A 266,809-nucleotide genomic window follows, 5' to 3' on the forward strand; every position below is an offset into this window, starting at 1 on the left:
AAACGTGGAGTTGTCCCCTGGCCTTTGATAAGGAGCTGTTACGCTGAACTGCTGGTTATCAAGCTCTTGTCAAAGGAGCGTTGGACTACAGTCTATGTCTGCTGTGTAGACATTTTATGAATAATGTTGTGCTTCCTGTGTGCTGGTTTTCTCTTTCGGATAAAATACTTGATCGTTAAACACTGATGTTTTAGTCATGAAAAAATCAGTTGTAGCTTTTTCAGGACCATCAATTATACCACAAACATGACACATTAAAGTACTAAGGGTATTGGCATTGAAAAAGCTAGACAAATGTTTGTACTTTTCTGGCATACAAGTTATTAAATCCAATCTGAAATAATATTGGAAAAGAAAAATTCAAGGCCCTGTAACCCCACTTTCTAGTCAACTTCTTACTTTGGTGAAAAAGATGCTGTCATTTACTTCGATACACCAATTAAAAGTGAGCACCAATTAAACATTATGGGCCAGCAGTTGTTGGTTGTTTGCTTATGTTGCCAGGCCACTCATCGGCTACTTTACTCTTAAATAGGAAATTTCCCCCAACTGTTACTTTGATTGTTTAAGTATTATTAGTTTTATACTCTAACCTTAGGGTTTATTTGAATATTAGGTTTGTATTTATTTCAAATGTGTTTTTTCCCTATACATTAAGGGGGAATTTTTTTTTCAACAGGAGTTTTGTTATGTTGCACGGAGCCACCAAGGGCTCAGGCACAGTTTTTAAATACCACCACTAGATGGCATTGAAAACGTTGCTCAGCAATCTTCCTGTGCTTGCTTTGTCTTTATAGCAACAATCTACTTTGAAGACATGCAGACTGAGAGGGTAAAACAAAAGTTATGCTATCATTAGGTTCCCCTCACCAAAATGCACCCAATGTTTACCTATGAAAGCTCAGTGCATAAAAAGAGGGTCAGGGTCGGCCCTGTATCCAGCTGCTACTTTCATGAGGAAATTTGCTTTTAATTCACAAGAGGCATGATCTGCTGGATTCAACTCTGAGTTCGTTTATCTCCCCTGAGTTACATAAGCTGCTTCTCTGATAGCAGTTACACTGTTGGCAACAAGCATTTGAAAACCTTCAGGTTTCATTCTTGATGTGCTGAATTATGGACATGCTATCTGTCCAAAAAAACGGCTTGTCAAGTGAAATCTGTAACTCTGTTGACAGCATTCTGTCCATGCGAACTGCCAGCACTGCAGCAGTGAGTTCGATCCTTTGTATTGTCGTTTGTTTGAGAGGTGCAACTCTTGCCTTCCCCTTTATGAATGCTTCATGCACACAATTTGTTAGATTAATCTGTTTGAGGTAAGTGACAACTCCATATCCACTTTCACTTGTGTCACAAAAATGTTGCAGTTTTGCAGAATTGATGTGACTAAAGTTTCAGCTATTCCGGCCAACATTTTTTATAGGCACTGTCCCATTCACAGTTGAGTTTGCATAGTCATGGGCGAATCTAGGCAGGGGCCAACAGGGGTCAGTGCTCCTGTAACACTGAGCTTGTTCCCCCCTGGAAGAGTGGAATAACACTATACACAGTATTTCACTTGACAACTGTACTCACAATCTAGTATTAAATACTGTTACTGAAACAAATATAAATCATGGTATTTTACGTTGTGGTATTTAATAATGTGCAATATTATTTGGCATAAATATAAATTTGTCTATTTTTCACCTGGGTTTAACGTTCCCGTCTGACAAAACAACTGGCCCCAGTTTGGCCCCCCTCAGTAAAAGTGGTCTAGAACCGCCACTGTGCATAGTTCTTGAAGAATGTTCCTTGCATTGATAAAAAAGACCGGCTAAAAATCTAAGTGGGTCATAAATGGGACTAAAGGTAGACAGAATACCCTGGCTAGTAAGAGGCTGGGGTTTCAGGTTGATTTCAGACTTGAAGTTGTCCTCCTCTTTACACTACTGGATGCCCGGTGGCCTTTCAACTGGCAGGCTGTCCAGGTCTAAGCGTTTCACTTCTTTGGCTCTTTCAGTCTTTGGTATTGACATACACACAGCTCTGCTGTTGCTTATCCTCTAAGTCAATCCAAATCCTCCTTGGGCTCCTCAATATAATGCAGTATGTAGGACAATTACTCCCGACTTTTATATTTGATTTGTTTTCTGATTCACCATCAAACAAAAAGTCTGTTAAATTTAAGTGTTGAAATCAAAAGATCATGAGCAACTCCTAAACTGTCATAACAAAAATATTCTCTTTTCATGATCAGTCAGACTATTTGCCCTTTTTAGTTTCATCATGATGAGAATGACAGTCTGATGCAGTGGGAGTCAGAAATGCATTTTACATTCATCATAATGTTAATAAAGTTTCATATATGACTGATCGTTAATGATCATACTGTATGTTTTAGCAGAATGCAGGTTGCTCTTCATGTGCAGGTGTTTGTTATCAGGTAACATACAGAGACTAAACACTGTTAGGGTCTACTGTGTGTATTTTATTAGAAATAATACAATACATATTTGTGCCCACATAAATAGCTTTTAAAGTCGACTGACAGCTGAGCAATGACCAGTTGATGTCGTCACGAGACGGAGGAAAGGAGGTCTTATGTGTCTCAAAACATATTTCCACGTTCCCTCTCTTCTGCTTTGTTTGCTCTCGTCTCTCCATGCATCTTAGGTCGGAGGGACTAAGACGCAAGTGGAAGAAATGTGGATGCATTTTAAGATACATTAGAATAATCCACGTCTTCACTCCACTACTTTGCCAGATAATTCGGTCTTGTTCAATTTCCTGCGTGCTTCGCTGCTGTGCTGCTCGTAGTGTCTCTTGTACCTGAGTTTTTTCTCTGCTCAAAGCCCTTGTCATCTCTGAAGCATCTCTCTCTTCACTGGTGCGCTACAAACCAGCCAGCTCCCTGCCTCCACTGCCTGCTTTTATTTTTTCAATAAACACTTTTTATTACTTACCTGTGCCAGTCTTTGTTTAGGGGTTCCCTCTAAACCAGAACCAGAACACATAGTGATAATAGCAGACAATAATGTTCCCTGTGAATCTTGGTTGACTGAAGAGTCCTTGATAGCCCACTGGGGCTAAGTGGACTACTAGTCTAACAAGTCTACTCTTGCTTTGCTCTCACTCTTCCTCTCTGAATCACTGTCACTCTTTTGGTTGCAATCACCCCAACTCCCTAACATAATGGACATAACAGGAAATATTGTGTATTTTTGTGACAAACCTTGCAATATAACTAATAAAATTATTTAAAACATTTTGAGTTAACTAACAAACGTAACACATACATTTGAATTTGCACACAAAGCCACATACCACTTGTCATACTAATCCAAATTCAACCCACAAAAAATGATGAATGATCGAACAACGCTAACCTGAATACAGATTTTAAAGTTTCAACATTGAGTATAATTTGAAACCCATGTTTTTGTTTTTTAAATATTTGCAGTCTTTCCGTCGTACTGAAAATGTAACAGTTTCCCCTGTTACAGAAATGTACTTGTTTTTTGTTGTCATTCTTTAATTGTTGAAATCAGCACAATAAAGGCAACACAACAAGCTGTCCATTCTGATTTGAACAATTACACATTTTTAGCCCCCACCCACCCACACACACACACACACACACACACACACACACACACACACACACACACACACACACACACACACACACACACACACACACACACACACACACACACACACACACACACACACACACACACACACACACACTTACAGCCCTACCAACCAACAGGGTTAGAAAGTACACAGAGTTTTTTTATTAAGATAGAAGACCCTTTAAGTCAAGTTTAATGCAAGTTTGTCCATCTTATAATTGTTTGCAGCATTGATTGTTGCTGATGAGGGTTTAATAAATACCCAAAGAGCTCCAAAGCCAGTGAGTGCTTGAGAATAATGAGGAGGTAAGCTGGACTATAACCATCTTCACTGCCTTCAGTCAGACTTTGCGTATCTTGTCCGTAAGGGAAAGTTAAAAATCATTTAAAAGATGCACAACAGGGTCCATTGGAAAAACTACTGTGTGCACATCCAGGCAACATGCATACAGGTGCAGGACAATAAATGCAGTATTTGCAAAAAAAAGAGAAAGCTCTAAACATTGTTCAGCTCCAAATGACAATTTTATATTAATAAGGCAGGTTGGATCTACAAGATCTTCCTCAGGCCTCTTTACACTGTAAATAGACAGTTGGCTGCCCAATCATGCCCCCATTGATATCTTGACGAGTTATAACACTCTTATCATCACATTTTTGTTATTGAATGGTTTCCCTCCAGATAAACCTCTAGATTTTTTGCTGCTCTAAAAACTTAGAGAACAAGAATATAAGCCACATTTTTTAGATGATGTACCTATAAGGAGAAAGTCCTTTTACCTTACTGTTACTATTAGTCATGATCTGTACATTGCCACAATGAAACGTTATCTTCCTCCATCTAATGGCTGAGATGACAAATGCCCTGTAATGAAGACATGCCTAACCCCTATCTGCCTTTTTAAAGTTAAGTGCTGATCAATTTATATTTGGTGTTGTACCTTTCCAAACATTGGGACTCTCTACATGTGTATAATGTCAAATTAAACACATTTAACAAACATATCCTTCCATTGTGTAGTTGAAGTCTTTTTGAAGTTGCTCTGGTGTGTATGTTAAGTTTGCATTATACTGATGCTTCAAAACATCATACAGCAGGAAAAACAGACAAGTAAATTATATATTATATTAAGTATTTTATTGATGCTTTCCACCATTTACATGAAGTTGCCTTTCAATAGAACATTACATTTAAATGTTTGCACACAATAAACCATCTGGATTAAAATGTGGGGGTTGCTATTATAAATATGGTTAAAGAGCTAATTGTCCATACTGCTTTCAAGCATGTGTTTTGAACAGATGGTAGTGTTTCATATGGACTTAGGCCTCAGTCTGTGAGGGTTGCTCACTGTTGGAAGGGAAATGGAAGTACAATCTCAATCCTACCATCACTGACTTTCATGTAGGTTTGAGTCTCCTCTGAAGCTTGCTGCATTAAACCGTAGACAGTGCTGTTAAACTGGTCCACAACATAAATGAACATGTCCATTATGTATTCAAATGAATTGTTGAGCTGTTCAAAATTTAGGGCAGAGATCTGGTCAACAACAGTCTTAAAGACTGTGACAATGTTACGATAGACGATATTGATGTTAATGAACACTGCATCTAAATAGTCAGACTTGACAGAGTCAACAAACTCCTGCGATTTTTCAACAACAGCCTTAAGGGTCTCACCTATCTTTACAAGCATTGTGTCAAGACTTTCCATATTTTTCACAAAATCCACCAGTTCATCAAAGATTTGCTTGTAAGCTGATTTGACCTGATCCAAGACCTGGCCTCCAGTAACCGCATCACCAACTGGCATGCGTACTTTGACATTACTGATCATCTCAACAAAGGATTTAAGGTATATCTCTACATTCTCATAGATACTCTGGATGGTCACTTCTAGCATAGCGGCAATGCTGCTAGTAAGCTTCTTAAGGGCTTCAGGGAGAGTGGTCATCTCATCACTCCCAGGCAGTTTGAACTGGGTCTCTCTAAGGAACTTGATGACAGCATCCAGGAAGGTCTGGACAGTAAGTTGGTACTGGACAATAATGTTCCTAAAGAAGATTGATAGTTGGCTCATTTGAACATCATAGTTGACTGCAGCATCGTAGGCCTCGCTAATTCGGTTAACAACTGTATTCTTTAATGTCTCAATGCTGCTTGTGATTTGGTATTTGTCTGCAAACATTGTGAATGTAGCGATGATGGAAGGGAGTCTCGTCTTCATTTCAGAGAGCATTACTTTGGGTGCCTCCATGTTGTAGGCAATCTGCAGGTTCATCTTATCAGCATCTTGAGGAGTTGATGTGATGACCAAGATGTCAACATCAACCTCTGGAGCAGACTGTTGAACAGAAAAAAATGAAATATTATAGCTTTACTTTTATGATAATGATTGGCTTTCCATTATATCAACACAGTAAATATAAATGATACTCACAGGATAACGACCAAAGACTTTAGCACTCATCTGAGATGGGACTCTGCCATTGAACTTAAGGCCAAGGAAGCCAGTTGATGGGATAGAAACTGAAGCACTGATACCATCTCTGAGAGCAGCATAACGAATGTTCATATCAGTGAAGGTAGGACTGGTGATGTCCACATTCAGGGTATGGCTGGAAAAGGAAGCATTTCAAATGATGATCAAATGATGATCACTATCAATTAACAACCTGATATCTATTAGGAAGGAATTTGGTAAATGAACATTGAAATACATGTTGAAGTTGAACGTGTCAGAAAAAAAATTCTAGATTAGCATTTACTTGTCATAATTTAACATATTTTTGAACAAACAGTTTTACCTCAAGGCTTGGCTTATAACATGGTTTACATTCATGGTCAAGTCAGCGTGTGTCAGGACAAGCTTGCTGATCCAGCTCAGAGCTTCATCCTCGTAGCTCGTAGTGGTTGAAGCTATTGAATGAAATAATTTCTCTTAGATTAAGTGCTCAACAATGCTTGCATTGAAAAAAGTAATTTGTTAAGGGAATTTGATCAACTCACCATCCATGTCATATTCCAAGAACAAAACCACTGAGGTGGCAGATGACTTCATGGTGACTTTGAAGACAGGAGCATCACCTTCTACATCAGCTGCCAGGTTGGTAGTGTACAGTGGGCTGACAAACTTGGCATTTGTTGAAATCTTCTGCTTGGCAGCTGTTACTTCGGCAACAGTTTTCCCAAAGATGGTGAATTCACCAAGGTTGGTTGGCTGAGACAAATCAATCTCAATATCAGCAGTCAATGAAGAGATCGGTGCAAGATCAACTGTAGCCTGGACAGTGTGCTTCCCATTGGTGTTAAAGTCGAACACATTTGCCTCGTTGTTGCCAGTATACTTCAGTACCGCATACACACGGCCAAGGGAGGCTTCAACTTCAAGACTCTCATTTACATCCATGCCAATGACTTTGGTGGTGCCATGGTTAAACTTGGAATCAGCGATAACCTTGAAAGTGGATCGTAGGCCATCGGTATTAAGATACATAGTAGCCTCATTATCAAGGACTCCCAAAACTAGATAGTCTTCAAGTACTGTACCATCCATATTTGCCTTTGTGGATGACTCCACAGAAACATACTCAAAGGTTCCCTCCAACTTCAGATTGTGGTCCGCCTCTGCTTTTCCAACAGCCTTTATCACTGGAATATTGCAACTGCCCTTCATTGTCAAGGTGGACACAGCATTTAATTTGGTTTTGGTGTCTGCAACCAGATTTTGGTTTGCTTCCAGGTTGAGAATGGGCAGAGCAATCTTTGCGACTGTAGCCACAGACACAGCAGTTTCAAGGGTCTCAGTGTTAACACTGACTGTGCTGTCATGAGTTCCTTCAATGTGCTGATTTTCAAGGGACAGGGAATTGGCCAGCTTGATTCCTCTCTTTGTGGTGAGACTGGTGGTGCCATCAAGTTTGGCTTTCAGACTCTCAAACACAGAAGCTGTGGTAGCTCCCAGACGGAACACAATATCATCCTCAGCAAACAGTCCAGCATTGGCATTCAAATTAATGATGGCAGACTTGAAAGACAGATCTGCGATCAGGTTACCCACAGAGGGGATCTGGATAAGACCCATATCAACAAGTGGGGCAGCATGACTCTTCTTGTATACAACTTTGGCATCTACATCTACAGTCTGCTCAGTGGTAGTCAAAATGTCCTTCAATCCAGTTTCCTCATATAAGTTCAGATCACTGATAGCTGGGGTATGGATATCGACAAAAGGCAGGTCAAGCTCAGGAATGCTGATGGTGAATGTCAGGAAATCAAGATTTGCCTCACTTTCACAGGCAACAAAGATGCCAGCCTCATTTTCATTATTGTCAACTGTGAAATTGTAGGACATTTTGTACTGATTTAGACGAGCCAGAGCTACTGTGTTAATCTGTTGGCTTTCAGGTTTTAAGATGGCAGTGTAATCATTCTGCAGATCTATCTTAGCAGTAAGAGTTTCAAAAATGTTGACCCTGGCATTTCCTTTGTTTTGGAATTCAAAGACAATCTCCACAGGACGGGCTACAATGTTGATTCCATTGGATAGGACTCCATTGACTGGCCCATACAGTTCTGTATCATGATTTGCTTTCAGCTCAACTTTAAGGTCATAAAGGTTGGCATGTCCAGATGCAACAAAAAGACTGTTTTTAATAACTGGTGCCTCTGCCTCATTGCGGACATCAAACTTGAAGTAGGTGAAGGTGCCTAACTCTGCTGTAATTTGCTGTTTCATCTTTAAGATAATACAGTCTGTGTCTCCAGAGAAGGTAAGAGTGACAATGCTGGGAGTGAGTGACAAATGCAAGTTGCTCTTGTGGGTGCCATCTTCAGCATTTAACTTGCCAGTGCCGGAATTGTCTGCTGTAAGAGTCAGGGTGTAGCCATCTAGACGAGCAACTGCCTTCTGGTTTACATTGGCCTCATTTCTGACATTAAAAACTGGGAGGTTCACTAAATGAGTGTAGGTTGTATCAATAGAGGCAGACATTCCTCCTTCCATAGCAATAAAGGCTGTGTTCATAAATTCAGCTGAGTAAGGTGAAGTAGTAACCTTTACAGTGGTTTTTGCTTGGGCCTGGGCTGACAGGCCATAGAGAGTTACAGATGCTTGATGATCAACTCCAAGAAGAAGATGGCTCAGCTTAAGAGTCTCTGCCAAAACAATACGACTCATTTTTGGGATTGCAAGACGAGCAGTGGAGTCAACATTGTAATTAAGAATTTCAATATTTGGAGATGTGCCCTGGGATGAAAAGAATCCAGTGAAGGTAGGTGTCAGTTCGCTATCAGTTGAGTTCTGGAACTCACCAGATGTCCTCATTGTGTAGACGGGAGTGCTGAATTTGATTTCACCATAGAGTTTACCAAAGCATGGTACCATGATCTCACTTGGAATGGTTGGCAGTTTGATCTCAGGAACCTGAAGAGACTTGACAAGTTTTTCTAGAGGAACTTGTGGGATAGTAGGGAATGAGATCTGAGGAAGAATTATTTCTGGGAAGGTTATCTCTGGCATGGACGGAAGGTAGTTCATAGTCAGGTCTCCAAAGAAAGCATCCATGTCCAGCATTTTGATGTCAAAGTTTACAATGAAATCAAGAAGGGCAATTATTCTCTGCTTGATGTCATCAATGGAAATTGTGTCAGCTTGTACTGTGTAGGAGCCCAGGATGGTGAACTCAGGAATGTCAACCTGTGTTGGGATTTCAAACTCTTGAAGTTTATCCATGCTGAACTTCACTGAAGGCACATTGAGATCAGTGAATGGAATGCTGAAAGATGGCGTGTTCAACTCAAGCTTCTTTAGTTCAGTAAAGAGCCCATCAATGATTTGCTGAATCTCGCTGATGATTTTTTGATCAGGTGTCACTGTCTTTATCATCTCAACTATATTAGTGAACATGTTAGAGACGATGGTAAAGACCTTTGTATAGTATTTGCTCACAAGGTCCAGATAAGATGTGATCTCAGCTTTGACGTCGAAATTTGTTATTGCCTGCTTTACAAATTCAGCAAATCCCTGAAGGTTAACAAGCACATCCTGGTCAATGAAATCCTTAAAAGATTTAAGTACCTCTGCAACTCGGATTTCTCTTAAACTTTCCATAAAGCCTTGAACAGAGGACAGGAAAAGATTGACTAGATCCTTTGTTGCCTCAAGTTTCTGCGGGATTTCAAAAATCCTGATCATCTCATTCACACAATCTGTGAAGAATCTGATCAAACCATTGACAGATATCACAAAATCATTATAATCCAGTGAATTCAGATCTTGCACTACTTTATCAATAACTGTGTTTAGTTGTTGAATCATATTCTGAACATCAGCTGTTTTCAAGGAGTTGATGGTGGTCTGAAGGACTTTCATAAATAGTTTAGGAATGTTTATATCCTTTACCATTTTTGTAACAGTCTTGATGGTTTCCTCAATTTTGAATTGCTTGATGAGCTCCACAACCTTTTCCAAGATAGCCTGAACCTTTTTGTCAGCCTCAAACCTGACCATCAGCTCCCTCATCTTGGCATAGAATGTGTTGATCTTACCTAGGATGTCAAGGTCCTGAATGATTTCTGTGATAATCTGTGTAACACCACTGAAAATCTCTGTGGGAATCTGACTCACCAGTTTATCAATGCAAGCTTTAAGATCAAGAGATGAAATGTAACTCGTCAGCTCAGCAACAAATACTTGCACGTCAATGGCTTCCAGACTTTCTTTCATAGAACCCATTGCTGACTGCAGTTTAGCCTTGATTTCATACTGGGCTTCAATATCATTCAGGAATGCAATGCTGCTGTCCTTCAGTTTTTCCAGGTCAATCTGCTGGATCATCGCAGAGACAGTATCAATCATGTACACTACCATGGCCTTGATGTCATATTCCTCATTAAAGGCAATCACCTGCTGCTGGATTGTCTGAATAAGGGTTTCAGGTAGGGAGCCACTGACAATAATCTCCTTAATCATAGAAGTAAAGTGTTGGATGAAAACACTGAGATCTGACAGCAATTTCTCAAAAGATGCCTTGAGATTTATCAACAAGGCTTCCACATCCTCCATGGAGATAACATATTCTTGTGAAAAATCACTTAAATACTGCTTCATCTGAATAACCCTGTCCTCTATATTCAGTTGAGAAACAAATTCATCTAAATATTGTGGAAGAGCCTCAAGTCTTTCCTTTATCTCCTCATTGTTAATGAAACCTTGCAGTGCCTCTCCAGCATACACAACAAAGCCCTTGATGCTTTCCAACAGGGCAGGCAGATTTTCAACAAGAGGGAACTGAATTATATGACTGTCTGTGTTCTTGTCATACTTGAGGAAGCCTGAGATGGCAAATTCCTGGTTCTCTGTGGAGTCAGTGTTGAGGATGTTTGTGAGGAAGGCACTGGAAACCTCAATTCCCATTCTTTCAGCAGTGTTGTAAATACTCATGTCCTGGTTAAAAGCATGCTCATTGACCTTTGATTTCATTCTGAAACTGGTCTTCTGCTCTTGGAGTGATAGAACATTATCCAACTTGTTGTCAAAGGTTGTCTCAAGGGAAAAGCCATTATCAAGCTGCTGGGCCAATGATGCTCTGCTTTCATGTGAGCTAGCGATTACCAGGGGCTGTGCTTTAAGGAGGAACTTGCCATAGAGCTGGGCACTGTGCTTTCCATACATGGTCATGTCTCCATCAGCGTTAAAGATGGCATCAAGGTTGAAATCAAAAGGAATAATACTGCAACGGATGGTGTGGTCAAAGCGCATTGGCTGTGAGTTGAAGCGAGCATCATTGGTAATCCTGGCAGCAAGACCTATAACTTCAAGCTCAGTGTTTTGGTTCATGTGTGTTCCAATGAACTTTCCAGTAGTGCTGCATTTTGCAATTGCAGCCATATCAGCATAATTTACCTGATATGTGTGCTTGAGCTCTTCCTCACCATAGATAGCTTTCAGGCTACCAGTAAGATCAATTTTGTAAAGTTCTGCCTGTAGCTGGGCCTCATTGATGAAGTTGGCTGTCAGAAGTCTCAGGTTGTTGTTGACATTTGCAGAAGCTGTGTAGGGTTTCAGGTCGATGGTGATATCATGAGTGTAAGCAGCATATTCACTTGCAGTGGCTTCAGCCTTTGAGTTGAAGTCAAGGCTAGAGAGTGTAATTGTCAGAGTGTTGGCATTATCAACCTTAATGTCACGCATAACAGCCTTGTTGATTATAGACAGAGAAGCCTTTGAAGCATCAAGCCCAGCATTGAAGGTGTTTTCCAGTGTAAGGGGGCTCTGAAGGGTTGTGGTTCCACTTGTTGTCAAACCATCCTTGTTCATTGTCAGAGTAGCCTTGTGAGTAGCCTCATTCTCAAGGAGCTTCATGGTGGCATCACTGTTCACGGTCAGACCATTGTTATTCAGGGAAGCAGTCATTAGAGAGTAAACACGGTTTTCAGTGTAGTCTGCATTTGTCTCAATTCTCAGAACGATTTCGCCTGCACCAGCAGAGGCCTCAGCCTGATTGCGAATTTTCATGCCAAGAGGCATGGCATTTGTATCACATTTAAGTGACAGCTTGCTATCTTTGAAGGAAAGCTCAGCAACATGGGTCAGAATGTCTTCAAAGGCATTGGTGTTGGAAACCACTGACAGTTCACCATTGGCAAGGGTTGCTGCAATGGTGTTCTGGGCCTTGACAATCGTGGAGTCAATCTGAACAGTGGAATCAATCTTGGCCTCTGGCTTGAATGGGGAGATTGTGAATGACTGGGTTGAAATGGTCTTGCCATACATGGGTCCAACCTTCAACATTCCTTCAAGGTTGCTATCAGTAGAGATTTCTTCAGTGTTGATTCCTGCCATACCAGTGTGCCCTAGCACAATATTGAGACCGAGGGGGCTTGTGACTTCAATCTTGTTGCTGGTTTTCAAATTAATTTTGTCTGTGATGGTGGCTTCTTCGACAATATTAATACTAGCCTCAATGAATTTATGGGCGAAAGTGCTTTTCAATTCAGCCTTGATGGGATCAGAAGTGGCCAACATTCCAGAGCCTAAATAACAAGACAAGAAATAGGAGGTTGTAAACTAATAATTGCATTGTGTGAGTATTTTCTGCTAATTATTTTTGTGATTGATTTACTGATATACAATAACTCTCAGGAAAATATAAATAATAAAGTAGTTTAGTGTTATCAGAGAAATCATTAACATTGAAACTGAAATAAAGTCCTCTATTCAAGTCCAACTGTATTTGTAGAACATAACAACCTGACAAATTACTAAGAAATGAATAGCATCCACTACATACCGTCAATCTTTACTGAGAGAATGTCGAGTGGGGAGGTTCCTTTCAGGCCAAACTTAGCTGAGTAGCTTGGTGTTTCCACAACATCTTTTCCGGCAGCGATTGAGGCCTCGATGTTGTAAAGGTTGCTCTTCATCAGAGCTGAAACTTCAGCTTTTCCAAAAAGAGGAATAGCCAGAGTAAGGCTCTCAGGGACAACAAGCTCTGGGATAGGAATTTCCATAGAGACAATCTCCAGTCCAAACTGGGGCAGAGAGACAGTTGGTGTGGTCAAGGCTGGTGGGAAGTTAAGCTCTTCTGTTGACTTTCCACCAAGAGGAAGAGGGACAGAAATGATGAAGCGCTCATTGTTGAAGTAGTAGACGGCCTTCGCCTCACTGTTAAAAAAATATAAAATGCATAAATGTTTTGGAAAACTATTCCATGTGTTTCAAACATAGTCATTGAGTTCTTTACACTTACGTATTCAGGTACAGTTTTTCTGGCAGGGAAATCTCAGGCATATCAGGCACTCTGAAGTTCTGGATGTAAGGGAAATCGGCACCATACTGTTCCATGTAGTTGTTTGCCGCCTAAGAAAAAAATATCATAGTTTTATGCATATTTCAAAATGTTACCAAAATTACATGAATGACTGTTAAATCCATGATTCATACCTCCACAAACTTCACGAAGATGTGACGGACCTTCATGTCAGTCTGCCCGACCTGCATGTCAAGGAGCTGGTTTCCATACTTGTCAATGATGTCTGCTTTTGGCAGGCTGGTTGTCTCAGTGTTCACATCAGACTTGACTTCAACCTCAATCTTGGTGCCATCTGCAAAAACAGCACAATTTCACTAACTGGAAGGCATGATGATTTGTTTTAAAGTTAAGACCATGAGTTAGAGTCTTTTTTTTTTAACAAAATAAAAGTTGATATTGTCAAAAAGCCAGGTTTTTCAACAGGAATGTGTCTAAATCTAATACCAGTAGCATTTTGAGATGGTTAGATGGCATAAGTTTTGAAATATCTATATTCATTTCAGTCAAACTGTACCTTATTTTTGTGCCCATAAATTGCCAACATTCTTGTCACTTTTATATGACCCCATTTTGTATATATTCCATTTTTCACCAATGTCTGTCCATGGTTATATTTGAGTTATGATCCAAAGGTGTATAAACCTTTCCAAGAGCTTTAAATTAAATTGCAATAATATATTATGAAAAACAGCATGACATTTAAATTACCATATTTCATTGCTATTTCCTGCTCAGATGTAGCATCCATGACCTTGATTTCACTCTTGAGCCCCAATTCCATTTCTTCATCACGTTTCAGGTTTGCTGTGACAGTGGCGTCAGCATTGATTGAGGGAACAAGAAGTTGGACTTGAAGCATACCTTCTTTCATGGCCATAAGTCTGAAAAACATACCAGGGAATTAGTGTGCTCTCAGTTATCATTGATACATTCATTTTATATTTAGAGAGTTTGTAGCTGATTTCTTACTTGGCACGGCCAACCAGGGACAACTGAGGGATGTTCTTGTTTATTAAGTCAAGAGAGATGGAGTGGGTTCCTTTGCCCTTGGTGTTTCCATCAACAACACCCAGCCTAAGTCCAGCCTCAACATCGTAGTCAGGGATCTGGATGTCAGCTGTGATGACATTCTTCCTTCTGTTATATTTCATCATTGCTGTGGCTTCAGTTGGCTCTGCACCTGTGGTTGACCAGCCAATAGATTAAAATAAAACAATTCCATTCAAAATAACTTGATCAAAATTAAGTTTATAATGAATAAGAATAATTTTCAATGCATTACCTTCAGCTCTCAGAACACATTTTAGTGAGTCAACCTTCTGCCGGCCCTCTTCTCCCTCCCTGAGGAGCTCGTAGGCAATGGTAGCTGTATACTCAGTGACTTCACCAGTTGGGTGTAGTTCGATGACAAATCTATGAAAATTATGAAATGAATTGTTCAATATTCACTTGTATTTCATTTTGATAAATGAAATGCTTTGTCTGTGGTTTAGAAAGTTTTGCTCACTTGCTGTCTCCAGTAAAGGGGAAGTAGGGGGTTGTCTCTTGAGAGAAAGCATCAGTGTACTGTAGAGCAGTGCAGTATTTCATTCCAGCGAAGAAGGGAGTGCACTCACTGACATCAACCTTGTCCGTCACTGTAGGAGGGATGGTCAACTCTGCTGATCCAGTCACTGCCACCAAGTTGTTACTATAGGTCAATTGTAGAAAAGTATTAGTTTAAGATTGGCTAATTCTAAGTGAAGACATTTATTGTGGCAGTTAGGTAAACAGGATCCCCTGAATTACTTTATTCATGCTGTGATTACACTGATAAAATTATTTGCACTTTGGTTACAAACAGAGCCCTAACCTTTTCCACTCGTTCAAACCTCCAATCATAAAGCAAACCCCAGCTGTAGGTTTCTTTTGTCATTTACAGTGTTTGTGTTCCCCATCATAGCGATTTGGGGGCAAAAATTAGCAGAATAACTTAAAGTTTTACCCAAACTTACGTTATTTTGACGAGCTTCATTGGATGCATTGGAGCAGGGATGGTCAGCTTGACATTGTCACGGTCCAGGGAGATCTTGGCACTGAGACCACTCTCGTGGAATATGCTGGTGTGCATCTCTAACCCAGACTTGACATATTCAGGGATGTATGAACCAACCCTAGTGTCAAACTCAATGCCAGCAGAGGGCATGAAGGTAATTTCATTCTGTGGAAATAACAGCAGACATAGGGGATATGTTTTAATTTGTTTTGCTGAAGTCTTTATCATTAGATGTCTGTTTAACCTAGACATAGTTTGATTCAATACCCACCATGTCAGGAGCAATCTTGAGTCCACCCTTGATGCCAGGGGTGAAAGTACCAGACAGTGCAATCCTCAGAGGCACGCCAGTGGTAGTAGGCAAGAAGAACTCATTGTCCATGAAGATGTAGTGGGCAAAGATTGTGTTGTCAGACTTGGTCATCAATGCCTTCACAAGCTGATGCAAATGAAAACATATATATCAATTTCAAATCCTTAATATTGTTGACATTTTAAAATTAATTTGGTTTCATTGTTAGTGAAACAAACAAAAACCTTCCTTACATCAGTTGGGAACATCTTGAACATGCTGTCAATCATCATGACGGCAGAGTAAGCCATCTCCTCCATTTCATTTGTCTTCAGGTATCCCAGCTCATTACCCAAAAGTCTCAGATAAACCATTGCCTCAGGAGACTCTGCTGTCTGGAGTTCCCTCACAAGTTTGTTGAGATTGCGTCCAATGTCTCTCATCAGGTTCTGGGTGGCCTAAACATAGAGGTTCACTGTCTATTATAAGATATCCCTTATGGAAACAGTCATCATAATTACATCTTTTTTTACATAATGTGAGCCAAACAGATTGATCTGCATACCTGTCTCTTCATCCTGTCCTTCTTCAATGCAGGCATCATGTTCTTAAGGATCTCATTGACTCTGAATGGCATGTTGTCAGAGACAAAGTACATTGTCTTCAGGGCAATGTCAGGGAAGAATCCATTCTCACCAAACAGGGCTTCAACAGTTGGCTCAAAGCCTTTGCCCTCCATACCAATCTACAAAGGGTACAACTTTTTCAGTCACAACTTAGCTCATGACAATGTCATCTTAAAGCAAAATTTTGCATTTACATTGCTCAAGTTGCCTACCTCCATCATGTCAATGTCATATCCAAAGGCCTTCAGAGTCATTTCAAGCATGACCTCCTTCGGTAGGTAGCTGGTACCCTCAAAGATCATGTTCCCCTCCACAGATCCGATCTTGTAGTTGCGAGAAAACTTGGTGGGATCCATTGTGGTTCCAATTTTGTTGCCTTGCAGGGCATCAAGAATTCTACGTCTCAGTCTGGGGGAAATAAATAAATAAATATTACTGTACATCTGTTGATGCTGATCAAATCAAGACATCACTGTGCAATATAACTCAATCTTATTGTATAGCGCCTATTCGTAGCAAATTTTATCTGAAGACACTTTACAAAAGAGCAGGTAAAAGACCTTACTCGTTATGTTATTCACAAAGAAATTTACAAATAACTTGTGACGCAACAAATTTGAAAACTACAAATATAAACCTGAAAATGCTTATTTCTTACTCAAGGGTCTCTGGCTCAGTTGAGGACAAAATGTTGGTCACATGAGAGATCACAAAGCTCTTGACTTGTTGGTCCTGCTCATTGGGCAAAGCAGCCGCCAGCTGTTCCAGCTCAGTGGGCATTGGGTCCTTCATCAAAACCAGATATGCAGCGATACGCTTTTGCATGGGACTAGCACCGTCCAAAAGCACCTGAATGAGAACCTCTCTGCCCTGTGAATAAACAAGATTTGTAAAATTAATATATAGTCAGATTTTATGGTCCACACAACCTTTGAAAGCCTTTGCACAATTTGACATGCCTCCGCAGGTACGGGGGTGAGTCTGTATGCTTGGATGGCGGCCTCCTGCACAGCCAGGGAAGCTTCAGGTTGGTTCACACACTGGATCACAGCAGCTCTGAGTGCAGGACTGGCAGGTCCAACAGCTGCGGCCATGTTTCCAATAACCTAGTATCAAAACAAACATTATAATTCCATCAATGGGGGAACATTATTATGGCTGTTCCAATATATTCCTTTGTTGCTCTGCCTTCTTATATAATAAATAATAATATCTTTTCACAAAATATATACAACTATCCTTACGTATAAGAGCATGGGAAATCAACACTTAACCTGGAAGTGAATAGTACAATTGAACAGGCTCAAGAATAACTGAAATTCTGTTGTATATTTTATAAAAATTGAATGCAGGTGCTTGTGCTCCTTCTTTTTGATCCTTTAAATAATTTCCTCTTTCATCAATTGGATTAGACACCTACCCTCAGTGTCATGAAAGTGGTGTCTTTGTCACCAGTGCAGTCTCCTAATTGGGCAGCCATGAACTCAGCAACAGAGTGTATCTCAGGGATAATTCTTTCCTCAGCTTTGTAGAATCTGTTCCACAAATAAAACATATTTAACACATATAACCTTTGTAGCTCACTGTACAAAAAGGCATAGACATTAACTGAAATATTAATCATTTAATCCGGAATATAGTTTGGTTGGATTCACTCACCTCTTGACAACATTGCTCAGGGCATACATGATGGGCTTGCTGGGCTTGTATTTGGCCATCTCGAGCATGTCATTGATCAGCAGGGGAGAAGGATTGGAGACGAGTCCCATCGCAAAAACACCAGCATCAACCTCAAGTGAAGAGGTGTCAAGAGTCCTGAAGATCTGCATGATGGCACTGCTGCACTCAGGGGTTCCACACTGGGCGAGGACCTGGTAAGTCAGGACACGGGACACGGCAAGGGCTTCAGGGATGGCGGGACTCAGGGTCTCGGTCTTCATTCCACGGACGATGGTGACCAGCTTTTGGAAGAGGTCTGCCCTCCTGTCACTCTCATTCTCAGGCAGATTGGCCAGTTCTCCGAGGAGTTTCAGACCTGCATCTTTATCCTGGATAACACTCTTGTCCTCAACAGTCTCCATGGGAAGACCCTTGACAATGTTACCTATGATAGAGCAAAAATCTATATTAGTTCATGTTGCTTTCAGAGACCAATTACCCATAAATGAAACCAATAAAGTTTAAACAAAGGACGTACTTGTTTCAAAGACTCTTTCATTGTAAGGAGTAACCTCAACCAGAGTCAGTTCTTGCTTTCCAACATTGGTAACTCCATATTCTCCCCTGTAAGAAGACAACATGGTTAGAAAAGCATAGATATCTTATACAAGACATTAGACTGAAGAATGGAACGAATCACATTTTCTTATACAAGGTAAGACTCACTTGTGTGAGAAGGGAATGAGGATGTGTTTCTCAGTGCAGGAGCCAGAGGTCATGTGTTTCTTCTCATTGTCAAACTTGTAGTTGCAGTCCTGTGTGCTTGTGATCAGCTTGGACAGAGGGTAGTTCTGAAATTGACCAAAAAATATTTGATGAGTGTGCTGTAGGGGATTTATTAATACAAAAGATTTAAAGAGTTTGCATTAGGCTTCCAAGTTATTACTTGTCAATCACAAATAGTATAGAGTTCAGAAAAGTCATTTTACTTGGATTTTTATGCAATAAAGTTAGAGTTTCCAGAGCAATGCCACCTTTATTCTTTTCAACAGCCAAATCACTTTCTATGCATAAATTAACTTGAAATTATTTACTTTCCAAACTTTATTTATAAGATTTAATGTTTACTTAAAAGGTTCATGTGGCTACTATGGACAATAAGGTTTGGATGTCTTACCATGCCACGGATAAGTGCCAGAGGGCTGGTGTAAGCTCTAAGTGGAGCAAATTTGTCGCATCTGGACAGATCCCTGGTGAGGCTGATGTCAGTTGCAATGTCCTCTCTTGCATTGACAGTGTAGAAGGTCTTGCACTTGCCGTGGATTGTGGGCTGAGATAAATGATTAGAGAAAAATATATACATTTAGAATATAATACAGTTATTTGTAAAACTAGAAATAACAGCATGGTTCTCTTTGTGAATTCTCATTTAATAAATGTACCATGTTCTTGTTCTTCTCTTCTTCCAGCAGAGGCACAGCCAGGGCAGAGATGATACCCCTCTTGATGTTCAGGATGGTTGTTGTCTCACCGTCTTCAGGGTACAGTTTCACATCGTGCACACCCTCAACCACAACCTTCAGAGGATATCTGAAAGGAAATGCATGAAATTTGAATTCAAATTTTCATGGGCCAAATCAACAAAAGTATCAGGTTTGAGATTGAAGATTTAAAGAAGATATCAATGGAATTACAAACTTGTACTGGTTGTCTACAGAAAAAAGAAAAAAAAAAAACAGAAAAAAACAGAAACTTTCACAATAACCTCCAAAAGCAAATGTATGTCATAGCTCGATGTGTGCCCATGAAACTAGAAGTGTCATAAAATAGGAAAACTGTCAGTGTAACTTACCTCTCCATTTCAGCAGCAAAGGCGTCAGAGCCGGCAGCAGGACCGAACACAGCGTTGCCCTCTGCGTCCATGTCAACCACCTCACTCAGGCTACAGCCAGTGGTGCGGACGATGAAACTACAGGTCTGAGGTACTTCAATTTCAACCTGTGAGATAAAGAATCGTTTTCATTAATTCATCCTCCATGAAGATGAAATGAGAAAAATTCTATTTGCTCAAGAGCTTTCTCATACCATGCAAGCGCCTTTGGGTCCGTTCTTAAGCTGTGAGGCTCCGGTGATGGCATTCAAAGACTCAGCTTCATACTGGTATACATACTTGTGCAGGGTCTTGTACCGTTTGGCCACTAGATAGGAAAAATCAGTGGTGAAGGCATTCTATTAACTCCTGTTTTAATAATGTTAGTGCTCAGACTTGATGTCAACACAAAGATTCATTCAATAAACATGAGCATGATCGTAGAAGGTAAACTTTTGTAACTTACGCAGGCAGGTTGGCTGATCTTCATCTTGGGCAACTGTGGAAAAAATATGACATTTCAGATTTTTAATGATTCTTATGAAATAGCTAACAAAAAGGCATTAAACATATATCCTTTGTTATAAAGATCATTGGATCATGTTTCCACTTATAAGTAAGGACATTTAAATTTTATTTCAGATCTTTGTATTTTAAATTAAATTAATCAAACTGTTAAAGGTTTAAATAAATGCAATGCAGTTTAGAACATGTTCATTTCATCTTTGCTGCAAAACAGGAGTGATCACATTAAACCAAATAAGAATTTAAAAAAAACTAAAAATGTCCAAAAAACCCTTTCAGCCAGGTACGATTACGGAGAAACATTTCCTTAGAATTACTCACAGGCCAAGGCAGATGTGCTGAGGAGCAACAACAGGCAGAGCTTAGAATCCCCCATGATGGGTTCGTTGAAGCTCTCTCCCTTAAAGTCGGCGAGTACTCAGACGAGACTGATTTCTTAGCTCCAGCTCGGGGCTTTTATATCCTCAGCTGGGCTCTTTCAGACGACTAGGAGGCACAGACAGTGCTTTGAACGCTCAAAGTCCACTCCACCCTCCTGTGTGGAGGGACAAAGGCAAAAGGTTTAAAGGGATAGTCATGTCACAAAGCACAGGCTTACAAAACTGATCAATTCTGGTAAATCTTGAAGAACTACTTTTTTTTTAAAAATATGTCAAACATGCATTTTTTTAATATTTTGATATACAACATACTTTACAATATATATTATGTTGGACTTAAGCAAATTAAAAGTAACTTTTATCATATACAGATTGTTTTTATAATGCTGCACTGCCTCTGTTAGCATTGATGATGTGCAGTCATGTGTAGGCCTATTTCTTCTTCTTGTCCATTTAGCAGAAAGAACAACATTTGCATCTGTTAAATAAAGAGTTTCTTTATTTTATTGTATTTTCTACCATTGACATGTTTTCATTGCAAAGACTCATGCACAAGCTTAAGTGCAAAGGGACCCGAAATCTTGGTAAAATATTTAAAATGCCGCTGGATACATAGTCGCAAGTAATTAAATCTTTAAAACTAAAAATGAGGTGTCAATGTTTTAAACGGCCGTGGTCCAGTAGAAATTCTGCTGTAAAAATGCAAAGTCAATCGTTGAATTTTACAGGCTTTCGGCACCATTGTGAATTAGGCCATTGATAGACGCTCATTAGCAAACACTGAGTGATCATGGTGTGCTCCAAACACAAAGTCCCAGCTGCAGATGAAAAGGTGATAAACTTATCAGCTGCTTTATCCCTTAATGATATAGACTAGAAAGAAACCATTATAAAGCAGCATTTTCTCTATTATGTAAATGTCAGCCTAGTCTCTTAGGTTGTAACATTTTATTTAGTTATTTATCAGGTACAGTTAACATTAATGTCTAAGAGATACCCAGTGGTCACTTTTCGCAATCATTTTGTATTTTTCTTGTTAAAACAAATTACAGGACACATTATAAATTTACTCTGTTTCTCCAATCAGAATGTGGCTAGTCCTTACGGTAAAAAATGATTGATGTTACTTACAGCAGAGTACCTTGTAAAAGAGTTGGATGATTGTTATTGCTTCCACTTCCATAAGTCAAAATGAAAAAAGTGAAAACAAACTCGGATTAGGGTTAGATGATGAACTTTGATCTACAAATATTCAAAGGTTCATGCGGAGTTTGATTTTCTGTTGGAAGCACTGTCCACTTTTTGGCAGTGCATACCTAAACGCTATAACTCTGGATTCACTGACGCTTTTTTAATTTTGTCAAAACCACAGTCATATGTCATATTACTTTTTAACGACCTGTCTGTTACATTCATTGCTATGCAAAGTTTGTGAGACTTTTGGTTAAGTTTTTTTTTTTTTTTTTTTTGCACATCGATCACATAACTACATTTGAACATTGTGTAATGGCCTTTAGCAATATATGGCCATCAGCACCATTTAGAAGTTTGTCAGATACTGAGAGTGTTTGCACTGATAGACAAGTACACAGGTTGAGTCCAAAGGGGGCCTGAGCCTCTGAACACTGAACGTTCCATTTTTATTAGGATATTTTACTTAAGCTTGAACCCATCATGACAGATTCTCACATATTTAAAAACAGATGTATTTTAATACGACGGATTAATGAAATAGTATAGATAACCAGTCTGAGGTTTTACCATGCCAAGACTTAATATAGTTGAGCGATGCGTCCTTATGCTCTCATAGGGGAGGACACTTTCAGGGATCAAGCCTACAGATAATTTTAGCTCACAGCCACACACTAGATGAGTCATACAGTACATGTTGTAGAAAAAGGTATAGTGTGTATGTTTTGAGTGTATATCATCCGGGCGTTTCTGCCAAGCACCAAAAATCATCAAAGATAACACATGTGTATGTGCTCTGTAAACCTTTAAGTTAGTGTTAGTTTAAAGTGCACAAGTCATTCGAGTGTTTTAAGTGAGTCATAGGTTTTAATTAGCTATACCCCGGTCTTGGTCCTAGTTTTAATTGTGAAGAATAATTTGATTGTGATTTCCATGTTAATGGGGTTACTAGCAGAATGCAATATAAGCATTTATGGAAGCTCATTGCACAAAGTCAGCACCTTGCACCTCTATATCCAGTGCATCACTTTTTAAAATTGATATTCAGACCATAGTCTAACGTTACTATGCAAGAGTGCAGAGTGCGTTATCCTCTCTGATTTTTTTTACATTCTATATTTGTCTTGGCTGCACCTGACCAGCTTCGATCTCCAGCTGATTCGACCCAAGAGAGCGATTTAAACCCTCTGACCCACATCACATGAGACCGACATGTGCATTCCCCCAGCAGGGCAGCTGTAGGTACTCTTACCCAATCAATCAATCTGCATAAAGGTCAACTGTTTAATCCACTGATATAACTCATTCTACTTTGGAAGTACCTACAAGTATTTATTTATTTACTTACTTATTTATTTATTTATTTCCTGCTGTTCAAAAGTAGTCTGAAAGGGACATATATCTTCCTCACGGTGCATGATGAAGCAGCATGATAACATACCCACATGGCACATGGCATGAGATACAGCAGTGCAGATATTATCAATATGCTCTGCTCTGTGTAATCAGTGGTTATCTGTATATTTAATCACAGGCATGGATTTCTGTGCTGAGTAGCTCACTAAATCTGCAAACATCAGCTTTTAGTGGGAAACTTACAACAAGCTTGTCAAAAAAAGAAATTAATCGGATGAGGATTGTATGTTTACAGCTTTTAACTGCCCACTTCAAAATAATAAAGATTCAAAATTGAAATCAATTTTATTCCAGCAAGTCCATACAATCACATAAAATTTGTCATAATGACTTTACACAAATTCAAATTCATTCTGTGGATTGTTTTAAAGCAAAACTTCAGAATTAAACATTTAAAAGAAACAGTATTTATAGAAAAGCAAAGTCACTAAAACCCACTGAAGCTTCTGCTCTTGTTTTTGTTCTGTACATTTTACTGCCAAGACCACGTGGTCAGCTTGTCATGCTGGGCATTGATTTTACAACAGGACGAGTAGAACTGATGTGATTGGTGGCCAGGGTTGCTATCAATAGATAGTCTAAGATTATGGATTTATTTAAGCTCCGCCTTCTTTACAGGTTCTTCCATGTGCATCCAGCCACATGCCACTGGCACATTTCCAACCCTTGAAATTGAGTCATGCTATAACTCTTTACCAGCATGCAGGGTCTGTAAGAAACCCTTCCTAGTACCAGAGCCCCCTACATTACTCAGTTTAAGAATAGTGGACTCTATTTCTTTCTCGATTATATCTGAGGTATGCAGCTGATCTTTGCCTTGCATTATGAATACTGTATAGCAGTCAAAGTGATTGTGGCAGAAATAGTGAGGAAAAAAGACTTCAGGACTTTTTATTTTACTTTCTTTTATTTACTTTGCTCCATCAGACTGTCTTAAGTCTAATTAATGTCTTCTTGTTTCCATCCCAAGATACATGTTTTCACGCTACTTGAAACTTGAATTATCCGAAATATTCCTTTTTAAAAAAAAACAAAAAAAAACGTTTTTTGGTTGTATTTTTCAATTGCAATTAAGGTTTGTGATTTCAGGACAAATCACATCAGAACAAGAATCAGAGACACTTTATTTAGACTTTTTTTTATTTGGAATTTCAGTCATTGCTCTTATAAAAAAATAAAGAATAAAAATTTAAATATGGAATAAATTAAGAACTGTAAATAAGAAATTTGTATTTGGAGAAATAAAGCTCTGTACATAAGTGCAACATGTTTAAGAAATAAGCTTTGTACAAAGCACACACAAAGCACAGGGAATTTAAGAAATTAACAATTTTATACAAAGCCCAGTGTTGAACAGCAGATACATTTGTTCAGAGTAAACCAATTATATAACCTCTGAGGGATCCTTCAAAATGTGACAGAATTGCAATCACAGGAGGAACTGCAACACTGCATGAAATATCTGAAGCTCAACGTGTTAATGTGTTATAACTGAAATCAAAATAAAGTGAATCTATGAATACAACATTTTTTAGACATTTTGGTTAATATTTATTCTGCAGAATGAATCATTACTGTGTGTTGAATTTGTTGCACTTAGTGTAAAATAAAATACCTCACTTGTAATGTTCATATGCAGCCTTGTGTTTATGATATTATTAAACTTTGACATACTCTTAATTTGAAAATATAAATATTGTATTTTATAATGTATAAAGACGCATTCATTTGCACTAAAGCTTGCAGCAGTAGTGTTAGTAGTGTTTGCAATCCCTTCCCTGACGGTGTACTGACCTGCCAGTCAATGCAGTTGAGCAAACATTGGCTGAAAGTCCAGACACAATGAAGTCATGAACAGGGTATCTGTCGCTGTGTCATAAACCGCTGTGATTGTTCTTCAGCTTTATCTGGAGCTCACAGCTAGCACTTTAGACCAAACCTGAAAAACTTCACTGATTGGACCATTCTATGAAAAAAGATAAAAGTTTATCGTGTGTTGCACAGCATTTAGAGAAGTCATGTATGGATTCACATGCACTGAACATAATAGTTCACACATGCATGATCCCTTAAAGATTTGTGTGCTGAAATATCAAAGGCCACAGGTTCAGCCAGTCGTGGAAATTATGTAACATTGTTGGATTTATATATGCAGCAGAATACTTTTGTTATTGTGGACCTTTTTAATACAAAATATGTTAAGAAAGACTCAAATTCACAAGCAAGAGCTGGCATGAAGGTGCACAGCTAAGTTCAGTTACGTTTAGGTGAGGTGATATATTTTTTAATAGAGAAAGTATTGAGTCTGCAAACCAGAAGCGTCTCCAATTAAATTCATTTTAATGGAAAAATCACATGGGCAAGTGCCCGAAATGTGATTTTTCCATTAAATTCAATTTGATTGGAGCAGCTTCTGGTGTGTGGACTATACTTTTTCTATCTTTGGATGTTTTTCGTCCAGCACCCGGTATTTAAACTTTCTCGGATGTGTGTGCCTTTTTGACATTTTTGTGATATATTTTTTAAACTGCAGAGTTTAATTAAAGAGCCTTAAATGATTGGTTCGGCAAATTAGAAGCTTTCTGGACGTGGACTAGTGCACATCTTGTTCTTAAAGTTGTTTGCGTTCACCTCCTACACTTTGAAGCAAAGCGTTAATGCAGATATACAAACTGACAAAGAGTATGAAAAAAGTTGATGTACTGTAGATGTGTTGATATATTCTCAGGGATTTGTTACATCAGTACCATGGCACATTTTACATCTCAGTTGGAAGTTCCTCTCTTATCCCCACCATCAGGTCCCTACAAGTTGACACAGGAGACCTACACCATGTACAGAACATACAGTTTACTGTACCTGTACATAACATCATATAGATTGCTCATTTGGCTTCGTTCCAAATGATATACAGCCATACACACACACACACACACACACACACACACACACACACACACACACACACACACACACACACACACACACACACACACACACACACTTACACACTCTGATTGGGTTTTTGTTGATTCAACCTTTGATCTATTTCTGAAGAACTCACTGTGAATGCTTGCTGCCACATTGAAACCAACATGTCTACACACAAACCTTCTGTTTGATTACGTTGGTCATAAATCACTTGAACTAAGAAAGTGACACCCCAGAGAGATGCACGTTCATGCCATCTTTCACAGCAATGATGGGTCCTTGGAAATTTCAGCTCACAGTGGTAATCAACAAAAAAATATGTATTCATATATATATATATATAGCTTTCATCAAGTAAAAACAAATGTAATCATGCATTCCCTTTAATTGCACACAGTTTCAAGCAAAAATATTTAAAGAAGGATTTGTATCTTAACTTTTTAACTCATCTACAGACTGAGACTGTGGGGGAATTCCCTAATAATGGAATGCGGCCGCTAATACCACCACAAAATGCATATCGCTTGCTCCTCTGCTCACGGTCTAATTCACAAATAAGTTCAAACAGTCCCAGAAAGTTGTCCGGAGCCATGCAGCTTGCCCTAGTTTTATGACCGAATGTGGAGAAGCTATCTGCATCTGTTTTCTGCACGATCCTGCACTGATGAAGTTACTCTGTCCACATCGTCAGCTCGGAGGGTAGGGGACACTTTTTTTCCGTTTATTGTGAGGCCAGACTCAAATGTAATATGAGTTTCACTGTTATAAACAAAGCATCCCTGTCGTGCGTAACGGCTCCATACCATCCCCACCCTATGTGGATGAAATTTGCCTGTATCTGCTTTGTGGAGCCACTGCCAGCCACGGACTGAACTAACACCAGATTATATCAATAATAGTATTGTCAAAGTAAGGTGATTTACTGATCCCTGGATTTGCTTTTAAAAGGGGGCAGTCTTCCTCAAATGAAAACGTAATTACTCATTTATATTACAAACAAACAGCATCGACATACAGACATGCCTTCTGCTCTGCAGCACAGATAGATGAGCATTAAACCCTGCATGTTTTAAAGCAGGTATGGGGAACAGCCAATAGATTTTGGTCAGAAGACCTGAGAGGCTGATTGGGAGTGTAATGGAGGAGGAGCTCAGCAATGTGCTGTGGAGTTGGACCACGAAGGGCTCTAAAAGTTAGCACAAGGATTTTAGAATGGAGGTGAAACTTGATGGGGAGCAAATGCAGAGAAGATAAAATTGATGTGATGTGTGATGTCTTGTTATTTCCTGTTTAAAATCTAAGCTTCTGCGTTTTGGACAGTTTGGGGACGCTTTAAGGAAGTTTGGTTTAAACAGGTAAAAAATAGCATTGCAATAATCTAAGTGAGAGGGATTGAAAGCATAAATGCTCATCTCCATTTCGACCTTGTGACAGTAGCTCTTAGTTTTGTGATGACTCTCAGTTGGAAAAAGCAAAAGTGCACAAGCTGGCTTGTCAAGGGACAAGAACTGGCAAAAATGACACCCAAATTATTGGAGATTATGCTTCGCACAAGCACTTCATATAGGTAATCTGCAGACTTTAATTGTCATTGTCAATTTGTAAGCATGCTAACAAATGCTAATTTGAACTAAACAAAAGTAAGTTTTCAGTGTTAATAAAAACTGTAGTTTTACTGAAATATTAATATATTTATCACAATTTGCCCCTAAAGTATTTCTACATGATATATATATAATATTTACACCATATGATTTATATGATCCTCTGAGGATCTTTTAGCGTTCGTATTGCAGAAAAACAAGTGCATTTTGAATTTTTAATGAAGTCCAAAAACCAACCAAATGATCAAACCGTTGAGAACTTTGGCTCGCTGTCGCACACAATCATTTTCATATCGGGGTTATTCTCACAGCATCTTTTTTAAAAAATCTGTCAAAAAAGTGAAATCCGTTCACTGACGAGCCCCTAAAACAGACATGAAACATGAAATAACATGAAATAACATGGCTATAAGGTCCACTAAGTATCTGGAATATTCTTGGAAAGTGTACTCAGCAGTGCCACTATCAGCACATACAATAAAAAGTGAAGTAGTGCAAAATGATAAGCTAGGTTTACAGCACTGTATCTTATCTGTGTATCAGCAGTCCATATTCTGTTTGCACCCTTATCATGTCCTTTCGATTGTAGAACATCCAAAGAACATGCATAACTGTGTAAGTCTAAAACCAATTATTTTGCTGTTTATCTCATAGGCATTAGGCACATAAGATTATCACCATGATGACTGATCGTATTTATCCGTTTCCACTGAAACTTGGATGTTCCCTGAGACCACAAAGGGAAATGGTTTATTTCTGGACAGAGCTGACATTGTCAAAGTTTAAAGAAATTTGATGTAATAAATAATTTGGGGTGAGACATCAACCATATAGCCTTGGTCCATGGCCACTTCAAGTTACTCTATGGCTTCCAAATGTTACATAATGGTAGCCAACAATTATTCATGTGTTACTGAGACATTTTTTAAAAACAGCTGGCAGGTTTAAACCACACTTTTTGACCACCAATTAGCGCTTATTGTATTCTATTAAAACATTTAATCTGAGTGGAATTTAAATTCTTTAAAATCATGAGCAATAACAACAGACAAGCACAGATAAACCCAGCTTTTTGTTTGGGGCTTTTAGGATATAAACATTTATTTTGGTACCATGGATTAGCTATACAGCTTTATAAGCACTACAGCTAACACCAATCATTTCACTCTGACCTTACATTCTGTTTCTTTTTTTTTTTTTTTAAGTAGACATTGACATGTAAGTGATGATAATATTGCCATGTATTTGAAAACAGCTCAAGTTTTTATTTTTATTTTTTACATTATTTTACATTTGGGCCACCAAAAATGTACTTTGGCCACCAAATAAAAGTATCAATATAATAGTATCAGAATAATCCAAATTTGAGCAAAGTTTGAACTATTTATGCCAGAATGTTGCTCACAGTTATAGTTATATACACTCTAATGCATATATACCATCGCAGCTGAACCCTTGTGTTCCTACATGCTAAACAGTGTTAAAAAATGTAAGTTGATTGAAGTTACACCACAGTGATCGATTTAAACAACGAAGCTGAATAGGCAAATTAATTTACTTTCTGGGCTGTACTTGATCTCCTGTGTATTTTTTTTTTAATTCAAATTGAAACAACAGATTTTCTTTTGTGGGGCAGCATACAAGAGCACTAAACCAGAGACTTTATAAAAACATGGACGTATTCTCAGTGATGTCACCCATTAATATCTGAAGTGGCTTTACAAAGCTCAACAATGGTCACCATATTGGAAATGATGACTCCAAACAGGACAAACAGCTGGAGTTGGGTTGCGCTAATGAATTTCATGGTTGCTATTTAACTGAAGTGATACTTATAGCCTCCTGCCAAACAGGTAAGACAGGCCCACCTGTCAGTCAAATCAGCCATGTCACTTATTAGGCCTAATTATGCCTAGTTCTTAGCCTAATATAATCAAAATGGATGAGTTAACAAAAATTCCTCATCTGTATGGTTTTCATTGATAAAGAAATTAGCTATATAGATCAAATCTCTAATTTCAACCAGGCTGTAAAATATATACTTCTGCTGTTAAAATGTAATATAGGCTAGAAAGGGGCATCCTTGGCTTTTGCATGCCAGACTCAAGTGAAAACTCGAGGAACTGCAGTATTTTGCTCCTCTGCATTGGCTTCATTTGTCAACACCAGAGGTTGTTGCTTGCTGTTAACATAACATTGACCTGCTATCACCACAGTTGTGTTTTTTTTAAATAGACCAAGTAGAAAAGAAGCAACACTAGAATTGATTTGGGGAAGTTGTTTTGTTCACCTAACAAATGTAAGTCAACAGGGAAATGTCCACCTCTGTAGCTGCTTAATGTTCCACTATGCTCACCTGATAGTCATTCGATTTGTTTGTCTGTCATGTGGTGCTTGTGAGAATTGTAGGTTTATTTGAGTTTTTTGACTGAAAGTACCTGTCCTGTGCTGCTGAAAACAAGGCTGATGAGAATGGTGAGTGTGAATCAATATAGTGACGTTCAAGGAAACAACAAATAATTTAAGTACATTATCTGTGGGTTACTTTGAACTATACCTTTTAATGTTTGCCACAGGATTTTTAGTCAATTATTAAAAAGACTCACTAACAAAATGAGTCTTGGCCAGTATTTATTTTATTCTTTGATACCCCTCTGAACTACATAAATACAAAAACAGAGCGGCATAATAAGGGGTGTTGACACTTTCACACTGCTGAAAAACATGGGTTTATACCAGGTCATTGTTTCGACATAACAAATTATTCTGGTCAACAGCTATAGGACAGAAAGCAGGAGTGTTCATGGGAAATGGAGTCTAAATGATAAAGAAGGTATCACATGATAAAGGCAATAGAATACGGTCCTGATTTTGTCCATAGCATTACTTTAATTATGATAACATAAAAATGTAACTATTCTTGAAACATAATTTGATTAAAAATACAAACGTGTTTATGACATTCAGTGGCTCCGTGACTGAAATACTGCTCAAAAGCTGCATCATCAGGGTGCCACCTGAAATCAGCAGAACTCATGCAGGTCAACTGTTGCTCAAATAAAAACGTTGGTATCTGTGTAAAATATGACATGTAACTTAAAATGACCACACTTTACATTGGTTTAGTATTATTTTTGCACATCTTGACTCTGCAGAAAGTTGTATGGATACGGTATGGAGAAACCTGTATAAATACATTGCATTGAATATTTTAAACATGCCCATGCCCAACATTGAAAATCATTAAAACTGTCTGTTCCTCTCTCTCCCTGAATCAAGTTAAACTTTGATTTCAGTGTCATGTGTTCCCTAAATATTGACTATAGAGGGGAACATTGGCCCTCACTCTGTGTAATGTAAAGACAGACAGATCAATAATCGAGCCTTGTGCAGCGCATTTACAACTGCAGTCACTGCTCATCACTAAACATGCGGAAGATTATATGCACGTTTGGCATGAAGGAAGGACAGAGGGTCAACAAGGTTTTATGAAGTAATTTTACTCAGTTTTGCAACATGTAGACTTGAACTTAGAAAGTAATGTATTCTTTATATTCACTACAGTATGCAAACCAACTGACTCAAACTTTACAACGCAGTGTGGTGTTATAAGGTCAAATACTACTCAACATTACAAGTGAGATCAACTTGATGGATCAATTATTTTGTATTGACATTGTTTTATTTTGCCTTTTTTCATGTTTAATTCATCACTACATCTAAGGCCAGTTCAAGTCCTTTACTACACCATCCTACCTCTTATATATAGCTACCCTAATCAATAACAATATTTCTCGGCAAAAATAATAACTAAAGTAAAACAGTCAATCCAAATACAGAGTACTCTTCAATGTGTGGCTTCAAGGCAGCTTTGTCTGCTAACACCAAGAGAAGAAACAACTAGACCTGACATCAGCTGACTTTAAGCTTTTTCAGCAAACGCAATGTGGAGGACTGTCAGCGGCCTCTAGTGGATCATCGTGTTTCTGCAGAACATCATAGATGGTCCCTCTGTTTTTTTTAAATTTTACCTAACCGCAGGGTCCTATGTTCAATCCCATCAGAAGCTGTAATGTCCTTAGTGGCCTTTAACATGACTCTTAAAATGTCTATTTCCTGCTCACCATATTTAAGCTTCTGTCCCTGATAAGAGCAACAACATCGCACACTAATTTCAAATAAATGAGATGTGAAATGTAACAGCAGATTTGGCAAATGTAAATTTTACACACATGTCAATGAGTTGTAGATTAATTAAATCTGTCCTCTATACATGTAGACTATTACTGTTTATTATTTAATTCAGGAACAATATATTGATTTTACTAAAGTTCCTTGGCTGTAGTAAAAAAAAAAAACTGCAAAGAAAACCTTCAAGTTTTGTATTGTATTGACCAACAAAGAAGACAGTAACTTCATGTCCATTTAAAAGAAAACATCATAATCTGCATCAGGAGAACCGGTTCCCTCACTTTGCGATGCAAATGGGTTGAGTCAATATTTAATGTCCTAATAATACCATTTCCTTTTTTCCTCTTTAATTCTTTAGGTTTTCAAAAATAATTGCATTTAAACGGTATAAATAAACAAGTTTAAGTTTACCTAGTTGTTTTATCATTTCATTTTTTTAGAACATTCAAAATGGTTGACTTTTTTAAAAACATATATATTTTACTTTATAAATTGTGCCTAAAAAGTTGACTTAAAACAGCCCAGTTTTCAAGAGAGTTTTAAAAATGGTTTAATCCCCTTTACTCAAGCAGCAACAGGCTTGATGTGGTAGCATTGGGTTACAAATTGGCAACAGCAACAAAAGCAAACCTCAGACTACTTTATCACTGCCTCAACCCCCCATAGTCTGTATTGTACTCACTCTTAGGTAGAGATAAAAACTCAACGTGCTTATAGAAACAGGTGTCGGGCTTCAGGAAGAACCACACGCGCGCACACACACACACACACACACACACAAGCATACACACAGTTAATTATTTATCCACTCTCTGAAATGCTGACATACACACCACCCTGCCTGCAGTGACACTTTAGCCTACACAAGAGAGGTTTACTGTCATAGGCACTTGTGGAGGGGAGGGGTGTGCATCTTCAGAGAGGCTGAAGAGGGAGAAGTCACGCAGTGGATGGAGATGAAATTTGGTTTTAACTTGATTATGTAATACTACCAGTGCTTTTCTTTCAGTTTGCATCAAAACACAAGAGGAACTTGTTATGTATTAAAGAGGTCACTCTACGTTTCTTCCTTTTTTTCTATCAAAGCAAATGATAATGCCGATGATTGTGGGCTATCATTTAAAGTTCTGTCGACCGAGGAGGTTTAATGTCAAACATTTTTATACTATAACACACCCCTTTATTTATAGTTAGGCCTATGTATGACCGTCAATGCAATATTTAGGCTATACAAAACTTAATTTATACATTTTTTAAGAAGTAGACATTGACTTATTTTTGTAATAACAACAGGCATGTTACGTGCAGTTGCGGAATGCTTAACATAGTATCAGGATTTTCCCTCAAATGTGAAACGTTTATTTTAGATATTGTGCTAATAATAGTCTCCAGTGATTATTTTCCATACGGACGCTGCTGCAACAGTTTCTACGATGGAAGCAACGGGTGTGGACGAGTCCATTCAGCGCGTAGGGGAGTTCAATGTACAAAACATAAACTTCAAATCGGTAAATAGATACAAAACATATTTAGAACAACACAGCTAAATTACTTTCCCCGTGAGTTCTCGTGTATTTTCATTACAAGATGTACTTAGTTATCCGGAAGCTTGACGAAGTTTGTTTGCTCGCCTTTAGAGAGAAAAGAAACCCCCTCTGTTAGTAACTTTGTAAAGCCGGATGAAAACCGAGCTCTGTGCCACATCTTCCACTGAATGATAAAGCCGCTTCACCGGGAACTGGAGGCAGGACCGAATAAATAAGAACGTAGCTTGGAAAAACAAATCCAGCCTGTTGCTGTTTAACATAACATATTTTGTAGTTAGTTCCGGAATTGACAGGCAGGCGGTAAAAGTAACACGAGCATCTTGTACTGTTGCCCGGTCTGCTTTTCCCAGAGTTTTATCAACAGCTGGAGGGGTGATAGGTTAGGCGACTCCGTTAAGTTGAGGGTTTAGTGACGTCATAAAGTGGAAAAGTGGGCTTAACCAAAAGTGTGGACTTTTTAACCGGGAGACTCATAAACAACTCATGTAAAAGAGGTAAGTTTTCATCACTTTATGAAACCAGTTGAGAGCGTGTTGTCAACTTAGTGTAGCAGCTCCAGAGGTTAGGCTGCCTTGCCTTGTCAGTTTCCCCGAGACACAGGAGGGTGTTACAAGGGACTACACCCATACTGGACCGGCCTACATCTCACCTAGTCTTTCAAATGTGTCGAACTGTTCCGACTATACTCAGCCTCTGGCACACCCTAAAATACACTTTAATGCATTTAACGTGTAACAAACTGTAAACAAAAAGAAAGAAAAATTAATCTGTTAATATGATATTCAAGTATTTGGATAATTGAGATGTTTTTTTTTTTTTTGTAGTGAGGAAAAGTAGGCCAACCTCTATCATAAGTGTAAGAATTATAAAAATCGGCATTTCTTTAAATTTATTCACATACTTTATTAATCCAGAGGGGAAAATCTGGTTTTACACTCTGTTATTGAGAGACATGCTTGTCACACACATAGGCCCGAATTACACACATTACACACATGCACAAACAGGACCTAAGGACATGATGTAGGTAATGTAGGCCTATACTTGACAACTTTAAAATGTATATTCAGCAGTACTTTGAGTCTTCAACTTTAGTCTAAACAGGAAGGGATTTGTGTCATGCCAATACTTGAATAACTTGTGACCGCAATGATTCAGATAGCCTACAGTTCAGTGATTTGTTAACTGGGAATTCATTTGTCTTGTGTTGGTCACGTTTGCAGTTTATGTACTTTTTTTTTCTTGTGTCTTTCTTGCCAAGGAGAGAAGATCTTAATCTAAGTGAGGTTTCTTGGAAAAACATTGCTTTACCATCATGGACACATTTTTAAAATCAAACTCATATTTCGAAGGTTTGATGGAGTCATTACCCGGCTCTGAGAGAAAAGGACAACTATGTTTACACTGTTGTTTCCTACTCCTTTTATAAATTACTAATACACAAGTCAACATGTGAACAAGCGTGTCCGATATTGAATAAGCCCACTCACTGGATGAAAACATTCTCATAAACTCACTTCTATCACCAAATCATTGATTTGCAGATGGTAACTTTTGCTTGCGATACAGTTGCACAATGTGTGATTGGAGTATGGGTTTGGAGATTAATCAATGAGAATAATGCAGAAATTTTTTTTAAGGAAATTGCTGTATTACATACAAATATTTGAAACCTCTCAAGTCTCAATATATCTTCCGCCCTGCATGTGCCCTGGATTGATAGCTACACCGCCTTCCTCTCATAAGCTTCAGCACTACTATCCTGTTGCCTTGACTACTGGTGTGTCAGGGGACTTCATCCTGATCCTCCGCATGGTTCTCTCTGACACTCAGTTCAGGGAGAGAGAAAAAACAGAGCGCTCGTTTAGTCTTGTTCTTCCTCCTCTGACACCGGGCTGACTCCTCACCCACCTGATGCCGTCTTAGTTACCTGTAGTACACACAGTACTTCAGGCTGCAGTCCTGCTCTGCTCATACACACAGGCCACAAGAACTACTGAAACGGGAAGTCTGCTTTCTTTCCGTGCGCTGAACCATGTTAGTTTGTTTGATTTACATTCCATTCAAAAGCGGACAGCATGAAAAATGTTTTTCTGTCCTGCTTGTGCAGTGTTTACTATGGGAAAGGTCGGTTCTATTTTTGGGAGAAAAGAAATATCCAATTGGTCATCACATTTTACTCAAGGGCTGCATTTACTCATCTTTTAACCTACTGATGTTTTATTTATTTTGTAATCTATTTGTCTATAAAATGTCATTGTCCAATCTTCAGTGCAGATGTGAACTTAACTATCATAGATGGCAAATAAAACCGATAAATATTAACAACTTCAAAGCTAAAGCAAGTGATTTATTCACTAAAAAAGTGCATTCACCATTTATAATGACATAATAGTTTCATTCCATTTACTGTCTACTTTCATTTTTTTATAAAATCTTTACGCGTACATATTTGCATGTAAACTTTGACACCATATATTTTTGTTTTCCACAGCATCATGATTTTGATTCCGTAAATTTGCTGCCCTAATCTGCCCCTGCACAATGTTCTGTACCGTAACACACTTTCAGCTTTTCACCTCTCCTATCCCGTCTTTCGAATTTTCTTCTTTGCTTTAGAAAAGTATTGAGCATTTTGAAAAAAGAAGAAAGAAGGTTTTCTTCGTTATGACAAAAATGAGGTGGACCTGCAAACAGCAGTGAAACTGGTCTGGTTAGAGGTTTATAGCTGTTATTGCTGTTTGGGGGTGGGGGCGTTATGCTTGTTGCATCGAGCCTGTGTAAAACTGTCTCATTAGGCAGTCAGTGAACCCCTCTGGAACAAAAAGTGGACCAGAGAGCTCTGGGATTGCTGTGGGGGTCTGGGACAGGAGAGAGACTGTTGCTGTGTAATTGAGGGGAATTGCAAACGCTGGATAGGGAATGGGAATCTGGAGGGGCTGTGGTGTGTCAAACAACGCTCGCTGACTTTGTTACAGTTCTCGTCTTCTATGCAGGGAGATCATGTCACTTTCTGTAGTGGAGCTCAAGAAGTTATTTTTGACCACATTTTGAAACATTTTCCACCGCATCAAGTCGGGACGATGAAAAAAAAAGCCGGCAGAATTGCAGAGTTCCCAGCTGTGAAAACGTATTAACTTCCTGTGGTGTTTTTAAACGCAGACCTGTTTACTCACGAAGGAATGACTTGTGTTACATATTTAGTTGACATTAGGCTAGTTTCCCTGTGTCACGGAATGAAAAAAACCCACATTGCCTTGAGATTTGCTTGATCAATACCAGAAAATTCAAAAAATATTTTGGAAAACTAAGTTAGCATGATGATGTGAAATTGGCCTTTCAATTCCCTACTTTACGCTTTTGATTCCACCTTAGGTTGAGGCTTTAATGAGCGTTTGAGGTTATGCACATCAGTAAACCAGTTTTACTCCTAAAAATGTGTAAAAAAAATACTTTTGTGTTATTTTAGCTTACCATTTTCTCTCAATGGTACAAACTGTTTATTTCTCCAGAACACACAAACTCTTCATTTAGCCTCAGAGCTTCCTTAAAACATCATCCTAGGAGTTTTCAGTCTTCCAGCAGTGAATATTGTAGGCTTTTTTAATGTGGCTTTGTGTGCTTAAGAGGAATAAATAGCAACGCCCATATTTATGTCTGCTCCAGCTCAGCCTGCACACGGAGCTGTCCTGGAAAAGTCCATGTGACCCAGAGCTGAGGAGGTGCTGCTGCTTCCTCATCCTGTTGTATGTTAGAGCGGAAGGACAACGGTCAGGCCTGCAGGGCACTCTGTCATTTATACCACTGCCTTGTTAAACCAGAGTAAGCAGACAAGGACTTTCTATTCTCCAAGTGACCATCAATTTGATTGAGCTCTGTAAAGTGTTTTTAAAGTATCTCAAGATCCTTTCATACAATAGCATAGTGCAGTCTTAAAATGTGATAGAAGACTTTGGCTCTGTTTGAAACCATTTTCATTCGCAGCAGCTTATTTTTGGCCAGGCCAGAAGCATGGCTCCAGAGAAAGCAGTTCTAGTCTGTCATTGCTCAGTCCACCGCTTTGGTCTGGACTACACAGATCTCAACAATTTCTTTGATGGATTGTCTTGAAAATTTGCAAAGACTTCTATATTTTTTTATGTGTAATAATATCAACACAGGCTTCATAGTTGGACATGTAATTTGATTTTTTTAGATTATTTTTGGGCATTTTTTGCCTTTAATGGAGAGACAGGACAGTGGATAGAGTTTGAAATCAGGGAGAGAGAGTAGGGAATGATATACGGGAAAGGAGCCACAGGCTGGATTTGGACCTGGGCCGCCCGCTTGGAGGACCATAGCCTGCATAGGTGGGGCGCGCGCACTAACCACTGCCCCACCAGCGCCCCATGGGCACATTATATTGTCAGACTTTTGCAAACATGTTTGCATGCTGATGCAGACAATAAGCTTGAACCGTAACTCTCCCTAGGTAATGCGTCACAGATTCTGTAGGCTTTCCATCCTTTTTTTTTATGTTTAAAAAGACGAAATGACATAGAATCAAATGTTTTCCTCAAAATCTCATCTACCACATTTGTTGGAAACATTTTGGACTTAATTATGAAGAACAAAACAAATCATCAATGAGGTGCCTGTAAAAGAAACGGTCCGCGTTAATGTGATTTCTCTACTATCCAAAAGTCGCATTGTTAAGAGTATGTGCCAATGGCTGCTCCTAAAACCTGCCTGCTTCTCATTTCACTCTGTGACTTGGATTAATAACACTGCAGGAAATTACGCCAATGTGGCAATCATCAGAAACGAGGGCACACGTGTGTCAAAAAGACCTCGTCCAAATTGACATTGCTCTCACTTGTTCCTCCCCAGATAGAATCATCCTGGTGCCAGGGGAGATACGCAGGAGAGATGTGATTTCAATTATTGAAAAAGAGAGGGAACACGGGGATAATGCATCTCTCTGTCAGATTAAGTCATTATAGAAAACACGGATGAGTGGAGGTGTCATTCAGAGAGATTATTATGTAATTGAAGCGCACGTATTATCAAAGGGGCTCATGTACTATAGCTGGAAATAATGTTTCTCTCTGTGTGTCATTCTTTTTCCATTCTTTCTTCCTTCGTGCCCCCGCACATCTCTCTCGTTCTTTCCCTCCTACACACACACTTTACCAGATACATGTTGTTAAAGAGACTGGCTCAGGATTTGCTAAATTTCTCACTAAGATTTGTTTTTAAAGGCGCAGCAGTCACAGTTTGTAGCTGTTTTTTTTTTTGTTTTTTTTTTACTCTCACCACGCGGATTTTGGCTCTTTCTCTTTCTTTTTGTTTCTTTCATTTCACATAAAAAGGCCACAACAAAATATGACTGCACTCTTGTGTGTAATGAAGGATAAACATTATGATTAGTTTTGTAATTTGTTGAGATTTTTTCTGTCTTTTTGTGGCATATGAGCAAGTGTGTGCGGGCCTCTCCTCCTCCTCTTGATGTGCATTGCACAATAATTTGTGTCTTTAAACCACTGTATTTTCTATAAAATAGGTTTATTTTTTTCTTTTGATATATTAGAAAATATTTAGCCCCTAACTTTATTTTTGTATTTTCATTTAAAAGCAGCACACAAACTTTCAGGTGTCATATTTTAATGCTTTTTGTCTCACCGGTGTTTGCCTGTGCTTTATCAGTGTGTTTCATGCACAAACTGCCCTGATTTAATATCTATAATGCTGTTGTGGTTTTATTCTGGTTGTTTTTATGCATCCTCATATCCCCAATCCTGAATGCCCCTGCTTACATGAATAAACAGAATGTATCCATGGAAACAGATTGTAGACAAACCACAGAAACTAAAGGTGAATAGGCCCAGGTGGCAAAAAGCTTCAGTGTCCTTGTTCGCAATGGTATTATTATTATTATTATTGTTTTTTTTAGCAATCATCACTGTTTCTTTTTAATACAACTGCTTCAAATGTGCATTTGAACATAAAGGTGGGGTTATTATCCGGCCCTCTCTTACAGCCAGAATGAGCCTGACCGCTTAGAAAGTGGCTTTATGATTAAAATCAAAGCCTCAGGACACTTTTCCCTCCACCATGCAGTGCGGGGTCGATAAATGAACACCGTGCCTGAGGACACATACTGTATCCACAGAGACCAACCCCACCTCTGTACCCCCAAACGCACACAGAGACACACATATTGTAATCTCTTAACAACTTTAGTCGTTTTCTGAGGAGCATCTTTAGCACACATGTTATGTTAACAGACTGCAGCAGGCTGTGAGGAATTATTTTTATATTGACCCGATAAATCCTTCATGGTATTCATATGAAGTTATTAATGATGGTTGTTGGTCTCCTGCAGGAACAGAGAAAAGAGGACAGATAGCGACGTTGACCGGAAAAGGTGCAGGGAGAGTGGAAAATTGAAAGCACAAGGAAAAAAACACTAAACCAGCTATCTGCCTGCCTGAGAGAGCGGCATCATGGGTAAACAAAACAGCAAGCTGCGGCCTGAGGTCCTCAACGACCTGAGAGAAAACACAGAGTTCACTGACCACGAGCTGCAGGAGTGGTACCGCGGCTTCCTCAAGGACTGTCCTACAGGCCATCTCACTGTGGAGGAATTCAAGAAAATTTACGCCAACTTCTTCCCATACGGAGACGCCTCAAAGTTTGCAGAGCATGTGTTCCGCACGTTTGACACCAATGGAGACGCCACCATCGACTTCAGAGAGTTCATCATCGCCCTGAGCGTGACGTCCCGGGGCGGCCTGGAGCAGAAGCTGCGCTGGGCCTTCAGCATGTATGATCTGGACGGGAATGGGTACATCAGCCGGGCAGAGATGCTGGAGATAGTTCAGGTGAGGACACAGTGTATGACTCATGCTACTGAGTGGGCTTTCCCTAATTGATTTCTACTCTGGTTCTCTTACCTGATGCTGGTGGGCAGTGGCCAAACTCCTCATCATCTGACATCCTTCCTTTTTCTTACCGACCATAACTGACTCACTGTACCAAATGAAATGTCTTTATTTATCCTAACTAGTACTACTACTGAACAATATATTATTCTACAGTTTGCATTTGGGACATATATACAGTAACAGTTAATAACTTTGGCCATCATTTCCATAATTCATGGATTAGTTTGGTTGTCAATTTGAAATCCCCTCCCCCACAGAAAATGCTATACCATGAGTTGAAAATCTATTTCATATCCAGTTCACTATCACATACAAAAGCAGCATATTCTCACGTTATTGCAGCCACAACTCAGGAACTGATTGATATATTTTGCTCAATAAAATGCCGAACATTAAAAACATGATCTGGTTAATTCATAAAGTGTGTTTTTCGTTTATCAGTCCATCTTTCTGATGACTAAGTTTTGATTTAGTATTCAACTGCGGGTCTGAATTCATAAGATGACCCTTCTTGGTGGATGCAGGCTGCCCTTTCTGTGTTTTCTTATCACTGAGGCTATATTTACTTTTCCAATATGGTGAGCTGAGCAGCCTGCAGGGCCATATCAATATTAGCTCAGTCCGTTGTGTTTGTGGATACAAATGAATGTAAGCGGGGGAAAAAAAGAATGCAATCGTTGAATGCTTTCTGTTTTTCCGCAGAAGCCTTTTCTTACCCCTGACCTTTAGATGATCTGATATGTGTTGTTTAAGCAGGTACAAATGAACACATTAGACTTTGTTCAGAGGGCCTGTCTGTGAGTGTAACAGCAGGATGAGCTTTGCTTGCCAGACCACCATCATTACCAGCTAGCAACAGAAAACATGATAGAACATTAAGATGAAAGATATATGCAGTTAGATGAAACGAATATGTCAGGCGGCAACAGTTACTGTATATTTCCACTGCATGAATGATGAACAAGCACAGCCTACCAAATGAAACAGCACATAAAAGCATGTTTTCTTACCTTTATAGGCAATTTACAAAATGGTATCATCAGTGATGAAGATGCCTGAAGATGAGTCCACACCAGAGAAAAGGACGGACAAGATATTCAGACAGATGGACATCGACAATGATGGTAAGATTAATATTTTAGTCATTTCTATATGCATGAGAGTTTATCACAGGAAGTAAGTATAAAGTATTTGGAAACAATTTTCCCAACATTTACATATTTATCACTAATGATTATATCAATATTCAGTCCATTTTTTTAAATTGAAGGTTTTCAGAAGTAGTGTACTTGGCAGTTGTAATGGATAATGAACAGCACAGCGGACATTATAAGAGAAATAAATCACAATATTCTCGTCTCAGTCCGAAGGGGTTCATACAATGAACGCAATAATGACCTGTTAGCTTAGCTGTACATTATCCCACTTATTCAGAGGCTACTTAATGCAGAAAATAATAACCTGACAAGAATAGGTTTTCAGAAGAACTTGTAACATTTTCCACCTCGCCTCACTGATCAGTATGGGGAAACAGGAACTACAGAAGATGGTTGGAAAGGAGAGAAAGAAATTGAGTCACATAACAACATGACGTAACACGAACACGACTCACAACATCATTAACAGGCTTCTGCACCTGAGCCTGCTGTGCCAGCGGTCTGACATTTAGTGTGAAAAGGTGACACAACACATGTAACATGTGCCTACGCATTTCCTGACTTGCTATTCTGAAGGTTTCTGACACGTCACGACTCAGTCAGACATTAGAGCTATTAATACAGCAGGGGCCAGCTGACTTTGTTTTAAAGCAGGATTTTGGTTGTAGAAAGACTTCAGGTCAAACTGTGCGTCTAAGAATGAAGTTTTATTACACTGCACGGTTTGTCACACCCACGGGCACAGCTGCACTGTGGAGTAAATCCACTAAAAGTAAGTTAACCCTCCCAAGACCTTTATACAGATGCTGTCTGAAAGAATGATGTCCTTATTTTAAAGACATTATGGAAGACTTAGAGTCTTCTTTTTTTGTTGAGGATGAGAATAAACTTCAATAAAATATTAGGAGTGGTTGTAACTTCTGCAGCAAATGTTGTCAACTTTATTTAAGGGCCTTACTTTTAGTTACTTGAAAATGCACCTGCCCTTAAATACAAACTGGGAAAAAGTCTCAGGTAAGACTTAAAATGTTAAGACAAAACAAGGTTGTATTTATGACACAGTGGTATGTCATTTCTCATGTAAAGTGCTTCTTAACAAGGTCTCTTCAAACTTAGAAGTCACTTTCATTCAGATTATGTGGTAATAGAATTGTTGTAAATACATTCTCATGTTTATGTTTTATCAGGATAATCAGTTTTGGTTTATTGTTTAGTTTAGTTATGGCTCATTTTATAGTGGCCAGCATCTAATACTTCACATTTAAAAGTAATATCTAAGTTAAATGTTAAAAGAGGGTATTGGTATTCACACATTATCATGGGAAAGATAGGAAAGTCCGGGTTCCCAGGCAAGTTGAAGTTGTGGTGTCTGCAGTTTGGACTATTTCCTAGGTCTCTGAAATACCAATCTGAAAGGGGGAAAGGCCGGGAAGGTTAGTTCATTTGTATATTAGGAATTGGTTAGGAGCTCATCTGTGTCTGAGTAGCGTGGCATTGTCTGGGAAAGGCATTCTCCAACTACCAATGACTAGTTTAACAGAGGAGTTCAAGTGGGAGAAGGTCAGGACAGAGACTATCAGGGATCAAGGGCAGGGTTGTTAGTGATGTGGTCCCAAATCCAACTAGATGGAGGGAATAGAAACGGGACGGTTCAGGAAGCAGAGGCAGGTAGGAGTGGGATGTAGAGGATTCATAGCACGAGCTCATTACTGGAATAACTGCAAAGTTTGCATAAAGAAAGACGGTAAGGGAGATGTCAGATGAAGCAGCAGAAACCAATCGGTTGATTTGGGGGCTGAAAAAAAGGTGGGAGAAAATCATCTATCTTCTTTGTTTTTCTTTCTTCTCTCTTACATTGTCTCCTTTCTAAGAACTCTCTACAGACTTTTGTGTGTTTTTCTATTTTCTCTTGTGTTCTCTTTGCTGTTCTTTTTCATGTGTAACGTTGCACCAGGCATTGTCTCATTTTGGCCGTGGGGGGCTATTAGGGGCCATGTGTTAGGGGTCAGTAGAATCAGCTTTGTCACTAACCGGAGCTTGCATGTACGGAGCCTGGGTTGTTGAAGGTGGCAATGCTGTTTGGGCTGTGATGGCCAAGTGGTGGGGTAGGTAAGATAAAGAAGTTGTGTGTGTGTGTGTGTGTGTGTGTGTGTGTGTGTGTGTGTGTGTGTCTGTGTGTGAGTATGGTGGGCGGTGAGAGCTAGCATGGAGGGGGCGTCCTCTCTAGGACGCCAGAGCTCACTGCCCAGCCTTCTCGAGGTGTTGTGGGACTAGTTGGATGAAACACCAGTGAAGGGAGGTTCCTATTAGACAACCCAGATAATGTTCTGGCACTTGCTGCCCATCAGTCTACTACACGGTTGAGTTGTTGGGCCCAGAAGGGGCAGTGTGGAAGGGTAGGTAGTCTCGGCATTGTCACTACCTAGCTCGCATAAACGAAGCATGGGTCTGTTGAAGGTGGCAACTAAGGGCCATAAAGTGGGTTATGTACCTGGTCAGTAGGGCATATATGAGCGCTTATCCTTTCATTAGGACACAAGTATCCTCTTTTTATTATAAACAAGCATTATTCAGTCTAAACAGCAGTAATATATATATGGATGAATCAAAGCAAAAAATGTAGTGCTGCACATTCTTTCTTTTGTCAAAGTGCTAATCAATTCACCTTTAGAAGTCCTGAATTATCAGAGAACAGTACAACAGCACCACCTGCTGGTTATTGTGACTTGACATCCATTAATTCATCACTCATTTGTAATAAAACAAAAATCTATAAATTGAGGTAATTAAGTTGTAAGATGTTTTATACTCTCCCTGTGCCGTGTTATGTGCTGAATATTTTTTCAGCACAAATGAATAAAATGATATTCCAAATGAATATCTGCAGCTCTTGTGTGGATATCATTGAGTCGCTGGCTGCTGTGTGATTCACCCCTCCTTCACACCTTCCCACTTCTGCTGACTTGCATTTTATTTTGGGTCTCTGCTTCACAGGTAGATTGTCTTTGGAGGAGTTCATCAAAGGTGCCAAGAGCGACCCGTCCATAGTCAGACTGCTGCAGTCGGATCAGGGAGCCTCTCGTCAGTTCTGAGGACAGAGACTTTGACAGACACACACTCTCTTTTACACAACCACAAACCCACATTCATTCAGCTTTTGAGGCTTGGCTGTCATCACACCCACCTCGACAGACATCTTTTCCTTGTAACACTCCGTGTCTGAATGTTTACATGGTTATTTTCTTCAATGTGGCTCCTTTTCTGTGGACTCTGGTGTGCTCTAGGTTGATGTATTCTTATGTTAAACTCTTGCCTTTAAATGGCTTCAACCTGTCCTCCATAAATGAAGTGCCATATCATATATTTATACTGACCGGATCATGAGCTAGTATTATTACTCCTACTATGTTACACTTAAGAGGAAACTCATTACATTGCTTGTACAATTTGATTCGACTCACCTGTGTTGTTGTCAGGACCGCAGCTTAACAAGTGGATGTTCTGAACAAGCTCTGTATGCCTTCGATATTGCATGCGCTCTGTGATATACGGTTTCTAATATTGTAACAGTTTACGTGAATAAGGAGGCCGTGGTCGTTTTTATTCCTTTTTATTTTTGTAACAAAAATGTCAATTTGTTTTCACACAATTGAAATAAAGTCGTGTAAGAAAAATCTACACAAGAAGTCCCACAGTATCCCCCAGGTCCTTGACAGATATGATGTAAACCCACAGAGATTCACACTTGTTTTTAAAAAGACAAAAAAATAGAGTCACATCAGGTTGGACATTGAAGTGTTACTTTATCATTTCAAATAGGTGCTGAAGACGGGAGGAGGGAGCAGTATAAAACAAAACAAAAAAGAAGACTTGAATGGAAAACTGAAAAGCCACATTCAGAACCTCTTCCCTCCTCTCTTCAGCCTCTGATGTTCACCATGTACGAGAGGCAGAGTTCACTCCAGCGACACACACTGCCTGCTCCCTCCTGTTCCTCCTCATGTGACAGACAAAGATGATGTGAGAAACTGCAGATGTCTCTCATGTGTCTTTTCTGCAGTATTTCAGTAACCTGGCGACCGGGCCTCCTATTCGTCCACAGGAGAGAGAAGGCGGGTCACACAGGATCGGACCAGACCGGATCCAACCGAGCCAGTCTGGATCAAATCCTGCCCTGTTCAGGTTCATAACTCATCCTTGTCAAAGTCATCATCCAGGTCTACGTCACTGAGGTCGTACTCCTCCTCAACAGGAAGCTGTGGATGGCACAGAATGTGAATTTTATTTTTTAGCAAAAATGGAAAAGAGCAGAAAAGCTTTTACTCCAGCTCATTTATAGATTGCTAATGCTGGATTTTCAGATAATCAGTACACCTTGAAGATTATCGTTTCTGCCAGGCTGTTTACATAATACTCAGGTCTCTTCTTAAATTGAAACAAACATTTGCGGATGTAAGAAAGGAAACACTGGGATGTCTTTCACACTCAAGAGGCTGTTACAGATGTTTCATTTATGCATTAAGTACAGACACAGTGAGAGCACGTTGAGGATAACTATGTTTAGTGTTGCAGACATTGAAGCATTAAGCCAAATATAATCCCAGGTTGGTCAAAAAAAGACACATTTTTGTTGCACCAAACAGACAAAACAATCATCAAATCTGTCAGTCGGGACTTTGTTGGATCAAGTCATTTTGGTTGGCTGTTTTGCAGTTCGGGCTGTTCCAGGGATTTTTTTTATGGAACCAATTGAACTATTGTAAACATTGTGTGTGGAAATATATTTTAGAAAAAAAGGGGGCTAAAAATCTGGACTGAGATTGTAACATGACGGATATAAAACTGAACTTTGCTGCAGAAAAAAAAACACAGGACTACATTGTCTGCATCTTTTGGACAATCAGCAGAGTTCTATTCACCTTTTTTTTTTTTTGCTTTTTCTTCAATTCTGTCTTTTACTTTTTAATGAACAAGAAGCCATAACAACTGTTATCACCCAGTCTCACTCATCAGACCTTGTCTAAATCTCCCACTCACCTGTCCGTCTTTGCCATCCCAGGGCTCAGCAGCTGCAATCTTGGGCATCACCCCGCCTCCCAGAGTGGAAGTGGAGCCACGGCCCACAGAGAGCTCCCTGAGGAAAAGATGAACCACCATGAGTACCATCTGAATTACAATTTGATTTTTTTGATTTTTTTAATATGTTAAAGAAGACTCAGGAAACAAGGCGCCCACTACCTGAGGAACTCGTGTATGCCAGCGTCACTGAAGGAGCCCTTGAGCAAAGCAAACTTCATCTTCCGTGTGTTGATGGCGGCCATGGCGGGGTAACCAAATCCGCCGATACCAAGAGCGGCCTCCAGCTCCATCTGAACTCCAGCCTCGGCCCACATCCATCTGATGAAGACAGAAGAGGCTGTTAGACATAGTCATAGTTAGTAATTCAACCAATACTCCATGTATGATCTCTTCCTTACCCCCACATCTTCTTCTTGTACTTCTCAGCCATATTTATCATCACCTCCAGATAACCGTTTCTGCCTGATGCACCTGATAGAAAGGACAGTGAAGGGTGAGATTTTCAATAATCAAGTTCTGTGTTATTATTAGAAACATTTAAGATGTGTGTGCTCTCACCTGTGTCCAGGATGTGTGGCAGGAAACCGATGACACACAGCTGGCTGTCCTCACACGTCTTCTTCAAGATGTCTTCACTGAGGATCTGAGGCAAAACCATTTACAATATAAGACGTGTTTTATAAACTTGAAATGATCGCTTTGCTCATGTCAGTGTTAATAACCAATACGCAGGTGTACTCACCTCCAGCAGTTCAGGTGGAGCAGAGTTGTCAGAAAACAGATCCAAAGCCCTCTCGATGATGTCACCTCGAGAGCGGCCTCCTTGGTAATCTTCGGGCTCCTCACCTTTGCGGAAAATCTTGATGGTGGGAAATCCACGGATCTATACACACAAAATACATTTATAGCTCGACTTAGAATCAGTTGCATATTGATCTTTAATACAGGATGCAGTCCAGGAAGACGTACTTTTTGGTAACATTTTCCCCAACTTGTATCCTACTAAGCAGCATTGTTTAACAGAATAGTGTTTTTTTTGACTGGTGTGTCATGCCTGCTAATGTACTATAATACAGAAGTTGGTTTCAGAATTGAGCACCAATGTGGCACTTAACCTTATGGATTCACACTCACCCCGTAGCGGCTGGACACCGCCTGGTGCACAGTTGCATCTACAGCTCCGAGGCGAACTTTGCCCTTGGTCTGCTCCTTGACAGCAGTGGCTGCAGCTGCCCACTCAGGCTCCAGGCTGTTAGCAACCGAAGTGAGCAAAGGTTAGAATAATACCAACACGATCACAACACGTGAAAAACAATCGAGTCAACATGAGAGAATTCACAACTCAAAATAAAGAGTGCATCGACTTCTTCCAGAGTATGTTTCTGCTATCATTCATATTTTCCCCACATAAAAACATGATCGCATCTACTCTTCATCTCTCATTCACAAATTCTAGATCCAAGTAACAACAAAAGGAAACAGAGATGCATCTGAACATTTTTTAACCTCAGTCAGACCAAGACTGTGATTAGTCTTTTCTGCACCAAAAACTGAAACTGGAAGATGTATCCAAATGGTAAGTTTCATTTGCATCTCTTCTCATGTTGAATGTGAGCTTGTGACTAACTGGCAGTTGCCACATATCCACAGATCTCATTTCTTTTTTCCTAGTGGGGTTGGGGTTTGATGTGTGCTTTGTGTGCCCACAGCTAAAGATAAACAGTGGGAAGTATCATACTGACTTTTTGCAGTGTCCACACCAGGGGGCAAAGAACTCCACCAACCACACGTCGTTACCCTCCAGTACCATCTTGTCAAAGTTGTCATCAGTGAGCTCCACCACATCCTCCTTACTGCCACCGCCGCTGCTCTGCTGGAGGGAAGGGGAGTGTTACTTCAACACAATTTGTAAAGTGTTGACAATGGCAAAAATAAATGATGCTCTGTTTACTCCTGGACCTACCTGCTTGCTGTAGCCAGAGCTGCCAGATTTGCCGCTCAGCCGATCTTTCACCAGAGAGCGTAAAGCATTCATGGCTCCGTCCACGATTGCCTGACTACTGCGGCCACCTTAAAGTTGAAGGACATGCAGAGGTCAGTCAATGTAGCCACAAACAACACCTGCCTATAGATGTTAAGTGTTTGACCAATAAACGATAAATTACTGTACTTCCACCTCATTTCCTTTCAGTTAAAAATAAATAAATCATAAAAGCATATACATATTCTTTGAAAGAAGCTATTTGTTTGGTGTCCTGGTTTTGTGCGCACCTTGGTAGTCCTCCGGCTTGTTCTTGTTGCCTCCAAAGACCTTGATGGTGGGGAATCCTCTGACTCCATACTGACCTCCCATTGACTTGTGCTGGTCTGCATCCACAGCGCCGATCTTCACGATGCCCTGAGGGATTTCAGATCAAACAGGAGTGTGTACAGACTCAACTCTTATATACAGCTTATTATGGAGGCCTGTCAATCATTTTCTTCACATACAATCTCTATGCTGTTCCTAAAAGTCAGCATGTTGATGAACATGTGCAGAAACAGACTTCACACCATGTTGTTCAGATACATTATAGTAGCAGCGATCACTTTGTGCAGAAAAGCACGCTGCATTAAATAAACAGTGAGCCTGGCTCCTCTCTGGAACAAAAGTAATTTTATTCCTTCATATTTGATCTGCCCACATCTCATGTTAGGCTGATTTCTCACTGCTGAGTTACAAACTTCAGAGCAGTTCTAGCTGTGAATCAGAGCCGTTGTCTCTTGAGATCACGTCTTCGTTGATGCTGAGCAGAAAAATGAACAATCTTTTGAGTTTGGAATAGCTGGATCGAATGAACAATGAAGGTTTGTGTTACAGCTCGTTGATTATACAGGTTCAGTGTTTCCTCTAGGTTTACAGCGTTCGGGGGGGTGGGGACACGGCGACACAAACACTTGAAGGAATCTTGGTGTTCATGTGTTACTTTTAATGACATCTGTCCTTTTCTATCGGTAAGGTATCCTTAAATGACTTCTTTCCCTGATTTCCGACTCTATCCACTATCATATCTCTACAATAAAGACACAAAAAGCCCAAAAATAAATCTAATTTTTTTTATTTTTTTACTTGACCTTCGGGGGGGGGGGGGGGGGGGGGGGGGGGCACCCCCCTAGTATAATGGTAGGGGAAACACTGAGGTTATTAAGTATTCCTTTCTTATATATTCTCATCATAACAATACTGTCAATGGTAGTGTTGGAAAAAAAGAGTCTGATATTTGTTTTGTCACCCATGCCCCGCCCTGATTGAACAAGTAAAGGTTTCGTTTTGGAAGAAAAAGGATTTTCTTTTTTTATTTTCTTTTTTTATAAATGCCTTCAGCAGAAACAGAAAACTGTCAGTCGGCCTCGAGCCAAAATTGTATTGATTGCATAAATGCCAAGCTGTTAACAGACATTGTGTTTACCTTTAGAGCCGTCGCCGCCTTCTTCCACTCCGGAGTCAGACTCTGACAGTGACCACACCTGTGATGATGAACAGCGGAGAAGAAGGGAGGACTTTATTTCATTACTTATCACCACAGACACACTACATGAAATGAGTTAACCCTATGGTGCCTCAGTGCCGCTCGACTTCATGTGTTCAAAATACATCACAAGAACTGTCACTCTTATGAGTCACAGGACCGACACAAACATTTCAGACTGTCTTAAGACCACTCATTTAACCGCTTATAACAATTATTTAATGACCTATTTATCATGCTTTTAATAGAGCCACTTGTATGTCTGTGTTTCTGCTGTTGTTTTTGTGTCTAGCTGTATGCGCACTGATGCTCTTTTACACAAATGAAGTTCCTAACGGATAAATAAAGTTATTTGAATTGAATTGGACTGTCATTTTGCACATCTCCACTGGCTTCTTTACTGAGCTTGCTTGAAAACAGCTAGTCCATCGACTGATAACGATTAAATCAAATACCACAAGTTATAAAAAAAATGGCTAAACTTTCTGATTCAAGCATCTGAAAGAGAAACATTTTTGGTCTCTGTTCTCCTCTATCAAAACAGAAAAATTAATATTTTGTTTTTAGCATTTTTGCTTTTTTATGAACCCAACAACTAACCATATCTTAAAATGGGCAAGCTTTATTAATCTGGCAGATTCCTGAAGGCAAATCTGGCAACTTCATAAAAGAGACCTAAAATAGTTTAGATTGGCTTATAGTTAGTTGTGATAAGTGTGTACATTGTTTCTGAATGTTGTATCCATCCCATAAAGCACTTTTAATTGCCTCTATATTAGAGTGTGCACCACACAAACTTTTCAATGTGTAACTACAATGAAAGCCAAGGACGAACTGGCAGATTTGCATACAGTTGTCTAGAGCCTCTTCAGATCACAAGGTTAAAGTTTCAGTGAGGAGGAGCCAATGCAAACCAAGTGCTCATACAATGTGTTTGCACTGAAGCTATACTGCCACCTTGGTCTAACTGGGTTGATCTGAGTTCACATGTTATCAGGACATAATAGAAGAAACGAAGGTTACATGGACTCACCAGGGAGCATAAAACTCCACCAGCCACAGACTGTCACTCTGGATCACCTCTCGGTTGAAGTTGGAGGGATTGAGCTCCACAACATCATCATTAGCAGAGTAAAAGGCTTGTACAGACAGGACCAGGGAGCACCCCAACACTCCTGAAGAAGAAGAAGAAGAAGAAGAAGGAGAGGGTTTATTCTCAACAATGACTGCTCCAATATGTTCAACATAGACAGACCTAAAGAGTAGTATTAATGCCTGAGAGGAAAACGAGACTCTCCTTTAATAAATATTATATGCAGAGTTAATGCAAAAGTGAAACTGACTTTAATTCATTAATTGATTTAACGACAACAGAGGCCTGGCACTGCTTCTTTGCACCTCAACTTAGCAATGTGAGCTAGCCACAGTAGCAGAAACGCTCTCAAAACAATACAAATGAAAATATAAACTAAATATGTTACTTCTATGTCCAGAAAAGCTGCTTCTTTTATCACTCACCTAGTAGAATCGGTGTCATGGTTTTTGCTGCTCGTCCCCTCTGTTAGAAACACACACAAGCTGCTGCTGCTGCTGCTGCTGTCGCTGAGGCTCCCACAAAAGTAGATCGAAAAGTCTCACCGTGGCCCACGCTGATTGGTCCGCTGACGGCGATGCTGCGTCTCGACCAATCAGCGTGCGCCGGGTAGTTTACAGGTCCGGTACGCTGTAAAAGGAGGAGGAGGAAGAGGAGGAGGAGGAGGACGAGGAGGGAGGCAACTTGTAACTGCACTGAATAGAGATGCAACCAATGTGATAAGAATGACTCAGTTTAACACGTCTAGTGATGGAATGTGCAGCCAGGACAAACATGTACCATTTTAATATTAATGTACAACACATACGCATGTGGTTAAGTAACGACAGATAGCACATATAACTAAAGTAGACAAAGAAACATCCTTGGAAAACACAATATAATTGCCTACTTAATGCTGCTACTGTAACTTTTATTTCTGTTGAAATGTTGGGAGCCTTTGATACATCAGGGCAGCAATAATAAAGCCTAATTTAAAAAAAAATGAAAAAATAAAGAATACTTCAGCAAAAGTAAAGCACTAACATTTTTGTAAGATTCAAAATTAGATAGACATTTATGTAAAAAAAGAAAAAAAAATCATGACAGCAGCAGGAAATACATATTAAAACCAGAAAGTATTTTCAGTGAAATGAATGTAAATTATTAGAAGTAAAGAGTGCATTATGCTGTTTAGTTGACGTTGTAGATTCATTATAACGATAACACTTTCAGTCATTGCTGATGCAACCAAGTGTAAACATTACTTTAGTGGGGGTTTTTTTGCCAGTTGAAGAGCAGCCAATTTTCAATCTTCTGAAAATTGAAGATTGTTCAATCTTAAACAATCACATCATTTTCCCCTTAGTTTATCATCTCAAGCAGTAAAGTAATAATGTGTATGCTTCTATGAATAAGCCGTCAAATAAGGGTGAAAATCGTAAAAACATTATAACTTCTAACATGTGGTTAGCTTGTATCATGTACTTCATGCCTACAATGTACAATACAGTGAAAATACTTGTGTAAAGAACTTTTATGCCTCCATTAAAATTGTTTGTGAATGTAAATACATCACAGGGACACGGATACATTTAGCAAACTTGCATATACAGTGACGCAAAGACGAAGCCAATATGTGTTTTGAAGAATAGCCTACCTCTAAAACCTCAAAAAGTTCTTGTTGGGATCCTAAAATGATTTTTTTTTTTTTTAAATAAACCTGGTGGTGTTTGCTTTTACTTTCACTGCATTGCAAGTTTTTACACAATATATGATTCATTGTATTATATTTAAAGTCGTGTAATGTGGAAAAACCCTGGAGTTTATAACTTTGTGCATGATTACTCTCCTCGAAGGTAGTAGGCACATTTCCCCCAGAAGAAAATACTTTAACACCTGAGGACTCTATACTTTAACGGTGTTGCCACTAGGTGGCGACAAACACCAGGGTAATGTAACTGTTCACACACTGGATGGTCAGTCTGTGTGCTATTTAATAATTCAACATGAGATACTGCAGAACTGGGCAATGGAACTAAAAGCACAAGTTGTTAAAATCTTATCCTGAATTCATATATAAAAGCAGGTTTAGAAAAACAACTTTCTTTAGATTTGCCACTGATGGCACTGAACCTTGAACTTCACACAGCAAACCAACCTTGTGAATTAAAATCTTAATGCCAAAAACGTGTAGAGCTCTTTTTTTTTGTATGGAGTGATTTCGCCCGATTGTCCTTTGTCATGTTAGTTTGGCGATAGTCCTTAATTCATTCAAAATGGATGATGAATGATATGTCTAAGTCTGGGAAATATCTGGGGACAGACCTTGTATGCTAGTGTTGTATAAAAAAAAAAAGGTGATTTACATCGCCAGGGTGTAGCTGCATGTTAATCGATTACCTTTGACTAATCGTTACTCTTCGAGCTGCCAGGAAATAAACGGTGGAGTGCTCGTCTCTGATTTCCCTGTTTGCTACTTTTCAATTCATTACATGCCTCTGAGATTTATGATCCGCTGTGCCTGGCTGCACTGCGCTGTGTCAAATCAGCTGCAGAAAACACAGAGCAAGACCGGAAGTCACACAGATGGCTTCAGAAATAAAAGAACAGGCTGTCTGGATTGGTACACTTGATGATGAATTTTTTTTTGGACTTGATATTATTTTTAAAGGGAAGTGTGACGATACAACACAAGTGATGACATTATTTACCATAACAAAAAACATATGATTTACTTTGTCTGTGCGTTAAGGCCCTGTGTGGAGTTTTGAACTTGATATGAAACATTAATACTAGTGTCTCTTTATGAAAACAAGACTGATTGTTTCTCTATCTTGACTTTTAGACAAAATCAACCCAAACAGGCAGTTCTTTATAGGACTTTTAAGCGAAGTTTAATGACTAAGAGAAGAGATCCAATTAAGCTTTGGCTTTGGGTTATGAAGACGTTTATGAAATGCACTTGGTAAATGTAGCCTACGTCAGTTGGCCTACAATTTAGGGTTTTTAACTTGAGTATTTCCGAGTCGTCTTGTGATACTTAGTAGCTTAGTAAGCAAAAAATGGGCTCGGTTTTGCTGAACACATGAAGAGTGGGGGGATTCCCTCTGTATAGGGTGGGAAAAGTTATGTAAAAGTACCTGCTTAAACTACATATTTCAAAGGCAAATACCATAACGTTTTCCAATTTATCTCAATACTTTGGTAATTACATTATACAGTCAGAGATGTTTTCATTTTAAATACCTTCATTCACACGGAGTAGGAGTAAAAACCAAAAAACGTTGTCGAGTGTTTTGTTTTGAAAGGTACAACAGGAAATTGCGTGTTGTGATTTGGGCAAACTCGACATTACGCGCACTTCAATTCCAACTTTCTGAACGCACAGGCGCACTGTTCACTGTCAAACACGGCTGTAAACAGAGAAGACTTCATGCTGGAGTCATCTCCGAGACAACATCTATTTATCTCCACGAAAACATCAGAGTATCGAGGCTTTAGGAGGTTTTACGCACAGCGCCAGCGCGTCTGGTGACTTGCGATTACTTTGACGGAACAGTTGTGTGAAAATCTCGGCTTATTTTTCTGAAGGACTTGTTGACTTCATAATGTGGGGGATCCCGAGGACGCGCTATGCGGACTGTAACGGCTCCGAGGAGAGTGAGGAAACGGAGATTGTTGTGAACATCGGTGGGGTGAAACAGGTGCTGTACGGGGACGTGTTGAATCGCTACCCGGACACCCGGCTGGCTGAGCTGGTGGATTGTTCAAACAAGTCTAATGAAGAAATATCGTCTTTTTGTGATGACTACGACCCTGACACAGGAGAGTTTTATTTTGACAGAGACCCTGAAGCCTTTAAGTGTATTATTGAACTGTATTATTATGGAGAGATTCACATGAAGAGAGGCATCTGTCCTATTTGTTTCATGAAGGAGATGGAGTTCTGGAAAATCGGTTCTGATTTTTTGGATGAATGCTGCAAATGCCAGCTGCAAGAGGTAGAAGATGAACTTGCGGAGATTGCGGAGAAAGTGAGAACTATCCTGGTGGACAGAGAGGGAGATCCGTCAGCAGGAGGCTGGCAGCGCTTCCAGATGTGCCTGTGGAGGATGATGGAGAAGCCGGACTCCTCTCTTCCTGCACACATCATCGCTATAGTCTCCTTTATATTCATCCTCGTCTCCTCCGTGGTGATGTGCGTGGGGACCATCCCCGACCTGCAGGTGGAGGACTCAGAGGGTCACCTCACTGAGCACCCAACTCTGGAGGTCATCGAGACGGTGTGCATCGGCTGGTTCACCATCGAATACCTCCTGCGACTTATCTCCTCTCCGAATAAAATAAAATTCGTCTTTGCTTTCATGAACATCATCGACTTCATGGCCATAATGCCCTTCTTCGTGGTGCTAATTTTGATCTCCTTCGGCGCCGGAGTGATGGAGCTGGCTAACGTTCAGCAGGCAGTGCAGGCTTTACGCATAATGCGCATTGCGCGCATTTTCAAGCTGGCACGACATTCCTCCGGACTCCAGACCCTCACATCTGCGCTGAAGAGTAGCTTCAAAGAACTCGGGCTGCTCCTCATGTACATGGGCGTTGGGGTGTTTCTTTTCTCCGCCCTGGGCTATACAATGGAGCAGAACCATCCGGAAACTTTGTTTACCAGTATCCCTCAGTCGTTCTGGTGGGCTGTGATCACCATGACCACCGTGGGCTATGGAGACGTGTACCCCAAGACCACTTTAGGGCGCTGCAACGCGGCCATCAGCTTTCTGTGCGGGGTGATCGCTATTGCTCTACCTATTCACCCCATCATCAACAATTTCGTGCTGTTTTACAACAAGCAACAGGTGCTGGAGACTGCAGCCAAACATGAGATCGAGCTGATGGCTCTGCGCTCCGGCGCAGCCGAGCTGGAAGATGCATCCAGAGTGCATAAACATGTTTGCGGCGCAGGGGTTTGGGACAACACCATGCGCTCCTGTCACAGCGACACATACATCCCCTTACTGAAGGATCCCAGGGGAGGGGCGGGAGTCCAGACCCCCAGCCTGGACACGAGCTTTGAGAGCACAGCCTAGGCCACAGAATAATGAATCTGAGGGACAAACAAGACCCGAAAAAAGAGAAATAATAAAACATCCAAATTCGGGTTAACGACACCATGATGGAGATATGCCTGTAAATAGCCGAAATAGAGGAACAACAGGACAGCAGTGATGCTTACTGGGACCTTAAAAGCGTGTGAAGTATGGCGCCCATTAACGGGACATATGTGTGAGATATTGACTTGATGAGCTGTGCTTTTGCGCAGGGACTCCCCACAGACAGAGGGGCTCTGTTTGAAAAGCCAATACACTGATTGTCCCCCCCCCCCATATAGGCTTCTTATGTAACACCCCAATCCCCAATCCTCACACTCACTGTAGACTGCACTGTAGCTTATTCCTCCGTACAGACCTATGTATCACAATGAATGTTTGTTTTTCTAAATAAAGAATGGCAGCTGCTCCATGAGAAAATGAAGCTAATCATTTCTTAAGAGTTCACAAACATGAAAACAAAATTGAAAGAAACTGCTGATATTTCATAGGACTAAAACCTTGGAAAGACATGCATTCAAAAATAAAGGCCTGTAGACCCCTCTGAAGTTTAAAGAAAGGTAATTATAGTAAATAGCAGAGTAAAATAATCATGTCACCAGGGCTTTTTATTTCTGTTTCTGTCCCTAATAGTCTTTAGCGCTAGTGTATTTTTTTAACAGACACTGTGAGATTGTGAGGTCTCAGATATAAAAAACCTGTCTACTAGTAGTGACGGTTTTTGGTGGGCTGCAGGATCATGTAACCAACACCAGAAGCCTGCCAAGCTTCCTTGGCTGCAGGACACGTTTAACAGGTTTAAATTTTGCAGCAGCTTTCAACACTCTCAGCAGAGGTTCCCTGGAATGATCTGACCATCGCAGTGTGTAGTTGAGGATGAGGGAGCTAAGACAATAAGTCAGGGAAAACCATCCTTGTGGTTGACTTAATTAACCTCAACATTCATCATCAAAGTGCAGCCTGGATCAGCTAAAGAATAAAGTACAAAGAACTGATCAAAATAACATCAACAATGGCACCTTCTTTTCTCATTAATCCACTGAAATGGTATGCATCATCAGTCTGGGAAGCAATGAACCACAATGAAAAGTGCATAAGTATCAATAGTGGAAAGTCTGCCTGTTGGAAATGTGTCTTAATGCGTTACAGCTCCTATTTGATGAAAGGAAAGGATGGATGACTCAGACTCACACTGCCACATGTCTTCAAAAACAGACTCTTAATTGACTTAATGGGTTCTTAAAGTTACTTTTGCTTAGTTTGAAAGGCATCAACTCCTTTCTGCATTAGTCTGAGTGACATGAACCTGCTGCACACAAAGAACAATTTCAAGAAAAAGCACGAGCTGGCATGGTAGAGGAGCTTGCTCTATATTCAAATTAGACATCATCATTTCAAACGCAATGTCTCAGATGTCAGCGGTTTGATTCTGTTGAGCCTGGATGGATGACTGTATTTCTGTATGGAGTCGTATTTGGAGAAAGTCTGAGTCCACCTCTCTGCCTTGAAAAGCTTCAGCTGCACAGAGACAAAAAGTGTGCAGTCTCAATTTTCAAGATACATTTGTTCTCTGCTTTTAACTCTTTAATTACACCCTATAAACACTTTTCTGTCCTCTCATTTTCCTTTAAAAATACAACAAAAAAAAAAGAAAGATGTATTTATCCTTGAATATCATGTTTCTGCTCCTCATCACTTCCTTTTTATTATGCAGAAAAAACTGTAAAGTGTGGGGGCTGAAACATTCAATAACAGCTTTTTAAAAGAAACAATCCAACACTTCCCCACACTTTGTATCCCCTTTGCAAGAAAACAGCGCACGATAACTTACATTTGGAACCTGAACCTTGTCGCTATTAATGAGTCATTTTTGTTTAGAAGAAAATTAGAACATAAATGCAAAAATAATAACATGAAAACATTTCTTTAGGTACGTTATTTCTTTATCTCTTACAGTTTTGATGAAGAAACCACTGGTGACAAAAAAGGTGTCAGTTTCTTCCTTTTCCTCCAGAAATCTTTGTTAAATTCCAGATGTGAATTTATATTAAAAATAAATTCTTAGTCCTTTGCATGATTAACTGTTGTGAACAATTAAGCAGATACCCCATCCTAAATTTTTGGAGTATTACACCATCACATGCAGGAGTCTAATGAGGATAGTGTAAAAACGAGTAGAAGATTCCTGACTCATTTCAAAGCAGGAATGGATTTTCCAAGGATAAAACTCAAGTTACACAATTGCAGTATGTAATCTGGATGACAGATGAATCAATAAGTATACATATAATGAAGCAGTAGGGCAACAGGAGATCTCCATTATTCAGTACATCATATGGCATCTGTTGTATCGTCATTACTTATTACTGCAGGATGTTATTGTTTTAAAGAGTTCTTAGCTGGTTATGAAACATACCTTAACTAATATTGATGCCTCTTTTTGAATTACCAAAGCAAACAAGACCATCAGTATAAAGATGACTAATTGCTATGTAGCTATTTTAATGCCTGAGACTGGCTGCAGCAGGCTGAGTGTCAACAGCACTCTACAGAAATAGACTTTGTTTACATTCTCCACAGCAAATGTTCATAATGAATGAAAAATGTGACGGTTAAAATTCAGCTAGAGGAGATTCTTCTTCAGAAAACATGACATGTATAGGACAATATCAGCGTCAAGAAGATTAGACGTGCTGTGCAGTTTGGTCCACAGGGGGCGCCAAAGTAAACGCAAATCGAAAGTTCCTCAAAGGACTTTCAAGCGAAGTTTGTGACGACAAAGAGAAGAGATCGAATTAAGCTTTGCCATAAGCAATAAAGTTAAGTGAATATATAAGAGGAGGAAAAAAATGCTTCTTAAATATTTTAGATTCAGGAGGGGCATGTTGCTACCACTGAGTATTAGCTGATACTCTTTGATATTTGTTTTGTTATCCCTTCCATACTGTTGTTCCAATGACTAACAATGTAACCCCACATTACAGATTTTCCTCACATCATGCAGGCCTCATCACATCATCACCTGTCACATTTTCAATGAATGAAGAAGGCTGAATCATCTTCCTAACAGCAACTGTCCGCAACGGTCTGCACCAATCACTGAGACAAGATGTCAGCTTGTTTGATCAATAGCAAGCCACTGATTCAGTCTCTGCATCCTCCTCAGTTCTGTTCCCGCCTGAGCTGCAGTCTAAGGTCTGCAGCCTAATATAAAGATCACACAGGAGGTTGAGCAGGACCTGTGTGTGTCCACCCACACACACACACACACACACACACACACACACACACACACCTCAGACACACGACTCTGCTATCTCCTCTGACCAGTGGCACACTCACACATGTCAGCGCCGGTGGAGAAAGGCCTTTGTACGCGCTGACAGGTGGAGCTGGAATGTCAAAGCTGAGCATTGTGTAACAGAACAATGCTACACCGACAAACATACGTGCACCTTCACGTTCAAATTTAGATCTACAAGCGCACACACACACACACACACACACACTGGTGTAAACAAACATCTCCCCTCCTTTCAAACGCCTACATAAAATTACACGCATGCTTTCTCATGTATATACCCAAAGCCGTGTGTGAACCACTCCACCATGACCCGCTCTGATCTGCTCGCTAATCACCCGTTTTTTTACACCCACATGTTGGTCAACTGTGGCGTTCAGTGCGTGTTTGAGATAAGAGGTGTTCCTGGGTGTTTATTCCAAACTGACACAAAAATAGCCACAATTATAATGAGAATGTCTATAGCTATATCGGCTAACGGTTGTGGCTACTAAATCCATACATTTACAGGGTTCTGGGTGAAACTGGGTGTTTTTTTGTTGGTGTTTTTAAAGCAAAGTGCCAGATATTTTTGATTCCATAGACTTTGAACAGAAAAGTGTCTGATGCATATGGGTTGTTTATTTAAAAAAGGGTCTCAGTGTGTGTAGCTGTGTGCTTAAGGAAAGATCTCAGAATGATGATTTTGTTTTATTTTTCTAAAGTGTTTATATCATCCTACAGACGTTTCATCTCACAACCGTGCCGATGTGCAGCGAGGGTGCAGAGGAATAATTAACGGGAGAAAGTCTATAGCATGCCGTGCCATGCTTCAGTATCACGCTGCTGCGTTTGCACTTCAGCATTTCATTAAATCTGGTGTTAAATTATGGATCATGCTTGTAGGATGCTGTAAATAAACGCTGCATGATATTCTGCCTGAACCCTCAGATACATTACTTTAAGACTAGATTTGTTTTTTTTATCGGTAAACTCTCTTATCCAGCTGACTCCCAGCTCTAACTGTTCTCTGGTGACATATTGGGATGTTGGTGTTGAGTTTCAGCCAAACATTGTGATGACACCATGAACACACAGAGGCCTGGCTCGGCTCTCTGCTGACCTTTAGGACTGGGATCATCTTCTATCCATGTATCCTTCCTAAAAATAGTAAAACTCCTGTAGGTAGCCCGTTAACAAAATAATACAGACAAATTCAAGTTCAATACAACAGCATTGTTGTCGTTTCTTTTATAGCGAGCGTTTTGAAACTGCAGAAGTGGTTATAGGCCTAATAGAGACTTCTCTCACCGCTTTCATTCAATTATTATAACATCTTGAAGTTTCAGTCTAAAAAAAAGTGGCATTCTAATGACAGTTGACTTTATTTCCAATTGCGAGCTCCCATTTTTCTGGCCTAGTTTACTTTTTCAAAAGTTGATATTGATCTGATGTTTGGGGGCTCTCTTCCAGTCACAGAGTTGCTTAAAGCCTATTCTTGGTCAGTGTTTCTTTTCCTTCCACATCACTTCCTGCTCTTCATCCATTTCGATATTGTGTTAAGTCCATGAAAGATTCAGTTCAACAAAAACAGATCATTTCTCAGTATACTGGAACAGAGGACTAAGGTGTGATGTGGATAAAAATAAGCATTCTCAAGGGGCAAATATTGACATTTAGTCATGGCCCTTTGTGTCACAGAGAAGAAACCGACTTTTAAAAAGAAATGTCATGTAAACTCTTTCACAGCAATTAAGAACAGTCGGAGAAACAGCTGTCACAGACGTAGTGTTCAGACCAGGAGAGTCTGCTCAGGACGGAGGTTAGGATCAATAAAACACAGAACCTTTTCCTTATGTGGGATTATATAATTCAGAATGTGGAATTATGTTATTGTTTAAACTTAGCCATCTAGTTGTTTTGTCAAAACGTAACCAGACAGACTTTTTGCTGTTAATAGCCTCATAGACAGGAGGAAAAGAGACGCTTTGTGTGTTTTTCACGACACACAATTGGCACAATGTTGGGCATTAGAAAATCCAAAAGTGTACTTTGTGCATCTGAATATGAATCCCAGAAAGTGACCAGGCTATTTGACGACCTGGGATGAGAAAGTATTGAATGGCCAGGTGCATAAAACAGAGTGCTGTTGTATTTATTTCTTGGAATATGAATATTAATAGTTTCATATTTAGCTTCACATTGTGTATAAAAAAAAGCACATTTCAATATTTCTGAGGATTTCTCTGATGTTGGGTAGCCCAGCTACACAGTGAAGCCTTATTTTAATAATACTGGAATCTTGGTTTATTCAGGATTTAGGACATTCAATAAATGTTGAAATGAGTGAAAAAGTATTACTGTTGGCAGTCGACAAATGCTGGGTTTCAAGAGTTAATACTAAGATGTGTCTGAAGTGTTTGAATACATTGGTGCATGTAGGACGTAGCAATTAAAGTCACACTGAGGTGCATACATAGGGTGCGTTCGAATTGTCCCTCCTATCTCCTTTCACTATCCACTTTACCTTAACCCCGGAAGCATTTAAGTGGCGGCCATGATAAGAGCCGATCGAATTCTCTAAAAGTTAAGGAAAGGTGGGTCAATGCTTCCTTTATAACCTCCTTTAGCATAGGATACATTGGACCATCCTTTACAAAAGGAGATGAGATTTGACGCCCCACAATTCCTTGCGGCCGCAACATTTAAAGCGGAAATTCACGGAAATGAACGATGATCATAAAGTGACACAGATCATGTAAGGGATAAAAGATAAGAGACATTTTTAGCAGATGATGTTTTATTCAACATATTTCATTCTCTTAAGAATGCTGTGCAGTTGTACATTTGTATGCTTCAAACATTATGTGTAGGCTATATCTTATATAAATGTAACAATTAATTTCATACAATCATATTTATGTTGATGTTGATTTCTGAGTGGACAGGAAGCTGATGGTTTCACTTTTCTTACTTGTAGCCTGGTAGTCTATATTTCTTTAATTTCAATCCCAACCTCGTGGTAATTAGGATTATTTCACCGGTAAGAAGGCACAGGGGAAAGTTTTTTAGATGCGTTTTTTGTAGTCCATTTTCTGAACATTGTAGTTTCAACACGGCAGACTCACGTCATTAACCTCCGCCGGCCCGTCGCATTTAATGACTTCGCCTAGTGGAAAATGTGGTCGGATTGTCAGAGCAACAAGATCGCCTTTCCCTAAATCCTTTATGAATTCTCCTAACATCTTCCCTTGACCTCATGACGTTTTCGAGGGGTTAAGGTAAAGTGGATAGTGAAAGGAGATAGGAGGGACAATTCGAACGCACCCATTGACTTTGTTAAACATGGGCAAAGCCTCTGTGACGTCATCCATTGGTTATTGAGGGGGAGTCTTTAAGCCACCATATTGATAATGGTCTCTCAACCTAACTTTGCATCAACCTGGTAAAAGTCATAAAGGTGGAGCTAATGCAGACCTATTTGCAAACAGCTAGAGCGTTCCCACTTGCAGTCAGATCAGTCACGCCCCTAAATATGAATAACTCGTTTTTCATAAAATCCAAACGGATGTGTTGATAACAATAGTTACTATTTAGACAAAAATAGTTTTTTGCACAAGGCTGTAAACATCTGTATTTCTGCTGCCAAAATGGACACTTCAACACAGGTGTGTAAGTGACTCCGAGGGCTTTTGGAGGCTGCCTCAAGTGGACACTCGAGGAACTGCAGGATTTTGCACTTCTGCATTGGCTTGATTTTTGAATCTCAGAGGTTGCTACTTGGCTTCAGGTCAAAAGAAAACTGTACTAGTTAAAAAAGTAAAATCAAATGGAAAGAGTAGAGGTTCTAATTAAAAACAACTTTAAATAAAGCCTCATGAATCAGATTTAGAGGTCAAAGAAATAATGAAACACTTACAAATAGACATACATTTTGTAAAAACAGCATGGCCTGAAATTACATCATGTCAGCTTTTTGAGCAAAAACAGAAGATGAAATAATAACTTTTTTGTTAACGTTTGTTTCCAAGTTTATTAAAAACACTGGTTACTATAGTTTGAGAGTCAGGTCTAGACCAAAAATCTATGCAGTCCTCCTTTGGCCTATGCTTCCACCTACCTCAAGGTTTCTTGAAAATTCAATCAGAAGGTTTTCTGTAATCCTGCAGACAAATAGGCAAACACTGAAAACAAAACCTTCTTAGAGGCATTAAAACCATAATGGATGACATATTGCATCTTGGGCCATACTGCAAGTGGACAATGTCTCACAGACGGTGCAAATGGGATGTATAAATGGATTGACATCCTGCAGAAGATGGTCAAACACATTCATTTTAATGAGAATGTGTGTGCATAATGCTATGGGACAGTCTATATCCCTCCCTGCACTATCTCTGCTTGAGATATTTTCAGCAGCAGGAGAGAGAAAAGGTAATCTCCCTGATGTCAGATTCAGAAGAGGGAAAAACATGCTGCAGGAGCGTTAATGTGTGCCCAATGACTGTCCTTTTTTCTTCTTCTTACTGAATTGTTTAAAACGCTGCGTAGGTGCAACCTGGGGCACTTTGATTCAAGCCTAGAGCTGTATAAAATTGTATGACAATAATTACAGAGATTAAATATGACCTTCTACAAAATAGCAGAGTATGATTGTGCACTCAACCAGCCTGCAGAAAGATAACAGTGTCTTCTTTTCCTTCTAACCTTGTCGTTTCTTGCACGGCTTTTGAAAATAAAAAAATAAAAATCGCAGAATCCTCTCTTGCAAAATCCTCACATCTGCTCCTGTGGGGGTTTTTCTGAAACACAGATCAGAAATTTATGAAGGATACCATAATCTTTCAATTCTTAGCTTGTGCTCAGGGAATGCATTGCCTGAAGTGCATTACTTAATGACTTTGCTGTTGACTAAGCCGAAACCTTTCAAGATGTCAATGTAAAGTGTGAAACACTGAAATCAATACAGCAATGTCTCTGCTAAACTAAACACTGACCAGTGAAGATGGAGGGCAGCCTGCTGCTTGCTAGCACAGTCACAGTGGACTCTTTATAAATGGCAATGCAAATATAACTGCAGATGCAATATGAGAAAAGTGATTTGCCTGGAAAGCAGTTCTCACTGGTGAGCGAGTTTCCACTCCCTCTAAGTGACTAACAGAGACACTTTTTCTCCTGCAGTCATTTGAATGAGGGTTAGCAAACAGTGTAGACAGCAGCAGGAGAACACAGAGTTATAGTTATGGGCATACTGATAGAGTGTGTGAGTGTGTGTGTGAATTCAACCATTTTATATACACATCAGCAAACACTATGAGTAGAGGATAACGGTAGGTTATTACCGTTTAGCTTTCCTTTTAATGAAAACAAAAGGTATATGCTCAGTGAGTCCTGAGTGCAACATTAAACTGTAATAGATGTTCACACATTGTGGCACGAGTAGACGCAGAGAAAACGGTCATGCTCAGGAAAAAAAAAAGGAACTCAACCCAATTGCAGGTGAACCAAAACAATTATTTAATAAAACATAAGTTCTAAAAGAAGACAAAAAACAAAAGCTTACTCAGAAAAGAGTCCAAAAACCATCTTAAACAAAAGTCCAAACAAAATCCTCAACCAGTCAAACAAATCACAGGAAGCCCACAGGATTGATCCACACATGGAGAAAACACAAACACACAGGTAGGAAGATGTATGTACTGCCAACAAGCGGGAAGGTACACTGAAACTAGATAGACACTTTGGTAATCAGCCACAGGTGAAGCTAATGACACAGGTGAGGAGAATCAGGGCAATCAAAATGGAGATGAGGAACACCGGGGACAAGAACTACAAAATGAAACAGGAAACACTAAAGACACACATAAAACTCGAGAATGAAAGAGTAACAATACAGACAGGACATAGAGAAACACCAGGATAAGAAATTACAAAATAAAACAGGAAACACTAAAGACTAAACTTGGAAATAAAGACAGGAATTGACAACAAAGAAACAAAACAAGGGCCGTATCCGAACTGCCAAGTACATACTCTATCCGTGCTGCATACTGTTAGTACCTACTATTCAGTATGCACACACAGTAGGCAGATATTTGTTCCTACTTCTTCTGATTCATTCAGTATGGAAGTGACGTCATTTACGTTTCCTGAACCGGCCGCATTCACCCGTTTTTTTTTGTTTTTTTGTTTAGCTTTATCTAAGAAGAGTAATGCGCATATACAGTCAGGTAAACAAAAAACAATATCACAATGTAAATCAAGTAAAAGACAGATTAAATAACTAAATAACATACAGTACATAAAGGAAAGAACAAATGAAAGACAGTAATATACAGAATATAAAATAAACCAATAAAGACGCTTTTAAATAGTTAAATCATAATTTAAATAGAGGGGGGAAAGGTTTTATAATAATGCAGATATTTTTTATATTTTCTGTTGTTAATTTAAAGTAGTGATTTCAGTCGGGACTTTAACTCTAGATTAAAAATTGATTCAATTAATCCACGCTCGTTTGTTTTGATTTGGAGGCGGACGTGACGTGACAATTTACGTTTAATTTCGCACAGCATTGTGGGTGGTAAAACACAATTCATTGCCTGAAAGCACGCATCAGATCCATACTGCATGAAACCCGGAAGTTAGTATCCACACTGAAATATTCAGTATACTGCGCAGACCCAAAAAATGCATACTGAATGACCACTAAAGTTCAATATACTGAAACTCCATACTGAATAGTACGTACTGCATACTGAACTGTGACAATTCGGAAAGGGCCAAGGAATAAACTGACTAAACAAAGTAACCCATGACAAAAAACAGTTTCCAAAGAGACATTGATCTGAGGAAAAGGAAACAAGTGTGTTGAGTCTCGACTTAAAGTCTGTATCCTCAGATTTGGCGGACAAGTTATGACCTCATTTTCTCAGGTTGTTAACAGAGTTGTTTTTTTTATAGTGCTTTTTATGTGAAGTGTAGAGACTGGGTGTTTCAAGCTGGTCACAGTGTAATTCTGGGTCTCAAGAAGGTGATGTGGCTGGAGCTCAGTAAAAATAAATCTGTAGTGGCTCCTATTCAACACACACACCAACACACCTGCCCTCTTACAGTTCTCTGTACGTTCTGCTGCTGTGTGAGAAAAAGCCTGTGTGGAAAAGCTGAGGGCCGGTAGTCCTTAAAAGACGCTCTCTTCTTAAAAAAAAAAGAAGAAACATTCCTAATAACATTTTTCTCTAATACAGTTACCAAGGGGAGTGACAAAATGTTTATGAGCTCATTACATGTGTTGAATCTATTATATTCCCTTATTACAGTATATTGTTTCTCTTTATTATCATCTCTGGAGCCTAATATGAAAGCATTAGTTATTGATGTGCTGCATACTGGGAGTAAACAAGCAGCTGAAACGATCTCTACATCATGGCTCATTGCTCCTAATTGTGTTTGTTTGGTTCTTTTTTTTAATTAAACCACTGTTATTTTGAAAAGTAGTTCTGCAAACCTCTTTATGCAACAGGTGAGCTGCAGGAAAGCACAAATTGAAAACCCTTCTTCAGAGCGTTGAAGCTACATGAATGTTACATGAATGTTGATTAGCTCGCAGAGTGGAACAAGGAGCAACTAAAAGCTTCATCAATTGTAGGTCTCTGCTTGTGAATAAGTTCGGTCTGCTCTTTTTGATTTTATTCATTTATAAAATTGGATTGTAATTCTACTTCAGTTTTATTGGTCTGTACTGTCCACTCATTGGCGGTAGCTCCCATGTGTACAGATAACATAGTGCTCTGATGCCTCTCATGTACCTGCTGAAGATTGGTCACTTTTAGATGGATATTTCAGCAGTAAGGGAGACAGTATTCAGAAGTTTATTTTTGTTCATTTCAACCTTGAACTGATAAAATAAAGTTTGCTCCCTGAGCCAGAATGCACTTTTGACTTTTTCTTCTCGGTTTTGCTTTAGAACTACTTGATATATACTCACCAAATGTTGGATCTTTCAGAAAGAGGAATATTTATATTTAGTTGCCGATGTCTGAGCTAAACCCTAAATTGAGGGAGGTCTAACAAAACAGTGCTGCTTCAAATTAGTAAAATGACTGAAACAGCTTTTGTGAACACAGTTACAACATCTGAGCTAGGGACCTTAAGACTGAAAATGTCAAGTTCTGATGAGGATTTCGACCATAAAAAAAGGCAGCCATGTAGTTATTTTGATGAATGGTTGTAAGGATATGCAAAGAATATGTTAGGAAGACTTAGCTTGGGCTAATGCTGCTCTGCCAAAACAAGAAATACAAAACACTAGAACAATATGTGAACAGCTATCTTTCTACAAAGTCTAACTATAAAGCTATAGCTTTATAGCTTAGGCCCCCGCTAGTCTTTATGCTAAACTAGGCTTTATGCTAAGCTAGGCTTTATGCTAAGCTAGGCAAATGACTCATTATTCATGCTCTGTACTCTATAGAGAGATTTGAGAGTTTCATGGAGCAATGGAGCATACCATTTAACTCTCAGCAAACCCTTAAAGTATTCGAGTGAATGGAAGCTTAATTTGAAATAAAAATTCGAAGGGAAAAACTCACAGTTTCAGCAAGTTTGAAGGTCGGAGAGAGGCAGCAGTATTTCCCTCAGGCTTTGTTTGAACCAACATCACTCAGGGCAGAAAAATAATGTGAAATCCCTTTTTTATATTCCACTAGACTTTCATGCTAACGTCCTCCAGTCTAAGGGGAACAGTGCTTCTGCAGATATGAATATGTAAATGAAAAGTCAGAATCCATTGCGTGTTTATCCATGTTGTTTCACTGTAATCTATCATACCCTGTTGTGGTGTTTGTACTGTCATTTGGTTGAACTGCTTCACACATTTCTGTTGTGTTGGCTGCTTTGATCAGCGCTCTGCAGTCTGGATTAACAACCTTCACATTTATGCCAAGCACAGTCTCCAGATGAACTTGTGCTTTGAAAGCAGTGTCCACTGACAGCTTCAAATAACTTGTTCAAAGCCAAAGCTTGTTAAAGCTGCCTCCGTTTATTTAAAAGTCAGTCCATGGGTCATGTAGCTTTTTTAGCAAATAGATTGAATTAGAAAGTTATAAACAGCAACACATGAAAGGACTGAACGGCTCTCCTGTGTACTGCATAACAAAGAGCTATGATGAGGTCTGCTTAGTGTCTGTGGAAGTTGTTCTTTCTTTCTTCTCAGTAACATAGTTCACGGCCTTTGCTGACAGTACACACTTGAAAATGGCTTACAAAGGGAAAAATTTCCCGCATCAGCCATGTTCTAGTGGCTCTGTGTCACTTCTGCTAATAAATGTATGGACAGCTAATTAAGGGAATTGGCCTTGAGAGACCACAGTGATAGATCTGACCTGCTTGCTGATGCACTTGCCACTGCTGATTATCTCATCCAGACACAATGAGGCTTTATGGAGCCGAACATCCTCGCGGCTTCCTACAATGATTACAATTAATTTAGCACCGCAGGTTAATAAAAGCCCAGTTTATAGAGGGTTACTTCAGATTTATATCACCTCTGGGACTTAAGATTTTCAATTGTCAAAGACTAACTCCAACATGCTGTTTCCATAGACTCTGTCAAATTGTAAAAGTATTGAATTATTATAATGCGCTGCCTTCTCTTCTCCTGGCTAATGCGACTCGCTAAATAAAGTTTAATTCAAACATGTGACACACAACTTGTAAAAAAATGCAAAAACCACATCTAGGAGATTGATTTCTGCTACAGACGTGAACTCCCTTTTGAGATATGAACTTGGCTTCTTTTGATGGGCCCTCAAAATGTAAGGTAAAGAAAAAACCACAACTTAAAATGATAAGAAAGTTAAATATTTACATATAATTTAAAGATTAAACGAATGATCACAACCTATTACTTCGTAAGCTGTACATAATTTAAACAATACAGACAGCCTAGCGTTTGTTCCCTGCAAAAGTCTTCATTCTGCTTGTTTGTTAGGCCTATGACTACTGGAAAAAAAATCTAAATTTCCAAAATAATTGATTACCTACTCAGATATCTTTTATAGAAGTTTGTCAAGTGTGTGAATCAACAAGTTGTTCAATTAATTCCGTATTAATACATCTTAACTGGCTTTCAAGAAGCAGGCCTGACCTCTCCCAATGCTCATCAGTGACACATGATCTCCCTCAGTAACCTTGACATAGTCTCTACATAGTGTCGGCCTGGCTCCATATCACCCCCCCCCCAGCAACAGGTGAAAGGTCCATTATAGACACTGCATAAACCCCCTCTGGACAAATGGAGCCATGTGATAATCCATGTGAGCTCAGTGGGAAAGGATGTCAGAGGGCTGCCATCGAAACTTGTGGTAAAGGATTTGTCATGGAAGAAATTTAGAAGTCAAACAGTGATGAAATGCGGTGTCCATGTCTTTTGTGCTCGGAGTGTAATTAAACTGCCTTCGGTCCCGTTTATCCCCCCACGGGGGTCGCTGCAGGTGATTACAGATGCGGAGATCAATCTGTGATCCATGTCTGTGAAGAAAAATGACAGAGTCACAAGACACAAAAGGGACACAAAAGGGAATCAGGGTAAGTAAAGATATTTTACTCTCGCAGCAGCCTTGGAACAGAGCTGTAGGGATCACACACAGTGCATTGCTGCAGTGGAATATTAACACAGTAATTAAAGAGAGTGGATGTTTACAGTCAGATGAGAATGGCAGAGGGTGTGGGAGGAGTACAAAAAAATCATTCGGTAATTTTTCTAAGGATGCTATCAGCAGGTCGATTGGAGATCAGAGCTGTTGTTGTTTATGAGGGCGGGCTAGTGAAAAACACAGATGGGAGTCCTGAGTATCTGGATCCTCACAAGTGAATGTTGGTGTTCAAATAAAACTATGTGGCTTTTGAAAGAAGACATAACACAGTCTTGCTCTCACAGTTGAAAAGTTCAGCTCATAAGCAATAAAACACTGTATTGGTGGAGATGATTTGTACAGAGGTTTCTCTCAGTCAGCCTAATTTGGTCTGGTATTAACAGCAGTGTGAGATGTTCTCCAGCTCAATGTCATCTTAATATGACACATTAAAGGAACCTTTTAAAATGTTTTTTTTTTTTAGTGCTCAGTGTATTTAAACCTGGATCATGATGTTAAAATAACCCACCAATGGCAGGATATATTGACTGTATACGGCACATCTCCACCGACTTCAGTTTTACAAAATTGAAGCACAAACATCCCTGCGACAGGGACAGACATACTGCGCTGGTGATGGCGTCTGGAGACAGACAGTCTGCCCCCGTTTGGCTGACCCCAAAGAGACAATTAGTCAACTGACGGATAAAACAGCAAAGGTAACAGATTCTTGTGTTAGTTTGAAGCAGACACTCTTAAAGAAATGTGCTATGACTCTCGTGTTGGTGTTTGTTGTGTTTCCTGTCACTCTTCCTCCTTGACTCTGGTGATCAGGAACACAAAACGCAGGAGGAGCCGGGCGTCTCAACAGAGCTGTCAATCATGGCGTTAAGCCTCTTTTTATAACTTCAAATTACTCATTCAAACTAAACATCTCAGAAATATTGGACATCACACTTGGACATAAATCAGCATGATAAGAACCAAGTTTAAAGACAGAAACCAGCATGTTTGAGGAAAACTTACTCGACATGTATTTTGGTTTTAAGGTTTGACTCATGTCTCATCTGCTTTCAAAGAAGAAGAGGAGCTTATGATTGATACTGCTCCCCCTACACCCAGTCAGTAGGGGGAGCTCCAAGTGTTATCTTTTACACTTCTTACAAAGAAGTAATGGAAAAAACCTTGGTATTGGAAAATGCTTTTGACTTAATTTTAATTTTAAACATAAATCCCAGAGTCAGCCCTGATTTTAATTATTGTTGCATCTCCAGTAAGTGTGTAATTTGGGGTTAGGGGGGTCTGGGGGGTTAGGGTGTCATCAGGATAAATGTTAGCAATGGTTTAAGGGAAATGATTAGGATTAGGGTTGGAGGGTTGGGTTCTTATTTTCACCTTGAAGAATACATCATAATTTGTTGTTTTCAATATTCAGTGTTATAAATCTACATGGAAAGTAAGAGGAGTAAATGTATAAAGTATAAGGTTTGGAAATATCTGAAGCATCTGAAAATTGTATTGTACTGTAATGAACCATAGTTACAAGTTATTGTTCAACTATAAGAGCCTTTATTTTGGAAAGAAAGAAAATCTTTGTTCACTTTAACAGATGTTTCCATCCAGAGGGAATGCTCATAAGAGGGAATTAGGATTCTACATTTTTACATTTGATTAAAGGAGAACCACTAACTATTCCACTCCCCTTGATTACATTACATTATAGTGAACACATCAGCATATCACAATGCCAAAAGATACAGTATAACAAAGAATGTTTATCTGGTAACCTGGAACAGACTGCTGATGATTACTCATGCTGAATTTCTATTCATATTTTTTCTATTCTTAAGCCAAAGAAATAAAAAACAACAAGGCTGAGAAATTGAATCGCATCCCTAACCTGATTCTTCATCTCCTCTCTTAACGTGCGTCATCACTGCCTCTTGCTGCCCTACATCCATTTAGTCGCAATTAAGTTCATGTTGATGTCGTTTGATATTTTCAGCAGATACAATTTTTTTTTGGTGTCTTGGTGGCAGATTCTCCCACTTCTGTCCCCCATACTGTTAATGTTTTGTTACATTTTGATTGATAAATAAATGTGTTGTATTTCTCCAAAGGTTAATGTTTTCTCCTGATGGTTGTGTCTGGGGATATTGAGAGAGCCTCCATCAAAAATCTTTATTTCAGCAATAAAGGAGCCTCAATTTGTGGCAGGGTGTTAAACACGGCGTCCATCTAGGAAGAGCTTCCTAATAGCCCATTTCCCTGGAGAGCACAAGGGGCCATTTACAACAACCAATCATACAGTGAGGGAATGGTCTCCGCTCGCCTTGCCAGTAATGAGATAATGCACAAATGCAACAGCGATATTTTTCTTTACCCCCATGTTTATGTTGTCAAGTAGAGAGATGATTTATGAACAGCTGAATGAGATGAATAAAATGCGGGTAAGATTATGATAAATGCAGATGCAGATTAATACATTGGATCATGCTTTTTTTCCAAACTTTTCACCTTCAACCGCTTGATTAAACGTGCTAAATGATGGCCATAAGCTGCAGGGCTGCTGGTCCCGAACACGTTTGAGGCATAAACAAACTACTGTCAATCTTTTTGAAAAAAAAAAAAAAGCGTGGGAAGGTTGATAAAAGGCTCAGTGGGAGGGTTTCACTGTTAAGTGCTTGCATGGTAATGGCTTCAGGCTTCTTAAGGCAGCCACCGTGTGACTCGTCTCACCCACCTCCAGGTTAGCTTTTAATGAGGCAGACAACCTTTTTTTTTTTTTTTTCTGATTTCAGCCTCCGCTTTAGAACACATAAAGTAAGAAGGTGAGTGTGACTTGCAAAATGTAAAGGTTGAAGAACAAAAGTGCACCACAGCAGTGAACAAGACGTGCCCCTTGATGGATGTGTGTCCTTTTTAGAGGGCAAACTTTGTCTTGGGATTGTCTTTCTGTGTGATTCATTTCTACTTCATCCCACAAGCTTTGGTTTGACCGTCCAGGGACACGTTTTAAACTAAGGCAGATCTGGTTAGAGATGAATACATGGTGAAATATAAAAAGACTGAACAGTAAAAAGTCATTTTACGTGTTGGAAGAAATTTTCAAATCCTTCAGCCAGAGCAACAATGCGACAAAAAAAAAGAGGAGAAATCTCTGATCAATGGATGAAGAAGAAGCCATTGCAGCTGGTTTTGTATTCATGAAAATAATTCATTGAAGTTTGATTTTTTTATTAGTAGATTAGTAAGTTGACAGATGACGCCTAGCTAGTCTGCTAATGCTTGTTCATTTGGATCATATTGACCCTATTTTGATGAGAGAGTTGGGCAGACGATGAGAGGGACGGACACTTAATGATCAATGTTAGATTGTTATTCAATGCCAACAGATTAGCTAGATTATTAGAAATACAAAGCGTATTGATAAACAGGCTAATTAGAAAGCTGGCAAGCCTGTGGAGAAATGCTTATTGATATATCGGAAAACTGGAGAGTTAGTGAAGCGAACAAGAATTAATTAGGGCAGGCTAATTAGCTATTCAACATCAATAACAATACTGGCAAAAAAGTCAAGCGCTGCTCATTGATTGGCTTTGTTATTAGTCACTGAATGCTAATAGAATACATGGCTAGTAAGCAAAGCAACATTAATTGATTAGCTGGCTAATTATCTCACTTAACAATGCTAAAAACCGAATTCACTGTAAAAACAACACCTTCAACAAAGCATCAACAAAGCTATGAACAGCAAGCAGAGAATTCACTGAGTTTCTAACCTGGATATATACTCAGAGGAATAATGTGTTAATAAAGAGCTTTCAGAAACACTCACGTCTTCATTATTACAACATCAAGTGAAAGAGGCTGCAGTCATTTTAAAGTGCATGAAAACCCTTGCTTGTGACCTTTTCGAGTTCAGTGTAAGTCAGTGATCATTAGCCGACGCAGCAGCAGCGAGCCAGAGAGCGGGCTCCTTCCTCCATCCTGATTTAGGGCGCCTCTTCTTCATTTGTACAAGAAACGACCATTAAACACTAATAAACACGAGGACCTGTGGGGCTAGCAGGAGCAGATGGAGATTAAATGTCTTGCCCCAAGAGAAGACGTTTCAAGGTAGAGGAGAGTATCTTTGTTCACTTTAACAGACGTTACCATCCTGAGGGGATCCATGAGAGGGAATTAGGATTCAGACCAGTAAACTCCTCAACCTTTAGACTCAGAGTTAGAAAACCTTTAACCACCAGGAAATAGTTAAAAGATGGAATGAAAGGCATATATCAAACCCCTGAAGTTTCCCCTTCCACTCTTTAGGGAGCTTTACAAACAAGGTTTAATTTTCATAAGTAACAGCGCCCAGAGGAGGCTATGTTTTATATTTTATACTAGTGATAAATTAAAATTGGGTCGCACTTAGTGTGATCAAGGCTTGAGGACATGGGGGACGGTCTGGGTAAACAGAATTTATACAAACATACATATTAGCAGAGAAAGACTTAAAGAAGGAGAAAGATATTAAAACAGATCCAGAGAGGTCAGCTGGAAGACACAGCCGTTGCGCTGCCCACACACGCCCACACGCTCAACATCATTAGGAACAAAAAGGCAAGACTGAAACAATGCCACAATCTGTGATGCAACCAACAAGTCAGGCGGATCTGTTGGATTAAGCCTCCACCATAAGAATCTTAAAAATACAGTACATCAAGGAATGATGACAAAAGCTTTATTTTCTTCCTCTCTTACACCTCTGATGCATATTTATTTTCTTGAACACAGCTTTCTGGAGTAAGCTTTTTATGTATGTAAACATCTATCTGGAGATTACATGAGATGATTAAAATCTCTTTTAGATTACTTGTCTAACAGATGAGAAATGTAATGCAATCAGAACACGCTGGCATTAGGAGTCAATTTATTACACGTTTGGCTGGCATCCACTGAGTAAATTGGTTCTTAAATGAGCTGTTCCTTGCTTTGGAAGTCTGTTGGGTATCTTACGCCACCCAGTGGGCTGGACAATATCCAAACAATAGAGAAATCATCAGAAAGCAGTGCTGGGTAATGGAATGATTAATATTATTTTATTTCAACCTTCTGGTACAGTGAAATATAGTGAATAGTTTAACATTTTACAAGTATTTAGTAGATCAATCTTCAATCATGTCTAGTCCAAGCTCAGTCTCAGTTAAAGAGATACATTGTCGTTGTGTTAGAGATTCTGGCCCTGCACACGTCACATCCTCCAAAAAGAGGACATTGTCAACATGGACCATTAGCCACTTCCACAGATACTCCATCCTCTTATCGCACACCCAGGGGTTCCCTGATAAGGTCACCCTAAAAGAGGATTTTCTGCCATCGAGCAGTCCAAAGGGGAGACTCTGCAGCTGGTTCTGATTGAGCATCAGAAGTTCAAGATGTTCAAGACCTTTCAGGAGGCAGCCTGGGACTTCTCTGAGCTGATTCTGATTAAGAAACAGATGTGATAGTTTCAGGTTGTGGGTGAAGGTTGTGGGTTTTAGGGATCTTAATTTGTTACCTAAGAGATTCAGTCTCTCCAGGCGGTGCAGGTTCTTCAAGTCGTCAGATTGAATGTCACGCAGATTGTTGTCACTCAAGTCTAGATCTTCCAGATTGGGCATCTTCTGAAGCAGAGCGGCTGGTATAGCTGTCAAATGGTTTGTAGACAAGTCCAGTTCGGTTAAGCTACTGTTGTGAGAAAACCACTCAGCATCTACTTCTTCAATCAGATTGTTCCTCAGCCAAAGACTTCGAAGTGAAGCATGGTTGAAGACATTTGGAAGAAGATCAACCAGCCGATTTCCCGTCAAATCCAACTTGTTCAAGTGAGGAACGTCCTTCAGTAGATCTGCAGGAAGGCTCGTCAGGTTGGTGTAATATAGCTGGAGGTGCTTTAAAAGGGGCACAGCTCTCAAATGACGGGCTGTAATACTGCTGAGGTTGGTGGATTGGATGGACAGTTTGGTGGTGTTGGAGGGTAAACCATCTTCAGGAAAATAGTGAAGAGAGCCTTGGCTGCACTCCACCTCTGCACCCAAAAGTGAAAAGGAACAGGAGCACAGATCTGGACATGAGTGGGCGCCTTTAGTTTGATAAGTGAACTCAGCAAGTGCAGCAAAAATCAGGAGTATCCACAACATCATATTAAAAGCACTGCAATACACAAAACAAATACAATATAAGAGAGTGACCAATACAGGGTGCAAAGAAACATTTAAAATCTACAATGTGAATGTCTGATCATAAATGCATGATCCTACCTGGGCATGAGGGCTGAATTCCTACTGTTTTTGACAATGGACTTGGTTTTATATAATGTTAAAGATTTTCCCATGGCAGTAAATCAGGACAAAATGTTGCAAGAGGCAAACAAATCTGATCAAACAAACCAGCTCATCCACCAATGAGTGATCAATGTTTCTGGACTTTCTAAAACTAAGAAAATCAATAAGTTCCAGCAAAAGGTTAATGCAACAATATAACAAGTTATTTTATACACTAAATTGTCCCATATTGTAAGTCAGTAATTTGTGTAAATGTTGCTTTCAGAAAAATCTGTTTTATTGTAATATGATTGAATCCTTTAAAGAATTTTCATTATCACATTTCTAGGTATTTGGAATCTTTCTTTAAATACTTTTTAATTAATAGTTTGAGATGGGGGTTCATTGTCTTAATAACTTTCTTGCTGAGAGTTAGATGAGAAGATTGATACCACACTCAAGCGTGTTGATTTTATATTTTATATGAAGCTGATAAGCTTAGCTTAGCTTAGCTTAGCAAAACGACTAAAAGTTGACTGTCGAAAAATTCACCTACCAGCATCTCTGAAGCTCATATACAACAAAGCCTGTTTGTTTAATTTGTAATAAAAACTGAAGTGTAATTATCCAATTTTTAGGTTTTATAGTTGTTTTTTACTTTGGAATTGGTCATGCTAGCAGTTTTCTCAAGTTTTGAGTCTTTATGCTAAGCTAAGCAAAGCACCTTTCCGCTATAGCTTCATAGCAGTTCTAAAGACTTGAGCAGGGTATTAGTCTTTAGTGAATAATTGCAAAAAGTGGCTTGGTTTAACTTCTTGAAGTCAATTTATTTCACACTATATTGACCTTTATTTAAAGTGCAAAAAAAGACAGAAACTCCTTTTGTGTCCTTACTCAAATCATGTTTTAATACACATTCACAATTGACAAAGACAATGTTTCACTGATAAAAAGACAGTTTTGACATTATTAGGATGAAAACTGTTATGATTTAATGTTAAGGTCACTCTGTGTCAGTGACATCACCGGGCGCCCCACCAGAGACTCCGGCTTGGCACATATGACTGTCTCAGGCAGGAAAACCTTCTCCTTGTTCTTCTGAAGCCACCTCAACAGGTACTCCACTTTCCCATCGCACAGCCAGGGGTTGTTGGTCAGGTCCAGTCCCTCTTCGTCAAGGGATTTCAGAGGGTCCAGTAGACCTACGGGGATGTGGCTCAGCTGGTTGTCATCCAGACTCAGGAGTTTGAGCTGACTAAGCTCCTGAAAAAGGTTCTGGGGGAGTTTGTTGAGCTTATTGCGACTCAGAAACAGATATGTGAGGTTATGGGTGCCCTGTAGTGTGAATTCATCCAGGGTTTCTAACTTGTTGTTTTGCAGGTTTAGCCTCTCAAGTTTGGCCAGGGGGTCCAGAAATGCTGCAGAAATCTTCCCCAGACGATTGTTGGAAATGTCCAGATTGTATAGGTGGGGAAGTTTCTCAAGAAGAGCAGTTGGGATTTCTGTTAAACGGTTCCCAGATAAGTCCAACCAGGTGACGCTACTGTTATCAGGAAGCCAATTAGAATCGACTGCTTCAATCAGGTTATTCTTCAACACCAAGTTGCGGAGTGGGGCATGGCTAAAGACGTCCACAGGCAGTTCAGACAGTTTGTTTCCTGTAAGATCCAAAGTGTGTAGAAGAGGAACACCTCTGAGGAGGTGTGAGGAAAGGTTCTGCAGGTGGTTGCTGTACAAGTGGAGCCCTTGCAGCAGAGGTGTTGGGTTCAGATACTGCTCCGAGATCGAGGAGATGTTCGTGAACTGGATTGTCAGCATGGTAGTGTTCTTTGGAAGATCCTCAGAGGGGTATTCTGTCAGGGGAACGCTATTACAGACAACCTCGCTTCTCCTGAGGTAGCATTTGCAGAGTGCGGGGCAGGACAGAGTGCCATAGCAGAAATACGCCAACCAGAAGAAAGCAAAGAAACACCAGGACCTCATTACTAGACCATGAGAAGGAGAGGACACAGAGAATAAAACAGTTAGAATGAAAATGCATTAGAAAAGTTGCCAGGCCTAAAATACCCTGCAGAAGTATTCATCAATCCAAACACAAATAAAAACACAAATCTTTTCCTGATTATGCACATAATGTTAAAAAACACGATTTACAGAAAAAACGTACTGTTTTTGAAGATGCACGTCAATCAGCCAGAAAGAGATTCAGATGTGCTCTCTTGCAAATTCCTGAGTCATTTGGGGAGCAGATTCCCCCAAACTAATCATTACTTAATGTGTAAACAAGGACCCGTCACTATACAGTCATTTGTCAAGGACAGGTGGTTGCAACAGACTGTGTGACTCAAATGTGCAGGGGAAGTACAAAACTGGAAAACTTTACGTGGGTTTATTAAATGAAAAGCTTTGTTTTTGCTTAAAGTTGCTGATTCTAAAATATAGAAGATGCAGGTGCAGACTAACACAAGCAATTTATTAAACAGGAGGCAAATCAAAAGCTTACTTTATTAAAGTTCTGCAAATATTGTCCAATTGAAGTCCAACAAAACCAGGAAAGACCACAGGAGGAAACTCAAGGATAGGCACCAGGAAATCCAAAAATGGAACAAAGGTTGAAATGATGAGACAAACAAGGCTAGTAGTGAAGGTACACTAAATAAATTCAATACAAAACTAAAAGAGAATAACTCATTACAACTGGTTTATTTTAATATGATAAAGGAGGGGGGGGAGAAAAGAAGAGAGCATGTGAAAGAGAGAAACATATGAAAGGCTTTCAACCTTAAGGAGTTAGCTCAAAATGTAACTGACATAAACAGCAAATGAGGTCATACAGGAGGGTGTTAATCAAGAAACTGATTACAAATCAGCAAAAAAATATACATATTGTGTGGAGTTATTTTAAGGCATTTAGAAAAAGAGTTTAATAACTGTGTTGTGTTAAAACCTTCAAAGCCCCCCCCATTTGTTGGCTGTTTTCCCTTTGATCGTATGCACCCACGTGTTAGGTATTAAGCTGTGTTGGAAGAAATGTAAATATTCTTGCCTTTGGTAGAATGAAGAAAAGACTGTGCACTCAAAATAAGTATTGGCAGATGCTTAAAGTGTAAACACAAAAAGTGAGGTAACACTTTATATTATGGTCAAAATATTCACCATTTACTAGCTGCTTATTAGCATGCTGAATAGTAGCATGGTTGCTTATTAGTCATTTTTAACTGCTTATTGGTACCTTATTCTATGTTACTATATTCTATAGCTACTAGATTATTAACTCAAATCCAAATTACTCCCAATTAAATCTTTGTATGTTCCCCATTCTTAAGTTCATAACTTATTCAAGTAATCCGTCCATCCATCCATTATCTATACTGCTTTTCCCAATCGGGGTCGCCAGGGGCTGGAGATGATCCCAGCTGTAATTGGGCGGGAGGCAGGGAACACTCTGGACTGGACGCCAGTCAAATCCAGGGCTGACATTCAAGATTCAAAATTCAAGATTTTTATTTGTCACATGCTCATACAGATGTGCAGTGAAATGTAAAGACTGTTCTGCAAGGCCATGCAATAAACACTCAAAAATTACTAATACACATGTATGCAGTACATACAGAAACAGACAACCAGCCACACCCACATTCACACCTAAGGGCAATTTAGAGTCACCACTTAATCTACCAAGCATATCTTCAGACTGTGGAAAGAAGTCGTAGAGATCTCAAGCAGGTACTGGGAGATCATGCAAACACAGAAAAGCGGGGCAGCTGTGTATCAGTGGTTGCATCAGTCATTTCTCAACCTGAAGGTTAGGAGTTCGATCCCCATCGCCTGCATCCATATGTCTGATGTGTCCTTGGGCGAGACACTTAATCCCAAATTGCTCCCACTGCTTTGTTGCAAGGTGTGAGTGTGTATGACTGGATTAGTTAATACTGATGGACACTTTACATAGCAGCTTCTACCATCAGCGTGTGAATGGGTGTGAATGTGTTGGTGTGACATGCGGTGTAAAAGTTTTTTGAGTAGTCAGAAGACTAAAAAAGCTTGATACAAGCTCAAATTCATTCACCATAACTAGTTCACTGGTTTGATGGTAATGGTGAGTATTGTGACCTTAATCATCATATAATAAAGAGTTACTGTGACATGAGCATCTACTGAAAAAATATATATTCCTAATCTATTTAAAGTGGAGGAGATTTATACAGAACAGAAAATGGAAAAACTAAAAGTAAAGGTAAAATAGTGCAAAATTGTGCTTCAGTAAAATACTAACCTTTTTTCCCCCACAATGCAAATAAAAGCGGATCCATCATTCTTTATCATCTTAATTTAAAATGTGAAAAATGTTTTATGTAAATTCTTTAAAATAGAAAGTAAGGCTCTACAAATAAATGTGCTTTTTGTAGAAACAGCATGCAAATAAAATATTCTGGTTAAGATCAAGTACCTCCAATAAATATTAAAGTACAGCACCTGAGAGAATGTACTCACAAACACTGCAAGGAAAACCCTTGACTTTAGAAATGTTAATTAGCAGATGTTAATGAGGAGGAAAACAGCAGGAGAGAGCTGCGTGCCACCTCAGGTCACTGCAGTCGCTGCAGCAGGCAGGTAAAGCAGCTTTCACGGTTATTTAGGTGGAACATACAGTCACACAGTCGATGGAGAGAATGGATTAGCCCTGCAGTATGAGATACCGTTTTAGCAGATGGGCAACATGATGAAGCATTACATTATGTATGACGAGTGCCAGTTGGCTTTAGGCTGTTCTGAAAGATTTATTTCAGTCAAGCCCACTCACTCCACATGCAGTTGCTAGATAGATGGACCTATTCTGGTGCGGTTCAGATAGTCTCCTTAAATACTCTTCAGTCAGATAAAAGACCACTGAATGTCACAGTAGTCTGGATAATCAATGTGAAACGAATCTACATCTATAAATTGCAAAAGGAATCTATAACAATGTCACAGCCTTTATTGTGGTTTATTTTTTGAAATCGCTGCAGTATAACTATACTGTGTAAACTGAATATCATTTGTTATGATTCTTAATGAGCGTCCCTTTAGAATAATCAAGATGTCACTGATACAGGTTCAGGGTTCAGGTTCCTTTATTTGTACCTGTAGGTAAATTCTTGTAATTCACAGTGCAAGGTAGCTTTTAATGTGCTGGTATTAGACTTCTGCAGATTCTGATTCCAGTATTGGAAATGTCTCAGTTTTTAAACAAGGTATAAGATAGCAGCAAGTACCCCCGTCAGTGAAACAAATAATCCCATACGATGGTTTATAAGTCCCCTGAAAAAGTCAACGTCTTTCTTTTCTTCAATAACAGAAGCCTTCCTGACAGCAGTAATAAATAAAGTTTACCTGCCACAAGCAATAACTGTCCAAATGAGGCAAAGCAGAACAGTGTGCTGCTTCCAGAGTGCAGTAAGCCAAAGCTATTAAAATGCCAGCAGTCATTGTCACATCTACTTCTGTGCAACTGAAAAGGGAGATAATGAAAACCTTTTAAAAGAGAGCTGCTAAACATTAGCTCAGTTTGTTTGCAGGTAAATCAGCTTTAATATGTAAAGAGAATGTATTTCCACAGGCAAATCTATTTCTTTTAGAAAGTTATTTTTAACTGTTGCACTCGTCTGTTAATTACTTCTCACTGATACTGATATCGTTGACCCTAGGAAGAACAGATGCTGCAATGCTGTACTTACAGTGATGATCTGACTGATAACCTTGAAACTCTAAAATCACAGCTTTGCTCAATTCTCATGTTAATAACAAAAGAGGAAAAACTCAATAGCACCTTGATTAAATTAACACACTTCATTACCCTTTTCAGATGCTTTGTTTTCAAATGACCTGTTTTTTAATCCTAATTTAATCACTATTTAAGATTATATAAAGTGTGTCAGTTTGGATTGGCATATCTCTTAATGCTCCTGGTCTTTTTAACTCTGGGAAGCACTTTTAATTGCTCTATGTATGATTAGTGATTTATAAATAAACTTGCCTTGTTTGCACTTTTCCACTGCTCTTCATGCTGTTTGTACATTATGTAAGAAGGGGAACTTTGTCCGTGACATCCAGGCAGAAACTTCGGATTAAAACATTGATGCACAAAATAAGAAGGTGGATGTTTTGATTGGTGTTAGTCCTGCCTTTCTTTGCCTGTATTGTTACATATTGACACAAATCCTGAACAGCAATACATTGAGACGAATCCTTTAATTTGAATCGATCAAGAAAAAATGTAATCGTCCATTATGGGGTAACAGAGTTTATTTGATTTGTCATGAATGGTGAAAGAAAACACAGTTCCTGTTCATCTTACTTGTTTCTACTTTACATCTGATGGATCTACTTTATCAACAGTCATAATGGTGTCAATTCCTCCATTCAGTATAACGGTGTTCATTTACAAAAACAAGCATATACTGTATAATGTGCTGTTGACTTATATCAATTCAAATAATACAATCAAATACTATGAGCTGAACTGTCCGTGTTACAATACACAGACAGACCTCTTAATCCTATATACAAATGTTCACACACATGCTAACACCTCACAAACACAAATCCATGTGAGTCACTGCAGCTGGCTGAATAAAATGTCCATGTTTTTGTGATATTAAAATTAGGCAGCTTTAATCACCGCGTGTTGGGCTGAGGTTCTACTGTTTTTTTATTGTTGAAGATGAAAATGAAATCTCCCTCGAATCTGTATACTGCTCATCTTCCCTCTTGTTAAAATAACAAAGACAGTCTCCGTTCTCATTACGGCAGCCAGTTTCTGTGATTAGCACTTTTTCAGTCTACTTCCCTGAAGAAACAACACGTGTAGACACTGCCTCCAGACTGCCGCTGTGAATCCACAAAGATGAAAATGCACATCTTTGATCAGCCAGGGTTAACTGTGAAGAGAGAGAGAGAGAGAGAGAGAGAAAAACAAACTAATGTGAAAACCTGGGATGCTACCAACATGATGGCTGGACTTCAAAAGCACGCCCACACAAAATCCACACATATTACACAAGGAAGCAATCCAGTATTCTCACAATGCATGAGTAAAATGCATAAATAGCAGACAAAGACGAGAATAATCGTCTGTAAAGAAGTAAAATCTAAAATCATTTTTCCGACTGGTGCTTGATTTTCTTTTCTTTTCTTAAAAAAGGTTTTAAAAGAAGATTCAGATATCTTCTCAGTATGGTAAATATAGCCAGGTTCTCTATGAGGGGAACAACACTTGCCCTGCATTACTTAAGTAAACAGTGTGACACTTAAAGGGGTTTATGATAGGTATTAAGCAAACTTTTCCTTTAATGGCAAAGTATAGATCTAGGTGCCAGAGGGCAGATTTTGATGCCTACTCGTTGAGCATTCAGTTTCCCCTGTTTCCAGTAGGCTACTAAGCTAAACTAAGCTGGCATCATATTTGATATCTATGGAGTATATTTTAAACTGTTAAGTTTTATTAAGGAAACTGCCCCCTCCTGATTATATGTTATTGCATTAGCATCCGAGGAGTACATTTCCCTCAGATCGATCCATTCAAACGTTGTCCTGGTGCAAAATTATCTTTCAGCATTGTTGCCTTTGACACTTTTTGTCCTTAAGTATATTTTTAGACTTTTTGGATGTTATAGGCAAAGTGGGAATATAATTACTTCAGTTTTCTTACATACGCATATTTTAAATCAGTCAATTGATTGATGCAGAGCTGTAAGCTAGTTAGCCACATGACTCAGCATTTTCCATTTTCCAAACTGGGCTCTTTCTTTATGCCTAATTGTCTGTAACTGTTGTTTTCTAATTCAGTATCCCGTCTGTGCTTTGTTGCAGTTTTACAGTGTCCAATTCTTTATTAAATATTAGAAAAGTTGGTATGTTCGTATACGTACAGCTGTTAGCTAACTGTCCTGATTTAAATATTGCTAACTCATTGCATGGACAGTATTTTTAGGACTCGTTCTTATACAATTTCTTACGTCGAGTTTGATGATAAGATTGGAATTGGCCATCATGTAAATATGGTACATATTAGGCCTGAGCTAGCATGCTGTTGGCTTAGATTAAAACAAGCCCTAAAAGCAGCGGACACCATCAAGCCTGCTCCATCTGAAGGTTAAGAAAATGAGCCTGTCAGCATCATAATGTCAAACTCTAGCTTTAAAACTGGTCATAATGCAGACTATTCTGTAAACATTCTGTACAAATGCTAATAGGCAGATTTTTTTAACCTTTGCATTCATTAACTATCTGTGTTATTTTGGATCCAGAACCCACTGAGGAATATGCATGTCTTTTTTTTTTTTTAATTTTCATATTTTACTTCTTGCACACATGCTTAAAACGGAGCACACATTTTCCTAACAATCACACTGTTACTGTGACAGAATCACTAAGATATAGTTTGAACTGTAAAAAGAGAAAATCACACAGACACATTCCTCCGGCCCCACTAAGGCCTCCTAATAACTGCAAACACACATGCAGAGGTGCAGTTACCCTCTATCCCCCCTCCTTCACTTCCATCAGAAGAACATATCATCATCATCATCATCATCATCTTTATCGACATCATCCAACGACCAACTCCAGTCTTTCAGGCCAAAATCAAGCAATCTGAAATAGCAAATGTCAGGTTCATCGAGGGCTTATGGCAGTGTACTGCTTCATTTACAGCCGGGGCAATACATGCCAGGTTTACCAGGGGGTAGTGTATAGCTTGCAGTTTAGTGACTAATCTTGCCTGTTATAATGAGGGGAGGTATTAATGCACACAGCAGCACAGCATTACAGAGGGCAGACGGGCACGACAAGCTCGGCTACTTACAGCCTCCCAGCATGAGAGACGTTAGAAAGGTGGGGTCAGAGGTGAGGAGGTCAGTGGAGGATGATACGGAGCATGGGGCCAGTGCTGAGGGATGAAAGCTGGTTATGTTGTGGCTGAGAGCAATTTGACAACTAAGGGTCTTAATCAATCACAAAACATAAGACTGATATAGTTGGTGTCTCTGGAAAAATTGTGGTGCCTTTTTTCCTACTCCATAAGGTGGCTACATTTGCTATGCTAACTGTGCGATTCTGGAGAATTAATGCTGCATACAGGGATTTGCACATGCAATGACTCATGTATTTTATATAAAGCAATACACCCTTTGTTAGCGACAACTTTAAGCCCCTTTCAGCCCAACATGACTGGGAATCAACAAAAGAGGCATCATACTGACGATGCTTGCTGGTTTGATGTAATTGAGTAAAAAAAAGGAGGTCCTTTTTTTGACATGAGTGTGTTCGCCTTAAAACCAGAACATACCTTACACAATATTATGATATAACATACAAGCTTTAGATTTTTATAAAACTGAAAAACTATTTAAAGAAAGACCTACTGTAAAGCCAGAGTGAGCTTGACTTATTCAGAAGTAAAAAATACCACAGAAACAAACTGACCATCAAATTTTCAAACATTTTATGCATGGTGTTTCATTTTCTCGTACTCACCTGCCCTTCCCTGATGGCTGTCTGGTGGACTGGATCTTAATGGCTCCACGGTGGGTCGACATGTGAGGTGAACCCCTGGGTGAAGGTCGAGGGGAGTTCCGTGGAGATGGGCGTGATGCTTCAGGAGGGGTGCTTGGGGCTGCTGAGGGAGGACTCATGGTCGGGTGTTTCCGTGGGATTCGTTTGAGTAGGTGACTAACCCAGCGCTGCTGCTCCGCCTGAGAGTTGGCCAGCAGGAGCAGCTCTTTGGCTGTGGACATGTCGTAGTTCACTGGGAAAAAAAAGAGATGAAGAATTCGGTAAAGATAAAAAAAAAAGAATAAGCTATTATATGGGTTCCTTAGCTTTAAGTGTCAGGTTCATTAAATCAACCAAGTTCAAAATATTAGTTTTTTCCCCTCCAAATGTATTTAGAAACTTTCAAATACAGCAATCCATGGTATGGAAAAAGTGAGATTCCATCTCTTGACTGGACAAACTGACCTTTGCAGGGCACAATAACTTCCTCCTTTTTGTCTAGGTGGTCTTTGTGGCACTTGGTATGGCAGCGGCGGCACTCAAGGGCTGGCGGGGGCTTGAAAACGTGCCACAGGGGCCGAGTGCAGGCCTCACAGCTCGAGGGGAAGTGGTAGAGCGTGAGGATGAACTCGTGGCCCTTGTGACTGATGTAAGAGGGACGCTCCCCAAACGGCATCGGCTCCACTACAACCTCCTGGTCACGCTTACTCTCCCCTTCATTGGCATACAGGATCTGGCAGAAGAAATGTCAGAGAGTGGAATTTTAGTGACAGGAAGCTGAATTAAGAAACCAAACCTGATGTCTACTGACAGTGTGTGAAAGGAGGAGAAGGTGACAGATATAGAATGAAGCAGTGAGAGTGTAACCTCATTACCTGAAATATCCTTGGAATCTCTTTGGGGTCTGCACGGTACACATCAGTGTGAGTGACAGGTCGGGCATGAAACAGTTTGCTGAAGGAGGAAGGGAGATGAAGAGTTAAATGTTGACCAAGGAAATTATTCTTTATTGTTATTCTAACTATAATCAATAAAAAACACAGGCTTTTTATTTCTCTGTCAAGTTATCAGTGATTCTGCTTCTTCAAGTCAAAAGTCTTTTATCTCATAATCACCATTATTTCATGTATTATTCTCCCACATTTGAACATTCGTTCCTATGTATGTTAACTTCTCTAATGTCTGTTTGTATCCAAGCTAGCTACATATCAATTTGAATATGTATTTAAAGCAATAGGTTGGTTAGCATTGAAATTTTATACAATCCTTAAAATCCCTCAGGATGAATTATATAACTTCAGTGTTAAGGTATACTTTTAATACAGTTTAAAACATTTTAGTTCAAATACACAAACATTTCTGTCTGGGATGGTAACAATGTTTCATATAAGGCCTGCTAAACTTCATGACAGTGCTGATGATGGATTTAAGTTAGAAGAAAATCCTCAACCATATAATATTATGAAGGGACACCAATACCAAGAGAAGAATTCAATGGTACCTCTTTTCAGCCATAATTTTATCATGTTGACATTGATTGACTGCCATTAAGAATATCTTCTTTTTTTTAAAGTTGGGAACAGAAAGGACTGATACAGTTATTACTGCAGCTTTAAATCGGTACCGTTTTAAAAGAATATCCTACCCTTAAACTTTGTTGTTCTGATACACAGCTCTAGTAAACACTTTTAATGCTACAGAAGTTAGCTTGACAGCATTAGTATCAAACTTAACTTACAGCACTTCTGTACCAAAGCACCAGCTCTCCGAGCATGGCTTTAGACTTCCAGTAGTAACTACCCAGAGTAGAAACTACTCTTTTAGAAAAAAAAAAGTTTATTTATTCTTGAATTATTAGTTAAACCCTGCTGCAATGACTCACTCGATCTCCAGGGTCATAAAAGGGTTGGCCTGCTCTCGGTCCAGCTCGCTGTTGTAGAACAGGATCTTCTTACTGCTCACAACTACATACTGTAAAGGAAACAGAAAAACAAGGGCTGAGCGATTAAAGGTGGCAATGACTCAGGGGTGACAGTGATTACTAAGAAACAATTCGATAGATATGAGGAAAAAGGGTGAATACTTTACTTTTTTGTCCCAGCCAAAGCGCTTTGTCATCTTAGTGGGAAGTGAAATCCAGCCTTCTAGCCTAGAGTCTAGTTAACAGAGGAAAAAACATGATTTCAGAGAGTTCTTCAAACCAAAGTGTTAAGTAGGCTTACTGCATGCTTTAAGAAACAGACTTTTCATTAGGAACTAAAATGGTTATAAAGAATATCTACCTCCTAATACAGCAAATGTCTGTTCCAAAAGACAAACTTAAATGTGAAGCTGTTAAATATAAGCTTTGGAAAAACTCTGCACACAGACTTCTCCCCTTGAAAAATGCTTCCCCTCATCTTTTGCAGCGCGAACATTTTGAACAAATCAGGGCAGCATCAAGCTGTGAGAACACCCGTGTCCGGCGCACAATAAAAAGGATTATAGCACAGCAGAGACGGAGACAACAGAGCAGAGGGATTAGCTGGGACTTTGCAGGGGACGGACCAAGGTTGTTTCTCAATTCGATTCAATTAGAAAAAAAGTATCTGATTCAAAAACACAAAGGTTTTCCTGTAAAACGGTATAAACCCTTGTTAGGTCTATTGCAGTGTTTCATTTTGAACTCCACTCGCCATGCAGGGTCACCTGCAGGTTCAGCCTCAGGGGGCTGATCGTAGGTGAGGGCCAGAGGACGAGGGCCCTGCTCCACCTGCCCTTCATGCTCGTCATCGTCCTCAGAGTCAGAGTCAAAGAGAGAGTGAGCTGAGTGAAGGTTGGGCCGTGTGTCGATGCAGACAGATTTGTGCGTGCGCTGGTAGGTGAAGGACATTGATTCGGAGGTGTGGGAGTGAGTAATGCGCACTGTGCAGGATCCCGCAGGAGGAGTTGAGGTCAAATGAGGGTGGAAAAGGAAAAAGCATTAAGAGGAAAAGGTCAAAATCAATTGGCCTGGAAGACAAAGAAACTCAAAAGTGAAAAGTGATGGAACAGTAAGAACTCAGAAAGAGAGTCTGCAGAAAGAAGGATGCAGAGACTGCATGCAGAAGTGTCTTTCAGAGTGGGAGGAGATCCTTTTGATCTACCTGGGTATCCTTCACCAGAGTCCAGCTCGTTGCCGCTGCTGATGCTGGTGGAGTCCAGAGAGTGAACGCTGAGGGAGGTGATCTGGCAACGAAGCTGCTCGATGTCGCTGTCTTTACTGTCCAACGCCATCTGAAGCTCCAGGCGCACCTGGTTCTCCTCCGCTATCATCTAAGGAAACATGTTAACAGATTTTTATTTCTCTGCATGTTTTCTATCACAAAATGTATAATATCAATATGCTGCTTCATAATCTAAAACCCAATTGACTAAAATCCTAACCTAGTTGTATATTTGTGTAATGGGAGTAACATAGAGCTGTGTATATTTATCATTATTCAAAATACAATGCTACTAATATTAACAGCCCTAAAATGACAATATCCATTCAGCAACCTTAATGAGCAAAAATAAAAGTAAAGGTGCATATCATGATCATAAGAAAATCATGGAAAAATACAGACCACACATTTTCTTTGACACAAAATTGCAAATGTTAGGCGACCCTGAAGGCCCAAAAAGTAAAAAAAAAAACATATCTTATCTTCATATCATATCTTAAAACATTATCTCATATAACAAGAAGCAGCAAATAAGTTCTATAATAAATATTGTGTTCTTTATGAACACAATCTGTGTTCACTGAGTGTTGGGCTTTGGGAATAAGAGCACCAGAGGGTAAGCAGGAACAAAGCTTAATTCATGAAATAAATGAACTTGCCTATGTTAAACAAAATATTTTCTTTATAAGGGGCATAGATAAACACTTAAATAAATAGATGAACTACTCATCCATGTTAACAGATAGCTCACGGGTCAAACTATAAAACCAAAATACAATTCAAAAAATTGGGTTTAGCTTTTGCACTTAGAGGCAGGGTTGGTCATTTTCTCGAGATAGACTTTTTAAGATTTTGGTTGAAATTGTCTTTAGCTCCTGACAGACATCAATAACTCATGTGCTCTAAAAAAGGAACAAAGAAAATATCTCATCTGTAGCAGTTGTAAGCATGTAAAAACTTTGACCAATGTCTGCAACGAGGTACCAAACTGATGAACCAATTGTCTTCCCCGCTCGTTCTCTCCCCCATGCATGCACGAGCCCACACTCACAGCATGAGCTGAGCTCCTCTTCTGGACCAATGGCGCTTGTGCATGTAAGTGAGGGGCGTGGCTTTTGAGGGAGCACAGAGGGGAGTGGGTGGGTGCAGACGGCGCACTGAGGGAATGCTACTTTCAAAATCATGCTCGTTTTTGAAAATGACCAACCCTGCCTTTAAAGAGTGTTTCTCCTGCTCTCTTAAACACAAGAACCACAAGAACAAAATATTTAAATTGCTTTGGTAATAGTCATGGACACATTTTTATGTTTTGCATGCAATGTGCAGAAGATAAATATTTGCATATTTTTGACCTTGGCTTTCCACCGTTCTCTTCCTAGACTTTCTGGAAAAGTGATTCTTCTGATTAGGAAGCTTCATAACTCCACATAGATTAAGGCATTTATAATCCGTTTGTAACCAACAGCAAAGTACAACTACCTTACTAATATAATCAAGACTTCAATCAGCATAAAAATCCTCCGTATCTGTCAGAAACACAGATGGTTTTCAGCAAATGTGGCAGTATGAATTCACGCTGTGCCATTTGTTGGTATGCTGGTGTGCTGTGTGGGCGTACTGACCGCCTGCATATCCGTCATCTCTCTCTGATATTTGATGATGGTGCTGTTGAGCTTCTCCTTCTCCGCTCTCAGCTCCAGCTGCAGCTTCCTGTTCTCCTTTTCCTTCCTGTGCACCTCGTTGTCAGGGCCCCGGGGGCCTCCTCGTATCGTCTCCCTTCTGTTCATCACCTCATGCAGCTTGTTGATAGCCTGAAAGCGATTAAAAAAAAAAAAAAAAAAATCAACAATGCAGCTTTACTGATCTCTCTATGCTAAATCTGTATTCAGGGAGTAAACAGGGAAAGCTGCAGGAACATCAATAGGGCTTGGAGATAGATTTTTAAACCCGTTTAAGATTGTCTGAGTTCAGCACAAGCCTGCAGCTTGACAATATTCTTATCATGACATGAAAGACGCCTGTGAAAAGTCAAAGAATGAAAGTAGAGAACGTTTTCCAGACTTCCCAGGCCTGTGTAGGCTCCCAGACATCATACCTGAATTTTTAGTGTCCTTTCATTCTGCAGTTGTTTTTCAAAGCTCACTTTGAGCATGTTCATCTTCTTCTCCTCCTCTTTGGCTTGCTGGAACTCTGTATAAATAGCAGTAAAGAATATGCATTCAGGTCTCGTACACATGTTTACTCAAAGGAATTCACAGAAGAAATCTGTAACTTGTGCTTCAAATTTGCAGACCGGTATTCTGCCATTTTAAAGACACTTGCTTCCCTGATGGAGACATTAATGGCTTTTTTTTTTACAGCCTTCTCTTCATAAATCATGCGGATGTGTAAGACAGCTTTGTAACACATCTTTCCAGCAGTCAGGGGAATGTCATTCCTGCAGAAGTCTGGTGCTCATTAAATCAGAATGACACTCACGCTGCTGCATGTCTTTCAGCTGGTTGTTCAGCTCCTCTTTCTCGCTGGCTAGGTTGGCCACATCCACCGTCAGAGTGCGATTGGATTCCTCCAGCTATAGGGGGGTGTCGAGCAGAAGTGAGCTTTACTAAATAAACCAACAGCAAACAGGCTAGCAAACTTCTTTTACATGACACACTTGGGCAAAGAGAGGCACATAAACAGTGCTCTTCTTGTCTTGTTCTTCTCTTTTGTGCTCTATGATCAAAATGTCTGTGATATGCTATTTAAGAGGTATCCTGTGAGACTCCTAGCAGAGATACTGAGCAATGTTTTTATTAGAGAGTGGATCTTTAACTCTGATTTTGACACTTGGTGGCAGTAACAGACCGGGATAGCTGGCAGAATGCCAACAAACGGCAGGAAAGAAAACACATGTTAGCAAACATGAATTAAAAAATGCAGTTGGTGAAATACAAAAAAAAAAAATCAAAGTAGGGGTGGGAATCACCAAGTACCCAAGATAAGATATTATCGCGATACTCGAGACACGATATGATTTTTAACATTTTGCGATATGCTGAGAATTGCGATATAATATATTGCGATTAAGCTTTTTAACTGCATATTATGTCCACTACACTAAACTAAATCAAGAACTGTTTTGTCAAATAAGATAAAATGCTCGGTCTGTTCATCTCACTGTAGTCTTTTTATTTGTTTTTCAGTCTAAGCAGTTCAAAATTAAATAAGCATATCTAAAATATCATATTGAAAATATTGATTCTTGGCCGCCATGAGACGATGTAATATCAGCACACGAAATATCGCAATGCTATACTGTATCCCACCTTTAACCCCACCTCTAAAAATTAGTTCATGCTAGAAAAGCAGGATTTTTTTTTTTTAACTATCATAAAAGTGAAAAAATAAATAATATGTAAGGATCTGAGCTGTGAGCGCCATCCCTTTGTATTTAGCCTTTTTTTAACCCTTCTGTCTGGAAAAAATAAAATACTATTTGGCAGCATTCATATAATAAGCCAATCACATAATGACTCGGTAAAAAACTTGCATCACTGAGCTTCTTCATGACTTGTGTCTGCAGGTCTCTCTCTCTCTCTCTCTCTGTGCAGCACACACCAGTTGCGACTTCTGAACTTTGTTTGCGATGTATATCGACTGGCTGTCAGTCATTCTGTCCTCTGAGGCCGACATAATGAGCTGATTGGAGCAAACAGTTCGCAGCGATGATTCATCGCGGCATGTTTGGTGTGTTGTGTGGTAGACAGGGCTTAGCCGATTGATGTGAGGTAGCAGAGGGAGAACCTTCATGTTGCTTACTGTACAGCAACTTTGATAAACATTACTACTTCATAACTTCATCATGTTTGTGGCCTTGCTAAAAAAAAGTCAGACCTTCTATCTGAATAGGCATTTTGTTTTTTGAAAAAACAAGAACAAAACCCCAAAAATGCAGACACTAATTTCTGACTGCTTTTCAATGATAACTTATTTGGTAAAACTAATAATGTGTGTATTATGTTTGCATTAGCAACAAATGGTTCATTCAAGCCACAAACACGATGAAATCATGGCAGCATGACTTCTACAGTCTTCCTGTTTGCACCTCACAGGTGAGGAAATGTTGTCAAAGCTATTGTTTTTTTATATAAAGTCGATTACGCTTTATACAACATAACGTGTAACATGTCGTTCAAAAAAAGAATTTCAAAAGTAGCATAGATCTTCATTATGTCATTGAATTTCAACGTTTTTGACCCCGACTCTGATCTCACCGAGCTGATGGTGGCTTCTTTGTCACTGAGCTCCTGTTTGTGTCTCGCCATCATGTCTTTGATCTCCAGCTCCTTCATTATCTTCTCCTTCTCCAGATCCGAGTACTGCTCCTCAGCGATGGAGCGAGCCAGCTGCTCAGAGTCCGCTTTGGTCAAACTGGCCTCCAGCTGGTTTGTAAGGGAGTCCCTGTGGAGAGAAGAAGGGAGAGTCCAATTAGTAAGATATCTTTAAAGTGAGACAACCAGATAAATCAAATTTCCCTGCTATTATTATGCCAGTCAGAGACGGACTGACAGCCTATGAAGCACTTTAAGATGAAGTTCCTGGGTGTGCGCATACATTTTTGTCTGACCTTTCTGTAAATGCATGATTTCAAAACATTTTTTTCCCAGCAAAAGTTAAACCTCATCAGAGGATATCTACCCGTCTCCAGAAGACTTTGGTTGTAGTGCCTGAATTTTTGTTACATTCTTGTAAAAAAGTAAGCTGAACAAAAACATGCAATTCACTGACTTTATCTCTTATCACTTAGTAATTGTGATTCTGTTTTTTTTCTTCATTCATTTAATTTTGTTTCTAATTCTCATTTAATTTTTCATTGTAATTAAAAAATGGAATTACGTATGTGTTGTTTAAACCGGCTTCACATGAAAAAGAAACTTCAGTGCTCTTGTGTCTATTGTTAAAATATGGGATTTGAAAAGGTCAGAACAATAAAGAGTTACCTCTCCTCCTCATATTCTGCCAGGCGTTGCTGCTTATCTTTGCACAGCTTGTTCTTCTCTTCACACTCGTCCTTCAGCTCTCTTATTTGCGTCTTGTAAAGGGTCTTGGAGGAGGACAGGTAGAGATTCAATTAATTTCATATCTCACATACAGGACGAGAGGGAGCATGGGGGGGGGAGGGGGGGGGAGACACACCTCCGTCTTTCCTCATATCTCCCCACTCCAGCCCCACATTGTAGGTCGATTTAGATTTTCTGCCAGTCTGACAATATAAATGTTAGCGATGCTGAGTGAAAAGTATTCGGCTGTCACTTCTGTTTGACAAGAGGCACAAAAGGAAGGGAATTATTGAGTAGAATTACCGTGAAATACTGCTCTGCCTCCAGTTGGTCCTTCAATTCCTTCAGCTGGCCGCCCGCCTCCTGCTTCTCCCTGGAGCCCAACCAACAAGCCGTCAATCATTTCAGTGTGCCAGCCACCCACCAGAGCCAAAACACTTCCCTCAAATAAAACATGCGGACGGAGCTTCTCCACATCAATTAGCAGACAGTAAAACAACAAACACAACAACTTTATTGTGTGTTAATGTTTGATTGATCAGTGACTAAAAAGACAAGACAGTGAAAATCCTGAGGGGAAAACTGTGAAATATTTTCAGTTAAAACAACACAATTTGATAAAAAATAAAGTTAGCATTCAGCCGCCTACTTCAAAATATTACTGCTAGCCTAAATTAGCCAAACTATAAACTTACTGACGGACAACTTTTCTGGTGTGGCCAGTTGCTAGCAATGTGGCTAACCAATGGCTAACATTGTTTGCAGTTCGACTAGCAATCATTCATCAAAAAAAGAATGATTAGACACACCTGTTTATAGACAGATAGCAAACATTGTTTCGTTTCAGACTATTTTCCTGCAAGAGGATGCTACTCAGACTACAAAACACTTCCGACACCAAGATCTCGTCCTGTGTCCTGTTAGACAACAGCTAATGGTGTCTCAAACACTTCCTAGATAACATTACATGAGATAATAAGTCAGGTATGTTAACTAGTTATCTCTTAACAGAGGTTTAAATGTAGTTTATGGATTATCTCTTAGCTACTCTATTGGCCATTTTCCCTCTTGTTTATGACTGTTAATGATCTGCTCATTTGCTTATTATTGAGAAAAGATTCAATTATAACTCTCAAGAATCATACATTAATTTGACTCATAACCTGGGATACAGTTGTAGAAAATCTGAGTTTCAGCTTCCCGTGTTGAGCATGTGTTCAGAGGCAGTGGCCATTGTGTGAATACATTGAATCATGTTATTGTGTGTCTGTGTGTTTCACCTGCGTAGCTCTTGGTTCTGTTTCTCCAGGACCGGCTTCAGGTCCAGCAGGTGGTTGAGCTCCTGTTTGAGCTGTTTCTCTGAGGAGCGGAGAACCGACACCTGCTGGTTTTGCATCTTCAGCTCGCTCTGGCTCAGACCGCGCTTGTGGATCTCCTGCTCCAGACGCAAGCTCAGGATCCTAACCTTCAGAACAAACGCACACAGAAGTATATTCAAAACCAAGAGTTATACCAGTGATGAATTGTGGGTGTGTGTGTGTGTGTGTGTGTGTGTGTGTGTGTGTGTGAGATAAGGAAAAGCTGCAAATCTTCAACGTAATATATAATATATATATACTTAATATATATTTATATATTGTATAGCTATGATGCCCTTTTTTTGTAATCATAAAAAATCTCTTTGAGAAGAAGTTTTCGGTTCCATTCGGGCAGATTGTGACAAAGTCGCCAAAGAACTTTGAGTTTATAAACAGCAACACAGACCTCTTCAGAAAGTTTCTCCTTCTGTGCCAGCAGGTCGTCCAGTTTGTGCTGCGCCTGCTTGTAGTCACAGTCCAGCATGGAGTAATCCTTCTCTAGCTGCAGCAGCTTTCCCTCCACCTGCAGCTTCAAGCTGTGCTCCTCTTGCAGGGTGCTCTCCATCTCTGGATTGAACAAAATAAAACAACCAGTCATTGATTCATTTTCACAATATTTTTCTGCTTGGAATTGAATCTGCTTTGAGCACCAGATAAATGGCCATGAGAGAAGAGGGTTATATTTTCACATTGAGTTTGTTGTAGTTTTCTGTCACTGAGCATAAACCAAATATATTCGCAAATTCCTAAGTAATCTTTCATTTCCTCTCCAGCCTTCCTGAATAACTGGACCTGCTTTTATAGTAAACCTTAGTTGGCCTTGTAGGTCATCTCAGTATCTATAATTTAGGGCAACTGATTGCTGATAATTTCACACATCCTTCAATCATCTTTTACAAATTTGTCCTTTCCCCTTCTTACTTTTTAAAGCCTCCGATTTTTCCTCCTCGATGGACTGGTTTATGTTGTTTTTATCTGCCAGCTTGGCTTTGGTGGCCTTGTGTTCTGCCTCCTCCTGCTCCAGACTCTGCTGCAGCGTCTTCAGCTTGAACGTCAAGTTGATCTCTTGGTTGCTCTTCTCCTGTAGAGGCAAAGGGGAAGGCTCGTTTACTCATCATTTCAGGATCAGGATTGTTGTTGTATTAAATCATATTTTTTTGCTGGACAGGTGTGTCAACTGTAAATCTAGAAATGTCAAATTGAAAGAGGATTTTTTTTTTTTTCTTGGGTCAGCCAACCTTCTCGAGGTCAGTGAGCTTCTCCTGCAGCTGCTTCTTTTCACTCTCGATCTCGGAGAGAGAAGCCTTCACCTCTTTCACCTCTTCTTCCAGGCCTGAGATCCGTCCTGAGGTGCAGAAACGGGAACAGAGAATAAAAAGAAAGATGTTACAGAAAGATTAAAGGAAGCTACAAAGTGAAAAAAACTACAAGAAAATGCAACTTAAGTAGACATTACTTGATTTTCCCGCATGTTTTCATCCACTGATATTCAAAAAACAACACACCTCATGTTTTTGCTTTTACCTACTCCACCCTGATGGAGAGTTTGAGTAAGAGAAAAAAAAAAAAAACATGGAGGAATCCAGGCAAACAGTCGACATCGTTGTTTGGATTTGTCCCCTCTGACCTATGCGTGGACTGAGTTTCCGAACAACGTTTCACAAGAGGTTCTGGCTCTGCTCCGGTTCTGCCTCTCAGCCTTTTGAACAGATGTTTCCACCTATGATCTGATATTTCCCAAAGCCTGCTCCAAAACAACTATTCACATCTAATACTCCGTCCAAATACTCCAAACCTCCAGGTTGTGTAATGTCTTTTTTTCCCTGCTGCTTAGGAGATGTTTACAGCAGCAGCAGCAGCAGCACCTCAGGCGATCACACTTTGATTATCGGCGGTTACGGCAGCGAATTAACCTTTTGAAAGTTTGTTTAACCTTTCACATTCCAATAGACACATTACAGTTCATCATAAACAGCTCGTAAATACTGGCCCGCTTGTTTTTTGCGGGGGTGATTATCGGAGTAAACTTTAACAACCACATCTGAAAATCATTTTCCTTCAGCTTGTTGCTCATTTGTAAACACTGCATGTTCACTATGTGTGCAGATGATAGAAGGTAAAATGTAAAGCTATTCACTCGTTTATTTGATCGTCATATATTTGCACAACCTTAGCCAGAATCAGAGGTGGTAAGCACAGACATCTTTTTAATCAACCTGCAGTCCAGATATTTGTGTAAGACTAACCTTTGATTAAAAATAAAAGTACTTTTTTTTTTAGAGAATTAAAGTCCATGATTTGAAATGTGTTGACTGAGAGTAACAAGAAGAACATCATTTCAGTCTGCTGTTTCAGCGCTAACTGAACCACATGTTGCATTTGGGAGACTATAACATCTGTTTTATTCTAACTTTGAAGAAAAAAATAAAAACCCTGGAAATTCAAGTTGCTTCTGTGTGCATATTAATATTGACGTCGAGCTGCTCTGAATCTTGCCAGCAATATTTGCTGGTTGATTTTAATCCGTATCGTGACTAGTTTTCCGCGCTGTTTACAAAAATCACCTTCACTAAACGCCTCTTCTTAGCGGTTAAGTTTCCCTTTAATGATTTTTTGGTCGTTTTATGTGTTATATGTCATTTTAATTATTACAGCTTTCACGAGGGATATGCACTACAGGATGTTTTTTTTTAGTTTTAGCATTAATTTATTAGACTAGTAATCTGTCTTGATGTTGGTTAGGCTGAGCGAATGATGCCAAGCATGCCCCTCAAAAATAGCCAGTTTTCAGCATTTAAAAAGTGGAAATCACAGATGTTTGTGTCAAAATGTAGTGAGCCACACAATTTCACACCTCTGGCAACAAAACACTTCAGATCATACCGGACCAGAAGTCTGCAGCAACACAACCTCTGACTGTAAATATTTACAGTGTGTATGAAAAGATACAGCACAGTTTCACTTGCAAAGTCTGCTGCACAATCTCATGTTTTCTCAAATCAAAGTCTAACAGACAGGCACGTCTCACCCTGCAGGTCTGTAATAGTTTCTGTCCCGAGGCTACGATTTCTCCTCTCCTCCTCCAGCTCGGCCTGCAGCCCCCTCAGCTGCTTCTCCAGCTCCATCTTGCCGTTTTCAAGCTGCCTGCTCTTCTCCTGCATCTCCCTGAGGCTGACCTCCAGGCTCTGAGTCTGTTTCTGCGCCTCTGCCTGACTCTTCTTCAGCCGCACCGCCGCCTCCTGCTCGGCCTGCAGCACGGCGCTGGCCTCCTCAAGCTGAAGACGAGGAACAAGAGGAGGATGAAACATTTCGCTGCAGGCTAAACTGACTCAGAACGGCAGCACAATTAAAGGGATTTAATGAGGGAGAAGCAGAAGAAGAAGAATGATATATATAAAAAAAAACACCAGGCACAGCTATTTGCCTGAATATGGCTCACTTAATTAGCATATTTAATTTGCACAAGTACAAACACTTATAAAGCAGTGGGCATTATGAAAAGTTATTACAAGAAGAGGGACAATAGAAAGAAGTCTCTCTCACTTGTTTCTGCAGCTGGATGTTCTTCTCATTGGAGATCTGAGAGTTATGGTTCTTCTTCCTGAGATCCTCTAGCTGGTCCCTCAGGTTGTTTACTGAAATTTAACATAGAAAAATATCAGCTTTTTGACCTGACACATGCAGTGAAGCCTGGAAATACAACCATCCGCCCACTAATAGCCAGCATATACAATATATACATGCTGTGATATAATGAGTGGGATGTAGAAACCCTTAAGGTCAGACCTATTGTGCATGTACAATATATGAAAATGAGAAACAATTGCGGCCTGCATAAACATACTGTTTCCTAACGAGGTGGATTTATCTGCGTAAGCTGAAATCACACGACATTTAACATCATAAGGGAGATATTCAAGCCTGACGCTAAGATATTTCCCAGGCGCTCACATTCATTCTCCAGGCCGCGCTTTCTGTCACTTTCGATCTCCACCTTGCGCAGTTGGTCGGCGCTCTGGTGCTGCAGCAGAGCTCGCTCTCTCTCCAGCTGCCTGAGCGAGGCCTCCACTTTCTGCCTGCTGCTCATCTGACCGGAGAGGCAATCACAAGCAGTGTGAGAAAATTCTGTTTTTTTATATACATTTAAGTGGTTTCTATGATACCCATGCACATGCTTTTATCTTTTCCATAAAACATCCGTCCATCTTTTCTTACCTCCTTGTCTAATTCTTTGACCAGCTTGTCTAAACGGTTGGTGGCATTGCTGTAGGAAAAGGATAATGTTTGGTTATAGTCGGTTAGTGACATAATAATAATCATAATAATGTCAGAATCTGTTCGTTATCTTTCAAGTCTTACTTGCACTTCTGCTCCAGCTCATCCTTGGCCTGCATCTCATGTTCGAGCTTCTCCTCCAGCTGATTGAGCGTTTTCTGCAGCTGCTCAGACGGACACACAGATGCAGAACTGAACTGTAATTTCCAATGTTTTCATTTTGTGTATTTGATCTATTTTTCTGTTACAGACACACAAAAACACCTACTTCTTTCTTACTCTCCGAGCAGGACTCTTTATCCTCAGAGCTTTCCTTACTGTCCTCTGAATCCTGCACAGAGCTGTTGTTGTCTCCCTTCAGCAGCCTGAGTGACACAGAGGAACAGAGGAAAGGCATTAACAAATGTAAATGAGTTTTTAGAAGGGTTTGTTTTCCTACACTGGAAACAACCAACACTATCCACATTTACACATTTCTACTAACAAGCCACATATTTTACTCTATAGATTCACAATGCCTACTGGGAGGTAAAGGAAGCCCATACACATGTCAGAAGAATTCATTTATTCTTAAGACCCTTCACCTCAAACTCACAGGAACAAACCTGAAACCTTAATCTCTGGAAAGAAGGGTTGGGAGAAAATATGGATACATAAATATATCATTGTCTTTTCTCATAATACAATCACAAGAACTCTGGTGCCAAATATTGATATTGATATTTTTCTTTTTTAAATATGGCACTCTATTGAGTTTACCACTTCATGTCTCCTCACGGTGGCACTTACAACATGAATGAGGGTAAAACGTGATATGAGGTGAAACTGAAACCAAATTGCAGTGACTGAGTAACATGAATCCTGCATTTGACCTTCGTCAGATATCGGGATGTTCATTACATGACTGTCCTGCAATAGATCAATTATCGAGAATCGCTTTAGAGTCAAAGTAGCCTAATCGTGGGAATCGCTTTTTGTATCATGACTTACCTACGATACCCCTCCCCTAGTGGAAAGAGTAAGAAGAGGACTGAAAGATCTCCAGACTTTAGACTAAGTAGAAAAATACTTCCATCAACTATTTCCTAAAACGGCTGGTAGCAGAACAGTGTGTCTAATCCAAACCTTCAAGTAATCTCCCGCACACTGTCCAACTTGCAAAGATTTATTGGCAACGTCTGGGTACGAGACCTTCATGAGGCCTTGATGAAGTTCTGGTACTGAAACGTTCTCACATCAGGATTAGATTACCTTCACAGAAACCCAAAGAATCACTACAAACTCTGTAGCCCGGCTGCATAATGATTAAAGAATCTAAAAATATTGTCCACATCCATATATTTAAATACCTGCTCATTATGCATGAATTATCAGGATGTATCAGCTACTTACAAAAAAGACTTGTGCACATCTGGGTTACTGACCTTAAGCAACTTTTTTGAAATAATTATTTCTGGAAGCACTCTTTAATTTTTATTTTAAGTTATATTTCGGGCTTTTTAGCCTTTATTGGATAGGCCAGCTGTAGAGAGAGGGAATGTGGGTAGGAGAGAGAGGGGGGGGATGACATGTAGCAAAATGCAGAGGTCGGATTCGAACCTACAGTCACTGCGATCAGGACTACAGCCTCCATACACGGGTCGTGCATCGTAACTGCTAGGCCATCCAGTGTTCCTGAAGACATTGATTTTGAACCCAAACAGTTTCGGAGTTTAATTCCCTCTTTTGCAAACTCCATAAAAAGTCAGTCTGAGATTGACTCTTCCCTCTTCTCTCCACCAGCATCCTTCTCAGTGACTCGGCCGTGGTTTCCCAACACGGACTACACGGCTGAGTCTGGTAACAGAGAAGGTTTTCTTCTGGGATTTCTACCAGAAAGAAACTTCAGCTGCGAAAGTTACAGCCTCATCCTTAATATAAGAGATAGTTCCAAATACAACCAGAAAGATTATGTGCAAGAATCGTGGGGAGGAAATTAAAACGGCTCCGTTCTCCCTTAAAACAAGTCAGTGAATCATCAAAGTTATTGCAAAGCTGTTTTTTTAAAGTAACAAAATACCTATCACTTAAAACTTGGCTGATTAAACAGCAGTAGGGTCATAAAGCCAAAAAGTCCATGTGTAGTTTTTTTTTTTACTTCTTTCCCAACCAGCAGAGACCGGAGCTTTAAAAAGTGGACTTCATCATAAGAAAACAGGGACTGTCAGAACAAGGCAGCAGTGTGGAGCTCCAACAGGCAAACAGTGTCTCACTGCTGTAAGACTGTATTCAAGGTTTGGCTGGGCAGCTCTCTTTTGCTACCTCTTACGTTTTAAGCACAAAAAATGATGTCCTTAGTCTGGAGGCCTTTAACAAGTGCCCACGCATGAAGGCTTCATTTGATTCAAAGTGTAAATCGATTTGATAAAAATCCCAGGATCATGAACACACATAACATGTACAGTATCCAAACATAATATGAGTGCAAAGCAGCAGAAATGTTCTTGAATAAAACACTTACTGATCCTCTTTGAAGTAAGTGAAGCCAATGAATGGAAGCTGGTTGCCCACAAAGGCTCTGGGTGGAGTGAAGGTCTCAACATCTCGTTTGTCCTCCTCTATGTGGTCAAAGTTACTGGTGTCTATGTCACCATTCAGCTCCGGCACGACTGGAGCCACAGCTGGAAGACAGAAACACATGGAGAGTCAATGAGAGGAGTAGGAGAGGAGGAGGAGAGGAGGAGGAGAGGAGGAGGTCTCTATCCCTCTTTCTCCACAGATAGAAGTACACTAACAAGTGTGGTTCTGCTTGAGGTTTCTGCCTGATCAAAGGGTTTTTTCTTGACACTGTTGCCAAGTGCTGGGCCACATGGTGGATTCATGTCGGGACTCTTTAAGTAACGTAGTAAAGAGTAAAGTCTAGATCTGAGTCCTCAGTTAGCTCCGGTTGTGATTAGGCTCTAACTAACTAAGAGGTTAGAGGAGAAATAAAAGAACATTTCTTTGAATATGGATTTACTTTGAAGGAGCATCACAGCCAGCGTTGCAGTTTTCATCAGGGTTTTGCCTTATTTAGTATTCTTATTGGATGTGGACTTGTTTTATTTAGTTATTTGTAATGATCAAGTTTGAACATCTTTTTACTTTTAGTCTTATTTTTTTCAAAAGTCATGCAAAAAAATGTATTCTTTATTTTCTCATCTGTTTCCATACACAGTAACATTTCATGAGCAAAAGTAAATGTGATGCAATAACATTTAATGTGCAATAATATCCATGGTCCTAAACCACTCAAGTTTGCACCTAATGCCACTATTTCTCTTAATACTTTATGTTTTTTAAACTCTTACCTACCTCTTTATATAGATTTATATATAACTATTGTGTATGTGTGTGTGTGTGTGTGTGTGTGTGTGTGTGTGTGTGTGTGTGTGTGCCTGATTGCATGTGGGAATGTAATGAATGTTATTCTTTTGTTATTAGAGCAGCACAGCAGATATCTTTGTACAATGTGTAATGATGATAAAGTCATTCTATTCTATGATCTTCTATATGAAGCATTTTGGGATGTGTGTATTATATGAAATATGTTTTATATAGAGAGTTGGATTAAGAAAAGAGAACAGACATGTTTTAATTCAACAGAGACTGCTGAATATTTCACAGATTAGATCCTGCTGCTGCAGTTATTTCAACTTAAAATAGACCCTTGACAAACTCTGCACATTTTTTTGCAGGAGTAAAGTCTCTGCCAACTTTGGCACTGCTCGGGAGTAGGAGTGACTCTCTTCAAGTTGGCGTGAGGTTGACACCACTCCTCTCCCTGTACAGAGCTCGCTTTGTGCCCCACACACAGTTCCTTTCACCGACAGAGCCTAAACGCTCGCTCTCTTCTCACAGGAGCAGGCGAGCTTTAAAAGTCTGCACAACAGACGGACAAAAAAAAAGTGTCAAAGGGCCAATCAGATAAAACTAAGCTAGTCTTTAGCCTATAAATAGTTCCTAATTGGAAAAGAAAGCAGCCATTATGGATCCAGTTCCTCAGACCAGAGCTCATTACTGTCGGGTCAGGACACAAACCCTCGGCGTGACAAATGTGACTCAAAGACGGCGCAGAAAATACAGGCAGGGATCGAGCTCAGGAATGAAGCAAACGAGGAGACATTAAAAAAAAGAGGAGGCTGAAAAAAAAAAAAAAAAAAAAAAAAGGCAGCGATGTGGTGAGACAGAAAGAGACACAGGCCGCTCCGTGGAGGCCCTTGTGGCACGGCTTCCCAGAATGCTCTCTGATAGCAGGCGGTTAATGACAGGCAGCCGTGGCCACAGTGAGAGTGAGAGAGCGGGAGCAGCCCTACGAACTGGGGCGCCCCTCTCATTAGGGCGTCCACGCAGGCCGCACAGCCGGCCCCGCCCGCCCACTACGGGGGGTGCTGCTGCACTCCCATTCCATCAATCCTGGGTGCTGGATTCTTTTTCTGAACCATCCCGGTGATTGATAAGTTCCATACAGATGAAGACAAGTGAGAACATCTAAACAGAAAAACCACACTCAGCAGGGAGTCGAGTCATCCCTAAAGAGACACAGAGGCCTGGGAGTTGCACGCAGCCCTGTGGGATGCCAGAATATGAGCACAGTCATGTTTTGTGTGTGTTCAGTGTGTGTGACAGGACATCAATGTGCAAACCGAGCAGCACAGCAGCGCCACAGTAGTGGGTTTTTTTTTTTGTTCCAGACCGCCAGGCAGTCTGAAGTTATGTCGTGTTAATCAGAGCCAGGTGTACAGACACACAAGTCCTGTTCCAAGTCCTCATAAAACCCCATTCCTGATTTCCTTCCTTCCTTCCTTCCTTTCTTGTGATATGAATCTTCAATCTTTGAATGTTTTGGAAAATGTACGGTGACTTGTTTTGATCTGAATCTCTCAGATAATCTCTATTCTTAGTTTCATTTAGCTCTACAGGATTTAATTTTATTAAATAAAACATGACACTGCTCTCGTGAAGTATTTGCTCTGTAAACACTACTGATTATAATCAGCCGGTAAATACTTTTTAGAATAATACTACTTTCTCTACTGAACTTACTTTTAACTCTCATATCGTACTTGTGTTACCATTTTATTTAAAGCACTGTTATTTTGCAATTAACCCTCACTCACTTTATATTTTATAAAATCCTTTATTTGTCTAATTTCAAATATATTTGATGCTTTTTTGTGTTGTATTGCAATCTTGAAGAAATCAAGAAAAGGATAAAAAATGATCTATTTCTTTCATGTTGTATGGTATTATATTTTATATTGTTTGTGATCATCTTAATCTATTGCAAACACATTTCTGACACTAGTCGTTTTATTTTGTTGAATGGAAAAGCTGTTTCGCTGCTATACTACATTTAACACGACTAACTTCTATTTTTGGACACTCTCATTAAAAGTGTGTTTACCGCTCTTATGGGGGAGCAGAGATACAGTTACATGGCATGGTTAACCCGTTGAATAATGCGCGGCCATTTCTGCTTTTATCTTGCACATAAAAAAATGTAGTAACATGCACACTGTTCGGCCACTTCAAAGTGTTCACAAAACACTAATATTCCATTGTGCATGATATGCTCGCAGTGTAACAGTTTATGCTCAATTCTCTCAGTTCTTCCCTCATGGGAGTTCTGAGGTTTATTTCACTCAGTTGTATCCTCATGCAGCTGATTTTCCTGCAGGTTTGTGCATCATGAGCTCCCCTGCTCTGCCCAGCATCCAGTCTTATAACATGTGATATTAGAGGGGGAGCATATGGAGAGCATGTGTACTGTTTATGGATGCTTTCTGGCTTTAAGGAGATGAAGATCTTCTATGAGCTAATGCTGAAAAGAAACAGATCTGCAGTGGAATGAGCTGCAGGTGATAAGAAGTAATGAGGCACAACAAGCCAAACATGACTAGAAATAGAAAAATCTGGATCTGCAGAGACGTTATTTAAAATTAAATTAGAGTCAGAAACATGCTTACTCTCTCTGATGTTGTCAAAGGTCCACTGGTTGTTCTTGAAGAAAGGGTGACTTTTAATTTCATCCACTCCTGTGCGGCCCAGGCGAACTTTCCTGCACACACAAGACCAGGACCCAGACTGTGAGCAAAACCTGAACACAAAACACACCCCCACTCCTCCCCCTCCACCCACCATTATCGTCATCAACACACAGCCCAGTGACCAGTGACCACACTGACCAGCATGGAAAGCCTCATGACCGCTGGTGAGGGATGTAATACAGATCCAGGCAGAGAGAAGGAGTCGGACAGAAGCTTAACCTGCTGCTTCTACCTTCTTCTTTAAACTCTTAACACACTCTTCCTCTCTGCTGGGTACTGGGCTGAAGGGGTGCGGCACTTTGGGCTTGCCACGTGTGGGACATTCCAAACCCAGCCAAGAGGAAGAGGAGAGGGCAGGGGCGGGGAGGAAGACAAACGAGGGAAGGGAGAGTTTTTAAACCCCCGCAAATAAGGAAAAAAGAAAAACTGACATGCAGCCAAGGAGCCATGTTTCAATGAATGGAAAACAGCAGGAGCGTAAAGGAGAAAGTAACGGCAGAAAAAGAATGATGTTGGAGTAGAAAGTGGCACTAAGATGAGGAGGAGGAATGTTAGAAAAGGATGACAAACACATGGAAAAGGAGGGAAGATGTAAAAAAAAAAAAACAGAAATCCCAAAAGGAGAGAGGATGGTGGTTCTTACAGGAATGATTCAGCGGGACAGGCCAACAGTGACAGAGCTTGTGGGTTAGGTAGTGAATGTTTGTGTGTTTCAGGCTGTGCAGCCGTGCATATGTGAGAATCAGTCAGTCAGTCAGTGTGTGTGGTGGTGGTGGTGGGGTGGGGCGGGGGGGGGGGGTAGTGAGTGAGAAGGTAAATAATGGGACAAATGAAAGGCTGCTCTGTACGGGGAGCAGAAAGGGCCTGTGTCTGAGCCATCAGGGGGGCGGGGTTACTAATGTAAACAGGAAGTGGTTTCTTCCAGGGGGACGGGCTACTAACCAAGTGCATGACCCACGCCCACACATTACTGCATCATTTACCTGTAGTCATAATAAAATGCGATGACACATTTAAAGGAACCTATTCAAAAACGACAAGGATGATGTAGCCTTATTTCTCACTCAGGTTGAAGTCACTGAAAGCAAAATAGTTCAGGACAGAATTTGAGTTTCAGAAAAGCATGAATCTGGTTATATTATTTTTGGTATCTGTCGAGAACGACACAAAAAGATCAGAATATCAAATGAATTGATACTACCTTCAAGTTTTGCCTATCTAACCAAAGCTTTATATTAGAGATTTCTTGGCCTCCATTCTGCTCCAGTGACATCCAAAAATATTGAAAATAAATCAGAACATCACCTGTAACAATACAGGGGTGAAAATAGACACGTCAATGTCCCTGCTGCTTAAAAAAATAATTGTAATGTTTAGCTGTTTCAAGTAAAACCTTTACTCTTAACTGAAACATGTTTTTGTAACCCCTTTTGAAAGAGATATTAATAATTTGCGATATTAACCAATTTGCGTTTTGGTGACAGTGAAAATATATCATAGGGTGTGACTTGTCTTCAGATGTTTGGGTGGCTTTTTCTTGAATTAAAACAACAAAGTGGAGTAAACCTTCCCTCTAGAACCCAATATTTTTTGTCAGCAAACATGTCTGGAATCTATGTGGTTGTTAACATATAAGGTCACATATTATGCAAAATATGTTTCAGCATGGCTTTCTAACACTAATATGTGTCCCTGTAGTCTGTCTACAAACCCCCCCCCAAATATAAGAAAGTCCACCCTCTGCATCTTTTACCTGCTCCACTTTTCAGAAAATGTGTGCTCAAACAGGCCGTTTGGAGATTTTCCTTTTGTGACATCACAAAGGGCAGTAACCCCTCCCCCAGGTAGGTAACACTCCCAGAGCTAGGAGTTTGTTCTGCCCTCTAAATCTGCCTTCTCATTGTAAACAATTGGGCATGGCGCGAGAAAGCCCATCCAGAGAGGGGCGTGTTCAGACACAGCTCATTTGCATTTAAAGCTACAGACACACAAACAGCCTGTTCTGAGTGCGGCTGAAATAGAGGGGTTTATAGGCATGATCAAATACAGGATCAGAGTGGATTTTTGGCGAGAAACTACACAGACATGTTTTGGGGTGCTCTGACACTTATTTACACTTTCTGAAAAGGAGTATTATAAGTTACCTTTAAAATGATTTGATGATTTAGGAACTGTGTACAGGAGAACACCTGTGCTTTAAACCTGACTTTAGAGGATTTTCGCTCAGTACTCAGACAGTTAGGGTTAGGGTTCTTAAAAAGGAATCAATAGTGCAGTGTGAATTTGGACATAAGCTTTGTATAGACAGAGTTTCATGATCAATCACACACTTAAACATGATGTATCTACATTCAACATGTATCCTCATGAAGTCTGTCTTTGATTACTTTTTTTTTTTACCAGAATGTTCTCTGATCCAGAGGAGCCAAAGAGAAATCGAAGCATGTGTACGCATCTGTCTGAACATGACAGGCAGCCTGACGTTGTAAATTATTCAGACTTTTTTTTTGTCAAAGCACAAGCGTGTGATGAAATGATTTCCATGTACTAACCTGTCAGTGAGAAAGGCACAGATGAGGTCTTTGGCATTCTGAGACATCTCCACATCATCGGGGAAGACCAGCATGTTCTTGTGGTTCATGATCTTCCCGTAAGTTCCAACCAGGGACTCTGCGTAGAAAGGAGTCTCACCTTGGGAAGAATTTTTAAATTGTTTTTCAGTAAAAGAGATTTTCACAATTTTAACAGCCACTAAAATCAACGTGATGTCTCCGTTTTCATGATTTTGCAAATCCCTCATTGATAACAACTTCCCTCCAAATAAGATATCAGATCATCATATCATATCAAATCCTGTTTTACATGTGACTAAAATAAAAACGTGTTTTTTTTTTACATGTTGGGCCACTTACCGACAAACAACTCGAAGATAAAGACTCCAACAGACCACCAGTCGCACTCTCTGCCGTAGATACCGTTACCACCCTGAGACTGCAGCACCTCAGGGGAGATGTAGTCCGGTGTGCCTACAGCTGTGTCACAGTGCACCATACCCGTCTGCAAACACAAAAACACACAAGATTTACCACACAGAGAGCGAGAGAGAGAGAGAGAGAGAGAGAGAGAGAGAGAGAGAGGGGGGGGAAAAGAAAGCAAGTGTCAGGTTGGTAGACTTTAGAGCTGAAACAGTATGTCAATCAATGAGACAATCAAAAGAAACTTCATGGCCAATGTTTTGACAATCTGAATTTTCAAGTCGTTTTTTTCAACAAACATTTACGATATTTAACAAGGCGTCTTTAAGGTTTTTGACATCTCATTGGACAAAAAAAAGGCTGTTTGAAGACATCCTCTGGAGTCTAGTGCAAAAGAAAAGATCAGCTACATCTTTTGTGGAATTGGAAAGGAAATAAATAAATGAGCCATATTTGAAATAACATATATTACATTCTATGGAGCCTTAGGGAACATTTCTGTTTACCTCAAAAAAAAGAAGGAAAATAGCACTTTTTAAAGTGACCACTGAATAAAACAAATGACAAAACAGACTGCTCATTAGGTGGCTCAGTTGGCAGAGTCGTCGTCTCTCAAACGGAAGGTCGGGGGTTTGATCCCCAGCTCCTGCAGCAACGTGTCCGATGTGTCCTTGGGTACAAATGAGATTAACTACCTATGATGGTCACTTTACAGAGCAACCTCTGTGTGTGAATGGGTAGTTGTGACCTGCAGTGTTAAAGTGCTTTGAGTAGTCAGAAGATTAGAAAAGTACTTAAAAAGCTCAAGTCCATTTACCATTTACTGGAATAACCTTCCTTTGTGATCTATTGTATTTTATATTGATTATTATCTCTTACTCCAGAGATTCTGAGAAGACACCCAGGAGAAGGTCTGTCGTCACTCATTCAGGCACAGGGAGTTTATTTAGAGCAGAGTTAAATCAGTGTGTTGACTGATGTTTTAAAGACACTCTTGTAAACTGTGTGTTTTCCAGGAGCCTAAATGTGTGGACCCACTTGTAAACCAGCTATTTAGAAATTGCTGTTGGGAAAAACAAAAGAAAGAAAAACACAAAGAGGCGGCTCCGCCGCTCTACTCTTGATTGGTTGTTTAGCACAACAACTTGTGAGGACTTTCAAAAACAACCTGATGCAAGAGGGCTGCTCTGAGCTTTAATTCTCAATCAGAACACTAGGTGGTGCCACAGGTCTCTGATAAAGCCACTAGTCCTCTCACAGCAAACACAATGTTCTTTCTTTTTCTTTTTTGATTCAGGAATTGTGTTTTCTTCAAACAAGAGGCTGAAATTCGTCCAGGGGCGAAAAATAAAGTTACAACTTCAGACCTACCGAGTCCATCTTCATGCAGGTGCCGAAATCTGCCAGCTTCAGGTGTCCGTTTTGGTCCAGCAGCATGTTGTCAGGTTTGATGTCACGGTGGATGAAGCCCATGGAGTGGATGGCGTCCAGCGCCAGCACGACCTCAGCCGTGTAGAAGCGAGCCCACTTCTCAGGTATGTCGTAGTTCATGGTGAGCGTCACCAGGTCGCCCCCCGGCATGTACTCCATCACCATGTAGAGGTGGCGGTCATCTTGGAAAGCACAGCACAGCTAGGAGACAACAAACTCAGTCACTCTATCTCCTTACACACACCACGCAGTATTCTAAGCTGCTTTTGTGTAGGATTTAGAAAAAGTGTGGGTGTTTAAATTCTAGATAATCTGGATATATTAAACTACAGACTTCCAGTCATATATGATTATCTCCATGACACCAGATGAATACGGAAAGGAACACGAGGCAGAGCTTGTATTAAAAACATCAAAATAAATGCTGTCTCATTAGATTACATTTCATCTTTCATTTTGCATTTCAGTGAAGTGAGAGTTCTTAAAGGCTGTGGTTCATCATACTCATTGTAGATGTCATCATTACAGGGGATTTCTAAAGAGCTTTTCTCATTTACACACTTTCATTATTCACCTGCCTACTGTTTGTACTTCAAATAAAGACAGATTTATTCCACTACATATACTTTTTATGCTCCTGTCTGTAGTATTATCACATAGGTTCATTTTTTTGTACTCTGGATTGTCACTGTCTCTACCTCATTATTGTAATGTTCATTCTGTATATTACTCATCGATTTGGAGATCTTATCGCACTATAGAATATAAACTTTGTTTTTGTTACACTGGTACTTTCTGCTTGCATTGATTTCTAAGAAGAGTCGATCTGACACTGAAGTATTGGCAAAGCCTCCTACGCCTAAATGCTGTTTCAGTTACAGCATGTGAGGAAGTATTTGCACCAATCCAGTGCCATGATTTAGTAGACTTGAAAATAAATCTACATCTTGGATTAGGAATGAATTATCTTCTCTGGTGTACCATGCAATCACCGTCTACTGTTGTAGAGCTTTACCATTCAAGGTTATTTAAAGGGCTGTCAAATGATGTGCATTTGTAATTGTCATTCATCGAAAAAATGTCAATCGTTAATTGCAAAAATCACATTTTTAATCGCATGTTTGAAATTCCAATATTTTGCATGCGTAGTTGAGGGAAGTGGGGTCGGACAGAGACTTTGCTTTTTTTCTTTCATGTTTCAATGTTCAACCCTCTATCTTATTTTGTTACATAAAAACATCAAACCATGTTTGTGTTCGCACCTGGACAACCCAGGGACTGTTGGAGAAGGCCATGATGTGTCTCTCCTCCCAGAAGAAGGCCGAGTCTGACCGCTTGATCATCTCAAACTTGTTGAGCTGCTTCATGGCGTAAACCTTCTGGGAGGCCTTGTGACGGACCTGCATGGGAAGGAAAACACACACACACACACACACACACACACACACACACACACACACACACAAAAAAAAAGAGGAGACATCCGCTTGTAAACATTGATAACTGTGCAAGGACAGTGAAAAACAAGACCGTGTCACAATGACATAGATAAGAAACAGAAGGAAAGCGATAGGGAGCGGGGAGCCCATAATCACAGGCACACCCATAGAAAGGCATGCTTACACAAGATTTAAGCACAAACGCAGCAAGCATCCCCTCTCCCCCACACCCACACCCACACCCACACCCCCACAGCAGACTTCACACTCCTCTCCTACACGCTGAGCCTGTCCAGACTTGTTTTTAACACAAGACGTTCAGCAGAGATCAGCTTCAGGCTACATGCAGCACCAGAGACACATCTGGGGAAAATGGTTGTTTAGAGGGAACCACTGCTCTCCCTAATGTCTTCTTTTTTTTTTTACTCAAAGTCATTTTAATGATTTGGAATAAGAAGCTTACAGATTTGGAATATTTAAAAGATTGCTGCGCCCTCTACTGGTTCATATTTGGGGTGTTTTGGTGCAACTTTCTGATTTCAGAGGCATTTCTGAGAACCTCTCCTGCTCATGCTCTCTCTATACCGTATTGCCATGACGCAGCATGGATTTTAAAAATGTAAAAATAAGACATTAAATAACAACACACTGATTCAGTCATTCGACTCTGCACAAAAAAAAAAAAAAAAAATCATCTCACCAGCTGCACTTCTCCGTACGCTCCTCTCCCGATCAACTTCACTCTTTCGAAGTCGTCGAGCTTCACCTGCAGCTCCCGCAGCTGACTCACCGCCTTTTCATCTGCAGGGACGGACGTATACAACGTGTTACCATGGAAACAGACATTCGGGTTCGAAGGAATGGGTCAGTTTTTTTTTTTTTTTAAACCGCAAGACCAGAGAGAGGTCAGCAAGAGGTTATTTAAAGTGCCACTCAAATATAATTTATAAGAGACAGAAGATTGAACATTTAGACATGAGATGGTGCGTTGTTTTTTCTTCTCACACGTAAGACACAGTTATAAGCAACAGGTTAGAGGATCAGGCTGCTTTCAATCTAGTTAAGGCTGCACTAAAGTGACTCATCTAACTGTTTTTTGCTACTTTGTCTGCAAAAACTGTCAGGACCAAATATAACTGACACTCAGACTGCAGAGGCGTTTATTGATATAATTCGTATCTCTTCTGTGACCTTGTGCAGAATAACATCTGTACACATTACTCTGTCTCTACAATGAGGCACATAGTAAGTGGACTATGTCTTACAATATCTGTGAAGTCGTGAAGGAACATCTTCACCATGAGGTTGGTGCTTCAAACTATCTTAAGGCATCTTTACAAGCTAAGCACAAGACTCTTGACCTTTCACCGAACACACTGTAGCTCTTACATCGGCTCAGAAAGGCCTCGATGCTTTTGTTTTTCCTCAGGGCAGGATAGTTCAAGTCATGAGCCAACGCAGTCATGGAATCCTGAAAGACAGAAAAGACATAGAAAAAATGCATTCAACATTTTGAAACAAAAAGAAGTCACCAAAAAAGTACAGAGAAGTAACTTCCATGTTTCCCCTGTTGCACTGGATTGAGCTGATCTGAAGTTTCATTTATGTTCGGAAAGATATTTTCATGAGCCTCTCATTAATCTGTCAGGACAAGACTTGTAAGTTTGGCAACCCCGACCTTCTGCTGGCTGATAGAAGACAGCAAAACTGAATGACTGGAGGAAACAAGGAAGGAAACAAGGAAGGAAGGAAGGAGGGAAGGAAGGAAGGAAAGAATAACATTTCTGTGTTCACTGAAAATGGGCCTGCTAATGTGCAGCCTAAAAAAAGAGTGGCAGGAGGACAATGGAGGTTGGAAGAAGACATAACAAGTAATACAAGAACACAATCTAGTAGTCACATGATGCTTCACAAACACACAGACTGTCACCAAGGCCCACCAACAAACACAGACCCCCCCATGGCTTAACAGAGGGGAGGGGGAAGGCGAGGCAGCATCAGACCAAAAGCCGAGGTCTCAGTAGTGTCATCAGCGCTTAAATCAGCGGTGTCAAGTTTCACATTGGAACCAAAATGTCCCGGTGATCCAAACTCATGAGGCTGGAGGGCCAGTTGGGCAATTGGGCAGGTGGGTGAGGGGGGGTGCAGTAGGACCCTCTGTTCCCCCAAACAAGGGTCAAGTGGAGTCATTTAGTGTGTGTGTGTGTGTGTGTGTGTGTGTGTGTGGTTAGGGAGTTTGGGGTGGGGCTGAGTCGAGTCTTTAAACTCTGTTTGTTCGGGGACATGTGAGTGGGTGGGCACAGGCATGTGGAACAATTCTGCACCTTTAAATAGCAGTGGCGTGGAGAGATCCCCCCCCCCGCCCCACCACCACCCACCGCCACCCACCGCCACCCTACTCTTCACCGCAGACGGGTGGAAATAGACCTGAAGGCTCAGAAGCTATTGTGGGACAAACAGCTTATGGGTCTGGATTCAGGCTGAGTGCTCGAGGATCTATGATCATTTTACACTGTGTGTGTGTGCGTGTGTGTGTGTGTGTGTGTGTGTTGTAGCAGCTAAGGTTACTTCAGTAGAAGGAACTTTGCCTTCAACAGTGCGGCAGCCATATTGAACTCTACTGCCTTTAAATGACATACAGAATTTATAAATAGACATTAAATCAACTGAAGCAGATTTAAATGAGACATTTGGTCCATGAGTTGTCAGCGAGAATTAGGACATTAAACTCTTTGCACTTTTCTCTCAAACTGGTTCGATTTTTCACTCCTTGCGTGGAATCTGAGCATATCTGAAGGTGACGGTCCTGCAGTTGAAGACAATTGCGCTTGTTATGTATGTGTGTTTCTTCACCACCTCACACAACACCTCCCACCCACTCCTCTGTGTGCTGATACTGCCTGAGTACAGTCAGCAACAATAGGAGAGGATCTCCCGACTGTGTGGAATGTAAAACTTGTCCAGTCTCCTGAGAAATGGAAGACGCATGCCCTCCCTGATACAAATTATGCCCTGCATTGAAATGTCCTGATTTAGGTTCGTTCATTTTTCTTCAAGCAAAATGTGGTCAATATAACTTTTAACAAACTGAAACCATCGCATACCTCAAAAACATGCTGTATCTCCATCTAAGCTATAGCTTTAGAATCTCTGTATATTTGGATATTTACAATGTTAGAGAGACATAGAAACAGGAAGTGTCTTTGCCTTGTGCATTTTCCTTTTCATCTACTCGTAAAGCTTCTATCCCAGCTGAAGGCTTCTGCTGAGAACACAGCTAGTGAGAACATTGTTACTGGCACTTCCAGTGAATTTGTTATGAGTAATCACTGAATATGCTGATAGGGGGGGATAATAATGTAGACTATTTTAAAACAATAGCTGTGTCTGTAATCTCTGCATTATGCTCTGTTGCCTCATTGAAAGAAGGCTCTGGATAAGAAGAACCCAACAGCCAGCTGCAGTGTTTCTGTATGCAGGTTCTCCCCTAGTCTGTGTGGGTTTCCTCTGTAATACAGTCTAAAGAAAAAAGGTAAATGTAAAGGTGACTTACAGGCAATCTGTAAAAGAATGAATACGGTGATTCTACATACGCCTCTTATTGTTGGTATTCTCTAACCCCGGACCCATATGGGATTTTTTGGGGGCAAATACCGATACCCATATTAGGGAGAAATACAATTCAGATGCCGATATTTTAGCCGATATCTTTCTTAGATCTATCTCTGATCTTTAGAGAGTGATTGAAACAGATATAAATACACATTCATTGTGTTGCTCCCTCACATGCAGTCATCAAACATTTGAAAAATAATAATATAAATACATAATAATGTAAAATAATGTTTTTTTTTGTTTGTTTTTTTACAGTTGAACAAAAGCCTTTATTAGCCAGAATAACACCAGTGCACTGGAACACAAATTTGACTTAGAAATGAACATTAATAAACAAAAACGAAGTCAAAAAATAAATAATAAACTGAAATTGAATAAACCTAGTTATATCGTCACATAACATAACGGAAATAAAATGAGCTGATACCAATAGTCACGTGATATGCTAATATCGGCCAATATTATCAGCAGGCCGATTAATTAGTCGGGATCTGGTATCTTCTAATATATTTATAATTTAGAATTGATCGACGTAGAACTCCAGATTGGCTGACAGGACTCTGTTTACAGTAAAGTGACGCCATCATAAACAACTAGATTATTAGTTCTTTTGATGTGTTTTGTGTGATTGTTTGGTTTTGTTTAAAGCCTCAAAAGTCTCTGAAACAATGAGACATTCCCATAACAAGAGCAGTAAATCCTCATGTTCTGTTCAGGAGAAAAGATATGTAGTGATACTTGAAAACGTGACATAAACTGTCAATATTGATCAGTTATTAGTTTTCTTATTAAGTGTCGTAACAGTGCAACATACAAAACAAATATATCAACGTGTTAAAATTCATCATCTACCCAATTCATGGAATAACATCAAACACCAAATGTAAAAAGATAGACGGAGAAAAGAGAACATCCTGAATAAAGGATAACTCGGAATAAAATCCTTTGATATACTTATTTTAAAAAAACGCTATAAAACGCCTGCATTTCCCAACTGGGGATCAATAAAGTATAATCTAATCTAAAAAACATTTTGTGTGCAACAAAAGTGATTTTGGACAAACAGGAAATAATGATGTGAGGTCACTGCAGGTTACCTCCAACTCAATTCCAGGAAGTGACTGTAGCTTCCTGTGTGGCAGTTCCCTGCATGAGGCAACACGCTGGCCATTGTTGAGTCCACTACCTCGCAGCTCAGAAGTAGACACTTATGACTGGACGGGCAGTCACAGTCAGCTTCAACTGATCCATCTCACTTTGCTGTTCGATTACGACATTATGTAACACAGGTTAGGTTTGATCTGTAAAAGCTATAGGAGCAGTGGCTTTAGCTGTGGATTATCAGCACTAAGAATAAATACAGAATAAAACGGGAGTGAGGGTTCAGGGTTGTATTGAAACCTGAATCTCCCTTAACTGCGTCATCAATTCATTAGATTATTATTTTGATCCATTAAAATGTCTCATCTATCCGTCCGATTATCATTTTGACCCCATGATCTCTTACAATGTGTCATCTGCTCATCATGACAGTGGGGCGGCTGTGGCCCAGTCTTAGATTTGGTGGTCTCTCACTTGGAAGGTTGGGGGGTTCAATCTCCAGCTCGAATAGTCCTTGGGCAAGACACTGAACTGGCTGCTGCGTCAGCGGGGCGTGAATGTGTTGGGATTAGTTAATACTGAAGGACTCTTGACATAGCAGCGTCTGCCATCAGGGTGTCAATGTGTGAACGTGACATTCGGTGCAAGAATCACCTCGAGTAGTCGGAAGACTAGAAACGCGCTACAAAGCTCACCTCCTTTTATCAGGTGATCCCTTAGTGTGGACTCATCTTCACAGGTTACCATTTTGACCCCCATTGAGATCCCGAAGCAAGACAAATCTATTCATCAGGTTATCAGTAGTGATGGGACGGATCCGATCTTATCGCGTCCAATACAGACGTAATTTAAGCATCCGATGTCAGACTGACGGCGCCAATCCACCTGGACTGATCAGGAAAGACGGTTGGGAACTTTGAATGTTCTAAACTCGCGCAGTCTTACTTTGAAGACATTCAGACTGAACTGTAAGAAGTGCCCACAAATCATCTCCATGACGATGTTCAGACGAGATGGAACAGCTCCAAAAAGAACTATTCTTACACTTCAGTTTGAATTAAGATTTAATTTGAAAACCTGACTGCTTCCTGTTTGTATGTGCAGCCGGAACGAGGCAATGCAATCCCTTTGCATGAACCATGTATACATCTGGCTATTTTTTTGACCCATTTATGATCCCTAAGCACAACTCATCAGGTTATCATCACTACCCAATTATAATCCCTTAGCACCCCTTTTATTGTGTGGTCATCATTTTGGTCTTGACCCCTAAGCATTCCTCAAAAGGTTATTATTTATTATTTAATGATGGCATCTATTTGACCCAGTTATAATCCTTCATAATGTAAGAATGACATATTTATCAGTCAGGTTATCATTGCAACCCCATTATGACCTAACATTTAACCACTGTTAATGATGTTGTGTTCTTATCAATCGACAACTGAGAGCAGCAAAGTGATTAATTCATTTGCTGGGTGAAAGTGTGACCATGTAGAGACGCATGTGAAACCTCTGATCTAAACATTCCCTGAGGTATCCCTGGATTGTCTGATTTTATTGTATTTTTTGTGTTTGTGCATTAACTAAGCGTACAAACAAATCTGTTCTACAAAATGAAGTTCTATGTCTGTGTGGCCATGGTGTGAGACCCTATCCAGAACAAAAAGCTGTGTCATATCAGCTCAGAAATGTGTGTCTGTTGTCAGCGGTTGGGACAGAGAGGCTTAGCATTGGCAGAAGTTTTATCAAAGTGGACGGAGTACATTCTTAGGACAGGTCAGAAAGAGGCCAAGTTAATTAGATTAGAGGCTTCTGCAGAGAGTCAAACGTGATGAAGGGGCAAGAAAAGATAAAAGAATCATCAACTCATTTAAGAAGGAAGCACTGGAAAGTTTTGTTTTTTAAGTCCAATACTGATTGGATTATTTAAATGTCCTTTTTAAATACATGTTACCTTTCAGATTATAACACACTACAATTTCCATGATGTGGTCTCAAAATGAAATACATTGACTAAATCACAGGGACAGATGGTTACCGTGGGTTAAAGGTGGGGGAACTTTTGTTTAATCGTTTACTCACACACTAACAGAATCATGTGTTTGTTTTTCTCGTTCTTTTGATCGTTGAATGGGATTTGATTTAAGGGCTGAGACAGACAGAGATGAATATTGAGGTGAACTGTGGTCATGACAGATTCATAACTTTGTCCAACTCATATCAGAGTCTACGCTTGTGGAATCAACATACCTGCACCAGAGGCGAGAGTCAGAAACGCAAACTCACCAGCAGTGTTTCAAAGTTGAGAGGTGACTGTGGAGTCTTCATCAGGGACTCCAGCTTCTTCAGCCGGCTCTCCAGCCTGCTCTCCGCTCCAAGCATGATTACGGTCCAGTGTGTCCAGGTCCAATGTCATTCAAAATCAAATATACAAAAAAAAAAAAAAAAAAAAAAAACACCTGTCGGCTTGTTTCCTTGTCTCGGCGCACAGGCGGGAGGTAGTCTCACTCCTCAGCTCCTCATGTCAGGTCTGCTGCAAACTGCGGTGTGAGTTGTCAGGTTAATTATTTATCCGCTGACCAAGTGTTCTGTCTCACTCCTTTTTTATTATTCAATGTCTCAAAGGAAAGTGAAACCGAGCGGGCGGGTTTAGTGCCGAGGAAAAGGAGCGCTTCACTTTCAGGTGAGTCTCGTCTACTCCCAGGTAGCTTCAACAAAATCTGATCCGACCACAACGTGCCCAACCTGTAGGACGTAACCCAGCCAAGTTAGACCAGGAGGCAGTCGTATGACTTCCGGTAAAAAAAAAAAAACTGTCAAAGTAAAAGTAGCAAACTCTTTGATACAAAAATACAAAGAAGCCTAAAATGACTTGCCATTGTAGCCTTTACCATGTAGGCTTAATATAGATATAAACCAAATAAAGACGCAGCAATTTTGAAAGTCAAGGCCGGTACTGATGTTGAGGTTTAAAATAACAGTTTTACAGATTCAGATTATTTTTCAAACAACTGTGAAATTCTTCGTGTCTGTTTTTTTAAATTGTGAATTGTAAATGTGATTGGACATGAAATAGGCCTATATAGCTTACAGTATAGGCTATGTCTTGAAATGTCACTGATCTCTCTCAGAGAATGTGTAAGGGGCGGCAGTAGCTCAGCTCCGTTCCCTTGGGTTGGGAATTGGAGGGTCGCCGGTTCAAGTCCCGGCACAGACCAAGTCCGGAAATTGGCCTGGTAGCTGGTCGCCAGTCCACTTCCTGAGCACTGCCGAGGTGCCCCTGAGCAAGGCACCCAACCCCCCCACCAGCTCAGAAGCGCCCACTGTGGGCAGCCCCCTCACTCTGAGACCCCTCCATTAGTGCATGTCCATAGGATCCTGTTTGTGCATGTGTGTGTGTATTTCAGTCTATGTTTGTGTAGCATGTTAACTAGACAGAGTGTAAAAACAAAGTTCCCCTCATGGGATCAATAAAGTATGAATTAAAAATTAAGACTCCCACAGACTCAACATCAGAGTTTATCCAACAGGCGACTTCTTCTGCCTAATCAGAAATCCTGTTTTCTAAATCAGAAGTTTGGTATAGGCTACTTGCCGGCATTAAATTGATGGAACACAGACATGTCCCACAACACGCAGATGGTCCAGTGTTTGTCCACAGGGCTGATATCGATAACCGATGTTCAGCCGATACATCGTTGCATCCCTGCTAACAAATATGTAACTAAATAGGCAAAAATAGTGACTTATCAAACATGTATCATGAAAGGACCTTCAGTATGAAGACATTTCAGAAACATGTATTAGACGATTTTCTAATGCAGGATAGCAACCCTTTTAAAAACAAAGGAAGACATGTATTTCATGTTAGAAGTAAGGTGAGTAAGAAATCATGTAAATAGAAATAGAATAATGAAAACATTTCAAAATGAATAGATGGAAATACATAATTGATCATTTGAATCATTTTTAAAATAGTAAATATGGGGCAGGCCTATCATATTAAATGTTTTTTTAAAAAGCAAATATTAAATGTTTATAGTGAGAAATAAAGGTATATAGGCTAAAGTCATTACAAAAAGTAAAGTTCTCACAATAACATTTAACAAAGCAAAATTTAAATTTTATGGATGGAACTTAACGCTTTTATTTTGAAAGATGATTTTGACTTCCAGTATAAGCGTGTCTATTATAGGTGACTTGGTAAATATTAATCACATATTTGATCCATCTTCGTCTGTACAGTGACAAATGTTCTTTACAACACTCGCAGCTTCGGTGTTTAGTATATCTATAAAAAGTTGGCTGACTACGGGAGAACACCGCTCTTCAAAACTCCTCCAATGACTGCAGCAGGAAGCCCTCACCAGGCCGGAATTCCTGCCCTCTTATCTCATTCATCTGTTTTACCGTCACAGCTCAGGGCCTCGACCAACTTTCAGTATTTCAGGAATGTTGATGCGCTGCCTTGCAGACATGCAGCCACTAAAAATAGACATTAACAGGAACCGCAGTGAGTTAGCAGTCCTTATCTACAGCATCATGTCTGGATAATGAGGCTAATATATGGCTCACATTCAGAGTTAGAATGGTACAGGACAACAATATTTGGGGAAAAAATTAAAAGACAGACAAAGTAGCCTACTTTAAAATAATGAGAAATCTGTGAAAAAACACACAAGAGATTTGCTGCTCTTAGAATAACTTTTATTTATTTTACTTTACAAATAGGTATCCATCAAAGCTTTCGGATAATGAATCTATATTCAAAAACAAATAATTTGTGAACAATCTATTTAGACAGTGGGACACAAGTTTGACAGGGGAGGCCAGTAGGTAACAATGAATTTCAGGTGTTGACAGCAACAACAAAAAGATACTGGTTGTGTCCAAACATTGGATAAAAACACATTCAGTATCGGGTGTGAAATGGCAATGATTAAAATGTGCAATAAAACCAATGGCAGTCTTAAAGGTGTTCCCTTTGTTTTTGGCTTGCGGTGTCAGAGCAGAGGACCACTTGTTGATTCTGCAGCTATTTGCGTGAAGTGATGTGGTCACTGACTCATCGTACTGTTGACAAAGAGTCCCCTGGATGGTCGAGGATGACACTATAATGGCATGACATGTGGAGAAGATGAAGGCTGGAATGAGTCGGGGGGGGGGGACTTGCTGTACACATATGGAGTGATGTTGTTTTGGAAGGATAGCAGAGGTGGGTCGTATTTGGAGTTATTCTAAGAGTAGACCAGGATGACTACTTATACCAGGGGACTTTTGAACTCCTAAAGAATAGGCTCTAAAGTGCAGCCATGGTTTTTTTGTATCTGACACTCCTGTATAAGAAGGCAAGGTAATTGGATGCAATGAGAGAACAATGGCAGCAAGGTGTGGAAGAAAAAAAGCTATCTACTTGGCATTTAATATCAGTCAGGTGTCACTGAGTGCAGTGTCATGTTCTGTATAATCATATGGTTTTCAGCTGTCTTCCACTCGGCCTCTTGTTGCTTTCTAGTCAGGAAAGGGCAGGTGCAAAGTTACAAAGGCAAACACTGCTCTCTAGTGGGGATTCAGTATATAAACATAAAAACAAGGAGGGGGCATTTAAGGGCTTTAGCACGCACAAAAAAAAAACAATCAGTGAAGAGAAAAATAAAGAAATATAGCACTTTTTTGTGAAAATCTACAGATGCATAATCCATAAATTAATAAAACATCAAATAATATCTGTGTAGAGTTCAACTAGAAAAAAACTGTAAATTTATAAAGGGATAAGAGTGTTGACAAAACGTATAGGTGATCTATCTGGATCAAATCTCATGTATCCCCGATAGCAGGAACTGTAATACTGATCGCTGCATTCTACAGCATTTGACTGTTGAGTATAATACCACATTTGGTAATATTACAAGCCATTAAGAAAAACTGCCAAGTGCCATGAATCTTCTAGATTTCAAAGCAAACAAGCAGGGCACTTGGAGCTTAAGGTGATTCAAATTCTGCTATGAAAGCTTTGGCAGATCAGGTGAGGAAGGGTCTGGATACTGTACATTTATAGACCAGCGTCAACAGGACGATTTAAATGTTCCAAGACCATCTCAGCTACTGTAGATCAGTAGACCTCTCCCTGCATATTCTGTGTAGTTAAAACTTTGCTTTAGAGGATGCAGCAGAAGCATCCTTTCTCCTCAGTCGTCTGTCTGAACAGGCCAGCTAGGCTCTCTCCCCAGAGGGGAATAAAACGCCCGAGGATGAACTCCTAATCTCAGCAGACTTTCTCTCCTCCCTTGAAGGAAGTGAGAAGGGTAGGGAATTACAAGCAACCGGTTGTGAGGAATCAAACCTCAGAATTTGTATGTTGCTGTGTACCGTATTTAGATTGGGACATGAGGTTGGAGGGGAGAAGGGTATACCATTTTCCTGGCTGTCGCTCCAAAAAATAAAAAAAGCTCCTGAAGTCTGAGCCCCCGTCGGCCAGGTAACCCAAAACCTGGAGTGGGGAGTCAGCGTGGGATATGGGGAGAGGAACAATGTGGCTCTTTGTGCGAGGCGGGCAGAGAAAACAAACCGTTTCCCCTGGAAAGAGATCATGTTCAGGCTCCATCTGAGAAGACCACACAAGGCTGATCTAAGCCCTGTCTGCTGTGGATCGCAAGGAGAGGAGGAGGAGGAGTGCACACACACAAACAGACACACTTTAGGTCAATGTCAGACAGGGAGAAGATCTGAGATGCTCCATTTCAAGTGCTCACTGACCACAACATAACACAATAGCCAGAAGTACTCTTTGGTCCAAGACGAAATATGTGACTGTGTTGTTGTTCTTCCCCATCTTTGATTTGCAATATTTTGGCCATCTGGACTGCTTCCTGGATTAGCACCCTGCTGGTCTACAGGCAGAGCAACACTCTGGTGGGCTGACAGGCTGAGGAACTGGCTTGAGGGTGTTAGCACTGGCGTTGTCCACAAGAGGGCGTGGCACTGAGTCTGGCACCGCCATACAGTGTTAAACAGGGAGTCTGTTCATTAGGTGGAGAGAAGGGAGGAGGAAAAAGAAACAGCAGTGGTGAGATTTAAAAAATTCTTGGCCGATTCTCTTTCATTTACATATCTAGCATATTTTATATCTAACCCCTTCTCTGGACACTCATTCCTTAATCCGCCCTTTCTCCATAAACACTGAGAATGAGGCTTTTAGTCATGTCAACACTCTGATAACTGTCGCACAGGGCACAATCAAACCGTGAACATCTGGCCTCTTTCTCCCTCACACACGTACTTACACAGACTTTCATTCAAACACAAACACTCACATGTAAGGGCCAAACCAGGGTTTTGTACTCCCTCTGTCCCATTGCGTTTTAGTTTCAAACGCTCAGCGAATACCCATGTGGTGGGATCGGATTACACGGGGCTATAAAATATCCCAAATAAAGGCAGGGAAAATCGAGACGAGAAAAAAAAAAAAGAGCTGTTTCCTGAGGTGAAATCCTTCAGTTGGCTGCAGATTCTGTCAGAGTGGGAGATTGTTTAAAAAAAAAAACTTTTAGCAGTGGAGACAATGGAACAGGTCAGCACTGCTGGGCTCAGAGGTGGCAAGCTAAAGTCATTCACATACAGCAGCCAGCTCCCATTACACACAACGCAGGGCTATAAATCCGTCTGCACGACACAAGCAGCATGCTGTGATTTCATATGTATTGGTTACTAAGGGGACCCATGAAACCACAACAAATGACAAAGAGTTAAGTAGGAACTCATTAAGTGAAAGGAGATCTTGTAACCTAAACACAAAACATCTGGGGTATAAGATAAAAGTTCATGTTGTGCTTTCTCTATCGTCATTCATAACATGATTATTAAGACGACCCATGGCCTTTGGAAAGGGTAATGGAGAGAAAAGCGAGCCAGATGAAATCCAAGCCATCTCTGTAATATCAGCGGATTTATCTCAGGGCATACAGTAAAATGGTAACATGATCTCATTATGGCGAGATACCAATGGGTGAGGACATCGGGTGGTGTTACAGCCATTTGGACGACCAATCAGGCAAGTGAAATCAATAGGGCCTTTGATTGGTCCAAAGTAAGGAGGATTTTCTGCAGCACTCTTAACAACAACATCTGGTTGGCAGTGGTCAGCGGTGGTGAGTGAAATGAAGGAAACGGTTTGAAAGAGGAGAGTAGCAGAGAGCTAAACTCACAGCAGAGAGACAAGCCAAGAGCCAGAACAGGGTGTCATTATGACATGTGTAATGGGAACACTCTAGTTTTGCACCTTAACCCCAGAGCTCTAACACAGCAGAGGGTTTGCTTGCATATCAAAGCGCCTTGTAGTCTGTCTGACAATCACTTCTGTCTCTCGATATCAAGCTCATGTCTGAACTGTCCTATCTGTCCATGCTGCAAATAAGCGTGTCACACTTGATCACCCAGCCTGGATCTGCCTGTCTGTCTGGGGTGTCAGGTTGGATAGACCACCTCAAGGTCATGGTTTTTATTCAGCAGTAGTTATCGGTCCTTGTCAAGACAATAAATCTCCCACCTTCTCATTCATCTCAAACTTTTTCAGAATAAGGCATCAGTTAACTGGTTAAAATGTGGAACTCTCTCAATCCCTGTTAAACAGACAAGGATTCACATCGTTCTGCAAAACGGCTGCCATGCAAACAAAGCATTGTGACTGTCAGGTAGTGGTGTGGTGATCGCCTTTCAAAGTCACTCTCACTGCCTGTGCCCTCCACCTTCTTTCCCTGTTGTAACCTTAGAGCCCCAAGGAGTGCCAGGTTACTGGGATTCTCTCTCTTTGGCGCCATGCTGTTTAGTGACCACGCGCATACTGTGAGACCTGTGATTAAGCTTGCCCTGTGTGTGTGTTTGTGTGTGTGTGTGTGTGTGTGTGTGAACGTGTGTATTTGCACATTTTCAAAACTCTAGCTTTTGAAATAACTAAACAAATCCAGAGTGCCACATGGCTGGGGTTTACCACAAATAATAATAAAATGGGTTTTGGAGAGCTAATGCCAGTAGAGTTACCAATCAACTTGGTCAATTCGTAACATAACAACCCCCTTTAATCTCAGACACATTGAGTTGTTGGTGACATGTTTTCTAGGTTAGAGTTACGAGTTAAGATTTTAAAAAACATGATTTTCCTCTGATATCATTCTCAGGTTAAGACAACAATCAAATGCTTGACTTGAAATGCTCGAATAAAGCCTTCAAATATCTCCTGATAGCATTACTTAACTTATAACTAGTTTTATGTTCAAATGAAGCATTTTGTTGTGTTAGCCAGGAACTTATGCCTTTCTTATTGTACCCTTTAAACCTACAAAATGGTTATATAAGTTGGTGGCTGGTTGCTAATGTTAGCTTATATCTGACTGTAGCTAACATGTTATCCAATATGTTGTGTCATCTTGAAATACCATTTTCACTGAGATTTTCAATGTTCATTATCTTTCAGTTGCTGATCCATCTGAATTAATTATGACTATCAGAACCCCTGAATTTATATGACTAACAACCTTGAACAAAGCAGCCCTGGCGGTTGCCTTGTGAGTCTCATGCTATCTTTCCTCATCATGTAAAAGAATATCTCACCTCTTTCCTCTACTTATTCTGATCACGGATTCGTAGGCATCGCCTCTTCAGAGCTGGCTCCATGTCTCCAGCACTGGGAATATTAGCAGGGCTCCGCAGGCTACCCTTGTCCCTGAGCTTGGGCAAGAGCAGCGGGGTGGTGGTCCCACCCGTCTTTGGTGCTGTTGGCAAGGCATAGGCATGGTCCTCATCAGGCACATGGGGGTCCTCTCCTACCTCTCCGACTATAGCTAAGGGGTCTTCTGACTGACTAACTGCACCCTCAGCCCGCACTTTGCCAACAACAGTGCACTTGTTCTCTTTGATAGCCTCCAGCTCACTGACTGCAGGGTCAGGGGCTGGTGCTGGTATTCTCTGGGTTAAGGATGAGTCTGGACTTGGGGGTGTTGAGGGGGGTGTTGAGGACGACATCCCGTTTGGACCATGGTCCTGAGACATCAGGGAAGAGGATGCGGCATCCATAGGATGACTGCTGCCACTGGGGCTGATTGGTGTGTTCAAAGGTGGAGAATGGGAGTCCTGTTGGTGATAGAAGTTATCATGTAAAGGGGAGTGTGATAGTGAAAGGGTTGGTCTGATGATATTGTGGAGCCCTGATCTGGTACCCTGCCCTGCTCCTGACTCCCCAAGCCCTAATACATCAACTACTCCATTGGCACTTGCTCCCAGATTCACTTGGGTCCTTTGAAGAACCCTTTGGATGACTTGTCGCTCTGATTGTGGATGCCTATAGTCTGCCAGTCCCTCATACTCTGGGGCTGAGCAGGGGGATTCATTGTACAGGGCTCTGGGGGAGGATGCGCTACTGTGGGGCGTGGAGGTTGGGGATGGGAATGGCCTTTCTGATTTAACCCTATCAATGTCCCTTGTGATGGGGTCACTTGGTGAGTTTCCACCCGGATTGTTGGCTATCAATCTGCTGTTAGCTTCAGGAATCCCTGGCGTTGTTGGCCTAGTAGCTCTGGATCTACCCCTCTCTGTCCCCTCTGGTACAGGCTGAATTACACTTGGAGTTTCTGGAGTTGCCTTCGAAGGGACTGGAATGGGAATAGGAATAGGTATAGGGACAGGTAGGGGGACAATGATGGGATAAGGCACCAAGATAGTGGGTTGGGGCAGAAGAGGGCTGAAAGAGGGAATACCAAAGTTCATTATGGGAGGCATTGGGACATGACCTCTTGGCATCATGTTTAAGGGTGGGGAGTGCAAGCCAGGGAAGTATGCTCCTGGGAAAGGGTGCATCATACCAGGGGGATTCATGGACGAGGAGGTCGGGGGTTGCAGGTGAGGCGAATGAGGAGGTCTGTGGATAGGGCTTGAGGAGGGGCCAGGGTTTCTGAGAGGGTTGGCAAGGGGGCTTCTCAGGCCCTGAGCATGGAGAGGAGGTCTGATGAACGGCATGGGGATTTGAGGTACTGGCTGATGTTCCAGATGGGGACGAGGAGGTGGTGGAGGATGAAGGGAAGCAGAATGGGGTGATACCTCAACAGCAGGGGTTTGCGGAGGATGCTGGATGGGTCTCTCCAAAGTCCTCAGCCCAGAGACTGTGACCTTGGAATTAGAAGAGGAGGCCTCCGAGGGAGAGATGGAGGTGGATTCTGCTGATCCAAGGATTGGTGCAGGCCCTTTAGGGGAAAGGTTTCTACGACGAGCTTCTGCTGCACTGCCGTTGTTCCAAGAATCAGGAGTGAGTAGCTTTTGACTTCCCAAACTGTTCTCGGCCCTCCCTTCCTGGCTTGATCTGCTGGGGCTGGAGCTGGTAAGAGCTGCACGAGCTTCTCGGTAGAAAACATCCATCTTGTACTGATTCAGACACTTGGTGCTGCAGAACTGGAGTCGTTCCTCACCAGATCCAAAGTCCAGGTATTCTTTAGTGTGGCGGACATGCTTGCACCAATCACATACCTGTGGTACAGGAGAGAGAGACTGCGGAGGGTCATTGAAGGAATTGCTCTTTGCCGAAAGATCTTTGTACAAATATACAGTTATCGGAACCCAACATCTTAAGGTAAGAACAACGCAAACTACATGTGTAAAACATCTCTTTTCATTTATTAGCTTCATAGCATATTCATGGTAAAACAAAAGAAATACTGATTGTGTCCTTACTCTGACATTGCTGTTTATCTTCAACACCAGTCTGGGCGAGTCCTCTGTTTGAGGATGCTGAGGGGATCTCTCTCCATGGAGGTCTTCATCTCTGGCCTGACAGGGGAAAAACCACAATGTGACACATTTGACACTAACCATTGTTAAACAGTTTATCAGACCTTCTTTGATGGATTCATTATCCTATTCATGAATGAAGCAGCACCTGCCCAACATCAAATCGTTGCTGAGATCATTCTGTGGTCTTCATATTAAAAGTGACAAAAGAATGAATGAATTGTTTATTCATCAAGGTAGGAAGCCCTTTGAAGATCATGCATGGCACGAAACTCTTAAGGTCAGTACAACAAAGTGGAATGACTGTGCTGTGAAACAAATATGACTTTTGAACTGAGCAAAGAGATAATACATTCATGGATTGTGATTTTATTAATAGCGTTTGTAGTATTAATATAGGAAATTCCTCTTGATTCATGCAAGCTGATCTGCTGTGGATCTGAGTGCTCCCCCATTTCTGTGACCCACTGAGTCGTGTTGGGTTACGAAACATGAGGCAGCTGAAGGTAAGGTATGCACTGAAAGTGGACACCTCGCCCCAGGCCTCCTGGCTTTCCTCTCAGACAAGCAGCGACAAGCCAACGGCAAAGCTTTCCTCCTCGCCTCCGAAAAACTAGAGGGCTTGTTGCACACAGAGTCTGCACCGCCCTCCTTTTTTGTCTCTGTCGTTGTGAGAATAAAACCTACCCAAGTATAAACAACAGAGAGGGTGAAAGGGGATATAGCTGCTGTCATCCTTACATCTAAAAAGGGTATATCCATGTCGTAATGGAAGGTGAAAAATCATGGCGAGGTGTACCTAAGCGGTTCACCAAAGTTGCAGCTTTCCTTTCCTGCAGACCAAAGCCACTTAATGGCAGGCCACTTCTCCATTAACGTGAAAACTGATACAAAGTGTCTTCTCCAAACTTTGGCCTCCCTCCCACCATTCCTATACTGGCTCCTCCATAATAACCAGACAGTGTGTTCTTAGAGATACCCCTTTTTAAATGATGGTATATTTATGCATCTTTTATCGCCTCACAAGATCAGGGTATATGTTTTTGAAGGTCTGTTTAGCTACCAGTGACGCCTGGGTCTCTTGTGTATGGAGAGTGAAACAGCTGGTGTGCATGTGTATGTATATGTTTGACAATCCCCTGAATTCATCACATTAAAAACTAAAGGCATTAACAGGTCGCTCAAGAACAGGGTTTCCAACATTTCACCAACAAATGGGCAAACCCAAATAAGTGAATATGAAGACCCATTTATATGTATTTTACACATTCTTTCATTACCACTGACCTTATTGCGTTTGAAGTAGGCCCGTCTGCAGGCGGCAAAGCACTTCTCACTGCAGAAGCTCTTCAGCTCAGAGCCCATACATAGAGAATAGCGTTTGACCCCTTCCTTCTGGCACCAAACACACACTATCTGCACATTTTGTACATCTTCCACTGAAGGGGAAAGAACAGAAAACAAGAGGATTGAGATTCAATAACAAGGGCAATTTGTTTGAAGAGGTTGTGTTGGCTTTTCGGTTTACATTATATTTGGAGACGAGACTAGTTTTTGGTTCATTTCAACAGCAATGTTACAAGTCTTTACCTCCTGATTTTTGGGAACATCTAATTTAAGAAGCTTTTGCATCTTTATACTTGTTCACTGCTGCAACTGTGTAACCGTTTAAGAAGTCAAGAGATATAAAGTGGCTTCGTCTCTTAGGTCAGGAACAAATCCTTTATCAATGTATCTGATAAAGGACCTATCTAGGCCCTCAGCTGGAGGGGCTTTTAAACTATTAATGGCATATACCCTAACACCAACTAATTTAAGAAGTCTTTAGTTACAGTCTATCAGCAAGCTCAGATATGCTGTTAACTATGCACTCTTAACAAATAGATGTTAAACAATGAGAGTTGTCTTTCATTTGAAGAGTTTTTCATTTTTGGTGGACAGTGAACAACCTGTAGCCCTTTACACACCATACATACAAATAGCAAAGCAGATCCAGATCCAGATCCATTCAGTCAAAACAACAATAACTGTGGCTGTTCAAAAACTCAAAGGCGAAACAATAGAACAATGCAAGCCAAAAGAGCATCATCATCAACTTCTGAAGATTGAATGAGGTGACTCCTGCTAAGATGTACTTTGGAACACCTTGCCCTTTGAAACCTTCACCGTCCTTGTGTATTGTTTTTGATTATAAAATCAATAGATGCGATTGGGTATCATTCATTTCTTGGCCTTATTATGAATATGATAATGCAGTTACCCTAATTATCCACATTCACATCCCTGACCCTGCTCTCTGACTCTTCATACATGATCCCAATACCAGTAGGGGGATTGTGTTGAACCTGAGACAGAAATGCTAAAAGTTAAAATCCTATATTTTCATTTGTACTTTCATAGCTCACTACCTGCTGATGGCTTTATGAGTGGAACAATGACGGGGGCACTCTTGTGCTCTTTGGGGGTGGTTAGGGATGAGCTTGTTGAGGAAGAGGATGGTGAAGAGGATGGAACACTGGAGGACTCTCTCTCTCCACTTTTCATTGCCAGGACCGGGTGACCAGCATTGGTTTCCAGGCTCCTGGATTTTGGCAATGAGTTTTCTGCGAGACAAAGATGCAACAGTATGAAATGCAATAGCAGAAATCCACTTACAAAATCCACGCAAAAGCAACAATGTCCTTAATTTATTTCTAGAAAATAATACAGTATGTGGTGAGAAACAATGGATGTATCAGAATGAATGAAACTTGAGAAGATAAAACTACAGTATACAGAGTACAAATCTGAACAGTGACTTAATGTCTGCGCTGAAACCTGCAGTTGGGAGTAAATTGAAGAAAACTCTTCTCCTACAGTGAACTGTCCACACCAGCCCTCACCTTTTAGCACAGACACATGCTGTCTCCTTTCTCTGTAGTTTCTTATCTCGTTGGCCTCTGAGTCTCTGAGATCTACTTTGTCGTAGCCGTACCATCCCAGCAGCTCATTCATGGTGCTTTCTGCAAACGTCTGCATGAGAAAAAAAGAGGAAACAAATCACTGATTAACCTTCCATGTAAAAGGATAGGGTAACTGAGCCATGGCCTGCTTGCAAATGGGAAATTGTGAGCGAACATCTTAGGGTTGTTAGTGGAACTTTTTATCCAACGTTAAACAAAATCAGACCTCCCTATGCTGAATCAATGTGAGGGATTCTTTCTCAGCCCCAGCCCACTTTGGAAATGAATACGGGCTCAGTGGAGTACAGTATGACGCTTTTTCCATGATGTGTTCAAGTTGTTTACTCTTGCTAAATCTGAGACGGAAAGGTTTTAAACCTAACACCAGTGTGAAATCTATGAATCATCCATTGTTTATCTCTCTTAATTGGAAAAAAGAGGCAGAAAAGAAAACTGTTCTCCACAGATGGGATGTGTGGTCTCTCTTCTTTTTTTTTTTTATTACCACCAGATGAAAAAAAAACCATAACACAAAGGTCTCTCTCTTTATCCACCCACCTCTCTCTGTGGCTTTGGAAGAACCGGATTGGAGGAGAAACCTGATCCAGAACGGGCAGAAATCAGAGCGGGACACCCTACACCACAGTGAGGTCCCACGGTTCTCGGAAATGCCCCACTCCTCTTCTCTATCCAATGTCCGCCACTCTCTCTCTCTCTCTCTCTCTCTCTCTCCATGCCCAGCTTTCCCCGTCCCTCCCCTTGTCTCTCTTCCCCCCTCCGCCTCCCATCTTCACCATCCTCCCCTCCACCTTCTAGCTATGACACCCGACACAGCTCTGCCTCTCAGGTTTCACCCTTTTCCAGCACGGCCTGGCCTGCTGTGGTGGTGTTGTAGTTCTGTAGTACTGACTGCACATTCTTTCCCCTGCTTTCCTCACTACGACCTCTGCTCTGCTCTCGGGCCTCAAGAAGAAATGGATCGCTCCCTTGCTTGCTCACTTTTCTGCTCTCTGTGTGTGTGTGTGTGTGTGTGTGTGTGTGTGTGTGTGTGTGTGTGTGTGTGTGTTTGTATGTGTGTGTGTGTGTGTGTGTGTGTCTGGGAGAGTGTGTGGGTGAGTGCAAGCAGCGGTATCATATCCAGCTAAATATGCCTAACGATGATTAAAGTGAGGTATCCGGTGTCTGGTGTTGCGCTTGGGTCTGGCGTGGAGGGAGTAGGTCCGAATGTTGAAACAGATGTATTACAGAGACAACACTAGGCTGGACTTCAGCTGAGCTAGAAATCCGTTTTCCTGCCTTCCTGTCTGTCTTTTTTTTCTCTCACTCTGTCCCTTGCCATTTCATAATTTGACTCATTTTAAAAAGGTGCACATCTCCAGGAATGAACTCTTGATTCATAGTCTTGTGAGTGAATACCCATCAGAGACCAGTGTGATGAAACTGTTGACATATTATTGTTGGGAAAACAGGGATTGCTGACATTTTGTTGGCTTTGACTAACATTAAGCTTTACGCTAGCATGACACTGGGTTTGTTCCTTATTATCACCTACCTGAAAGGTAAGGGGCTAATAAATATATATGTTATATATGCTAATATCATACAGTATTGGTGTATGAAGTGATATACTGGTATATAACCGGTACAACATTTAGGCTGACACAAGGGCCAATATGGACACAGATGTCAGTGTTGCCATAGCTAGGCCTGCTCCTAACCAATATCATTATGGATTTCAATACCAATGTTGGTAACAGTTCTGGTATCTGTATTGAGAAAACTCTAGTTTCCCATCAGATCTAAGTACTGTGATGTTCTGCAGGAAGCGTACACATTAATGGCAACTCTCCTACATACATACAGTCCAGTATCATTTACTGTTTCTCTGTTAACAAAATGTGTTGTTTTTTTTCACCCACCCCTCAACTTCCCACAATGTTGTTTTTGTTTCTTTCTGGCAGTTCAGACAAACATCTGCTTTGTGAGAGTGACAAGCCATATCCCAAACCACAGAGAGAGTTGCAGCCAAAGGCAACAAACCGGGGCCGACCCTGAGATTCAGCCCAGGCAGGGCTCACATCAAGAGGGGATAGCGTTTCACATGTTTTGATTAAAATTAGTTAAGTTGTAACACTACACCTCCCTTGGATATCATGCACTACGATCCAAACCACTTGCACAAAAAGCGCACATTTCCTCTCTCACGAAAAAGGCCAGAATCCCCCAACATCCCCCGAGAACTTGCATGTCCTTTTACATTTCAGAGCTCCTGCTTGAGGGAGCGTTGGGTATCTTTTACCACTGCACTCGACACTCTCAAATAGCCAGTGTCCAAACCCAAACAAAGCCGGCAATCCATGGATTAGTTTCCATGCAGTAATAGGTTCATAACGGTGGGAGGGAATCGTGTCTGTTACTGGGATTGAACTTATTGCCTGTACACTGTGTGTCCTTTTAACACTACAAAGGGGAGATTCTTCCATCTTTAAAAGTGTGTTTGCTTAAGTGTATTCCCATTGTGGAAACAAGTGATTGCTTACTGAGAGATAATAATATCCTGTTTCGTGTTTTCAAATCATAAGGGCAAGCCTCTGTGGTACAATCAGCAAGTGAGCAAGAGCAGGGAAGAAGTGACGCACATCTGGATCTCCGCTGGACTTAAGCGTCCGGCCACAGCTGGCCTGAGTGGCGTCACTAGAAGACGAAGGCTAATACTCTTATTCACTGAAAACAACCATGGATAAAAATGTTGTATATCTCGCTTGTGTAGAAGTAAAGACTTGTATTAAAAAGTTTATAAAGATTTGTTTATCTACTTCTTAATGAAGCAAACGTTTGAGATCCCAGTTTTTACTAAATTTGCATCAAAAAGGTGTGTTCAGAAAGTATTTGCTCACATTAAAGACACAAGGAGCGCATTCATTTGAAAACAAAAAACAGTGCATGTCTAAATATTCCCAGCATTAATTTGTGCGCAGCTCACTTTCTGGATGTCCTGACTGGTGAGCCTTCGCGTGCGTACAGAAGTTGCGAACTTCTCACTAGAAACAGAAAAAAAAAAAAAAGAAGTCATCAAAAACTCCTTCTCACCTTCATCTCCTGGTTGATCTCCCTCTTTACGGGGTGCGCAGGTTTCCTGCTGCGCTTATTTTCCGGAGGTCTCCCTTTCTCCATCTCTGGCATAGTCCTGTTCTGAGTGGATCCGGTCCGGATCAGAGTTGGGTCTCAGCAGGAGGATGTGTTTGTTTTAACGGTGTAGCTCTGAGTGAAAGCTGTCACTCTCGGTGACAGCGTCTGTCATTCCCGGACGCGCGACTCCCTCATCTGAGGCTTCACACCATCAGAGATCAGAGTCCACTGAACATGCGTGCGCTCCGGACAGGAGACTCCACCGCCGAACAATCCCCACTCTCTCTTCTGCAACACCGTCAAACACCTGCCGTGATCAGATAGACGGCTTCCGGTTAGGCATTTCAAAGTAAAGTCTCGGTTTTAAAGACGGTGTGGTTAAAGCAGCGATCTTGATGCTAATTGAGAACAACCCAAATTCATTATCGACAACTTTACCTAATGAGAATTAGAAATTAGTACGAACTTATAAAAACGTGTCAAGGGTTTTAAGTATCTATGATGGACACCATTACTTTGTTCTCCAAACTTAAGAAATGATACATGTGAGTGTTTTTGTTGTGTAAATTATATTCCCATTAAACTTGTAGTCGGCTATTTAGGTCTGAAAAAAACAAAATAAAGATATAGACTTTATCTCCAATGACAACTGAATGGAATTTATAAATGCAAATCAGGGGTGGGCAACTGGCGGCATGGGGGCCACATGCGGCCCCTATCAACCCTCAATGTGGCCCTCAGATTAATTTTTTCCACATCAATTAACCGAAAACATGAAGAAAACATGACAAAATCTGCCATGAAATCATGAAAAGCAGAAATATGTCCAGAATAATATTTGATCACTGGTATATGTTGAGTTCAATTTCATACATTATCGACTGTAATCGTTTTTGTATTCTACAATTTGGCCCCTCTGGCAGTGAGAATTAAATGAATGTGGCCCTTGCTGTCACCAAAGTTGCCCACTCCTGATGCAAATGTAACAAACAAAATAAAAGGAATATAAATTAACACAAGATATGTGAAGAGATACAAGACATAATGCGCAATGAGAAAATGTAGCAGGTTGAATTCTAATGAATAAATTATTCACAATGTCTTGCATTTATGAAAGAAACAATATTACTTAATATAATTTTCATACAAATGTAATCTGTCCATTAATATAAAAATATGCACTTGGCTCTACAATTTGTGAGTAAATAATGTTCTTTTCTCTGCAATGTCCTTCTTACGCGCACTCATCCCTTTTATTGTGAAAGGGAAGTCTCCTCATTTCCTGCCCAGGTCACACTCTTAGTGTGTAACTTGACGCTGCCCTCTGTATATTGGGAAGGGAGGGCTCCCTGAGTGGATGTAACCCAACACTTGGCGCCCACCCCTCCCAAATCTCAACAGATACATTTCATACGGAATGCAAAGACTGTGTTTTATCTGAGAGGACAAAGTACAAACACTGTACAAATACTCTTGTCTTAAAATAAAGAGATGAAAAGAGCACGCTGAGTTAAATGATACCATGGTAGAGAGGCTTTCTGAAATGGCATCTGTTTGATCACTGTTTGTGTGTGTGCCAGCCAGTGTGAGTGTGTGTGTGTGTGTGTGTGTGTGTGTGTGTGTGTGTGTGTGTGTGTGTGTGTGTGTGTGTGTGTGTGTGTGTGTGTGTGTGTGTGTGTGTGTGTGTGTGCAGCACAAAAAACACCTGAAATGCCCATATTTTGCCTTCTAACCCGTGCACTTGCCTTAGGAAAAGTATCACATGCCTGAGGGCTGGATTTACATTAACAGGAGGGAGATGGGTGTCCTGTGCCTGGGCACAAACAGCTTCAACATCAATATTTGTTCCCTGGTTATTCTTGATGGTAAATGGCAGACGATTTATTACTGTATCAGATTACCAGGCTGCTGATGAAAAGATGGAGAGGATCAGGTTGCATTCAGCAACATAAATACATGTTATTCCAGACAAGATAGATAACTAATTATTTTACCAGTATTATACTATTTGCTATTTTTATTTTATTATAAACAGAAAATGATGGGAGTTATAATTGTTCTATTTAGATATTGGATAGAAATGTCGTCCTAACTAAAATAAGGCTGAAACTCTTGTTATTGAGATTATTAAAAAAAAAAAAAAAAAACCTGGTCTGGAAGGCATTGCTTGGAAAACTTGACTTAAATGGCTCCATTGCATCCTTACATTTCTCCCTCTTAACGAACTTTCACCTGGACATCAAACCCCATGCAGAGAGATAGACAGGTAGACAGACAGGCGGGACAGTACAGGGCTGTTTCAGAACCTCTCTCCTCCCTAAGACCCGTCTCCAGCAGTCCTCGCTCTGCTCTGGTTGGAGGAATCCAGGGAGCACACTCGTGTAAACAGAAACACGATCCAGTGCACAGGGCTTAGGTTTCGCCCCTCCGTACAGCCGCTGATGATACCCGATCCTGCTCGGCTTTGGGAACAGGGCTTATCTGATGCCTCACAAAAGGCCCCTCACATCTGGTGCCTCTGCAGGGAGCGCTGTCCCTTTTGGTTCCTCTGGAGGGGGTGAAGCCGAGGATAAGAGCGTCTCACTACTCCCTTGAAAATCCACTAACACAAACTGTAGAGTAATAGAGACAGTATGCAGTTACAATCTCCAACATCTGGACTAAATCATAAAAAAAATTGGCCACTTTGTGTAGTATTACTTGTATTACGGTCATGGATACATGACGACAGTGAAAACACCCCGCCAATTAAGAAGATGATTGAAAATGTTGTACTGCTGTCCTAACAGTTGGATTCAGTGTGAGCTCCTGAGGTTCACATGTATATGTTTTCACCATTAGGGGGCGGTGTGTCTCCATTGGCGTGGAAATGGTGTGACAACGAAGACTGATTGCTGTTTACCCTGCATCAAATAAAGTCATGATGAGGGTGTTTTTCCCCCCAGGCCCAATTATCAAATGACATGGGATGTAGCCTTGAAAACAAGTACACTTTTCATTTATATTTTACAAACACCTGACATCTGACTCTTTTTAAATATACTTGTATAATTTGTATTAACTCTCTATATAAAAAGTCATATTGTCAAGTGTCTATCATCACAAGTAAAATTAACTCTAGACCCATACAATACCAAAATGAAATCGGGTAATCAAATCAAAATAAAGCCTTTTAAAAGTAAATAAGTAAATGAAAACATAGTCTTACGTTTCATTCATCTGACGTCCTGCCCTCTGTCTGCATGTGTTTGGTCGGTTATGCTTCCTGGCTTGGCAGACAGAGGGGGCGGAGTCAGGAAGGACATCACACCTGAGTACACCTGAGTCCATCAGGCCTCAGCTCACTTACGTGGCTTTCCACTCTAACTTCTGTCTCTGCTCTCTTCCTCCCAGGCCTCCACAAGCTGGTTTGGTTTTGTTTGCACTTCACAACACTCCATTCATACATGGCGTTCATGATTGATTCATCAGATTTATGATTGTTTCAACTTTGGTTGATAATAAACTAACTTCCTTTAAACCTTGTTTCATGTGTGATACCCCTTCTTGGTCACTTACTTTGAGCCACGTCTTGTTCTTGACAAATGGGGTCCTGACCGGGATTTCCATTCGTCACACAGTCTAATCCAACAAAAATAGTCTCCAATCAATTTCTTTAAAAAAGGGAAAAGTGTTGTTATTAGATTTGGGACAGTTTCATGACATTTAGTTTTCACAAAATCTTGTTTATAGTGATGAACCAGTGTAAACTAGCCAGTAAAAGGCTTCTGTTAAATCCTCTTATTTTCAATAAGAAAAACAGAAAACTATCATCAAATCAAAATGTTGTAAATGTTGTGTTTCTGTACTGTGTCTGCATCCTCTATCCAATTTTTTGTAACCTATTTTTGGGTGTCACGTCAAATTTTAATTTGGAGAAACGATTCATTGTGAATAATAAACGAGGTATCTGCCTGCTAACTTTACAAATCCCATTCACAGACGGGTTAAAGCTAACTAAACTGAGTAACTTCACTAGTGTTATAGTTTGTTAAGGACTCATATACTAACTCTATGTAAAATAGTCTTATTTAGGCTACTTGATCATGATATATGCTGTTTATGTTGTAACAAATCATTAGGAATGTAAATTAGCCTACATTTCAAAATACAAGATCCCCTATAACACTTATGAGATATCTGGACTTACAGAGGACACTCACTAAGTTAAACAATCATCAAATATTTCCCACAAAACCTTCAAGCTCAGAATACACATGACACATTCCATGCAGACTTAAATAAATCATAACAACACAAGCACCTCCAGAGACACGGGTCCATCTATTTTGCCTCCAACTTTAGGAAACTGTGCTAGTGTGTGATGCTCCACGATGACTTCCTGTTTACACAGTTGCCTGACCATGATTGGACAGTGCAATTGAATGTGTTTATCAGCTGTCAACACTGAAATGTCTGTTGCTGTGACTCTAAAAAAAAAGAAATTGTAATGCCACTTACCTTAGTAGCCTACATGAATGGACCGATATTAAAAAAAAATAGGCAAGATATATTTTTTTTTAAGGAACAACTCGACTCTCCAAATGTCTAAATCTTAATGCTGTGACCCCATGCTGAACACTGGGTGTCGCTGCTAGCACACCTCAAACTACATGCCCACCTGCTTAGTTCAACAGGTTGTATTCATTTTTCTGTTTTTCTGTTTTTTTTTTCAGCCTGTATTGTCGAGAAATGTCCTTATTGCCCATATGCTTACAAGTCTAAATGGTGTAACATAATGCAAATGAGTATCAGGTAGCCTATTAACATCTTTAAAAAAAAGCTTTATTATAGCATATAAGCCACACCGGCTTGTAGCAGTTTGCAGGTGTATAGCAACCAGTTGGATTCTGTGTCTAACGTGTCAAAGTGCTGGTCAATGTGGTTCAATCCGAAGAATGAGCAAAAACATTTAAGGTGGTGGAAAAGTGGCACTTTATGGTAGAGCAAGAGCACCTCTTCATCCCGAATTATTTTATGAATTTCTTACGCGCGTCTATGTAAATTCGTGTGGTCAAACACAGGCAATATTCCGTGGTTGATCACATTTTCGTACAAGCCTTGCTTCCATCTTCCGTCCAGGACTCAGTCTGGTGTGGACCCCTATGCGTGACGTCACGGACCAGCAGCTGGTATAAAACGCTGCGTGTGATGCAGCGATCACATTAGAAAGAAGCAGAGTCTGTGAGCAGCCTCTCCCATCCTCTGGCCATATTATTATTGCAATTAAAGAAGAAATAAAAATGTCTAAAATGACGATCGTACAGATTGGAGTCCTTGTGTTCGCCATTTGTTTAACAAGAGAGGTAAGTTGATTTCTATTTCTCATAGTTTTTTTTTTCTTTTAGCAGTAGCCTTAATTTAACTTTTTAAAATTGATAAGACACACTATGCTTAGGCAGATTTATATTTATGTATTACTGCTGGAAATTATCTGTGTTGTTATCTGTGTTGATGGGGTTTTTTTTTTATTATGTTTCTAGGCAGGGCTAATAATCGATTGATGGGATGGTTTTGACTAAAGCAGGCTTGGCTTTCAGCTCTCTGGGGAAATGAACAATTTCCTCAATTCGATCAGTTTATTTTAAAACAAGTGGAGTGAAAACTTCTTTACATAATTACATGTTTTTTGGACATATATTTTTAACCTCTTGTTTAGCTAACACTCGAGTGAATTAATGATTCAGACGCAGTGCACACTGTGTACCTGTGCATAGGTGGGGAGAGAATCTAAAGTTACTTTTTGGTGCGGTGTGCCAAACGAAACCTGACACGCAGGCGCAGAAACTATTTAGTCTTATCGTCTTTGCTCACCAAACAGCCATTCTTTGTTTTTAGAAAGCAAACTGTATGATATTGGCTGTGTCTTTGTAATAATGTTTCTTTTTTTCTAATAATAAAAATAATAATAATATTTTGACATGTAATTTTATTAAAAATAATTTGGAATGTTTTTTGCAATTTTCATGTTCTCATTATGCTTCATAATGTTTGAGCACCACAAATCCCTCAAAATCAAACTTGGTTGGCTAATTTGCACAGAATTCAAATGATATGGTTATTATCATAAATGTTTTTTCCTCATATGACCTCTGAGTTCAGGCCGGATAAAATCGAGCAGATCCTTACAAACAGGATAGCTTTTTGAAGCTTTCAACCCTTCTCATCTCTCCATCCTCCTCTTCTTCTCCCCTCTCAAACAGGCGGTCTCCAATAACAGCACAGTCCCCACAGGTGGGAACTCCACCTCCAACCCAAACGCCACCTCGGCAACAGGCCCCTTCAGCAGTTCAACCAACACCACCTCCACCCCTAGCGGAGCAGGCATCTCGCTGCACGCAGCCGGCACCTTCTCCTTCCTTATCCCCGTCATCATGGCCGCCTCTCTTATGCAGCGTTACTGTTGAAGCCCGGACCCCAGAGCCCTCTCTCTCTTCCTCGCCTCCCATTCCAGTCATCCCACCCGATCCAGTCTCAATCCTCCACCCTTCACTGCACAGAGACCAGAAGACCAGATGGACTCCACAACCCTCTTTTTCCTCCTTAAGTAATGATAAAAAGATGTAATTCAAGACATTTCTCTCAATTTAGGGGGTTCAACCTTCAGCTGGAGCTCATCACCGAATCCCTTAAGCCTCCCTGCATGGAATCAAAAGGAGCGTTGGTGAACCAAGCTTCCCTTTTGGCTTGCGTTTCCATAGTCACGCTATCTCATTATGGAGACGCTCAGGGCTGTGATTGTCATGTCACATGTCTTGATTGAAATGCGGACCACTTGAGTGTACAGAGGTTCTTTTTTGTGGCTTCAAATCCACCTTGCAATCAATATGAGAAGTTCTTGTCTGTTAAGTGAAGTTTGGCACACACACACACACAGTAGGAGATTTGGAAAAATAAAAGATGACACTTTTAGGTTTTTTTTTTTCATAATTTGGCTCTTGGGTCCTTTTTATTAGAAATGTCTAAGAGATGTATGTAGCGAATAAGTTGCCGCAGGACTTGTGTCAGTTATGCCTTGTGATTTTTAAAGAGTTGTGGTCTTTTACAATGAGGGTTTGATTGACACCTTTCCCCACCCCTTCATCCATGGGTTAGACCCAGCAGATGACTGTTTGTGTAACCATATGGGAAGGGTTGATGTTAGATTTCTATTTCCCCCTTATAGTTTATATTTTGTATAAATGGAAATGTACTGTTTATTAGTTTGGATATAAGATAATGAAAGAAATGTACAATAAATTATGAAAAATGACAGCTCTAATTGTTTCTTTGATTCCTGCTTTGTCTGACTTTTGCACAAAATGATCAGCTTTCCTGTAAAACCAAAACCATTTTCTTTTTTAAATAAATGTTTTCTTATCTTGACTTTGTGTCAGGAAAAAAAAAAAAAAGCAAAGATGATCTTGATAACTTCATTTTAAGGGTGTGGTGGTGATGTTGTTGATCATAGCTGTGCAGCCAAGCAGTCTAGACAGGCAACTGCTGCACTAAAGGCCAGAGATGGTCTCAGCATTCCCTGATGTCCCCACTTATCTCCTCTGGATTAGTGCCAGAGCATCATTGACTGGAAACAGGACCAGCCTCTATGGTATTCTACTGATGTACAGAATCCAAACAGGCCCTGATACTGTACATCATTTAGAGCTTTATGAGTCTTCATTTTCACTCAAAGAAGAGAGACGATGCAGGAACCTGTTATTTCAGTTTTGAGTTTAAATATTTCTGTCTTGAATAACTGGAAGAACAAATATTAGTTTAAAGGGCCCCAAAGGAAACACTATGTCATGTTTGTCATTTTATCAAGTTAGACTTTCGCTGTGACTCAACACTGTCTAGTCCTGTCCATGTGTCGGGGCTTAACTTCAAACAGCTACAGAGCATGGACCAATTAACTATTACATTTAAAATGGATTTTGACTGAAGTTTGTCTTTTAAACATAATGAAATTAAATATCCACTAATGGGAAATATGTGTGTGCTAATTTGCCAGAATGAAACTACAATAAGTACAAAAAAAAAAGGCTAGATATGAGATCTCCATGCAGGATTATATGGTAAAGAACTTAAAAGGCAGGTTTAAATGTTGTCAACGTTTTCTTTTCAAAGTAAAGAAGTAAGGCTGATCCCAAAAAAACGCTGAGCTTCCAAATAAAGCTACAGTCTGTGTGTTTAGGATGGACACAGTGGTGTCAGAGTGAGTAGCGTGCGGCTCGGAAATGCCTCAGCACCAGTAAAGCCGGCCTCATGACTCATTAGTCCACCCTATTGTCTCTCAATCCTCTCTGCACTATTAACCTCTCCCTGCCATCTCCCCTCCATCTCACCTCCATCCCCTTTTCCGGTATTCTCCATTTACTGCCCCCCCCCCCCCCCAGTCTGGTCTGCAAAGATTATACAGAAGCAGGTTTATTATTAAATGACTGATGGTTTACCTGTCAACATGTCAGATTGGTGTCATAATGGAAGTATAATGTATAACTTATATGAGGTAATATCTCTCTGAATAGTCGGCTTATCAAACCTATTTTACATACTGGGCCTTAATTTGCACAGGGTGTTGCGTTTACAGCCATGAAAACAGCACAAGTCGGAAAAACACAAATACCACTTACATAACTGAAAACATTATATAATCATCATTTCAAAAACCTTATTTAAATGTTATTCATTAAGTGATTTATCAGCACACATAATAAGACATTTCCAATAAAAGTAGACATTTTCCATAGTTAAGAGATAGTGCCTTTGTGTTGTACATTATTTACTCCAGTTATAAAGAGCAACAAAATCTTAAGGGACTGTTTTCTGTCTCTCTGCCAGACAAATCTAGAGCACCAGCCTGTCCTGACAGAGGTCTGATAAACTGGAATCCAATTTAAGAAAAAAGACAATTTAGTGTTTCTTTTGTGGTCTTGTTTGACCTAAAGCATTCTTTTTAAGTTTTGTTTTCCATAAATAGAAAGGGTCATCCGAATACCCCATCATTTTATGAAATAAGTAGACCATTGCTATCAACGTATAATACAGTCATTTCCCTTGCAAAATGAGCAACCTGGGGGCTGAAGAGCACAGGTGGCTGCATGTGTACATCGGTTTTAAACAGGAGGAAAAGCTCCTTTGTTCAGCCTTTTGTGTACTAAACACATTACACTGAGTGCTACACAACAGCAGACGGTTGTGTGTACTGAGCATACAACGAACTTGTCACTAAAGAAGCTTATTGTTCAATTTCTTAACTCAATATGGCCGAATAAACAGGACTGACTGACAATAAACAAACAAACTACAAATGTTGTACTTTTACGTTTTGAAGTTTTCCTTTGAGAGAAGCTTTGACTTTTATACAATCAAGTTGGGTGTAGCCTACTTGTTTAAAAATTATGTAAAAGCAAGTTTGTTATGTGACTGCAGAGCAATTGTAATATAATGCATTTGCTGCCAAAACATTCAAACAACTTTTGTTTTTATCTTTAAAAGAATGTTTAATCCCTTTTAAGGCATTTTTGTAGGTAACCAAGATGGTTGCTGCTGGTGTTGAATGCTCTGAAACCGCTATTTAACTTTTAAAGTTTTAAACAAACTGGACATTGGGTTTGCTGATTAATCATGTCTTTCCTAACTTTTTGTGTCTTGTGCCAAATTATAGGCCACATGCATTTTGATATTGGAACTAGCATACTAGCCCAGTATCTGCTTTTGAAGTCACACATTAGTCTGTTTAGTAGAAGTGTCCACTGGATTTTTTGCTGAGTCATATTTATTCATCTGTTTTAACTACAAGTTGCTAAAACGCGATCAGGAAATATCTTCCATCCATTAAACAGTTGGCGCATTTTGCATTTAGTATTTCCTGATTTTAACGGACAGGTCATAAATGCTGTTTCCAGTTCCTTCAGATGCATCACTTCCTGTGTGCTAGATTATTCTCCTGGAAAGATCCATCAGGCTGTTAGCAACAACAGCACTCGTGTCAGATTTTATTCTGAGGGCTTAAAATCACTGTTGTTTTTTTTTTTTTTTTTTACAATAACACAATAACCTGCTAAAAAGTCCAACAAAAAGTCCTGTCGAAAATTATAAGTGAAATATTTTACAGATGATAAATGCCACATGTTGTTTAAAAATGTCCAGATTGACCAATTTAGATTCACTTATATCTTATTCTTACTACGTTTCTCCTCGATCTTACAGTTTAACTCAACATCCATACTGTCCTCCATACTGTTTCCATAACTCTGACTGACACTCGCCTTTCCTCTCGTGTGAGGTGTGACACCCAGCAGACCTTTAATCATTGATTGGCTTTATGAATTATTCAGACGTCCGCCAGTGTTGCAGGGACAATGTCACACACACTCGTACTGTACTCCTGACCCACATGGACGCCCTTCCCTCGAGGGCCTCCCTTACATTTCCTTGTGTGAATGTGCAGTGTTCGATCACGTGGTCATTATTCAAACATGATGTTGTGATATTGGAGACATTGTATGTCAACAGTAAACATTATGCGTATAAGTTTACATTTTTTTGTGTTTGTTAGGCAATAATGTAACTGATATTCTATAAACTAGTCATGTTTCTGTCATGAAGGGTTAAGCCCCCCTTACTTGTGTCAAGTTTCAGTTCTGTAGTAAGACTTGACTCACTACAGGGTTGCTTAGAAACAGTAAATTTGCTTTTTTTTTTGTCAATGAAGGCTATATTTAACAGATGTATGACTTTAGCAATCTAACATCTTTTGTTAAATGTTGCTTTTTGTGGGACCACTTCAGTTTTGGGAGAGTTAAGCTTCCACTCTGTCCAGGAGTTTGTTTTGAGCTCATGAATAATTCATTTCACACCTCAAACAAATGTGAGGCTCAGTGTCACACCTGTCCACCCTGTGCTCGTTGCCTAGTGCCCAAAACCATCTCTGTGCCGGCAGGCTGATTCATTGATTGAGAATGACTGAAGTAAAAAAAAAAAAAAAAAAATGCTTGAGGGTTTATGCTATCTCAAATGGTCACTGAACCTTGCAGCAGCTGCACACACACTGTTCCAGCAGTAGGTACAGCCTGTACAGCTCTTGGTTTTCCAGAGAACAACAACTACCCTCTCATTTGCTTTGTGGAGAGATAAAAAAAAGACAACAGGTAGCAGCTGCAGTATGCTGCTTGAAAACATGTTCTTATGGACAAGTGAAAGAAGTGTGTCCTGTGACCTGGCGCTTCAGAGCATACAGGACATAGACTCTTTTAGTGTTAATAAACAGGATTAGGTTTTTTTGGTGGGTGGGGCTTAGCTTGAGGCAAAACAGTTACTCCACACACGTTAGCCAACGCTAGCTAGCAAGTTGTTTTTTGGCTTACTTTCTACATTTGTGGAAGAAAATCTGAATATATTAAGTCACTAATTCTCGGGATCCAAGAGTGCTATTGGAATAAGTCACTGAGGAACAGGAGCAGACTGGCCAACCGTACACTCTCACTCACTGGATGGATTATTTGACAGGACTGCTAAAGGTCATTTACACTATGATAGAAAAACCTAGTGTATATAGTTCAGAGAAACTGAGAGTGTATAAGACCTTAGATGTTTATAACTATGTAATGAACGACCACAGGACTTTAAATACCTCGATTTAACTAGTTTGTTCTTTGTGGTCTAGTCTGGAGCTCTGCCCAGCGAGTTCAGGTTTCCCTCTAGCTTATCTTCACTTGGCCTTTAGCTAATAGCGTGACGTCATTGTGATGCAGGCCCCGAAAGGGTCTTTAGGTATACTGTACATTTCCTGAATTAGTGCCCTTTACAAAACGTTTTGTAGTTGTAAATGTATGGTATAATAACCAGTTCACCAAAATTAGACAGCTGCCATTTTTATTTTAAAGTGTCACATAGGTTGAGAAATTTTAATGTTTTTAAAATGTTGTAGGCTACTGCTTTATTCCAGGTTGGAAAGGTGTTAAATGTTTAGGAATCTGGTCACTTTTATGACTTTTATCTGATAACTCAATAGTGGCCTAGTGAAGCTTACAGTCAGAACAGCTAACATTCATCCAATTCCTAGCAAACATATCTTTTAGCTAGCTAACATTACTGTCAGCTAGAAACATAGGATACTGAGTCGTGTAACATTAAATAACAGTGATAGTAAGTGGTTAAATGCTAACATTAGCTGTTGTCCAACACTAGCTAAAGAGGTATAAATATGTTGATTTACATTGAAATGACCTGTATTCCTTTGTGAGAACAAATATCTATTGTCTAGTTTAAAAATGATAGCCAGTTTCCCCTACCTATGCAAACCTGAAGCACTGCAGAACAACATTACGACAGTATTCATAGCGTCCCTCAATGAGCCTGATGCAGGAAGTAAACACCCCACATTTGAATATGGTGAGTAATTTATAGAGCATTTAAAATAAATAATAAGAACAACATTTGTTTTGTCAGGCTTCAAAAAGTATCTCCGGAATGATTTCCATAACATACAATAAGGGTTTTATCTTTAAGCATTCAAGGATGTTGTTTGGGTAATATGTTGTGAATCATAATAATTTTAATCTACAGAAATATTTATATAAGTGCCCTGTGGGAGGTCTGGAATCTGTTGGAGGATTTTCCCCAATCCTAGCGATTTCAAAAATCCCTCTTATTATTGAATTATAACAGTTCCAGTAGCATTTCACTTTCACTGCAGCCTACATAAATGGAAATAATCACATTTATAAATTTGTTTTGGAAAAAGGTTTGTCTGATGGAAATCTTTATGTTTTGTCCATCCTGCTTTGCAATGTAGAACCAGAATGACACAGGTCTTACTTTGAGAGTCCTTGGGAATACTGTGAATGCTAAAACTAACACACAAGAAGAAGAAAAACAAAAGGAGTTGAAGTTCCCTCACAGCATTAAGAGGTGTGTTTTCAAAGAAGCAATAATAATTCAAATGACTGCGAGTCCTGCTGCTTAAGAAACAAATGATTTTGGCCTCAACAAAGCCGTCACGAGCAAAGAGAGGATCTTGTGAGTGAAAATGTTTACTCGAGGACAAGGACAATTTACACAAATTTCCATGTGTGCAAACCTTCTCTTTAAGATTTGCAAAGTTTCCATCTCAGAATATGGATTTTTGAAGAACACTTCAAGAGAATGAACATACTAATGGTAATGATTATGAAATTATATATTGCTTGAAAACTGTTGTAAAGAGCATTTTGCGAAAGCCAGATATACTGTGGGTTATGTTTTTGTTTAGAAAGAAATGGCTATTACCGCTGTAAACATTGATGATATCTCTGTGAATCAAAAATTAAATTTCATCTGAAAAGCTTCTCATCATAATGCTCTGTGGTTGTCAGAGCTGTAACGGTAATATTTTGCGGTGATTAGATCATCCTGATCCCTTCTCTGTTTATCGCTCTTTGATGCAAATCAGCTGTCCCTGTCAACATTTGACTGTCATGACCGGAAAAGCTGTCACTTCTCTCCTCTTGGGGAAACTTTCCTCATCTGTCTGGTCATTATAGACAGTTTCCCCCTGGAATAAAAACTGGTAAGCTTATAAAAAAAAAAAAAAAACATGATTTTAATTTCTTGTCCTTACCTACAGTCCTTGATTTCAATTAAGCTGAATAACATTGACAGGCAAATCAACAAGTGATCACAAAAAAAGCAACAAACCCACTACATTAACAACATTATCAACTTTAATAATATTATAACTCAACCAAGTGTCAGAATCTTTTTCCATATAGACCAACATTTTGATGGACAGGGCAAACATTTCATAGCAAAAGACGGTTATCTCATCATCAATGCATAATGCACAGCTCGTGCTGATGCATGAATGAGTCCATGGATTATTTGTATTTTTTATGCTAGAGTTTAAATGCATTTTATGCAGCACCACAAAAACTTCCTATTGACCAGGGATGATATAAGCGTCTGCTTCTTTTATCATTCTCTCGGACAAAGAGGAAGATCATTTCACCAAGCCGCTTAATATTCTTGTTATTGACCGAGCTGCTGATCAAGTTTCAAGTACAAACCTACAAAACACATTCAGTTATGAAACAAGGGCTTCTTTGATCACAATGGTAATACTGAAATACATCAATAATTACACATTTCTTGCCTTCAATCTGTTTGGTGAGAATATATAAGTGTTTGGTATACATGAATTTCAAATGGCAATATATCATGCCAATTTGTACCAAAATGTATCCAAATAGCAAATTTGGAGATCTCACTGAGCATGCCTCATACTAAAATGTCTGTGATTCTTCTCTGCTTCACTTTCTTTGCATCAGTCTTGTCACAGGTAATTATAAAATGTTGTTCCATGGTTTTCTGAGTTCCTGGAAGCAACTGCATCATTTCAAATGAAGATGTTCATGGAAAAATTATGTTTATTAGAGGGGAAAAGAAGTCTTCCAGTCATGGTATGTTTCATCTTTTTTTACTCTGACCAAGTAACACCCTGACTGATTCTCCCATCTCTGCTGATATCGCTAAAGATTCATCTTCATTGTGATTTCCATTGCATCCGTATATATACCTTGTAGTTGCAGAGTTATTTTGTTATTCTTTGAGCATGAACCTGAGCCAGAGGTCTAAAGGGTGGAAGAGGTTAAAATGATTTAAATGTTTGCTCAAATCATTTAAACGCTTATGCTACTGATCACCCTGTTTTTATGTTGATTGATAGGTGGTGGTTATTTGATTAATACTAATCTGTTCAAGCCGCACCTGGAAACCACACTGTGTACACAGCATAGCAATGTCAAAAACTAAACTGCAAAAAAACATTGCTTAGCACTTTTCCTGTGCTATGGTAGATATACGATCAGTAAATAATAATAATAATGCATTTTATTTATAGGCGCCTCATCAGTAACTTGATGACTAGAAAATCAAGGATGGGAAAGAGAAAAAGGCAAGACTGTAAATCAGCTGCCATGTCCTTCCTGATAGGCAGCTGTACTTTGATTTTTCTGCTCTATCCCTTTAAAGGAAGCCTTTCGCTCTTGAGACACAACAAGTTACCCCTTTGCTGTACACACACAGATTGCCAAAGTGGATCAATTAGCATAGACAGAGGCAGACCTTGATTAAGCTGTTTGGTTTCTCTCATTTTCACTAATCACAGGGAACTCGTCAATTAGGTCCATAAATGGATCTTCTGTTTCTGTCGGCTGTTTCAGTGATTCATGTCCAGAGGCTGTGGTCGCCGTGGAAACCTAACAATGGAAAAGATGTTTGACACCAATACTTGAAAAACTGTCCTGTCAGGCCCAGATGAAGACTGTTTCTGTCTGATTTCTGTCTCTGCTTCATCAATGCTAGACACACATGGTTTCATATGTGATCACACAGCTGAAGCTTTATTTGAATAATCATGTGTAATGTGAAAGCATAAATTAATATTCACCCTGCCATCATGTAAAGTTTATTTTTCCCTGTGTATGTCATGCATGACCTGTTTAACATTAATGGGTGCCCACAGAGATAACCTGATTTGATAAGCAAATCAGGCTGTATCCCAGATGTACACACCACTGCCCCTGCTGTCGGTGGCTATCAAACTAAGAAGGTCCTCCGAGAGTGGCTCTGATCTAACTAACTACATATCTAGGACAAACCGTCCTCCCCTCTCTGGCCACCTTTGGGAAGGACACCTGATGACACATGATGGCACCTGTTTGCTGGAAATAGCTTCAACCCTCTGTGTGTGGAAGGATATACATGAGAAGCCCCAGACAGACACCTGTAATGTACATTGACTAATCCTGCACACAATGACTGTTGAATACACTGATGCATGAGAGGGAGAGTTAGCGTGTCTCAGGACCATCTGGTCTATGAGGCAGCAGAGAATTAATGCTTTATCATCAAGCTGCACTCGCTTGTCAGAGACATCTGACCAAGTGAAAGCTGCACAGAAACATTTCACACATGTAAAAATTGGCTCTCCAGCCAAGAATGTCTAAGGGGATATCATCAAAAGTAATAGACACTTAATGTATATGTTTTATCGTTCCATGATTGACTAGTTTAGTGGAAGAAAATAATGAAATATCACGTGTACAGCTGGCGAGAACATTGATGTTGTGTCTGCCTGAATTGTCTAATACCTATATATGGATGACAAAATGTTTTCAAGGGCCAAAATTGTTAGCATCATTACATTTTGTGCCAAAATGTCTGCCCCAAATTGTTGTCCATCATGTAACAAATACTGACTTTACATTAGAAATAGCAATGTCAATAACTTCAAGAACCAATACTGATACCACTGACCAATGAGGCTCACCTTTTTTTCTTTTACATCATCTTCACCACTGCTTGGTTTGAACAATGGGTCGAATTGCTTGTTCAGGACGTAAAAAGATTGAGACTCGATGTCTTAAGCAGAAGCCCGGTTTATAGTTTGGCACAAGAGCTGCTTACTCTGCTGCTGTCGGAGGAAGTATTGACTTTCACTTCCAATAGACCTTGTTAATTTGATATCAAATCTATTCCCAATGTCCCCCGAGGTTGAATAAAGTATTAAATTCTGAAACTCATAAATTCTTCAATACAACTTTAAAAGGTTATGTCATATTTGTCAGTAAAGTGACTCTATTTTATTTTAAATCTACTAAACCGGGATCTTGTGTTTGTAGATATATAGTAACTTCAGTCCATAATGTTGCACAACTATTAAAGCTTATGTGACAAAGACTTTGATGAACAAACCCTTTTAATGATCTAAAACCCTTGGAAAAATTGCGGTATGCTCATTTATTCGGATATATTTAATTCAGAAAATAAGGAAAAGGGTCCCACTTTTATAAACTGGTACAATTTAAAATTGTTTTTATGGGGTTGCAATGAAAACTCACCATGTACTGGTTTGTTTGGTAGTCTTGGTGTCGCTGTCAGGAAGTCAGTGGTCGAGAAGGTTTAAATATATTCCCCAAAAATGAAGACCAAAAAGAGTCACAATTAACCATTTTGCTGTTAACAACTTTGAATACTCCAATACTCCATTTGTCCGGTGGGCCAAGCTGGAAGCAAGGCTGAGCTAAAGCGCCATGTCAGGGACTAAATTTACATCGGTGTCAACCAAATTAGTTCAAGAAAAAGTCAGCCAAAACCTGCCATGAACCAAAAGTTATGTTTTTATACTTCAGCTTTCTTATGGATTTAACAAACAAGTAAACACGTTATTAAATGAGCTGTGGCGGTTATGACAGGAGGACTTTTTACTACTTTTTGATTTTGCTATTTTGCTACCAACATCCTAATGCTAAGCTAGCTAACCAGCTGCTGTCCGTAGACTGTTTTTAGCAGACAAATACAAGAATGGTATTGATCTCATCATCAAAATGTTGGCAGGAAACTATGATGATATATTTTCCAAAATATCCAATAATTATTTAGTTGAACTCTTCAAAACAGTTTTAGCATAGTTTCTATCCTTAGGCAATTGTGATGCAACTGTTGCTTCTTTGTTTAATAAACTCACTTTACACATCACTATTTACTTGTTTAATAGACTGAAACCGACTGGAATTACTTTTTTTTGTGCATGAAATAGATATCAGATTAGACCTTTTATTCATGCTGAAAAACCACTGCTGCCTTTTAAACAAAAATGTGAAAATTTAATTTGAATAGCAGACAGGATGTCAGATAAAATGCTGTGGAAAAAGACAGAGAGTGACACTGCTTGACTGTTTTACATGAAACCTAGTAGAGACGAAATAATGATTTATGATATCAAGAACAAAGTAACATATTGATTCATACCTATGAATTTTTGTGCCTCTAAATTTGACTTTTTCACTTGATGCTATCTCATTAGTAGCCTGTCAACTCGACTGACAGCCCCTCCACACCTCCTCACAGCCCTCTCTTCTTCCCACACTTCACCAGCAGGCACTGACATTTGTATAATGAATGTGGTTCACTTATCTGACCACTGCCCAATTAGGTTTTAGACACTGTTGGCTGCACATAGAGTTCTTCTGAATTTCTTTTTATCGCAATTTTCTGTGGCTGGAAATCTGGTGATTATATTTAATATCTGAAGGTGTAACAGAAAGAGTATTGTTTCATTGATAACCAAACTGATAGGGTTTTTTACACACTAATTTGTAATGTAAATGTAAATACAAATTGGCCCAATTGGAGACATCATAAAAATGTGTGATGTGAAAAAGTGTTAACAACTTGACAACCACATTTGACCTGAAAAATATACTCCAAGTATTAAAAAGGTATTTCCAACATTTCATTCCTTCACAAATTATGTTCATAACTTATTCATTTTTATATATAGAAATAGTCAAAGAGATACTTTGGGGAAATGGAAATTCTGGTGCCGAGCTTAGTGAGAGGATCGATACCATTTTGTCAGCTAGAACTGAAACTACCTCCAGAAACCGATCGGCTTAGCTTAGCACAAGGACTAGAAACAGGGGAACAGCTAGCCTGGCACCTGTTATATATCATATGTTATACATATTCAATCTATAGAGAAAAAAGGCTAATTATAATAACAACATAAAACTAATAATATCTTTATTTATTTAGCACTTTTCAAGAAAAGAATTCTTAAAACAAACACATATACAGAAAATAATAAAACACATTATTAGGCAAATAAACTGGGATTTAAAATAAGAACTAGATACTTGTGCTCCAAACAAAGGACAAGAGCCCAGCAAAGAAAGCTCTGATCCCAACCTGGCCCCCATGCCCCACTGACAAGCCACACAACCCACCACATGGCCCCTAGTTGCCACCGCAACCAAAACAGCTCCACCAACCTGAACAGACAGTGTCTGCCCATGCAAGCCAGCCAGGCAGTGCCAGCACCACCCACCCCACCACACAGCCACCCCAGTATAACTATGTAGACCAATGGGCAACAAGAGCCAAAACACTGCCGGGGCCACCGAGCGGGGAACCCCTCCCCTCTACCAGTGCCCCGTCCAGTCAGTACCAGGACATCCCTGAAAGCCAGAGAGAAAGCCCCGGAGTCTTAGAGCCACCCCCCCCCCCCCCCCCACGCCAGCTCCCCACACACCCACATGTGAAAAGAGAAAAGGGAAAACAGAAAGGAGAGTCTGCATAGAAATGTTCGAAGGAGAACATAGAAGGCAGAGACAGGGAGGGAAGCCTGTTTAGGCCAGAGCTCACCCCCGCTGGAATGGTGGTGGGACATATCTAAGTTCTTAAGCTATACTGTTCATTTTTTTACACTGGATTTTTAGCACAATTTGAAAAAAACAACCAATATTATGTGCATTAGTCAGTTTAAGATATGCTGGTAGAATGATTTTAGACTTAGCTGTGGGGACCAAAGAGGAGCATTTTGACTTTTATAATGATGAGAACTATGATGTGTTTAGAAATCACTTACTTTACTTTGGAGTTAATGTTATGAATCATTTAAGGTTTTGGTTCGGAACAAGGGCTTATGGTCACATAAGGTCACTGCTAAGGTGTTAGCTTGGAGACTGTCAGAGACACCACAAGGCGTTTTCTGTATGCATTTGTATGTCACTGTTTGCCCACATGCTTAACCTTTAGCGGTATTTGAAATAGTTACATATCTTGTACACTTACACAAATACTATGTTGAAAACATTTTTAGTTTGACGAGTAGAATGATAAACACTGTTGGGAACCCTGCGAGGAATTCTTGCTCTTTAAGAACTCGTTTTTAAGTAAATACACAGAACAAGTTTCGGTTTCTGCCCAACTATTCAAACATCTGTTTGGTTAAGGTTCATGTCTATTGGAAACTAAGTTTGACAATTAAATTTAAATAAATATATAGAAACATATAGAAAATACATTAAGAGACACTCAGTGTCTGTGATCATTTTGTTCTCTTATTTGTGTGTGTGTGTGTGTGTGTGTGTGTGTGTGTGTGTGTGTGTGTGTGTGGGGGGGGGGTTATGGAACAGTATAAACCAAAGTTTTAAACTGACGTTAGCAATCAGTATAGTTCTGCCTAATCTGCAGGATAAACAGAGACTGGACAGTGTGCATTACATTTCCTCTGCTGTCCTTGCAGTGTGGAGGAAGCCTGTAGATAAGATAATATCAGTGAGATGAACAACAGAGCACATTGTGCTTCCTGTGTCACTGCTATGGACTCATCAAAATGTGTGTGTACTACTGTATGTGTGTGTATTATAATTTGTACACCAAACCTTATGTGGATCACTGCAAGTTTGTAATCCTTGGGAGTGAGGTCATTTTTGAAAAATTAGAAAAAAAAATTGGACAGACCTTCATGCAAGAAGAACAAAAATGTCATCAATAAGCCTAGAAAAATGTTGAAACTATAACGTGTGAAAAGATATCATTTAATCTAAACAATTTTTCCTGAAAAATCCCAATTTTTAAAGTCTTTGAAATACGTTTATCATGCCTTTCGCCTCCCTTTAGAACCTAAGCTCCTAAACCGCTAATAAATATAGCTGATTACTTTTTGTTTGCTAGAGCACTGACAATACAAAAAAAGCAATTCTGAATCAACCAGCTGGAGTCTGCTGAGTAACCTAACTTCACAAGATGTCTGTAGCACATGCTAACTAAGCCGCTAACATGCTCATCGATTGGTTTGATTATCTCTCAGTGTCAAGTTGCAGGGCAACCAGATTGTCAACTTGATTTGACTTAACTTGTAATTTTATTCAATGGTCTGTTGAGAGAAGAGTCCCAGAAGACTCACATCTCTTCATAGGTCAGACAGACTAGCCAACAAGAGCTAGCTAACAATGCTAATGCTGACTCTTCACGTGTATGGTACATGATCACCTTAAGCCAGAATAAAAATGATTTTTTTGATTCATAGAAATGATTTCTCAATTTATTGTATTTTTGAACCATATTTTGTGCAATGTCAATAATCAGTGTTGATTTTATAAACTAAGTAGGCCTGTTGAACCATGTAGTGCTCATGAGAATATTTCATTTGAAAAAGCCTACATGTATGTGTCAATCTTTAACTTTTTGTGAACTATTTTGTTGCCAGCAAGAAAATGTATGATCAAGGTTCATATCTCGTTGACTTTATCACAACATTTTATGTTGTGAAAATTATAAACTAGGCCTATGATGTAACTGACACAATAAATCTAAACTGGTAGTGTGTGCAGATTGTTTTGTTTGGACACCGTTTTATGTATTAGACCTGCCTTCCATTACCACTAAACCCTGTGAGCCAGGTAAGTGGGTCTTTAAGCCCAACTTATATCCTGGCTTTGTCTGAGAGTACATTTCAAACATAACATAATTCGTAAAACGTAATGCAACCTGGTCCTACTGTAAATAGAGATAACAAGCCATATGCTCCAGGTGTGTTGGCTCGCTCTGTTGTCTAACCCCCACTGTGAATGTATGTTTACTGATGTGCCTCGGAGGAATACCACCACAAGCAAATCCAGTATCACTAAGTATAATATATAATATAACCCCTGAAAAGAAAAAATCAAATATTGTTTTGTGGATCCACTGTTTGACCTCGAGGTCTGACTCTGCATGAGGACGAGTTCAGCCAACTGGCAGAAAATGAAAAGCCAGTTCACTTGACACAATTTAAATCTATATAAAATAAAGAGGATGACAGGTAGAAGCCTTTGTTGGATTTCCTTTAGACTGCTCAACATCATAGCAACTATCCACTGTACTTATTTCTGACCTATTCAAGTAAAAAAATGGGGCTGTTACCAAGCAGAGAAACCAAATCGTTCATTATAAAAATATAACCTAAGAGGCTGGCCATTGAGAGGTTGTGCTGCACAGTCCCCCTTTCCTTCCCTCCATCATGGCTCAGAAGAAGCTGTGTATAATAAACAAGGCTTGTCTGATCATTATCCAAGCAGCAAGCGGGCATTCATGCCCAACCTCACTGCAGGCTCACTGTTTAGCTGTGCTGTGCCAAATATCTGGAGATTTGTTTGCTAATTGGGTTGTTTGACTTTAGTACGATCTTTAAAAAGATAAAACGAAATTGTGAAGAAAAAAAGTGCAAGAAACAATGTGGGGAAAACATTGCAAATACAAATGACTGCCTCCGCTATATGACGAATGTTCTGAGCAAGAAAGACAGGAGACATTGAAGTCTACTTAGCCCAACACTGACAGCCTTTTCTACAAGGCATCAAAATGAAATTAGACTGAATCTGTATATTTTTGGAGTAACCATGTGATTTGGGCCACAGCTCCCTAGATGGAAAGGAGACCTAGAAAAGCGACATGGTGTTTCTGTGAAAGAATAACCCTCCAGAAAAAGAAAAAAAACACATTTTAAAGACAGTAACAAAAGAATTCATTTTTTGTGCAACTGCCAGCACTCGGATTCATTAGACAGACCCACCATAATGAGCCAGCATTAGACAAAGCCCCCAATTTTCCAGTGTGTCCTCTTTCCCTTGGGAGCTGTGATCATAATGACAGTGCTGTTTGTTGCCTGGTTTCATGCTGATTCATGATCACTCAGCCAAAGGCCCCCTCTTTTTCTTTCTTTTCTCACCTCTCTCACTTAGGTGTCTGGGGAAAAAGAACATCCATTCTGCATGCAGATTATTAAGCTGCATGAGACAAGTGTCACTGGATTCATCACATTTTCTCATCAGTGTATAATTAGTGATATCGTGAGGTGACTGATTTAACTGACTTTTACACCTTATGAGATCTTCTGTCAGGAGTGAGGCAGATATATAACTATAACTGTAGAATTCTGCAAACAGTGATGTAAATTGGTAATCGGCAGGGCAGCTGTTGAGGTCAACTTGCAGTTTGCATGCCTGCTTAAAATGAAATTGCTCTCAGGTCACTTAATGCTAACACGGAACTCATGCATCATGAGGGTTTCTTGTTAATGATCAAAATCCCACAAGTCAATCTTAAAGATGACTAATGCCCTGTTACAACTGCACAACAACATCTGATCACGTACACATTCAAACAAACCCAACATGCATGCATAATGTTTTCTGTTGTTTTTCTTCTGCTGTTCTGTCCATTAGTGTTTGCTACAACGGCAGCCGTTACATCCATTTGTCTTCAGCTGAGTGAGCACTCAACAGTCACTTTACTGTTGAGTGGACCTCTCAGGTGTATTGGTTGATGTGCACTTGGATTTTTATGATAATAGACAATTATTGCTACATAACGGATTTTCTTCTTAATGTACCGTGTGCCTTTCAGTTCCTTCTCCTCTAACAGCAGTAAGGTTTGCAACCTTACTGCTTTCTAGTATCCCTGTAAACATATTATATTTACATTATTTCACATGTCAGAGCATGTAAAAATATATATTATGCTGTCATTAAAAAAAGAAACCAACTACTGACACAGACAACAGTAAATAACATGAAACTCAGTTAACCTGAGATTTTTTAATTAATCTAAAAAAAAAAAAAAGGGATTACATTACAGTATATACCATAAAGGAACATAGAGGTCACATACAGGAACAATACAAACATGTATCTCATTGAGGTTTAAACAAATCTCAGGTGTAATATGAGATTTAAAAATTGTCCAAAATAAATCAGAATTTATTACAGTTTTAAGGATTTTATTTTACTTTTGAACTATGAGGTTTTTTTTTTATGAAACGTCAATAAAAAATAAAGTATTCTAGCTTGTTTAATTATAAGCTGAAAATCAGGTCACCGTCATTTACTGTGGCAAAACAAACAAGTGTAAAACTTAAGATAAATACAGTTTAATGGTCTATACTTCACAGGTTATTATTTTTGAATTATAGTAAGCACGTCAGAGTCACTCTCTCGTCCTATTGGCTGGAATTCTTAGCTACAGGCTCGTGATTGGCTGTCGTCGTAAGTTCAGAGGTTAGCCTGCTATGTAGCATCTAGCCAGAGAGAGAGGGGTGTGTGTTGTTTGCAGATATTTGCCACATTGTGAGTAAATTTAATAACTTTGTCTAATGTGACACTCGGTATAACATATAACCTGCAGAAGGTGTTGTTGCTAAATCTGTTTGACCTCTTACGTACAGTTTTTGCGAATGCTTCTACCGCTGACTTGCTAATGTTAGCTGAGCAGTCACCCAGCTGTATGTTATAAGTGTCCCCCCCACTGATGGTATATACTGAGTCAAAAACTGACCTTTGAGAAACAGCCAGCTGAAGGACGATTTAAAATGGGCTCTGTTAGAGTAATGGCATCAACCAGACTCCTGTGTTTGTTCAACACGAAAGCAGCATGTTCGGCCAAAACATTATCCAGGGCAAGCAGGAGTGTGTGCTTCAAGAGGCATGTGTGCAGCTCACCTTCAAGATTGCAGGGCTGCATGTCAGCCTGGGTCATTGATCAGTATGGTACTAATGAGGTTTTGAGGTACACAGAGGATCTCACCGCTCCTTCTGTCAATGCTGCCTCTGAAGTGATGATTAAAGTTCATTCAGCCAGTCTCAACCCTCTTGATGTTTCTATGAGAGGTGAGTTTCTCCTCATTGTCACATCGTGTGTATCATCCTCTTTTTCCTCACACACACACACACACACCTCTGTTGGTTGTCTTTTTATTTTTATTTTCAGGAGGATATGGAGCTAAATTGCTCAGACTAAGAAGGGATCCCATGTCTGTGATGGACAGTGATCGTGAGTTTCCTTTGGTCCTGGGCCGGGATGTGTCTGGTGTTGTGGTGGATTGTGGATCAGAGGTGACCCACTTTGTTCCAGGAGATGAGGTAGGAGCTGCACTGCACACCTGTGTTTCTAGAGGTGTAATGTTACTGTTTGAGTGGACAATAAGGACACAATCTTATATGGGAGTTTATTATTATTATTATTATTTTTTTAAGATGTGCCTTTAATGTAGAGATAGGACAGTGGACAGAAACGGAAATCAGGGAGAGAGAGAGAGAGAGAGAGAGAGAGAGAGTGGGGATTGACATGCGGGAAAGAAGCCACAGGCTGGATTTGAACCCGGGCTGCCCGCGTTGAGGACTACAGCCTCCATACATGGGACGCAGCGCTCTAACCACTGCGCCACCAGCGCCCCAGGGATTTTATGTTTGTTTTAATACAGTTTATTATCTGGATGAAAAAAAACACATGTATGGGTGTGTATCAACACACCCATACATGTGTTTTGTGATTATTCAAGGAAATGGAACAATCAAAAAAAGCAGACAGTCCTGAAAAGCCAGCATTGTCACGAATCAGATTAATCAATCAATCAACCAATCATCATTTGTACAGTGCCAATTCGTAAGTAATATGTGGAGACGGATCAGATGAGCAAAGTTGTTAACTTCAACCCAGAGGTGTTACAAGATGATTGGCAAAAATTACTTATTCACATATAATTCTTGTGAATAATTCTGACATCTTTTGCACAGAAAACCATGAAGTATTAAACAGATTGGAAACATCTGTAGACTAGATGTCTCAAGTAAATTTGTCCTAGTTTTAAGAAGTCATAAGCCAAGTGAATTAGGAAGCATTATTCACACACACACACGCACCCAAAAAATGCAAAAAGAAAAAGTAACTATAGTTTCAAAGTCAAGGTAAATTTGTTGGTTAACTAATTTTAGTTTCTTAGTTTAAATTAAAATTTTGTCCAACCCTATCTCACTGAACTTCATTGGCAGGTCATCGTCTGTCGTTCTCCTGGATGACTAAAAGCTCTTTCCGCTTGTTCATCACATGATTTTGAATCATCTACTGCTGCTGTTTCAAACTTCACTGTCTCTCTGCTGCCATTATGAGGATTCTGCTTAAATGTGAAAGAAATGTCCACTGACAGTACTCTGGTGGTGACCTCTTTCCAACCGTGTAAAAAACATCTCTGGATATGGCTGATGACGAGTAGGGGAACGGATTAGAGCTTAACCGCTGATTAACCAGATTCAGAGACGAAGTGAGTCGCGTTCGGCGTGCTAAATGTCATGTTCGTGTTCCAGGTGTGGGCTGCTGTTCCCCCGTGGAAACCAGGCAGCCTGTCTGAATATGTGGTTCTGACCGAGTATGAGGTGAGCTTTAATGTTGGAGGAGTGTCTACTAAAAATTCTAACTATAATTTGACTTTCCTGTTAATTATCCAAACTGATTTACAGTAGAGTCACATCACATCCCTGTTCAATAAAGGATTTTTAATACAACATCAGAGTGCCTCAGACTTGCAGTTTGGACTGCCTTTCCCCACTTCAAACATTGTTTGTCATCAGGACAGTCAATTATTTTATTAGCTATTTGACTTTTGTCCCCTCTTCTTGACGAGCACCTGATTCCTCTACATTTTTTTTAATTTTTTTTTTTAATCCTAATTTAGAGAGTCTTTTAGAAAGTCTTGAAGAAGTGCACCCAGTTATGTAATCCTGCGGTGTAAGAAGTATTTAGGATTATGTTTGTTTGGTTGCAGAAGCCACTGAGGCGGCAATTTTCAGACACGCAAATTGCCCTGTTTTCCTGCAATACTGTACATAATTTATTCAGCAACCCCAAGCTTGTGATGAGACTGAACTTTTGAATTGATAATTAAAAAGATTGTTGAGATATTTCTATCTTTTGACATTGTCTTTGTGCTTGTCTGTGCAGGTTTCTCTCAAGCCAAAGTCCCTGAGTCACACAGAAGCAGCATCCATCCCCTATGTAGCCAACACGGCTCTGTCTGCACTTGTTAATGCCGGTGGTCTTTGCAAGGACAGCGCTTCAAATAAAAGGCAAGCACCAGCCTGATCATGGATAACGTTGCAATGAACCCCTCTACCTCCCTCTACTTTTATACCAAGAATAAAAAAGTACGACTCTAGAATATAAGAAGTCCCTGCTTTTCAAACATTGAGTTTTGTCTTCAGTTGAGACTTTCTTGCCACCCTTTTTCCGTGTAATCAATTTAGTCGGGCAGACCTTTCATTTGATGACTCACGGTTTTCCTCATTCACTTTAGTTGGTCTCCCATTTCATCCTAATTGGCATCAAACTGTTTTTTAAATCGTGTTTTAACACATTGTCCGTTAAAATGGAGCCTCATGTGGAGGAGATGTCACACCATGTTGAATGTAATAGCTTCCTATCCTTCTAAAACCCCCTCTTACCCCCCGAGGCTTCCACTTCTTTCACTAGCTTCACTTCAGTAAATCACACAGTAATTGAATGACCCTGGGCTTGCTGGGGTTTCTTCTCCTAGAGTTTTGATCACTGGAGGATCGGGAGGTATCGGAACATTCTCCATCCAGGTAAGGCAAAGGGCGTTCTGCAGAATGCGTCGGTGTGTATGTTCCAGTCCTTTCAACTCAGGCTGAACGGTGAATATTTCTGTTTTCTCTCTCTGTGTGTGTGTGTGTGTGTGTGTGTGCTGCCAGTTATTAAAAGCCTGGGGTGCCCATGTAACGGTTACCTGCTCCCAGAACGCCGAAGGCCTTGTTAGGGGGTTGGGGGCCGATGAGGTGGTGGACTACACGGCAGAAGATGCGACGGAGCAGCTGGAAACGATGGAGAAGTATGTGTGTTGCTGCGAAAACAGAATGCTTTTATAAGTAATAATAAGAGTAACACACTTTTTTTATTTTTGTATAGCGCCTTTCAGTTACAGGGAGGTTGGTTCAAAGTGCTTCAGAATAAAAGGAAATTTCAACAGAACAGATTAAGCAAGTATTGTGTAAGAGTGGGTTAAAATATCGAATAAGCAACGTGATATAATAATCCGATCACTGGTCACAAATGTTGGTATTTTAATTTAAAAAAACATGAGGCAGTGTATGCCGGTTTCCCTGCTAATTTGGCTTGCTGCTTCACTACTTCATGAGTCGAGGCTTATGTCATGGGTGAGGGTAATGTGAGTGGCAGTTAATTGGCCAAAGAACGCTTTGAGGTCAGGATAAAAGAAGAAGACGGTAGGATAATGGCCGACAGTGGTGAAGAGAGGAAGCAGGATGAGAGGAGGAACGGAGAACAACTTGCAGTGACCATAAACACTTATCCTTCATAGGCTTTTTATATTCTTCCTTTAATCCAATAATGTAACGTATAAGTAAATGATTGTCTAGAGAGACAGAGAATTGCTGTATCATGATTTTATCATGGTTGAGTTTCGACTCAGCATCATTTCCAGTCAGCACCGGTCAGAATAGAGATGCTAAAGAAAATGGATCGCCAACATCTTGGAGAATGTCCTGCTTCTCTGCTTTTAGCACACACCGCAATTTGGTCAACATCCTCCTGCCAGCACAACACAACTACTCACTGGCTTGCTTTCCAGTTCCCATGGAAACCAGGACTCAAGACTATGAGTGGACACTGGTTGAAAGCACAGAACCTAGCTCAAGCTTAAAGTAACAACAATTGAGATGTTTGAGACGCATGTTATGACTTACTAACATTTTCTCATTTAATTATGTTCAGAGATGTTTTGTGTGTGTGTGTGTGTTGAATTAGTTTATTTTGTGTGTTGGGTTTTTTGTTAGAAGTAAGGAGTGATTACTGATCAGTTATCTGCTTTGTTCACCTATCAGTGTTATTGTGCTGTGAATTCAGCAGAGTGTAATCTGCCATACAGAGACAGATTCACCTACATGTCTAACCTTAATCACAATGCACTCTGCATAACAATCCAGCCCCAGAATGTCTTCTGTAGTGGAGAGCATTAGGCTCACAGTTTGCTCTGTCTGTGCCCTAAACCCCCCTGCCTGGAATGATAGAACATTTCAAACGCTCTGTAACTACGTATTTGCTGTCACACATCTTTTCAGCTTTTCTCTTCTCCCCAAAGTGTCTTTCTAAGTTTGTTTTTTGCGCCCTCAGGTTTGACGTGATTTTGGACAACGTGGGCGGGGAAACAGAGGAGTGGGCGATGGGCCTGCTCAAGCCCTGGTCTGGAGCAAAATACGTCACACTGGTGTCACCTTTACTCCTCAGCACCGATTCCATGGGCCTGCTGGACGGGGCGTTTCGGGCTGGATTCACCCTGCACAACAAAGCCGTACAAGTAAAGAAAAAACAAAAAAAAAAACTTTCACGTTCTCCCCTGAATCACACACAGCTGATGTGAAAGTTTATCCTGACGCCTCGCAAACACAACCCTTACTGCCCTGTTGTTTATTTTTATAGAATTCTTTGAGCTTGGCATTTTTTTCATAAAGCCATTGGCGCTTGGGTGTGGGCCACGGGTGCTCCCAAACTGACACGAATACTCGATCACCAGTGGCATGGAAAGACAGCTTTGTGTATTTGGTAAACATCTGTTCCAGCCAGTAGAAGGTTTTGCTTTATTTACGCTTAGATGATCAGGATCAAGTTTGGTAATACATTTTTTTTTTTAAAAAGGGAGGAAAGTCATGTTAAAACTTGAATTAGCTTCACAGCGAATTCACCCTCTGAAAAAGGTGAATGCTTGACTTGTAGAAATAAACCTGCAGGGTGTCATAAATCTGCCTGTGTGCAGGTGTAGAGGGGATTCTTGCATTCAGAGTTTGAGTCCCTGCATGTGCGTACGCCTCGTGTCATTGCATGTACACAGTGTCCCTACAGCTGTTCTGTTAGTGGAGTGAATGTGTAATGAGGGTAGTGGGTGAATAGGCGCGGACAGGGTGGAGCTGCACGAGGGACTGAGTCAAGTTGTCCTGGGCATTGCAGGCGTTGGTGTCTGCACGGCTGGCAGTGTTGGGAGTTATGCGAGTGTGCGTGTGTGTGTTTACAGCTGAACCAGCAGTATTTCGTGCAGAATTTATCCGCCCCCCCCCCCCCCCCCCCCCCCCCCCCGGCAAATACCAGTGTTTGTGTGTTTCTTGACAAGCCTCTGGGCCCCTTTGTCTGCGGGGTAGCCAGCTGGTCAGTTTGGCGGGGCTCGGCTGCAGCAGGCACACCCTCAGAGCACCCGTCCAGCTCTGGACTGCTCGTTCACATCGCCTCGTCATCTAGGGGGAGCACAGCGCAACTGAGCCCTCTAGTGGTCAACCTGTTGGTAGCATTGAGTGATCAGGGAGAAACTGTGTCATAAGATGATGTTTTTTTCTTCTTCTAAAGCAAGCAGGGATAGGGACAGATTTACCAAAGGCTAAGGAGGTGTGGCAAAGTGAAGACACACAATGACTTATCATTTATCACATTGTCAGATAAGAACATAAATAAGTTCCCTTCAGTCTCACTTTCTGTTCACAGTCACAGATGCTTCTTTTAGTACCTTTATTGGTATTGTGTGTTTTTAAAATTGGTAAACAAAATACCTTGTAGATATGTAAATATAAAACACACAATAGGGTTGCCTGGTAACAATACCAGACTTTAAACTTCCATACAGGAATAGCAAAACTGAAATGATAGCGACACCTGTTTCAATACCCCAGCAATAAATATAGAAGACCTAGGAATCCAATATTTGGTCATTTCTTGATTTTAATACCAAAAAATGCAAGCGAACTCCTGCAAAACATATTTGTGCTATTTAGTCAGAGCTCTCTCTCTCTCTCTCTCTCTCTCACTCACTCTTTCTCACAGCATCTCTTACTTAAAAATAGGACTTTTTGTTTTTCTTTAAAGCTTATCACTTAGCACTTATCAACAAATCGATCATTAGCATATTGGAGACTGAATAGTTTAAAAAAAACATGTGCTATCAAAGTATCTAACATTTTGACAACCTTAGCACACAAAAGTAGTTAATTGTAGATAATGCATGATGGGAATTAGAATTACCAGAATGGAAAAACTCAGCACGAGTCAGTTTCATATTTAAAGTCGTCGTTAAAGTCTTTACTGCTGAACCGGATAGTTTTAAAGTCTGTCAGTCAGTTTTTATTTAATGTTTCTGTCAATTAAAGACGTGATTAGCCGTCTGTCAAATTACATTATGGCTACATTTCTGATTTGGTATCAATATATTTTCTTCAATGCAATCAATAAAACTAGTTGTCACACAAGTTACTGTGATGGTAAACTGTCTCAACTTCAGCATCAACAATGTCTGTTCTGGTGTTTTTTCATAGCTTGGTTAGTTTTTGTAAATCTGTGTTTAAAAAAAAAAAATCTAATCCTGATAATGATTTGCTTTTTAGAATTGTTTTTAATGAGAGTTTTGTACCCTTACTTTTTCTTGTTTTCTACCCACTCCCTAAGTTCTTTCCCACCCAGTAGATTCAGACCTGCCTGATTTCTAAATGTTGTCTACTCTCTGCTCTTTCTTCTCAGAACATAATATCCAGTGGAGTCTTCTACAGGTGGGGGTTTTATACTCCAGATGGACCCGCGCTGGACGAGATCAGCAAGCTGGTGGATGCAGGGAAGGTACTGCACAGCCTCATTGAGTGTGTCATACATGTACGTGTGCTTCAGATGGATTTACATAAGGACTGAGTGGAAAATGGAAATCCTCTCAATTGCATACCAGTCATGGCCTGCAAGTGTAATTGATGGAGGCACAGAGATCATGCATGCTGTATAATCTTCATGCCTCCCTCATCGAATATGAACATACTGTAGCAGGCATTCCAAACATTCCTGTAATCCATGCTCTCCGGTGGCTTTGTTCAGTTGAGGGCATCACATTGCCGCTGTTCTGGTTGATGTGTGTTTCCATGATTGAGTCAGGCGCCAAAGATAGTGGAGATAGTGGCATTTTTTTTTTAAACAGTGCTGAGCAGCCATTCGTCCCTTTTGTCCCGGGGCTTACAGGGAGCAGCACACTCAGACCAGTGGCGGGAAGCTACTGACACACTCAGCCTGCACAAAACACACACACACACACACACGTTCTCTGCATGTCCTATTCTCAGTCAGAGAGGTGTGGATGCTTTCCAGTGTGACGCCCCTGCGTTCCCCGTTCATTGTTACCGACAAGAGATGCTGACCAGAATAACAAGCCTGGCTGCTGCTGGGGTTGTGGGACCAGCACAGGATTGTCCAGCCTCATCACATTCTGAACCCCGCCCTCACTTTGTCACTTTCAATGCTATGGAAACAGAGATGATGTAGCCCTAGCTGTTTGTAGGTATTTGTTTGACCTATTAGAATAAAATATGGTGGCTATAATCTATTGTTGGAAGAAACACCTCTGTACAGATTAGATCTGGGTCCAGGGTATTGGAGAGAATGTAGCAGATCTGCAACTAATTAATGAATTATTCGACCTTTCAATAACTAAAAAAACAATTTCCAGCTATTTAAAAATGCATTCATCATATTTGTCACATGTCTTTAGTGTAGCTATTTGTTTTCTGTGATTTAAAGCACTAAATGCATGGAGTTTATTCTTTCAGCACAATTTATATGGCATATATTGTCATAGAAAAGTAACTGTTTTTGCTTCACATTTTAAAGCATCAACACTAATTCTATTAAAGCAGTCTGTGCAAATCCCCAACACATTACAAAAGGCCTTTATTCCTTTGTACGATGTGCCGACGGTTCAAATCTGATCTCTTGCTTTCCCTTTCCTGATTTAAGCTTATGATATTCTCCCGCTGCTTCGTCACAGATCCTGCCGGTTGTGGAGGCCCAGTTTCCATTCACCCAGGTGCCCCAGGCTTTTCAGAAGCTGGAGGAGGGCCACGCCAGAGGGAAGACAGTCGTCCGGGTGGCCGAAGAGGACGACAGGCAGGCTGAGGAGTTGGTGCAGAACTCTCCCTGTGGGACCGCAGAGTCAGAGCAGGGAGTGCAAGAGAGTGCCAAACACAACTAGAGACGATCAGCAAAGCACCAAGAGAATTGAAATGTTTGTGATTCTCCTCACCTCTACAAGGCTGCTGCAGACTGTATTATTCAAAGGGATCAGAGGGGGCTTCTGGTGTGCCGCGGAACACAAGCGTGAACTGCGCTTATAATGTGTTGTTTCTGTAAAAGCGTTGTGTGCTGTTCTGACAGCTTTACCAGGTGCTTGAGTTATGATGATTCCATGTAACGGTTATTTATCAACTGCACTATAATAAATACCAAACCGGTCAGAATCCAGCTGGTATAGTAATCCCATTTAGGATTTTAGAATACTTTCTGATTGGTGCGATCTATCAAACATATAGTTCCAATTGAATTATTACACAAGTCCTTTTCACACATGCACTCCTGTACATTTCTAGAAAACTGCCCCCTTTCACACATGTGCTTCACAGTGGGAGATTTCCCCCTGTGGACGGGACCTGCTTTGTTCCCATATCAGCTAACCCCAAAGGGTAGATTTTTACTAGCTGATTAGCAGGACAATTCTGTATGAAGTCCAGGTGAAAAATGTGGTCGTTTGCGCTCACAAATGCAGCCCAAACCCTAAAAATGTCAGGAGTTTTGTGCGTGTGTGAATAGGGCTAGAGTCAGCTCTTTTACCCTGCAGTGCCATGCAGCTAAGAAGTCAGCTCATTGTTAGCATTATCTTACATTGCGATGCTTTTGGAGTGAGCAAGTGAGTGAGCAGAGAAAAAACAAAAGTGTGTACAGGGTGTAAAAAACAAAGGGCACCTAAGTCTACTGTGCAATCTATTTAAGAGATTTATTGACAAAAATACTTTTATTATTCTGAAAACAGAGGAATCGTGTGCTGTCTAGTTTTTGATTAAACAAAAGGAAAAAAAAAAACATGTTTCAAGAGACACTTTTTTTTGCATCGTCGTGTTGCATGCAGCTCGAGAGTAATATAGAGTAATATATATATAATACAAATATATGAAAAAGTGTTAACACTGTTCAAGTAAATTAACATCAGGCAAACAGATTTTAAAATGTCAAAACTAAAACTCAGTACACATTTTCCTAGTAAAGTGTAAAATGAGGTTTTTAAAATCAGATTTCACTCTTCGTACATTTGGTTGATTGCTTGACATTCTTACAGATGTATCACCGCTCTCTTTATTGATCCCCCATTGGAGATGTTTTTTTTTTTTTTTTTGTCCTCCTGCAGCAGAGGTCGATCATCTCCACGGCCGTGCGTCGTCCTTTAGCAGCTGCGTTACAGAGCATGCCGTAGATGTGTGCCTCTTGTAGTGTTTGGGTTCCAGTTCAGCAGCAAAATATGAGTTCATATAATCTCCACGTCCCACCTTTGATGCAGTTTATGAGGATCGATTTTGTTGAGAATCACTTGGTTTTTGTCGTAGTTATGACCCCCTGGAACAGACATCATTTCTCATTAATTCTTCTTGGATCAAATTCTGCGTTGTCACATATTTTTTTTTTATATGTATTTTATGTTCTGCAGTATGACTGAGTATTCCTTAATAATACAAATTATATGAATATAAGTATGAGCATTAGAAAATAAGGTATTTTAAACATTACAAGGTTTGTTTTGAATAGTCAGTAAATGGTAGTATTTACAACATTCAGTCTTTGATATATCTGTTCCAGAAATGTGAAGATGAAAGGTGATTTCAAGCGTTGAAGAGTAGTAAATGAGTTTATATGCTAACATATTTTAGTCCACAAGGTGTCACTAATTGACAGAGATGCAGCCAGGCCCACACACAGCATATAAGTGCTTTAAGGGGATTACTCCTACAGTTCTGTTAGTACAACTGTCTTGGTTTGAATCATGGTGAAACATGTTTTTACATAAGTGTATTCATAGGTAGCAGTCATATAGAAATACGTATGCATATTTCTTAAATGTCCTTGTGTTTGCAGACGGTTTAACTTCTCAGTCTGAGAGACACTAAAGTGTTTTACAACTTAAATTTCTCCACTGTGATCATCACCACGTTTAAACACTTGAATCCCCCTGTGGTAAACTCATCCCAGTTCATTCTCCTGATTAAATCTACAATCCAACGTCCTCTACAAAAATGATGAATAGTCTAAGGTTTGAAACACAAATGACGATGCTATGCTTTGCCATGTATGCCTGCTCACCTTTGACCTCCAGGACCAGATCAGAGGTTGGAGTGTAGCGGATGAAGCCCTCAGGTGTGATGCTCCAGAGGTGGTTTTGTGGCTCTGGGTTGAGACCTACTCGGCTTCCTGCCATCGTGACACTTCCACTGGGGCTCAGGCAGCACTCCTCCAGCATCTGAACACACAGGTAGGGAAGGAGATCACTGTAAGCATTACACTGAACATGGGAGTTGAAACACGATCAATGGAGCAGTGATTCATAAGATAAGAAAGGTGTGTGCTTTTTAAAAGACTTTGGTAAACGAAGACCGGCTGAGGTTAGGCTTCTTTGTGCAAAACATAGTTTATATCACAAAACTCCTTTTTATAATTCTGTTCTACAGGCATACATGGGCGTTATGAAATACATCTTCAAATTCAGTTTTCTCCTACAGTGAAAAACTAAGTTTGCACACAAAAAAAATAAACACACATAGATGGCCTTGGGTTCAGCTGCTTAAATGGAGCTTTGGAGCCTGACTGATAAATCGGCCGATCTGAGCACATCCAGTGACTATCGGCCAATTTTATCACACATATGTTCCGATATTACTATATTTATTCACCAGTCAAATAGCATTTCATTTGCCTATCACTGGCAGCTCTCTTTCTGGCTTTCAAAACCGAGGATTACAACAAGCACTATTGTAATGGAAATATTTTCCCAGTGAGAATATGAACAAAGACCAAAACCCCAATCATCTTTGTACAGTTTCTCCTTCCGGCAACTTCTTGTAGGAATAAAACCTCACAGAGTGTATCATGGTGACCACACTGCAGAGAAGCTCAAATGACATACAGAATGATGTCTGCTTTTAAACATGTCAAGGAGGAAACAACAATATTGACAAGCTCCTGTTGTAGGAGACAAGCAGTTTAACACAATCTATGGTGATTGGACATTTCTGTGTATCTTTCCTTGTTTGGTGCTTGTGTTTTTTTTTTTTCCTTTCAGAGGCTGGGTGTGGCTTATTGGCTGCTGGAGCTCTCTAAACCTAAAACAACCTAAAACAGTATTCATTTAAATGTCACACAGTTCATAACAGAATTATTTTCACACATCTGCTAAATACATTTTTTTTACCATTACATTATCACTCTCCAGGGTGTCAAGCGATGACGCACGTACATGCAGAGTTACTCTCCAGTTGAGTGACCATCTTGTCTTCATTATACTGCACATCTTTTCCACGTTTTCAAGGGTTAATTGCATTTGAGGGATCAACGCAATGAATGTATCTATCTATCTCTATAGATCTAACTTACCGAAGATCGGAGAAAGATATCGGCCGATGTATCGGATTCTTTGTCTACCAAATATCGATATTGGTCACAAAATCCATATCGGTCAGGTCCCTAGTTTTTGTTAACTGTCATGCAGCAATAGAGGCTTTTATAACACACAGGTGAAGAAAGATCAATCATTTTGTTGTCGGTTTGTATGAGAAGCAGATTTGACCATTTTAGAATTGTGTATATTGCATTTATATTTGAAAACCAAAGGCTGTGTATTAAAGTCCACATCAGAACGATGTTGCCTTGATGTGTTTGGCGGTTTAAGGAAGTGTCTTGGGATTGGACAAGATGTTAAATGTTTGTAAAAAAAAAAAAAAAAAAAACTGCAAATGAAGCTTCTTTCATAAAACTTTTGACACACTGTACAGAAGTAGAACGTTTGTTCGGGTACCTTGCAGTGAAGATGTCCGTTCTGATAGAGCCAGATCTGCTCGAACCCGTCTGTCTCCTCTGTTTCTTGGATCCGCATCAGTTTGACATCATCCAAATCTCCGGTGAGCGACATCATGAGCCTTGTCTGTCTGTTTCTTATTCGGAAGTGCACTTGTTTCTGCTCACAGAACACACAGAACACACAGAGCCAAACACACACAGGATCAGCACTTAGTGAATTACAAGGTAAGGAGAGTTCTCTGACCATACAAAATAAGATCTTAAAGACTTTGGCAACACTGAAATCATTTTATAAGGCAGCTGTATTCTTGCTCAAACCAAGCTGCCTAGCTAAATGTTAACTAAGGTAACTATTATATGATTAAGAGATGTATGAGAGCGTAGCGAAGATGTCTCACACTGGGACTTCATCAGTTGAATTCTCAGATTTTTACTTCAATCTTTCCTAATTCTCCATCAGCCTATTAAACCTTAATTACACCTTGGGTGAATAGAATATCTGCAGCTGAAATGATGTTCTTTTACAACGCCAGAAAGTAGGCTGTCAATGTGGAGCTTTAAACTCTATCCATCAAATAAGAGCTGAAGTTTTTTTTTGCGCATGTTTTAAGACAAAGCAACTCGACACAGCTGTTTAACTGATGGAAGGTCGTTAGGAATGTAAAAGAAATACTTCAGCCACTTTGGCCTCTCCATTTACTAATGCAGGGAACTGAAAGCGTTGTATCCATCATAGAGAGTCAGCATGTACCTGAAGAAGAGGGCGGAGGGAGCCAATTTTCCTCCAGTTGCTGAACTGATGCCAGTCAGGGATCTCACCAGGTTTCAGCAAAATCTGAGCGCCCCGATAGTTGATTTCCTCATACAACACCCACCTGGATAAGGCGAAATGAAAAGACACGGTCATGATTTATATCCTTACCTGACCTTTACAATGAAATAAGACGTACAGAATATTTACTGAACTTGTCTTTATTAGCATTTTGACTAGCCTGAGTAGCATGCTCAAGGTAATTACTTACGTTATATTGTTTTTTTCTTTAATGGAGAATTAGGGCTGATATGAAAAACTAAGTTTATTAGAATATTTTTGGAATCTTTATTGGTGAGACAGGACAGTGGACAGCCGAAAATCAGTGGGGGAGAAGGTGGGGAACGACATGCTGGAAAGGGGCCTAGAGTCAGACCCTAACCTAGGCTGCCCATCCGGAGGACTGCAGCATCTGCGTGTTGCACCAACAATCACGCCCCCCCCCCCCGATGCTGGTTTCTGCATTTGGAAAGCTGATAAAAGCTAAATAAAGGTAAACAATCCAATAAATTGTAATGCAGGTCTTGCTTTGAGTAAGACCAGGCTGTCTAACTTGTGGCGCTGGGAGGAACAATGTCTGCTTCTGACTTGTGGTTGTATTTTTCAATCCTCTCTCTCCCCTGCAGCACTGTGCCTGATTCAATCATTTCGAAATGTGCTGAGCTTCTACCCTCCCAATTTCGCTGCGACACTGAACGCTGCTTTTAGCTCGACGACTCGGCTCTCTGGCTGTTCGCCCGTCTCCCCTGCTGCAGGAATGTGCCACTCCAGAGACAGTTCTGGCTCACTGTGAGCCCTTTATTTCCTCAGCATGGGCTCACACCTACAGTCTAAATCTCGTACATCAGCAGCAGGTTTCCATCATCGCTCACTCTGTCAGTCTTCTCAAAGAAGATGTGCAGACTTTGCAATCTGTATTTGAATCTATGAAACATCATGTCTGAGCTTACAGGCGAAAAAACTGCCAGTTCAGCAGACTCAAACAAGATTATCTCCGCAGAAACATCTTCACATTCTCTCAACACCAAACATGCATGAATACTTTTAAAAAAAAGATGTCAAATAACCTCCTCCTGTTGAAAAGAACACAAAGCTCATATTTAAGACACAACACCTCCACTCTGCTTCTTTTTGCTTTGCTTAGTCTGAGGAGATTGATCACTTCTGAGTTATTGCTGCCTGTTAGGAACTAGAAGCCAGAATGCTTAAAAGATATTTAACACATTAATATTGATGAGTTTAAATTCAAAAGAGTTAAAAAAACTTCAGGGAACTAAATGAGCTCTGTTTTGTTGAATGCTTTTGACTGCCAAGTGTGTTCTCTTCCCAGCACAAGCAAACTGTTACACATGAACCTGTCAAACTCACACCACGAGGAGAACTTAGTGGACAGCAGCTTTACATCACAGCGAGTAACCACGCAGCAGCTGGATCGTACTCACATGCCTCCTTCCACTAACACGGACTGGACTCTGCTGCAACCTGCATCCAGCTGAAGGTTGACCGACCCATCTGTCAGCACCACTCTCTTCCCACGCAGACCAACCCGCTCGAAAACAGTGACGGCAGGCAGCGAGAACTCCTGCCAGGAGGACAAAGAGAAAGAGAAGGAGCGAGATTATTATGTAAGTGGAGTGAGTGAAGGGCTAAGGTCCTGCTGGATGAATTCAAAGTAACTTTGGGGTTACCCAGGAAACACAGCGCATGCTCACCTCAGGGATCACTGTGACTGATAGGTTCTTCTTTAAAATGTATGTAAAGCACTCTGAAGCTGCCAGTGTGTGAAATGTGGAGCTAAATCTGCCACCTTGTTTAAAAGAGTGGAGGCTGTTAAGTCGGATAAAGTCGCAGGTAGCTCACATATTGAAATGGTGTTGCAATATATGTTGCTATATCTTTGACTTTCACAATTTAGAGCCCAAATGATGTTTAAGTTGGTTATTGTAGTCACGTCAAAATGTTAGCCCAGACATACAAAGTGATAACTTTTACATTCAACTTGATATTTTTGACCGCCCTGGGGAAGTGAAAACACAACTCTGACAATTATTACAGCTTTAAAGCCTTCATGGCAACATTATTCACAAACAGTAGCCTTTTGACTCTTCCAGCAGACATGCGTCAACATTACCTGCCACTTGGAGTCACGATTCTGACCACCTGCAAAATTAATTTGGCCCTATTTTACGTGTGACAACTCCTGAGGATACAATTAAGCTCTTCAGCTAATGAGGAGTTTGTAGCTGCTGGCTCTTTCAGCGGCTGGCTTGTGCATTTGTTGGCTCTTTAAATGCTGCAGAGTTCAGAAGCCGGTGCTAACTTTATCTGTTTGACACTGCGTATGAAGCATGCAGGGTTTTATCAGAGTTTTATCACTGACAGTGACTGCCTCAGAGTGTGGAAAGTGAACCACAACAGAAAAGTTCAGGGATGGACCTTGAAACCTTAATAATGCAACTGAAAGACACCAAAGAGTTTAGAGGGTTAGTTTTACTTTTGGTACCACTTCAAATGAAGCAGAACCAGGTGATCCATCTCAGTACAGAAACTCCATCATCTTTACATCGCATAGTCCGTTTACAAGTCACTGTTAGAAATATAAATTTTTTAAAATATTGAGCATTTTGTAGCAGAAACTGTACAAAGCCTTATAAAAAATGCCTCAAGTGATGTCACTTAAGTCAGTGCTGGTTTGGGCAAAATTTGAAGTGAATGTGGTGGTGGGTAGCAAACACAACACCTTATTTCTGAGGATCCTTAGGTGATATTATAACACAGCCAAAACTCAGACCTTACTGTTGGTCAGATTGGAGTTTGGGTATTGTAGTCCAATGTATTGCAGGTTTAATACAATCCATGGAGTAAAAGAGATACTATCTCTGGATTTTGCTATTTCATTTTAAACCCATCATGAGTCTGACGTCGATATATTAGCACAACGCTAAACCTGTGGCACGTTCAGTAAGTGTTTTCTATGACCAAATAGTAAAATAAAGACAGGAAAAAAAAAAACTCACAAAGCCAGTAATTTGTAGTGACTGGATGGAGGAGCTGGTGTTGAAAAAGCCCATCGCTCTCAGATCTGGGTAGCTCCCCACCTCTAACACGTACATCCTCCCAGAGAAATCCTGACCCTCGAATGCCAGCCAGCTGAAAGTAATATGCATAAATACACACACACACACACACACACACACACACACACACACGCAATATGAAGAGCACAGATTATACTCATGTTCATGTGAATGAGGAAAGATGACCACCTTTCTAATTTCAATGTGGACATTTAATTACATAATATAGCATACAGTGAATTACAATATGCAGACGATGCTCCATATTCATGATATGATTGAAGATGAACTGCATACTCTTTTCACTTCTATGCACAGGACTGGGCAATATGAAAATGAATACTGATGAAGAGTTGTAAAAATGTAAGACAGAGCAACCACTGATACCATGAGGGACATTTTCCCTTGTCTTAGGAGATCTGTGGAGCAGTGACAGCCTGTGGTAGATTCTGACAAGCAGAAGCATGAATATTTTCTGTGATATGAGCAACATCCAGCTTATATTACATCACCTTTGAGGGAATCATAAAGTGCCTATTTCCTGCCTGCAATCAGCTTCTACATGGTTGTGTTTTGAATACCTTCAATCCAGCTGATCACACAATAACTACATATCATCATTCATATTATCAAACTCACCTGCCGGCCAGGACCTTGCACGACGCCACAGTGGAGCCGTCCTGCAGGGAGGCCACGCTGTCCTCCAGAGCAAGGACAGTCCCTTGGAAACCAGGATCAGAGAAAAGCTGCACCTGAGGCACGAACAGCAAGACAAAAGAGGCTGAGTCATCCATCCTGAACCCCCTCACATACTTCATCAGGTAAGACAGACATGGTCGCAGCAAGACTAGATTGTTATTTGATGCTTTTCAAACACCTACCTTAAACTTGGCGGCATTCTCAAAATCACCCTGAAAGGAAACAACAGCATAATGAAGCTCATTAAGATCACTGAAACACATGAAAAGCAATTTAAAACAGATCTTATTTGCATTGTTATAGCTTAACTCCAGTTGTGGGTAATGTGCAAAGATGGGTACAATAATGAACAAAAAAGTCCTGATTATTTTTTATTTTATTTTGAATTAAAGCCGATTAACAAACACTATTTAGGGTCTTGGTTTCTTGTGCATTTTGCCTCTAAACTTCTGAAAGAAACTTTGTCAAAGACTTGAATGTAGCTGCAACAACATGACAACAAGACTTTGCTTGAATACTTTGTCTATTCATCATCATCTGCTTTGAAATTGAAGTAGCCTGATGATGACTCACCCCCCCCTGATCTCATATGAATTCACTCTCAGTCTTATGACAAACATTTTCCTCGGTTACACAGTAGGGGTCGTATCGTTCTCGTGCTCCTACTCTCTCTACTCTACTGTTCAGCTTGTTTGAGGGGATTCCTGCTCTCTGTCTTCAATGTAGTTTTGGTCACAGGCATGTGGGTGTTGTAAATTAGTCACATGAAATGAAAGCATTTGGTTAGCCACTCTGGGAATAACAAAGGGGAAGTGAGAATACAGCCAGCTTTTTCCTATTGCAAAACTGCAAAAATGATTCATCACACGATGGTTAAATGACAAGTAATGAGGAGAATGAAAAAAAAACCCTTAGAGATCAATAAATATGAGGGGCGATGTTTTTAATTAATGCAAAAACATAAAGATGTTATAACTTTGTCTGAGTCACGCATCTTACCAGCACAACAGGCATTGCTGAGGCCACTCTGGGCTGAAGCGCCCCCCAGTCCTCCGGGCTTCCATACAGTCCCTTTTCCAGGATGTAAGACTCCCCACAAAAGCCAGGCTCCTCAAACACAACCCATCTGAGAGACAAAACAGAAGGATAAGCAACCTTTTATTTTGCACTGATTTTTTCAGAATTCCACCTTCTGTCTTCTCACTTTATCTAAATTTTAGAAAGAAAAAAACAAAACGTTTTTCATGCACACAAACTTGCGCAAAAATAATTTGTAGTTTTACAGTCAAAAATGTAGTTCATTTACCATCAACAACTCTTTGTCAGAGTCCTAGTTGATAATTTTCCCAAACAGGAAGGCATCTCGAGCAGTTATGCACAACATGTACTGTCATGGCAAGTGTGTGCATGCTTTGGGAATCTGTTTGTTTGTGTTTTGATGTGCTAAAGTTTGGGTATTTCTGCTCGGGGACAAACGCGGCCTGTGTTTGCATTAAAGCGGTCTGCGTCATGGCGTGCTTCACTACAAACAAGTCCCTCTCAGTGACGCTAAAAGAACACACAAAGCCATCACAGGCTTAAAGGGACAGGCAGCGAAACATGGGCGAGGCTGTGAAGGCTAATAACAGGCTAGCTGCACGGCAAGAATAACTCTCAGTTGTTATGGGAGTCCCGTCTGCCAGAGAAGGACGAAATGTTCCAATCCACATTATTCATCATTTTGCCGTCCCCTTGGGAGAGCGACACTCAGCATGTTATTTTCTTGCTGTGATAGGAATCATAATTCTGCATTTATTTTTAGCTGATTGTAGCATAAACTAACAGAAACATGTGTGGAATACAGCCAGCGCTAAGATCTTTTCCTACAGCATGTCACATTACAGATGATAAGATAAAAGAGAAACAACATTCCTTGTAAGCAGCGTTGTTCAGACGTCTAGGAATTCCACCTTCACACCCTGCACTCTTTACCATCAGTTCCCAATGCAGCAGGGTGTGAGGCAGAACGCTAACATGACATGCTAACATGACAGGGAAGTGAGGTGTGGCAGACAAAACATTAGTGTACAAGCGATTCTGTTTCGACCTGTCAGCATGGGCGCGCCCGCTTCACCACTGCACACCTGACATAAGACAGAATGCCAATAAAATGCACAAGACTTCACTGGAAAGCTCAAAGTAATTTTCCGTTTGGAGCACAAAAATGCATCGAAAACATTGTACTTCTAGCCGGACAGGTAAGGACTCAAGCACACTTTATCAGAAACATAATTGAAGTCTTGCACTGAGAGTCAGCTGAGGAATTTGAATAAACAAAAACAGATTTTATTTACTTAAGAACAACTCTGTAAACTGCCAAATCTTTTGTTTGCATCACCGCTGTGACAGCTGTGAGAGGTTAGTTAAGGATAAGAAAATACTTGTCACTCACACTCCGCCGATGACATCAATAGACTGCGTCTTCACGCCGTAGCCCGTGTCGTCCATGTTGATGACCGGCACTGATAGGTCAATGTTGACGCCAAGATCTCCGAAGTTTCTGTCGCTGAACATTTTTAAGTGTGGAGACAGGAAGTCCTGTAACCAAAATAAAAAATCTGAAGTAAATAACACCAAGAAAACAAAAAAGAGACATGAGTGCCTAGCATGTAGCGAGAAGTCAACAGGACTCCACGGCAATGGTTCTATAACATATTTCGGCTTTCCTAAATATTGTAACAGAAAAACTGCCATCCTTTGTAATCGCTCTTTGCCTTGCAATGAGCCCAACTCGTGTTTTGAGAAGCACTGCTCAAAGGTTGGACTTGTTAACAAGTTTACAGAAGATATTTAGTGAATACTGATGGGGTTGGCTGGTTTATGAAATGCTGAGCCATTCCAAAGTCAGCCAGCTGTAAATGATGTATGGTTGAATCCGTAGCCACTGTTTCATAAACACACAACTTTATTGTCTTTGCACATTTCATTTACTTTTTTGTTCAATACAGTTAGTTTCATGGATCAATTTTCCAATAAAAAAAACAGCAGGAAGCCTCGAGCTTTCTCTGTAAACCCTAAAAACAGTCAATAATGTGAGTTTATGAGGGAAGGTCTTGGTCTCCCTTGGTGTGCATGGACACATTTTTTCCTTTCCTACAGAAATAAACTTTTCTCAGGATGACAGAGAATCGTTTTTTAGGACAAATTCTGCTCCCCAAAGCACAATTTCAGATGAACACCACTTCTCTCCCTCTTATACTCTGGTATAATAAAAGCTAACTTTGGTACAGTGTAGAGTTAGTTAATCTTCTCTGGTACTCACAGACAGTATTGGTCTCAGTGACAGGAGCGGTTCTGAGCCTCCCCAGTCGCTGCAGTCCATGTACTCTCCCTCCTCCAGGATGTACTGCTGGCCCTCAAACCCAGGGTGGCTGTAGCCCACCCAGCTGTTAAGAAAGATATGCTACAATGTTAGAGTCGACTTCTAATGACAAAATCAGCGACCTGCAGGAAAAAGTTGGTACTGAAGTTAGTATGCCTCAAGACAAGGATACCACCAAACTTTATCCTTTGCAAGCACATAAAAAGAGACTCACAGTCCTCCGATGATCTTTAAAGAAGCAGCAGATGTAATTTCCTTTGAGTCAGGGTTTACTCCATCTGTTGCATCGTCTCCTTCACTCTCACAAAAGCTGAAAACATCACTGTCGGCTTCCAAACAGGAGCCCTGAAAGCCAGGCTCGTCATACACCATAGCCTTTAACAGACAAAAAAAAAACACATCTTACATAAATATGACTCATAATTTATAATTGGTAAGTGGATTGACTGCATTTAAAATTATTTGGTTCTAAGAAAACACTTAAGGTGGTTACAGCAGTAGTTGTATCGAGTTATGTTTTATTTCTAGATGAATATTGTTATGAAAAAGTAACGACTTAGGACTGACAGCCTTGGATATTCTTCAGTTTAATACTTCTGAGCACACTCTCTGAAGAGAGTAGATTTCAGTTAAATAACACTACAAGTTGAGCCTCAAGAGGCTCTCTTAACATTCATTCTGAGGTCTCAACATGGCTGCTGTCAAAACACTCTGTGGTCGGTTAGACTGGAAAATTCCTCGACAATGCATCTACTTTTGGCTTGAAAGGCCGTAAGACAAACACAATAATTAACAGAAAATTGGTCCAAAGAATTTAACGCACACTGTAGGCAAGCTTTTGTAAGACATGTTTACCCTCCATGTACTAATCAGAGTTACTCTTTTTGCTACTTTGCAAAGTGAAGACTCGTAGTGCTCACATGAACATTCAGCACATGCAACATACGTACAAATGAAGTTAAGTCTTACCTTGACTTCATTGGGATTTTCCACTTTGAAACCACCCTGAAACACATCACAAAATCATCATTAACAACATTTTAAATTAATAAATCAATGCACACTGAAAAAAAAACAACAAGCCAGTCAAAAAAAGCACAAATGAGTTATATTTCCTTGAAAATGACATTGACAAATCTGCTCATCAAAAACGTGGTGCAAAGAAATGAAATGAATCCAGAAAAATGAGATGATAGAACGTCTGTCACTGTGTGTTGCTAATTAATGCAAATTTCAACACTGGCAGCTCGTTCACTCAAGAGACTCAGGCAAAGGTTATGCACATAAAGAAAAATGGATTACAGAGTCACAATAGAGAATGAGTTTTGACATTTTGTTCATGCAGGCTAACAGTATAATTTATTTGATGTCTTAAAGGGGATATTTTACTGATTTAAATGTATCAATCTGATGAGGTATATTTTATTAAAATCCCTGGAATTGACAATGTTCTCTGTGTCTTTAGGGGCTTAGATCCAGAACAGCTGCAAACTTTGTTATTGTTCCGGGCCACCAGTGCCATCTTTTGACAGGGTTTGTGGTTTAGAAGATCTGTGGACTATTCCAGTCTGGAAGTCTAGTTCTGGCCTTTGCTTTTATAGACAACAAAATTTGCAATTTGCAATTTGGGGGGGGGGGGGGTTATGGACGAAGGAACATTATGCAGCAGTCTGGCTCATTTGGCAGATTCAGCTGTATACGTATCTTAGTTTGTGGCTGAAGCAGCAAGGCCAACAGAAAGAAGCCAAATCTGCTCTCACTCAAGCTAGTACATTACAAACAGAATATGGAAGATTCAGAGGGGAGCAGACACAAGAATGAGGCCAAAGACACATTAGAGGACATCTGAGGCTGACTTTAACTATTAAAGTTAACTGTTCAGGGTGTTTACTTTCTTATTTGGGTGTATTAGCATGCCAACATTCACTAATTAGCACTAAACCCAAAGATCTAATGACTCTGATGCTAATGCCATTACCTTAACGGTATCTGGTAAAAACACAGACTTTGACTTATATTTTGACTTGACGATGGCAGTAGATGGAAAGTTTGGTGGCCTGTAATGTAGTAACTCTTTTATAGGGGAGCATGAGTGTGTGTTTACCAGATAGCATGGCAATCAATCCAACAATTGTTAAGACAATGACAGGATGAGAAATCAGGACTTCAAGACTCATCCTCGGGAGTAACATGAATGTCTGCAAGCAAGTTTCATTCACCCATGCATTGACCTAAATCATCAGCACGTATGCTTAAATTTGTCGATAACTTTAATCCGGATGGCAGAGGTGGGAAGACAAACACTGCCGTAGTGTCATCGTGACAGTAGCACAGCTAAAAAATAGCAACTAATCACATTCAGCAAACATGCACCGCATTGTACACAAGGCATTGCACATAAATACTCACAATTTTTAATGGTCTAATAGATCCGACAAATGGTGATTGGAAGCCCCAGGTCTCAGGGAAAGGAAACACTCCTGTCTCCAGCACTCCTACCATGCCCTGAAAGCCAGGGTCACTGAACACCAGCCACCTGAAGGAAAGAGGAACATCCACGTGACATGCTAATTAAGCAAAACGGCCCTGTGGATTATGCTTAACTATGCCCATGCAGTTTTAAAACTACTGTGAGTCATGACCTTGCAGGGCTTGTTATAAAACAGAAAAATTGAACCAACTCGCTGACTCTTATATGCAATAACTTCAGCTATGATATTTTTGTCCAGAGCCTAAGGTATTACTAGGTCAGAGCAGTCTGTTCTTTATTTCAGTTTTTCATGTCTACCTCATACATGAGTTATACAACTACAGCGGAGGACAAAAGCTGTTTGTTGCAGAATATAATATCATCTTCTAAGAGTTGTTTTTAGCATGGGCAACCTTTGTTAGAACTCTATACTGCAGCTATTTTGCGCCTTAATGTGCAATGCCTCATACCAAACACCACATGTGAGTCTTTGGCAGACAAAATAATTCCCTGTTTATTCAGTCACTGCTGAGGAACTGATACCGAGACATGATGCCAACCTCAAGGCGCCGACTGACATAAACTAACAGACAAAAAATGGGTAATTTTTGTCAGAAAGCTCAACTGAGCTCTGAGCACTTCTCACTGAATTTGTACAGTTGAGCCACTTGACGCAGGGAGAACACTGTAGGAGGAGATGCTGGCAAATGTTGAAAAAAAATCTCCAAATTGTTAGCTTTCTACCAAACGTGCCAAAGTAAATCTACAGAAACAGCTGTGGGAGAAGCGTCTGCTGTCGTTAAACCGCCTCTGGGGCGGGGCACAAAATGTCCTGCATGCCTTTACCTCTCACGTGGAGACGTACATTCTTCCCTTTGCAAAATTCTCTCCACACCTGTGTCTGATTCTCGCTATCTGTCGAGTCTCCAGCTCTTTACTCTGCTTTCCAAGTGCCCCCCCCACACCCACACCCACACCCACACCCACTCTCTCTTTTCCAACATGCAGCAGCAGGACAGACATTCCTGAACAGGCAAACCAGTGAGAGGGAAACCAAAGACAAAGACTGAGGAGCGTAGTAATGATTATTATCTCTCAGCTGTTTGTCAAAGTCAACTGCGCTGGTGGGGACATCTCAATAAAGAAGTAAAAAGCAGCTCTGTGTTCAGCACAGCAGGAAGGATTTCACTCGTCTCCTCTCCTGGTAGCTCTGCCGCCATTAATGGTGAAAGAATCAATATAGAGAACCACATTCATCTCATTAGCTTCACTTCAAGCTCCGCTGTGACAAAAGCATTGACTCTATCTCTTCATTCTTTAACATTATAATATAATGCATGTAACTACCTTTCCACCACTCCGATCAATCACAATAACTGAGCCATGTGTCTGGCTAATGATTTGATTTCAGCAGCGTGTTTAACACGGTCACGCTCGTTTTAACAGATTTCAATCACAGATATCTGCTCAAACTTACACCCCGGAGTGCACTTGGATAGAAGCGGTGTTCAGCGGGATGCCAAACGAGCCCGTCTCAAAGGTGTCATCGTGGTAAGGTGTTACTCTGCCTCGGCCCTCTGGTTCAGTAAACAGATCAATATGGGGGATGTTGTAATCCTGTAGAGAGGGGGAACCAGACACAGCAATGATCAGCATTGGCCTTAAACTAGGCGTTTGGAAAGAACTAAAAGGACCGAAACAGTGTTATATATCATTATCCAAAATGTGTCCTTAATGCTAAAGACGGAGAGATGAGTCATTTTCTTCAGTAACAGTCTATTTTATTTGGGTTATTGCTGTTGGGTAAACACGGATGAAAACCCGCCCCCCCAAAAAAAACAGTGATACATCAGAGAAGACTGCAAACGGTTTATGTTTGTTTTTATTGCTCAGTCAGGAAGAGGCAAGCTTTTTCAATGATGTTTGCTGCCCATTTCATAACCGAAGCTGTTCCCTTTAAAGTCACATCTTTAGAAACAAAAAAGGCCCGATTAGAGTACTGGCAGGATGGGAGGTAAGACGACGAGAACAATTAATGTGGCATTTTAAACTATGGATATTTTTTGACAATTTAGGTGAACAAACTGACGTGTTCGGGACATATTTGTGTATCAAACAATCATAAAATCATCATTGTATTTCTTTAGATATGGTGGCTGTTTCACACAAAAAGGTCTAAAACTCTCAGGGTCCCACACTTCTTCATTACATCATCGAAGTCTGTCTTCTCCTTTTGTTTTGATCCAGAGAGCAGCATGAATAACACTTATGCATCTTCAAATCATTCCTTTGCAGTGTAACTAGGTAAGTCGTAGAGCAGTATCACATATTTCAGAAGACCTTGAGAGTTAACATCAATCTATATATTGAAAAGCTGAAGGCCAAACAAGGTGATGATATTTGTTCACAGCACTCACCCAGACAGCCAGTCTAATAGATCCAATACGCATTGGTGGGCTGTTCTGTGGTTCGGCTCCTGGCAGAGATTCTGCCCACAAGTTTGTCAATTCAATGTCACCTTCCTCTAAGGCGATGCAGCGTCCCTGATAGTCTGGCTTCTCGTGGAGCACCCAGCTGTAGCAAAGACAAAAGCATTACATTAAATTGCAGCATTATATTTCTGACAGAAAGAAAACAAACTGTACATGTTTTAAAAAGCGTGTTTGAAATCTATACTTCAACCTATACCTGAATTTGCTTCAGGTTAAGATGAGAAGATCGAACATGGGGTGGCCGATTAGATTTCAAGGGGTGCTAACCTAGCTATGTTCATGGCACCTCTAAAGCTGGCTCATGTACATGCTAGCTTTATGCAAAGACTATTCAAGTGATCAGTTCGAAACGATCAATTATGTTTTTTAAATGGAGGTTGTGTGTTTGGCTAGTTCCTGATTGGGCACATTCCTTTCTAAGATTTTTTTTTACTTGGCAACCTCAAAGGGGCAAACAATCTTCAGGAAGGTCCCACTTTTCCAAGAGACAATCCAGCTCATAATCATCCTAAACCACTCTGTGTTTTTGACCTGATGCAACCAACAAGATTCAACATGTTAGTTTGTGAGCTCTAGAGGTGCTGGTACATGCAGTAGGATTTGTTACTTTGAAACAAAGCAAGGGTAGCTGTGTCCCTAATGCTAAGCTAATGGGCTTCCTGCTGTAACAGTGATTTTAAAAATGAGTCAGGAGTGTACTGTTGTTTTATCTCTTTAGGCCAAACAGTGCAGATCATTAACTCACGACCACATCATTTGACAGTAAAGTGGTTAATAAAATGTATTTATATTCAAGAAATAATGTAACTTCCCCTTGTGCCCCATGTATGACCTTAAGGGCAGTCACGTAGATTTAGGTTGGAGGTTAGGAGTATTCTATGTACCCTTTGAATAGAGGCATAAACGCAGAAAATTTGGCATTTCACAATCTCGCCAGGACAATGTTGCTGATCCAAATCAGTTTAAAACCAAGCTGCAACCTCCATCCTTGAATAATGAAGACAATGTAGAAGTGCAAAAAAACTGCAGTTCCCCAGATGTCATCTTCAGAGGCAGCTTCAAGAGTCTCTTACCTAAGAGTCTTGTTTGAAATTAAATAACCCTTATTTAATTATTACTGGTGACACACTTCATGTTTAATGTTTCTTGTATTTCTCTTATATTTGAAGCTCTTTTGTGTTCATTTTTTTATTCTGTAATGTTGGAGCAACCTGGGACAAGAAGTGCTTTCAAGATTTTAAAGTTCTATTTTATCTTAATTGGGCAATTATGACTGATAGGTGGGGGTGTTGTAGCCGTTTGCCGTTTGCCGGGGGGGGGGGGTTTAAAGACCTGCCTCAACTCCATCTTTCTTTTACTAGATCAACCAAAGGTTAGGTAGAGTCAGCAATTGTAATGGGCGGAGGTGCTGCTTGTCAACAGGCAAGGTAGACGTTTGAAAATTTGCACATTTTGCAATGACAAAAGAAAAACCTCCCTAATGGAGCACTCTGCTGAACGCTGGTTCTGCACCCACTGCTAATGGGTCAACCTAATTCTGTTTCTCATGCCTCTTCAGAAACCAACGGGTGACGCCACTGAGCTGTCCTCAATGTTTTATACAGTCTCTCCGTAAAACACCAAGAACAGCTGCAATGATCCAGCAAAGGGAGACAGCTATCGAGTAAACAAAGCTGGATTCAAAATAGAATTCAACCAGGTTGCCTTGCCCAAAAAACACAAACAATTCAGTTTGGTGAGTAATGCCAGGAGTAGAGAGCACTCTGTTTCCTTACAATAAATGATCAAGAGGCCCGATACAGGAAAAAGAGCAGGAAAACAAGTATGGAACTATCAGGGCTGATTTACCATTGAATTAGTCTTCTGACACTTCTTAAGAAGCCTTAACAAGCAACCCTAGCACCCATACACGACTTGACACTAATTAGAACTAAACCTCAGTTCACATCGTCTTCCCATGGTCTGAAAGTTCAGTTACATATGATTACTTACCATCCTCTAACCACCTTGACAGATATGTGAGGCGAGAGCTGCAGAGACGTAGCATCTGCTACATCCCTGTAAATCTCAAACGCCTGGCCGCTGCACTGAGCTTTCTCAAACAACACCATCTGTTGAGACACATGAAGGGGCAGGGTCAGGAAAAATAAATAATCCATGCTAAAAAAAATAAAAAAAATAAATGTATTTCATGCCCACTCCATCACATTAACTCATGAGTCACAGAGAGCTGTAAGAAAACTAATAGCATGGCAACTTCTTTTCCCCTCTCTATTTAATGTACATTTCTACAAAATGCATATTTATATTTTTAGTATCGCTAAGAGCATAAACACACTTTTACTTGAACTACCAGGGCTTATCGTAATGCATTCTGTAACCACCAAATGTAACATAAAAGCTACATTTGCAGTTTAAAGGCCAACGAAGAATTGAAGTTTGTGAATAATGAGCAACAAAAACAAGCTGCTCTGTGGACTCTGTGGTCACTGCTTTGAGCTTTTTTCCTTTTTCTGAGAGCCCTTATCAAACCTGCCCTTTTCATGCAGCGTTTCATCGCGTGTGTGAATATGTGTGAGCGTGTGTGTTAATGCCGGTCAAAGCAGTGGTAGACGAGGAACTGAAAATGTTGAGCAGCAGGGGAGTATCTCTCTTTTCTTGCAACGACTATAAAACTTCTACAATAATGAAGAGCCATAAGCTCTGCATTGGCAGCACTGAATTCCATGATTGTAATCACATCCAGCTGAACATTTGCACTCAACTGTTTTTTTTTGTTTTTTTTTAAATACTTTGTTTACCCCCAAGAACACCATATGAGAAGCAGATGTTTCCAAAGAACAGTGAATGTCTGTCCAGATTCTTTTCTTTCCATCTTGTTTTTATTCTCTGTGGGCAAAGATGTGCCTACTGTACCTTTCCAGGGCGCTTGTGAAATCCCCTGGCAGTTCTTGTCTGGAATGCAAAAACACAGAATTAAAATGGGGTAAAGACTTCAGAGCATGGCACACCTCGAGGAAACTGATCCGCCTTTGTTGATGCAGCAGCTCTGTAACTGTTGAATATCCCCACCTTTTAGTTAACGTCCAGGGACAGAATCGGTCGATGGAGACTACACTGCTTTACCCTGCATGTAAGCACTGCGCTGGCAGGCTTAGCCAAGCAGATTAAAGTGTTTATCCTTACAGCATACTTTCAAAATAGGCAACTTCCGAGCTTAAAGGCCACAAATGTCAACAAAAGGAAACAGGAAAAAAGTCAAATTTTAACATTAAGCTTCCCCAAAAAGTAGTTACGGAAAGTATTTCAGCAAATGAAATCCCAGAGCCAACATTTGAAATCCTCTACTTTCATAAATGTGACTACTGTACTCGCTTGTTTACACAGTTGTCTTTCAGGGTAAACTGAAGCAGTGGTTTGAGCTGTGATTTGAACAAAATCAACTCTTTGTCACTTTCTTACACTTACAGTAAATGGCAAATTCATCAGTTCATTTAATTTGAAAGTGCTTTCATTACTTCTCAGTACAGTAATTTCCAATTGGAAATGCAATCCAAACCACTTATATTCTCAAGATGTTTTCTGGACAACAAACAGTTAAAATGGTCAAATCCAGAGTGTCCAACTGGTAAACTCCCAGTTAAATTATCCTAAATTAAATCATATCTGTCTGCTCTGAGGTTGTCAAAATTAGATTTGCACATCATAATCATACTGATAAAAACAATTAATGGATAGTTTATACAAAGGTTCTCCAAGGAAAAAAGGGTAGAGAGAATTAAATTCTCTCTGTGTGTTGCATGACTTAAATAAAAATCAAGTTTAGAAGTCAAGAACTATATTTCCGGAGGTCAGACCCTCCCGTTTTGCATAAGGCATAGCATCTGATGGTCAAAGCCTGATATAAAGAACCAGTGTTTCTCAGTGATGTTTTTTGTCTTAATGGAGAAATACTTCAAAAATAGCATTTCTTACTATCATAAACACTAGGTAGTTATTCATTGGTTAAAGCTCATTTTAGGATTTTTCAGGTTAAGTTGATTTTGGCTGCCCTCTTAGTAATTAGCTGAATCATTTTGGGGGCGGCAGTAGCTCAGTCTGTAGGGATTTGGGCGCCCCCTCTCACCACCATCAGCCCAGGAGCGCCCGCTGTGGGCAGCTCCCTCACTCTGGCATCTCTCCATTAGTTCATGTCCATGGGATCCTGTTTGTGTATATTTCAGTCTGTGTGTGTGTTGCATGACTTACAAAGTGTAAAAACAGAAATTTCCCCTTAATAAAGTAAATCTTGAATCTTAAATTTGTCTCTATTATATCCTGTCATGCATGTTTTACAGATACAGATTTTTCTGTATGTTTTCTGACAGAAAACTCATACCTGTCTTAATGTTGAATGTCTAACGTACAACTCACAATACCTCTCTGAATTGGAACATTTTTAGAAGGCTGTTTCAGCAGAGTGCTGTTAATCGCCTCATCTGAGACCTAGCACCCCCCGACAGGGCTGACTGCCATATACAATTACAAAGTAGAAATGATCAGTCTCCTTTCTGATGGTCTCCTTTGCTTTTGACGCTCATAAAGAGACTTCAGTATTCATTTCAGTCTGTTTCATGACCATGTAAAAACTCCTCACAGAAGCTTTAATAAAACTTACAATAAGATCACTTTAAAATGAATAGTTATGTAAAAATGACAGACATGTAAAATGAGGCGTTATGAAAAACAGTCTGTAGTTGCAGCCCTAATCATGGTGCAGTCATTTACAGCAGCCAGCACTCAAGTAAAGAGCCTAAAAAGACAAAAGATCCTCTGTTCTGTGGATGACGAAGACTCTCTCGTCGTGATGATACTCGATACCAGAATGAAACAGTGGCACATTTTCTGCAGGAGCTAGTGCAGCTCTTGAGAAATGAAGGATGTCAAAGAAAAATGTTCTAACACACTAACACAGACTTGACGTTAAGCTTTAAATTGTGATCCTAAACTCGTATAACATGGTGTAGGCTGCACACTTACAATGTTATTAAGTATTCCCTGTGGCTGAGCTGGACGCTGCTTGAGCTCAGTCAGTGTGGAGTGTGTGGGTGGAGGGATCTCAGGAAAACGTGGAGGCTTAGCATCAGGAAGAACTGGAACTGGTTTCATAGCCCTATCTCTTTCCACTACAGGGGTTGGAGTTGTCATTTTCCCAGCAGCCTGATCCGAAAAAAAAGCGAGCACATCAGTTAAGTTAAATGCATCACACTGACATTTGTAGATATTTAGGGAGTTGATACAGCAGAGCGCTGGATTTTACGAGTATTTCCTGCCATTAGATTCTGAAAACGCTCTGATAGTTGGTGTTATTGGTGAGTAACTTCTAGCTTCAAACTTCACTTGTTCTTGCAAGAGACATTTTGTCAGTGGGTACAACCTCTTTACATTCTTATCATTCTTAGTTGGAGATTTAGAAAAAACACAAATAAAACTAACCTCTGTTCTGACTTGCTCTTGTCCTTGTTTGCTCTGCACTGGTTTTGGTTCTCGAGGGAGGTACTTCTCTAAATAGTCTGGCAGCTTGATGTCGTTAAAGGAAGGAAGTAGAGGGGCTGAGTCACTGACCACAGCCTCCCCGGCCTGGTCTTCCTCTTTGTTTCTCGGGAGCAGGCTCTGCTTTGCGAGTGTGTCTTTGAGTGGAGTTGCAGAAGTCGGGCTTGGTGGGGGTGGCTGGGATGAAGGTGGAGGGCTAGTGTGGGGTGAGTCGCTAGGTGAAACCTCCCCAGAGTTAGTGCCTTCTCCCTGGGTTTGAAATCCAATCCTCTTTCCCCTGAGGATGGAGGAGCTCAGGCTGCTGAGGACACAGCTCCCCTCCAAGCGAGACTTCCACTTGATTTGGTCGTCTTTCTCTTCCTTGACTTCTTCCTCTTCATTTACGGGGGTGTTTTCCCTGAGGCGAGAATGAGTGTCCAAGCTGTTCAGCAGCAGGCTCCTGTCGGCCAAACTCGCCCTGGCCAGTTTCAGGCCAGATTTTTCCTCTGCGTTCTGTAGTTTGGCTAAGCTGCTTGGGGTCGTATCAATGGTGAACTGCTTCTTCTTCCGCAAGCCAAATTTAAACTCTTCAGGGTCAAACGTCTTCTCGTAGCGGTCCTCCTTGATTGCAGGCAAGGCGAAAGGTGGCTGAGGTGTCCCGTACGGGTTGTGTCTACGTGGTGGGAGGGAGAACGGGGCACAGAGTTTCTTGATTCTCTCGACAAAATCGTCATCATCTAGGTCATCTGGTGCGTCCAGAAGGTTACTCTCACTTCCGGCAGAGGTCAGTTTAGCCATGGAGACTTTGAGTTTCCGCTTTGGAAAGTCCACATCCAGCCAGCTGGAGGGGGCGTCTTGCCCTGTTGCTGAATCATCTTTGCTTAGTCCACGTGGAAACTGGAGCTTCTTCATGGGTGAACGCTGGACTGAGTCTTGGATTAGCTTCTTTGACTCTGGGGAAGTTGGTACTTTTTCGGTCTGACCCGGCTTGCTATTGACTGGTTGCTTTATGTCAGTTTTGGGTTGTGGATGTGAGGAGATTTCCCCACTAGCAACAGAAGAAAGTTCATTCTTTAGTGTCTGCATTGTTCTATCAGCAGTCTTCTCTACCACATTGACTGTAGAGTTTGAAGCAGTGCTATCCAAGGACATCTGTGCTGTTTTTTCTGCGCCCTTCAGTGGTGTGATATCCCTTGTGCTTTGTGTATTTTCTGATTCCTCACTAAGTGGGCTTCTCTGAGGACGTTTCGCAAAATCTCCTGAGATTTTGACTTCTGACGGCACTGATTTGACACCCGAACTCTTCTCTGTAACATCCTTTCTCTTTTTCTCACTACCTCCTGACTTTTCCTCCTCTGCCGTGTTGTCAGCCCGCGCAGTAATCAGTGCTGGAGAGTCAGTGCTGGCTTTTACAGTCACTTCCTCATCAGCTGTATTTGCTCTGGTAATAGGCTTTGAGCTGGAGAGCGTAGCATCATTAGCACCATGTGCACATGAGTCATCCAGTGAGTTTTCAGATTTTTCCACGGATACAAAATTAGGCTTTGGATCCGCTGCGGTCAACACTGACTCTCTGTCTGTTCCAGAGCTTTCTGCAGCCTTCTTTTGCACATTTGTTGCCGTCTCTCCCTTCAACGGCCCTTTATCACTGTCCATCCCACTTGCAGCTTCATTGGCAAGAGTGATTGTGCCAACGCCAGCTTTTTGTGTAGACTTGTTCCGCCTGTCATGCTGTGTTTGAGCTCGGACGTCTGATGATGTCTTTACTGAAGACTCAGAGGCTGAATCCTGTTGGTTGGTTTTCGGCTTTGTTGTGTTTTTGATGAGCTGTGTCTCCTCTTTTCTTTCAACATTCTTTCTTTCATCTTTTCTAAAGGCCGCCCCATCTGTACCTGGGAAACCTTTCCCACCGTTGGAACCCTCTGTCTTTGTGGTATTTTTATCTGACTGCAGGCGCTGCTGTGTTTTTTCCTCCTCTTTCTTCTTAGTCTGATTTGTTTTCTCACTCCCCTTTATTCCCACCTCTTTACTTTGAGCCTGCTCGTATTTGTCGCCCCCTTCCTTTTCTAATGTCTCCACTTCTTTACGCCCACCCTGTTTAGTGGTTTTGCTCTGTGCCTTTTCTATATTGTCAATTTCTTTACTCTTAGCCTGTTTTGTTTTTTTGCTTTCTAAATTGTTTAATTTGTCCCTTTCTTTACTCTCAGCCTGCTCAATTAGTTCTTTGTCCTTGGTTTTGGATTGCGCTTTTTGTCCTGCCTCTCCTTGATTGGGTTCCTTTACTTTTCCTTTCCTCTCTGGTTCAGATGGCACTGACATGTCTTTATTTAATTTGGGCTGTTCAGCGGTTGGCTCCTGCTCCTTCAAAGGAGGTTTCTTAATAGGTCTTTCTGCTGCAGGTGAGGGGGAGGGGGCTGTCTTTTCCCTGCTGTCCTTGGAGGCCTGGGTGAACAAACCCCCTGCTTTTTTGTCATTTTGGGGTAAAATAACAGACTGCTTATCAACAGGAGACTTTGTTTCACTGCTACAAGCATCAGTATCAAATTTGTCTTTGCTTTCAGACGGTTCAGCCAATCCCCCCTGCCTTTCAAGTGGTTTGTCAATTTTCTCCTTTTTAAAAGAAGAATCGGACTGTTTCTTCTGTTTGCCTGAGTCCTTTGAATCATTCTTCAAGGCTTTCTGTTGGGTATCAGACAAAGACGGTTTGTCTGGTGTCTTCTTGTCGGCTGTATCACATGGTGGTATGACCTCCTCTGCCGGTTGTTTGGATGCAGATGCCCTTTCTGTAACACCCACCGGTTCTGGTTTCATAGTTGTGGCCTCTGGTTCTGTTGTAGAGTGTTCTAGTTTGTAGTCCATGTTTGGGCTCATTGGACTGGTTGGCTCCTTACTTTTTTTTCTTTTAGAGCGGGGGCCTGTTCTGCCTTTTGGCTGTGGGCTGAGGCTGATGGTCAGTTCTGTAGAGTCACCTGACCCTTTAGCTGCAGCAGCCTTTTCAACACTATTAGGTTTTGAACCCTGATCTACTGTTTTTGAGGCCACTGTGTCCTTTGTTGAGGACTCATTTGGTCGTTCTTTAGGAGTGATAATCTTTACCCCTGCATCAGTCGTATCTTGTCCTTCTGGTTTTGAAGTTTTCTCTGTTTTTACATCTGTATGCTTTTGCTCTTTAGTATCCTGTTTACCCTGATCGTCCAGTTCTGGTGACTTTGATGCAGCAGATAAAGTGGATTTTTGATGCATTCTAGGCATAACTGGCTTTTGAGGCTTTTCTGCCCTTTCACCTGCTTTGGATGCGTCTGTGAAGTTCTTCATTCGCTCCTTGATCGTCATCGGCTTCTCCCTGGCGGGCGATGCAGAGCTGGACCTGAGCGTGTCATCACGTTCAGTCGATCTTGACCTCTGGTCGGATAATGAAAAATCTGCTTTCAGCTGCTCTGTGGCTTTCCTGACTGGGGAAACATCGGCATTCCTCTGCGTTTGAAAGGTCGACTTGCTGACGCCGACTGTAGGGCCCTCAAAGAGGCTGATTTTATCGGTGATCCGGCCAACGACTGGCTTAGGTTCCTCATCAATTTTCTTAAGGTTGTGTTGTCTGTGTAAGATAGGAGACAAAGGATAAACAAACATGATCATAATCGGCAAGCCAAACATAATTAATTAAAACTTGCTTGACTTCTTCAGCCACAAACTAATTACGGTTGAATGTGTGTGTGTGTTTTGCTAAGTCAACCTGGCATTTTTTTTTATCTGAACTGAACTTTGCGATGCCATTCCTTGCAAAGTGTTGTACTTTGTGTCATGACTCACTCTATTGTGTCACTATGGATACACCTGCAGTAATCCAACCATAGCAGTTAGTGCACATTCCCTGTTTTGACAGCGATTTCATCTTAGTTAAAACATGAATGGTATGTTCTTTAAAGTTGATTTTACACTACTTCCATTGCTTAACATCTACCTTTATCAAATATGATTTTTTTATCAGCAATATTATTGAAAGGCTCTGCTTTAAACACAGCAGTGTATTGAACCAATCACATTTGAGTGAAGACTTACCTTGAATCAGTCTCTGTTTTGGCTTTATTCTTTGCTTCATCTTTGGTGTTCTTAAGCATTGACCTAAAATCCTGCGTGTCCTCCGTTGGAACTTGCTTCAAAGGTATGTTTTTGGGGAAAAACTTCACCTCACTGCGAGAAACCTTAAGACTCCTGCGTTTGGACTCCGGCGTCTCTGTTTTCCTCTCAACTTTGTAAAGACTGTCGTCCTCCATGTTTGCTCCTCCATCCACCACACTCGCCACAGTGGATGCTGTGACAGTGGAGCTTGAGTCCTGGAATTCATCCAGCTGGGCGACAGAATCAGGACAGGAAGTCTTACCTTCTCCTCCTTCAGGTGAGCCCAGAGGGGAGGGGCTGAGTCTAGAGGAGGAGTTTAGAGACGACTCTCCCGTGTGAGTGTTTGGACTTTCGCCCTGAGGGCTGGTCACTGCCTGGTCGGACGTAGGGATTCCCTCTGTGACAGCGCTGGGAGGGTTTTGTTCCTGCTGAGGGCTGTTCCTGCCATCTCCCTGAGAATTCTTCCTGAATCTTCTTTTGGCTGAGTTTTTCCGCCCCATAGTGTCGTCTTCTGTTTGTTTTTGATCAGGTTCAGGATCTTTGTGTGATTTCAGTGACACTCCCACTAGGGCACTGTAATAACTCTGTGCCCCAATCGCAGGCGTTACATTTGTCCTTTTGTTCTCTGTACTTGTTGAACTTACGCTGTCTGGCGGCTCAAAACTCTCTGTTGACTTTGCCTTGGGTCGAACCTGTAGGCTTGTCTTGATTCTAGTGACCACTTCCTGTCCGGCACTGTGTGTGTCTTTGCCACAGTGACTCACGCTGGTCTCCTCCAGGTACACATGGAGCCTTTTGCCTGTCTGGGCCTGTGCTTGTCTCTGGGCCTGAGGCTGGGCGTGGGCTCGGTCAGAGTCCCACAACACTCCCCGCTCAGGAAGAGAAGAGAGATGTGTCAGATGGCTGGCATTCCTCTCAGGATTCCCGCTCTCTGAAGTACCGTTGCTGCTCTCCTCCCCGTCTTTGCCCTGCCCTGTTCTCTCCTTCCTCCACCCAACAAACTCCTCCTCATTTGGACCTCCTCCGGCTGTCTCAGTGCTGCTCACAACGGAGCTGACTCTGCGGGCAGACTGCGTGGCGTCCTCGCCTTCAAAGAGGAAAATGTTTCTGGAGAGCTGCTCTTCTCCCCTTGCTTTGCGTCTCACAGAATCCTCACTCTCCTCCTCTTCTCCCTCTGACTTAAAAACCTGGTCGGAAGTCGGGGAGTCATTTTCAGAAGGACTTTTAGGACCCTTTCCCCTCCACGGAGAAAACCAGCTCCCAATACGACCCAAGACCCCAGTACTCGGCTGCTCCTCGGGGGTCTCAGACTAAAGGAAAGCAGAGAAATAACTCACATAAATATCTCTTTCCATGTGCAGAGGCAGCTTGTAAACATGTTTATCTCAAATGAATATGCACTGACAGTAGCTACACGTGGTGGTGCATATACCATGAACTGCCAATGGACAAAGGGAAAGGAGTGCAGGCTTGGAGTCTAAATGACATATAAGTAGGGGTTGTGTGTTCAAAGACATTTTTTAGTATGGCCATGCATCTCTCAGCATTGCAAAGACATGCATGAGTGCTTATAACCTGTACGCTTACCGTAGAAAATACCATATCATTCAGATTCTTTATGTAGGATGTGAACATGATTTTGGTTTAGAACAAAAACTCCTAAAGAGCATAAAACAAACACAAAATCATTCCACCAGGATATTAAAAAACACAGGCACTTTCAAAAACAGCAGAGTTATCATTTCAAAAAGATATTCTGCTTTGGCAAAGAGAGAGAGAGCTCTATCCTTAACTTTCTTAATTTGATCAAATACTAAAGCATGTACATTCAAAAATCAACTCACCCTTCTTTAATATTTAGAAGAAAACTTTTTCTCCCAGCGCGAAAAGGAAAATACTTCTCAGTGTGTACAGTCCAGAAACTGCACTTAGATGCATGTCTTAACTGATCCACACACTAAGTTTTTAAGTCCACCTCTCATCCAGTTGAAGCATCCATAAACTGCACTGATCGGCAGACTGTGGGCGCTGAAGAAGTCCTGCCCCTCCAGCGGAGCGCACGCAACTCTGTGGTAAAGTGATGCCTTCATGTGCTGCTCGTAAACTTCTTAAACGAGTGTCAACAAGTGGACCAGCCACCTGAGAGCCGTGCACATGTGTAAGTCTGGCTAATGACTAAACCGAGGTGTTATTAGATTTATTGCTACTAATTAGCAATAATAGTGAATATGTCACACCCCTTATCTATCTACTTAGATACTCTTAAGGCTATAAAATGTCAAACACGTGCACCGAATCTCTATTAAATCATTTTTTTTATTTTATACTTAGTTATTAATTGTATTCCTTTGGTTTTTATAACTTAGCAACTCAAGAGTTTAGTCAAAAAAAAACATTTTTAATGGAGGTGTCTGTCTCTACAGTATGTGTTCTTTTGTTGTTTTTTTTTGAAGGGGTGAAAAAAAGTCAAGAGAAGTTTTGGTTTAATCTCTGTTCTCACTTCTCTAATCTAAATAATTTAAGACACTTTTCTGTTGAGTCTCGATGCAAGTCAGCAATGCTGTTATTGTCAGTACATATTAAGTGATATTTCTCACAGCACAGACATGATACAGGAATGATAAACGTACGGATGAAGCATAGGTTTGACATGACATATGCCTAATGCATGCATTCATACATTTCAGAATTCTGATGATTACCATCGCATAGAATACTAAACAATGATGTGTAGTGACACCTAAATGTTGACACGTCACAGATTGGAACCTCAAATGTCGCTTAGATGTCAAATATGTGAGTCACTTGCGAGACCTCGGGCTAAGCGAGTCCAAATTTGATGTTGGGGTTTATTAACACACGTAACAGCAAAGACAAAAGCACAGAAAAGCAGCATGAGAATACTAAGTATTTATTTTAACGGCAGAAAAAGGAAATTAAAACATTTAAACGTTCTAGTTTGTCGTTTGATGTAATGAATCTGGTTTGGGGTCTGGGAAGTCTTGTTGAAACAACTTGTCCAGGTAGCTGATGTGTGGAGATCTTGAAACTCCGACATTTGTGTCAGCACTTGAAGGCAGCATTAGGCCGTCTCCAAACAAAGTTTTCCAGGGGAAATGACGCACTGACTGTGGGTTTTTTTGTTTTTTTTCAGGGCCTGTTCAGTTCAGTCTTTGGGTTTGAACCATAGACTGTTTGGACCTGCCCCTTCATTCAGTTGGCGGGCAGCTCAAGTCAGTGTTTCCATACTGCCGAAGCAAAGAATTTAACTCTTTGACGTCTTTTTCTCTGAGCAAGTAGACTACGCCTATCTTAATCTGGGTTAAAAGAGGCTTGTTAAATTAGGCTATAACTCAAGAGGCCTTTAATGACGTGACAAAAGTTTTAATTATGACTGAACACTTTCTTGAACCACAAACACATTGTGCCTGCAGGCGTTGGAGTGGAACTACCACTTTAATTAAGTTAAATGAAAGTCTTTTTTCTTGTTGGGTAGGCCTTCTGATTAAGACATTGAACGGCATATTAAGTCTACAGACATGTCAGAACAGGTTCGCATTTTTATTACTCATGAAATAAAACGTAGCCTATAAAAAAAAAAAAAAGCAGTTGACAATCATAGCCTAAAACGACGTTGCACAGCCTATACACTACACTGAAAGCTTTGTTGACATTAAGTCTCACTCCTAGAGGCTCTGACGGGTTTTTTACGCCAATCTAAGACTTCATAAAACCAAAACAAACAGCGGCCATGACATGATATCCAGCCAGGCAAAGTCCTCAAATTGTCTTATCGACCGAAAAAAATCGATTAACTAAAAGCCCGGTGCGTTTCTGAGGAGGCACACCACCAGCAGAGTCATATGGAGAGAGAGAGAGAGAGAGAGAAAGGTCTTACCATGTTTACACTGCTTCTGCTGCCTTCCCAGCTGTTTCGTGAATAACCGAGTCAAAAGCAGCCCGCTGCAATGAAGCCTTTCATGAATGAAGCCTTTCAGAACTCCTCCGCCTCTGTGAGGTAAACCTGTCCCTCCTCAGATCTCCACCGCCTAATTAATGTGTGGCAAGCTAAAATAAGAAACTTTCTGAGCTAACCCCTGCAGACTAACAGAGATGCCATAGAATTTTTTTTTCCCAGGGTAAGAAAAGCTGACATGCAGGCGGAATCTGCCCGGGCCAGGTAACACACCCTGAGGCTCACAGGACTGTGACACAGCAAGCAAGCTCTGGCGGTGTGTTGTGCAACTGTGTAGCCTATTTGGTAGGGACACAAACAAAGGCATTTACAGGTGTACACTGTAACCTATGGACTGCCTCACTCCAGGTAGATAAAGTTTAGTATTTGTTGACACATGTTAATAATCTTCGGAGGGGTTTCTGTCTGTTGTGGAGGTTTTTTTTTTTTTTTCTCTGTTGATCACTTTATCCTTCATTAAAGATTTGTTTACTCTCAGTAAGTGTAAGAAGAAGAAAAAATCAAATTCAATTTAATTCAAACAACTTTATTAATCCCTCTTGGGGCAATTGGTGTGGAGCATGAGAAAGAAACACAAACAAAGACAAGTTGAGGTACAAGCAACAGATTAGTTAAAAACATAGATAAGACCTCAAAAGGAGACACTGATATTAGACAGACTGATTAAAGGCCAGCCAGACTGGATACAAAATGAAAACACTAGAACGATCAGTCAAATAAAAGATCTGTGGCTCCAAAAGATAAAAACGTTAACCTAAGGAGCATTTAGTAATCTAAATGAATTAAGATAAAAGTTAAAGGGGAGCTAAACATAAATAAATAGAGCAAATGGGCTGCCAGCTAAAAATGAACACCATGTCAATAGGGGCAAGTAGCCTACAGTCACAGTGCAAACAGTGTTTTAATGAAAGGTATTGCACAAGTAAAAAGGTATTGCAAGAATTTAGAGGTGTCAGCCTTGTAAGGGTGGAGGGAGAAATGTCCCTATGCATTCACACATTACACCTTCATTCATTTACATTTCCTTTCCGGCCCAAATCCCACTTCGACTAACCTGTTACTCACACACAGAAACAGTCTGAATTATAAACACACTGGCTCTGGCTCTGCATTCTCAAACACATGCTAATACATCCTCCCTCTCTGTCTCTTTCTCTGTGTCTCCCCCATCATTTATTAATCACCCACAGAAACTGAAACCCGTCTCATTCTCCGCCCGATGAAAAATTTACACTTTTGCCTTTCTTCTCTCAGAGCGAAGCACATTGGGACCGAACAAATTGTTCATAAGCTTGTATGTAAGTGATATACTTGTATACTTTTAGTGACAGAAAAAACATTTGAGATACAAGTATTAGTGTGTTCAACTGTTTGGAGGTAACGTGGAAATGATGCCACTTATAACAATTATCACAGGGGAGTGGAAGTCTTGTTTTTCTGGTTTGGTGATGATGTTAAGAAAACAGTTTGTGTAAAAACTGCAAACACACACAAAAAGCAGAGAGAAAACACAATTTAACGTCCTCTTGCTCTACTTAGTGACCTGGATTTGAGGATTTGCTTCAGAGCTTGTCATACATTGACAATGCAATTTATACGAGGCATTCGTCACACATACAGAGCAACATCGATTGACAGCATTCACAACATGTAGCCCAACAAGATGTTCAAAGTGTTCACTGGCTTTACAATATAAAACAATGTGACGCTGTTCTCTTTTTTTTTTTTCCTTCAACACTTGTTTTTCTGTATCATTGTGTTCATATAGTTTCACACACGATCATCAAACAAGCTCACCTGGCAGCAGCTCCATCAAAGCAGCCACCCTTTGTTACACTTTGCAGAGACACTGGAGGTATGTGTAAACAGCTGCTTTCTTATGGTCAAGGGAGACAGAAAGAGTTAGTCATCTCTGTATCCATCCAGATTGATACTGCATGGCATAAGAAATAAAACGGTACGCTGCTGGGGCCACAATAAGAATCCTTTGAAGTCAGAAAGAAGATACATTTTAGACATTATTCTATCATAGGAAGGCCTTTGAGTGCATTTGTTTTCTGGCATGAATACTATTTTTCTTTTGTTACTTCTGGCTGCCTATAGTTGAAAAAAGACTTATTTGTGAAAAGTGTAACTGATAAGATATGTGCTCATTAGTGCTACGATTAAAAGACACATGGACATATTTAGACTTGTTTGACTGGGGTCGCCCAACTGCATCACTTGTGCATCGTCCTGAGTGAAGTTCATCCCCTATGGGACGAGGCCTGGTGGTGTCCACCTCAAGACAACTCTTGCAAACTGGGCATCTCAGACGTTTGTATACAATTTCCTTGATCGTGCTCTTGCTCCCTGTTTCTCTTTGAAGAGATGGAGGTTGGATATTTTGTTTGGCCATAATATCTGGCAGATTGGCATCTGTCGTGAAAAGCTTCCACTCTACTCACTTCACTTTTCGCCAGCTCTCTTCACCATACAGTATGAACAGGCTTGGCATTGCTGTTATATAAGAGCATCTTAGTTTTCAGGCAATATTTCTTGGAAAGTCAGATGAGGTGGCATTGGGAGAAGGCAGTCTGAGCCTTGTCTAGTTTTGATGTCTTTTTGGACCCAACTGTCATTGTTGATGAGGCTTCCTAGACGAACAGCCAGCATCCTGACTTGCCAGGATGAGGGGTTAAGCGTAAAAAAATATAGCTTCAACTAAAACAAGATAAAATGACTCTTTGTGGCATAAAAATGACACACACACACGTGATTAAGACTTTGAAATCATTTTATTGAAATCCAGTAATTTTAAAGATTTTTTTGTGGGGGCTTTTTTTCCTTTATTCGATAGGACAGTGGGTAGAGTAGGAAACCAAGGAGAGAGAGTGGGGAATGATATGTGAGAAAGGAGCCACAGGCCTAAATTGAACCCCGGCCGCTGCTTGGAGAACTACAGCCTCCGTACATGGTGCGCGACCTAACAATTTGCCCTATGCCCTTTTGCGACCCAGAAATCAAGTCATTTTGATTGTGTTGGTGACCTCTAGCCTTAGATATAATTGGCACTTTAACCGGAACGTCTAAAAAACAGTGTATGACTTTGAATAAGAATGACTTAGTTTGCCTCTGTTATATTGACATATTTTATATGACATATAAAAAAAGAAAGGAAAACATTAATGATGCAGTTAACTTCAATGGTTTCCTAGAAACAGGACATATGTTCCCTTAAAGGTATCATATTGAATTCAATTCATCTGTATATCACATTTCATACAAATGTAAACTCAGTGTAGAGGAAATCAATAAACAACCACAAAAATAACATTAAAAATGAACAAATAGATTCATGAGCACATTTAAAATCCAAAACAAATTCATAAAATGACCCTGCACCAACCCATACAACACATACATCTACATACTCCAACCATACATATGTACACGCGCACAAACACACACACACACACACACACACACACACACACACACAAACAAATTAACAGCCAACGGTACACTCTAAGAAATTGCTGTAAATTGGGATTTGGGGAAAAAGAAGTTGAAAGCACATGGTTGAAAGGACAGTGGAGTTGGCTTTGCCCGATTGTCATCCATCTCCATCCTGACAATTAAGAGGTGAGTGCCTTACTGCTTTGCTAGTTAGAATTGGCAAAAACCATCACTTACTAAGTTTGAAGTCATTTGTGGGATTAATGTTAGCTAGATTTGGAAATTACACAGAAACACTGCAGGCAGACACACACACAGTGAGTGAATTCTTTGCCAGCTAACATTAGCTTGAAATACAGATCTTAACAGTTGCTAAATGGGACAAAAAACAAAACATTTTCTTGTAATGTGGTTAACTAAGTGGGCTATAATGACTTGACTTGCTTGCCTGGTTGTACTAGAATGGTAAGGTTAGCTAACATCAACAAGCTAACACTTCTTTGTTGACTATTGATTTAAATATTGAATTAGAAATGATGATTAGCTGGGCTTACTAGGCAATATGGCCATAGTATAAATAGTATAATATACACTATTTGAAAATGTATAAAAGGAAACTTTAGTGAGACTGTCAGAATGGACCTGGCGCATGTTTTTAGTTTTTTACTATTTTAACACAAAGCTGCTGCTATACATCCTGAATTCATGTACTTAAAGCAATTCTAGGAATTATTTTTATTCATGCTAGTTTTACTTCATACTTTTACTGTACTTCTTTGTATATGGAGAATATTCAGAAAGGATTGTCCATATGATAATGTTCACTGTTCAGCTGGAGCTGCTTTTGTTCTAATGTTGTTTTCTCCCTTTACAGAATCCTTGTTATGTGGCAGTTTCAGTCTGGAAGGAGAAATAATTTCCCTCAGAGGACAGGTTGTTTATTCAGTTATTAAACTATAACAGATTCTTTATTAACCTCTCTGTTTAAAATGTATCCACCAAAACTCTTTTATGCACTATACATTGGAAATGGCCTTTACTAAATGTCTTAATGTAAATATTTGTGCTAGATCTTTTGCCTATTTAACCTTCATGTTCTTAAAGTGTATTTTCTTTGTTTTTGTTACAGTTTCAATGAAGACAGATGTGGTTTGAGAAGACAGTTTGAAGTTTTATCATTTGTCTTAACATTTTAAATTGCAATTTTAAAGGCACTGTTTATTTATTATTTTAAAACATGGTGTTTTATAACCTGACATGCAAGGAATCATTTATCAAATCACTAGGTTTAGAAAATAAATATATTGTGTCCATTTTGGTAGAAGGAAATTAATCTATTGCTAGGTGTAGTATTTACAATTCACAGTAAAAATCTGCAAATAAACAGTATCAAACAGTTAATAAGACAGTATTTTCCTGTTAAGGTTTAAAATCACAGCTTTTTGCTGTATTTACAAAAACGGTAGAAAACTGTAAATTTAAGCAACAGTAATATACCGTTAATTTTACAGTAACTTCCTGGCAACCCTACTGCCAGTTGTTTACCGTTTTTTAACGGGGAATTTCTAAGAGTGTATGAGAGAAAGGCAATGTTTTAGGACTTCTCTTGAAGGAAATAAAAGTTTCTTCTGACCTTAGATCAGCATGCTATTTGTTACTAAGTTTGGACTTAAGGATCTGAGGAATCTGACTGGGCTGTAGTCAGTGAGCAGTTCAGAAAGATATTGAAGTGGCTTACCATTTAGAGCTTTGTAGGCGAGAAGTAACACTTCAAATTCAATTCTGTTCTGGACTGGAAGCCAATGAAGATTTTTCAGAATATGTGTAATAGGTTCTATTTTCTTTGTCAGTGTTAGCACTCTGGTACGGTGTTTTGGATGATGGAGTTTGTTTATTGGTTTTTTAGAAAGTCAAGCATTGGGGGAATCACAGAAATCCAATCTGCTGGATAAAATTGCATGGACCGGTTTTTTAGAGTCGGATTGGTACATGAAGCACCCTAGTCTGGAAATATTCGTAATGATTGAGGGCTGTCTTTGTAATAGTTGTTATCTGGTTCAGGACGTTTAGATCTGTATCAATTATGACCCCCAGGTCTTTCACTTGCTCACTGTGCTGAAGAGGAAAAGATGATGACATTGATATGAGCCCCTGCCTTTGTGGTCCTACAATCAGAATTTCTGTGTTATCATATCTGTTAAGTTGTAGAAAATGTTGAGACATGTATCTGACCAGTTCATTCAAGGCTCAAGCTTATCTGGGGAAAGTGAAATATATCGCTGAGTATTATTGCCATACGAATGATAGGAGATATTGTGTTTCTGTACGGTACCAAGAAGGAGCATGTAAAGACTAAGTAATAGTGGACCGAAAACTGAACCTTGTGGCACCCCACAGTGAATGCTGAAATCATCGGATGTAAAGTTGCCAAGTAAAACTCAGGATGTTCTGTCCTTTAAGTATGAGGAGAACCATTGAAGAACAGGTCATAAAAGGCCAATGTAACTTTCCAGTCCGTTTAGCAGAATTTTATGATCAACTTTTCAAAGGCGGAATTCAGGTCTAACCTTGCTATTTTTATCTTGCTATACCGTCATTTTTTAAAACTTTATTCTTCCTTTTGTTATAGCTGCTATTGTATATTTGCTACTTCTTGATATTTTATCGTATTGTTATCATGGGCAAATTAACCTTTTTTCACTATTTATGTTGTGCAATATGTACTTAAAGAGGAGGGTGCAATATTACAGGGCAGGTTCAACATTTGGTAGTCCGTGTAACTTTCTCGTCATTTTGAATGGGACATCTTACTCGTGTCAGTGTAGACTGCCCTGTTTTTACTCTGTAAACTTTGGTACAAATAGACTGAGGAGGGTTAGGTAATTAGCGATCAGGAATGTTGGAGAGGGGTCTTTAGTTGCTAATTATTGATGGGTCAAAGTTGTTGTTTTTTAGTAACGGGGTAAAAATAGCATGCTGTAGAGAAGTGGGGTGAACACTAAAGAGAAGCATATATAACATAAAGTAGATCATGTAGTAACAGGCCATATGCCATATCATGGTAAAATACACTTGGACCTCTCAAAATATGCTGATCCTCTTGTTTTCTTGTAACTATAATCACCATTTGACTGACATAGTTTGTTTAACACCAACTGGATCCCAGAATTTTCCGCTGTAACAAACTGTCAGTGTTTTCTCTTTCTCCCCCCTCCTCCTCTGCCTCTCAGTTGCTCCCCTACTGCTCCTCAATTGTTTAGGCGTTACTGCAGCTCACCAACTGTCAACCACGATGCCTGCTGAGACCGCCCGGGGGCATTTAGGCGAAAGAACAAATGGCAGACTTGATTTTACCTCACTGCCCCACCCACTGGTTGTATATCCTTACTGCACCATTGGAAGTCAGGCTGTAAAACATCAGGGTTAAACTGCTGAGGCATGAGAAGCAAACAGCAAGTCATTCCTGAATGTTTAACAAGAAAGGCCGATCAAGAACTGGACAGACTGTGTGCATGCATTTATTTATCTATAAATTTGCCGTCCATACAAATGGCCTATCACTGTTGTTGTGTTTGGATGGTACAGTGGACACAGTTGACTGAACCCTCATTCCAAGGATAAACAAGAACTTGACTCACCCCTGCTCCGTCCTTCTCACATCACCTCAGCAACCATCTCCAATCATGTGTAAACACATGTTTGGTAGTCTTCATTCAGAAACACAGGATTGAGAATTATCATGTGGAGAAAACAAAGCTTCTTTCGTTTGGTTTGAGCAGTGACTAATTGTTAAAAAAAAAGAAATCCTTGACACACTTTGACAGCCCAATTATTCAGACAGTCTACAATAATGAACTGCAGTCTAACATTACATAACCTCAGATATTCAGACACTCACTTTCACTGTCTGCCCACACACACACACATACACACACACACACACACACACACACACACACACACACACACACACACACACACACACACACACTGTTAACTGTTTGAACCCTGCTTCCACTAATTTAGATCTAAGGCACCCCAACCATGCTCTGAACTTTTGGTTACAGTTTGGTGATAACACACTGGGGGCAGGAGTGGAACTGAACAACACATCAAAGCATTCACACATCCCAACTTTTTAAAAATGTACTAAGACTGTGTAGGTTTGGAATATCATTTATAAACTGTCTTACTTAAAATAACATTGCCTTGGTTTTTTTTTTATCATTTCTTATCATCGGTATACATATTAACCCTCTTGAAACCATTAGCCATTATTTCTGGCCAGATAATTTGAAGCAAAGTGCTATTAATGATTAAGGATTTTAACATTGTGTTTAGATGAGTATTAGCATCTAGAGTTAATATTGCCTCTCATGTTGAATCCGTAATTCTCAAACATAAATATCAGATATGAAGTGGCACAATGCTAATGTTAGCTGTGTTCTGAGTGTAGCTAATGGGTCATCGAATATGTTCACTCCAAATGTGACCCAATGTCTCTGCCGATTATCAATATCTATAATCTTTGTATAGTTTCTTATCAATAAGTCACTTCCGATACGCTAGGGGCTTACGTCACGCCTCTGCCTTTGTCCAGCCAAGGGCTGCAGCTGGAAAGTGTTAGACAGTGAAGTAACCATGACAGAAGAGAAAGGGGGTGAAGAAACTACCTATTCCCAGCAACATGCTAGCAGTTATAAACAGTCCATCAGAAAACAGTTACAGCTCGTTTTAAAAGGTAATCATTTACACATTTAACGAAAAGTGGAATATCTCCCTAAAGTTGACCATTTCTACTGGAAACAGTACTCTCTGAAAATTAATTTAGGGAACTACCTTATCACATAAGGTAGTAGCCCGGCCCCAGCTGCCTGCTTTCTTACAATGCTTGCAAATGAAAGAGGACAGGTGTTGAACATTTATGGTGAACATTTATTTTGTCTGATGTATCAGGAGAAAATAATTAATGGGCTGTCAGTCAAAGTCTGAAAAAAAAGGATGATTTGTTGGAGTCACTTCCGTGGCAATGTTAATTGACTCTCTGTTATTCCCCTCACATCCCTGCAGCAGCTAAATGTACGAAGCTGGGGCATTTACTCAGAATGGAGCGTAATAGCTCCCAATGTTCCTTTGCATAATCATCACTTGATGCGACTTTAAGTAATTCAATTTGTTTGACTGTGAGGGTGATTTCCCCATGAATATAGACACAAACAGCACAGCATTGCTCAGGAGATGTTAATGTATGCCTTTGGATTGTGCTTTTCTTTCAAGTAACTTTCATCATTTGATTAACATTTCATATCAGTACAAATATTTACCCACTAATCAGTATATCGGGAAAAACTGCATTCATATTTTCCCCCAACTGTTGACATCAGCCCACCATGTAAGATATTTGTATGAAAATATTCCAAGGGAAGCAATGCCACAAATTCAGCAGTTTTTGGCTCATCCATGGCTTCATTTTTCTGGCTTCATGTCTCCACCCCAGAGGTTGCAGCTTGCATTTAACTCAAAATCAGGCCAAAACTGAGCAACATTTATCAGCGATGTACCGACCAACTGACAAGCCTGAGTACAACAATCAAGCACATTTTAGCAAGGACATCTTAATTTAACCATGACTGTCCTGTTTTCAAGCTCTGTGGCCTGAGTCCCCACAAAAATCTATAAAACACTATAAATGTCCCAGTTTTTGAACAGTCCCTGTCCCACTTTTGATCAACCAAAACGATATGTAGGCATATACATATACTCATACACCACCAGTGAAAGTTCAATACTGATTTGTCTGTAAATGTGTCAATCTTGGGGTTGCTTAGCTTGCTTCGTTTATCATCCTAATAGAACCTGCTGAGTAACGACAGGTATGCTGGCTGTCGTGCTGAAAAGGATGTCAGAATTTTCCAAAGAACTCCAGGAACTTCCGACAAAAATTACCAGTCAGGAATATGTTGGATTGTGTAGTGGTGTCTAAAGAAGTGGGTTTACTGTTCTCTTCATTTTTCCTGCAAATGTTTTACAGTGGCCCCTCCAGCAGAGAAAAAGGGCCTCTGTTATAAACAGTGACATGTAAGACTACTCTTGCATATTAAGTTTGTACTAGCCAGTTAGAGACAGATTAGGGAGGGTCATCCCTTCACCATTCTAGGAAAATAATTGTAGCATACTACTGAATATTTTCAATCAATTATTGGTGTGATTCAGAGGGGATTTGGAAGTGGGTATAACCCCATGGAGACTGAAAAATAAGTGAGTCTATTCCGTATACCTGCGTATACCCTGCATTACACCACTGACTGCAAGAGTTCATTTTCAGTCACTCACGGTGGAAATGCTGACATACAAAGCCATAGTAAAATGAGCAAACACAAATGGTGGGTACAGGCTGGAAGTATCTCTGTTGTGATCAAATTCAGTGAGGCCACTGACAACCAACATAAATGGGCTGCTTAGGATGGCACCTTTGCAGGTTACCCATCTGTGGATCATTACATGTGGCTTTGCGATAGAATATCTGTGTCCTGATTTAGAGATTTGAAGAAAGGTCACCCTAAGTTACACAAATCAATTTGATATAATGTTGAAATCTTGACAAGAGCCCCTTCCAAATCGTGTTAATTGGTAGCTTAAACATGCCATAAACCTGACTGTGATCTCTTCTTTTAACCTCTGTGATGTTAAATAATGGGACACAAGACATTTTCTATCTTATTGAGGTTTATTTGGACAAAAAGATCACTTCTAATCTAAGAGACAGAATTATAGTATCAAATTGTCATCTCACATTACCTGTCCTGTAACAGTCTGCTTGATTTTCTGCTACTACTTACACGGTTAAAGTACACCTCTAATGAAACACAAATTCTAAATCACCATATTCATTCAGCAGCATTTTTCCTCTGACATCACTCTCAGGGTGGGAAGCTCACCTTCTGTAGCTCTGCTTTTTTTCAGGTTTTTCTTTAAAATATCATATAAACATAGATAATCTTAAAAAAAACTTTGAACAGGAACTGAAAAGACTATTGATAGTGAAAATCCAGAGAAACCTATTTCAACATCTCAAGGTATATCGTCATAATTGACAGTCTGTTAGCTAGACAACAGCTCACATTAAGCCACTTTCTAGTTAACATTACTGTTTGATTGTGTAACATTGCCTAGTAGCTTGGTGTGATTTTTTTGCTAAAGGTTATGTTAGCCGGGAACTTACACCTCTCCTGTTATCTTTCTCGCAAGCAAACTTGTAAGAATTGCCAACCTTAACAAGCTAACGCTGCAGCAGCTAATGGTAATGTTAGCTAATGAAATGCACCTTTTGTAACTCATCATGGAACACAAGGCATAACAGTAATAGTTTTTGAATGCTACAATGCCCAGCTTTTGCTAGCTAGTTTATGGGATATCAAATATGTTGTTTACACTTGAAGTATGCCGAACTATCTCTGGATTTAAAAAAAGAGTCACAGTTTCATATGGAAGGAGTGAAATGATGACTAAGCAATTTATCAGATTCCTTTCATGTATACAACTTACAACCTGGAATACATAAAAGTTGGACCTGCCCACTTTGAGGTTCAAAGAACAATGGCAGCTGTGTGAATTCAATTCAGAACAATTAAATATTTATACTGAATTCCAAAATATTGGATTTCAGGAATTCTACAAGAAATAAGAGCCATTAATAGCAGAATGAACTGTGGAGAACTATCTCTTCCTGCGGACTTAATTTACTCTCATTTCTGTGTGAAAAACCAACTTATCACGAGTACAGCGCCATTAAGTTCCGGAGCCTCAAAATAACGACTGCAATTTTCAGAGCAATTTTCTTTCTCCTTCATCTTAAACTGGGAGTTGAGCTTATTATGTAATTGTATGTCATCTTTTGCTGTCTTGTTTAAAAAAAAAAAGGCTTTGTAGGTTTGACGTACAGGACAAAAGAAGATGATGAATACTTTTTCCCTGTAAAGTCACAAATGACCCTGTGAAAAAAAGGAAAGAAAATAACAGTACCACTACATCCATGACTGTGATGTATATCGGCTTTAGTGGATGTCACAATGAGTGTCCTGGGAGTGAGCCTGACGCTCCAGTATGACAGACGGCTCATACAGTAGATCCTCTTCTCCAAGATTTGAACTCTGCTCCAAGTTCACAAAGTTAGGGATGTTGAAGTGAGAAAACAAGTCATTTTCTCTTTCAGCCTTATTTTCCTCTATTAGTCCATTTAGAGGTTGGTGTCTCCCAGCTTCCTCGACATCCTCCTCCATCTCGCCCATCCCAGAAGATCTGATACCTCTGGGCCGGTTGAAAGACTCCTGCTGCTTAACAGCTGTCTTTTCTTCTGGTTTCAGCTTCCTCTGGCCCCGATCCTCCTCATTAATGTAGAAATGAAAATAAGAGCGGGACTCCGATAACAACGGGCGAGAGAAGGCTTTGTCATTTTCGTCCTGGGGGCCATCGATGTCTACGAGGCAGCTCCCTGGTCGATGGCGCTTTTCAGCAGAGTCTGGGTTTCTGTTAGGAAAGAAAGAAAAATGTGAGAAAATGCTTTGGAAACATAAACAGCTTCACATTTTCAGTCTGACTATATATATGGGATTTCTCATCAACTCCCACTGCCGACCCCTCTTTAAAATGGAAATATCACTTTTGCCATATAAGCTATAACTTCCAAATCAAATATACGATCTTCACAAACGCCATAACCCTTAATCCTAGAAGAACAACCCTTTTTACCTCATTAAAAATGTCTTATAAATAAGCCGGAACAGCTAAAGCATCAATGAAACAATCAGACATGAAAGCTACTCCAGCTCTGAGATAAGAGGCGCTGAGAGCTGAACAGATTGAGCTCTCCCTGGTTGTCCTTGTAGATGTGATGGTGAAAGATAATTGGGCTAAAGCTTTTTAACACTCACTCTTGGTGGGGCGCCCCTGTCTTTGTGAGCAGCGTCAGAACAAAGAACATGAAAATGACGAACACAGCAAGTCCAACCCAGAAGCCGATGACGATAGAGTCTGAAATGTGAGAGAAGACACAGAGGCTTATTGGAGTGCATCGAACCATAAATATATTTTGTATTCATCACTTGTGATTTACTTTCTCTCAGGGGCCCAGAGAGCCTCGATAATTCAATGAAACGAGCATTCAGTAGTCTAGGCTATTGGATTACAGCTGACAACGTGTCTGTATGCTTGCTGATGATTAATTGGCTTCTCATTATCAGAGGAGTATCCTTTGACGGTAGAGGTTGTGCATGAATTATTGCAGCCAGATAATTCATCACCTTCACCTTTTTTATGAGATTATGGGGGCACGTGCCAGCCCACAACTGAAGCAATAGGCTACAAAAACCTAACAGAGAAATAGGTCATGAGACATGAATTAGGCTATTAACAGTTTAAAGGTGAGTAACCCTGACACTAACGAATAACCTAATGCACGCACACTCACGTGCGTCAAAAGGCGCACACGCACACTTGACAAGTTGAAGTCGATTGTAGATGTATGATATGGCTCACATCTGTGCGCTTTGAGTCCCTCAAAAGACACGGGCTCCTCGTCGTCGTAATACTCGTACTGCCACACGTAGTCACTGCGACGTGCGCTCGTTTGGCTCCGGTTGTGGAAGGCAGACATTTCCCACCGATTTTTTTTTTTTACTTCCTACACAACAGAAAACAAGGACAAATCAGCCCAACGGACGCTTAAAAAAAAATAATCATAAAGTTACTCTATGGTTATCTCTGAAGTTAGCAAAACACAACCTCCAGGGGCGTGAAACCTTTCTGTGATGATGTTATCCGCCGCCTGGGAATTTGGAAATTACGCAAAACAACTCCTAGATGTTATCTCCGTTTTGGGAATCAAAAAAAAACGTGACAGAAAAAGGTGACGAAGCGCAGGGAAATCCATCGCTTTACCGTTCAGCAAAAACTCGATCCATCCTCGTGTTGTGAAAGCAAAGCAGGAACCTTGTAGGGAGCAGATCAGTGCGCATCACCTCCATCCAGCTTCCCCCATAAACTGACGGCTCTCTCACTGACAGTACAAACACTGGTCCAAAAATAAATAAATAAAAACGCTCGCCTCATTCTGCCTCGGAGCTGGAGGCTGAGACTGGAATGTATTAGAGGCTGTTGAAACCACATATGCTTAACTTTACACCAATGATTAGAATAAAAAAAAAAAATCTTGTGGTCTTCTGATGTTAAAAAAGGAACACTTTCTCAAGTGCATGTTCACATAACAAACTCAGGACATTTAAGAATCATTAATCATTTTTCAACCTTATACCAATCACATTCAGTCTGAGGGGATGCCCACTTCTGTCAACCCCTCCACTTTTAAATCCAGAATACATATGAATTCTATAAATCATGGATGATGAAGTTTTACAATGGCTTGACAATGCTCTTCATTTGAGGAGACATTTCATTTATGGCCAGTGTGCAGACTCAGATTTAGGAACTAAGAAGACACAACTGAGATGATGTCGGGCTGCAAGATGTGAAATTATCATCATTTACACATTTAGTACAGTACTTGACTCAGAGTACGTTGGACATTATACCCTGGAGAATGAATTGTAAACATAATTGTGAACATGATATAATAGGGCACTATTTTAGATGTGATCACAACACCAATGCATACAAATGAAACCCCAATATAGCCATTTTCAAATTTTGACACTTCCCTGATGGCTATTAAATCCCCAAAAATATTTTTATTTTTCTATCAATTTTACCAAAAGTATGCCAGTGCCTTTAGAAAACATCGGCCAATTTACTTGAAAATGGTTCACTGTAAATGTTCTTGATGGTTTAGTAATTATTTTTTTTTTTTTGTGCATCCAAATATTCTAACCATTAGCCATTTCATTGGAGTGAGCAGTTATTAAAAGGCTGTAAACAATGCAACCTTGACCAATGATTTAAAAATAGTTTGTAAAATGACGTGGATGTCTGATTCAGGCTGACAAGATGTATTAAGACTCATAAGAGCACATCACCATGCCTTCTTCTCATCCTTTGATCAGTCTTCATTGAGTCACAGGCTCCATTAGTTATATTGCCATACTGTGATTTCTGAAGTACCTCTAGAACACAGCCCCCACAGGCGTCCATTCACTTACTGATACTTCATCAAATTATTTTTCATCATCCTTGAAGTAACATTTACTGGAGCAACTAATGTGCCTACGATGCACTATCATCCTTCTTGTGCTTTGAGTGTCCTTTAAATACTCTACACTGTTACAATTATTAAGTACATAGACCGTAGGGGAGAAATAAAAATATTGCCTTTAACACATTTATTGTTGCTCAGTTTGTATTTTGGTTTAACTCCCATGTCTGCAAAATGTAGCTGCAAAGTGCCTGGATTTGACAAGTTTAGGCTACACAACATATTATAGACCAGACTCGATTATTATTCCTTCAACGTGGGTTTAAACTCAGCCCTGTTCAAGAGCTTTAAATTTAAAGCCACTATTTGTTGGATTTCTCCTCACCTCCTTTTGGCACCATCTGGTGGTGGTAGCAAGAATGGCTCAATGGCAGACCAGTCCTGTTGTACTGCGAGACATGCCCAACTCTGGATCACACTCAAGGATGATTTGAATGCTCTATAAGAGCAATTTCACATGATTTCCAAACATATGCATCGAAGGTTTGGGCAAGATGTCTGTTACATCGAACAGTTAAAGGTTAGCCAGCTAAAACTTGGTGCAGTTAAGGGTGACATATTGTTCTGCTAAAAACTCAAAATAACAGTGAAACTGTTTAATTCCAGCACAGAACACCAGACTTCAGTGTTGAATCTGAATGAGTAACAAATCTGGAGCTGGTTCTCTACAATCATTCTTTGCGCTCATAGACATACATAGACTTCCAGCTTTAGTCGGGAGCTGTGCAGATGGTACCTTATCTGATCCAACCTGGAAACACAGAATACATACATTGATAGAAGGAAATAGACTCAGAGGTTTTTACTTGTATTTTTCTGCAAGTTTGTGTGCTGCCAGAATCTTGGGAAAGATTTTAATTGTGTACAAAGCCTTCACACTAAATAAACTCAAATCAAAGTAGCTACTTCACATTTAAGCATTAACACTTAAAACAATAATGCTGTCTGATGATCCTTATGAAGCCTGTCTGTTGGCCCTGGATTAGAGACAGTCTTTCTGCTTTCAGAAAAGTGATGATTTCTCACATCCAAATTGGTTCTTTTGGATTATAACTACCTTCACCATTATGAACAAATACCTCTAAAGCGCCATTAGTGTTTCAATCAGTCCTTGTTTTTTGTCTGAAGATTACATCATCCCCTCTTTCTGGATAATCCGCTGAATGAATGATCAAATTAAGCTGTACAGTGCTGCAGAAATAACCCTAAAGGAGGTCTTCTCTGGAGTGGATATTGCCCTTAAGGCACAGACCTTCACAAAACTTGGACCGACTATGATATAAGAGGATGAATCATAAATGTCACACAGCATTATATAAACCCTGTAAATATCAGCACTAGATAGCATTCATTTCCTGAATTTATTTACTTGCCTGCTTACATTTTTATGCTGGAAGGGTTGAAAAGGCAGCATCAAAGCTTGCTGTTCAGGATTAAAGCCTCATATTCCTCTGCAGATCAATAATGCATATTTAAATGAAAGCAACCGGTCTTCTAAAATCTGTCCCACCCTTATTGCTTCTGGCTGTTGAGCTCTCGGTTATATTGCTTTGTTCTTCTTTTGCTGCCGGTTTCACGGAGGAGAGCACAAAGGTTTTGATGAAAAGAAACATGTTTAATGGTAGCTAACGGTAGCACAACTTTTAAAGTACAGTTCTTGTTCTTAAGGAGTAAAACCCTTCTCGCATCAACACTATAGCTGAATGCTGTTTTTCCTGTGCTCCTCTAAAGTTGAAAGTTTAAGTGGATGTACGAACATCTTCATAGAGTATTCTACAAAGGGTTGATGTTTCTGAACTATTATATTCTCACAATAGTACACAATAGTCACCATTAATAGTAAAACAAGTGTGTGTTCGTCATTCATTTAAAAATCGCAATACTTGCTCAGCATGGCGTTAGCATGATGCATATGGGTTAGTAGGCCTACAGCAGGTGAAGTTAGCGTGTTAGCATTAGCATGCTACTGATCTGTACAGTAATAATCGTAAATCATCCAAAAGTTAATATTATGCGCAAAAAACAATTTAACGATTTATCTCTCTACTCCAGGGGTATTTTTTAGTGAAGTGAAGGGTCAAGCTTAATTTGTTTCCCTCCGACAATAAGCGGCAGATCTTCTTCAAAACCATTGACAGTTATCTCGATTGAAATTTGCCATTTAAATGTTATTTAACATTTTAAAACATTGTACTGCATATAATGCTCTGATTTTGTGTCCTAATTTTAAAAACCCATGAGCACTTGTTAAAAGTGTGCTTTTCGCTTCACTTGTACTAATTTAGCTTCAAAACAGGATGAAGGATAGTTTCAATTTCATTGTCAACAGCAGGTTTCACTGTAGTTTTTTTTAAGAATTCATTGATGATTTGAACAAACCTCTGAGTAAAAATCCATCGGGACAGCCATCCTCTATCATTAAAATGTTAAAGCCTGCAGATCCGTCGTGCATGTAAATGACCCTGACCACAGCGTACAGTGCTCTCTGACTCACCACTGCAGCTGCTGCAGGTTTAGGAGGCATCTTTCGATCGACAGTAGCACTATTGAACATGACGTCTACTGGTGATCCTCACTACACTGTGTGTGTTCTTTCTGCTATCGACCAGTACATTATTTACGATCACTTCACAAATTTAACTTTTAACATTCTGCTCATAAATCTGCAGCTGTAGAACAAAAACCACCTCCTGAGGTCTCCCACTGCACTGGATTTTGTGAACTTTGTAGCAGAAACTTTTGAGACTGATAAAAGCAAAAAAGATAACATGAAATATTCAAGCTGCAGATTTTGCATCTGAAATGATGCTACGTGCTGTGTATAATTCTAAAGATCCCCAATTGCTCAACATCAGGCCTTTGTTGTGGGGAACTCTTTATGTTTATTGCCCTGAGATCCTTTCTTTTTCTGTCTTTCTCATAGACTAAATATAAAAAGCCACTCATCGACTCACTCACGGCAAATATTAACCATATTCAAACTTTTCTTTGGATGTCAATCTCAAGTATGGTGCAGCTATTTTATCTTGAAACTTGGCTGAATGTGTTAGTCAAAAAACCATGACAACAAAGAGTCCAGACCAGGACTCGCTCCTCTGCGCTTCCTTTATTGCAGTTTCCTCAGCTACTATTACTATAATCATACATTAGAGACTGTCTGTCAACCGTCCCAGACACCTAAATCTCTATTATTAAATGATCTGAAATCAGATAATAGTATCGATTGCAATGTTTAACTGAAACCTGTCTGTGTCAGGACGAATACATTTATTTAAAGGAATCCACTCCTCCAAGTAATTTTCATAATCATACACCTCGAGACACTGGAGTAGCAGCTATTTTCAACCCTCGACTAAAGCGGAATTCTGATAATATAATATTCCGATTTACTATCCAAATTCTCAGACTTTCTACCAACTATCTCCTTTGGAATAATTATTTTCCAATCAAGGGCTGGGAGGCAGACATACTCTGAATTTCAAGAATAGGCTTAACACTTTTCTTTTTGATAAAGCTTACAGTTAGGGCTGGCCCAGGTATGGACCAGCTCCCAGTTATGCTGCTATGGTGGACCTGACACATCAAGCTCCTGTCCCTCTCTTTCTTTTTCTCTTTGATCAGCACTACTTCACTGAGCAGCATGTGAGTTTCTCAACCCAGAGGAAAACCGGCGTTGTAAATTGCATGTTAATAGCCTAATGTGTCTGATACTGGGTTTAATTCTGAGTTTGGACCTCTGCCTATAATCTTTCCAGTCTCCAAAAGCTTGATTTGAAGAAGTCAGAGATATTGAAGCTTCACAGTTGCACAAACACACACATGCTAAACTCACACTTTGCGTTTCAGCAGACTCAATTTCCCTTCTCTCACTCTGCATTGTTGACCTTAAAGACTCTCTTCCGATCCTCTGTCATCCAAATTGATTTCCACAAGTGGTGTTTTTCGGCTCACCCGTTCTGACGGATTAGCCTTCCAAATGTGTTTTTGTCAGCGTGCAGTGGGCTGCATATTGAGGGGATGCTGAGGTTATCTAAGTTCAAAACAAGAGCAGAGGACAGGGCACTGCCATCTTGACCCTTGCTCTGGTAGTCTTTGCTTTCTGTGGTATGAGGGCAATATAAGAGGATTGAGATGCTGCCATTGAGAAAGGAACAAGAGAGAGAGATTGAGAGACAACAACAGCATTTTTTAATACATTTATGAAAGATGGAGGATACCAAGACTAGTTGTCATAAGGATGGTTCTATATACAATAACAGTTCCATATTTTACTCACTAAAAGTCATATACTATTTGAAATAGTTTCCTTACTCTGATAGCCTGTTATGTTGTCTTCAAATTTACTTTAAATTATTTATGTTGTCCTCACTTTTTATCTAGACCATGTTGTCTTCTTGCACCACTACACTTTTACCACATCTGTTGGTTTCCAGGGCAACACTAAATTAAACTGAGATAGAGTTCAGTCTGACCTTCTGCATGTTCATTCTCAGAACATTGCAAAGAGTCCATGGAAGGACATGTATACAGACATAGCTGTGCACTGCACTGCTCACTCATGACGTCCAAATGGCATCAAACAGCTTCTCCATTTGAGGTCAATCTGAAATTATATTGAGTACGGAATTACAGCTTGGGGATTTAAATACCAAACATGTTTGATTAAAGTGCAGCCCGACACCTGAGAGCTTGTACAACTGAAAGCCCTTTGCCTTGGTGGTCATTGTTGGTTTGGTATTCTGTGAGGGTATTTCCCAAGAGCAGTATCCTCCTCATATGGTTTCCAAAGCAAAGTGCGTTTGAGCTCAACATTAAAGTTCAAAAGTTGTTGAACATCGAATTGTCATGAAAGGGAATTCATTATTAGAAAAAAAAAAAAGTGTACATTTTGACAAACTGGAACAGTCCAAATCAGACCAAAACAAGGCAAATTAAGGTAAAAACTCCTGATAAAAGAATAAATCTACTAAAAATATACTGGCTTATTCAAGATGAAAGCAACTAATAAAAATGCACCAAGGAAGCCCAATAATTGAAGTAGAAGTTCAATTTAAAAAAACAATGCGAACAAAAATGTGGATCATACAACATTCACACAGATACATTTAACCACCTATAACAGGTCCAGCAGACAATGATACTGAATGGGTTTGGACAAAGGACTGACCCAAGGTCTGACTTCATCCGCATGACTGCTTGAACTCAGACCATTTTAAAAGATTGAGAAAAGAGACACATTCAATCTAAAAAGAACATTTGCTACCATGCCCAGGTTTTAGGGTCGAACTCAAATAATAAAAAAAAGAAGCAAAGATGGCTCATTACCTCATCCATATTCTGCCCAAGTGCTAGACTTTGTTTTTTTCCTTCACCACACAACATGATGTATGGAAAACATTGCAAATTAATGTGTTTTTTGATGTGTGGTTTAACAAGTTACAAAGCTAGAAGAATCCATCTGCACACATTAATCAAATACACATGACTTTCCTATATTATCCATATGCGGTCACACGTTGAAAACATGGAGCCGGTATCTTCAATGTAAATAGGCGTCACATGTCACACCAAGAAAATGTGTAAATTCATGTTCCACATAGTTCACTTGTGATCAAATGTGCTTTGTTGCACAAGGTAACTTCATGTTGATTCATGTCATGGTCCGTGGGATTGATGATGTTCAATTCTGAAATCTTCTTTGGTTGGTTTCTGAGCTCGCATTAGCTAATCACCAGTTCAAACATGGAATGAAAGTAGATCATAAAATACATGAATTTTTCATGCTTCATGTCTCAAGTGATCACAGGAAGAACCAGTGAAGAACCTCACGATTGGTATGCAGTCATATTGGTGAGGTTAACTTGTCATAGTTTGCTCTGTTAAGACATTGACGTGACAGTGACATTGAAGGGCTCCAATAGTTATTTTGACTGTTCAAACTAGTATTTTTTCTGTCTCAGATGATATTTTGGTGCTTAAGTAATAACATTCTAATGGGACTTCATAGATTCAAGGCATCCACGAGCCTGCAAGGTCCCAGCAGGCGCCAGTTCTGAGTAATTTAGCTTCAAGTGAAAACCAGGAGTAAAGCTCTGTCAAGAATTGAAGTTTTTTTGGATATTTTTAGATATTTTTTCAAGTCAGTCCTCCTCCAAGCTGGTTTAAATCAATAATGGAGGACCTCTCCATTTGGTGAACCTGTGTGAACCCTAATCTGCTTGTTTAGAGGGAACTGATTTAGTGGGAACTCAACGGGGGGGGGGGGAGTAAACTTACTGCACCTCTTATTCTGTGTTTGTCTAACATTTCCTATAGAGGACTAACTTTATACTGTGTGTTTGAACCTCATTTAACAAGACTTGAAATCAATAAATCAATCTTTATTTGTATAGCACCAATTCATAACAAGTGTTATCTCGAAACACTTTACAAAAAGCAGGTAAAAGACCTTACTCATTGCTTTATTAAGAAGACCCAGCTTAATTCATCATGAGCGCAGCACTTCAATAAAAGCTACAGGGAAAATAAAAAGCTGCCTTTTAACAGGAATAAATCTTGGGCAAATCCAGGCTCATGCTGGAACAGCCACCTGCGCCAGCCCTCACTATAACATTTATCAAAAAGCAAAGTTTTATGTATTTTCTTAAAAGTACAGAGTGTGTCTGCCTCCCAGAGCCTGACTGGTAGATGATTCCAGAAGAAGTGTTATTATATGACTTTTGAACATTAATTATTTTCCACATGTCCTTCAATTATTAAATAATCTGCGAGATGATACCTTTCTTTGAAATTCAAATCATAGATTGCCATCTTCTCATTTCCAAGAAAACAGATATAATTTTGGGAACATTGTGTATTTTTCTTTCCGATCAACCACCTGTCAACTGAAGTCCGAGGAAAAGATGCGAACCTGAGAAATTCTGCGAACACTGGGACATTAGAGGAGAGCATGTTTGTCAATCTGTGTCCTGGAGTGCAAGTCTTATTCATTTTATCGCTCTCAACCAAAACAGATTAGATGAGATCAGATCAGATGCCCAAAATAAAGATGAAGACTGGAACCAGGCAGACACATAAGAAACATGCCCAAAAACCATATTTGCATTAAAAAAATAATTCATGATAATTTGGGGGAATGATTACAATCAGTAATAGTGATGCAGTGATAAGAAAGTAATAACTGAATAGTTCAAGGAAATATTTGCCGTGGCTGTTTCCATGGAGAAGGGATTTTTGGAGTCAAGTATAGAATGCCTTTGTAAGACAGAAGGGTAATAAAAGAGGGAACTTGACTCATGAATAATAAACCAGAGGCAGCAAAAGAGAAAGAAAGAGTTGAAACTAGAGTGGTGCAATAGAAGTGATGGATAGTGTATGTGAGGAGAACTAAATCAAAGGAGATCTCTTAAAATAGCTGTCTTTGAACTGTTGAGTCAGTCTCTTAACAGAAATAAGACATTCAATGTCTAAAACAGGCGAGACATCGTTTCTGATTTTTGAGCTGCAGCCTAACTTGTTCCACTTGATAATAACATCTTTCATTATTACTGATGAAAACAATAAGGCATGTTGTTATTTTTGGCTTGGTTAACTTCATTCTTCAAAATGAGTGACATTAAGTTTTGTGTTTTCTAACAGTGTGTGTGTGTGTGTGTGTGTGTAAACTGTGTTGTATTTTTTTCCACGGGGAAATTAAATTTGGCTTCATTCAGCGCTGACAGTGAGTGGCTTCTTATCAGCTGTTCTTTGTATTTTTCTTTTTGTTTACTGTTTTGACATAGTTTGAACTGGTCCATCAAAAAGCAGTATACAATATATTCACAGCATGAAATGTGTATTTTTTGATGACCAGCATATGTTAACAAAAACACGAAAGACGCAGCCTAGTTTACATTAGTATATTGCATAAGCCTGCCTGTATTGTAGACATGGAGGAAAAGGTCATGTGGACATACAACAGGAGCATGTGAAGGATCCATATGAGGAGCCAGTCTAGCAAAAAAAAACAAAAAAAAACAAAAAAACCCTGCAGGAGTATAAAGCAGGCGTCCAATTAGCCACAGAGGAGAAGATGACACGGACAGAGAGAGCCAGTGAGAGAGGTCTATGTGGACCTTATTAGTGCCAACTTTGACTGTTCTCTCCCTGGAGAGAAGTGTTGTGATGTGGCTGGAGCTTGAGGGCATTTTTTTTTTTTAAAATGCTGGTCATGCACGGTTCACCTTTAACTACATGGCACCTTCTCTGCAGGCCTGCTGCTTTTAAACAATTCATACTTTCTGTAATGTGGCACCCAGTAGCTGTTAATGAAGACAGGCTGAACACAGGCTAATATATTTCACTTGATGAAAGCACTTTCTTTTAGATTGTATATCAAATATAACGTAATATATTAATTGTATGCCATCTTAAAGCGCCACAGTTCCCCCTAGTGGCGCACTGAAGGTAAACACACAATGGGAGTATTTAATTGAATCAATGTAACACAAAGGATCTTTTTAATGAATGGCAGGCACGTGCAGCTCATAAATTAGCTCTATTATGAAGTTTTCCATATGAGAGTGATCGTGATGCATTCAGCCTGCTGTTAGCGCCCGCCTCCCTCCTGCTGTTGTGTACACAAAAGGCTGACGCGTGTCAACCCCCCTCCCGCGCGCTCCCCAAATGCACGCGAACCTTCTTCCATCACGGCACTCAGCGGGAATTGACAGTAGGGCACGTGTTTCTTCACACCTCGCACACACGCAAATGGCTCCACAGACGGAGGGAGATATGAGAGGTGAAGGGGATGCAAAGTTCAGCAAGATGTTATCAGCAAGACTTTAACAAACCGACCTGATTTGATTCGGGATTTGTTTATTTGAATTTGAACTAATTTACCAGACATGATCGGATGGTTACATTATAGTCCATCTTTTGGATTATATAATGCACATAGTAGCCTTCGTATTAATTGAACTATAGAATTGTGAGCATGCAGATTTTTTGCAAGGATCAAAACGAAAGAAAAAACACAAGCTACAGCTCTTTTCAATAAAAAAGATAATATTGTAAGGTTTAATTATGCTTATTATTTAAAAAGTGTGCTTTTTCTATTCTTATTGCTATGCACGTATACTCCCATGCACTTGGGTTAGTTGTATGTGAAACATACTTTGTAATAAACCTGCTCCTTCTTCGGATTCTAATAGGCCTGTTACACCTAATCATTCATCTGCTCTATGCTCAAACCTATAACATGGACTGTAATGTGGAGGCAGAGAGCAGGAAGCCTAACACTTAAACATCTGATCCAGAATATTTTTCAAATAGAAAATGTGTTTCAAGAAGTCAGATAAGTCCATTTAATAAAAAAAAATAAAATCAGATTATGAAAGAAAGTGACCATATGGTTGGAGTTTGCCCAAGTGTGATTTCGCACCTCACCACCGTGGCGCATGGAGACACTTGGGGACGCGTCAAAGCGCAATTTGGCACCAGCAGCCCGGGCCCCTGATAAAAAGGGGCTTCCTGCATGCCTTCAGACACACATCCTCTAAGGACCTTAAGCAGGACTGACCGCCACAAGGACACAAGGAACCATGGAAACTTTTACTTCAAACAGCGGACTATCTTCTATTCTTACTGGAAACAATGTTTCACAACAGCCTGGTCGTTTGTGGAGACCGTGGACTGGAGATGCGAACAGAAGTGCCGTACAGAAGGTGAGTTAAGACATCCTGGCGCCTTGGGAGTTTGTAAAATCAAACTTGTGCAAGCCTATACAAAGAATAGAAAAGTCTAACGAGACTAATCGCTTTCTTTTTGCTTTCAGGCTAATATTCACGGAGACCTTTCTGCTTCAAAACAACCGAAAACTCCTCAGGTCGTTCATCCAGTGAAGTAAGTCAAGTTCTGTTTGTTAAATTGTCTTTTTAACCAATTTATTTGAATACATCTTATTTATATATACTTTTTTTTCTTTTCTTTCATAGGTTGTACTGGCCCAAATCCAGATGTTTCGATTATCTGTACCAGGACGCAGAGATGCTGCTGCGTAACTATCCGGTGCAAGCGACCATCTGCCCGTATGAAGACTCCAGCAGCGATGAAGAGAGCGATGATGAAGAGGAGGAGATGGAGAAAGAGCTGAACTGAGCGAAGCCCAAACTTTTGCATATTGTCATAATATATTCTTCTTAACTTATTACTGTAAATATGTGTAAATAGATTCCAGTTTCTTTTGTCAAGAATGCACGCTTAAATTATTCATTTAACATTTCTACCTCTTTTGTATTTTGCTGAAAAACGCAATAAAATATTTAAAATGAATGTCGCTGTTTGGGGAGGTGTTTCTTTAACACGTGTTTGTGCGTGACAGACTTTTAAAGTGAGAGTCATTTCCATTACAACACTGATCAGTATCTAATTAGACAAGTGAGACTTTAGGAATAACTATTTGAGAGCACTAAATAAACATAGACATGGGTCTGTGGATCTATTTTTTCACTGAACAATATCTAAAAAAAATCAAACGCACTTCATTATATGTTGAAGAGTATACGTACAAACACATGTGGGCTTAGTTTCTTAATACAGAGAGGGAAAGAGGGATTAAGGTGTTGCCCGTGGACAAACAGCTCTTTTCCCATGAAGAAGTGTGTGGGCTGATAAACGCGCAGTTTCCTGCACACTGTCGCCTGAAGTGCGGAAACTGCGTGACACGTGGAAGGTGTCAATCACGAGTGTCAGGGGACCATAGAGATCTGTAAAGAGATAGTTAAAGGGAAAACATGGGTGTCCATGTCCTGTGACAGACAATTCCTGATTTTATTAGGTTTTGATTATAATACACATGTGGATAGGTGGTCTGTCCACCTATGACATTCCATAAAAAACTAAAGAATATAAATAAAAAAAAGTCCTCTAAGCGGGTGGCCTGGGTTCAAATCCGACCTGTTGCGGCTTCTTTCTGGCATGTCATTCCACTCTCTCTCTCCACGCTCCTATCTCTCTAATAAAGGCATAAAAAGCCCCAAAATAAACCTTAAAAAAATACTGTTCCCGCCATACACACAACAATGAGATGTATCGGACACAAAATGACAGTAGAATTTTTATCAGGGTCACATAAATACGTTATAAAGACTAGGGGTCAAAATAAGGTTTTGGAGCGCCGCTGAACCTTTGTTTCTTCTGCTGCTTATACCCATGATCCTTACACCATTACTTCCAAAGCCTATACACAGAGTGCACGCAACAGAATAAACACAGCCAATGATCTTATTAAGGGATATGTTGTTTTGTCCTGATTTTGAGAGTCATGTTTGTCCGTTTGTGTGTATGTACATTCAGAGCTCTGACAAATAGGTCTGATTTCTCATTGTGTCACAAATTAAGCTAAATCTGTTTCTGATTTCTATCTGGAGTCAAGCGATGTGAATACAATGTCGGCTCACTGTGTTTTTAAGATTATTATATTAAAGACGGGGCCCCCAAGCTATGATAATTAGAGTCTTTTTTTCAGGTATTTCAGCTGGTACTGTTCTGCATTTGCACATATCTAAGACAACAATCACAGATTTGCAGTAATTTAAATCATCACAAAATAGATGTGAATGATTTGTTCAGCATTAGGTAATCACGCTTTTTAATATCATTGCTGCAGAATATAAAGCTCATAAGTAGAAGCAGGTTAGGGGGATTCAATGCAAACTGAGGAACAGGTTGATTTAAACTACATACATATATTGTGTAACTTTATTCCAGAGTGTCTGTGATCTGCACAGAAGGTGGACTATTTGAATATGATATTGTAGCTTGTGCGCTTATAGCCACTGAAATGTGTTAAGAACCTGGAGGCATCCATATAATTTCACACTGTCATCTATTATTCAGTCCATGCTCAGTAAAAAAAAAGATATCATGTTGCCCTGCAGGCTTTGGTTTCTAGCAGATTATTGTATAAACATATACATTTTGAATTTGTGACTTGGTGAGTTGAACTCTTCAACTGGCGGTCCCCGGTGCCGAGCTCTCATGCCGGTCTGTGGGAACCCTCGGGATCAACTGTAGGTGTTTGTCAGGGTGCAAAGTTTACACACCTTGTGATGTGAGACATGGTGGCCTGTGCCTGCTCCTGGACCTCTGACCTCCACTGCACAGTCTTTACTCTCATCACATGCAAAACCTTTTTAAAATAAAATAAACTGATTTTACCCAGAATTCACTGTCCAAATATTGGGATAAAACGTCAATAGCTAATTGATGTAGTCTGTGTAAAGACTGAAGAGGTGTAAAGTAACGACAAATATTCAACAGTGTGTTTTCCAGGGCAAACGCTAACAACTGAGCATCGATATAAACTGAATATTCATATGCAGACCTCGTATAGGGAGTTGTGATGATGCTCTGATAACCCCTTAACCTCGCTTCAGCCTGGCAGAGACTTTCCCAGGCTTTGGTGTCAGAGCTGCTGGTTTCAGGAGTGTCACTTACTTGGGTGTGAAATCTGCTCACCTCCAGAGTTAAACATAAAACCAGGGTCTGATGCCCGAACTGATGAACTTCTAACCTTTACTGCACACACTTCAGGTCAACTGAGGCACATGTAGGGGTATTGTACATACATAAATTACATGTGTGTAATGTTAGTGATAGTAGAAATTAGACACAGGGGAGGACTGCTGAGGGGGAATATATACAAGAAGAAAATGACAAAGAGTCACATTAGAGCCTGGACCACAAAGTTAAAGGCAGAGATTTTTTTAAATGATTGAGTTTGAATCGGCCAAATGTACACATGTGTAATGTTTGATAATTTAATATTTCTCACAAGATTCTGGGGTGTTAAACTTTGAAACGCAGCTCTGCTGAACTCTGCACAGGTTCAGTATTTTAGACTCATGCTACCCTTTTTTTTCCCAGGAGCCGGTGTGAAACCAGGCGCGAGGAATGCACACCTAAAGGGGTGAACAATGTTCATTCTCATGTCTGACCTTTGTGTTCCCATGAGCCACCACTGATTGGCACCCTCTTCTCACTTGCAAAAAGTCTCATGATATATACTGTATATTTTCATGATTCAAATCTTATTGGATGTCTGACCACAACAACAAGCAGCCACAGACAAAACTTTGAAGGAAAAAAACATTTCAGTACCCGAGGACGGAAATGACAAAAACATAGACAATAATGGGGCCGTCCTTAATGATAAATTAAAAAGAGGGGATTAAAAGAAAACCCCACAGAAAGACACAGGGTCGTTTTTTGTAACATTGCACAAACAAATCATTCAATGCTGTGTGGATGATTCACATTCAGTATGTAATAGTAGGTCAAAGTCAGTTAAAATGATAAACATAAACGACAGATAAATATTGTTCCCTTTGTGGACTTTATTTGTTACATAAATGCATTGCACACTGGACTATTGCCTGTTTTCACTGCCCATAGTCTCTGTATTTCATACAATAATGTTTTAATAGTCAACCATCATCCTGCACGTTCCAACACTACTGTACAGCTCTACACAGCCATACTTCTCTCATACATTGATTCTACTTAAATAGGCTTGTTTGTTTTATTCTATTTATGTTTCACCTGAGTTCTGCTTTTACTTGCTTTCTATTTCTATTTTGTAAATCCCTGAAAGAGTTAATCTCCTTAGAAATAAACCTGAATTCTGATTCTGAAAACATCCTTACAATTTCTTTATTTAAAAAATGCAGAAATGTACCTAATTTTGCTACTAAAGATTATGATGTTACTTTTCAAAACTTGTTATTGTATTTTCAAAGTTCATGTGTAGAGTGGGACTGCTGGCATGCTCCTGTGAACTCTGCCTGAGCTCATCGTGGTGTCATCACAGACACCAGAAGAGGTGATGAAGTGTGACTCGGCTGTGCTCAGCCTGAACTAAGTCCTCGGCCTTCCCACAGTCACACCTCCGCCTGTCACTGAACACAGAGAGCATGCTGTCTGATTAACAACAAGTCAGAATAGTTTTGATTGAGAGGAGAGTCAATATGGGTTTATATGGCAAATGACCACACCAGTAGTGAGTTACTGGTTACTCTACATAAAGTTCGGCTTCATCAACACCAAAGCTCTGGGGGAAATGAATCAAGCTGAGCTACAGCAACACGGCAAAAGTAGCTTGTTACATCTCTGCTATTTTTATTTATCACACATGTATATTATTATCAATTTTAAAAAAACAACTTATAAACCAATTTTGGTCGCAGTCAAAGTATTTTTGTTTGTTTGGTTGGGGTGCTCTGTAACGATGAGCTTTATCAACACTTTGTTTATCTGTCAATGTCTCCTTTAATTAATTGTCTTTTTATTTTCTGTTGCTATCTCTTGGTTTGCCTTTCTAATCTTTGATTTTGACGTCTGCTCTTGAAAGGTGCTACATACATAAACTTTGCCTACTAATTGTGTCGGCTTCTTGGCCAGCTTCTGAAAACTGAATACATTTGCATACTAGTCTATTGATATGGTGAAAGGTTTCTATGACAGCCAAACAATGTTTTGTGAGTAAAAACAGCCTGAAGTCCTTAAACTGGTAAGTCAGTGATACTCAACCCGAGATGCTCTTGAGCCACATGTGTCTCATTTGGGACTAGTTGTGACTCTTTTAGGTCCTAGGCTACTTGGAAAAAAATCCAAAGTAATTATTTAAAAAAGGGAAACGTTGTCAGCAGAATTCATTCTTTGCAAGTCGTGTCACTGTGTTCCCACACATATTTTAGGAAAGAAAGTTGTTTTTGATTGTAGCTCTTGCAGAAATATCTTTTGGTCAATGTGTCTCTTAAGTCTAACAAGGCTGAGTACCACTTTGGTAAATAAACAAAAATATTTAGACTATATTTTCAAAGTTGCTAACTGGAGATGCCTCAACTTTTCTCATCTTGTCCCTTTCTCTCCTAATCTAATATCCGACTGTTTTATTTTATTTTTTTATTTTAGCACCTCTTCCCTGCTTTATGTTCTGTAGTTAGCTGTTGACAAGTTGCTCGCAAGTGTTTTCACCTGTTTGGAGATTTTTAAACTGCTAGGTGTTATGTTAGCTTGTTGGGGAATCACCTGCATGTGTGTACCTACCACAAAGCTACTGAAAAATGTGGTTGAAACTGCCCCACACTGTAAATTACACACTGTTTTTTGTGTGTGTGTGTGTCATAGGTAGTTCCACTCTTAGCCAGAGGGGGTCACTGTGGTTCAAGACAGGCATGAAGGTGCGCAGGTAGGCAGGAAGTGTTACTTTTTGTGGAGGGGAAATAAGCTAATATTTACCTTCTTTTTGTGTTTTTTCAGTTTCATGCAGAAATTCAGTGCTGCGGTTTTCTGATTTATAGAATAAAAAAGTGGATTTTGACTTGCAACAACAGTAAGTAGGCTACTACTTTCTCTGTGGAATAGCCTATAATTAAGTTTTAAAAGGTTATTTATGTGTGGAGGAGGATTTTTGTAGAATAATGTTTGAAGATTGATGTATCAGAGCATGCCAGAGAATCAATGATTTAACGATTTCACCTCTGTGGACATTTTAAACATAAACTTAGAAAGTGTGTCTTTCTGTGTGTTCTCATTTTCTTGATTTCTCTTTTTCGGTTAATGTGCTTTTAGGGTTTTATTTACAATGTTCCCATGAGTTTATTTTTTTAAATCTTATTTTATAAAATGCTATAGGGTCTACTGTTTTTCTTTTAATTTCTGCTATTTTAGTTAATTGCGTGCCTTATTTTTTTGTATATGTTCTGTATAAAAAGTGGATTTGATACAGTAGGCTACATGCCCAGTATGCTGAGTTGTTGAAGAGTTGAGATGGCTGTCATTTAGACGTCAGTGCAGTGAATGCATTTGGCCACTGGATGGAGGAAGAGAACCAAACATGAGATTTGAACTGGCCTCGGGCAGAGAGATGTAATTTTGCGCTTGTTCCAGCAGGGGGCTCTGTTGCACTTGTACTGTAACCAGTATTTGTCAATCATGAGATTTCGATAACTCAAACTCAGAATAATAAAAAAAACATTTAGGATCATTATGTGACTTTCACAGTATATGTTTATAGTCATAATGTTAAATATTACAAACATGTAGGCCTACTTTTTATGTTTGAATCTGCATTTCAAATGACAACAATAACACTGTTTAATCCACAGATTTGAATTTTTCTCTCATGTTGTCTTTATTACACATTTTTGGCTGACACATGCTGATGACAAATTAAAAAAAAAAAAAAAAACCTTTGATTTGAAATTTTGATGCTTTCGGATAATTCAAAAAAATTAAGTTGGGTAAAATAAATCAAAAGAACGTGAAAAACATTATTAATAATTAACATCAAAAAACATTATAGAAAGAAACATAATTAACGTCTTATATACGATACAAAATCCAAACTTTGCAAACAAAAACAAAAACAAAAATAAAAACATCGTTTTCTATTTGTAGTAAATGAGGATTTTTGTACATTTATTTGACTTAGTTTTTCTAAATTATGTAAACAATTTATTCTTTCAAAATGTATATTTATATTTTCCAGGTGTGTGTGTGTGTGTGTGTGTCTGATGTTATTCATTAATTTGACAGAAGAATGCATTTACCGTATCCTGTCAGTGCACTGTAAATATTGCAGCTCCAGTCACTCATGCTACCTGAGGGTGTGATATACAGGCCTCGGCGTGATTAAGCAGCTAACAGACTGAGCAGCAGCGTTTCAGTAATGTGATGGAGGAAAAGCAGCATAAATCTGTCTGTGGTTCATTTCAACCAGCGAGCTGCCGTGTTTTCTCTCGGCACATAAACATTCGACATCACGGCGCTGTCTCACAGATGTAGCTGTTGTGCTTTTCTCCACCTTGTTACCTCGTCCTCCACTTAAACAGTTAGTTTGGTCTCCTCTCTCTGAGATGTGTGCAGTGCAGATAATTACAATTTCAGCAACGTTTGCCAGGTGATTACCTCATAATCCCCTATTTCATTTGATAAGTCACGCATTGATTTAACTCTGAGTTGGACCTAATGGAGTATCTTTTCCACCGCCACAGTGATTTGTATGCCGGGGCGAAAGGACAACGCTGGATTGGAGGCAGAAAAACAGCCACTCGCCTGTTCCTGCTCACTCAGACACTGGTGAAAGACGAGCAACAAGGAGGCAGGTTTAATCACAGCAACCTGGATGTGAGCAGTAAATCACTGCCATGCCTGATGCAGTAACATGTGCTGGTAGTCAGAATAGTCTCTGTTTCTCTTACATATTCTCTCCCCTCACAGGCTGGCAGAGAAGGAGAGAGAGGTGAAGGAGGGATGAGATGAGAGATAAGATGAGAGACCTGTTTGGTATGCACCTGTCTCTACGGATCAATAAAGGTAATTTGGGCTGATTCCTCCCTGTAGGCCTCTTAGCAGACAAGACGGGGAGAGGGGTCAGCCTCTGCTGAGCTGCGGGGAGCTGAAATAACTTAGAAACACACTCTGCAAATGACTGCCCCTGTTTGAGAATCTCTCATTCAGATGTTCCTCTGCGGTGTGATGCAAAGTTCTTACACCAACTGGACTGCAGGTACAAACACATGTGCTGTCCTGTGGCTTTGAATCCTGCACAAATTTGGAACTCTGTACATGTATGGAAGAAGTTACTTCATAAAAAACATATATAAACATTATGCATTTGGTGCCTTTTATACAAGGGGAGTAAGTTGAAGGGTGTAACATAAAGAACAGGAGAGTATAAGAAAAAAGGCTAAATACAACAAGTTTAAACGCTGTGTGTGTGTGTATTGGAGATCTGTCCATGCCAACCAATGGAAATCAAACAATTTAAAAATAAAACTGGAGCATCTTTGGCTTTATTCAATGTTTTTTCTGCTTGTAGTCACCGATCAGGCGTCCTTGTATTTCTATTCCTGTATTCTCCTCGCTGTTTACAGCAAAAGGAACATTCACCATGCCTGATGCCTGCTCATACATCACCTGGTGCACAAAAAAGCATAATGCAAGTACTCAAAAGCTCTTATATATATACATGTATCAAAAGGCAATCAAGCTAAGCCATGTATCCTACTTAAACCAAATAACAGCAAATAACTCTTTAAATTTGAGATGATCAACTAAAAAATGAAACTCAAATGAGAACAGCTCCAACATTCACTTAATTCTGAAAAGGGGCGAGGTAAACGTTACTCTTAGTTTTCATGTATTACATTTTGAGAAGCCGCTGTGTGAGCCGAGAGTTCATAGAGGGGTTAGGATACCGATGAAGGAGACATTTTTTTTTTTTCAAGTTGGCAGCAGGGCGTTCACATTCACAGGTCAGCCCTCGTTAATTATCGTGAACCGGGGGTGTCAGGTTGAATGAAAAATAACTTCAGCAACAAACACAGACACGTTGAAGAACCCTGATGCGAGACTGTGGCGTGGAATATTGGCTGTGATTTTTTTATGCTCGCTGTAAACCTTCCGAACATTTGTAGTTTTTCTTGTGCCCCCCCCCCCCCCCCACACACATTTTGTTTTTCTTCTCACATTCCCAATTCTAACCTCGGTCTTTCAGTCTCTCGGGGCTGCGGTGGGTCTCATCAGTCGGTGATAGGCATGGAGGATGCCGTCCGTCATGAGGGGTCACCAGTCTGAGAGGAATGCTCCGGGTAAGGGGGTGTAGGGGGTGTCCCAAGGGAGATGAAAACCACCAAGACTGAACCCCCACCTAGACCCAATCACTGCACAGCATGTTCTGCTTTAGTTGTGTGTTTTATTGGAGTACACAGGTGTGCACTACACCTGCATGTTACACACACATACTGCCATTTTCCTTTTCAATCATATTCTTGTTGCACACTCATCTGCTCATACTTACTTTTCCCCTCATTGCTTCTTACAAAAAGGTGTAATGTTGACTGCAGACGGTTCAAAATGCTTCAATAGTTTGTTGATTGCAGCAAAAACCAGGATGCGACAGGTTGGTGGTCCAGACTTTGGAATAGCGGGTTCCTTTGAGTTTTTGTGCAATGGAATTACGTGACCCATTGGTTGTTGTGCTCTACTTTTGAAGCCTCAACTTTGGCACTTTGCCAGTTGATATGATGGTTCTAGCAACTAGAGGCGAACATATTTTCAAGACAGTGTGGTTATGCATTACTGTTTCTTTCCTGGTTTGCCCTTAGAAGTGACTTAACAATCACAGGTATCCACACCCTGAACCGCTCCAAGCTTTATCCTCTATTGAACTCTATATGGCACCGTTAGGAAAGTGTATTCTGGGGTCATTAAACGACCATTAGAGGGACCATTTGTATCTAGTTTTATACAAACTGACTTCTTTCTGGAACTATTAGTGTTGGCCCCCTGCTGGCCTGTAGAAACATTGCAGGTTTAAGGCACTTGCTTGCTTTTGAAACCAGAGGCTTTGTCAACACAGTCTACATATTATTAACACGTTTGATAACAAATAGGCAACCAAGAACCCTAAACAAACATAACCTGCAGTCTTGACTAGGGCTCGACCGATATGGAATTTTTTGGGCCGATATACATTAAGACAAGAAAAAATCTGTACTGATAAATTGGCCGATATATTTCTTTGATCTTTGTTTGATGTTGCAGTTATGTAAACACTTGTGGAAAACATACACATACAATACAAGATGGTCACTCTACTGGAAAGTATGTGCATCACAGCTTGACCCTCTGGAGAGTGATAATGCTTGATGTATAACACACTTCGCTGGTGAAAGAGAACTGCCAGGATACTCAAATGAAATTATATTTGACTGTTGAATAAATCTAGTAAAATCGTTGTGTATCTGGAATGAAATTAGCCGATACTGATAGTCACTTGACATGCTAATATTGGCCGATATTATCGGCTGGCCGATTAATCGGTCGGCTCTAGTCTTGACAACTTTGTCCACATAGGTATCGAGTGGGATCCAGTTTGGTCTTTACTGAAATGCATTGGGAACAAATGTTTAAAGACCGTTTGAACAGAACAATGCTAAAAGCTGCGAAGCTAATGACGGTTTTAACATTCAGAAAACTTTTTTTTACATTCAAAAAATTACTAATGATTCCCGAAGTCTGTGACTGTGCATAAAACAATCCAATCAAAAGAGCAAATGGGTTCTGAAAGCTTGGGTTGCAAAAAATTCTGGCACAGTTATTGATGATAATCTGATTAAAAAACACATCGTATGTTTTCTCAGAAATTGAGTTTTTAAGCCAATGGGAGCTGGTGTCATTTTAAAAATCTACAATATCTTTGTATGACTTTCACTCAAAACGTTCAGATCCAAAATTTCTCTGTCGGTATGAATATCTTCTCCTCATTACCAAGCATGCAGTAATTTATGAATTAAATTAGCTTGCAGAGTGACTATGGAAAAAAATAAATATTTCGGGTTTTGTTAAACTGTCTTTGGAGAAGAAGAAAAGGATGAAACTGAATTTGTCATCTTACATCCTTGTCTTTGACTAAATCATTCTTTGGAGTAAGAAAGAGGGCTAAAACATCAAGTGTCTGACAAAAAAGTGTGATTAATAGTCTACTTTGGCTTCCCATATCCTGCTATCAAACTTCAATTATCTTCCAACATCATTAATTGTTTCTTGAGGCCGCACATATTGATAGTCCGACATGTGCAGAACTGTTTGAGGCCGACTTAGCTGACAAGTCATTTCCATTCTAGTAGCCTGACCTAATCACCATATCTTATTATCATTCACATGAAAACACTAATTACAAAGGCAGGGTGAACCTGATTTATGCTAATGGAAACGTGAATATGCGACGGATGCATTAATCTAGAGTATAGGACCCTGCGCTGGTGTTAACTGTGATTAGCATGTGATTACCATAGCATGGGTTCTATCTACTGGAAGCCCCGCGTCTGACGGGCTCGGGGAAAAAAAATCTCTCCACTCTCTGAGAGGGAATGAGGCTGTGACTCTTCACTGCACGGGGAAATAATGTTAATAATGGAAAATTAACAGTTTAGATTGTTTTCCTCTAAACAACAAATATCTAATTTAACAGCCCGTCTAGTGTAAGATTTTGTGTTTTAGTGTGTAGCAGCTTAAACATCAGGGCATTAGAGCTTTTTGTGAAAGGTTGTTCAGAGGATTAGAAAAGAGGAAAAACAGGAGTTTAAACCAAAACAAATATGTAAAACAGTTTCTTGAAAAATTACTGGAAAAAATCTAAGCACACGATGCTGGAAAAAAGGTTCTGTAGGTAGAACATGATGATTTCTTTGACGCGTTTCAGGATCCATCCTTCTTCAGGAAGTTACAGACACATGTTTGTTCCTCAATATAACAAAAATAAGAAAAACTTTTTTTTTATTGGCCGAGTAAAGAGATACTTTAAGCTGATGTTCCTCACAGCACGGTTTGGCTCCACACACTTGGAACTGATTGTGGTACTTTCTGCACTTTGTACATTCTTGTGGCCTGTAGTCCATAGTCAAGGTGAAACAAACAAGGGCAGGAACTTAACTTTGCATAATATGCTATAATGTAGGCTAAATGTGAAAAATATGTAAATAACATGTGGAAAACTTGCTCTTCCCTTTGCAAAGAAACCACCAAATTGTGGGCAGGGTTCTACAGGCTGTCTCCTGTCGTACAGTCATGCAAGTAGCTATTCTCTCTCGCCAATAAGTGGTCTGAAGAGTACCTGAGCGCATTTGGAACCCTGGTCAAATAAAAACATCTACCACGTGATATCTAAAAAAAAATTTCAATAAGTAAAAGCCTAGTGAAAGACGGTAGGTATTAGGCAGATACTGAATATTTAAGATTTCTACCCAATGCAATTTGGGTTCACAGAACCTTGTTTATTGTGCTAAAATCAATGGAAATTACTTTTACCGAAGAGAACGGCAGCAAGAGTGTCCGAGCTCCAATTACTCCAGGTAAATGTAGGATGTCCTTAATAATTATCGCAGGGACTTTATCTTTAGTGTAAAGTAGTTCCAGCAAAGTCAGGAATCTTATGTCTAAAGCTCCTCACATACAATCAAAACGTAATGCGTTATCAGGTACCATAAGAGATTATATAAAAGATTTTGTTTCTGTGTTTTTGGGGGGTAAGCTGACCCTTTAAATGACGAGGTCATTACTGTTTTACAATAATGTAAAAGTCTGTCTTTCCTGCCCCCATGAATTGCTGTCAGCCAGGTCACCTTACATGTTTAAAGCATTCTAAGAAGTTTCCCAATAAAAGCTCCGTTTAGTAATTTTTTAAATAACATTGCCAAAAGAACAGGAAATAGTGCAATTATTAAGGAATACTTATATTAGTGGGTTAATCCAGTAAAAATGTATTGCTACCCATGTAATATTTTTTGATTAATTCATAATTTCCTGTTGTGTCATGGGATCTTTTGACATCAGGATGAATACAAAATGTCACCAGACATGTCCTCTCACTTTGAAATACAGCTGAGTTGAATGGTCACTAAATGCAAAGTAAGCCGAATGAAACCAGATTTGCCAGATGTGTTGAACGCCACACTTCCTTTTGCCCAGTGCAGGTGTCTCCCAGTGGCAGTCCCCTGCACCATCTGTTCCTCCTGCTGACCAGCTCCACGCAGCTTCCATCAGACAGGAGGATGCGTTTGTTTAGGGAGACACGAGAGCACAAAGAGAGGGGGCCCATCCTTCTATCCCATCTTTGATCCCTCCATTGAGAAGACCCAGGCGTGGCCCTCTCTGTCTCTCTCTCTCTCTCTCTTAGCATCCCCCCGGCTTGTGCCTGCCTGGATGGCTGAATCTGGGGGCTTTGGCGACACGGCACTCCAACAGAATGAGCCTATTGACAAGGCGACAGATTGGCTTTGAGTGTACGTGATGGTTATCCCCCACTTCTCCCAACTGGTCTCCCCACTCTGTCTCTCACTCAACCAACCAAAGACAATCCCTCAATCTCCATCTTTTTAATCAAATCGCCAGTTTGTAGTGGATTTAAGAGAGTGGCGGCAGCCATTGTTGCCTAATCTGTATCAGACAGAAGAGGTGATGTTGAGTGTGGTCCTTTTCTTAGTCAGGATTAGGCTTGGTTAGCCCTCTTTTGGTAACATGTTTGGCTTTAGTTGGAGCTTGCCAGGGACAGAAAAAAACTCTCAGACAAGCTCTAAAGCAGCCAACAAGTTGAATTGAAGTGTGCCATAGTTAGAGGGGTTCTGAAACCGAAACCAGTGTCTGAAACACCTGGATACCACCTAAAATATAGGACTTGTTACCAGCAGGTATGTCAGTCAGCACTCCTGTCCAATACAGTAATTTATTAACCCCGATAAAATCTCTCTCCACATCACACAGACCCAGTTACAAGACTGATAAAATGCTGAATAGCGCAGCTTCAGGATTTAACTCAGCAGACAGGATTGTCCATAGGGTCTGCAAGCCTGGCTCTTGTTTAAGTTAGCTTGGATTGTTAGCAGGTGCACAACTTCTTTTGATGTTAGCATTCCTGTACTGTTCAATTTCCAGCAGGATTTACCACAGCTGGATTATCGGCAGAGGACTTCAAAAGAAATATACCTGGTACTTTAAAGTGGTTAAAGCACAGAATGAAGCAGCTCCATGTTAAAGTCCACTCTGAAGCAGACATAAGTTATGGTGTAAGACGTATGTTTTTTATTCCTAGATCTGTTATCCTTCTTATCCTCCTATGTCTGACTCTCAAACTAAATGACAGAATTAGTTATTGCATTAAATCCTGAGCCAGGCAATAGATGAATGACAACCACAGTTTAGCATTTGCATTTCATTGGTACCGTACTTCACATATTCAGGTATCGATATCAGAGTTGTAAAGCGAAAAAGTGTTATTGGAACACCTCTTTTTAAGAATTAGCTCAGCGGAGATAGAACAACTCAATTACGGCTTCTCAACCGTCCAGCAGGTTTAATAAAAGTGTGTGAGAGAGCATCTGTGTGTGTGAGAAGTTTGTACGAGGGTAGATTCATCATTAGCCAGGCAGAGGGTCATCTGGCTTTAATAGGTGTACTCAGGTGTTGGTTCTGATGTCTGCAGCAATGGTGTTGTTTGCTGTTGGGAATCAGATCTTGGCTCTCCCCCTTCCCCCTCTGCCCTCCCTGTGCCCCGCTCAGGTCCCTCTGCACCCCGGCTAATACCAGGCTCATTACAGCAGCTATCGATCGGCCCTCGCTTCACACCAAAGGGCAAAGAAGTCCTCTCCTTCCTCTCTCTCCTTTGTCATTCTTGTCCCCCTCTTATACCCTTTTATAATCTGCCCTTTCTTCTTCACTGACATTCTACATACTGCCATTTCCTTTCTGGTAATTATGTTTCTGTTCAAAGAGATGGACATTTCATGAAAGTGAGAGTGCATGCACATAAGCCCCAGCACAGACAGAACTGGATCTCTTTGAGGAAGTATCTGCTTGGAAATAGCTAGAAATACACATTTCTGTCTTTTTTGCTGTGATGTATACATAGACTGTATATACAAATGGACAATGTGCCCCAACTTCTTCCCATTGGACAAAGATGAAGCCAAAATATCCCAGTGACGGGAACTGACATATTGCAAATTTGCATCCAGAGTCTGCACAGCAGGGATCAGCTGGAAGAGCCACTGCAGTGACGTCACACTGCGTCCTCTACCTAGAACACCATTTAACTCACGGATTTACCCAGTTCGGTAAAATCCACAGCAGGAAAGATTCCTTTGTCGGTTCAAAGCAGACACTCACAGTAAATGAGGTTAAGTTCATTTTTTTTATTACTGTTCGTTATGTTTCCTCCCTACTTTCTGCTCTACTCTGCGTATATGTTGCACACAGCGGTGCAGGAGCTGCATTCATCAACAGAGCGGTCAATCAAGGATTTTTATACCTTTTTTATAGCATGATTAAATGGAAACTTCAACAAATAATTGTGATAATAACTATCATTACAAACCTGGGTTTAAGATTTTTTTTGTTTTTAAATGTACGTTCATTTTCGTTTTAAAATCTGTTAACATGAAAGAGGAGGGGTCTGTGACCTGTACTGCAGCCAGTCAGTAGGGGGAGCTCCAAATCTTTGGGCTTCACTTGAGGTTAGGTATATCGCTGTCCACTCTTTATACAGTCTATAGTTGTCAACTGCAGACCCTCACTATACCTCCACCTGTCACTCAACCAATCCTTCTGTCTCCAAGCCTTCATGCTTCTTTCCCTCATTTCTCCCCTTTCTCTCAGAAAGAGATTAGGTGCTGTGTAAAAGAACACCCAATTTATTATCCAAATCTCTGTAGAAGTATGCAGCCTTGTGTGGGCTGAAGTGTAAACACAGAGAAGGGGCTTTAAAGGAAAGCCAGGTCTTAAATTACAACATTTTCTATGAAGTGCCCATGGATAAAATTAAATAGCAGGTTTACTTACATGCACACAGATGTAAATGCATTGCATTACACAGAGGCTGTAGGGGTTGAAACAGAGTTAATAGGAATGTCTGGATACATTGATATTAATAATTTAAAGATATTCTGAGATGTATAGTCTATAGACAAAATGAATTATTACAGAAATACAGCCCTAAACACATGGAAAAGACAACATCTTAATGCATAGTTAGTGCCTTTATTACATTTAAAAACTCAGTTACATCCAAATGTTTCCAACAATGTTAAATATTGCGTAAGGTAACCGGGAGCTTTATTTGGTTGCCTGTCCTGCAGAGGAACATGATATGTCTTCAGTTGGCAAAATGCCTACATAAATAAAACTTAAGTACGTTACCTCGTCCAACAACATATTTATTTTCTGCGTAGATAAGGTCAGTTAGTTTTCCATGCACAATGTTAAACAATTAAGACAAAATGTCCCATAATCAGCTAAAGCAGCTGAACTTGATCAAGCTACAACTTTTGTCATAGTTTTGATTGAGTGAACCCTTATGGCAGGAATAATCTACCTTGAAATGATGCTGTGTCAAAATTTCATGATGACCATGTGTCTTAAAATATTTCTTACTACTACTCCGTATATTGCTTCAAATATTTTAAATCAATTTAGAAAATTTGTCATGTTTAAATGGAAACGTCTTTGTAACGAAATTAAACTAAAAATTATATAATCAACATTTCCAGGCTCAATAATAGATTTCTAAAACAAATTTAAAAAATCTTCATAAAAGCATAAATTCAGTCTTTGAAAGCACAAAGTGTGTTTGCAACATGCAGGAAAGAACCTCCCTCTCTATTGACAGAATTTATTACCATTTTTTCAGCTACAGTAACTCAGCATGGGGTTTTCTGTCCTCTGACCTCACAGCTCGCAGGCTGCATCGCCTCTTTAACCATAATTGCTTGCATACCATATTACACCACACTTCTTGACTTTGCATTTGCATCCTCTGGCATAAATCTGCATTTATCCCTCAGTGACTTCACCCGCAGAGTCTTACAGTAGGCTTTTATAATAAAGGGCTGTTCAGTGCAGCATTACAGAGGTGATGCTGGGGCTCCTGTTGTTACCCAGGTTGGCTACCTCTGACCCCCCGCTACCTCTATGTCTTTGTTTCACGGCTGACAGAAGGAGTGCCAGAGCTCCTCCAGCTCGGGTGATTTATGACCAGCAGCTGCTTCTGCAGCCCATGACCCACACAGCTGGGTGTCAGATGTGGTCTCCCTGTAAGTAGAAACTTATCTGGCAACCCAACATCAGTCGAGCGCTGGACACAGAATGAGAGGGGGCAGAAGAAAAGAGGAGAGAAGACAAAGTAGGAAAAAGATGGAGTGGCAGATTGTAGAGAATAAAAGGCAGTAGAGAGGAAGCAGATGGAAATGAGTTAGGGTGACGGAGAAATATGACAACATTTTTGGTAACCAAGTAGCTACTGTAAAACAACAGCTAACATTAGCATTTTACTACTTACTAGCTAACATATTGGTCCGTAGTGAGCTCTTTACTTTAATTCTTTATTTTCTCCAAAACCTTTTAGAATTGTACCAGTGTATTTCTGACACCAGAAGCTGTAAACACTTCCCACATTGTCTACCAAATTCCATTAACAAAAACATCAATTTAACAAACAAAACATGCAAATTGCTGCTACTTTAACGATTTAGCTTTTTGTTTCACTGTTTAGTAAAAATATGAAAGGTCCAGTGTAACTTCCATAATGAAAATAAAATTATGACAAAGATGTTTAATGTTTATTTTATACCTATCTATCGTAAAATGTAGGCTAACGGCATCAAACCGTAACGTTAGCTAGCAAGTGGTCAATGCTGACATTCGCTGTTGTTGTTAGGTGGTAGTTAGTGTCGTTCCCAATTTTTAACCGTAAAGCGCCAGAGGTTGCTTGGACTATATTTCAAGGTAAAACAATATTTTTGACAATCTTTTAGAATCGATAAACAACAGCTAACGTTCACATTTAAGCAGTGCTTCGCTAACATTCCTGTTGAATAGTGTTACACGAAAGGAAAGCTATACATCAATCAGTTTTAACTAACTTTAAATTAAACCCATATGTAAAACACACGTAGTGGGACACTATCACACAGAAATGTAAACTTGGATGGGGCTAAATGCTAATCTTAGCTGTCTTCTAACAGTAGTGTGGTGACCATTTTAAAACAAACCCTATATTGTCCAAAGCAGTCACCACTGAGATGTGAGTTGTGGAACTATTTCCGGACACGTGCACCTGGCGTTACAACAAACAAATGTCTGGTACTCTTTTCCAATAGAGTCTTCAATCTGTTTATTATAGTTCATGATCGGGGTTCACTAATGCACATAAATGTCCCATTCTGTCCAATACATCATAAAGCATAAACTGTTACATCCAAGTCAACCCGACACGCCGACACAGTCAAAAAACTGTATGCTTAAAAACACACCTGAATCCAGTTACCTGGAGCCTTGGCTTTATGCACAGCATAAGTCAAGGCTCCACGTAGTGTTCAGTGTCAGAATTACACTCAAATACAAATTCATAGTGTTTTGTTTTCTGGTTTCTTGCAAGGATCAAATAAAACCAGCATTTTGGCTCCTACAAGTAGCTTATTGGGGTATCAAGTATGTTGTCCCTCCAGATTTTCACTATCCATTCTCATCATTCGCTAATAAGCTAAGAAGTTAAATAAAACTATTAATCAAATATTTCATATTTGAATCAAAACAGGACACTATAGCATTTTAGCTTGCCACCCTGAGAGCAAAAGGTTTGCTGTGTGATTTTAATGAATTGAAACTTAAAGTACAGATTTTATTTAAAATATATTAGCGTTGGTGAACATAAAATAATCCTTACGTATCGACACTACACACATTAAATGGTACCTTATTGTCATTTTACAGTCAAACCTGTGTAAACATGAATTTTTATTTATATGTTTGATATTGTGCTTGGAAAGATAAAAGGATGGCAGAATTAAAGAAGCTCCAACAGGGTGACATCAAGTCCTGTAACAAAAAAAGGCGACATGTGGTTCAAGACAATTGATTTGAATGCAGCAGCTAAGCTCTGCATTGATTTCTGCTGGTGTGGAGAAAGCAAAATGTTTGTATTATTTCATAAGCCAATTAGCTGCAAGGAGACTCCTCTCCCTGTGCGCCTATTGACCCGCAGTCTGTGGCTGCAGCTTTATTGTCTGGGGGGCGCTCTATAAAAGATCAATAACAGGCGAGTGATTGGATTATGGGGTAATCAATGCATTGTTCTAATATATCAGCAGTGATTACAGAGCACTGGCTAATAGGAGGCCTTAGAGAGCTGTAATGACATCACACTCCTGCATGTGGGCAGAAGAAAAGTGTGTGTCATAAATGAAGTGAGGTGTGGATGGAATTATGCATGTATGTGTGCAGGTGCAATTCACGTGTTTGTGTAAGTGTGTGTATGTGTGTAGGGGGTAGTGGAGGGGCTGGGGCTTGGGGGGGATGATAGGTTGATTTTCTTGATTCTTCAAACAGCTGAAGAATAGTGCTACCAGATGGTGCGTGATCGCTCGCTCAGAAGGGGCCATCATCAGATTCCTGCTGGAACAGAGTGACAGGGCAGCAACATGTGTGCAAACTGCTGCAGGAAAAGAAAAATTATGCTATTCACAATCTTCTTTCTTAATTGTGCTTTTGTATATTATGTCACATTTTAGTAATAATTAAAATTAGCAATTTTTGATAACTGCTGCTTTTTTGGATTTTTCTTTTAGATAAATTGATCTGTTTTCTCTGTGGAGAGAAATTGTCACCAGATGTTTGCAGCAGTTTGGATGATTGTATGTGTAGAATTCATGATCATCTGGTTTCCTAAGCGAGAGAGGGAATAACATTGACCTTCAATGGGGAGGGATTTTCTTATGTGTGGCGATGTGTAAGCTTAGTTGTATATTCACAAACATGTACAGTCCTTTTCTCTTTGGATAAGGTCTGTGCAAGTAATCACAATTTCACTGTTATCACAATGTAATATTGAAATAAACACATCAAAAAAAGGAAATTCATTTGATAATGTATTTAATATAATAGCGATGCTTTCTTAAAAAGCACTTGTACATTTTACCTATGGGATGAAATCTTGGTTAAAATGGGTTTTGGATTAGTTTTGGATGCTGGAGGGATATGCTGCTCTGTGACTTAGGGCTTAAATGCACCCTTTAATGTTATAATCTACTCCATGTCATTGACAAATTAAACAATGGTATCATATATATTTTTCTCATATCATGTAGTCCTACTTTAGATGTTTTTACATTTACAATGCTACAACCTGATAGTCAAAATGACTTATATAGGCTTTTTACAGTTTCATAAAAAAAAAAAAAAAAAAAGAGCAGGCCAAAGGTCAAATATAACTGAATGCCATGGGTTGCACCTCATTTCAGTCAACAAAACCCTCAAAGCTTTTTGTATTCTTAGTTGTAGAACATTCTGAATATCCATACACAATATGTACAATATACAAATATTAATGGATGAAGCTTGAGTGGTGTCATCCTTCTGTTACTGCAGGGGGCTTTGGGGTCTCATCGATGGCTGTCCCCTTGCTGAAAGTGCTGTCTCACTCTTAACTTTCAGTCTACCCAATGATAAGCTGGAGCTGAGGCGGGTTTAAAGCCTCTGGACAAATCACTACATTGTGTCCGCCTCTCAATCAGGTCAATTACAGGCCAAACCCAATAAAATCAAAACAGATAAGAGATTTTGATTTCTGCTATAAAAATGTACATTTTTGAATGGGTGTGTATGTGACTTCTGGAGTTTCGGCAGCCAGCCTCAAGTGGACACTCGACGAACTGCAGGATTGTAATTGGCTTTGGAATTGGCTTCTTTTTTCAATACCAGAGGTTTCTGCTTGATAATATCACATCTTCCCTCACTTCAAAACTGCAAATGATTTTTTGTGGTCCTTTATGTACAACCCCCCCAAAGATCCATGTTCAACTGTGTTTGTAGCATCACCAACAAGTCTTCTTGCAAGGCAATGTATCTCCAAAACATGATTTCTTCAAAATGATTTTTCTGCCAATCAAATGTGTTTTAACATTTTCTTTATAAAATTTAGCCAAAGAAATACGACATAGCATCAACATTTTTTTTCTCGTAAAAATAAGGGAAAAAGTGACTTTTCTTTTCATCCCTTAATGTGGCTCACATCCAGGACCAACAGCATGAAGCCAACAGCTTGTAAAGTTGTCCATTGTCTGCTTGCCTGAGAGGAGAAACGTGACCAGCAGGCTAATCTTGTTAAACACTTAGCGCCACAATGGCAGAAAGTAATGATGTAATGATAATAATGAACCTTTTCACAACTTGTTGTCTGTGTTTATCAACACTTGTCAGTCCGTTTGCTGTAATTTAGTGAGTGATAGCCACCAATCTCCTCACTGTCTGTCATCATTTGTTGGATTTGTATTTGTTGGATAAGTATTTAAAGCTAAATGATATCAGTGGTGTGACTGACAGACAGACTGACAGACCGCAGTATAAGGAGTACTTCTCTGGTCCCAGTTCTTTATCTACCAATTTCCCCCTGAAGATGAGAGAAAGTCCAAGTGAATGAGATGTGGTTTAACACCTTAAATCCTGTTTAAGGTGTCTTTGTTTGGTTTCTTCTTAGCTGCTTTGTCCCGGTTTCTCCTGCTCAAATACCAAGTGGAGCCGTCAGCGGGTCCCGGAGACTCGCACAGGGGAGCTTTGGTAGAGTTTCTGTTTGCTCAAGAGTTTAGGAGGCTTTTATGTGACAACTTTAGCAATTATAAGACTTTAAACAGGGAAGAAGGAGAAAGAAGTGGGTATTTCTCCAATTTTACAAGGAAAATACATGAATTCAGCAGTTTCTTACATTTCTTTAAAGACATAATGACAATCAGAAAAAAAAAAACAGTTCAAATGGATCCAGCACATTCTTGACAATAGCATCAATAGCACTGTCTCTTTAAATGATGTGTCATTGTCAAATCAAATCGAATCATGAGACACCCAAAGATTCCCAGCCCTAGATAGGATGTACATTTTAGAAGAATATTATATATAATAGTCCATATATCTAATATTAAAGAGTTGCATATTTGTTACAGGAGTGTGCCGATGTTTGAGTGTGCTTAAACTTACTGTATAAGTAGTAATACCTAATCAGAGGAAGAATAATCCGAATACCAAAAATCTGAATTTAGTCATATCTCACAAACTCTGTGATATCAAAGTACATTATGGTTTTACAGATTTTAACTACCATATGTAGGCCATTGTTTTCACTAGCACCATAAAACTGTGACTATAAATGACATGTATGAGTTCTCTGTATCTATATGTTAAGCCCTGGCTGTCTTTCACCTGACATGCTCAGCAAAGAGCGTCGAGGCCTGTTTCTCTCAGCTGTCACTTCCCCGGCTGTTTAAGTGTCCGTTTAAAAGCTGCTCCGTCCCAGAGGGCTCGTCTTTTACCCATCAAAAGCTCTAATCAGCGCACAAAGCTGAGACAACCCACCGTTCGGTTGTTAGCCCTCGTCCCAATCTTCGAACACCACCCCCCCCCCCTTTGACATTAACACAGGCACTTAATTCCCCCCTATTATGTTCTTATGTTTCTATAGCCTCCTAATGAGACAAGAAAGGGGAGTATCAGGTTGTGTCCATTGATGCGGCGTGTGTTGAATGTGTGTGAATGCGTGCGTCGATGCTCTGAGCCATCTGCCCATCACAGGAACACGGCGTGTAATAACAGAATCATGACCGTGGAGATCAGGGCCCGGGCGGGGAGCCTTGTATTCATGGAGATTTAAAAAGCAGCCATCCAACACTGATCGGACACGCCCAGCTCATATCCCCCCCCCCCCCCTTCTTCTTTATGTGCACTGCACACCATCACGTAGTCCCCCCTGGAACCGTCCTTGGGCCTCAGCCTCCATGTTGCCAGGGACGACGTGGTTGTCGGGGTCAGAGGTGCTTGTTGGAGGTGAGGTTCAGACAGCGGGCCCATCTGATAGGACCATCTGGACGAGTGACCTGACATAATTAGTTATTAGTTCTTCTGAAGGAGGGGGAGAGGAGAGAAGAGGAGGTGATTATACACAGCCAACACTCTTTAACGCACACTGCGGTGTTAGCAACAGATGTGACTGTTCCTCTGCTATTAGGAGGACATGATGGAGCAATCAAAAGAAACCGCTAACTACTCCTAAATTTGCTTCAAATATCAAATCTGTCAAATCCCTTACACTGGAATCTTGCTCGGTTTAGTTCTCACTCTGTGTAGTTCTTGTTTTTGCACAGGAAAGGCCAAAATGATAGAATATACAAGGAGCTCAAAGAATCAAAGAATCAGATAGGACGAAGATATTAAGATTCATTCAGCAGCAGGGGAGGTGGCACACTGTTTTTCAAAAGTAGAAATACACATAGTCGTGAAAAAAAATGTCTCTGGGAAAAAAGAGGAGTTCTGGCTACTCTCATAGTATAAAGTTAAAAGTAATTGTCATGTAGGTCAGCTTTCTCGATGCCGAGCTAACTGAACATAGTGTCATATTCTGACCTCCAATAAAATGAAGAGTAATACACTTTAAAAAAAAATTACCTTTGCAAACATTTGGAAATCAGTAAAAATGTCAAACTACTCATAGATTTGTATTTGAATTCCATACTTCTCATCCCTGCATGACAGATTCAGAAATATTGGAGCAAAATGTAATGCAGCTGTAGTTTACATGTTAAAGAAAGGCCTCCTTTAATTTCCTTGTACTCTGGAGAAGGGCATGGGAACATTATCCTTATAATAACATCCATGTGCTTTACATAGGAGGTAAAACAGTTGACGTGAAAGAGCATTCTGATTTTGGTGTACAAACTGTTTCGAAACTTACGCTCTTGTATCATTAAACAGAAAACCCGATTGTGGGCATTTCTGCTGCACTTTCTAATGCAGCTTTTAAGATCCATTTCGAAAGATTAGGAATTTAAACATCTAGGAGAGAGGATAAAAAGCAAAATATCTCATTTCTGTACCCACAGTCCTGTGACTTTATCAAATATTTGAACACAGGTTTGTGCAGTTACTCTGATTGTCATAGCCACTTTATAGCAGTGGTTCTCAACTGGTCTATCCCCAGGACTCTGCTCCAACTCCTTGAAAACTAGCGACACAAGTGTCTGATATTTTTCAACCAATCAGAATAATGGAATGGAAAATTGTACAGTTTGCACCTCAGATGGTACCAAACATGTGACAGAAGAAAGACAAGGGAATAAAACACGTGTGTTTAAAAAACGCATCACCATTTTTCTTTCCAGGCACGCAGACCTGACCCACTGAAAATGACTCTGCGACCCACTATTGGGACCCGACCCACCAGTTGAGAACCACTGCTTTATAGGACTTGACCTCTATGACTACTTATATTGTCTTTTATTTATCACTATTTATTGCACAAAATTACACAAATCACATTTGTGTAATTGTAGCTTTTAGCATATTAGCAGCTCAGAAATCACTTTTACTATATATAGTTATTCATTTAATTTATGTGTGTTTGAATCCGTATGTGTATGGGGATGAGAGAAAACACATTTTTATGCTGCTATGGAGCGGATTGAACCAAAACTAAATATAATTTTGTATTCGTTATGCATTGACAAACGATAATCTATCTTATATATCAGACAGTTAACCATTGTTGATAGAAAAATAATATATTTCTGTTAAGTGAAGGGAAAAGTGAAATTCATCCTGAAAGTGAAAAATAAGTATATTTTTTCCTGATAAGAAGTGATAACCACCAGTAGTTTTTAGGTTTCTCTATTCAATATTTTTTTATCTAAAAATCCATGGGCAGAGTTCTCTGGTGAGGACTGGAGTGACAAATGTGACTATGAAGGGCTATGGTGGTTGTGTGTCAGCAGCCGCCCCTCCTGCTGCTGCTGCTGCTGCTGCTGCCGCTGCTGCTGCTGCTGCAGGGGAATCTCCTCATTGGCATGCAGGCGGTGACTCTGAGCCGTAGAGCACCGGCACCTTCTCTCAGGGGACTCGCTCCTCGCTCCTTCCTTTCTCCTTCTTTCTCCTTGTCTTTCTTTCTCCTGCTCTCTCTCTCTCTCTCTCTTTCCCTCTCTCTCTCTCTATCTGTCCCTCTTGCCCCCCTACCCCCCCCCCCCCCCCCCCCCACCTACCCACCCAGCTGTCACAACACTGGCTTGCTTATGAGTGCTGCAGGGATGCAAGGAGCAGAAAGAAGAGCCCGGCTGATGTGCCACTTTAGACGCAGAAGATTTCAAAACAGAGCGGCTGAAAGGCCTCTCAGGAGACGTGTTGAATCAATCTGAAGATTTGTAGCGTGCATGTTGTGCGAACGTTAATGCACGAGGGCTTCATTCCTGCAACTCTACAGGAAATCATTTAATATAGATACACTTACAGCGGGCTTCTTGTGCCTACACGTGTCCCTAATGGGATGATTTGAAACATCATAATATATTAAGACAAATCAGATTTCTCTCTGATGTGATCTTGGCAGATTTGCTCGGCTGTTTATAGACAGAGAGTTGCAAACAAACAAACAAACACAACTCCATTGGCACGAGTTTGGAGAGCCTTTCTCAGGGTTGTTGGAGTGAACAATAGTAGAGGAAAGAGAGGGGTGGGGGGGGGGAGAGGAGCCAGGGATCCTGGGTGGCTCTGTGGATTTGTTGGCAGCAGTGAAAGCAGGGAGAAGAGCGCTGATAGCAGCCAGACTCAAGCTGTGGGCAAATCAAGCGTGAAATCAGGAACAAAGGGATTCACAGGATTGGAGGGCATTAGATTCACACTGTCTGAGCCCTGCTTGTGTGTGTGTGTGTGTGTGTGTGTGTGTGTGTGTATGTGTGTGTGTGTGTGTGTGACAGGAGATCAGGATATTGTACATGTAGTCTTTTTTTAATAGCCTCATTGCAGAGGGATTAGTGAGTTTTAAATTAAGGTGCTTTTGATGGGGTTTTGTAGAAGTGATCATCCTTTTGGTGTGATTGTGAGTTAAAAACTTCTGATTCAAGAAAGGAAACATTCCATCAAAATAGAAATAGCTTTTTTAGTTTCAAGTTTGAATGATTTTCTTCTTATGGACACATTTGGTTTTTTTTTTGTAGTTTTGCTATATCAGCAGTTATTGTCACCCAAAATCAATTGTTAATGAGATCATCATTAAACTTTGAGGAGACATCTGCTATAGAAACCAAAGGCCAACAGTTGTTTTCTAAATTATATCTGAGAAATGAGTATCAAAGAAATGAAATAGTGACATCATTTTGACTTATGATTGAATTCAGGACTTCAGAATCAATTACTCAGATAACAGAAATTGAAAATGATTTGTCTGTTTCTATTGCAAGTTTTTAAATCCTAAGATCACTGTACGCTATTTACGTGTTTGTAGTTTGGGATAACTCTTGTGATATTTTGTATTATCCACAAATCGATAAACAGATCAAAAACCAACAATCAGGTTTTTATGCAGGTTGAACTGTAACCAACTTATATCTTATTCTTCTGCTTTGTTAACTTAAAACTGCTAAAACATAAAGAAACCCAGCCACACTGCTGTACTAGAAGAAATGTTCCTTCATTACTATGAGCCTGGGTATTGAAGTTTATTGAAACCAACCACAACTACACATTTCTGTAGCTGTAAGCACCCACAGTATTAGCACTCTAACTCCGCATCAGGGAGTATAGTCCAAAATAAATGTTTCACATCAGCTTGAGTAAAGTAATCTTAAAGCTACAGTGCTCAGCTTTTTTTTAAGTTTTTATGAACTCTTCAAAACCAAAAATTTAAAACTCTATATTTCAGACTTTTTCTTAAAGCTCCTGTGAAGAATTTTCATTTTGTTTGAATTTTGGCGCCCCTTCAGGAAAAAGCCCTACATCTAATCTTATTGTCTACATGTGTCAACATTGCTTTTTGATTTAAAAAAAAAATCCATCCTACTTTCTTCTATCAGTCAAATGGAGCAGTGATTACACCCTGTCCGACACCAACCCTGCGGCAGCAATTTCAAGCATTTATAATAACTATATAAAAGTAATTAGTGTTGTTGCTGATGGTCTCATTTGCTTTTGGAGGTCATTAAGAGGCATCCGAATGAATTTCAGTTTCAGTTTTATAACCTGCTCAAACCTCTTCACAGGAGCTTTAAGAAGATAAATATGTTCACTATGGGGATCTCAGGACTTGGATGTTAAGGCCACAGAGTAGCAAACATTGGTGGATTTGATCTTTCATGAGACTTGTAAATAAAAGATAAATACATATATTTGTTATCCTTTTAATTCAAATGTATAAATAGTGTTTATCAAACTGCTTAAACAGTTCGATAAAGTCATCAGAAAGTGAGGGTAAAGACATCCCATTATAATGCTTTAAAAGTGCATGAATGTTTTTTTTTAGTTTTTTTTTACCCTGCTTGTAATTAGCTGGATCTTTTTCTCAGCAGCATTCCCTAATCAGCTGCTGTGACACAAAGACAAACCTCATTTCCTCTCAAATTTGCACAATGACCTCAGCCTCCAGGCTCAGCCAATCAGATCGACCGGATGACCTCAATATCCTGGTCCACCCGATCAGAACATCTAAATGTGTTCTGGTGCAATGAGGTCTGCAGCAGAGGTGTCACTCGGTGCCCTGCTTGAATGATTTTCCCAGGTCCTGTGCGGCTTTTTGCCCCCTGCCTGACTCATTTGCAGGTGAGTCACTGGCAGCAGTGCAAGCTTGAATTGTTGTTGCATAGGAACTGGTTGACAGCATGTTTTTTTTTTTTTACAATGCAAAGGTCAAATAAGAAACGTAAAGCTGCAATTTCAGAAAATAAAGAACTGGAAGATGTCCATTTAAACTTAAAGTCGCTACAAAGTGCACACAAAAACAAAACATGTTAAAAATGTTTTTACTCCACGCTGGTCTGCAGCAGCAGCATCATAGGAAAGACTCTCTACATGCCTGTTTGAATTGTGGAGGCACAAGTGGAGAAAACACTTTAATTGACATATGAATATGCAGTGGTGCCTCAATCCTGGGCCTGAAATAAATCAAGAAAATCCAGGAGCTATCCCAAACCTCAGCACCCAACCTTGGTTGTATTCTGTGGTTGTTGGTAAGTTTGGATCCGTCGTGACGCCCCGAGATCTGGCTTCCTGTGGTTCTGCACTTTACCTCCATATCGAGGTGACTGCATGGCCCAAGCAGGATCTTTAGCTCCTCTTATGTCTAATGCATTACAGTGAAAAGACACTGATTCACTTACATGCCTTTTTATTAGCAGTAGCATAGTAGTTTCACTGCAAATGATTATATTTGTAGTACTGTGGTTCATTATTGGGCGGTTCCTACGGGTTAAAAAAATCATTGGCATAAAACGCGTTTTCTTTAAATTGTTTTTATTTCTGATTAATTTGATTGTAGACCTAACATCTGCTTTATTCCACTTACATCTTAAGTTGTTACTTAAACTTTCAAAGATTCCTTCGTTTCAGTTTAAGAGTGGCCTCCATTGTCAGTTTGTTACCTCTGCAGACTCTTTGTTTTCTGTTGACTGTGATGGAAAAGGACTAAATTTGCCATTGAATAAATTTCTGAAGTATTTACACTTTACACTGGAATTTTCCATTTTCCAAGTTTATTCTCCTCCCTCCCCTAACTTCAGATGGAAATATTGTAATAACATTAAAGGTCCTGGGAGGGACTCATGGTTCATTTTGGAAACACTGACAGACGAAGGTTGTACTTTTATCTTTAACCAAAAAAACAATCTTGCTGTCTCTCTAAATTTTTGTCCCAAACAAAATACATCCTACTGTTGCTTATTTTAGTTTCGTAAAAATCGGAGTGCTTGTTGTTGTTTAGGATTTGCTTTTACTTGTCTTTAAATCGAAGAGAAACTGGTTCTTGTGAAATCACCAGCTTCTTTCTAAAGGACTAAGGGGGCGTGGAGAGAATTTTCAGTGTAGGGGTAAAGAGGGTGTTTGTAAGTGTGCAAAGTCTGGGCAGAGGGCCCAGTGTTTGGCCACATTTGTAGTTGACTCTACACGTGAAAGCCTTCAGGGCACATCAGGCAAAAGCCCCAGTATTTAGAGGGGGGGAAAAAAACCTCCCATTATTGAAGCATCTCAGCAATAAACTCACACACACTTTCACACACCCTTCCTAAACTTTGGTGATGTCAACATCAGTGCAGTTGTACCTCCTGGAATGACAGCAGCACTGATATCTGGCACACCATCACATGGTCACGTCAGAGGTGACTGATGGGGGATCTGCATCCAGGCCCAGAAGCAGGTCCAGGTCCCTCCTAGCTCAGACAGCCAGCCAGGCGGGCCAGCCAGCTCTCCAGCTACATGTGAATAACTTACATATATTAAAATACATGGCAGCCAAATTGGCTCTGAGCAGAGGTCAGAGCAGCTAAATGTGCAGGTTCAACAGCTCCAAACAACAGGAACGTGCTGCTGAAAGAACATTTACAACGTGACAGCGCTGTAGTCCTATTAGCAGCATGCTGTGGTAATGACTTGTATAATAATGTGAAACAATGTCATCCTTTAGCTTATTTGTGGTGAGGTACAATATAAAAATAAACAGTGGAATAGGGATTTTGATATTCTAAATTATTTTCAACAGATCCAATGAAAAACCAAATTCCAGAACAAATGTGTTGTACTATTGTCTTCGTTTTCCAAATTTAATGTACGTTGATCCTACAGGTATGTGTCAAATAGCAGCATAGGCTGTGGTATAAAAACTATTTCATGCAAAATAATACTTTGTACATCCAAATATTTGACATGTAGATTCAGTTGATAATTGATGAAAGCGTATGATGTAGATATCCTGGATTTTCTTTCTTTTCAAGAATGTGTAAAAACTGTAAAAAACAAAATTAATAGGCAACCTCTTTTTACCCTTAAGACATTTCTGTACCATGCACATGGGCATTGTAGTTTGAGTCAAACTCAAAGAGTACCAAATGAATTCATGCACTGCACACTACAAGTTGGGTAGAGTTTGTCAAAAACTACAGTACCCAGCTGTTCTAGGAAACCATGTTACTTTTTCCAGGTTTCCGTTTCCAGTGTCAAAGTAACAGTAAAATCCACGGCCGTCTACTTCTGCATATTCTTATTTTTGTCTTTATCTACTGTGCATATCATCTTATATATTGCAGATTTATAACAAATCAGACATTTATTATGATCCTGTGGTGTTGGCAAGATGTTTGTAATTCAATGACATGTAAATACTATCTTAACTTATTGAGTATCTATATGCATATTCAAATCCATAAGTATTCATACATCTCAACATCTATTGTATACAGTTGTCCTTTAGGTCCTCAATGAATACATAAAAGCGTTGTACGTCTACATTATGTATTTAAATCACAGTCATTGACTGTTTGTGAGACGGCAGCATCGTGTGTGTGTGTGTAACATTCAAAGCAGTTTGACAGTTAAATGTACAACAATAAAATTACAGAGACAAAAGTTCTTTGTTTACAACTGTATTTAGATTTAGAGACTTTTTAAAACCAATTAATAAATTATCTGGTAACTACTTTTCCAAAAGTTCATAGTGTGATGATATTTACATCATAGAATAAATTAGAAATAAAAGACATTCAACATGTTTTTTTTAGAGAGGCTTGTATCAATTATCTTAACCCTTTAGGCTCTCATGACATAAGAATGGATTTTTTAAAGAACAATATGTTCTTCAGAAGTTTAAAGCATACTCTCCATATGCTTACTAGTTGGGTAACAGTAACGTGAGATAACAGGAAAAATAACACCCTCTTATGTGATCTTTTTAGACCCAAATATATGTGAAAACATCCCATGCCTACTTAGAGGGGAAAGGTCAATTACCTGTGTGTGGGAGGGCATTTAACAATGAATCAGAAGTTGACCTGCTTATCCAACACTTTACATATCAAAGGTATTTTTCTGTTTTTCCCTTTTCATTAATTTTTAAGAAAATCTAATATTGGTGTAATTCAAACACCTAAACTCATTTTATTCAACCAGTAAAGGTTCTACTTGGACAGAAGAAAATGACACATACAGAAAACAGCTCACTGACAAATAAATACCAGGAAACATTGACATCTTACAATAGTGAAACGCTTGCCTTCTCCATTTTGCACTTCTCATGTCAAACATTAGAGTTTTCAGATGAAGGGGCAATGGAACAACACACTTTCTTTACTACCTTTGGAAACCGTGTCCCGGACAGATTAACTTACATGGCCAATGATGCATGAGGTGTTTTGGAACAGAAACACTGGCTTGATGTTTAACTAGATTCAGAACTTGAGTTGCCTTTTGCAGGGAGGTAAATTCAGTCAATCTCCATTAAAATAGCACTGTACTCCTATGAAAGGGAGCAAACTTCCTCCCTGTGAAGTGGCATACCCAGTGTCACTTTCTTTAACACTAGTTCCTCTGACGATGAGTAGAAGAGTGGTGTGATACAAAGGCCGACAAAAGCAAGATGTGCTCAATGCGCCACCAAGGACAAACCAATCAAGCACAATTACTCGTTTGGTCTTTCTTGTCCCGTCGTTTGCATCAAGCAGCTGGTCCGTGTTTACTTGTGCATAAAGCCTCCACCATCGTCCACCATCCTCTTCTAGAGAACAGAACCTATGTGCACCAGATATCGTCAGCTCCCATTGGTTATTATAACAGAGGTGGCCTTATGTCCCTGCATCTGCTCCGCTTGCATCCTTACATGGGATGCCATATCGTACTGGACTCCCCCACAGGCCAGGCTGGAGTAACTCCTCAGGTTCTCTGGGTCGTACAGGTGCTCCAGAGAGTACCCGGTTAAAGCGTAAGCCGCTTGCCTATCCAGCGGCTGTCGATCTTGGGCTGTGTAGAGCAGCGGGCTTCCTTGGGGCTGTTGAGAGTGAGGTGAAAGATCAGTCTGCATGTAGTCTTTGGCGAGGGAAAGGCCTGATCTAGGGATCCCATCCGAGCTGGGGCTGCTGAGACGTGAAATGGACGCCGGACTGGTCGTGTTGTCGTCATTGTCATGTGGACAAGAAACTTTGACTCCATCCCGGTGATGGAGGCGTTCACAAGAGAGGTCCATGCTGGGGGCTCCAGGACCACGGCACACCACACTGGGCATGGTGAGCTGGGAGTGGTGGGGTAGCGTGGAGGTAAAACATGGGCTGTGAGCTTTGGCCAGTCCAGAGACGTCCAGTGGCGCCTTGTGTTGCTGCAAACGAGTCTCTTCCTCTTTGATCATCTGCTGCGTGGCTCGGATTAGGGTCTCCATCTTGCTTGGTTCTCTAGGGGTTGCCCGGAAGTGGTCACCATGGTAGCGCTCACCGGAATCACTGGTGGACCCACCTCCATCAGGTGAACTCACTACACTGTCTTCATCCCAGTGACCCCGACCTGTAAGGAGAGTTCAACAGCCATATTTTAATACAGATAATTTAAAAAAAAACAACATTGTCTTATTACTTAATTTGATACTTTGTGCTTGCATTCCCACATTTTAAGATCAGATCATGATCTGCCTCCTACACTTCTTCTCAAATACTAGTACAAGTTTTCTAAACCAAAAGTTGCCTATGTAAGTGTGCAATTCTTCTTTAAATGTGTAAAGAATTGTGGTCCGTTATACTGAATCTCTTGGCAGAAGCACACAGGGGGTTGATTCCCTGTTCGAGATGTAGAATAACTTGGCTTTCAATTGCAGGCAATTTTTAAACAGATGGTAGCAATCACCACACTGGCAAGAGACGGCGTAAACAACTTAGCATGTCCCATAATAACATTTGGAAAACAGCTACCAGGAGAAGCTAGGCCAGAGCTATTTTCAGAGACAGATGGTTGTGGTCTCAACCCTGACACCTCACCGTGAATGGCTCCATGGTAGGATGTGATTTCATAGCCCTCACTGTTCTCTGCAGACGACTTCGGCAGTGAGAGAACAGAGCGCGTGGCGTCCCACCACATTTCCCTTCCCGACTGTGGCGTTCCTAAGAAGTAGCGGCCACTCTGGCATCGCACCCGGTCACATGTGGTGGTGTGAGGATGGGTTGTCGCATGGGCAAGATCATCTTCTGATAGACCCAGGCCGTAACACAAGGATCCCGCTTCGGGGTACAGTCGGTAGGCACAGGATGCCTCCGCAGCCTCAGTGGGGTCCAACAGCTGAGGAGACGCAGAGTCAGTCAGCGGGCTCCCTCCCCACTGGCTGTCTTGGTCCGACTCTGAACGCTCTGGGTTGAAAGCTGAAAACTGCAGTCAAAAAAAATAAAATAAAAATCACATTCTAGCCTTGGAGATTATTTTTAACAAGCAAGCCTGCACAAGTCTCTTTTCTTGGTTTAGCTCCATTATACAGGCTCTTTATTACCTGGGGGTAGGGTGATACTCTGGCTTTGGCCTTCGCTGGGGTCAGACGTGACTTGGTACTCTTCCTGTCTTCACTGTGATTGTCGGCGTAAGGGAAGGCAGGCTTGGTTGGGCTCATTTGGTCCAATGACAGCTGCATTCCCTTGTACTCAGTATCCCTTTTGACACAAGCGAAATACATATTAAAGACAAATGTGCAGTTTTAACCCATATTTATCAAATCTGTGGCTTTTTAGCCAAGCTAGATCCTCTAGGTATTGTAATTCTGGATAGAGGACAACTTTGGTCAAAATTTAGCTATCTTGATTTTGAGGGTAATTACTCAGCACCTTCAGGACAGATTGCAAAGAAACTAGTTCCATGTGTTAATTCCCCCCTCAGGACAGTGTCAAGGGAACCAGGGGAAAAATCAGCAGGTTATAATGTAAAGTGTTGAAGAACTTAAAATACTTGAGAAACTAAAAGGGTTTCATGTAATATACCGTATAGAGCAATTTTATGATGGGCATTTGTTTTCATTATCCAATCATCTGACAATTTTTCATATGATTGTGAAATAGTTTTTAAGTTTATGAATGTAAGAAATTATTGTTTAAAATTATTTTACAATTTTCCTGAACCGAAACTGTTCAAATTGATCAATTTCTGAAACCAGCAATTCAAACCCAAAGAATTTTCATGTAAAAATCTGCAAATCTTTCTGAAACTGTTCAACATTTTTGCTCAAAAATCTCAGAACCATATGAATAATTATCAAAATATTTTCCATTTAAATTAGCTCTTGATTAGATTGTTGATTACTGGGACAGCTCTAAAACTAATGACATTCCCATCAGCCAATGTTAGCATGCTAGCTGACCTAACTAAGACGAGGAGATGACACTCTTAAAACTATACATTTTAAAAACATCTGCTTGGTGACTTTGTCATCATTTGCTTGCTGGCATCAGCTCCACATTACCAAACACAAATCCCTATAGATGCATTAGACTCTTACGTTTTATCTAAATATAAATGCATCTCAACTCTTAAAAAGTCTTAGCTTTGTCTTCTGCAGACCACTGAGCAGGTACATTGCGCTGTTGATGGTTGAGTGCTTGCAGAGGGCAACTTTGATTGTTGTTGAAGGAGGGCACATCGTTCCTTGTTCACCTTTCCCCTACAGATCAATCATTTCAGTGCTCCTTAAACCTCTACGCTAACATCTCCAGCATATCATATTGATACTCTCTTTGTATCTTATACAGTCTTTGTGATAGTGTTGCACCAAGTGACATAATCAGTAATTTATCTGCAGCAGACATCTCCACCAATATTAAATAAAGATACATAGCTGCACAGACATATTGCAAACAGACTCTTAATGCCACGAAGGACAATATAACTATGAGATGTGAAAACAACATTTAAGATAAGCTCGAGAGATTAAGCTCTCCCACTTCTGAGAAAGCAACAGACAATGTGAAGAAAGTTAATCATTCCTTTTAGCAGTATAACCATTGCTAGACCATGCCAAATAGCGGTGTGCAAACACAGACGCATGCATGTGCACAGAAACTATCTATGCACTGATGCTCTTCTGCAGGAATCTAATAAAAACTTTTTTTTTTTACATGTACCCTTGCATGCAGCTTGTACAACATCTTTGACACTTTAACCCACTGTCCTGCGTCTGAACTCGATCCAAGCGTCACTGTCGAGGGAGTGAAAAAGGCTCCTGTGTCAAGTGTTCAGCAAACATGAGCCTATTCTTAACTTATCACATCAACAGTATGTAATAGCAGCTGCCTGGCATTTTAAACCCTGTGGCCCATCCCTGACCCTGCACAGTCCGCCTCTTTAATATGACTCTAAATATGACCCATTCTTCATGTACAACACCTCTGGGGAAAGACTGTGTTTGGAGAGCCAGTGCACAGTGTGAGTGTTATTTGCTCTTGCAGGTATAGTTGCCGTGGCTGCTTCTGCATCCTATCTGCGCCCTGGCTGACTTGTGTCTGAGCCAATAATGTCGGGCCGTTGTGCAAACTCAGCTGTGTTAGCCGAATTCCACCTCAGGGTCAATGTCAGAGCACCTCACGCCTGAAAATACGCCACCAGCCAACCTCTAAACATGATTTATTAATGGATTCATGCCGGGTTAAAATGCTGTCAGACCAAGGTGATTGAATTTGTGTTTGCTTTTTTAAATGTAGTTGTTTTATGTTGTGTAGTCGTGCTAGCGCTAAGTGTTAGCTTTTGGCCATATCTGTGGGAGAGCTAGTTTTGCTGTTAAAAATTCACTGTCATTTTAATGTAGTTACTTTGTTTTCTTCTAACTGCATTGAGGAAATCGATACCCGGAGTGCAGCTGTATGCATGCGCTACACGTGTGCAGACTCACAAACACACACACACACACACACACACACACACACAGAAGGACTCGCACGCTCAGAAAAGCGACATGTGGATCAAGAAAACCTAACAAGGAAAATCCAACATGTGCTCCAGCTATGAGATGGCTATTGATTCCTAGTTCCCTGTTTGATCGATTTTGCTTCCTCGGACTGCAGATCGATGGTGACAGTAGAGGTTTTTTGATGGGGTTGAACCCCAGTGTTTGTCTTGCTGTCTCCGAGGGCCTAAGTGTGCTTTGTGCTCTCATAACACACAACTGCCTGAGCCCTGCAGCAGTATTTGGCAGATTTGTTCAGAGAGGCTACAGAGGGATAAAGAGAAGGATTTCTCCGAGAGACAAAGACCTGTCGTAGCATCGAGTGAGCTGCGAGCATGGATCACAGGAGTGTATGATCTGATTTTTGCTTAATCTGGTTAAATTTCCAATGCTGTGTTCCCGCTGCAAACACCATTAAATAGGCAGCTGCTTTTTAGCCCTAGCCTTGTGTTACTATCTTCACATAGCTGTCATTTCAGGGATCGCAGTCCAAAGAGCAATCAATGTAACAACTTAACTTTCGAAAATGCAGTTACACATAGAAGCTTTCAACCACTTAACTATAACTTAACGTTCTTCAAAAAGTACAGCCAAAAATATATCTAGCTTGATATCATCCATTTCATTGGAGCAGCTCCCTGAAAATAACTTTCCTTCAGTTTTAGGTTTAAAAAATATTGAGGGAGACTCACGTTAGGACATAGTTGACGCTGACTATGCAGTGAGGTCTCGATGACCGGCTGTTGTGCACAATGGTGGCGTAACTCTGGACCCAGACCCAGCCGCCGTGCTTGGCCAGGAAACGATAATACTTAGTGGTGACTTGGCCTTTCACCAGCACTGAGGGGAAGAAAAGAGTGCGGCAGAAGAGAGAGATTAATTTCAACACATACATTTGTTTGTGTCACTGTGTGTTTGTGTGAGACTGTCTGCAGCAAGGTCTCGTAGAAGAAGAAGAAGAAGAGAGAGAGAGAGAGCAGGTTGTGACTCACAGAGGTGGTGTGCACAGCGGAGATGGAAGGTGTCACAGCTGTGGACGTGATGGTACAAGGTTTTCTCTATCAGGTCCTGGGGCTCGTAACCTGTCAGCTCGGCCACCCTGAGGACGAATTAATCAGCTCTGTTAAAAAAAATATACACACTGATACAGGGATTCTTTGATTTCTCTGTAATTCTTGTGTTAAAAGGGAAACTGTTGCATCTGTGGAGCTGCTCAGAGCTCATTCAAGTCCGCTGACTATGCTTTACACAAGATAAAGATAGAATTAGAAAGACAATGCGGTCACAATATAGTTGATTGCTTTTGTACCTGGAGTCGAGGAAGATGAGCTTCATGTCTAAACTGGCTCTGAACATGAACATGTTGCTGTGCAGTTTGATCTCCGTCACAGCGCTGGGCGGTAGTGAATGACCCACGGCCACCAAACCCACGTTCTGATAGCAGCCCTCGAAGGGGGACATGTCCAAACTGTACTGACGGATCTTCAGGTAGCCGCTGCAGTGGATCACCTGAGGAGGAGCAAGACAGAGTGAGGAAAAGGAAACCCCAGAAAAATGCATCTTTATTGCAAGGTGGAATGAAGTTGAATTATTCACTGCATGGAGAAAATTGTACTTTAAAAGAAACATTTTTTTTTTCACATCAGACACATTACATAATAATATACATCATAATATTTAAAAATAAGATTTGTAGTCTAATAAGGATAATTAAAGCTTTTTAAATACGTAACTAATTGATTGCAATGAATTGTTTCATTAATGAATAACGACCTTATTAAATATCATGAGCCGTAAACAAAGTTGTAATGCCCACCTTGTATCCACCACTAGTCAGGCCTGCGTTTCTTTTTGCCAGCACACATTTCATCCGCAAAAAGAAAGAGCGCTCCATTTCATATTCTGAAGGATGAAACAAATATATATCTTAAACTGTTTGATTTATAACAACATTTAGAAACTCTCATAGACTGTCGCTGTATTTTTTTTTTTGCGTATTTGCGTATTTGGAAACGTTTTCAAACTGCACCGTGACTCACTTAGAGAGAAAAAAAAAGGCCTCCATTTTATTAACAATATTCAGTGATAACAAAATGAACCTATGATCTGTGTAAAAATACGAAAACACAATAATAGTTTAATACACAAAAGCTACGATGATTTAAATTCCAGATAACGCATAGAGCAGTAATGGAGCAGATTACGCACGCTTGCAGACTCCATCTGCGTCTGTCTCCCATCTGTGTAACACTGACATTTCTAATGGCTACATGCAGATTGCACACACAGTAAATTGTAAATTCGATTGCATAAAGACGTCGACATTTGCACTTCGGGAATATTTAGATAGAACATGTGTTTTACCTTGGACGAAGTGTGAGTGATAGGGCTGATGTGGCGTCAGCACGGCGGTCATCTCGTCGTGATCGGCAGGATGGACATATTCATAAATACTGTTCCCAGTCAACTCTACCTGTTGACAATAACTCAGGTAATTAACACGTCATAACTGTCTGGTGGTTGTGTGTATATTTACATTTCAGCAGAATATCACAGGAATGCAGAATATTAGAAATACATGAATGTGTTTCTTTTTTTTTAATTTTTTGGAAAACGGACCTGAGACAGTCCTAAGTGGACTGACGCTGTCTCTGAGATGTACATTATTTTTCCATCCGGAGCCACAACGAAAATGAAGCCGTCCAACGTCTGTGAATAAACGAGAAGCCATAGATACACATTTGTCGTTATGACGTACACTGCCGCGTAGTTATATCGTATTGTCTTTATTATAACAATAGGCTTTACCTGCAGTAAATGAGATCCCAGCTCTCGTCCAACATTTTCCAAGGATCTTCGGCTTGTGTGACCCCACGCTTCACCCAGACCTGCACAGAGTCAAATAATAATGTTTGGCTTTCAGACTATTGCTAATGCAATTTACCTTTTCATTAATATTAACAATTCAAATAGGATATACGATATGACCATATAATTCTACATTGTCTGTGGTATTACAGTTGGGCAACTGAAAAAGCTGCCTCTCAAACTGTAGCCTATATAATAGGTTACACACACACACACACACACACACACACACACACACACACACACACACACACACACACACACACACACACACACACACTCAAGCACACACACTCACACTCTCACACTCACACTCTCACACATACCCTCGAGCCTGCAGGCGTGCCTATTAAAAAGGCCTATTTAGTGTTAAAGCATTCACACAGTGCGCTCCTGTGTGTCACATGTTGCTCAGAAGCTCTCTGTTGGTGTTTACAAGGTGCGTTCAAGGGCAACGTGCCTCTTCAAACGACGGTAATTCGACATTAATTGTGACGAGATGACATAGGCTCATTTAATACCACGATACAACTGCAAGAAAATATCAAATGAGATGTTTTATGGTTAAAAAAAAAAAATCTAAATTTAAATTGGACTAAAAATAGGCTATGCCTCTTCGTTCAGCAGGAGAGGAAACTGAACAAAGAAGATGAGCAGTGCAGTTATTTTAAATGTATTAGAAATCTCATGGAGCTGTGGTATCATCACTAAATGATAGATGTTCGCTTCCCTGCTGCAATCGAAAATGATATGGATAGGTAGCCTATCCGTTGTCGGACATGTAGCTTAATATCACTCCGCCAGAAGAGAAGAATGTAAAAAGAGAGTACAACACAATGTTATTGTTTTTCTGCGGAAGGATGCATTATATCAAAGTCGTTTTTCTTAATATTTATTGAGGCTATTTATTTTTTAAGTCTTAGTCTTTCTAGGCTATTTCTTCCACGGCAAATTTAATGACAGAAATATACCCATGTTTACGTGTGGCTTCTCTGATTTCATGGAAGATCATTACATTATTATTTTTTTTCTTGCATAAAAGCTGGAGCATGTGGAAGACAGTGTGGCTCGTGTTCACGTGGCTCTGGGTGATTAGAGGCCGTGCAGGGCCTTTTTTCATTTCTAATTGGTCCGTCTGGTTCTCAGTCACGCAGTGAAAGCAGCCTGTAGAGAGGGGCTGTTTAAAAGATGGTGGCAGATCGTTTCCTTTAGACACTGAATTAAAAACCAACATAATCCGTTAGGCAAGACTCCCTGCAGATCAGGGAAATATGGCTGCTATGTTCCTGAATCATCTGAATCATTTTTACATCGAATGATTTAAAATGAGCCTGTGACGTTGTGTCTTAGGCTACCTAAGTTGCCTTCAATTTTTTATTTTTTTTGATCTTCAATTAGCCAGGCTATGAGTATGACTAATACAACTAAAGTCGATTTAAAAATGACTCAAATGTAGCCTCGGCTTTATATTTGTATTTTAAAACAATAAATATTGTAGCTACTTTTTTTATTAGGCTATATAAAAACAACTAATGGAATAGATGTTATTTATGATGTTAAATAATGACTTCAGTCCCCTTGAGCCTTTTTTTCGGTGGCTGTGAATAAATTCACACTTTGTGACCTCGACAACATGCAAACACCTTGATAAAATAAAAATGTCTCACTATTGTTTTAAAGTAGGTTAAATAATGAATATGTTTGTAAAAATCCGTGTGTTCTCACTGAAGAGATGACGTGTTAAAAAAAATATATATCTCAGCGGAGTTGACAGTGGTGCGTTCAATGTCTCACCCTGAGGAAAAACAATCCTCATCTTCAGGTAACTTGTGGTCAGTCTTATGATCGACGCTTTGTCCAGCTGGGAGGTGATGGCGGACGGTAAAGGCAACATTTTAGCCAGTTCATAAAATTCACTGTTCTCCTTTTCTCGTCTAGTCCTTGCTGCAGTTTTCGATTTTTCCTTCATCTCTGCGCCGATTCACTGAGAAATCCTTCCGGGTCTGAATGTAGTCCTTCACATCAGCTCTTTGACTGAATCCTCCCTGCTTTGCCTCGTTTTCATCGCTGATTTGTCTTAATTAATAGAGAGGCTTGAGGAACCCCAAAAAATAAATATTATTATGGTAAATTCCTGATTAGGCTCAGTGACACATCAACTGGTTGTAGATAAACCTCCACTGTTCTGCAGCGACAATTCATCCATGACCTGCAAAACACAGACAGGAAAAACACACATTATTTCCATATCCACATGCATTTGCAGTGTCCCTGATTTTACACGGTTTGGTCGGACACGATGCAAGTGTCCTGCTTCAAAATGTTGATGCAGGCCTGAGAGAACGATAGAGCCGGATCTGGAAAAACAATGGCCCTGTGTTTAAATAATAGGCTAAGCTTTTTTTTTCCTTTCTTTTTTTGCAGAAAACGGAGAAGCAGAATGACCGAAGCGTAAAGGATAATATTTTCAGCAACAAGATGTAGGTGCTAATGATGAGAGAAGCAAAAAAATAAAAAAATCAATCAATGAGATACAATATCCCTTAGAGTTATTTTATTTTTATGAAATTAAAAAAAGCAAACGTAGCCTATTATTTCATCCCCCCCTAAAGGATTCAATCGTGTTTTTTAAGCTCCCTGTAAATAGGCTATGTTAAATTGTAGGCCTGATTTTAGAAAAAAAAAAAACAGACAGCCTTTGGTATGTATCCTAAAACAATTCAAACTTGGGCCACTGATATTCAAATTATTATTTTGCTTGTGAAAAAATAAGAATAATAAGAAACATACGTCATGTTGCAGATCGCTGCGTTTTGACTCAACAGTTCCGGAAACGTAACTGCGTTGAGGAAAACAACTGAGATTTAAAAAAAAAAAAACTCACAGATTTATTTAGCCTATATATATTTTTTCTATCAAATAAAATATTCTACGCTTCTTCTTTTTTTTTTTTTAGCTCTGCGGGATGACAGACTTGTTAACAGAATTATTTGCAGTCTTCCTACCCGCGCTGACACTGTTATTTCCCAGCATCGGAATCGATCCTGTAGCATTCCCAGCAGCCTGCTGGGAATTTCACCTGTCCTGAACCGGGTTCACCAGTCGTCCCAGTTAAGTTCGGTCTCAGCTCCTCGTGGATTTCCACCTGGAAAGGCGACCGGGCCGTGCACTGCATACACCTCTCCAAATTATAAGCACGCGCAACGAGTGGCATTCGTGCCCAACAAGCCTGCTCTCCTCCACTATCTCAATGTCCCTCTCTGGAGCTGCCGGGGACCCGCCCACTCTGTGCCCAGCCTGCTCTGATTGGACGGGAGTGTGGAAAGTAATATCCTGATTGGAGACCAACCGTGGGCGTCAACTTTGTACGCCAAGGTATTCGTACCGTTGGCCTGAGTGAGCTGCGATGTGATCTTGTTGTGTTTTTGTCATTAGCGTGGAGATCACGGATCAAGCAGAAATAAATGAATAAATCCGCTTAAAACAGCGCAGCGAGGGAATGTTTTGCAGGTGATGGGCTAAATAAAAGCTTCAGTAGGTGATTTTTAAAGGAAAACATCCTGAAGTTAAAAACATGTTGTTTTTTTTACCAAAGAAAACAACATTAAGATTTATTTAATGGATTAAAACAGACAATTAGAATCAGTTAACTCACATTTCTCATCATGTGAAATTAATGTTTCCTTCATATCATGAAATCGACCGGAATGAATAATAGGCTGCATGTAGGCCCATAACGCGCTCAATTAACAGGCTCCAACTTTTCATCGAGAAGGTTTTTTTTCTTCTTTGCACTGAACCCCCCCCCCCCCCCAGTTAAATAATTTAATTGACAATTTGATGAAATGGGTTGGTTTGGTTACTTTTGTTTAAGAAGCACCCACACATGAAGTGTAGATACACCAAATGGTGTGAGTTATTATTCCTTTCGCTGCATTCCTCATGATGCTGCTGTTAGTTGTCTTTTAATCATGAGGCTGTAAATCCTCCACCTGCAGAGCATGGACCTGCTCACCTGCTTCAATGGTTCCACTCGTTTCCCCACATTTTATTTCTCTGAAGTTTGCCTCCCTCTGGTCTGGATTAGAACCTTTTGGGTTCAGAATTTCCCTGAATTGAAGGCCTTTTTTTTTTCTTTATTCCTCAACAATGAGAGGGTTTTTAAAACAGAAGAGGTTCTGAATTCTGTGAAGTGGAGAGGATATGTGCTCATTCTTGGACTCTAAATTTGAAAGTGTAATCATGAGGGTTGGCTTTGCATGATTTATCTATTTATTTCTTCCACATGGACAACATAGAGCTCATTTTTTTCCTCTTATCAAATTTCCCTTCTGATCAAGTTCTCTTTGTATCGAGCAATTCTGGACTTGTGAATTTATTTATCTTTTTCCCGAAAAAAATCCAAATGCAAAACAGTTTACACCCTTATCGGAGAGCAATGAGCCAAACCAGAGCTCAGGCGATAGTTTTGGTGTCCGTCACACCCGTTTATCTGAGGATTAATTTCCACGGTGTGAATCAGATGAGAGCGCCGCAGCGCATGTAGTTTTTTAATTAGATACCTCGCGCTCAGATGGAGGAGGATGGGGAGGGGGAGGAGAGAGGGGGGGGGGGAGAGATGGGGGGGGGGGGGCTGTTGGTTAGAACAGCGGGCGCGGGGACGGGGACGCGGACGTATGACGGTGAGCTCATTACGCACATAATTAGGTCTTAAATTGATGCTGCATCCTGCCGTAATTGGAGATTCTCCTGCTGTCTGGGAGCAGATATCTCCTTAGTGTGTGTGTGTGTGTGTGTGTGTGTGTGTGTGTGTGTGTGTGTGTGTGTGTGTGTGTGTGTGTGTGTGTGTGTGTGTGTTGTCTTAATAGCTTCAACTGGACTCAAAATAGGTCCTTCAAGGCTCTACCTCTATTTTTTTCCTCATTTCTGACAGAAAAAAACAGGGAAATAGAGCACATGCCGTTTCACAATGTTGTTACATTTAACATGTTGTCATTTTTAGATGTTTCTAAACAAAACCACCACATCTAATGTTTACACAACCTTGCATTTTCAACCTCTTGGTCTGTGAAGGTGTCCATCATCAGGATCTAATTTCTATCTTTTTTTACACAATACCATTAAAAAGTCAGAGGTCATTGCATTGTCTATTCTAACATCCTCCTCAGGACAAAATGAATTCCCTGTATGATTTTTAGCCCTAAAAAAATCTCCACTTTAGTCACATTTGGTGCCCTAACCCCCATTTTTTAACAAACCATCCAAGCAAATAGTGCAGCTTCCTGTCACCATGTACCTCTCTGCAGTGACTGACAGGTTTCTGGGTACACGCTCTGATCCGCAGGTAGAAGATTTACCCAGCGTAGACATACTGTTAATGCCCCCGCCACAGGCCGTCACACCGGGGGAGCTCGCTTTGCCGTCCTTCCACCCACTCCCCACCCCTCTCCGCCACAGGAGTCTCACCAATCTTTCCATTTTTATTGTGTTTTTATAAATCACCCTTCACAGTGGGAAACCTGGTCTGAATTTCTCCCCAGCATGAACAAAAAAAAAAAAAAAAAAGTATTGTGAGGGGGTGTGGGTTAGTGAAGGTTGTGTAGGAAAGGACTCAGGGAAAAGGTTAGAAGAAGGCTGGTGAGCAAGACACTTAGAGGTCATTTCCCCCTCACATACCTTCCAGCTCCAAGATCCAGGATTTGGTTCTTGATGCTCTATACTTGCATTAACTCACATACAATCTATTACATACCTTTTATAAATGTGCTTTAGTGAACTCGAGTGAAACAAAATAGAAACTTCAGCATCTCAGATTAAACAAAGACATGAAGCTTTTTTTGTAGATCTAGATGGTGAACAGAAATAGAATTTTTGACCCTGCACTCTCGTTACATTGTCGGATCCATGATGGACTGTTAAAAAAGACACACACAGTGAATTAAAAGCAGAGACTTTATACTTTCATTTGTACAGAAGTACCTTACTACCATGAGTTAAGCCATTGTTAATGGTATGTTATTCATGTTGATTCATCAGTGCATTACAATATATTACTTTCCAACTCATTAGCAAATCAGAAAATACCAATATCAATTATTTCCATTGTAATGAATCCCCACTCCGCCATACTGTGATTCTGGTTGTGCAGAGGCCCCACTTGACTAAACAGCGTCTGTAAAATATGTTTTGGAGTCAAGTTGTTAAATAAAAATGTGTGCACTTGTATTAGTTTATAACAAATATCAGAACTGTAATTAATTATCTGGGTATTTCTGTCATCTAGACGTATTAATGAATCAATATGCCTCGATAAAGAATCCAATCATGACCCAAAGAATTGAAAATTG

General features: G+C 40.1%; 13 protein-coding genes and 2 long non-coding RNA genes across 26 annotated transcripts; 6 read left to right on the forward strand and 9 right to left on the reverse strand.

Moving 5' to 3' along the window:
- Window positions 1-4,733: 4,733 nt before the first annotated feature.
- apobb.1 (apolipoprotein Bb, tandem duplicate 1) lies at window positions 4,734-20,855 on the reverse strand. Its single transcript, XM_020641506.3, has 28 exons — window positions 20,761-20,855; window positions 20,381-20,413; window positions 20,130-20,242; window positions 19,897-20,042; window positions 19,487-19,634; window positions 19,222-19,374; window positions 18,771-18,895; window positions 18,583-18,668; window positions 18,045-18,489; window positions 17,806-17,920; window positions 17,345-17,491; window positions 17,044-17,255; window positions 16,598-16,793; window positions 16,325-16,504; window positions 16,014-16,217; window positions 15,739-15,906; window positions 15,427-15,632; window positions 14,940-15,122; window positions 14,715-14,845; window positions 14,402-14,612; window positions 14,141-14,313; window positions 13,564-13,724; window positions 13,370-13,479; window positions 12,911-13,284; window positions 6,627-12,653; window positions 6,425-6,536; window positions 6,058-6,235; window positions 4,734-5,961 (listed from the first exon to the last, which is right to left on the reverse strand). The coding sequence occupies exons 1-28, from the start codon at window positions 20,813-20,815 to the stop codon at window positions 4,966-4,968; spliced, it is 11,388 nt and encodes a 3,795-aa protein (XP_020497162.3). The 5' UTR covers window positions 20,816-20,855; the 3' UTR covers window positions 4,734-4,965.
- Window positions 20,856-33,854: 12,999 nt separating this feature from the next.
- hpcal1 (hippocalcin-like 1) lies at window positions 33,855-45,472 on the forward strand. Its single transcript, XM_020641500.3, has 4 exons — window positions 33,855-34,193; window positions 40,064-40,562; window positions 41,644-41,749; window positions 44,777-45,472. Exons 2-4 carry the CDS (start codon window positions 40,185-40,187, stop codon window positions 44,872-44,874), a joined length of 582 nt encoding a protein of 193 aa, XP_020497156.1. The 5' UTR covers window positions 33,855-34,193; window positions 40,064-40,184; the 3' UTR covers window positions 44,875-45,472.
- Window positions 45,377-52,047, reverse strand: pdia6 (protein disulfide isomerase family A, member 6). Of its 2 annotated transcripts, none has more exons than XM_020641499.3 (13): window positions 51,889-52,047; window positions 51,404-51,545; window positions 50,311-50,368; window positions 49,133-49,259; window positions 48,825-48,931; window positions 48,604-48,731; window positions 47,996-48,110; window positions 47,604-47,744; window positions 47,420-47,504; window positions 47,260-47,332; window positions 47,021-47,179; window positions 46,820-46,916; window positions 45,377-46,038 (listed from the first exon to the last, which is right to left on the reverse strand). In XM_020641499.3, the coding sequence occupies exons 1-13, from the start codon at window positions 51,905-51,907 to the stop codon at window positions 45,967-45,969; spliced, it is 1,323 nt and encodes a 440-aa protein (XP_020497155.2). In that variant the 5' UTR covers window positions 51,908-52,047; the 3' UTR covers window positions 45,377-45,966. The 2 variants fall into 2 exon arrangements, with proteins under 2 accessions (XP_020497155.2, XP_020497154.2); XM_020641498.3 differs by having other exon boundaries at window positions 48,604-48,734.
- Window positions 52,048-54,815: 2,768 nt separating this feature from the next.
- Window positions 54,816-56,974, forward strand: LOC109989669 (potassium voltage-gated channel subfamily F member 1-like). The gene has a single exon (XM_020641518.3). The coding sequence runs from the start codon at window positions 55,054-55,056 to the stop codon at window positions 56,527-56,529; it is 1,476 nt and encodes a 491-aa protein (XP_020497174.1). The 5' UTR covers window positions 54,816-55,053; the 3' UTR covers window positions 56,530-56,974.
- An 18,211-nt stretch (window positions 56,975-75,185) lies between these two features.
- On the reverse strand, window positions 75,186-76,850 carry LOC136182727 (leucine-rich alpha-2-glycoprotein-like). Its single transcript, XM_065963810.1, has 2 exons — window positions 76,752-76,850; window positions 75,186-76,644 (listed from the first exon to the last, which is right to left on the reverse strand). Exons 1-2 carry the CDS (start codon window positions 76,823-76,825, stop codon window positions 75,618-75,620), a joined length of 1,101 nt encoding a protein of 366 aa, XP_065819882.1. The 5' UTR covers window positions 76,826-76,850; the 3' UTR covers window positions 75,186-75,617.
- Window positions 76,851-77,623: 773 nt separating this feature from the next.
- si:dkey-90m5.4 (leucine-rich alpha-2-glycoprotein) lies at window positions 77,624-79,080 on the reverse strand. The gene is made up of 2 exons (XM_020641542.3): window positions 78,922-79,080; window positions 77,624-78,739 (listed from the first exon to the last, which is right to left on the reverse strand). The coding sequence occupies exon 2, from the start codon at window positions 78,735-78,737 to the stop codon at window positions 77,739-77,741; it is 999 nt and encodes a 332-aa protein (XP_020497198.1). The 5' UTR covers window positions 78,738-78,739; window positions 78,922-79,080; the 3' UTR covers window positions 77,624-77,738.
- Window positions 79,081-82,705: 3,625 nt separating this feature from the next.
- LOC109989670 (rho-associated protein kinase 2) lies at window positions 82,706-119,522 on the reverse strand. 5 transcript variants are annotated; one of them, XM_065963743.1, is made up of 35 exons: window positions 119,067-119,521; window positions 113,451-113,532; window positions 112,762-112,862; window positions 111,885-112,022; window positions 110,563-110,823; window positions 109,129-109,273; window positions 108,769-108,907; window positions 106,136-106,227; window positions 102,649-102,808; window positions 100,417-100,513; window positions 100,233-100,312; window positions 100,089-100,137; window positions 99,825-99,960; window positions 99,417-99,508; window positions 98,902-99,148; window positions 97,112-97,218; window positions 96,795-96,954; window positions 96,280-96,440; window positions 95,796-95,980; window positions 94,819-94,888; window positions 94,456-94,559; window positions 93,730-93,916; window positions 91,952-92,045; window positions 91,569-91,663; window positions 91,096-91,284; window positions 89,414-89,582; window positions 88,977-89,192; window positions 88,377-88,444; window positions 88,171-88,259; window positions 87,164-87,242; window positions 86,754-87,021; window positions 86,271-86,541; window positions 85,600-85,683; window positions 85,272-85,388; window positions 82,706-83,674 (listed from the first exon to the last, which is right to left on the reverse strand). In XM_065963743.1, exons 1-33 carry the CDS (start codon window positions 119,160-119,162, stop codon window positions 85,650-85,652), a joined length of 4,461 nt encoding a protein of 1,486 aa, XP_065819815.1. In that variant the 5' UTR covers window positions 119,163-119,521; the 3' UTR covers window positions 82,706-83,674; window positions 85,272-85,388; window positions 85,600-85,649. The 5 variants fall into 5 exon arrangements, with proteins under 5 accessions (XP_065819815.1, XP_065819813.1, XP_065819814.1 ...); XM_065963741.1 differs by lacking the exon at window positions 85,600-85,683 and having other exon boundaries at window positions 119,067-119,522; XM_065963742.1 differs by lacking the exon at window positions 85,272-85,388.
- A 1,943-nt stretch (window positions 119,523-121,465) lies between these two features.
- On the reverse strand, window positions 121,466-134,905 carry LOC109989693 (sine oculis-binding protein homolog). 2 transcript variants are annotated; one of them, XM_020641547.3, is made up of 7 exons: window positions 134,585-134,905; window positions 131,435-131,564; window positions 130,961-131,155; window positions 129,840-129,991; window positions 128,496-128,591; window positions 126,387-128,291; window positions 121,466-123,799 (listed from the first exon to the last, which is right to left on the reverse strand). In XM_020641547.3, the coding sequence occupies exons 1-6, from the start codon at window positions 134,675-134,677 to the stop codon at window positions 126,396-126,398; spliced, it is 2,562 nt and encodes an 853-aa protein (XP_020497203.2). In that variant the 5' UTR covers window positions 134,678-134,905; the 3' UTR covers window positions 121,466-123,799; window positions 126,387-126,395. The 2 variants fall into 2 exon arrangements, with proteins under 2 accessions (XP_020497203.2, XP_065819848.1); XM_065963776.1 differs by having other exon boundaries at window positions 126,387-128,312.
- A 4,449-nt stretch (window positions 134,906-139,354) lies between these two features.
- On the forward strand, window positions 139,355-141,914 carry LOC136182757 (uncharacterized). The gene is made up of 2 exons (XR_010668795.1): window positions 139,355-139,968; window positions 140,866-141,914. It is a non-coding gene; the product is annotated as an uncharacterized lncRNA (long non-coding RNA).
- A 16,585-nt stretch (window positions 141,915-158,499) lies between these two features.
- LOC109989645 (reticulon-4-interacting protein 1 homolog, mitochondrial-like) lies at window positions 158,500-168,206 on the forward strand. Its single transcript, XM_020641479.3, has 9 exons — window positions 158,500-159,114; window positions 159,215-159,366; window positions 160,588-160,656; window positions 161,222-161,346; window positions 161,814-161,862; window positions 161,989-162,125; window positions 163,427-163,610; window positions 165,809-165,904; window positions 167,094-168,206. The coding sequence occupies exons 1-9, from the start codon at window positions 158,817-158,819 to the stop codon at window positions 167,295-167,297; spliced, it is 1,314 nt and encodes a 437-aa protein (XP_020497135.1). The 5' UTR covers window positions 158,500-158,816; the 3' UTR covers window positions 167,298-168,206.
- Window positions 168,077-197,815, reverse strand: LOC109989642 (beta/gamma crystallin domain-containing protein 1). Of its 2 annotated transcripts, none has more exons than XM_020641477.3 (22): window positions 197,599-197,815; window positions 193,641-195,010; window positions 189,546-193,176; window positions 189,090-189,269; window positions 186,987-187,025; window positions 186,063-186,181; window positions 183,996-184,152; window positions 183,056-183,195; window positions 181,518-181,644; window positions 180,078-180,113; window positions 179,323-179,483; window positions 179,049-179,172; window positions 178,179-178,324; window positions 176,747-176,873; window positions 175,930-175,959; window positions 175,688-175,800; window positions 174,989-175,121; window positions 173,414-173,553; window positions 171,912-172,035; window positions 171,159-171,317; window positions 169,451-169,607; window positions 168,077-168,709 (listed from the first exon to the last, which is right to left on the reverse strand). In XM_020641477.3, the coding sequence occupies exons 1-22, from the start codon at window positions 197,599-197,601 to the stop codon at window positions 168,621-168,623; spliced, it is 7,305 nt and encodes a 2,434-aa protein (XP_020497133.3). In that variant the 5' UTR covers window positions 197,602-197,815; the 3' UTR covers window positions 168,077-168,620. The 2 variants fall into 2 exon arrangements, with proteins under 2 accessions (XP_020497133.3, XP_065819576.1); XM_065963504.1 differs by lacking the exon at window positions 197,599-197,815 and adding an exon at window positions 195,288-195,359.
- Window positions 197,816-207,822: 10,007 nt separating this feature from the next.
- LOC109989680 (melanocortin-2 receptor accessory protein 2A) lies at window positions 207,823-211,281 on the reverse strand. 2 transcript variants are annotated; one of them, XM_065964149.1, is made up of 4 exons: window positions 210,890-211,281; window positions 210,649-210,789; window positions 210,045-210,144; window positions 207,823-209,640 (listed from the first exon to the last, which is right to left on the reverse strand). In XM_065964149.1, the coding sequence occupies exons 2-4, from the start codon at window positions 210,764-210,766 to the stop codon at window positions 209,169-209,171; spliced, it is 690 nt and encodes a 229-aa protein (XP_065820221.1). In that variant the 5' UTR covers window positions 210,767-210,789; window positions 210,890-211,281; the 3' UTR covers window positions 207,823-209,168. The 2 variants fall into 2 exon arrangements, with proteins under 2 accessions (XP_065820221.1, XP_065820220.1); XM_065964148.1 differs by having other exon boundaries at window positions 210,649-210,793; window positions 210,895-211,280.
- A 10,347-nt stretch (window positions 211,282-221,628) lies between these two features.
- ripply2 (ripply transcriptional repressor 2) lies at window positions 221,629-222,600 on the forward strand. Its single transcript, XM_029278812.2, has 3 exons — window positions 221,629-222,021; window positions 222,132-222,199; window positions 222,292-222,600. Exons 1-3 carry the CDS (start codon window positions 221,899-221,901, stop codon window positions 222,452-222,454), a joined length of 354 nt encoding a protein of 117 aa, XP_029134645.2. The 5' UTR covers window positions 221,629-221,898; the 3' UTR covers window positions 222,455-222,600.
- Window positions 222,601-227,563: 4,963 nt separating this feature from the next.
- Window positions 227,564-230,232, forward strand: LOC136182761 (uncharacterized). Of its 2 annotated transcripts, none has more exons than XR_010668799.1 (3): window positions 227,564-227,690; window positions 229,354-229,460; window positions 229,580-230,232. It is a non-coding gene; the product is annotated as an uncharacterized lncRNA (long non-coding RNA). The 2 variants fall into 2 exon arrangements; XR_010668798.1 differs by having other exon boundaries at window positions 229,354-229,486; window positions 229,580-230,231.
- Window positions 230,233-249,659: 19,427 nt separating this feature from the next.
- Window positions 249,660-263,699, reverse strand: LOC109989685 (single-minded homolog 1-like). 3 transcript variants are annotated; one of them, XM_020641538.3, is made up of 12 exons: window positions 263,468-263,698; window positions 262,257-262,671; window positions 260,403-260,482; window positions 260,214-260,303; window positions 259,959-260,067; window positions 259,411-259,496; window positions 258,904-259,103; window positions 258,587-258,693; window positions 258,287-258,434; window positions 255,159-255,315; window positions 254,656-255,040; window positions 249,660-254,188 (listed from the first exon to the last, which is right to left on the reverse strand). In XM_020641538.3, the coding sequence occupies exons 2-12, from the start codon at window positions 262,429-262,431 to the stop codon at window positions 253,446-253,448; spliced, it is 2,280 nt and encodes a 759-aa protein (XP_020497194.2). In that variant the 5' UTR covers window positions 262,432-262,671; window positions 263,468-263,698; the 3' UTR covers window positions 249,660-253,445. The 3 variants fall into 3 exon arrangements, with proteins under 3 accessions (XP_020497194.2, XP_065820129.1, XP_065820130.1); XM_065964057.1 differs by having other exon boundaries at window positions 260,214-260,482; window positions 263,468-263,699; XM_065964058.1 differs by lacking the exons at window positions 260,403-260,482; window positions 262,257-262,671; window positions 263,468-263,698 and having other exon boundaries at window positions 259,959-260,063; window positions 260,214-260,290.
- Window positions 263,700-266,809: the final 3,110 nt, after the last annotated feature.

This window comes from Labrus bergylta, chromosome 15 (assembly GCF_963930695.1).
Source record: "Labrus bergylta chromosome 15, fLabBer1.1, whole genome shotgun sequence".
NCBI lineage: Eukaryota > Metazoa > Chordata > Actinopteri > Labriformes > Labridae > Labrus > Labrus bergylta.

Coding starts and splice junctions, on each gene's coding strand:
- apobb.1 (XM_020641506.3), bottom strand. CDS start 20,815: ATGGGGGATTCTAAGCTCTGCCTGTTGTTGCTCCTCAGCACATCTGCC. Junction 15,907..16,013: donor TCAAGATGTTCCCAACTGAT/GTAAGGAAGGTT, acceptor CATTTGCATCAG/CTTGTGAAGGCATTGATGAC. Junction 6,236..6,424: donor GTTATAAGCCAAGCCTTGAG/GTAAAACTGTTT, acceptor TTCCTTTTCCAG/CCATACCCTGAATGTGGACA.
- hpcal1 (XM_020641500.3), top strand. CDS start 40,185: ATGGGTAAACAAAACAGCAAGCTGCGGCCTGAGGTCCTCAACGACCTG. Junction 40,563..41,643: donor AGATGCTGGAGATAGTTCAG/GTGAGGACACAG, acceptor TTACCTTTATAG/GCAATTTACAAAATGGTATC. Junction 41,750..44,776: donor GATGGACATCGACAATGATG/GTAAGATTAATA, acceptor TCTGCTTCACAG/GTAGATTGTCTTTGGAGGAG.
- pdia6 (XM_020641498.3), bottom strand. Junction 48,735..48,824: donor GCTCTGGCTACAGCAAGCAG/GTAGGTCCAGGA, acceptor CCTTCCCTCCAG/CAGAGCAGCGGCGGTGGCAG. Junction 48,111..48,603: donor TGGTGTGGACACTGCAAAAA/GTCAGTATGATA, acceptor GGTTGCTAACAG/CCTGGAGCCTGAGTGGGCAG.
- LOC109989669 (XM_020641518.3), top strand. CDS start 55,054: ATGTGGGGGATCCCGAGGACGCGCTATGCGGACTGTAACGGCTCCGAG.
- LOC136182727 (XM_065963810.1), bottom strand. CDS start 76,825: ATGGGAAAATCTTTAACATTATATAAAACCAAGTCCATTGTCAAAAAC. Junction 76,645..76,751: donor AATTCAGCCCTCATGCCCAG/GTAGGATCATGC, acceptor TGTGTATTGCAG/TGCTTTTAATATGATGTTGT.
- si:dkey-90m5.4 (XM_020641542.3), bottom strand. CDS start 78,737: ATGAGGTCCTGGTGTTTCTTTGCTTTCTTCTGGTTGGCGTATTTCTGC.
- LOC109989670 (XM_065963741.1), bottom strand. CDS start 119,162: ATGCTTGGAGCGGAGAGCAGGCTGGAGAGCCGGCTGAAGAAGCTGGAG. Junction 100,514..102,648: donor ACTTACTTCAAAGAGGATCA/GTAAGTGTTTTA, acceptor TGTGTCACTCAG/GCTGCTGAAGGGAGACAACA. Junction 99,509..99,824: donor GCGCGGCCTGGAGAATGAAT/GTGAGCGCCTGG, acceptor GTTAAATTTCAG/TAAACAACCTGAGGGACCAG.
- LOC109989693 (XM_065963776.1), bottom strand. CDS start 134,677: ATGCCAGAGATGGAGAAAGGGAGACCTCCGGAAAATAAGCGCAGCAGG. Junction 129,992..130,960: donor ACTCATAAAGCCATCAGCAG/GTAGTGAGCTAT, acceptor TTTCCCCTTCAG/TGGAAGATGTACAAAATGTG. Junction 128,313..128,495: donor AGATAAACAGCAATGTCAGA/GTAAGGACACAA, acceptor GACCCTCCGCAG/TCTCTCTCTCCTGTACCACA.
- LOC109989645 (XM_020641479.3), top strand. CDS start 158,817: ATGGGCTCTGTTAGAGTAATGGCATCAACCAGACTCCTGTGTTTGTTC. Junction 159,115..159,214: donor TCTTGATGTTTCTATGAGAG/GTGAGTTTCTCC, acceptor TTTTATTTTCAG/GAGGATATGGAGCTAAATTG. Junction 165,905..167,093: donor AGCTGGTGGATGCAGGGAAG/GTACTGCACAGC, acceptor GCTTCGTCACAG/ATCCTGCCGGTTGTGGAGGC.
- LOC109989642 (XM_065963504.1), bottom strand. CDS start 195,335: ATGTTCACATCCTACATAAAGAATCTGAATGATATGGTATTTTCTACG. Junction 180,114..181,517: donor CTATTAGACCATTAAAAATT/GTGAGTATTTAT, acceptor GATGTGTTTCAG/GGTGGTTTCAAAGTGGAAAA. Junction 175,960..176,746: donor CAGCAATGCCTGTTGTGCTG/GTAAGATGCGTG, acceptor GTTTCCTTTCAG/GGTGATTTTGAGAATGCCGC.
- LOC109989680 (XM_065964149.1), bottom strand. CDS start 210,766: ATGTCTGCCTTCCACAACCGGAGCCAAACGAGCGCACGTCGCAGTGAC. Junction 210,145..210,648: donor GGGACTCAAAGCGCACAGAT/GTGAGCCATATC, acceptor CTCACATTTCAG/ACTCTATCGTCATCGGCTTC. Junction 209,641..210,044: donor ACAGGGGCGCCCCACCAAGA/GTGAGTGTTAAA, acceptor CTTTCCTAACAG/AAACCCAGACTCTGCTGAAA.
- ripply2 (XM_029278812.2), top strand. CDS start 221,899: ATGGAAACTTTTACTTCAAACAGCGGACTATCTTCTATTCTTACTGGA. Junction 222,022..222,131: donor ACAGAAGTGCCGTACAGAAG/GTGAGTTAAGAC, acceptor TTTTGCTTTCAG/GCTAATATTCACGGAGACCT. Junction 222,200..222,291: donor CAGGTCGTTCATCCAGTGAA/GTAAGTCAAGTT, acceptor TTTCTTTCATAG/GTTGTACTGGCCCAAATCCA.
- LOC109989685 (XM_065964057.1), bottom strand. CDS start 262,431: ATGAAGGAAAAATCGAAAACTGCAGCAAGGACTAGACGAGAAAAGGAG. Junction 258,435..258,586: donor CCGCTGTGCACACCACCTCT/GTGAGTCACAAC, acceptor TCTTCCCCTCAG/TGCTGGTGAAAGGCCAAGTC. Junction 254,189..254,655: donor CTACCATGGAGCCATTCACG/GTGAGGTGTCAG, acceptor CTCTCCTTACAG/GTCGGGGTCACTGGGATGAA.